Source organism: Bubalus kerabau, chromosome 3, assembly GCF_029407905.1.
Source record: "Bubalus kerabau isolate K-KA32 ecotype Philippines breed swamp buffalo chromosome 3, PCC_UOA_SB_1v2, whole genome shotgun sequence".
NCBI classification, from domain to species: domain Eukaryota; kingdom Metazoa; phylum Chordata; class Mammalia; order Artiodactyla; family Bovidae; genus Bubalus; species Bubalus kerabau.
The window spans coordinates 4734890-4975182 of NC_073626.1; the positions used below are offsets into that span (position 1 = coordinate 4734890).

Consider the following 240293-nt stretch of genomic DNA (forward strand, 5'->3'; position numbering starts at 1 on the left):
CTCTGTCCATGGGGATTTCCAAATTTGCAGCAAATTTGGAAAACTCAGCAGTGGCCACAGGACTGGAAAAGGTCAGTTTTCATTCCAATCCCAAAGAAAGGCAATGCCAAAGAATGCTCAAACTACCGCACAATTGTACTCATCTCACATGCTAGTAAAGTAATGCTCAAAATTCTCCAAGCCAGGCTTCAGCAACACATGAACCGTGAACTTCCTGATGTTCAAGCTGGTTTTAGAAAAGGCAGAGGAACCAGAGATCAAATTGCCAACATCCGCTGGATCATGGAAAAAGCAAGAGAGTTCCAGAAAAACATCTATTTCTGCTTTATTGACTATGCCAAAGCCTTTGACTGTGTGGATCACAATAAACTGTGGACAATTCTGAAAGAGATGGGAATACCAGACCACCTGACCTGCCTCTTGAGAAATCTGTATGCAGGTCAGGAAGCAACAGTTAGAACTGGACATAGAACAACAGACTGGTTCCAAATAGGAAAAGGAGTATGTCAAGGCGTTATATTGTCACCCTGCTTATTTAACTTATATGCAGAGTACATCATGAGAAACGCTGGACTGGAAGAAACACAAGCTGGAATCAAGATTGCCCGGAGAAATATCAATAACCTCAGATATGCAGATGACACCACCCTTAAGGCAGAAAGTGAAGAGGAACTAAAAAGCCTCTTGATGAAAGCGAAAGAGGAGAGTGAAAAAGTGGGCTTAAAGCACAACATTCAGAAAACGAAGATCATGGCATCCTGTCCCATCACTTCATGGGAAATAGATGGGGAAACAGTGTCAGACTTTATTTTTTTGGGCTCCAAAATCACTGCAGATGGTGACTGCAGCCATGAAATTAAAAGACGCTTACTCCTTGGAAGGAAAGTTATGACCAACCTAGACAGCATATTCAAAAGCAAAGACATTACCAACAAAGGTCCATCTAGTCAAGGCTGTTGTTTTTCCTGTGGTCATGTATGGATGTGAGAGTTGGACTGTGAAGAAGGCTGAGCGCTGAAGAATTGATGCTTTTGAACTGTGGTGTTGGAGAAGATTCTTGAGAGTCCCTTGGACTGCAAGGAGATCCAACCAGTCCATTCTGAAGGAGATCAGCCCTGGGATTTCTTTGGAGGGAATGATGCTGAAGCTGAAACTCCAGTACTTTGGCCACCTCATGCGAAGAGTTGACTCATTGGAAAAGACTCTGATGCTGGGAGGGATTGGGGGCAAGAGGAGAAGGGGACGACAGAGGATGAGATGGCTGGATGGCATCACCGACTCGATGGACATGAGTCTGAGTGAACTCTGGGAGTTAGTGATGGACAGGGAGGCCTGGCGGGCTGCGATTCATGGGGTTGCAAGGAGTCGGACACGACTGAGCGACTGAACTGAACTGAGGGTATGGTTAAGGAAATCCGAATGGCTCAGTGGCAAAGAATCTGCCTGCCAATGTAGGAGACCTGGGGCACCTGGGTTTGATCCCTGGGTCGGGAAGATGCCCTGGAGTAGGCAATGGCAACCCACTCCAGCATTCTTGTCTGGGTAATCCCCATGGACAGAGGGGCCTGGAGGGTGACAGTTTATAGTGTTGCAGAGTCAGACATGACTAAGCACCACACACACACACACACACACACACACAAACACACAGAGGGTATGGTTAACCAGAGGCATTAGGTTGTACAGTGGGTTTCTAGCACTGATTTTTATATATTTATATATATGTATATGTATATAATTTTACTTTTATTTAATTATTTTGGCTGCTCTTGGTCTTTGTTGCAGCATGCATGCTTTGCTGCAATATATGGGATCTTAGTTCCCTGACCAGGGATTGAACCCCAGCCCCCTGTATCCGGAGCTCAAAGTCTTAACCGCTGGAGCACCAGGAAAGTGCCCTCTAGCACTGATTCTTGCATAACTAGAACACAGCAGTCTTGAAAAGAATGTGTCTTGAGTTTCTCTGATAAAAAGAGAAAACGATCTAGAACTAAGGTAATTATAGTAAAAGGCTTACCACGAGACACATGCTTCCATGAGCCTGTAAGTGATAATGCGGTCATTTCATTAATTGAATGGGCTTCCCTGGTGGCTCAGAAGGTAAAGAATCCGCCTGCAATGCGGGAGACCTGGGTTCAATCCCTGGTTTGGGAAGATCCCCTGGAGGAGAACCTGGCAACCCACTCCAGTATTCTTGCTGGAGAATTCCATGGACAGAGGGGCCTGGCGAGCTGTAGTCCATGGAGTTGCAAAGAGTCAGATACAACTGAGCGACTAAGCAGAGTACAGCAGCATTTACAAAATCTCCCCTTCAGCTGCCGTCTCATGGCGGGAGAGACGGCTTTCTTTCCTTAGCCAAGAGCATGGTTGACAGGAGGCCTGACCCGCTGGTGTTGTCTGGAAGGGCTCTTTTTGCATTGATTCTGGGGCGTCTGAATTTGAAACAGGTGTATGTGTGCATCTGAAAGAATCTGTTCCAGATGTCAGAAGCTTCAGTTCTGGTGAGGGACGTGAAGGAAAATTAGGAGAACAAGTGTCCTATTCACATGCTAGGAAAATAAATGTTTTACTAATCCTTAAATAACATTTTTACTCTGAGGTGTATTGGCAAATTTTAGTTTTATTTCTGTATGAAAGTCTCATTTTTATGAGTGTGATTTATACACATTTAAGGAGTAGAGGTGATTGCTAAAATTAGCTTTGGTGATCCCATGCTAATGTCTGTGTGGGAAGAGAATCGTGTTGTCTTAAAGCTCTGACATTTTGCTTATATTTAGTGAATAGTGTAATATTTATTATCATTGGCTACAGTTTAGTTTAACTATTATGAATGCACATAATTTCTTATGTTTTGAGATCTTCTCATGGTAGAGAAAGTGTGTGATGGGAAAATGTCTCAGGCATTCTCTTTTCCCACCCAAGCTGTTAACCAATAAAACTATCACTGAATAAATGTTGACTTAGCACCTTACTATGTGCCCGGCACTGTGCTAAGGGCTGGGATAAAAAAAAAGCTTACAGTCTTGATTTCAGAACAGGTAACAGTGAGATGTGGTGATTGTTGCCCGCGCTAACCAGGCTATGTATCTGGAGGGCAACTGAAAACTCATTGATTTGTGAGTTGCTCTGTCTACCACCCTAGTTCAGTTGCTTAAAGGGTAAATTCACTGGCCTCTGCATGAAATTTGGTGAAAATTTTTTGTTCGGCAAGATCTTTCATCAACCTCTTGTTCCCCAATCTCATCACATGAGCATAGGTAGCCAGGGGCCTGCGTGGGCTGTTGGCTTTGTAAACACAGAGCAGTCAGGGTGTATAGAAATCATGCACTTCAGTGATTCTTTAACAAGAAACATACTGGGTAAAAGTACTTCAGGTGTGTTTGAAATTTCTGTCCTTTCCAGCATTCTCGTCGTGGAAAAATACGTGTAGAAATTGTACTCAAACGTAGACACGATTTCTTTGCACACTACTAGTGGAGAAGGCAATGGCAACCACCTCCAGCACTCCTGCCTGGAAAATCCCATGGACGGAGGAGCCTGTTAGGCTGCAGTCCATGGGGGCGCCAAGAGTCGGGTTCGACTGGGCAACTTCACTTGCACTTCTCAGTTTCATGCATTGGAGAAGGAAATGGCAGCCCACTCCAGTGTTCTTGCCTGGAGAATCCCAGGGACGGGGGAGCCTGGTGGGAGGCCGTCTATGGGGTCGCACAGAGTCGGAGACGACTGAAGTGACTTAGCAGCAGCAGCAGCAGCAGTAGTAACTCCCTGGTGCGTTTCAGACGCCATACAAAACCCCACATGGAATCCCAAACAGCAGTGCCTGCTTGCTTTTGGAATATAAAGTACAAATCTTACTGGAGCAGATTTGGCTTATTCCGTCAAAGGAGAAATGAGCATACAGTCATCAACAGGCAGAGGAGTGGTTTCTAAAAGGAACTACATTAAAAAGCTATGATTTTAGATACCTGCCTGATGACTTGGTTCCAATCTAGTAATTTTTTATTTTCCTTTTTTTTAAAGAAAATATTTCTTTCTTTATTTGTTGGCTGCTCCAGGAGTTGGTGAGGGACATGGAGGCCTGGTGTGCTGCAGTCCATGGGGTCACAAAGAGTTGGACATGACTGAGTGACTGAACTGAACTGGACTGGGTCTTTGTTGCTGCACGTGGGCTTTCTCTAGTTGCAGTGAGTTGGGGCTACTCTCTGGTTACGGAGCTTGGGTTTCTCATTGCAGTGGCCTCTCTTGTTGAGGAACACAGGCTCTAGACGCACAGGCTCAGTAGGTGTGGATCACAGGCTTAGTTGCCCCGTGGCATGCGGAATCTTCTGGGATCAGGGATCCAACCTGTGTCCCGTGTATTGGTAGGTAGATTCTTAACCGCTGGACCACCAGGGAAGTCCTTCCTATTTTGTCCTTAACTGTGTTTTAATTAAGCTACCTTTATTTGTGTTTGTGACTATATGGAATTTGTTAAAATCAATTAAATCACCGACTCCATATCACAATGACAACAATAAAAATGACTCATGCGATCGTTGGTGGGAACCGTCCTGCAACCAACATTTGACTGCAGATCACTACTATGCTGCTGCTGCTGCTGCTAAGTCGCTTCAGTCGTGTCTGACTCTGTGCGACCCCATAGACGGCAGCCCACCAGGCTCCCCCATCCCTGGGATTCTCCAGGCAAGAACACTGGAGTGGGTTGCCATTTCCTTCTCCAATGCAGGAAAGTGAAAAGTAAAAGTGAAGTCACTCAGTTGTGTCCGACTCTTAGTGACCCCATGGACTGCAGCCTACCAGGCTCCTCCATCCATGGGATTTTCCAGGCAAGAGTGCTGGAGTGGGTTGCCATTGCCTTCTCCGGATCACTAGTATATGGGTATTTAAAAATTGACTCCAAGAGAGACTCCTTGTCTCCAAAGGACTCTCTCCCCGCAGAGAGACACCCAGGGGTCTGTATGGGGAAGACTGGCCCTTCAGGCAGCGCTAACACGGATGAGGGCACTCCAACAGCACCGGAGAAACCATGCAGATGATGATGATACCACAAAGCCTCTGAAAACTAAGTTGGCATTGGAACCAGCCATGCCTACAAAAGGAGGCCAGCGCCTGCCGGCTAGACCTAGGCAGGGCAACTGCCTGATAAAAGCTGTAAATAGGACCCAGAGCCTCATGGGCTTCCCAGGTGGCGCTAGTGGTAAAGAACCCACCTGCCCATGCAGGAGACATAAGGGATGCCAGTTTGATCCCTGGATTGAAAAGATCTCCTGGAGGAGGGCAAGGCAAGACTACCCACTCCAGTAGTCTTGATTGGAGAATCCCATGGACAGAGGAGCCTGGCGGGCTACAGTCCATAGGCCAGAGTCCAGAGAATGACTGAAGTGATTTAGTGTGCATGCACAGAGACTGAAGGCAGAATAGAGTGCCCAGGATGCAAAACAAAAATACACCAAAACAAACAAAGCCCCAAAGAAAAACCTGTTCAAAATCTCCCAAACCACCTGCCACGCCAAGAATCAAGAAAGCCCCAACTTACTGACCAACACCACCTCGAGGATCACTCAGATGTCAGATGACCTCATCTCACCCAAATCATCAAGGCTGTAAAAGCAGCTGTCCTGAAAAATGCTTCCACAGTCAATTACAAGTTCCCTGGAAACAAATGAAAAAGCAGAAAATCTCAGCAAAGAAACAGACGTTATATAAAAAAAAGAACCAAATGGAAAGAATACAATTACCGAAATAAAAAAACTCACCAGATGGGCTCTGGTAGAGTGGAGATGATAGAGTCTTTGAGCTGCAGGACGTACAGCAGAGTTCACCCCATCTGAAAAAGAGATGGATGAAAGTGATCAGGCCCATTGCCATTATAAATAGCACCTCCTTGGGGTTCTGATGTATTTGTTTTTGGAGTTTTACGAAATTGTATGTATTTTTAATTGGAAGATAATTGCTTTACCTGGTTGTGTTGGTCTCTGCCATCTGTCCATATGAATCAGCCACAGGAGTAAATGTGTCCCTTCGCCCCCCCCCCCCCATTCCCCCCCCCCCCCCCCCCCAGAGCACTGGGCATGAGCACGCTGCATCGCACAGCAAATTCCCACTGGCGGTCTCTTCTATACCTGATAATGTACACGCGTCAACGCTACCCTCTCAGTTCGTCCCACCCCATCCTTCCCCCGCTGTGTCCGTAAGTCTGTTCCCTATGTCTGCGCCTCCACTGAGCCCTGCAGACCTGATGCAGTTTTACACTGTCATCCCCTCTCTCCTCTGGGCTGGCCTTGTTGGCCTCCTTGTTCTTGCTCAGACACAACAGGCATGCCCCTGCCTCAGGGCCTTTGCACATCCTGTTTCCCCACTGCCCAGAAATCTCTTCACCCAGATAGCCTCAAGGCTGATTCTCTTTTCCTCTGCTGGGTCCAGACTCAAGGGTTCCCTTCTCAATGAAGCCTTTCCTCGCTGTCCCCGCTCCCCACCCCCTCTCCCTTGTTTGATTTTTTTCCCACAGCCCTTGTCACATACTTATAGTTTCCTGTTGTCGTGAAAGAAAATTCCACAGCATCAGTGGCTTAAAGCCGCACAAACTTATTACCTTTGCAGTTCTGTAGGTGGGCCATTGGTGGGCTTGGTTCCTCTGCTCTGGGGTACCTCCCCGCCCAACCCCAAGGCTGACATCCAGGACCCAGCTGCCCAGGGCTCCCTCCTGGAGTCTCTGGGTGAGAACCGCTCCCAGGATCATTCAGGTTGCTGACAGAAACCAGAATTAGATTCTTGTTCTCGCTGCCGCCTGAGATCTGCCCTCGTTTCTAGAGGCGCCTGCACCCATGGCTCTTGGCTCTTTCATCTTCGAAGCTAGCAAGGCGGCGCCAGTCCCTTGCAGGCTGCTCTATTTCATCTTCCTCCCTCTTCTGCTCTTTGTATAAATAAAGATTTATGTATCTATTTTAGTATTTATTTAGTCTGCGCTGGGCCTCCATTGCTGCACTCAGGCCTGTCTCTAGTTGCGGCAAGAGGGGTCTGCTCTTCGCTACGTCGTGCGGGCTCCTCATCGCGGTGGCCCCTCTTGTGTGGAGCACGGGTTCTAGGTGCTTGGGCTTCAGTAGCTGCAGTGTGTGGGCTTCAGTCATTGGGGCGCACAGGCTTCGTTGCTCTGTGGAATCTTCCTGGACCAGGGATCAAACTGGTCCCCTGCATTGCAAGGTGGATTCTTAACCATTGGACCACCAGGGAAGAAGCCCTCTCTTCTGCTTTTTAGAACCCCTGTGATTACATTGGGTTCACCTGGTTACTACAGGGTGCTCTTCCTACTTTCTGCTTAGCAAACTTAATTCTGTCTGCAAAGTCCCCTCTGCAATGAACAGAAACATACTCACAGGTGGAATACTGAGGGCGAAATCACAGACACAATAGCCTGCGCCTGCCTCCCTGAATATATTTTCTTAGTTATTCTGTTTATTGTCAATCTTCTCCTTCTAAAATCTGACTCTTTGGTGTCCCCAAACCTTGAACAGAGCCTGGCACATGTGGCTGTTCAATATATGTCATTCAAATATTTGTCAGATGAATGAATGAATGAATACAGGCTGGGTAATTAGTATCAAGTTTCCTGTGTGGCTCAGTGGTAAAGAATCTGCCTGCCAATGCAGGAGATGTGGGTTTGATCCCTGGGATGGGAAGATCCCCTGGAGAAGGAAACGGCAACCCACTCCAGTATTCTTGCCTGGGAAATCCCATGGACAGAAGAGCCTGGTGGGCTACAGTCCATGGAGTGGCAAACAGTCCAACACAACGGAGCAACTAAACATCAATCCCAGTTAGTGTCAACATGTGCTTTCCCATCGGTACACATCTCAGACTTTCTCGTCCTCTTTCAAAGATGGCCTTGGTTTTCATTTTAACCTGATTTTACCCAGTACAGTGTGGTTTTCCCTGCCCCCCGCCCCCCACACCACTGCTTACAGCTCTACCAGTGAAAAGGATTGGGAGTAAAATCATGTCATATTTTCACGGGACCTCCTGGTTGACACCCAAGGGACGCATCCAGAGGGAACCACAGACGGGTGGAGCTCAGAGACCTCAGGCACCGCCCAGTGGGACTTAATGTTCGGTGATTTCTTGGAACCAGACTCCAGGGATAGTAGAGCTAGTCATGGGACTGTGTTAAGCATTGTTTAACTCAGTTAAAATAAAAAAATTTAAAGTTTAGTCTGCCCGTGTCAGTTAACCAATGAACATTTCAAAAATGAATCTTCTGGATGTTTCTAAAGATTCTATGGCTTGATATAACGTAACCCGTCTAAATCCTTGGATGATAAAGATGTGAGCTGGTGAGAAAAGTCTGAGGCACACACACAAGTAACAGGTTTGCCGCTTGGGTTACAGTGTGGAAAATTTCTCTGGAAACAGATTTATGTATTAGTTTTTCACTTTGCCACCAGATGTCCTTCATGAGTAGGAAAATATGATGGCTCGCATGATATTTTGAAGTGTGAATGCCCAGCATTTTTGAATAGTTGACAGTAAAAGGAAAGTGTGAGTGAATGCGACTGTTGCCACAGACCTCTGGATGAGACCTGTATTTTGAAGGCTGCCTTACAGGTGTAGCTTTCAGAAGCAATGTTTATTTAACTCTCAAATTCTCATTTCTCATACTCTGCAAACATTTACTTACCATATTTCCTTTTCACGCAACTCCAAATTGACATTTTGAAAGTCTGAGCAAATTATTATATTGAGAAATTCAAGTTAAGAAATACTCAAATCCTTACAGGGATGTAGAAGATAAAAATGTAGTATTTTAAGTGGAGCTGCCCAAGGATTCCAGGCAACCAGACCTCAGGCTTTTAAACACAAGAGCAGCGTAGCTTACAATGCTTCTATGTTAGATTAATTCTAAAAGCAGCTACTTACATCTTGAGAAAGAAGGTCAGTTGAGAGGGGCCCAGGTATGATTTAGTACACAAATCAGACTGCAATTGCAGTTTATTGCTAATAATATAATTCAAAGGAAAGCATAGAGTATAGAATATTTGATGTACAAAATTAATAGCAGCATCTTTTTAAAATAGAAATTATTTGGTCACGTGTGTCATAAACGTAAACTGGAAATCCTCATAACACGAAAGGAACATGGGTAACTGGTCTCATAAACACTCTGTCCTGTGACCTACCCTGTGCCCTGACAGACCCCTGGGTACAGGATTCCCATCCTACCCCCGTGTCACCAAAGGCACAGGGCAATCCTTTGCTTTTCGGCAGGGGTTCCTCAGTCCCCTATTTTGTGGGCAGGGCTGGGACCGGCAACCTCCTCCAGAAAACGGAAGGCCATCTGCATGAAATGTCAGCCAAGCCGCCAGATGTTCGATATGGATTGGCTTCCACATCCGGCTTCTTGACCAAATTCCTTGTCTTTCCACCCAGATGTTCTGGAGAATTGCAGAGAACGTGACGAAGCCGGGCCAGGCCCACAGAGCAGAGGGGCGGTGATACTCTGGTGTCCTGCAGGGGGCGAAGCTCCCTCTGATTTCCCTCCATCACACAGCCCAGCCGACCCTGAGAGGCAGACCTGTTCCTGGCCCTTCCTCCACCCCTCCTGAATCACATCTGGACTTTGCCCAGCCCCTAGTCCTGGGACTTCTGGAGGAGGGTTGGAGTGGGTGATGGGCAGGGGTCAGAGAAGCAGGGAGGGGGTGAGGTGGTGGTTTGGCGTTCCTTATCCACCTGGAGTTGAGATTGGCTTGAAGAAGCAGTGGTCCCAATTTTGACTGTATGAAAATTTCAGAATCGTATCTCTTCATACCTCTTTCCCCTAACGGATCCAAGGCCATGTTTGAGTGTTTTCTGACACACATATGCACGTGTAGGGGGCGGTGGAGTTGTGAGGAGAGCGCATCCTCTCCTGTGGTCCTTGATCAAATGTCACCGTCTTTATGACCATTGCCATATCTCACGTCATATGTTTCCCCTCTGGCTCTTAAGAGAGTCGTGTGCTCTTGTGTTTGTCATTGGGAGGCACCCCCTTTTTTCTAGCATCTCACAACAGGACCTGAGAGTACTTGGTGGAGCCCATGGCAGAGCTGAGTCAGGGTTGCTGAACAGATGTTGATTACAAATCACTAAGGGCTGTTTTAGACCCAGGTCATATAGATCCACCTACCTCTTACCAAGTATCTGAGAAAAGGAGACAGTGGTGAGCTTGCGTGAGTTCTCCTCTGGCTCATGTAAAAGGTGCGTGTACAATAGACGGGTCATGGTCTGCTTTTGTGTGTTGAAGGGCACAGGCCTCCCAAAGTGCCCTATGCCCAGGGTTCTTTGGTTTTCCAGGGCTTTCCCCACTGCCCTGACAGGCTGGAGCTGCTTCACTTTTCTCGTGTCTCACTAGAAGTCTTAAGAAGGCGTGACTGGGTTCGAGAAAGGAGGAAGCCCACATATACTTGCTGAGACTTCGGATCTTCTGATCAGAGCTCTTGGGGGCTGCAATGTTTTGCACTGCAACGACTTCACGCTGCTGACAGGTCCCAGCAGAAGAAAGAGGGAGATGGAGGCTCTTGAATTCTAAGGGGCCTGGAATCCCAGACCAAGGGAGTGATGTGTTCCTCTTTTCAGGTGAAAACAACACCTGCAGATGGTTCGAGACTGGCCGTCAGTGTGGCTGATGTTGTCTTGCCTGACAGCAATGGCTATAGGACATTTGTGAAACCCAAGTCTGTCCTAAAGACCAGTGTGTCTGGGCTGAAACAGGACAACAGATAAGAGCAATCCAGTGAGTGGTGGGGTGATGGGAGGTAAAGACATTTACCCATTCAAAACAGATTCTTTGAAACAAAGTAAAAATGCTTATAAGGCTTGAATCAGCAGAAACCTCATGGTCCCTTAAGATCACAGATCCTATAAGGCTCTATGTATTTGGTTGGTCTGGCTCCCAAATGCCTTGGACTCTATGAACCAAGGCAGCCAGGTCAGTATTAATCAATTAGTTCAACCAGGTAGATAAAAGATTAAAATGTTTTACAAGAACTTCCTTCTAAGATGCACCAATACCTGGCATTTTTGGATGGGAAGAGCAAATGAATTTGCATCCTGGATGGCAGATGGTGGGGTGGTGTTTGGATGGAGGGGCAGTGTCTGTAAATGAGAAGTGAGCCTGCCATAAAATTATCACATGTTTTATGTGCTTGATCTTGTCTAATGTTCCCAGCAACCAGAGTTTCAGGGCCCTGTCTATAATGGGAACATGCCAAGCCCCTACAGTTACTGAAATTACCTGTACCACCTCACCTCAAGTTTTACTGATCTTGCTTCATGTGAAATAGAGTGCATTTCAATACATTAAGGTGCAACCTTAACAGACAAACTGGAGAAGCACTGAAACCTTTCCAAGAAGATGGCGGTGGGGGTGCGTTTTTCTATTATAGAATCTGAATACACCGGCTTTCTTTTGGGGGCTAGCTTAAGAAGTGAAGTGCCAGTACTAAGTCGCTAATTTGTTTCCTAGTCTTTTGGTCCCATGGACTGTGGCCTGCTAGGCTCCTCAGTTCATGGGATTCTCCAAGTAAGAGTACTGGAGTGGGTTGCCATCCCCTGCTCCAGGGGATCTTCTCAACCCAGGGGTCCAACCTGGTTCTCTGGCACTACAGGCAGATTCGTCACCAAGCCACTAGGGAAGCCCCTAAGAAGCAAAGCTGAAGCCCAAATGAAGAAATAAATCAAAATACTACGGCCCAAGCCCTCTGGACGAAGGGTTTGGCTTATACTTGACCCTTTTTGTGGCTTTTGGGAGCAGCTTCTCTGCAGCTGTGCCCCAAGTCCCAGCAGCTGTCTTGGAGAAACCACGTGACTGTTAAATGACTACATTACATCAATTAGAGAAAATAAGGAAGGAATGGGAAAAGCATCATTTTTCTGTTCTTCCTCAACTGAGTCAGGTGACACTGATTTAACAGCTGACTTTACTTTTATTTAGTTAAAAACATCAGTTTAGGCCTTTTATGGAATCGTAAAAGAGCAAGGTTTCCATTGGGCTCTGATCAGATCGTTCTCCCTACCGATGATCTGATTGCCTTTCTAAGTCGCTGCTCCTGGGACGCCTGCGAGAATTCTCTATACTTGAAACCTACGCTCGGCGGAGGCGCCGCCTCCCAGGAGAGGGAGGGTGCAAGAAGGGGGCGGGTCCATTTAAATACCGACGAGGCGCGCCTCCCCATTGGCGGCCGGCCTGTCCGTCTCCAGTGGGGCGGGGCATCCCGGGGGCTGGAGTGCGGTACCTGGGCGAGAGGCGCACCAGAAAGCCCACGTTGGCCGCTGTGGGCAGCGCGGCTCCGAGAGGCGGTAGCCTGCGAACTCCGGCGCCGCCGCCGCCGCCGCTCCGCGCCCCGGCCCGCGTCCCTCCCATCCCTTCTGCGAACCGGGGTTAGGCCGGGGTGGGGGCAGCCGAGTCAGCACGGAACGGAGAGCAGGATCCTCACCGCCTGCGCTCGGGCAGGGAAGCAGCGCGCCAAGATCTCGAGAGCGATCCGGAGACCGAGGGGCGCGGAGTTTGTGAGCGAGAAGGAAGTTCAAGCCTCGCCGAGAGGGTTGGCACCTTGGGACGCCTTGTCGCCACGGCCGGGGCCCTCCGGCGGGGGCACTTCACGGCAGCCGCGCGAGCAAGGCGCAGGCGTGCGCGGGGGCGATGCCGGGCATCCCCCGACGCTGGTGAGCCGCCCCGGGAGGGCTGTGCGCCGGCAGCCGGACCCTAGAGTAACTGCCCCCCGACTCGCCCAGGGGCGAGGACGCCCGCTCTAGCGCGGCCCGGACTCGGACGCACCTGGTCTGGACCTTGCGCCTCCGGAGACCTCCGCGGGAGTGCGGGGTTTCCCCTTGCCCCTCCAGTAGTTCTGCGGAGGGGATCGCGCCCCCTCCGCCTCCCTTCCAGTCCGGGCAACTGGGGGCGCCCCAGAGAACCATGAGAGATAAGGACTGAGGCCGGGAAGGGGTAGCGAGCCCGCCGAGAGGTGGCGGGGGGAGCTGTTCACGCCAAGGGCCACCGCGGCCGCGCTCCGGCCTCGCTCCGCCGCTCCACGCCTCGCGGGGCCCGCGGGGCCCGCCCGGCCCGGCGGGGATGCTGGGGCGGACGGCGCAGTGGCTGTGCTGGTGGTGGGGGCTGTTGTGCAGCTTCTGCGGGCCCCCGCCCCTGCCCGCCGCCGCCGCAGCCGGGGGGGCGTTGCTGGGGGACGGCGGGAGCCCGAGCCACGCGGAGCGGCCACCCCCGCCGCAGACCTCCTCCTCGGGCTTCCTGTACCGGCGGCTCAAGACGCACGAGAAGCGGGAGATGCAGAAAGAGATCCTGTCGGTGCTGGGGCTCCCGCACCGGCCGCGGCCCCTGCACGGCCTCCCGCAGCCTCCGGTATTCCCGCAGCAGCAGCAGCAGCAGCAGCCAGCTCGCGGGGAGCCCCCGCCCGGGCGGCTGAAGTCTGCGCCCCTCTTCATGCTGGACCTGTACAACGCCCTGTCCGCCGACGACGAGGAGGACGGGGCTTCGGACGAGGAGAGGCGGCAGCCCGGGCAGCGCGGAGGGGCCGGCGCGTCCCAGCCCCGGTCCCCATCGCCGGGCGCCGCGCACCCCCTCGGCAGCGGGAGCCTCCTGGCCACCGGACCTGGCGGCGGCGCGTCCCCACTGACGAGCGCGCAGGACAGCGCCTTCCTCAACGACGCCGATATGGTCATGAGCTTTGTGAACCTGGGTAAGTATCGGGGGCGGGGTGAGTGGGTGGGTAGCGTAAAGACCAGAACATTCTCCCCTTTCCAGTCTCCTGGGCGCGGGGCGTGAGAGGGCGGAGGAGCCCCTGGCGCTGGGGGCCCCGGCGGGGAAGCGCGGATCGGCTAGCTGCCCTCGCACCACCTGCGCGGCCCGGGGGCGGGAGAGGGGGCGGCACGTGCGTTCCCAGCCCCGGGCTGCTTGCCGCGGCGCAGGGGCGGGCTGGGGCACTGGGCCGCGAATGCGGCGCTGGCTGGCGCGTCTCCGCGAGCCGCCCGAGCACAGAACGCGCTTTTCCCAATTGGTGCCCGGCTCGGGCCCGGTTAACTCGTCTGTGACAAAAAAAAGTCCGGCTCGAGTGGGGCCAGCTGGGACGGAGAAGGCGCTTCAACACTTTCCCCCTCCTGTTTTGTTCGGCGTCCTCAACTCTCTGAGAGTGCCTGTTCTCCCACCGGGATCTCAGAGAATCCCGGAGCAGCTGAGAACTTGAGGAAAGTTGACGATTGTGGTTAAGTAGTGTCCACCGATTTGGGGGAGGAGGGATGCACAAGGAAGTCCCGAAAGGACCGCGGGAGGCTCGCCAGCCCCGGCCAGGCTGGGCTCGCGCGGGCTTGGGGTCGCTCCCCTAGTACCCTCGCTCACATGTCTTTGGCCCGAGCCCCCAAAGGCTGAACTCTTGATCAGCTCGGCCTAAGCTGCACGGGCAGAGAAAGGGTGCGGGTTGGGGGCTGGGGTTGGGCCGGGAGCTGGTCTGAACCGGTTGCCAGGCAACAGAATGGAAATTCAAGGGCGGCTAAATCGGGCTCAGCCGCAAATGTTCTGTGGCAAACCCGGACCGAGTCAGAGCTTTTCCCTCTCGCGTCTTCGCATCTGTAAATGAGAACGGCGTGAGGAGGACTTTTCCCAGAATCTGTGCCTCTGATCTGTGCTCCTCTTCATTCATAAACTGACTCAGCGTAGACGCAGCGATGTAGGGGCCGCGCTCTAGCCGGGGAGAAGTGGGGCGCAGGAGCCACGACCGGAGCCGGCGCAGCCGCGCGGTGGGGTGGGTCTCCGCGGACTTCCCTTCCGGGGCGAGACGCGCGGCTCTGCCCAGGTCCCGAAGTGGGTTTGCAGGCATTGCCAGAGCAGCACCCGCGTCTCCAAGCCACGTCGGAGACGTCCGTCTTTTAAGGACAATCCCCATGTCAAAAACCTTAAGCGAGTCCTTTATAAGTCTGTCAAGGAGAGAATTAACTCCGCTGAGCTTTGGGGGAAGAAAGGACTGGGGCGGAGGGGCGGGGTTCCGAGGGTATGGAGCAAGACCGCAGACGTCCGAGGGGTGCAGGCATCCTCCTGGGAAACTCCTGACGCAGAATCTCACAGGTACTGGAGGCTCCAGGCCTGCCTGTCTGGCTCCTTGGAGCGCCACGGGTTCTGATTGGACAGGAGTTTTCACAATTTATTGGGATCAAAGCCAAGGTGGAGCCACCTCCAAGAAGTATTCTAAGGAAATTCTCAAGCCAGTCAGTCAAGCTGGGGCACCGGGGAGGCACCAGCGCTGTTCCTTATTCTAACATCCCTGCTGCTTCTGTCTTAGTAAATTCCATCCCCTGCCCTCGCCCTCATTACCCACCCCGCCCAATCCCCTAAATTTCTTCCCTTGGAGAAATGTTTCATTGCCTTTTGGGGGTAATCCCCAACTTGAACAAAATGGGAAGAATAGCACTTGTGACTTCTTCAGGGACAGTTGTATCACACTTTCCGGAAAACAGTTCTTAGGCTTAAGGTCGTGGTTCTCGACCTGGCACACGTGATGCTGGGCTGCTCCCCAGAGCAGTTAAGTCAGAATCTTAGTGGCCACGGTCCAGAAGCCCTGGCACGGGAGATCCTGACCTCTGAAGGCAATCAGATCACTCCAGAAAGCAGTTAACAGCAATGCTTCTTTATGTCAGTGGCTCCCAAACATTGCTGTACATGAGTCACCTGGAGGGCTTTTAGGCCTAGATGTCCAGGTGGTACCCCCATCAGTTAAATCAATGCGTGGCTGAAAGCTGGATATCAGCGTTTTTTAAAGATCCTCAGGTGATTCCAATGTTTGAGAACCACTGGTATTTGAAATTGTACTTCGGCCTGAGGCAACTTTGTAGTTTGACATTCACTGGTGACCTCCAAATTCTCCTCACTCCTTGCTTTTCTGAGCTTTCCAGGTCTACAGGTACACATGGCTTCTGAAGCTTGAAGCTGTTTGTCAACTCTAATCCTGTGAAAGCAACCGTTTAACATAGTATCTCCCTAGGGATTTTTCAGAAAGATTTTTAAAGATTCAAAAAATAGCACTGAAAAATTCTAAAATAACTCAATAATAGTGTCATTTCAGGCCAGGGACCGGCTGTTACGAAACAAGAGACTCCTAGGTAGGGAATTCTGCCCCAAGCCCTTCTTAGACTTTGTGATTGCAAGTTAGAGCTATCTGTAGATCCGGTTCTGGACTCCACATGGGTAGAGGAGAAAACCTTTCCAGGTAAGTTGAATCCAAGTCACAAGCCATGCCACCTGCCACTCAAGCAATGCTATTTAATATTAATCCATTTAGCAGTAGGAAAGGAGGATTTTATTATGAGAGGCTAAAAATTTGATGAAATCTGATTATCATAGCTTTGATCATTAGGACAGTACATTTGAAAGAGGTAATTGCTTGTGCTGTGTTAAGTCGCTTCAGTTGTGTCCAACTCTTTGCGACCCTATGGTCTGTAGCCCACTGGGTTCCTCTGTCCATGGGGATTCTCCAGGCAAGAATATCGGAGTGGGTTGCCGTGCCCTCCTTCAGGGGATCTTCCTGACCCAGGGATGGAACCTGTGGCTCTTATGATTCCTGAGTTGGCAGGTGGGTTCTTTACCACTAGTGCCACCTGGGAAGCTCAGTAATTGCTTCGCAATGTGGATTCTCTGAGGGTGTTGAGACAATCCACAGATTTCTTCCTCCCTGTCAACGGCGTGTTAAGTTACTGTATTACATGACTAAAAGAACCCTACAGAAGGTGGCAGGATGGATTTTAAAGTGTTCTTATATACCTACTGAGTTAGGTAAGTTACAAACTGAAAGTTACAAATTAAAAACTGTAGGTCTAAGGGAATGTGTTACATAGTTGTAAACATTCTCTTGGGACAGAGGAGTAACTTACTCATGAAATACATTGAAAAGGCCCGGAGCCTTGTCAGAGAGGCATCATCAGGAAGGATGAATCAACAGGATACATTTCTTTTGCGTGTCCCCAAGGCTGGTCATTTGGCCCGCTGCTGTTTGTGTTGACGGCTTTACACTCTCTGGGTGAGCAGTCTGTTGATGTGTAACTTCTTTCGTTCTAACCGGCTGGTGTGCTGAGTGCCCGCCAGGCAAGCTGAGTGCTCGTTAACCTGCATTCAATCCCGGCTATGGGTGCCTTTTCCTACTTGTTTCCTGGTGCTGAAAATGTCTTGGCAGCCTGAGAAGCAAGCCTGCCAATGTGGTGACCTTGGAGAAGTATACTGAACTGTCTCGGGTCTTAGCTTAAAGCTCACCTTTGAGAAGAAACCTCCTCTAACCACTTGGTAGAAACTGGTGCGGCCCCCACCTTCCCTCACTTGTTTACGGTCACCGTACCCTGTTGATTTCCTTGGTTTCACTTATCACAGGGAGTGCTGTTTTTTTTCTTTTAAAATTTGCTTACTCATTTTGTTTGTCACCACTCTAGGATGTCAGCCTCAGAAAGCAACCAGGCTTATCCACTGTTGTAACCGAAGTTCCTAACACAATGCTGAGCATACTGAAGGTGCTTGATCAAGAGAGAGTGAAAGTAGGCGTATTCATGTAAAATTCGTATTTCACGAATCTGCTTAGGGGATATCTGATTTTATTTAGCTCATTTACAAGTGGCATACTGATTTTTATTAACTTTAATGTATTTCTCTGGGCTGAGCTGGGTCTTCATTGCCTCACATGGGCTTTCCCTAGTTGCGGTGAGTGGGGGCGTCTCTGCGGTGCAGGGGCCTCTGATAGCAGTGGTCGCTGTGGCTTGTTGCAGAGCGCAGGCGAGCGGGCTGAGTGGCCCTGAGGCATGCGGGATCCTCGCAGATGAGGGACCGAACCCGTGTTCCCTGCATTGACAGGTGGATTCTTAACCACTGGACCAGCAGGAAAATCCCTACTTGATTTTTTTTTTAAACTTTTTGTATTGGGGTATAGCTGATTAACAATGTTGTGATGGTTTCAGGTGAACAACAAGAACCTACATGATTTTTATTAAGTAAAACATTTGAGGTAAGTGAAGACAGGTAATCTCAGTGTCTGAGATTCATGATATCTGATGCATATTTTCAGGCTTTATTAAACACCTTTCTATTAGTTACCCGTATGTATATTAATTCATAATAGGCATTACGTTTGAGAGTAGTGCAAAGTTTTAGTTAAATCTCTGCATGTCAGACTTTATTTTAAATTAATGAGGTATTGATCTACAGATGCTAGTGAAAGTCACTCAGTGGTGTCCAACTTTTTGTGACCCCATGGACCATACAGTCCATGGAGTTCTCCAGGCCAGAATACTGGAGTGGGTAGCCTTTCCCTTCTCCAGGGGATCTTCCAACCTAGGGATTGAACCCAGGTCTCCCGAATAGAAGGCAGATTCTTGACCAGCTGAGCCACCAGGGAAGCCCACAGATGCTAGGATAAAATGAAAAAAAAAAAAAAAAAAAAAACCCTCAAATTATGGTCAGAAAAAGGAATCAGCATGTGTTCCTACCAGTAACAAGAAACTTATTGTACTAAAAATACTGGCAATCTTCTGAACAAAATTACTCTTGGGAAACATAAATTAGAAGAAAAATGGAGTACTCTTTCCTTGGATTTGTAACCAGATACACTGTAGTGTCTTTTTCTTATATGATCAGTGGGCCTATTTTTCATTTAAGCTGCCTGTGTTTAGGAAGATTTTTGTTAGGAGAAAATAAATCCATGCTGCAAGCTATTCACAGCAAAAATAGTTTGAAGAACTTGATTGCAGGAGTGTGGCTCAGAAAAGCAGTGGATGGTCCCCTAAAGAAATTTCAAATACTAAATGTGAAATTCAGTGGTATTTCAACCAAGTTGTACAAAATGTTCTTAAACTTGGATCAAAGGGCAAGCAGATACCATTGTTTAGCTCTCAGATGGTGCTTCCTCTGAATGTCCTTCTAAGAATGGGTATAAATCCTTTTTAGATGTGTTGAGTCATTCTTAGTTCCTCTGTTGAGGACTTACCTCTGATTCGCATAGAGGAAGGATTCCTAGTGATATAAACATCTGTGTCAGTAAAAAAATCCCCACAGTTCAGCACTTTCTTCAGCGTGTAATTGCTTCAGCCCCGTGCCTTCCGAGTTTGGCTACTTTGAATGTTGAGTTTCACACGTTTTGCTTGGATATGGGAGTGAGAGGGTGAATACTGGATATCGGAGACTCTCAGATGACCAGCCGCTCTGGTCTTTGCCTCTCTCCTGTCTGTTTATGAAGCTGAGTTAGGAAAGTGAGGCGAGTACCGTTTCTTGGGTCCAGTCAGCTTTGGGTACTTTTCCCTCTCCTGTTTACCATCCTGTGTTTAACAATGGATTATTCCATGGGAGGCTCTGTTTTTCTTAATATGAAGACATTGCACTTTTAATTTTTCCATTTGAGCCTTATTCTAGTTTTTCAGTCTTTCCTCTTGTCTAAATTTGTGACATCACCTTTGGTGCCTCCAGCAGTGGGAAGACAAGTGGGCGATATTTTAATCAGATCATTGCGTTCCAGAGTAGTCCAAGCTTCTGTAAGTATGAGTAAAAGGAGTAGAAACCCGTGTAGACACTTGCTACGATCTGAGCCCTTGAGAGGCCCATGCTATACACAGCTGTTACCCATTAACCTTCCTCCCCCGCCCCCGCCAGACCATCACTCTACCCAGCCTGCCCCAGGCAGATGACATAGCTGTCCTGGCCGCGTGGTGCCCCAGGGGCTGGTGTGGGGGACGGCTGGCATCTCCTCCTCCCCTGTTTTCCCCACAAAGAGCCGGTGTGTACTGCTGTCTTCATTTCTGTTTTCGTTGTGACAGCCGAGTTGCTTTTATGTAAGCACATTTTCTCATAATATCCTTACCTCCTGGCTCCTCTCTCTTCCACCTTTTGTCCTCTGGAAACTGGGGACCAGAAAATGCCCCTAGTCCTTCCGGCGATTTAGGACAGTGGGGACCCTTGTGTTAAGGAGAAGGACAGCCAGTCTTGTTTTCATGAAAGCTCGTTAAAGAACCGGGGATATATCAACCTCTACAGTCTTCGTGCATGCCAGAAATTCTTGAAACTGCAGTTATACCTGTTTTTTAATGGTTTTTAGTTTTATTTTTTGTGTTATTTATTTAAAATTTTTTCATTATAGTTGATTTACAGTGATGTGTTTCAGTTGTAGAGCAAAATGATTCCGTTATCCATATATATATGTATCTATGTATCTTTTTTGGATTCTTCTCCCTAATAGGCTAGTACCAGATATCGAGTATGTTCCTGTGCTATACAGTAGGTCCTTATTGGTTATCTATTTTATATACAGTAGCATATATATCGGAGAAGGCAATGGCACCCCACTTCAGTACTCTTGCCTGGAAAATCCCACTGGCAGAGGAGCCTGGTGGGCTGCAGTCCATGGGGTCGTGAAGAGTCGGACACGACTGAGCGACTTCACTTTCACTTTTCACTTTCATGCATTGGAGAAGGAAGTGGCAACCCACTCCAGTGTTCTTGCTTGGAGAATCCCAGGGACGGGGGAGCCTGGTGGGCTGCCATCTCTGGGGTCGCACAAAGTCAGATACGACTGAAGCGACTTAGCAGCAGCAGCATATATATGTTAATCCCAAACTCCTAATTTAGTAACCCCTCCAAGCTTTAGAAATAAGACATTGTAGTCTGCTGAAGTTGATTGGACTTTTTGGCTCCACTTACTAGTGTTTTGAAATGTTGTGCTCTGCAATTATTTTTTTCCCACTGTCAATAGGTTTAATTTCAGCCTCCTCATGAAACTAGACCCTGGAGCTGGCTGGAGACACGGAGCTATGTTCCATGGCATTGCTTTTCTGGAGGAACATGCCCAGCAGTGGACGACGTGTTTTTTTAAGCTGGGTTTCCTTTATACATTGGCAGCTAGGGATGATCCACTTGTGTCGTCCATAGGTCCTAGAGTTTACAGCGTGAAAGGTTCATGTCATCTCTTCTGTTTGTAGTTAAACTTGTGAGAGGTACTTGGGCCCACTTCCTCCTCACTGCTGGTGCGTCTCAAGCTGAGGAACGACCAACAGAACCACTGAGAGCCTAAAGCATCTGAGAAATAGGGCCATAGAGTTGTTGGTCAGACGTGAGTGGATAATTCAGGAGAAATTAAAAGCATGCAAGACTGCAGCCCAGGGCAAGAGGTGGGGAGCCCAGATCTGGAATTTTGTGGATTTTCTTTTAGTGGATAGCATTCTCTCCTAGCACTCTGCTTTTAGAAAAGAAAAACAAAAACTAAGCATCTCTATAAATATCCTCCTCTTTGGTATGCCGAAGGACCGTTGACCTTAAAGAATTGTTTTCTTCTCCAAAAATGAGCTGAAAACCATGTTGCCCTGAGCAGCATTGTTCTACTGATGTTCACAGGCTCTGATTCTCTTCCTGCCCTGCCCATGTCCATTATTAAGGAGACTAGGTCCATAATAGAGATGCTATCTAAATTGCATCAGGTAATTCCTGGATGGGTCCCCACGGTCCAGTTATCTCCAACCCAGTCCCAGATGACTGGGCCGAAGACTCCCCTGCAAGCATTTTTGCAGAATGAGGTTCTAGTTCCGAGTGGGAGAGCCTTCCTGGCCCTTGGGTTCATGGGCACACGCCCTTGGTTTCTGATCCTGCCAGATAGGTCGGGGATTGTCCCACGCTTCAGACGTCCTTGCTCTGTCGTGCTGACTTTATGTTCAGATTGTTTTCTCATCATCTGAGCAGTCCGAGGGGGGAGGAGCGGGCTGACTTCTCAGCAGGCAGGCGGCACAGCCCAGGAGCCCTCTCTCCGCCGAACTTTGAAACCAGCCGACAGCTTTATTACGACTCCCCTGCCCCTTAGCCTTTTCACCTTGTCCAGGGTGGAACTTCCAGCCCTCCACATCTGTGTCTGTTGGTGGGGGTTCCTGTGTTTACAGTCTTGTTGACTTCCTGTTCACGAACACGGGCTGGCAGAAAATTCTGACTCGTGTATCGGGAGAGCAGGAACTAACCACTGCCTCGTCTGGGTTATTTTCTATGCTGATGTGGCTGGGAGACTTTTATAATCAACCTTGATCTCTGAGACCACTTACTTTCTCCCCACCTCCCCTTTCAATCTACGAATTGACATACCCTAAAGACAGAGCTTTGTAAACTATACAATGAAGGGCTAAAAGTTTTACTCCCCCTCTCCCCCAGATGTTATTGAACACACCTCTATCAGAATAAATTAGCAGAGAAGCTGCACAGTAAAAATACTTTTTAGAACAGTCTGTCTATAGTAAAACTGAGTGAAAAGCTCAGATTTCCTACATATGCCCATACCTCCACATGTGTACAACCCCTCCCAGGACCACCATTCCCCACCAGACTGGTACACAGCTTACAGTCAATGACCCTGCGTGGACACAGTATCACGCAGGGTCCACAGTTGGCATTATTGCTCACCATTGGTCTTCTGCATTCTCTGGGTTTGGATGAATGTTTAATGACGTGTGTCCATGGTTATGGTATCATATGGAGTAGTTCCACCTAAAAATCTGTGGAGAAACTGTACATTTAGCTGGAAAAGCAAATCAATAAAAACCCAAAAATTCAACTTAAGCAGAGTTTGGGGGAAGAGAAACAAAATACATTCGAACAATATTGTTTGGAGCTTTACCCCATCAGTATAAGTAGTTTTGACTGACTTTGTCGGCCTTATTTTGTGTTTCTGTGCGTTGACAGCAATTCCATTAGAAACCTCTCTCTCTTTTTTTTATAAGTCTAGGAGTTTAAAGTCTTTTTTCCTCCACATGCTTTCAGTGAGGTGTCTGTCACCATAGTACCTAGACAATCCCTCAGGCAGAGATACGAGCGATTAAATTTCTCCTTGGCTTGTGCCCTGTTTGATCCGTGCTTGGCGGGACTGGGGGAGTAGAAGAAAGCAGCCTGAGGAATGGATAAGAATCAGGAATTCTGTGCTTGTAAATTATTAAAATTCGGGGGGTGGGGGATGTTATTGGGGAAAGGGGTTCAAGTTTTCAGAAAGGAAGAAAAAAATATTGTTAAAACTTCGTGTGAGTTTTGGATCGAGAAACTCACAAAAATACCTTTTACTCCCTTAGTGGCAGGATCCGGGAACTTGAAAAGGTTTCCTCAGGAGAGACTGTTTAGATCAGATTAAAATTAAATTAACAGAGACTCCGTAAACTAGTGGTCTTAGTAGATTAGGCTCATTTGCTTTGAACTGTTTTCCGTGAGAAAAGGCTATACCGATTAATGGTAAATAATGAGAAAAGGCAATAGTCGAGTAGCATGGTAACCCTCATGAGTGCTGTTGAACAAATAGCTGGCAATTCATCTGAGGTAGATTGGGGACCTGTGAGCATTTCTTTACAAATATCATGAGGTGAGACCCTTCATGAATTCCCCCCAGTTCTTGAATCAGCTATCTGTGTCATTGGGGTATTTTCTCAGTTCTAGCAACACAACTCCCTTTATCGCCTGACACATCCCTGTGGAGATGAAACCTCTCAAAAAGAGGAGCTTGGCACCAGGGTTGTGTCAGTACATTTGAGGAATTCAGCTTGCTTCTGTATCACCTGACTTAGTATTCATGGTGGTTTCACTCTTTCTGGTGGGAGAGAAGTCTTTTCCTCTGTTAAACTTTAATTTTTTTTTGGCTGTGCTGGGTCTTCGCTGTTGCACGGGACTTTCTCTGGTTGCGGGGACCAGGCGCTGTTCGTTGTGGTGCCCGGGCTCCTCACGGGCTGGCTTCTCTCACTGTGGAGCATGGCTTTAGGCCCAGGGGCTTCATTAGCTGTGGCACGTGGGTTCTAGAGCGTGCAGGCTTCAGTAGTTGGGCACACGGGCTTGGTTGCTCCTTGGCACGCGGCATTTTCCCGGGCCAGAGATTAAAGCCACGCCCTCTGCGTGGGCGGGAGGATGCTCACGCACTGTACCACCGGCAGCATCTGGGGCAGAAGTCTGAGCCAAAAGGCTTATGGAGGGTAAGGTGAGGAGGACTCGGGTATCTTCAGCTGAAGCTATTTGGAGAGTTGCATTTCTCCCAAGGGCTGTGGAACAGGCCTCTGCATTTTGCTGGGGTCTGTAGGGCAGAATGCCCTCATACCAGCTTTGGGAACCCCTCTCACCAATCTTGCACCTTGCTTGTGTATCTGCTGGCGTAAGGCTGTTTGTTGTACACGCACCTACGTGTCATCACTGTTAGAGGTGGAAGCCTGGACGGCTCAAGCATGCGAGTGGTACCCTGTGGAGCTTGGTTCCCCCTCTCTCCTCTTGCCTCTTTCTCTCTCCTCTTCCTCCCATTGATAAATTTGGCCACCCACTGCCTTTATTTCCTCTTTTACACCTTTTTCTTTTTCTGTGGTGCTGATGCCTTTGGTTGTCATGAACAGCACACTGTATACACCTCTCCGTGGAGTCTCATAGCTTCTACCACCAAAATGACACCTCGCTCACCGGAGTGGCTGAGCAGCTGGTTTTCTTGAGGGTGATAGAAAGTGCTTTAAGGCCTCTTCAGTGCAGAGTTGAAGAAAGAGCGCTTGATTAAGATTCCAGAAGCTTAAGCCTCCTGTCTTTGTGTTATCCCTTTTTAGCCTGTTCAAGCCACTTAGCCAAATCTCAGCGTCTTTCTTTGTCTGTGAATGTGAATATTGGGCTGGATCGGCTTTTTCCTGATAGCATTTCGTGGGACACTTCTCCCAAATGCTCTGCAGAGGAGGAGCGTGGAAGCACTTAGCGTTACATTCTTCTCTTGGAGATCCCGTGTCTGGGAGCATGCTAAAGCCTTGACAAGCCCAGCAGTAGGGAAGTCTGCTAACATGCTTTTTTGAGTTTTTTGAGCTGACTTTTGCTCTGTAACCCCTTTCCCCCATGGAACATCCTTGTGCGATTTCTCTGCCCTAATAGCCTCTCCTGACCCTTCCCGGGTCTCCCTGTAGAGCAGCGGCGGGACCGCGGGCGGCTGCCTTTCCAGTGGCTTCGGCCGTCTCTGGAAGGGCCGCCTGGTGCCGACTTCCACGGGTGGCCCCGGCCCTCTTCCTTCTCCTGAAGGCGGCCGTGGCTTCGGGCTGTTGCTTGTCTGTGGGTTCTCTCACCATGACTGGCTTGCCTCTCCCACTGTGATGCCAGCAGTCCCCTGCATTCAATTCCTTCTGGTGTAAACACTTGCTAGGGTTTCTCTTTCCCTGGCTGGACCCTGATCGCCGCAGCCTTTTCATTCTCTAGAATATAGCAGAGAAACCCCAGACTTCATAATGCTCAGGGGTTCTAGGAGTGTTCCATATGTGTATCTTTTATTAATTTTTTCCAACAGCTTTCTTACAGTATCATTGACATACAGTAGGCTGCTTATTTAAAGTATATGATACGATAAACTTTGACTTATATGAGTGCCTCTGAAGCCATCACCACAATCAAGATAGTGTATCCAGGGCTATTCTTTTTAAACGGTTGCCTATGCCAGGAAATGGAATAATATCCTAATATAGAGGAAGTGTAGTGAAAATCTCATCTTTCATTGATGCCATTTCAGCTCATGCTTTATTGTATATGCTTGGAACATCCTTAAGAATGGAGTTTGCTGATGATGCTTGTGAATGATTATTTTGGGTCAGAGAACTCTCCAGGGTCAAGCCCACTCTGCAGTGTTTACTGGTCTCCATCCTGTATCTCACCTCCCGTATTTATTTATTTTTTTATAGGAGCTCATAATAAAAAATCAGACCTCTTCTGATTTCAAGATCAAGTATCTGGGGCCCTTTGGGGATGGTTAGAGACACTGTTGGCATCTCCTTGATACTCAAGCTGAAAGGGTTTGATGCTTCGGGCAAACATCACCAAGATTCTTGCTTGTGTCTCTGTTTTAAATTCTGGCAGTTGAGGTAGGGCACAAATCCAAGACATTTAAGAAAGCAGACTCCAGTTTACTCCTGACTTTCCCCTGCTAGGCTCACCCTTCTCCAAGGATCCTGGAAACTTAAATAGAACTGCATCCTTTTTTTGTGTTGTCTGGGTGAGGGGGGTGTAAGAACATGTAAGTATTGTATTTCTTTATGGCCTTTTGCTTTGAAGAGTGACTGATGTCACTTACCCTATTATCTCAGCAAGGAAGAAAAAGGACTTTACAGCTGCAGATTTACACTAACCATTAGTAGGTGGGGGTTAAGCAGCTCTGTAGTAGGTGTTTTAGTCTCTAAACTGTGTCCCTTTTGGAATCTCGTGGACTGTAGCCAGCCAGGGAGTCTCCCAGCAAGAATGCTGGAGTGGGTTGCCATTTCCTTCTCCAGGGGATCTTCCCGATCCAGGGATCAAACCCTCATCTCCAGCACTGGCAGGTGAATATTTTACCACGGAGCCACCAGGGAAGCCCTAACCATTAGGAGATAGGGGAGAATTTGGAGAACGGGGGTAGAGAATTGTTATCGAGAGTTGTGTTAATGTTCAAAATAGCATCCAGTTACACCATAGAACAGTCTGGTGAAGCTGCTGAGCTCTCTCCTCACCTTTCCCCACCACTCAGCGAAGCTTGCCCACTTTCTACTGTCCTCTTACGGTTTGACTTCTGTCCCCATCACTCTGGGGACATTCTTCTATCAAAGGCGACTAAGCACCCTTCCCCGAGTCTTCACCCTCTTCTCTGAAAGCCTTTAACCTTCTGACACACCTTACCACCCGCTGCACAGTCCTGAGAAATCCTCTGCTTAGCTTCTGTGACTCTGCTTGCTCTTTCCTGGTTCTTTTTCTGTCCCCTATATAGCTTTTTGGGAACATTTCCTGAAAAAGATTCAGAGGGTTGGCATGTAATACTCGACCTGCACACGGGGCTGGGATCGCCGTGGGTTTGGGGTGGGGGAGCCCACTCAGATGTAGGAATAAGGAGGTAACGTGGCTGGGTGGCGCCTTTCAGGTGGTGTGCATGTAGGCTGAGTGGGCTGCGGTGATGGGGTCTGGGAACTGGGGGATTCTAGCCGCCCGATGTCAGCCCCAGGGAGGTCTCCAGTGGGAGCCCCTGATCACATGAGCCCCTCTTACTCGCCCGTCCATTCAAAGTGTGGTCAAAGTTTGCTTCTTAAACTGTTTTTGCGCAAGCCCCAGTTGGGTTTTTCAAAATGTCCAAATTTCTGTGGACCCCTACTTGTGTCAAATTCATTAAAAATGAATGATTAGAGAAGGGAAATGGAAAACAAAATACATAAAAAAAAATCAAATCTCAGTTTGTCAGATCCCACGGGTATAAAATGATTGGTCAAGTGGTTACCAAACTGGGCAGTTTCTATGTCTGTACCCGTCTCATGGCAGGACAGTCATTCAGTTCGGAGTCAGCACAGATCTCTTGTTGTTGATGCAATGAAAGCCTTCCTGGAGCCAGCCGGGATGCAGGGGCTTGCTGTGGGAATCTGCACTGGAAGAAGCCTGCGTGGACGGTGGGTGCTGACTGCTCAGGGGCGCCCCTGGTCTAGCCTCATGCCCACATCCAAGCGATTGCCGGACTTGCTGTTCCTATGTCTCACTCCCATCTTCCTCCTGCGTTCTCTTCCGTTGTTCCCCAGATGAGGTCTTTCTGACCTTGGCCTGGGGTGCTGTGCCGGCCGCCCTTGCACCAGCACCAGCTTGGTGTATCTGTAGCACAGATGTGACCTGTTTCCCCCTCCGTCACCTTCATTGGCTCCTCCTCTCCTGAGGAGGCCAGGATGCCATCTGACTCCACCCTGTTTCCACTTCATCCCTCCCCTCCTTGTCTCCACTGCCATTCAGCCAGCCACGTCTGCTCCATGATTCCCTTCCTCTGGCTTTTTCTCCCGATTCCTCTCATTTTCGTTGTATCTCTGCCCATTTCCACATTCTCTGTGGGACCTGTTCTCTACAGCCCAGCTCCCAGGCTGTGTTCTTGAGGAAGCCTTCTGGACATTTGCCCATCATGCGCCATGCCTCTTGGAAAGAACGCTGGGGTCCAGTGACCTTCCCCGGTGCAGCACGGCACGTTTGATGGTCAGCTGTGTTGTGGATGAGTTTTGTGTGGTTTAGAGGCAGGAGCTGGGAGCCTTGTGTTCCCGTGAGGGCACTGCCACCTGCTTGCTGGGGGGATTTGGGCAAATCACCTTCCACACCCACGTCCCTGATTGTTCATCGTGTGATGCTTTGTTCACCTGGACGCCTCTTCTCTCCCCAAGTACCTGGCACCATGCCTTACTTTACACGTACTCAATAGATGCTCGTGGGGTGGATTCGGGTCAGTTTCTCTATATGTGATGACTGCGTGTGGTGGTCTCTCTCTCTCTCTCCTTGCAATAACCCCGGCTGTTGGAGAGAAGCCTCAGCGTGGTGAATCCCTGCAGATCAGAGGCACGCTTCTGAACTTCCATGGGCAACGGTGGTCATAAAACGAGACACTGCCTTCTTGCTGGGTTTACATTCTGTGACTTTCTGGATGGTGGAGGGAAGGGAAAAAAAGGCCTGGGAAAGGAGAAATGTTATTTTTCCTCTCTCTGATGTCAGTCATTATGACTTTAAGAAGTGTTCATCGAGTCAGAATGGCTGCCGGGTCTAAATTTAAGTTTCCAGCTTGTGCCCTGACTCCTCCTGCAGGTGCCGACACAAAATACTTATCTTGTCAGCTTCTCCTGGAGTCAGCTGGCTCGGCTTCCATCGTGAAGGTGTTAGACACTGTTTGCATAAGGGCTGAGGGGGTGACATCATGTCTATTGAAGCGAAGTCACTCAGCTCCCCACTAAGCAACAGAGAGTGTTTAAAAACCCAAACTAGATCAAAACTCAGGGCAGGGTTGAGATTCCCCTACCAGGAGCAGTGAGGGCTGGCCCGGGCGAGGGTGGTCTCTTGAGTGGGTGCCCAGAGCAGACAGGAGTTATCACCCCCACCTGTCTTCTTTCCAGACGATTGGGGAAATGAATCAGGCAGAATGAACCTCTGAGCAGTCAGTCGGAGAGAAGGCTTAAGTGGGAGCAAGTGGGTCCAAATGGGTTGGAAAAAAACATCAAATGAGAGTAAGGGCATGCGAAATGGGATGTTTCTCTTTTTATTGGCTGTTAGAGAAGTTGTTTAAACAGCTCTTTAGTCCTTAAATTATGTATCGTGAGACAGGTAGGTCTTGGGACAGAGAAACTTGTTTCCCTTCCTGATCCCACTTCCATTTTGCCCTCCTTACCAGAGTATGCCAGACGTAAGCATTCTCATTTCCAGGATATGTATTAGCCCTAGTGTGGAGGGAAGGGACAGACATGGCACTGATGGAGGCCAGGGAAGCAGCAAATGTAGTTCTTTCACAGTTTACTTGCTGAGCTGTAGGATGTTGCCACGGGAACTATGAAAACGAGATGCGTCAGTCTCATGAAGTGATGATCTGGTGTGTTTTACACCTTTTAAATACATGTAGCTGTACTTTGCATTTTTTAGGAGAAAAACTAAATTTCTAGTTTGGCTGCAGACAAAAAATCAGGTGAGATGAAAATATTTTAAATCAGAGAAAACAAAGCGCTGAGTGAATAAAGTAGTTGCAGAGGAAGGTACAGTATCAGTTAAATCGCTCAGTCGTGTCCGATTCTTTGCGACCCCATGGATCACAGCACACCAGGCCTCCCTGTCCATCACCAACTCCTGGGGTTCACTCAAACTCATGTCCGTCGAGTCGGTGATGCCATCCAGCCATCTCATCCTCTGTGGTCCCCTTCTCCTCCTGCCCCCAATCCCTCCCAGCATCAGGGCCTTTTCCAGTGAGTCAGCTCTTCGCATGAGGTGGCCAGCGTTGGAGTTTGGAGTTCTAGGAGTTTCAGCTTCAGCATCAGTCCTTCCAATGAACACCCAGGACTGATCTCCTTTAGGATGGACTGGTTGGATCTCCTTGCAGTCCAAGGGACTCTCAAGAGTCTTCTCCAACACCACAGTTCAAAAGCATCAATTCTTTGGTGCTCAGCTTTCTTCACAGCCCAACTCTCACATCCATACATGACCACTGGAAAAACCATAGCCTTGACTAGATTCCCTTTATAGCCCACCAACCCCAAGTAAGTAGTTTATAGATATAATAATTTTCCAGCTTGGTTATAGCATAATTAACAAATAGAAACTGTATGTACTTAAGGCATCCATTGTAATGATTTGCTATATTGTGAAATACCTTTAAAATCAATGAACATGTCTGTCACCTCACATAACTACTATTTTTTTCCCTTTTTTGTGGTGAGAACACTTAAGATCTCCGCTTTTAGCAGATTTTAAGTATATACTGCAGTATTGTGTTCACATTGCTCTGCTGAGATCTCTGGGACCCGTTCACTTGGCGTAACTGAAACTTTGTACCCTTGGGCCCACGTTTTCCTGTTCTTCCCTCTGCCCCAGCCTCTTGCAACCACTCTTCCACTCTCTGCTACTACGAGTTGGGCTGTTTTCGAGTCTGTGTGTGAGTGAGATCACACTATTCATCCTTCTCTGTCTGGCTTATTTCACTTAGGATCCGGTCGTCCAGGTTCATCCACATGGTTGAGTACAGCGGGTATTTCCTTCCTTAAGGCTGAATCCTGTTCTGTTGTTACGGTGTATCCCACATTTTCTTTTCCATTTATCAACAGACATTCGGGTTGTTTTCCACCTCCTGGCTAGTTTACTGTTTTGTTATTTGCCTTCGGCCACCTTTAGGATCAAGCAATGGCGTATAGCGTTGCATCTCCCAGCACACGCAATGTTAAGGTGTCTGGGTGGTTGTAATGATCTACCTCTCCTTTCTTCCCCTTTGGCTCCTATAAGGAGCACGGTTCATCTTGTATTGGTGGGGCCTCCTCTAACCATGAACTTCCACTCTCCTCTCAGGGTTGGATGACATAAGACAGTCTTTTCTGAAGCGGGTGGCTCATCCCTTTGGCTTCTCTCTTCCTCCAGGCCCTTGTTCGTGGACGGTGGGATTGCGCACTCCTCCCCTTGCACCCGCTGCCTCTCTATCTCCCTCAGCAGGCATTCTGTTTCTGTGCTCCTCTGGGGCCTGGCTCATGGGAAGCTGAACTCAGGACCGAAACTCCTCCCGGAGCGCCACTTTGCATCACTAAAAACCACAGGGACAACCCCGGGGTAGCCCCGTTCCACTCTGCGAAAATAAAATATGTCACCGGAGCGTTTCGCTGGAATGAGGCCTTTATTTCCATGATTCTAAGGTCAGCTACAGTACATGGTTTTTCCTACTGGGCAGCAAACATTTTACCAAACTGTTACCTAAGCGCTTTTCGTTTATAATTCCACAAGGAGCTCTTGGCTTCCTCCCTGTTGATGCCTGAAAATATTGTGATTGACTTCCACACCTTTTTGAGGAAGCCGATTCCAAGTTGTGATTCAACTCTTACTTTTGGCTAGCGTTTTGTTGTGAACATTTTCAAATGTATTAAAAAATGGAAAGATTTTGCAGTGACTATCTATATACCCTCCACGGAATGCAAGAAAAGGACCCAGATGTAAAAGGGTTACAGGTAACACGCAAAGGCCAAAGGATGTTGGTTCTGCTGTTGAATCATTTCAGATCTTGGGAGATACAGTGGTGGAGAGTGCCCTTCTGGGCGGATAAGGATTAGTTCACGGGAGGACATGACCCACAGAGCTGTGAGTGAATAGCCGTGCCTTATTTGAAGTTGCTGAGTTTGTGGGGATGCGTTACAGCAGCAATAAGCAACAAAACCAAACCAGGGGTGTGTACACAGGGCCTTGGAGCTCATCTTGGTCCCTTGGGGTTCCTTGAATTGGAATGTGTGAATGGCGGTGAGACACTGCCTGTAGTCTGTTTCTGGTTTATCACCTGGAGAAACAGGAAGTGGCAATTACATTTAGTCCTTGGTGTGCTTGTGAGGATGCATTGAGATACTCTCTGTAGCGGGCTTAGCACTGTACTGAGTGTATCTCTCTCTCTCTCTTTTTAAATTATCTATTTGTTTGCTTGCACCAGGTCTTCGTCAAGGCATGCAAACTCTTAGATGCAACATATGAGATCCAGTTCCCCAACCGGAGATTGCACCCAGGCTCCCTGCATTGGGAGGACAGAGTCTTAGCCCCGGGACCACCAGGGTCCTCCCCTGGGTGTATCCTAAGTGCTTATAGTTAGACACTGCTATTGTATGTGCTGGCAATTAGAAGCCATAGAAAACTATCTTCGTGTTCTTTGTCCTACTCTTTAACACATTATCTTCTGACGCTCAGAGTAGGAAACCATCAAAAGAGAAAACTGGAAATATTGGGCAGTACATGCAGTCTTTTTTTGGTTTGTTTTAACTTCTTATTTTGTATTGGCGCATTGCCAGTTGACAGTGCTGTGATGGTTTCAGGGGGACAGTGAAGAGACTCAGCCACACACATACATGCACCCATTCTCCCCCAAACCCCCCGCCCATCCAGACTGCCACACAGCCTTCAGCAGAGTTCCCTGTGCAGCAACAGGTCCTTGTTGGTCATCCATTTTAAATATAGCCGTGTGTGCATACAGATTCGTAAGCCCTTCTGGAAAGTACTTAGGCATTATTGTGCTCTCTGGAACGTGAGGGGATAATGCTTTTGAGAGAAATTGATAAAGCTGAAGGACTGCCAACCTAAGGTAAAATAAAGGAAGGTGTTTGGGGAGGGGGGCACACCAATTGACTCAGCGACTTCACTTTCACTTTTCACTTTCATGCATTGGAGGAGGAAATGGCAACCCACTCCAGTGTTCTTGCCTGGAGAGTCCCAGGGACGGGGGAGCCTAGTGGGCTGCCGTCTATGGGGTCGTACAGAGTTGGACACGACTGAAGCAACTTAGCAACAACAGCACACTGGTTGTAGGGCCCATAAATACCCCGTGAATAAGCAGTGCCTCTGGCCTGCTTCTGACTGGGTGGAGACGTTGGCTGTTGCTAAGCCTACCCGAGCCGAATGATCCAAGACTCACTGTCGATGTCTGAATGGTTGTCATGTGCTGAGACACATTCTAATTCCATAGGCCTGTAATTTTTGAATTCCGTAGTCTGTAATTTATTGCATCCCAGCACGGCGCTAGGCTCTAGGACTGTAAGACTGCTGCTGTGTTATAAAGATGCCCTGTTCCTGAGATCAATAGAGGATGAATCTGTGGAAAAAAAAAAAGTGGAAAACTTTTTTCCAGGGGAAAAAATTGGAAATCCCTACATCATTTAGCTAATCAGGTAACCTAGTAAAACAGGAAACGTCTCTAGTTCTGCCATCGTGAGCCCCTACATTAATGCCACAGGTTTTCTATCCTTCAGTAGAAGTGCTTGGAACTTTCCTGTAGACACTTGTTGCCAAGATTGTGTTTCATCTACCAAAGACACCACTGATGAACCTTTGTGCCTGCACCTGAAGGGCAAAGGATTGGCATTCTATGTAATTGATATGCTTTTTGGAATATGAGGTTCTACTTAGCTCAAGTTGCCAGCATTAGGGAAATTCAGGATTTTTTTTGGGGGGGGGACCAGTTTTTATCTTGTGAATGTTGAATTTTATGAATAGTCATATTTCCATTTTTCTTGGTCACTAGTAAACTCTGAACTACTTCTATTTATTATACAGCATTTATTTTTCTCTCTTATTTTCTTGCCCTGTTTTTGTTCCTATTTCTGCATCTCTTTCATGTTTGTTTTATAAAATCGTATTTCTGTAAATTTTCTCAGATGTGCTTTCAATATGATGTGGGGGAGAAATAAATTACTGTGCAAGATCTATAGTAAGTTGTCAAAGCATCAGCAGGTGGACAGTAAAGAGACTCACCTTTTATTCTTTATTTTAGGAAGAGACTCACATTATACACGTATCCATTCTGCCTAAACCCCCTCTCATATGGGCTCCACGTAGATCAAGCAGAGTTCCCCGGGCACCACAGTGGGTATAGCAGAAACCTGTCACAGTCTTGGGGTCCACTATCCCCACACATACTTCTGTGACCAGGCCTGTGGGGCCCTTCTCTAAAGAAACAGCCTGTATACCCTGTTATGTCACCACGTGTATGGACTGGAGTCTTTTGCCAAATGGTTAGGTGTCATACACGGTCCGCAGTGCAGAGGGGATAATGTGACATCACTTGGATGATCTGTGAAGGCAGGTTGAACTTGACATTAAACATGCTTTGTCGCTGGATCACGGGCTTCAGAATGATTTCAAGAGCTTGTTTAGAATGTGCCAGAATCAGTGTGTCTTCTGTGGAATCAAGGAATCTGCATTTTAAGAAGCATTCTAGGCGTTGGATACAGGCTGGTTAGCAGATCTGGTGGTAGGAAGTTGAGAGCGTTGAAGCAAGGTATCGAGGATTGCTCGTTAAATGTGTGAGGGTGAGGTGACAGTGTGTGAGAGATTGGGGCGGAGTGATGGGGTGTGCGTGTGGACTCAGATATGAGAACATTCAGTGACATCGCTAACACATCACTAATCTGCAGGGTGCAATCTTTCCCCCCAGAAGTGCTCATCAACCTGGCTATAGACACCGCATTGAATCCTTCCCAGGTTGGGATTTTGCAAGGCAGGTTTAATCGAAAGACCATGAGATGGAAAAGTTGAAGCTACTGAAAAATAATTAGTGCGATGGATGATAGTATGTGAAGCTGAATGAGGATAAAAGTAAAATTCTACTTAAAAAAAAAAAAGACATTCTAAATGGTTCTTAGTCAAGTGGTTCATGGGACCAGACTCGTGAGAAGCACTGTGCCGGGAAGGGTGGGTGGGATTTAAAGGGCTGGTGTTCCTAAAATAAGAGCACTCACAGCAGCAAAGGCATAAATTGTGCTAATGCATAGAAACGGGTGACCGGGAGGCTAAAGGGGGACCCCGTGTGTGTTAAGGGGATCCTGCCGTCATTGCCATTTGTAGATTCATCCTCTTAAATGTCAGAGGTGCCTATTGTGTCCCAGCTGCCTTGCCAGGCACCAAGGAGGCTAAGATCTTACAATCACGTCCTCCTGTAGCAGGTTGTTCAGAAGGAAGAGGTTGATGTTTCCACACACAGGACTTTGGGAGTGTAGCAGCTTCTGTGATGGAAATCTGTTTGAAAGTGGAAGTGTTAGTCGCTCAGTGACTCTTTGCAAGCCCATAGACTTACAGCCTGCCAGGCTCCTCTGTCCATAGGATTTCCCAGGCAAGCATACTGGAGTGGGTTGCCATGCTCTCCTACAGGGTATCTTCCCGACCCAGGGATCGAACCTGGTCTCCTGCATTGCAGGCGAATTCCTAACCATCTGAGCCACCTGGGAAGCCCTGGAAATCTGTTTGCCGCTTTATCAGGGAGTGATGAGAGCACGTGGAAGCAGAAGTTTCTGAATCTGGACGTTGAGCTGATCTTTTCCTCCTTTTCCATTTCTGAGCAGGCACAATGGCCGTGACTTAGCCTGAGATGCCCCGGAGTGACTTCTACAATAACTTTTATTGTCATTGGCTGGTTTGCTTGTGTTTTACCTGTTCTTCTGCTACTTAATTAAATGAACTCCATAAATAGAGGGACCTCCACTAGGTATATCTTGAGATCTTTCCAGCTGGTTCTGGAATTTGAAGTTAAAAAAAAATCAAAGTCTCTTTGATTTTTTTAATTCTCTATTCTTTAGAAAAAAAAAGCACAAAGTGAACATTCTTTATTTGAAAGAGAGACTTAATAAAGGGTATGATTTTTAATAACTTGGCTACTCTTTCTTTTTATGTCTGGTTTCCATGGGCATCAAACACTCTGAGGTTAAACATCAGGTAACCTCCTCACCTGCATGTCTGGCCCAGTTGTGTGACATCAGAGCTCTGATTCGATCCACCTTGTGTCTCTTCTTGGGCTGTCTTAGCTGAGATGGGGGAGGGGTCCACTTAAGGATGCGGCCTAAGCTACTCTTCATCGGGAGCCAGAACGGAAATTCTCAACCTCCTTGCTCTTGGCTGCAGCCCAGAGCTTCGTATGCTGTTGGATTAGCCTGTGCTCAGCCACGTCATGCTCAGCGCCTTTGATGTCGCTTGAAGGCGGACTTGACCAAGTGCTATTGCCTCCCGCTGATACCTAGGTGAAAGCCAACACCATAAAAATGAATGTTTCTCTGGGAGCTCTCTGCTCTCACTACTACCTGCAGGCCTAGCCAACCACACTGCCAAATTGGTCAGAGAAAGAATTGGCTTGAGAGTTGCAAAGTGTGCTTGGCAGAGGAGTGAAACCTAGCTCCATCTACTAAAATGCACTAGACAGGTCAAATACTTTAATTGGAAACCAAAACACACACGCACACATACACACACACACCCTCTTAATTTGCTACATTATAAAAGCAATTTGGTAAAGAAATGAAAAGTAAAGATGAATCTTGGGCTTTTTAGGCTTGCCTTGTCAATGAGCCCACCCACCTGGATTTGTAGAACACAGTACTGACTTGTTCGGAAAGATCCAGGGGTATTGCAGATATTTCAGACTCTGTAATTGGGTCGACACATACATTCTCTGCCCAAGAGTAAGACTGCAGAAAGATTTGGCAGTGTGGATTATACAGAGACATCATTAAATTACATTTACAGATCTCTGTGGAGCAATCATGGCATGTTAAGCGCTGTAATGGCCACAGAATTAGACGTGGCTTCTGTCCAGCAGAGTCACTCCTGTGGGCCGATTACAGGCAAACCGGCCACCAAAAGATACCCAGGGCTCTCTTTTTCAAGACGCATGTTTTCTTTAGATTTTCTTAGCTATAATGTAAGATGTTTTTCTTCATGAATCAAGTGAGACTGTATTTCAAGGAGTCTCGTGTGGACCTCTGTGCAGCTGATAACACAGAATGATGCAGCATCAGAGATGGGCTTTAAGGAACCCTTTGAATGGCACCTCATCCTCTTCACCACTGTTCTAGGATGGTGGCCACCTAAGAGCTGCTTGAATCCTTCATGTCCCAGGAAATTCACGACTTCACGGAGTTGCTTCATTTACAGTTTTGTACTGTGAGAGTTGATAGTTTTGTGCCTGTGCATCTGTGTGTGCTAAGTTGCTTCAGTCGTGTCCACCACTTTGCCACCCCATGGACTGCAGCCCGCCAGGCTCTGTCCATGGGATTCTCCAGGCAAGAATACTGGAGAGGGTTGCCATGCCCTCCTCCAGGGGATCTTCCCAATCCAGGGATTGAACTTGAGTCTCTCATGTCTTCTGCACTGGCCAGGGGATTTTTTTTTTTTTTTTTTAACCACTAGCGCCACCTGGGTCACGCTCAGTATAATAATTTTCCACTTCCTTGAAACGTCTTGGTCCTTGCTCATTCTTCTAGAACAGAGGTTGGGAACTTTTTCTTGAAGGGCCAGAGGGTAAATATTTTGGGCTTTGCAAGGGAGAGTCTTTGCCCTACTACTCAACTCTGCAGTAGTACAGAAGCAGTACTTCAAAAAAATGGGAGTCTCATTAGAGTATATTCCAATTAAATTTTATTTATAAAACTCGGTAGCTAGCTCATGAGCTATACTTTGCTGGCTTCTATTCTTAAACTACATAATCCAGGTCCTGAAGATAAATTGCTCAAACTTTTAATTCCAGGCTAGTTCCATGATATATATAGGGGCAGTTACCCTCCACTGGTTCTGCGGGATGAATTAAAGTCTAGGGACTTCTCCAGTCATCCAATAGATAAAAGACTCCGCCTTCAAAGCAGGGAGTGTGGGTTCAATCCCTAGTCTGGGAATTAAGATCCTGCGTGGAGCACCAAATAAATAGAACTGTTAAAAAAGTAATTTGCTTTAAAAAGTCTTATCTACAGTCATTGAGTCAATCTTACAAAAGTCTTTGAGTCCTAATAGAAATGAATTTATAACTGAAATTAAAATTTTCTTTTTTTAAAAAAAAAGGGAGTAATTTTAATTTTCTGTAATTTTTCATGCCAGGAAGCAATACATTCAAAAAAGAGCTTTTGCTGTTCCATCCTTGAGCTTTCTGGGATTGGCAATTTGCAGATAAGGAAGATGCAGGTGAACAGAAACCTTTGCTCCCGAAGTGCAGAATATTTATATGGCCCTGCATACAACCATTGTTTCAGCAGCGCGGACTAGCCTGTAGGTGTTATTGTTTTAGCCGCTAAGTCGTGTCCGACTCTTTTTCAACCTCATGGACTATAGTCCAGCAGGCTCCCCTGTCTCTGGGATTTTCCAGGCAAGAATACTGGAGTGGGTTGCCATTTCCTCCTGCAGGGGATCTTCCCAACCCAGGGATCGAACCCGCATCTCCTGCATTGACGGATCCTTCACCACTGGCGCCACCAGGGAAGCCCTATCCTGTGGATGGATACGCAGAAGAACTCCGAGAAGCCTGGTTCACGTGGCCTCCCTTTCTCTTGCCCTTTGTATGTTCTTCTTTCCTGAAGAGCCTCTTCTGTAGGACCACAGCGTGCCCGAGTATCGTCTGCTGAGCATCATAGACACCTAGACCTTGTTCAGGGATCAGTGAACAAGGTCAGCTAGGAGTCAAGCTCTGTCATGCTGCCAAAGCAGGTAATATTAGACACAGAACCAGCCTTATTTTTAAGATTTCTCATTATATATGGTAATAACACTGCTGTTAAAAAAAAAAATACTGGTCTGAGTCCAAAGTCATTTTAGGCATTCAGAAAGCCTTCAGCACTTTAATGGTTATTAAAGCCAGTCCTGATCTCAATCAAGCACCTGCTACTTAATTGATCAAATGGTCACTGGCCAGCTCTGTCTCTTCTCTATTAAGTAACTCTGTCTCCATCACCCATTGACCTTTTCTTGGCCTTTTATCCAGAGAGGGGCGAGGACAGAGGACATGAAAAACAGATTCGGAGGGAGGAATTGTTCCTGGTTAAAATGAATCTGGAGGAGAGGGTTCTTGCTCCCTGTCACAGAAAGCATGGTCTGCCTCTGCTAGGGAGCGTGTTAGAAATGCATCATCTCGGGGCTTTGCTGCTGGCTCAGTGGTGAAGATTCCGCCTGCCAGTGCAGGAGACACAGGTTCGATCCCTGGTCTGGGAAGATCCCACATGCCGTGGAGTGACTCAGCCACCTACCACAATGACTGAGCCTGTACTCTAGGGCCCAGGAGCTGCAATTCCGGAGTAGCCCCACTCATCACAACTGGAGAAGAGCCCGCACAGCAATGAAGACACTCGGCTCAGCCAAAAAATTAGTAAAATTATATAAAAAAGAACTGCATCATTTTAGGCCTAATCCCGTATCTTCTGATTCAGAATCTCATTTTTACAAGACACCCAGGTGGTTCATCGGCAAATTAAAGTTTGAGAGGCCCTGAACTAATTCACAGCCTTCTTCACAGAGCTAACAGGCAGGGGTGTCTTTGTTCCAGAAATGCCCATATGTAAGACGAGCTTGAGTTGTGTCTTGGGAGATAAGCGGGGGAGAGAAGTCAGATGTCCAATGGCGTTGAGACTCAAAGTCAAATCATTCTGAGTTCCCAAATGATAAGTCTTCTCATCACTCTGGTGTATGCACCTTTCTCCTTTTTTAAAATAACTGTTAAATGGTGTAGATTTCTCTCTTATCACCAGCTTTTCCTCTTGCGTTTTCATTTGCATTCAGTTCAAAATATTTTAAAAATTTCCCTTGTGATTTCTTCTCTCATCTGTTGATTATTTAGAAGTATGTTCTTTAATTTTGAAATGTTTGAGGATTTACCGATTCTAGTTTAATTCCACTGCACTCTGAACACAGGATGATTGCAGTCCTTTTGAATTTTGGTCTTGTTTTGGAGCCCCGTGCTATCAGCCCCCATAACTCAGTTGGTAAAGAATCCTCATGCAATGCAGGAGACCTGGTTCTATTCCTGGGTCAGGAAGATCCACTGGAGAAGGGATAGGCTACCCACTCCAGTATTCTGGCCTAGAGAATTCCATGGACTGTATCGTCCATGGGGTCACAAGCAGTCGGACACGACTGAGTGATTTTCACTTTGGAGCCATATCTTGAATTTTTCTTGTGCAATTAAAAAAAAGAACGTATGTTCTGATTTTCAGTGGAGTGTTCAGTAAATAGCAATTAGGATAAGTTGGTTGATAGTGCTGTTCAAATCTTCTGCATCTTTTTTAAAAATAATGTTATTTATTTGGGCCGTTCTGGGTTTGCTGCTGTGCAGGCTTCTCTCTCGTTGCAATGCACAGACTCCTTGTGATGCTCCCCTTGTGATGGAGCACAGCCTTCAGGGTGCTTGGGCTCAGCAGTTGTGGCACACTGGCTTAGTTGCTCTGCAGCATGTAGATCTTTCCGGACCACGAATGGAATCCATGTCTCCTGCATTGGCAGGTGGATTCTTTACCGCCAAGCCACCAGGGAAGTTCGAGTCTTCTGTCTCCTTACTGCCTTTCCATCTACTTCCATCGATGACTGAATGTTGAATTCTCCAACCATCATTAAGCATTCACCCATTTCTCCTTTAGTCCTCTCGTTCTTCTTTCAGAGTTCTGAAGCTTTGTTTTTAGGGGAATGCACATTTAGGATTGCTATGTGTCTTAATGAACTGGACTCTATAGTGTTAGGGCTTCCCTGGTGGCTCAGATGGTAAAGAATCTGCCTGCAATGCGGGAGATCTGGATTCAATCCCTGGGCTGGAAAGATCCCCTGAAGAAGGAAATGGCAACCCACTCCAGTATTCTTTCCTGGAGAATCCTGTGGACAGAGGAGCCTGGTGGGCTACAGTCCATGGGGTCGCAAAGAGTCAGGCACAACTGAGTGACTGGCATCTCATCTATAGCATTATGCAATGTTCCTTTTTATCCCTGGCAATACTCCTTGTTTTGAAGTCACCTTGCATCTGAAATTATTATGGCCATCCCAGCTTTCTTTGGTTAGTTTCTGCAGGGTGTAATTCTCCAACCTTTTGCTTTTCATGTATCTGTATGTAATGTCTTCTTTTATATGGCTGCTTTTTAAGATTTTTAACTGTGTCACTGTTTTTCACCAGCTTTGTTTTATCATGTGCCTTGGTCTTATTTTATGGTTCTTCTGGTTGGAGTTTCTTGAGTTTCTCGGATCTGTGAGTTGGTAGTGTTTGTCTTCAAACTTGGCCATTACTTTAAGTCACTTTTCAGTCTTCCCCTTTTCTTCCCCTCCTTCTGGGACTAAAATTCCCAAAATACTAGACAGCTTTATATTACCCCACGGTTCACCAAATTCTGTGTGTTTATTTTCAGTCTTTTTTTTTTTTTTTTTGGTCTCTGTGCTGTCTCATTTGACATGGTTTCTATTGTTATGACTCAGCCTCACTAATATTTTCTTCTTCGTTATCTGAAATGCTATGAGTCTCCTCCAGTGAATTGTTTTTTACTCGGGAAGTTTCATGCATGTATTTTGTAGCTTCATTTGTTTTCTCTGCATACTGTTTTCCTTTACATTCTTGAGCATATTTTTAAGATTTATAATTGCTAGTCAAGGTCCTTGTCTGCTCTTATCTCTTATTTGAATCTGTTTGCTTTGACTTTTACTTTTGGTTATACGATATAGTTTCCTGTTTCTTTGCATGCCCATTCATTTTGGAGTTGGTGTTGTGTGCTGCTGGATTTCATTATATTCCTTTAAGGAAAGTTAAATTTTATTTTGGTGTGCAGTTAAGTAATTTGCGGATCTATTTGAGGATCTATTTGAAGTTTGCTTTTTTTAAATTTTTTATTCAGGAATAATTTATCTCCCTAATAAAGCACATTCTTTTTGAAGATTGTACCCGAGGCTCAACATATTATGATGATTCTGCACTCTGGTTCTTGGGGACACAAACTCTTCCCAGCCTTGCATGACCTCTGGGTTTGTTTGTTTTTTTTTTTGTTTTTGTTTTTTTTTTTGGTTATAGCTCTTTCCATGTCTTGGAGGTTTTACTGATTCATGAAAAGTTCAGAATTCAGCTACAGGCTAGAGAAGATCCCTTTGCATGTCTTTGGAGCTTGCTCTCTCTGTGTAGTTCCCTCTTTTCTGGTATTCAACCCTGCAATTTAGCTATGTTGGTCTCCCCAAACTCCAGTCTAAGTCTCCTGAACTCAGTAAGATTATTAGGCTCTATACAGCCCCCCTGCACTGAAATTCTCTCTAGGCAGTGATCTAGGGCAATCATCAGATGCACATTATTTGTATCATAACTTTTATTCCTTAGGTTTCTAATTGTTTTATGCTGGGAGGGCAATTCCATAGCGTTTAGTCTTCATGGACAGAAGGGAAATTTCCATTGCATAGAATAAAGTAGTCAGAAGATTGTGCTAGTTATATTATTTCATTTGCAAAATTCATAATATGGTGTATTAACTTCCTGGGGATTCCATGACAAAGTACCATAAATTGGGTGGGTTTTAGCAGAAGTTGATTCTCTCTCAGTTCTGGAGGCTGAAAGCCTGAAGTCAAGGTATTGGGAGAGCTGTGCTCTCTGAAGCCACTGAGACAGAGTCTGTTCTATGCCTTGCTCTTCGCTCCTGGTGTTACTGGCTCTCCTTGTTATTCCTTGACTCGTAGAAGCATCACTCCAATCTCTGCCTCTGTCTTCATGTGGCATCCTTTCTCTGCTGCTTTTATGTCTCTTCACCTCTTCTCATAAGGATGTTAGTCACATTGGATTAAGGGCCCACCCTACTCCAGTTATGATCTCATCTTAATTTTATCTGCAAGGACCCTACTTCCAAATAAGGTCACATTCTGAGCTTCTGGGAGGGATGTGAGTTTTGCAGGGGATACTGTTCAACCCAGTACATACAGGTCCCCAAAGTTCTTTTGATCCCTTGAAGCTATGATTTGTCTCTAAGTTGCTCATTCTCCCTCAGAGACAAAGGAACTCACCTCAACTGTGACTCTTCCCCTCCCCCCCCCCCCCCCCCCACTCAACTGTGACTCTTGACCAGGAAGTTCTTTCTGCTGAAACAAGACTCGTTTCAGAGCTGCTGCTTGCTCCATTTTCAGACCCCATTCCTACTCGGTCTGTTGGAGTTCTTTTATGGTTACATCCAGAGCTTCATCTTCAAAGGTATTCCTGCACTCTTCCTTTGAAAGCTCGCTGCTCTGCAGGAAATCCCGTCCCGTGGTCTTCATTTTTCAACAGTCCCCAGTCGTGACTGTTGAGCACCGCTCCCTAGCCTGAGACAATGGCCACTTTCTGGAAGTTGGAAGTTCACGTGTTTGAGAATCCTGCCTCAAATTATCTTCACCATTTCTCTAGAAGAGGCTTCTGTAGATCAAAGCTCTGCAGAGGAGTAACAGAATAATCATGGCAAACTAGTCTTTTTGGTTAGAGAAGAATGCTCACACATGGGGGTGTGTATGTGCACTCAGTTATATCTGACTCTTTGCAACCCCAGGGACTGTAGCCCATTGGGCTCCTCTGTCCATGGAATTTTCCAGTCAAGAATACTGGAGTGGGTTGCCATTTCCTCCTCCAGGGGATCTTCCTGACCTAGGGGTCAAACCCCGGTCTCTTACGTCTTCTGTCTTGGTAGGTGGATTCTTTATCACTAGCGCCATGTGGGAAACCCCATGTGCATGGGGATGTATAACGTTTTTCACAAGCATTCCATGAACTGCCTGTCAGAGCAAGAGCTTCTTTCTGGAAAGATGGTGATCCCTGCAGATTCCAGCATCTCTGAGGTCATGTTGAGGATGTGAGTGCCGGATGAGTAGCCCATTCCCTTAGATAAGTGATGGCCTTCCTCTGCCAGGCAGGAAGCTGAGTAAAGGGACAAAGATGCTCACTCAAGGCTAGGAATGACTGGCAGAATCAGGAATCGCTTTAGAGAATTCTAGCTGAACACTCACCCCTGGGCATTTTTGAAGGACCAAGAAATTCATCTGGACTTCTATCAGGTCCTTGTAGGACTTCACCAGGTTTGTGTTTGGGAAAATGGCCATGCTGACGGCTCTGGTTTGCCACCAAGCCTGTTTATAACAGGACCAACAACCCCCCTCTCTTCCTTACAGTGCTCTGTGGTCTTTGCACGTTAATTCTGACTTCTTTTGAATAGCTGTGGTAATAGTGGCTGGAAGGGGAGGCTTGGGATGCCTTAGGTGGACTGGTCATGGGAGACCTATTGCCAAGCCTGACGCACGAGGAGAGGGGCACCTTTGGGTCAGGCTGTGCTTAGCAGTTTTGGCGTCCAGTGTTTTTGTCGACCCAACTGCAAGCCCCCTCACCCTCTCCACCCGCCCCCCACGGGCTGGCATGTGCCATGGGGTGGGGGTGGAGCGCGTGGTCCCTTCTCTGCTGGCTCAGCTTGTCCACAGGTGCGTGCCTGGTTTGAGGAGAGGCCGCGGGCAGTGGTGAAGCAGAGGCGTCTCACGTCAGACCCGCGCGAGTGGTCTGTTTACGCACCTGTGTTTCCGGCCAGACCGAGAGCTCCTGAGAGCAGGGCTTGTCTTATTCCTGTGTGTCTTTGAGCAGAGAGCCTGGCACATTAGCTATGAAATTACCTTCTAAACGGTAGCTTGGTACAAGGATGGCTCTCCTTTTTCAGAGTGTTCTCACTGCCAATCTGGGGATCATTCATTCAGTGATTCAGGAGATGCTGTCAGACGTTAAGTCCCTCCCGACCATGTAAATATCCTCAACACTAGTAACATCTTTCATCTTACCAGAAACCTGTGCTCCTAGGAAGATCATGCAGCGTTCCTGAACAATTCCATCAGACGTGAATTTTGCCAGATGGTTCTTTGGGCAGCTCAAGGTGACCTGTCAGAGTACGGGTGGAAAAAAATGCAAGTTGTGTGCTGTAGGCAGTTGGCATTCAGGTTTTCCAAGGTCCTCCATCACACTCCGCACGCCGAGGTCCAGACACTGCATTTCTTTCTTGGCTTGCCACTAACTAGCCGGTGACCTTGCAGCCACTTAACCTTTCTAGATCCCGGTTGCCTCCTCGGTAGAACCCAGGCTCTTTTAAGGCTCTTGGCTCCAACTTGGTTTGAATTTTAACTAAGGGACACATTTTATGGAATTAGGTATCTCAGACTTTTTTCTTGAACTTTTAGTTTTGTATTGGGGTATAGCTGATTAGCAATGTTGTGATGGTTTCAGGTGAGCAGTGAAGGGACTCAGCCATACATACATGTGTATCCATTCTCCCCCACGCCCCCTTCCCGTCCAGGCTGCCACCTAACACTGAGCAGAGTTCCTTGTGCTGTACAGCAGGTCCTTGTTGGTTACCCGCTTTAAATATAGCAGTGTGTACATGTCCGTCCCCAGTGCCCTAACTGAAGGACCTCAGATTTTAAAAGCTCATATGGAGTGAAAGAACAAAGAAGTAAAATTTCAACACCTGCTGATTCCATTCTTATTTTTAAGAAACCAGACTTTCACATTTCTTTTTTTTTCTTTTTTTTTGCACTGGTGTGATGAATAGCAGTAAAGTTGAAACAGAAATGCAGAATTATAATCTCTTTGGCCGTTTTCTTGAGTCTGCATGTGGATGAAAGGGAAGGGATCAGTGGAAGAAGGGATGCCAGCCTCCCACCTGGCTTAACTGTTGGGCGACCCTGGGCAAGTCTTGTAACTCTCTTGGACTGTAGCATTTTAACATGTGAACAACAGAGGCCTGAGGAATAAAACAAAAATCAAAGTGAAAGTCCTGAATGGATCAAAACGTTCTGTACGAAATAAATGTTGTGTTATGAGACCTCCCAAGTGCGTTTTCTTTGCCTAGTGCTGTAATCAGGGGGTGGAAAGTCTCCAGCTAATCTTGTAAAATAATGTAAGCCCATACATGTGTTTTCTCCCTCCGATCAATGATGCATGGTCTTGGCACCCTTGGTGTGGTTGGCTTGGCCTGCCCCCCTCGTGTTGAGTGGTAAAGTTTCACTGTGAAATGATATCCTCCTCAAGGTGCAGACTTTCTCCTCTTGTTTTCTGCTTTTCTCAGTAACACTTCTCCAGGACCATCTTTGGACAACTTACACGCACAGCTGTTCGATGAGACTACGTTGGAGCTTATGAGTCAGATCGCTGTTCCCAAAATGTTTGTGAAATCACTTCTGAAGTCATAGATTTGCATCACGAGCAACCTGTTTGACAGTCCAAACATTATGCCCTTCAGCACTTGGCTGGTCATTATTGCGAGTTTTCCAGCAGAGCGTTCCAACATCATATAATTGGGCGGGAGACAGAAGGAGCATGGTGTATTATTTTAACATAGGCTTCCAAGTGCATTTCTCTTTTGGGGAGATGGAGGAGGACATAGGATGTTCTGGAATGGACTCAGTGTGATCAGGTAATAGCACAGAAAATCCCAGTCCTGCCAAGGTGTAACTAAGCCCCACAGCCACGGTCTGTGTTTAGTGGAAGCGACAGGAGTGGATGGATTGGGATGGTGCCCAAGACCTAGACGCAGCTGCTGAAGCGGGCTTTGTCTCTCAACCCTGACCACTTCACTCTGCTTTACATGCTCTTAGCCAACCTTCTAGGCACATCTCAAACTGTAGCTCCTTCCCTAAGCCTTGACTGGCTTCTTTGGGGGAAGATGCCAGCTTCCTTTCCTTGAAGTCTTCATAGCATTTGGTTGGCACTTTCTGATGGCTGGATTGTCATTTATTCACTTTTTCCTGCCCCTTCTGGTCTGTCCATCACTTCCTTGAGGATATGGGCAGAGTCTTACCTTGCATTTGGTGTCAGGAAAAGGTGGTGTCTTCATTAAGATGGAGGGAGCCACCTGTTTGAGGGAACCTGTGTTCAGTTCAGGTCAGTCACTCAGTAGTGCCTGACTCTTTGCGACCCCATGAATCGCAGCACATCAGGCCTCCCTGTCCATCACCAACTCCTGGAGTTCACTCAAACTCATGTCCATCAAGTTGGTGATGCCATCCAGATGTCTCAGCCTCTGTCGTCCCCTTCTCCTCCTGCCCCCAGTCCCTCCCAGCATCAGGGTCTTTTCCAATGAGTCAACTCTTCGCATGAGGTGGCCAAAGTACTGGAGTTTCAGCTTTAGCATCATTCCTTCCAAAGAACACCCAGGACTTATCTCCCTTAGGATGGACTGGTTGGATCTCCTTGCAGTCCAAGGGACTCTCAAGAGTCTTTTCCAAAACCACAGCTCAAAAGCATCAATTCTTCTGCGCTCAGCTTTATTCACAGTCCAACTCTCGCATCCATACGTGACCACTGGAAAAACCATAGCCTTGACTAGACGGACCTTTGCTGACAAAGTAATGTCTCTGCTTTTGAATATGCTATCTAGGTTGGTCATAACTTTCCTTCCAAAGAGTAAGCGTCTTTTAATTTCATGGCTGCAATCACCATCTGCAGTGATTTTGGAGCCCAAAAAAATAAAGTCTGACACTGTTACCACTGTTTCCCCATCTATTTCCCATGAAGTGATGGGACCAGATGCCATGATCTTAGTTTTCCGAATGTTGAGCTTTAAGCCCACTTTTTCACTCTACTCTTTCACTTTCATCAAGAGGCTTTTTAGTTCCTCTTCACTTTCTGCCATAAGGGTGGCATCATCTGCATATCTGAGGTTATTGGTATTTCTCCCTGCAATCTTGATTCCAGCTTGTGCTTCTTCCAGCCCAGCATTTCTCATGATGTACTCTGCATAGAAGTTAAATAAGCAGGGTGACAATATACAGCCTTGACGTACTCCTTTTCCTATTTGGAACCAGTCTGTTGTTCCACGTCCAGTTCTAACTGTTGCTTCCTGACCTGCATACAAATTTCTCAAGAGGCAGGTCAGGTGGTCTGGTATTCCCATCTCTTTCAGGAGCTCGAACATCTGAAAGTTCATGGTTCACATATTGCTGAAGCCTGGCTTGGAGAATTTTGAGCATTACTTTACTAGCGTGTGAGATGAGTGCAATTGTGCGGTAGTTTGAGCATTCTTTGGCATTGCCTTTCTTTGGGATTGGAATGAAAACTGACCTTTTCCAGTCCTGTGGCCACTGCTGAGTTTTCCAAATTTGCTGGCATATTGAGTGCAGCACTTTCACAGCATCATCTTTCAGGATTTGAAATAGCTCAACTGGAATTCTATCACCTCCACTAGCTTTGTTCATAGTGATGCTTTCTAAGGCCCACTTGACTTCACATTCCAGGATGTCTGGCTCTAGGTCAGTGATCACACCATTGTGATTATCTGGGTCGTGAAGCTCATTTTTTGTACAGTTCTTCTGTGTATTCTTGAGAAGTTAACACTTTTTAATTTAGTTTTGGCTGTACTGGATCCCCAGTTGTGGTGAGGGGGCTTCTCTTGTTGCAGAACATAGGTTCTAGGTGAGTGGGCTTAGCTAATCCGAGGCATGTGGGATCTTCCCAGACCAGGGATTGAACCTTTGTCCCCTCTGTTGGCAGGTGGATTCTTCATCCCTGGACCACCAGCTAAGTCCTGTGTGTTACTTTTCAAAGAACTTGTCCAGGCCATGCCAGTGACCCCCAGGGTTGCCATCTGATTTGGACCTGGATTCAAACCCTTGGGCAGTAGTCCTTGATTTCCTGGAGTTTACAGCCTATCGGGGAGAGAAGACAAATATTAAACGAAGAGATATGCCATAAATGGGCTTCCCTGGTGGCTCAGACAGTAAAGAATCTTCCTGTAATGCAAGAGACCTGGGTTCGATCCCTGGATTGGGAAGACTGCCTGGAGAAAGGAATTACAACCCATTCCAGTGTTCTTGCCTGGAGAATCCCATGGACAGAGGAGCCTGGTGGGCTACAGTCCTTGGGGTCACAAAGAGTCGGACACGACTGAGTGACTCACACTTTCACTCTCATGACGTATTTTAAGAGCTGGCTGAGTGAAATGGTCAATGCATACTGTGAGATATAGCAGTTTAATCCGTGTCATACAAGATAGTCTTTCTGGCTCTACAGGTTATAGTGTTTATAGCAATATAACAATGTATTTATATTCTGCTCTGTGATAAAGACACAACTCAGTGTGCATGTGTGTGTGTGTGTCTGTCCACACGTTAAGTGTTCTTCCAGTGACTGCAGCATCCTATCAGAGCACTGCTTGTGCATGAATATTCACACTGTCCCCTGAGGCGAGCAGGAGCAAGATGACAGAGGAAACCTCCATGCTTAGCTCGATGTTGAAGCTGCAAGGTGACACCAGAGTGCAGCCAGCTGATGTCTGCTTTGCCTTCGTGGTGTCCTGGGAGCAGTGGAGCGGGGTGGTCTTTAAACACTTGGGACCCAGCCCCCAAAACAAGACTGTGTGGGTGTCCCCACTTCCCACCTGCCCTCTGGACTCCTTGTGTGTCTGTAGCCCCTGCATTCAGCTTTGCAGATACTCCTGTGGATTCCGTAATTCTTGGGTAATAGGTGAGCCTTTAGAGACGCCTGTTTCAAGGAACAGAGCATACACCCCAGGAACAAATTTAGAATTTAGAAACAGGTCACCGATGTGTTCAGTCTCCATTCTCTGCAGCTAACCCTGTGGGAGGAATCATTCAAAAGACATTGCGGAGGAATGAAAATACAAGACACCCCTTTACTTTGAAATAAGAGGATCAGAAGGATTCATAAAAAAAAAAGGAATGATAAAGTTTGGTATTTTTATGGAGAATAATGATCCTCTTACAGCTGATTTTATTTTAAAGTTGGGAGGGGCACTCTTAGGGGAATTAAAAAAAAACAAGACAAAACACCAGAAGCAAAGTCTTTTTCTGAACGGAAAAAGTTTGAAGAAAGCATCTGCCTTTGCTTTTATGTCAGACTTTTATTCACATCTTTTTAAAACTGCTTAGAAAGGAGGCTGGTGAGTTTCATGCAGAGATCTCCTTGCTGCGGGCAACAGCTGCCCAGGTGTGGAGTGTGGGTTGTGGCCTTGGCTCCATCATGCCTGAGTAGGACCCCAAGGGGCTCACAGAGCCATCCCTCCCTTGTGGCCGAGACGTGAGGACCATCCCTCCGCTGTTAGGAAACGGCAAGTTCAGATGGACGCCCAGCTGTGGCCTGTTGGCCCCACTTAAAGGGGAGATCGATGTCTGACTACACAGCAAACAACTCGAGGCTCTCCTCCATGGCGACGTCCTCTCTGCCCACCCTTTTGGCTTCCTCCGATAGCAGATTCTAACTGGGCGACAAGGTCTGATATATTGTGTTGTCTGCAGAGGGAGACGCCAAAAGGCAAACTCCGCAGGATCCAGCGTGCGTGTTCTGTGTTCCTTTCTTGTCCCGTAAACAAACACAGCTGTTGAAAGATCAGTTCTCAGAAGCGGTATAAAAATGGCAGTGCCCTGCCAGGGGGACCTCAGCAGCGGGAAAGGGGGTGCGTGTCCGGGTATCTTCCGCACACTCTGGGAGAAGCAGGGTGCATGGAGAGGCAAGCCTGAGTTTTCGGTTCAGGCTGAAAAGTGTTTAGGATGATGAGTGTGGGAAGGCCTTGAGGGGAAAGGAGTCTGAAATTTCATCTGCTTTCCTCAGATGAATCCTCTGAATATAAAAGCAAAGTGTTAGTTGCTTTACTGTCTGAACCACCTGGGAAGCCATACAAGCAGGGAACTGTCCTTCTCTGGAGGGGATGGAAGGGGACATTTATCTTCCCCTGCTTATTTTAAAATTATCTGCAGCTTTGAGAAAAAGATATTAGGAATTCATGGGCCCAGCAGCCTGTATTTATAGCTATTCCCACTAAAATGAGGGGCTTCTTGGGTAGGTTAAAAGGTAAAGAATCTGCCTGCAATGCAGGAGACCTGGGTTTGACCCCTGGGTTGGGAAGATCCCCTGGAGAAGCAAATGGCAACCCACTCCAGTGTTCTTGCCTGGAGAATCCCCATGGGCAAAGGAGTCTGGCAAGCTACAGTCCTTGGGGTCGCAAAGAGTAGGACATGACTGAGCTACGAATACACACACCCTCAGGTGAAGTCTCAGACCACACTCCTGCCTTTTCCCCCTTGACCGCACAGACGTGGGCTGCTGCCTGGAGTGCTCACAGCGCACGTGTGCAGATGCCCGCTGTGACGTTCCGTGGGGCCGGGTTTCTGTGTCCGGTTCCCGCCACACTCTTGTTGCTGGACCTGCAGGGTCCCCGGCAGTACGGAGGCCCGAGGGAGACCAGGAGAGAGAAGCCAGGAAGGGGTTTATTTTGTGCCCGGACACCTTGTCACCTTGGCTGTCACGGCTTGAGGGTCTATACCTGCCTTCACTGGACAGACTTATATTAAACACTTACTGTTTGCCGGGAATTCGTCTGACTTTAGGTCCTCTCTCTATGTTGAGAGACTTGCCATACATTTGAATTTTTTCTCCTCCTCCTCCTCCTTCTCTCTCTAATATCATTCTCACTATGTCACTGTCTCCTAGGCCCTTGGTCCCTTTAAAGAAGGATCATAGATTGAACTTTAAAAGTTCAAGTGTTAAAACTTGAATAATTCGTGTTCCCTCCAGAGTGCAAATCCAGTCTTACTCCTTAGCTGTAGTTACAGCCGGCCACCTGGTGCTTTGTGGATGGTTTTGCAGAGACTGACATGGGGCGCACCCTGCAGTGGCCAGCTGGACACACCGAAGGGACATGCTGCCTCTTCCAAGGCTTGGGGGGGCGACTGTCCCCTGGGGCTCCATCTGCTCGATGAAGATTTGCTCAAACACACACGCTGTCCTGTTTCACTCTCACTGGAATGTACTGCATTCCCTTTCATTATAAAACTGTGTTCTAACTAATGGTGACTTAAAAGGTTCCAGAAATGGACCGGTCTTGAGAGTTTAAAGCCTCGAGTTTCTGGAGAATTGGTTTTCTGAATCCCTCTCCTGATCGGTTAAGTTGGTTGGCCCAAGGATGCCCAAGGTTGTAGGTTTATTTCTCAGAGAGGCTAGGCTATTTTCCCAGAGGAAGGGAAGCCCCAGTTCTTTTCAACATTTTATTTTACCTGCTTCTCAGAATTTTAAGAAGGATGAGGGCAGTTACATCCACTGTCACTGTTATAGGTTAGAAGAAGAATCCCTCTTCCTGGCCTCCCAAGAAGCAGACTGCTGAGGGGGTCAGTCCTTGCTTGGTTTAGGTGGGTTAGCTCTGTTCTGTGTCCTGCCTAACGTTAGCGAGAACAGGTGAGTGCGTCAGAAGCACACGGCAGCCAAAGCTCAGTCCTCACCTTGTCAGCATCAGCACCATCCAGGGCGACAGACCCGGTGAATGTTCTCGCGTGAACTCGCCACCCTGGCCCACTCCAGCAGACGCTGGTGGAGGGCAGGTGCTTCCTGTCGTGGCCACAGCAAGTTACTCCAAGTTGTTGAACCCCTGTTGTTGTTCAGTTGCTAAGTTGTGTCCGACTCTTTGTGACCCCACGGACTGCAGCACACCAGGCTTCCCGGTCCTTCACTGTCTCCCAGAGTTTCCTCAAACCCATGTTTATTGAATCAGTGATGCCATCCAACCATCTTATCCTCTGTCACCCCCTTCTTCTCCTGCCTTCAATCTTTCCCAGCATCAGGGTCTTTTCCAATGAATCAGCTGTTTGCATCAGGTGGCCAGAGTATTGCAGCTTCAGCTTCAGCATCAGTCCTTCCAATGAATATTCCGGGTTGATTTCATTTAGGATTGACTGGTCTCATCTCCTTGCTGCCTAAGGGACTCTCAAGAGCCTTTTCCAATACCACAATTCGAAAGCATCAGTTCTTTGGTGCTCAGCCTTCTTTATGGTCCAACTCTCACACCCGTCCGTGTCAGCAAAGGGATGTCTCTGATTTTTAATACGCTGCCTAGGTGTGGCATAGCTTTTTTTTTTCCCCCAAGGAGCAAGTGTTTTTTAATTTCATGGCTGCAGTCACCATCCACAGTGATTTTGGAGTCCAGGAAAATAAAATCTGCCACTGTTTCCACTTTTTCCATTTCTATTTGCCATGAAGTGACGGGACTGGATACCATGACCTTAGTTTTTTTTGAATGTTTCCAGCTTTTTCACTCTCCTTTTTCACCCTCATTAAGAGGCTCTCTAGTTCCCCTTCTCTTTCTGCCATTAGTGACTTCAAGCAACATGAGCGCTGCTCCTACATTTGTGTAGACCAGAGGTCTGATGTGGGCCTCACTGGGTTTACTCCAGGTGTTAACCAGGCTGCATTTCTTCAGGAGGCTCTAGGGGAACCATTGCCTCGCCTCTTCCAATTGATAGAGGCCCCTGCCTTCCTTGGCCTGTGGCTCTTCCTCCATCCTTGAGTCTCTCTCTCTCACCCTCTTCATCACTTCTCCTGCCTCCCATGGTGTAACCCGACCTGGTTACGTTGGGCCCAGCTGATAACCTGTGATTATCTCCACGTCTCAAAATCTGTGACTCAATTGCACCTGCAAAATCCCTTTGGCAATATAAGGTAACATCTTCCCTGATTCTGGGGTTAGAACATGGTCTTCTGTGGGGGTCACTACCCTGTTTGCTATAGTTGGTTTGACGCCTGGTGATGGCTGACCATGTGTAAGTGGGAGTTTATTTCTGCATTTAGTATGTGCTCCCAGGTGGTCTGTGAGATTTTGTAGAGTTTTGAGGATTGTATCTTAAAAATTTTTATTTTTAATTGGAGAATTGCTTTACAATACTGAGATGGTTTCTGCCATACATCACCATGAATCGGCCACAGGCATGCATATGTCCCCTCCCTCTTGAACCTCCCTCCCACCTCCCACCCCATCCCACCCCTCTAGGTTGTCACAGAGCCCTGGTTTGGAGCATAGTATCTTACCTGCAGATGTTCTGTGGGGTTTTGTAGTCTATTTCCGATGAAGAGTTTGCTAAAATGGATTTTTAGAAATAATTGGATAGTATATAATGGCAGACTATTGTGCTTACATGTAGGCTTGCTCTTTTTAATAATGTACACAATTAAATAAAATCAATAGGTACATTTGAAGGCATGTCCTTTGTGTGGGAGCCTTTGCTGGGTGACATGGATGAAGATAGATTGCATCCCTGTCTAATCTGAGTCTCACCTGGAGAGTCGGACTTAATAGGTTGGGTGCAGGTGGTGCTTCAAGTTCTCAGCTGTTTTTCTCCCAGATACAAAGCTGCAATTTTTCGTGTTTTGTTATCTTAGGTGAAAATGTGGTACTGTTAGTGTCTTCAAGCCAGGGACAATTTTACTCAGGTACCAGCTGGTAAATCTTTTATACCTGACAGTTACCGTTATTTTAATCTCTTGACCTCCTAATTCTAACATCCCTGTCCTATTGGAATCTGGTTCTGAGGCTTGCTCTCTCTCCTCAAAATGTTTTGTTTCTTGCCTTTTAGTATGCCTTGTAATTTTTTGTTGACAGACCTGATGCATTAGGTCAAAGGAACTGTGGGAATTAATAAGCCCTGAGGAATGTGGTGGTGAGGCAGAGAGGAGGAGACAGAATGTGTTCTCCAGTCCTGGGGTTACAGCTCAGTGAACCTGTGCTCCTGGCCATGGACTTCAGGGCGCCTTGATTTCCCCCCTGTGGAGGGACAGGGCGGCTTGAGGGAGTGGGAGTCAGGAATTTTCTTGCTCCCAGGCTGGTTGGGCTCTAGTGAAATAATTTCCCGAGATCTTACGGCTCATTAGGAGCAGAGTGGCCAGGTGGGTTTCAAAATGACCACTTTCCCCCTCTTCCTGTTGGAATCCTGAGGGGATATTTCTCTGCTCTTCACTGTGAGAACCTGGTTGAGTTCCTGAAGAAGGTGAAACGTGTGAAAGGCTGGGGTCCCCCTGGAGTTTTAATTCTCAGAATTGTCTGCGGCGATCCCCACCCCCCAACCTGCAATTCTGTCTATTCAAGTTCAGGATTTCCTACCCCAGGGCTGGTTCCCACAGCGACTTCTGCTCATGAGTCTCTGCTCCTGTCAATTGCAATCCTCTGTCTTTGTCCATCTCGCCAAGGTCAGGGGCAGTGTCTTGCCTGTGACCTCACTTCTCTGATGGGTCCAAGAAGAGTTGCTGGTTTTCAGTTTGTTTTGCTTGCTGTTTGGTCTTAGAATGGACTGGTGATCTCCAAGATCCTTGCATGCCAAGCCAGAAGGGAAAGGGACTACTTTTCACTGGCACTGGGCACCCTGCCTGTGTCCGCACTGGATCCCCTGGGCTTCTCAGACTCTCCCAAGGGCTCTGCCCGCGTTGCCTCCGCTTCTCCAGGCTGCCTGTCTTCCGGTGTTTACCTGATTCTGAACCTCGGTCTCTGGCCCTGTGGTGGCCTCACCTCGACTTCCTCACCGCGTGTGCTCGTCATTCCCAGCTTTTCTCCCATTCTGGCTGATTCTTGCGGCTCCCCTGGAAAGTGGCCACCCCAGGCACACCTGCCCACCCTGCCAGGGGCCTGAGGGTCTCCTCCTCCTCGTTTCAGGTACTCTTGAGGACTGGCTGCTTCTTCCTGTCTCATTATTCTGCAAGGTGAAGGAGAGTTTCTCTCTCCCTTGAGACACTTGGCCATGACGCTTGACTTGCGCCTTTCTTGTTGTAGCACACTCCATTATGCCCGGTCAGGCTTTTTGTTCTTGTTATTTTGTGTTCTTTTCTGCCACACTGTAAACTGCAGACACCAGGGGTCTCAGGATCAGGTCTTAATCACTGTCACCGCTCAGCACCTGCAAGGTCGGCGGCGAGGAAATCTAATAGGAGCTTTACTCCACTAACTAGATTAAACCATTTAAAGGGATCACAGATTTGCCCAAGCCCAGCGTACTCAGTACATACATGACATGTTAGTATCGCAGCGTAGGTAGGATGAACAAAGGCAAACACGGTACTAGATGTCCCAGTGGTTCCTGAATTAGAACAGAGATGGATTGCAGGTGAGAGGAGCCAAGCTGGATGTTGGAAAGAATGAGACTGAGCTGCGCTCTCAGCTCTTCGTAACCCAGACTTGCCAAAAGGACGAGGAGCCTGGGAACTGCCTAATCAGCGGTTTGGTTTGTTAGGTTTGAGAATCACCTGAAGTGCTTTTAAAATCCTGATGTCCAGGTTGCAGCCCACCCTAAATCTTATTGCAGTGTCTGGGGTGGGCGCTGAGCATCTCACTCTTAAAGACACCCCAGCAGATTCTGGGCTGCAGCACAATTGGCAAGCCAGGGGCTTATGCCTCAGAATATGTGAAGTTGGGGTCAAGTTCAGCACAAATGTTTGTGGTCATCACCTCTCTATTAACATGACCTCTGCCAGGTTTGTTTTTCTGCAATTTTGAGCCTCAGAATTGAAAGTCTGAAAGATTTATCTGGTAAATTCACAGAGAAATCAAGCATGGGGAAAATACTTAAGGTAGAGTTTTGGAATGTCAGGGAAAATATTTTGGAATAGTACTATAATTTGCAAATTGTAATTTATAATTGCAGTTATTTTAAATAAACAGAAAAAAAAATGATGCAGAGAGGTTGATTTTTTTCCTGGGATTTTTAAAGTAGACCACTGTATCCATCTTCAAATAAAGATAAATTAGAAATTTTCTTTCCAAGATTCTTAACTATCTTTTTCTTGTCTTTCATCATTTAGGATCTCTGAGAAGCCCTGGATATTATATATTTTTATTATAAAATACATAATCACAACAGTGGGCAACCTTCAAAGTAGTGACTTGTGTAAACACATTTTCTAATGTTGAGTCATTCTTGCATCCTGGAATAAACCCTTCTCGTGTAGAAATATTTTAATAGACGCCTATATTTAGTATCTTTGGATATAGTCAAATGAGACTGCTGTACATTTCCATTTTCTATCCTTATTCAGTTTTGATATGCATTATATAGCTACTTATAGTATGAACTTAAAAAATGATTGCAGAAGCTTTCTTCCTTTTTTTGAGTACATGGAACAGTTTACATACACAGTATAAAACACTTAAAAAAATAAGCCAGATCCTGTTTTTAGGCAGTTGAACATCCTTTTACATGAATTGCTAGCTTGAGTGCTTCTTCATGATGTGTGTATGTGTTACTCAGTTGCTCCAACTGTAGCCCCCCAGGCTCCTCTGTCCATGGGAAGAATACTGGAGTGGGCTGCCATTTCCTCCTCCAGAGGATTTTCCCAACCCAGGGATCAAACCAGCGTCTCTTGCGTTGGCAGGCAGACTCTTTACCACTAGCGCCACCTGGGAACTGTTGGTCTAACGCAGGTATCAGCAGGGCTCATCTGGCTCCTTAAGCCCTAGACTTGGTGGCATTGTTACTTTTCCTCAAGCTGTTGTGGTGTTTGTGTGGTTCTGTGCCTAGAGGGTCAGCCCTGAGTGGACCTGGCTGAGACATCTCCCCTCCCACCTCATAATGTCGTACACAGAGTTTTATGTGAGGTCGTTACTGTTCTTAGTCCCATTGCTCAGATGAGGCAGCTGAGGTGGAGAGGTTACATAACTTTCTCCAAGGTTGCAGAGTGAGTGATGGAGCCAGACCCTGGGCTCTCGCAGCCTAGTCCCAAGTCTGTGTTCCGATGCTTTTTATAGTCACGTGATGTTGCCTTGCTGATAGATTTGATTGAAGACTTTGGGGGAGGCCACAAAGTGGGGTCCCAGGGGGTGAAGAGACAGCAGACTGTGTAGTGCAAAACTGGACACCTCAGCCAGTCATTGCTTTTAGACGTCCTTTTGGTTGTCGCTAGAAGGGGCTTGTCGCTTGGTGTGCCCTGGCATTGCCCATCCTCCCCTCTCAGGGGCACCTCTGGGAACGCCACGTTCGTCTTCCTCTGTTTCCTGGAGCACTTCTGCCCTCCCCCAGCATTGCCACACTCATCCAGGTCCTAAGCCACGAGAGGGTTCCAAGGGAACAGGGACACCTCTCCATTTCATTGTCCTCATTCATTGCAGGGGGATGTTCCTAAGTCATCCTTCTCACTGTTGCCTGCACAGAATCACACCTGTAGGGGAGTCTTTTTCTGGCTGAATCTTGAGCTTGTCCCGTAGCTGTAAAGGCCCACAGCCCCTTTGGTTAGTATCAAATGTATTGATTTATAATACGATGTGATCGTGACTCTTGAGGGGACCAGACAAATGCAAGCAGATGGTGGGACGTTCTCCCCCTGGGAATGGCCAGCCAAGTCTCAAAAGTGGAGGCCAGGTTATTGATGTGCAGTGAGGTTGATCACTGCCAACACGATCAAGTACTTGTGTCCTCTCACAGGACGTGTCTCCTGGGGGTCTTCTACTTCGGGAATCACGCTATAAATAGGTGATGAGGCAGAACCAGGACTAGACTACAGGAGCTTCTAAGATGGGGGTCTCCGGGGCCAGTCTGGACGTGGGTGGGTAGAACTTGTCTGCCTGCAACTCTGGCCCCTTCCTTCCTAAGGTCTGGTGACTGTCCATTAGCTCACTGTCCATTAGCACATTCCTACCTTCTTCCTTTAGATATTTTATGGAACATTTGATCTGACTACTCTCATACCTTGCAAGCCTAGGAATCAATCTTTCTCTTTATGATGGTTGAGTTGGATTCATTATGAGTTGCTTTAAAATTTCATTTTCCAAAGGCAGTTTTCTCTTCTTTCAGATTCTCAGAGGTGATTTCTCACTTTAGCCCCTGTACACTGTTCATAGTCAGGAAGATGACTAAAGATACTCAGAAGAAACTAGATTCTCGGTTTGCACAGAATTTTGTCCAACAGATGCTGTTTCTGTAGTTCCCACTTGTACATGCTCTTACGTGATGCATATAAAACCCCAGTGTAACCCTCTATTGGCTCCACCTCTGTGTCCACGCATGTACACAGCCCAGTAGACCCGGTTTTCTTGTAGATGGTGGCGTTTGGGGCAAAGCCAGGTACATCCTGTTTCCCTTTGGAAGGAAGGGCTGAGAACACCTGCTTTGAGTCCTGTTCATTCACCACGATGTGTTTTTCTAGTGAACATGGTTGGGGTGGGGTCCTGGGGAGGAAGGGCGCAGCAGAGATACTGGTGGAGTGCCCCCTGCAGACGGGGTCAGTGGCAGGGAAAGGATGGACAAACGAGCCAAACTTGGCCCAGGCCTGGACCGAGTATAAACACAGACTAATAGAGAACCTGCAGATTATTCAGATGACTCTGCAATGTGTGCTGTAGTTCTGTTTGCATTAGTAGTGTGCACATTTGCAGACTTTCAGAAGAGCATCCTTAAGGCTTTTTTAAGGGTGTAGGAATAAAGAGAAATGTGAACAGTGGGTAAACTGAGGCACTGGACTTAAAAATGTCAACAGTAGATAATTCTACAGTGAACCTACTAGTGTTATTAATCCAAATGCAGCTGAGTGGATTGTATGGGGTTTCCACATGTTTGTCCTGCCTTTGGTCTTCATATCTTGGCAGAGTTAGAAGAACAGGTTCCTTCCCTCCCTTGCTTTTTCTTCTGGGAGAGACCCTTTTCTCGAGCCTATATGGAATTTGGAGGTAATGGCTCGTTACCCCATTTGTAGTGATTTTTCAGGACGGTATGAAAGGGCCAAGAGCCCAGCATGTCTTTGACTATCACCTCTTGTTATCTTCAGAGGGGTCCATGTCTTTCCAGCCTCGCTGGCCCAGGGTTGGCTAGTCCTGAGCCAAGCTGGTGAGTGGACGGCAGTTAGTGATGGGACTTGGATTTTGCCAAATGGGGCCTGCAGGTTAGAGTAAGGTTCCCCCCCAAATCGGCTTCTGCATGCAGAGATCCACATGGTGCCTGGTCAGCTTCAGGGTCTGGGGGGCTCCATCAGGTCTGTGGCAGAGAGAACCCTCAGCTCACCAGCTCCTGTCCTGACTGCTTCCTTTCCACCCAGGAAAGGGCTGGGAGACGAGGGAGACTGGGGATAGCCCTGATTCATCTAACTTATAAAAAATGTGACTCTTTTTCAGACTCTAGTATTTTATTACATCTGGTTATGAGTCACTGTGGTTGAAAAACCACCAGGCTCAAAAGAGGCTTGCTTGGCCAGCATGGTGCTGGCGGCAGGCGGGCAGGGGAGGTCCCGAGAGGTGAGCAGTTGATGGCAGGCATGCCCTGCTCATCCCTGAGTACCAGGGGGCAAGAAAAGTTGGAAGAAGACCTAGGGAGTGGGCAGAGCCCAATCAAAGAACGGAGGACGCGTTGCATGCTCACCGTGGACCTGGCCCATCTGGCAGTAGTATATCTTGTCTCAACATCTTATGACGTCCTGGGTGGATCAGGCCCGCAGTTTTACATACTAGAAAACCAGAGCTCGGCGTGTGGCAGTCCCTGACTTGGCTCACTCAGCCATTAGCGGCAGCGCCAGGCTGTAAACCTGTCTCCCTGCTCCTCCTTGCACATCACAGCTGCCGGCTCACCTGGTGGCAGGTGGCAGACTCCTGCTCAAGGAAACGGGGTCAGGGGAGGGCGGTAGTTCCCAGCAGTTCTGCAAGGGGAGGAGAGCAGGGTCCCAGCATCGAAAGTGAGACTGGGGCGGTCTCGGCATCCACCTGGGCACAGATGGGGGCCTGACTGAGGGCAGTTGCTGGCAGTGGTCGGTCAGGTGTCTCCTGATGGCTTCGTGACTTAGGTGACTGGGGTGGATGGGAAACCCAGGGTCTGGTCCCCAGCCAACTCCACTGGGACTGCTGTGTGCCTGTTGGTTTTTTAAAAATTCGTTTACGTTTGTACATTTTGATCTCCTTCAGCTCTCTCCGCCAGCCTGCACACACATTGCACCCCTCTGACAACCGCCAGTCATTCTCCGTGTCTGTGAGTTTGTTTCGATTCTACGCATAAGTGAGACTGTGCAGTATCTGTCTTTCTGTTTGACTCGCTTCACTTAGCATAACGCTCTTGTGGTCTGTCCGTGTTGACACAAATGGCAGGCTTTCCTTATTTTTACGGCTGAAAAATATTCCACTGTATGTATATACGGGCTTCCCGGGTGGCACTAGTGGTAAAGAACCCACCTGCTAGAGCAGGAGACATAAGAGATGCGGGTTTGATCGCTGGGTCAGGAGCATCCCTGGAGGAGGGCATGGCAACCCACTCCAGTATCCTTGCCTAGAGAATCCCATGGACAGAGGAGCCTGGCGGGCTACAGCCCATGGGGTCGCAGAGTCAGTTACAGCTGAGTGACCGAGCACGCACGTATTACATATATACACCACATTTTCTTTTTCCGTTCATCCATCGGTGAACACAGGTTGTGTCCGTGTCTTGACTGTTGTTAACAATGCTGCAGTGAACATGGGCGTGCAGATATCTTTTGGAGTTCGTGTTCTCCTTTCCACTTCTTATATTCCCAGAAGTGGAGTTTCTGGACCGTATTATAGTTCTGTTTTTAAGCTTTTGAGAACTGTTGTTTTCCATAGGGGCTGCGCCAATCTTTTTTCCCACCAACAGTGTATGAGTTCCCTCTTCCCCACATCCTCATCTAAGCTTATTGCGTGTCTTTTTGATGATAGCCGTCCTGACACGCGTCAGGTGATAATCGCCCTGTAGCTTTTTTCCTCCTAGTTTTATTGAGATATAATTGACATACAGCACTGTGGAAGTTTAAGGTGTATAACGTAATGATTTAACTTACATCATGAAATGATTATCACAGTTGAGTGAGCCTCCATCTTTTCAAATTGATACGAAATTAAAGAAAGAAAAAAAAATGTTTCCATTGTGATGAGAATTCTTAGGATTGACTCGTAATGACTTTCATGTAACGTACAGCCGTATTAGTTCTGTTTTCATCATGGCGTATATTACACCCCTAGTGCCTGTTTATCTCATCACTGGATCTCATTATGTTTTTGATCTGCATTTCCTGATGATTAACGTACCTGTTGGCCATCTGGATGTCTTTTTTGAAACCTGTTCTTTGGAGCCTGTTTTCTTTGGAGCTTTGGCTAACTGGGACGAGGGCTTGGACTCGAGCTGGAAGCTTCTAGAAAGGGGATGATTCAGTGTGAGGGTTAGCCTCAAGGTGTTTGCTCGTGGAAGGAGGGCTTCCTCTGGCTGGTGGATGCAGGATGTACGGAATGTCAGTTTGATCAGCATCCGCTCCATCCTCCTCCTAGAGTCCCTTTCTAGAAGTGACGTCCATTCTCCCATCCATGCATGGTGGAGGAACTGAAGTAGGGCCCACATGAGGAGTCGGGAGGCGCCCGCTCCCGGGTCGGTGTGTGTTTTGGGGCCAGCTTCTTCCCTGGGGCCGGCTGAGATTGTTGTGGTCCTGGGGCTGCTGTGGGCCAGTGGCTTCCTGACCACCCACTGGCTGCCCCTCGGGTAGGCTGTTCTGGAAGTTTGCTTACTCCAGAGCCTGCACCTCCTGCCCTTCCATCAATTTTATAAGCACGTCTTTGCCTGAATTAAGATCCTTCCTGCCTCACGTTGCTCAGCTGGCTCTGTGATCTGCACTTTACCCTGGCTATATGGGGGAGTCATTGAGTGGGGGTGCCCAGGCAGCCTCCGTGCCGGGATGGCAGAGCAGGCGGGCTTCGTGTGCTTTGCACTGTTTCCACCTCCACCCTTTCTTCCAGGTGTTTTGTTTTGTTTTTAATATTCATTGGTTTCTTTGACTGAGGCAGGTCTTGGTTGCAGCACACGGGGTCTTTGGTGCGGCCCACGGACTCTAGTCATGGCACATGAGCTCCAAAGTGCGAGGGCTCCGTGGTTGTGGTACCCAGGCTAAGTTACTCCGTGGCACGTGGGATCTTCCCAGACCAGGGATCGAACCCGTGTCCCCTGCATTGGCAGGCAGATTCCTAACCCCTGGGCCATCAGGAAAATCCCCCGTTTATTTTTTTTAAACTTTTTACTTTGAAATAAGTTAAAGGTTAGGAAGGGTGTGATGTCATATCTGTTAAATGGTTTAACTGAATCAGATGACAAGAATTATAACTGTGTCCATGTTTTGCAAGAGCAAGACCGAAAACCTATATTTTCATTTGCATTGCTCCCGCCAGAAGAAATGCATTTCCAAAGTACTGGGAAAAGAGAGGAAATCCATCCAAGGAACCCTGGGTCAGCCTCTTGCTTGGGCCATGTACACACTGGATGACAAGCCCGTAGCACAGGTAGCAAAGACGAGCTCCTGGGATTGTGTTCCTGCTCCCTGGCCTCCCCTAGACCGCATTAGTAAAGCCATTCTTGTAACAGCATTTTTGTAGTGATTCTATATGCAAGTGTTGATGTTATCACTTAGACTGGCAGGTCTGAGGTCCTGATTATTGTTGTTGTTCAGTCACTCAATCATGTCTGACTCTTGGTGACCCCGTAGACTGCAGCAGGTCTGGCTCCTCTGTCCTTCCCTATCTCCCGGAGTTTGTTCAAACTCATGTCCATTGAATCAGTGATGCCATCCAACCATCTCATCCTCTGTTGTCCCCTTCTTCTCCTGCCTTCAGTCTTTCCCAGCATCAGGGTCTTTTCCAATGAGTTGGCTCTTCGCATCAGGGGGCCAAAGTATTGCAGCTTCAGCATCAGTCCTTCCAATGAATATTCAGGACTGATTTCCTTAAGGACCGACTGGTTGGATCTCCTTGCTGTCCAAGGGACTCTCAAGAGTCTTCTCCGACACCACAGTTGTAATGCATCAATTCTTTGGTGCTCAGCCTTCTTTATGGTCCAACTCGCACATCCATACATGACTACTGGAAAAACCATGGCTCTGACTATACATAGTTTTGTAGGCAAAGTGACGTGCCTGCTTTTTAATACGGTGTCTAGCTATGTCATAGCTTTTCTTCCAAGCAGCAAGCATCTTTTAATTCCAGCAGAATGGGAACTGTCAACAGCCTTGTTTGCTGTGGTCGGTGGACTGCACATGGATTCTGGAGACTCAGACAGCCTGAAAGAACATCAGCAGATGCTTCTAAGAATCTCTGAAAGCAATTTCAAAACATTTGTGTTAAAAGCTTCAGCAGCAGATGTAAGGCCCAAGCAGAGTGATGTTGTAAGAGACATACTGAACTTGGAACCAGAAGAATTGGGTGTCAGGCCTTGCTCTGCAGTCTTAAACTGAGCTGAGTTATTTAGCAATGGCTGGTCTTGGTCATCTCATTTGTGGAAAGATAGGGGTTGAAAAGATCATTATGGCATCCCTTCTGGCTTTAAAGGTCTAAATCTCTAAGTTATTACTGGCCCCGTGACTGTTATCCGGTTGTCTGATTTACTCCTGGGGGCCTGAGGGGTGGATCCATGGCACACAATCAGTGGCATGTCCCCTTTGCCCTCGCAGTTCAGGTGGTCCTGATGCTCACGCACTCATTGTGATGAGTCCTCCTGAGTCTGAGTTCAAGCTGTAGCTGACAGGTGTTTAGCCTCTCATGCCGTCCTCATTGTACGTGGTGTGGAATGTCCTTCATTCTCCAGATCCTCAGAGGCTATTTACTCCTTGTTGTTATTGTGAACCAAGAGTGTGAGACTTTGGCGAGAAGTACCCTGTGATGGGTTCTCGCCAGCATCGCCAGAAAGCCGTGAGCTTTCTGTGAAATGTTGCAGTGTTTCACGCCCTGCTTTGCAAATTTATTCATTCATTCACATATTACACAGATATTTATCGCGTGCTTTTTATGTGCTACACATTATACCATGGGATACGGGATGGACAGAACTCGAGGATTCTGGGCCAGGGGTTAAATATTAGCAGCCCCAACCAGCAGGTACCCGCAGATGGGGACGTGGGTCAGGGAGAAACTGTCCTGGATCCTACAGGTGAGTTAAGATTCACCTGGAAGCCAAGGGTGGCTGGAGGGAATTGAGGTGAAGAGGAGGTGTTTCCACCCCCGTGGTAGGTGCCAGGGAGAAATATGAGATGAGGAATTCACAACACTTTTCTCAGTAAGAGTTGAGCCACTGGCATCCCTCTGTGTGGCCACCTGGATGAGTCAGTTATCTGGTGTCGGCAGGCTGTGGAGACCCCGCTTGTGCTCTGGAAATGTCTGGAGCACCCACAGCCACCACTGAGAGCCTAAGATACTTTTTTTTTTTTTTTCAAATTCCTTGCATTCTCTCAAAAAATCATGCAGATTTTGCTTTCTGTTCATAATACACCTTGATTATTTTTAATGTAAAAGTGTGAAAGTCACTCGGTCATGTCTGACTCTCTGTGACCCCATGGACTACACAGTCCATGGAATTCTCCAGGCTGGAATACTGGAGTGGGTAGCCTTTCCAGGGATTGAACCCAAGTCTCCTGCATTGCAGACGGATTCTTTACCCGCTGAGCCACAGGGAAGCCCATTGTTAATGTAATGTGTTATCATTAAAGTGAAGTCCCCACGAGGATGATGCATCCTCGGCCTATGAAGCTGGCCTCTCACTGGCAGAGTCCAGGGACCTAGGCTCACGTTCCCAGCTGCAGGAATGCAGAAGGTCAGCTCTGTCTGTCTCCCACTATTTGCATTCCAAAGCTGACCTTCTTTGCTTGGCAGTCCAGGTCACATGAGCGCTTCTTGATTGCTGGGGAGGAAATTGCTAAGGTTCTTCATCAATTCCAGTGACTTAGTTCAGTGTTTATAATCTCTCCTCTGTGATTCTAAAACTGAGGTAAACATTTGGGGCGGCAAAGAAGGCATCTTTATTTGTCATCGCTTGAGAATAAATGACACTCATTTTTAGTAACTTTCTATTCATTCCGCTCACATTAAGATGCAATAGCACTTCAAATATAAGACTTTCTATGTTTTTCTTGAAAAATATTAATTAAACCATTAGACAGCGTCCTTAGTTATGTAGCCAAGGGAAGAATCAAAGGCAAATATTACAGTGCTTGGAAATAATGCTCGACTACTGATAAAGCCAAATTCAGAGCTGAAATAAGAATCCGGTACTTTTTTATATCATTGTATTAATATTTCGTTTTGGCTGTGCTGGGTCTTTGCTGCTGCTCAGGCTTTTGTCTAGCTGTGGTGGGAGGCTGTCCTCTAGCCATGGCGCTTAGGCTTCTCGTTGCTGTGGCTTCTCTCCTTGTGGAGCACGGGCGCCAGACTGTGTGTGCACTTCAGGAGTTAACGGCGCATGGGCGCATTGGTTGTGGTTCCTGGGCTCTAGAGCACAGGCTCAGCAGTTGTGGCTCTGCGGCACGTGGGATCTTCCCGACCCAGGGATGGAACCCACGTCTCCTGCGCTGGCAGGCAGATTCTTCGCCACTGGACCACCAGGGAAGCCCGGGAATCCAGTGTTGAGATAGTTGCCCAAGGTATACACGAAGACTGTGAGAGGACTTCTCACACGGCCCCTTTCAGTTTTCCACTTTGGCCAGGAACTTTAGCACATTGGGAAGAGCCTTTCATAGAGACTTTGATGTTACAAAAGATTAATTTAGCAGAGGAGGTAACATGACCCTAGGTTCTCTGCTTTCTAGATTCATGGTTTGTTTTCTTGGGTCTCCGGGAGGAAGGGTGGGGCCCAGGGAACTCCTCCTCTTTATTCTCTCATCAAGCTCCCTGCCCTTTCCAGTGTTTCTGGAGGAAGAACCTCAGAGCGTCCACTGGGTCGCCAGGGCTGTTTCCGCAGTGCTCCGCTCCCCCCGTTCGTTCTTACGCCTCACTTCCCTACTTTACTGTTGGTGGTTGTCAAATTAGGGGCTTCCTTGGTGGCTCAGATGGTAAAGAATCGGCCTGCAATGTGGCAGAGCCAGGTTCCATCCCTGGGTCTGGAAGATCCCCTAGAGGAAGGGAATAGCTATCCACTCCAGTATTTTTGCCTGGAGAACTCCATGGACAGAGGAGCCTGTGGGCTACAGTCCATGGGGTCAAATTGGGAGTAGTAAGGATAACACATGTTTAGATAATGTATCTTAACATTCCTGTCGATTTGGGAAGACAGGCCATGGCCTGAGCTCCCCATGACAGTAGGAGTGAAAAGAAGGGGAGAGGATGTATGTACACAGAAAAGGCATACAGCAGGGTGAGAATCCTGCAGACCAGTTAGGGGTATGATATAGTCACAGCCTGAATAGATATTTAAATAGTCCCAGACCTCCTCTTAGAAGGTCCAGCACCCTCATTAGCCCTGCACAAAGAAGTCATAACCAGAAACGGTTGATGCTGTAGAGCTCGAGATGGTCCCATAGCTTTCTGGATGCCAGCCTCACCTTCGGGGGTCCCTCAGGAAATGGGGCGTCTCCTGTGCCCCATCAAGGAAGGATATCTTCCAGCTGAGAAGCTCGCCCTTGACCTTGGACGCGTCTTCTCGATCAGGGTGCATGGTCAGCTGAAGGACAGAGGCTGGGTTGGCCGGATCAACCCCGGGTGCCGGCAGGTGGCCCCCGAGTGCACCTCAGCCGTCAGGCTTTTAACATTCGTCCAGTGTGCGCACTCCGCACACTCACAGGTGCGTACACACAGGCACACATCAGGTTAGGAGAGAGTGGACATGTTTTTACGTACTGTGGTTTTAAAAAATTATACAAAGTCATCCATGAATACTTGCTTTATTGGGGCACGCTCTTTAGAGCCCTTGGCGGCTCGCCTCCCTCCAGGGACCCCGGTCAGCTGCAGCAAGCCCTTCCCTCAGGTGCCTGTACCGGATGGGGAGATGGAGGGTACACAGGGCTCCCGCAGGCCAGCTGCAGACATAGGGAGGGCCTTGTTTCTTAGGAGACGTCTGGCGCTTGCAGGCTTGGGGAGGGAGGCGGGGGAGAGCTGGAGGAGCTGGGGCCAGTGTTAAAATAAAGCAAAACCAACACATCAGCCTAATGAAGACCTGTATCTCTCTGGCATCATCATTATTTTAATAAACAGGAGAGGGGGGAAAAGCTGAAAGTAAGGTGTCAAACCCGAGCAAACACATCAGAACTACCGAATTAGTTCCCTGTGCAAACACACCTCTCTATTTAAAGCTGGGGCAGCTCAGTGACCCTCCTCGGAGGCCGCTGGCCTGGGCGGCCCAGACTTCGGGCCCTGTGGCTCCCGCCCCGCCTGGGGCCACGCCTGCATATGTCGGTGTTTCCTTTGGCTTCCAGAAGGTCAAATAACGATGGCACAGCCCTTCTGTTTTCCCTCCTTTCCCAAAATGAGTGCTAATAACTTCTATATAAGGAACATTACCTGTTGGTTCAGGAGGCCGGTTACCTGCCCGCTTTCAGAGGCGCATCTCCTCGGAGTGGGCAACTGTGCCATTTGGAAATTACTTTAAATAACTGTTTACTGACTGTCGGCTGACCTTCAGAGCACAGTTGGAGACTGTGGCGAGAGGCGTGTTGGACCAGACGTGACGAGGAGGTGACCTTTCAGGTGCCCTCGTGTCTAAGCAGCGGGAGTACACCGAGGGTAAATGCGCCTTGTAGGGAAATAGGTGTGTGTGCCGTGTGCCTTGTAGGGAAATAGGTGTGTGTGTGCCGTGTGACATTAAAGCCCAAACGTCAACAGCTAACCTGTACTGAGCACGATGCAGATAACATTGCGCTCCATTCTTTGAGTGTGCCGTCTGGTTCTAGTTCCACGATAACCCTGGGGGTGTTGGCGTTAACCCCGTTTTAGAGATAAGCAGACTGATGCTCTGAAGCAGCGCAGTGCCTTGTCCAGGCCTCAGAGTCGGCGGCAGCACAGACCAGGTGTGTCTTGAGTCCGAATCCCACCCCCGACCGCTGGAGCTTTCTGCCTCTGTGTGAGTGAGGGGCCGTGGAGCTGTTTCCCAGGCATTGCTTCTGTGGTTGCAGTGTTTGTAAGTTTCTTTAAGTGAAGGACAGGGAAAGCTTGAGAGAAGCAGAGAAATGGAAACTGCTGCCAGAGTCTTGGGATCTCATGCCTTGAGAAGAGTCGTGTGTGTGTGTATACACACACACACACACACACACACACACACACACACACACACACACATATATAATTTATTTGATTCTGCCAGGGGCTTAATTGGGACATGTGGGATCTAGTTCCCTGACCAGGGATCAAACCCAGGCCCCCTGCACTGGGAGCGCAGAGTCTTAGCCACTGGACCACCTGGGAATTATCAAGATGGGCTTGCTTTAACCCCGTTCCATTTCTCTGGAGTTTGGTTCTATGAAGTGAGTTCTCAGATTCTTCCTCTGAATGAGTCAAAGCAGAGCTTGTCTTAAGTCCAGGACACCAGACTCTTCCCTCATCTGGTGTTTCTCTTATCTCTCTCGTTCTTTTGATGTTTAGTCATCTTCTTGCCTTGCTGGTTATCTTCTCCTCTTGTTCAGTCACTCAGTCATGTCTAACTCTTTGCCATCCCACGGACTGCAGCATGCCAGGCTGCCCTGCCCTTCACTGTCTCCCAGAGTTTGCTCAAATTCATGTCCATTGAGTTTGTGAGGCTAACTAACCATCTCATCCTCTGTCACCCCCTTTTCCGCCTGCCCTCAATCTTTCCCACCATCAGGGTCTTTTCTAAGGAGTCGACTCTTTGCATCAAGTGGTCAAAATATTGGAGCGTCAGCATCAATCTTTCCAGTGAATATTCAGGATTGATTTCCTTGTGTCTTATTTCTCCAATAAGATGATAAACATTTTGAGGGTAGGTGCTGTCCAACTTCTTTGTTTTCCCTCAAGTTCCTAGCCCAGGCCCTCAGATGTATAGATGTTCAGATATTTGTGATGTTAGCATAACATCAGGCACACCATGCAAGCTGGGGAGGAGGGGTAGTAGTTCCTGACTCTGCTGCTGGTGGACAGATGATCTTGGCAATTGCTGGACCCCTGTGGGTCTCACAGAGGAGTCCACCAAGAGGACCCGAGTGCTGGCCGATCAGCAGGTCGCAGCCCTCCAGGTGTGTGTGGCAGGCGCCCAGCCAGCCAGACACTACGGTCCAGTGTGCACAGTGCATCTGAGCGGGCACACCGCATTCGGGTGTGCACATTGCCTTCAAGTGTGCTGGCCGTGGTGCCGAGTTGCCACGGTGCCCTCTGGGGGGTGCTCAAGTTACTACCTCCACTCATCACCACCTGGGTGGATTTCATCTCTAAGGAGCTTTTAATTTGCACGTAGCGTACTTAACTGAGAGTGATCGTGAAATGCCATGACTCGTGCAGAGAGCGGTTTGCTTTCCAGAGTGTTCTCAGGTGGGCTCATCCACTGCCTCTGCAAGGTGCTCCCACGAGGCCAGGAGCCCTGTGTTAGAGACAGGGACACCAAAGCCGGGAGGACACTCACGGAGCAGGGAGATGTCACCTGAGGTCAGGGAGGGGCCTCCGTGGTGCCCACTGTGTCTTTTTGTGGTGTCTGGGGTGGGGGAGGGAGTGCTTGGCTCCGTGTGCACTTTCCTCCCTGAGACCACAGGCTGCCTCTGGGAAACCAGTTTGCAGCTCTGGTTCACCTCATCCTACCTCGCTTCTTGGGCCGTGTGTGGTGGCGTGTGTTTGACTTAAGGCGACTCTAGATAGCGCACACACCCGGTCGTTTATTTCGGTGCTGTTTCTGCTTAGCTGTGGCGCTCCTTTGTCACGACTTATTCTGGGCAGCCGAGAAGCTCCCGCCCGTGTCATCTGTGACCAGTTTAATTCTGTGTCTCCTGGGTGTCACCACTGGTACCAGACTGACCGCCCACCCCGGTAGCATTTTTGGTTCTTTTTTTCTTTTTAAAACCCAAGGAAAACCCTGCACACTCTTAGTTTTCCTTAATCCTTGAATTAATCTAAGTCCTTCTTTTATGTCCCATATAGCTTCTACCTAGTAAGCAGGCAATAAGTATTTGTTAAATGTGAGTGAGCAGTTGTATTTTTATCCTGTACCCTTTGCAACTTTCTAATCCAAACAGTATATAGTAGTCCCCACCGCCTCCTTATCTGTGAGTTTACTTTGTGGGGTTACCGAGGTCGGCTGCCATTGGAAAACAATATGTGGAAAATTCCAGAAATAATCAATTCATAAGTTTAATTTTATTTTTTCTGTTTTCTTTTATATTTTAATTTTTATTTTATATTGAAGTATAGTGGATTAACAATGTTGTGTTAATTTCAGGTGTACAGCAAAGTGATTCCATTTTATATATACATGTATCTATTGTTTTTCAAATTCTTTTCCCATTTAGGTTATTATAGACTCTTAAGCAGAGTTCCCTGTGCTATACAGGATAGGTCCTTTATTTATTTTAAATATAGTAGTGTGTACATGTCAACCCCAAACTCCCAATCTATTCCCCCGCTGACTCTTCCCTGCTGGTAACCATAAGTTCCTTCTCTAAGTCTTTGAGCCTCTTTCTGTTTTATGATTAAGTTCATTTGTGCCATTTTTTGGATTCTGCATATAAATCATATCATATGATAATTGTCTTTCTGTCTGACTTCACTTAGTATGATGATCTCCAAGTCCATCCATGTTGCTGCAAATGACATTTCATTCTTCCTAATGGCAGAGTAATAGTCCACTGTGTATATCTGTACCACATATTCTTAATCCATTTACCTGTCAATGGACATGTAGGTTGCTTTCATGTTCTTGGCTGTTGTAAACAGTGATGCAATACATGGGGTGCATGTATCCTTTTGAACAAGGCTTTTCTCTGGATATATGCCCAGAAGTAGAATTGCTGGATCATGTCGTTGTTCTAGGGCTTCCCTGGTGGCTCAGATGGTAAAGAATCTGCCTGCAGTGCAGGAGACCCAGGTTCAATCCCTAGGTCAGAAAGAGCCCCTGGTGAAGGGGATGGATAGTATTCTTGCTTAGAGAATCCCATGGACAGAGGAGCCTGGCAGGCTATAGTCCATAGGGTTGCAAAGAGTTGGACATGACTGAGTGACTGACACTTTCACTTTCACAGTAGATTATTTTTAATTTCTTAAGGAACCTCCATACTGTTGTTCATAATGGCTGCACCAATTAATTTCCATTCCCACCAGCAGTGTAGGAGGGTTCCCTTTTCTCCACACCCTCTCTAGCATTATTGTTTGTAGACTTTTGATGATGGTCATTCTGACTGGTGTGAAGTGATTCTCCTTGTAGTTCTCATTTGCGTTTCTCTAAAAATTAGCTATGTTGAGCACTTTTACCATGTGCCCATTGGCCATCTGTATGTGTTATTTGGAAAAATCTCGATTTAGGTCTTCTGCCCATTTTTTGATTGGGTGATGGTTTTGATACTGAGCCACATGAGCTGTTTGTAAATTTTGGAGATTAATCCCCTGTTGGCTGCATAATTTGTGAATATTTCCTCCCATCCTGTGGATTGTCTTTCTCTCTTGTTTATGGTTCCCTCTCCATGTCTTAAGATGCCTTTATTTCTAACATTCATGTGGTTTCCTCCTCTCCAGTTTCCTTTTGTGATTGTTGACATTTTTTTTTTGCATTTCATTATTAGATATGTGGCTCATCTTCTTGCATCTCCCCTGCTTATTATGTAAATCAAATCTTTTTAAAAAAAAGAAATATGAAAGTCATCTTCAGTGCCCATTTCTTTTGAAGTGAATTGGCCATCTTCAAGTATACCTTAATGGGTCTAGGTGTGTGTGTGTGTGTCTAAGTGTGTGTTTAGATCAGGTGCTAGTCATATGTTCAGACTGTTATCACGAGTAGCATTGCAAAACAAAGCTTTTCTGAGCCAAGATACATTTTTAAAAATTCATACCCCAGATAACTTTTTCCAGAGTTCCTCTCCCACACACCAATTAACACATTTGGCAAAATTTGCTTTATCTTAGAAAATCCTTTGAACTTCAAATGATGGTATTTTATACAAGCATGAGAGAAGCTCAAACACAGAAGAGAAGAAAGTGTAATAGCTTGATCTTGGAGGGAGTGTGAGAAACCGTCTTACTTCTCAGTAGATGCTAACACTGAGCTTGGAGGAGCAGTAGTGGGAAGGAGGGACAGGTGGTCCCCACAGAGACTGGCCGCCTCCTGCCTCGGATCACCGCTCACCCGGCCACTTCCTCCTTCCATGGTTCCATCGTGCACTGAGGGAGTGGAGGAGGGGTTTGTGTTTATTAGGGTCTGAGGTGGGCTTCTCAGTGCAGGAAGGGGAGGTCCCTGGAGTCATCTGCCACCTACTTAGCAAGGAATTGCTAATGCTTCGCTGGCAAACCAAGAGGGGTAGTCATGGAGACAAGAAAGTTTGGATGGATTCTGGAGGAAACAGATTCCCCCTGGACACCTATTCCAGGCAGCTGGAGCAAGGCCACTGAGGTTGAAGAGTGTGGACTCATACACTTAGAGAATGAACTTCCGGTTGCCCAGAGGAACGATGGGAGGAAGGGATAGTTAGGGAGTTTGGGATGGACTTGTGCACACTGCTATATTTAAAATGGATCACCAACAAGGACCTTCTGAATAGCACGGGAACTCTGCTCAGTGTTTTGTGGCAGCCTGGATGGGAAGGGAGTTTGGGGGAAAATGGATACATGTATATGTATGGCTGAATCCCTTCACTGTTCATCTGAAATTATCACAACATTGTTAACCAGCTATGTGTGCGTGCGTGCGTGCTAAGTCATTTCAGTTGTGTCTGACTCTTTGCCAACCCTGTGGACTGTAGCCCACCAGGCTCTTCTGTCCATGGGGATTCTCCATGCAAGAATACTGGAGTAGGTTCCTGAGGCCTCCTCCAGGGGATCTTCCTGACTCAGGGATCAAACCCACACTTACATCTCCTGTACTAGTAGGTGGGTTCTTTACCACTGGGTAGAAAGTGGGTATACCCAGTGCCACCTGGGTATCAGTTCAGTTCAGTTGCTCAGTCGTATCCGACTCTCTGCAGCACACCAGGCTTCCCTGTCCTTCACCAGCTCCCAGAGCTTGCTCAAACTCATGTCCATTGAGTTGCTGATGCCATCCAACCATCTCATCTTCTCTCATCCCCTTCTCTTCCTTCCTTCAGTTTTTCCCAGCATCAGGGTCTTTTCTAATGAGTCAGTTCTTCACATCAGGTGGCAAAGTATTGGAGCTTCAGCATTAGTCCTTCCAATGAACACCCAGGACTAATTTCCTTTAGAATGGACTGGTTGGATCTCCTTGCAGTCCAAGGGACTCTCAAGAGTCTTCTCCAACACTACAGTTCAAAAGCATCGATTCTTTAGTGCTCAGCTTTCTTTATAGTCCAACTCTCACATCCATACATGACTACTGGAAAAACCTTAGCTTTGACTAGACAGACCTTTGTCAGCAAAGTAACATCTTTGCTTTTTAATATGCTGCCTAAGTTGGTCATAGCTTTTCTTCCAAGGGGCAAGGATCTTTTAATTTCATGGCTGTAGTTACCATCTGCAGTGATTTTGGAGCCCAAGAAAATAAAGTCTATCACTGTTCCCATTGTTTCCCCATCTATTTGCCATGAAGTGATGGGGCCTGGGTATGCCACCTGAGTATACCCCAGTGCAAAAGAAAAGGTTTAAAAAAAAAAAAAAAAAAGGGGCATGGTGGTATACCAGAAAGCTGTGATGATCCCCTTCCTGTATTTACAAAAACAGGGTTTGTTTCCTATTCACCAGGGCTACAGCGGGAAAGAAGGTAACAGGCTTACTGAGTTTGGCACTCTTCAAATAAATGCTGTTTCAAAAAATGTCAGGAATTATTGCTGTAATTAACCCAAAGCTAGAGCTTAAAGAGTGATGCTTAATTGGCTTCTTTCTCTTCATGTGTCACAACTCTGAGTCCTCGCTGAGAGCTTTTTTGATAAATGAGAAAAGGGGTCTTTGTGTTTGAAATTCGGAATTGTCAGACACTTAGTAGAATTAGTGTGTTTGTTATGATTTGTCTTCTCGAGAGCGATCCACGGGGAGCAGCCTGGGGGTTGGCGGGGAGGGGAGCATCTTGCCCTTTCAACTCCAGTTCCCTCTCAAGCTATGAAAGGAATAAATGGGGACGCACCACACAGCGATCTTCGTAAACTCTTCTGTCTGCTGCTGGCAGAGGCGTGAGGAGCAGGCGCGTATTTTGTTGTGTCTTGCAGGCTTCTCTTGCCTGAAAGAAAAAATCTGTTTATGGAGGGGGAGGACGTGGCTGAAAAAACACTTGTACATAAAACAGCTGTTAAGTGAATCTCCACACACTGAGATCAAGAGAACGTGAAGAAATATGTCCATCCAAGAATCCCTCTGCCAACTTGGAGCCTCCTTTAGAAAATAAATACAGCCACGCTACAAGTTTCTGGTAACTTAGTTACTGAAAAATAAATTGAGCTACTTAGACCCTTGAACCTTGATTAAAAAAAAAAAATCTCTGAATTCTATTGCAGTGATGCAAATGAAGCCAAAGAAACTGCAGAAAGTTTCTTTTCCCTTTGGTCATAAATGGATCCCGAAGAGTCCTGAAAACGCACAGAACAGAAACTCAGGCTTCCCAGTAGAAGGAGAGCAGGTCCCTGATGTTTGCTTCTTTAAGCTCCATCCATGATAAGTCGGTATTGCTGGGTTACTCAGCTTCCTTTGAACTTTCCCTTCCTAGGGGCCTGGCACGGTAGAGGACAGCTGTGTTGGGCGCCTGCCAGGAAAAACTGGCCTTTCCCCGGGCAGAGCACATCTGGCCACACCTTCCCCCAGCCCACTAGGAACTCCTCAAAGGATGGGTCAGTCGCCTTTGGTGTCTGCTCCGTGGTTGGAGTGCTGTTGCTACAAGGTGAGGGCCCTTTAAAACTGTATGCTCATGCTTGGAGAATTCTGCCCGTGTGCTACAGATGTTTTACAGTTTATTTCCAAACAGCTGCTTTTCCCTTCTTCAGTCTGTTTTTCCTTTTTTTTTTTTTTTTTTTAAATAAAATCCCTCCGGAAACCTTTCAGCTCACATCCTTGGCCGAGCTTCCTTAGTAGAAGCCCTCGCATTCCTCGCCACGCCATGCCCCCTGGCCGGCACCTGCTGCTATAGGCTGGCCATCACCTTCGCAGGTTGCTCTTCTGTGAGTTAGAATTTTGGGGTATGTGTCCCAAACCTCTGTATGTTCAATCAGCCTAGAAAAGAGTCCCCAGGGACAAGCAAGCCCTCTGGAGTGTTTTGGGAGACAGTCCAGAAAGTAGAAGGAAAAGCAGAGGTTTGCAGCTTATAATGCACACTCTGAGCATCAGTAGAAGGGTCCCATGTGGGTGACCGAGTTCAGGGGGTATCAAAGGAAGGATTTCCTTGAGGGCCTGCCACTGTGACAGGCTGTCCCACTTGGAACTCTACTGGCAGCCAGCTGTCAATCATCCTTGACCCTTTCAAGGTAGGAAGAACAGGAATAATTCAGACCCACAGATAAACCCCGAATCTGGGTGATGGCATTGACATCCTCGTTTCGTGATCTGTTCCCCAGTGGAGCTCAGTTGACTAGTTAGAGTTCAACCTCCCCTCATTCCCTTTCCACTGGGGGGAGAGGCGGATGTCCCATGGAAGAAGGTGGAGAGGGAGACGGGAGTTCGGAGTTTGGGAGGCTCGGTTCTTGAACAGTGAGCTCGAGAAGCATGGATCATCTCTCGGGGAAAGGAAAATGTGTTGACTTGTACTTTGGCCAGCAGTCCATATGCAGATCCACCATCTGTGCTAAAGAATGTGCCTGGATCTCGCTAAAAGAGCCCAAGTTGAGTCAGTGTCTGAACTGGAGTCTCACCTCTAAAATAGTTATCAAGGATTTCGAGATGAGGGGCTGCAAAGCCAAGAGAGTGAAAACAATCCATAAAAGCGTGTTTGGCCAGCTCTCAAAAATCTGAGACACTTGCAACACAGCCCTTGGCTCGGCCGGTGGATTTTTCCCATTCATGTGCTCTTTTGACAGATGAATTGTTGCAGACTGTGAAAAAGCTCTAGGAGGGATCTGCTAGACTCCTCACTCCCTCGGAGCTGGGGAGCTGTTTCTCTGAAACCCTGTGAGCAAGGCAAGGGGCTGCTAGCTCAGTGTGGCAGGCTGTTTGGCCACTCTCTGCTCTGTCTGAAAGGGTCAAGGCCACATTTGACTCTGGCATATTTGTGTGTTAGGTTGGAATGAAGACTCTCAATTTAGTAACTATTCGACACTGGTCGAACTTTTCTGGAATTTGTATTTCTTAACTCCTATGGAATGTTTATTACTTTCATTATGGTAATAACGAGAGTGCTTACCCGGAATCCCATAAATCACGGGATCCTGGCATTTCCCTTCTAGAGTTCTCCTTCCTTTTTACTGCGTGGTGGGCTCACATGTGTATTTGGCAGGTTTTGCCCACCTTCTGGATTGCTGACTACACTATGCCAATTTTTCTTTAAAATCAAAAGCCATTTTGATAAAATTATGTCAAGCTGGATGCCTGTTTCAAGTGTAGCTTCCTTCACACCACATGTGATAAATGTGACCTGTTAGAAAGAATAGAAACTGAGGATTAATATTTAGCTACAAGAGTGGCCAGTCCCTCGTGTTATGGGAAGTCCTTGCCCAAGTCTAGAGGACGTTTCCTTTATTAAACATTTTTTTATTGAAGTGTAGTTGATTTACAATGCTGTGTTAATTTCTCCTGTACAGTGTACTCAGTTATACATGTATCTGTTCTTTTTTATATTCTTTTCCATCATGGTTTATTGTGCATGCGTGCATGCTAAGTCCCTTCAGTTATGTCCAACTCTTTGCGACCCTGTGTGCTATAACCTACAGGCTTCTCTGTCCTTTGGATTCTCCAGGTAAGAATATTGAAGTGGGTTGCCATGCCCGCCCCCAGGGAATCTTCCCAACCCAGGGATCAAACCCTTGTCTCTTATGTCTCCTGCCTTGGTAGGCAGGTTCTTTATCACTGGCGCTACTTAGTCCATAGTTTATCATAGGATACTGAGTGTAGCTCCCTGTGCCATGCAGCAGGACCTTGTTCATCCATCTTATATATAATGGTTTTTATAGGCTCATCCCAGACCCCTAATCCTTCCATCCCCCGTCCCAAACCCTCCCCCTTGGCAACCATGTCTGCTCTCCATGTCTGTGAGTCTGCTTTTGTTTCATAGGTATGTCCACTTGTCATATTTTAGGTCCATGTATAAGTGATATCGTATATTTGCCTTTGTCTGACTTGACTTCACTTAGGATGATAATCTCTAGGTCTGTCTATGTTGCTGCAAATGGCATTATTTCCTTCTTTTTATGGCTGAGTAGAATTCTGTGTGTGTGTGTGTGTGTGTGTATACACACCACATCTTTATCCATTCACCTGTCAGTGGACATTCAGGTTGCTTCCGTGTCTTGGCTGTTGTTAACGGTGCTGCTGTGAACATTTGTGTGCATGTATGTTTTCAAATTCTAGTTTTGCTTGCTTATATGCCCTCAAGTGGGATTGCTGGATCATATGCTAGCTCTCTTTTAGTTTTCTGAGGAACTTGCCTACTGTTCTCCACAGTGGCCTCATCGGTTTACATTCCCGCCAAGAGTGTCGGAAGGTTCCTTTGTCTTCACGCCCTCTCCAGTGTTTAGCATTTGTAGACTTTTTGATGATGGCCATTCTGACTGGCGTGGTACCTCGATGTTTTGATTTGCATTTCTCTAATGATTAGTTGGCATCAGCAATTCAATGGACATCACTTTGAATAAACTCTGGGAGTTGGTGATGGACAGGAAGGCCTGGTGTGCCGCAGTCCATGGGGTCGCAAAGAATTGGACACAACTGAGCCACTGAACTGAATGATTAGCTATGATGAACATCTTTTCATGGGCCTATTGGTCATCTGTGTGTCTTGGAAAATAAATTTCTTACATCCATGAAAGAGGCTGGAGTCCTCAGAAGCGTTTTGGTGGAGCTCAATCAATTGAATTTAGATCTTCAAGTGTTCTTGGGCAGAGAGGCTCGGAAGTACTAGAGAAAGAAGAGTCGTCATTTGTATGTATTAATAATATAGAAAGTACTGGGGATCTTTCAAACCCTCTGTATCCTAAGAGTGACTTCAAGGGATGCAGTGTCTACTATTGTGTGTACATACACAGGTTGTATATGGCACCGAATGGAGAAAGGCTTAGCATTGCTCTCTGTGCTTATGCAAAGAAACCAGGAACCCCCTTCATACCTTTTCCAGCCAGCAATGAAAGTCCCTATTCACACAAACAGTTCTAAAGGTCCTTTGTTACAGTGTATGCTTTAAATGTATTTTCATCAAAATGTGGAAGTTCTGGACTTGCATATTTGAAAACTGGCCACCAATACAAAAAACCAGTGGCAAAGCCGGTCATTACAGAACAAGCAGGCCCATCAGAAGTGTAGTCACTGTGTTTTTTTCAGTGTAAATAAACATGTCAACATGTACCTCCAAACAACCATCTGACTTCTGAATTTAAACTCTAAAATATATAGTTGGGAAAGGAAGGGCTTTGCAGTGGATTTGTCATGTGATGGAAATAAGGCATCTCCACCCTTACTAGATCATCTCTGTTTGTTTGAAAGAGAAGTTTTCTATACTTTTCTGTCCAGGGCTCTCCCTTGGGAACGCATGCTTGAATTACTCTTTTTATTTGGCACCCCGGATGCTTTCCCCGTCAATGTGCTTTAAGATTCTGGAAGGGAGAGAAGGAAGTGGAGGCAGCAGAAGAGAACCAGCTATAGTCTTGGTCCAATCAGGCTTAGGAAACAATTTATAAGGTGACAGAGGTTCTGGAAAGGTCATTACTTTTAAAATCCATATGTGCTCATGTCCTTCCAGGAAGTCTTTGTCACCCCCCGCCCCCCAGGGATTTGTGGACCCTCGTTGGGAGATGACTGATTCAGAGCCCATGACTCTTAGCAGCCATCTACGTAGAAAGGTCAAGGAGAAGGGCCTCCAAAAATACTCTGAGAAGTAAAATTAACTGAACGGTAGATGGAAGTTTAGAAGTAGGTAGTGAAATGCGGAGGAGAGTGGAACACGGGAGACTGCAGTTCACATGCACCTCAAAACGAGATGGGGGACGGATGGACGGATGGATGGACAGATGCTCTGAGGGTCATGGGCATCAGTGACTTGCTCTTCAACACCCATTTCCAAAGTATCTTTACAGCTTCCCTTCTGGAAGGAAGTTGTTTCCCAGTCATCGTTTCCCAGCTTGTAGCATTTCTTCTGAGACTCTCCCTGGCTGGCTTTTAAACAGTGACCCTTGTATCTTTTCAAGATGCAGGAGGTTCTTTAGGGTCTGTGCTGAGCCTGGCCGGCGTGCAGTAGCTGCTGGGCGTGGGGGCTGCTGCTGTTACCCCTCCAGCTGGCCCGGGGTGGGGGCTGCTGGCTGGACCGTGTCTCCTGCTTGCTCAGCATCGCCAGTGCTCAGTGTCCATCAGGTCTTCACTCAGGATCACCCGCTTTGTCCCATCCACTGGGCGATGTGTTGGGTTCCAGAGGGTGCTTGTATTTTTCCCAGTTGCCTCCCTCAGCCAGGTTTCTGAACCTGGCCCACGAGCTGGGACGCTGGCTCGGGACTTCGTGTGCACGGCTGTTCTTACGTGTGTGTCTGCGTGTTTATTCAAGTTTGTTGTCAAGTGTTCTTGACACGTGGTCTCCTCCCTCCTGCCCCCTCAATATATGGAGAAATTTCCTAGCCTCCAGTAGCGAGTATCAAGTGGATGGTGTTGGCAGAGTTTGTCAGTGTTCACTGTGGTCTTTCAGGCCTTTGTAGTCAAAACAGAGAAAAGCCCCCCAGTTCCCCTCTCAGCATCTGTAAGATGCTGCTGCATCTCCAAACTCCTCTTTCTGCAGGTTTTATGCCACCGCATCTCTGATCGTCTCTGAGGAGCTCCTCTTCCTCTTTCCCTCCCGTCATACGGAAGAGCTCGAATGCCTTCTGTTGACCATCGCCAGCCCTTCAGTTTCCTCCAACCCACTCATCTTCACTCCCCTCTGTGGGTTCTAATCCGCCCTTTCTGCAGGCTCCTTCCCTGAACTTTCAAACATGCTCTCATGGGCCCCACCTTCCCAGAAGGCCTCCCTGCCTCCCCCGGGGCCAGCACCACCTCCTTCTGCCTGCCCCCTCTCCCTACCGCATCCCCTCCCTCTGCTGACTCTCCTGTGTGTTAGTCTAACTCTTTTCAACTCCATGGAGTGTAGCCCGCCAGGTTCCTCTATCCATGGGATTCTCCAGGCAAGAATACTAGAGTGGGTAGCCATTCCCTTCACCAGGGGATCTTCCTGACCCAGGGATTGAACCTGGATCTCTCGCATTGCAGGTGGATTCTTTACCATCTGAGCCACCAGGGAAGCCCTGTCTGTCTTCCCCCGGAAGGATGCAGGCTGCATTCTTTGCACGTGAGATGGCAAATTTTTATTTTCTCTTTACTCAGATTTTGACTTTTACAGTTTCCCAGCATGAATAGGGAGAAGGCAATGGCATCCCACTCCAGTACTCTTGCCTGGACAGTCCCATGGACGGAGGAGCCTGGTGGGCTGCAGTCCATGGGGTCGCTGGGAGTCGGACATGACTGAGCGACTTCACTTTCACTTTTCACTTTCATACATTGGAGAAGGAAATGGCAACCCACTCCAGTGCTCTTGCCTGGAGAATCCCAGGGACGGGGGAGCCTGGTGGGCTGCCGTCTATGGGGTTGCACAGAGTTGGACACGACTGAAGTGACTTAGCATAGCATAGCATGAATAGATGAGCACCTTGTTCCACAGTTTTCATTTCACTGGTCTCGGCTGCTCTGCAGGGCTCTGAAGGATTCCCAGCAGACCCATCACCGCTGCGTGTTCTCGGTGGCTCCCGCCAGCCCAGTGAGCCTGCTCCATGGCGCCTGCGCTGCTGTGACGTGTCGCCTGTGGCAAGCATGATCTTCCCCTGGCTCTGCGATGTCCAGTCTCAGTCTGTCCTCTGCCTTCCTGGCCACCCGTCCCCTCTGTTGTCTTTCCAGCCCTCTTCCATGATTTGAGTTCCCTGGGCTCTGCTCTTAGCTCTCCGTATCCTTCTCCGCATCCTTCTCGCTCTCCATGACAGCCTCACTTTCTCCTGGGGCTTTGAGTGTCCCGAGCCCGTGTCAAGTCCGTATTCCTGACCCAGAATTCTCTCTCTCTCTTTCTGTCTCCCCAGACCCTCCTGATTGCCTGAACATCACCCCTCCAAAGTCCCAGAGCCCTCAAAGCCAACATGTAGGAACTTACTTCATTCTGTCCCCCAGGCCTGCCACTCCTGAGTTCCCTGTCCAGTGAAGGACGTTGCCAGACACTCAGCTTCCTCCGCCAGCAAAGAGGGGCATTACCTTAACTCTTTGCCTTCTCTCACCCTGCTCCTGCCCATTTCAGTTGCCAGGTCCTAACGGTTTTACCTTCTTAGTCTATTTCATGTCTGTCCACTTTTTATCCTTCCCGACCCTCCATCCCATTTTGTAAAGTGTGTGTATCTTTTCAGTGGCAACTTATTTTTCTTTTAAAAATATTTGTTTGGCTGCGCCGGGGTCTCAGTTGTGGGACCTTTAGTTGCAGCATGCAAGCTCCTAGTTGCGGCTTGTGGGACCTAATTCCCTGATCAGGGATGGAGCCTGGGCCCCCTGAATCAGGAGCAGAGTCCTGCCCACTGGACATCCAGTGAAGTCCCTGCTTCTCATTTAAAAGTCAGTCCCCTGGCAGACTTCCTTGACCTCCCAAGGACAGGTTAGGCTCCTCTGTCGGTCAGAGAAGCAGGACCAAGAGGACAGATGGATGGATGGATGTTAATGACTTTCCCTGTGTGATGCCTCACCCACTGGTGGGAGCTGAAAGTTCCAAGTCTGCAGAGCGGCCGACAGGTTGCACTCTCAGGTGGGAGTTGCTGCAGTGGTCTTGAGGTAGAGTTTCTTATCACCTAGGAAACCTGTGTCTGCTCTCAAGGCCTTCAGCTGATCAGATATGCCTGAGGGCAGAGTTGGGTCCTAAGGAAGGAGGAGCTGGCCCGGGAAGGCTATCTGGAGGATGTGCTGGCTGGTGACGGGGTGGAGGAGTAAGACTGCGGAGTGTAAGATAACCTGCTCTCCAGGGGGTACGGGGAGGCAGGGTCCTGCCCCCAGAGGGCCAGTTTGTCATGAAGCTGCCTCGATCCAGCCCTGGAGGTGGTGATGAGCCATCGAAGGAGTTTAATCAGGACTGACATGACCAGGCGCACTGCTGTGTGGCAGGGATAGAGGCTTCATGGGATAGGATGACCACGGGAAGCATAGAGATGAGATGGGGGCAGGGGTAGTGACAGTCCAGGCGGAGAGCAGGAGACGAGTTCTGAGGACACCAGGGAAGCCACTCTGGTGGGATGAGCACTGATCGGAAAGGGGAAAGGGCGGGGAGGGAGGCGGGTGTTGGAGATGATGCCAGATGCCTGCCTCGGGTGTGTGGGTGGAGGTGATGCCTCTAAAATGAGGTAGAGGCTGAGCTTGTGATGGTCAGCGTTCTCCAGACAAACAGAGCCGGTAGAATATACCCTGGGTCTATATATTTATATAAGTTCACATGTTACATGTTTACATGTTAAAATTATACATCAGTATATTATGTGTGTGTGTGTTAGGTCACTTTAGTCGTGTCCAACTCTTTGCGACCCCATGGACTGTAGGCTGCCAGACTCCTCTGTCCATGGGATTCTCCAGGCAAGAATTCCAGAGTGGGTTGCCATGCCCTCCTCCAGGGAATCTTCTGGACCCAGGGGTCAAACCTTCATCTCCTGTGTTGGCGGGCAGGTTCTTTACCACTAGCACCGCCTGGGAAGACTTCAATATATTATGCATTTATATATAAAAAGCAGAGACATTACTTTGCCAACAAAGGTCCATCTAGTCAAAGCTATGGTTTTTCCAGTAGTCATGTATGGATGTGAGAGTTGGACTATAAAGAAAGCTGAGTGCTGAAGAATTGATGCTTTTGAACTGTGGTGTTGGAGAAGACTCTTGAGAATCCCTTGGAGTGAAAGGAGATCCAACCAGTCCATCCTAAAGGAAATCAATCCTGAATATTCATTGGAAGGACTGATGCTGAAGCTGAAACTCCAATGCCTTGGCCACCTCATGTGAAGAGTTGACTCATTGGAAAAGACCCTGATGCTGGGAAGGATTTAAGGCAGAAGGAGAAGGGGACGACAGAGAATGAGATGGTTGGATGGCATCACAGACTCAATGGACATGAGTTTGGGTAAACTCCAGGAGTTGGTGATGGACAGGGAGGCCTGGCGCGCTGCAGTCCATGGGGTCGCAAAGATTTGGACACGACTGAGCAACTGAACTGACTGAGGTATTTGTTATGAGGAATAGGCTCATGTGTGTGTGAGATGGAAAAGTCCTGGGGTCTACGAGCTGAAAACCCAGGAAACTACTGGTGTGATTCAGTCTTGAATCCAAAGGCCTGAGAACCAGGAGTCAGTGGAACAAATCCCATTCAGGGGCAGGAGAAGATGAGATGTTTCAACTGAAGCAACGATACAGGAGAAGAGGGGCAGGATCCGCCTTCCTCCACATGCTCCTCTGCTCAGATCCTCAGCAGATTAGACGATGCCTATCCGCATTGGGAGGACCATCTCCTGGGCTCATTCTACCAATTCAAATGTTCATCTTATCCAGAAATGCTTGCAGATACACCCAGGAGCAGTGTCTTATCTGGGCATTCCATGACTGGTCAAGGTGGCCCATACAATTAACCCTCATAAGGAGAAACAAGTGGGTTTGGGAGGAAAAAAGATGAGTTCATTTGGACATGTGCTGAGTTGGAGGTCCCCATGGGGAATGTTAAGCAGGCAGTTGGAATCAAATCTGTAATTCACACAGGTCAAGACTTGAAGTGTAGGATTTGGAGCCTACTGCGTGGAGCTATGGTTAACTGTGGGATGGACCCAGTTGTCCAGGGAGAGTCCCCAGGGTGAAGATGAAGTGGTTCCTGGGGAAGATGCAAGTGGGAGAGGATGACCCTGGGAAGGAGGCTGAACAAAATCGGAAATGCATGACATCTGAAAGCGTTCAGGGGATAAGAGTCTGCCTGCTAATGCAGGGGACGTGGGTTCAATCCCTGCTCCAGGAAGATCTCACATCCCTTGGAGCCACTAAGCCCCTGGGCTCCAACTGTTGAGCCTGTGCTCTGGAGCCCAGGAGCCACAACTGCTGAAGCCTGCATGCCCTAGAGCCACAGCAAGAGAAGCCCCCGCAATGGGAAGCCCAGGCAACACAACTCAAGAGTAGTCCCTGTTCCCTGCAGCTGGAGAAAAGCCTGAGTGGCAGAGGAGACCCAGCGCAGCCAAAAATAAGAAAGTATCAGGGAGAAGGGTGGGGGCGGGTGGGGTCAGTAATGTCACAGCCTATACAGAGGTCTTGAAAGTCAGGGAGGGCCATCTGGGTTGCCAGGGGCATCTCACCCCTGACCAGAGGGAGGGATGGAGCCAGACCGCAGCCATCACAGCTGGGGCGCCTGGCTTCTGTTGCAGGCAAGGTCCTCCTGCCTCGGTGGAAAAACAGTACGTTACTTTCACCTGGTTCCCCACGTCGTTGTATGAAGGCGTGTTAATGGACCTCTCCCCCTTCCTCGTGTGTAGCAATATGAGCTTTGTCTGGGCTTTGTCTTGACGCCAGAATGTCTTAGCTAATCTCTCCTCAGTTCTTTTCCATTATATTAATATTATGGACAATCTGTTTAGAAAAAGATAAAATTATCCGTATGTGTCAAATGTCTTTTATGAGGCCTGGAAATCATAGCAAGAAGTTTCTATTTTGCCAGAAAATGTCATACTTATACAACAATGTCATTTTTTTTCCCCCTGCGTTTCTTTTAGTATACTCAATACATAATGGAATTTTAGTTCTATTTCATGCAGTATTTACTCCGTAAAGAAATTAATGGCAGGCTGTTTTTTAACAAAAGTTGCTGGATTCACAGTTGAATCCAGCCTTTAAATTTTGTTCGTGAAATCTTCTGATTCTCAAGTCATAGCTATCCGAATCTTTCTGGATAATTGGTTTTCTTTTTCAGATATTTGCACAGTTTGAGGTGCATACGCAGAACCCTGGGTTGTGCTTTTGGTCCTGTGGGTTGGTATTTATTTTTATTTTTCGATTTAACTTATAAGAGTCTGGACTTCAGTGTCTTCTTAAAGTACTGAGTGTTTGTGGTGTGTTTCATCACAGGCTGACAAATGCAATAATGAGAATTTGGGAAAGCAATAGGAAACTTTGCAGTAACTACAGCAAGTATACACCATCAGACTCTTTGTGGAGATGAGACACTGGAAATTTCAGGTGGTGCTTATTTTTAAACGTATGCTCTATTTCATGTGCCCCTAAGTCCTCAGTCTCCAAAATAAATCCAGCAAGGCAGCCCCCCCACCCTTCCATCCACCACACAAAACACGGGCTGTTACAAACCCCAAGCAATGAAGTGTATAGTTGCTTCAACTCTCTCTTGGCATCTACAGCCAAAGAACTAATATTCTGAGAGGTGATGTATTTTAATCCTAATAAGCACCTACAAATTCATCGTGTGAAAAGTGAAGGTTAGCAATCGACCTTGGCAAATTGATGCTTATAAATTATGCCAGTGTGAAATTGTGTTCTAGGTGAGACACAAGAGTGGGTGTTGAGAGGGGGCAGTAAGCCATCAAACTTCAAATGGTGACATGTCATCACACCACTGTTCTTGTTGGACATTATTCACAGGCGTGCCTTTGATTTATTTTTCTCGCTGGGTCCGTAAATCTCTTGCCTGGAGAACAAACTGCATGAGTAGTAAGTTCCGTGGGCCAAGAGATCCCTTGGTTCATCTCTCAGAGTTCAGCTTTATTACTAACGGCAGCAGAACAGCGGATTGACGCAAGCTTTCGAGGGCCCCAAGGTGAAAGAGAAATGGTTTTACACACTTGACTTTTTTTGTTTCATGCGTATTTCTTTTTTACTAAGTGAACTTTTCTATGATAATTTCTTCCATTATGGTGTTTTGAGAGAAGTGCGGAAACTAGCAGTTAAAGAGATCAGACGTGTCAGTTAGCCCGTCCTTCTCCTTGGGTGGGGCCACTTCTACCTGTGATATGAGCCTCATGCTTCTGTCATCCTTTCCCTCAAGCTAAATATGCTTCTAGAAGCTCTCTCGTTATGTAATCTTGGTCTCTTAATCAGTTGACTTGCTCGGGTGAGTGAAGCACTAAGGAGACCAAGTCTGGGATTTAATACGACAGTCGCCCTGTATTTGACATATGGACATAAATGGATGGAGTCCCTTTATCTCTGTGGAGTCCCTCAGCCTTCTTATATTTTAACACATTATTGACCCGGGGGGTGGTTTGCAGAAACAAATGCCTGTGGCCGGTGATCTGTTTTGTAAGTGAATATTGAAATGTTTCCAGTCCACAACGTTCAGGTAACAAAAGATGTGTTAATATGTCTCTGGTCAATAAGTTGCTAAGGGCCAAGGGCTACTTGTAGGCCAGATCAGCTTCTTGCCATGAGTCATATGTTTCAAACTGGATGCAAGACCAGAGAGCTGAGGACCCTGGGCTTAGCAGGAACCACAGAGACCGTCTTAGTTGTCAGGGTGGCTAGAACGGAATATCATAGACTGGATGGCTTGTCAACAGCAGACGCTTGTTCCCCAGAGTCCTGGAGGCTGGGAAGTCCCAGATCGAGGCAATGACAGGTCTGGTGTTTGTGAGCATCTGCTTCCTCACTAGGCATGGGCACAGCTTGCCCTGTGTCCTGGGTCCTGTGGTGGCTCAGATGGTAAAAAAATCTGTCTGCAATGTGGGAAACCCAGGTTCGATCCCTGGGTTGGGAAGATCCCCTGGACAAGGGCATGGCAACCCACTCCAGTGTTCTTGCCTGGAGAATCCCATGGACAGAGGAGCCTGGCGGGCTACAGTCTGTGGGGTTACAAAGAGTTGCATACTACTGAGTGACTGACACACACACGCAATACACGTTTGGTGCAAGGAGCACAGATGCTCTCTGGAGTCTCTGTCCAAAGGGCACTAATTCTGTTCAAGAGTGCTCCACCTCTGTGCCTTAAGCACCTCCTAAAGGCCCCCACTCCCAATAGCATCACATCAAATCAGGGTTAGAATTTCAACGTATGAATTTGGAGGCGGGGAGACAGAGCATTCAGTCTGTGGCAGAGGTGATCTTGGTCATCGTCTTTGCCTTACGGGTGCAGACCTGAGATAGAAGGACAAGTGCCTGTTCCCAGTCACGCAGGCTCTTAGAGCTGGTGCTGGACGGCCACCACCGAGTCCAGTTCCCTCCTGGTGTTTCATCAGATAGCCCAGATCACCGCTGGACGCAGCACCATCCACACTAGTGTGGTGTTTGTGTTCCACGTGTCCCCAGGTCTGTGTCCCAGACAGCGGCATCTCATCAGGCCTGTTCATCTTGAGGGTGAGGCTCAGATGCACAGACCTGTGCCACCCACAGAACTCGGGGTCAGGGGCGGACAAACCAGACACCTGCTGATGTGAAATGTTTGTAAATCGTCCTCAATCCCTATGCTGCGTGTAGCCCGAGGAAGATGACCTGTAAAGTAATCCTCTTACATTCAGACTTAACAGTGACTATCCTCGACTCAGGAACCAGAGAAACCCCAGCTCGGATTAGAGGGGGTTTTATTTTGCAGATTCCATGGCGAGACGCCAGAGTGATACAGGAAGAGCAGGAGCGTGGTCACCGCCGGGCCTTCTGGCAGCCTGGGGAGGTTGGATCATCTCATTACATCATCTTTAATTATTACCTCTTGACCTCACTCATGCGCTCTCACCACCTCACAGACTGATTTTAATTGGTCAGTAGCCTCAGAGTAACAAGCTTACTCGAACTTTCCAACATAGAGCATGAAATCTTTGACTACTGTGAATTCCTGGGTTCAGATGGTAGAATCTGGCAGCGTCTCCAAAGGAGGCAGAAAGGAGAGAACCACTTATTCAACAGGATAACCTCATCTGGGGGGCCCGAGTGCCAAGCTAATTTGTTAAAATTACTGCACTCGGTTTGCAATTATCCATTTCAAGGGTTATTTACGTTGTGGATTTTTTAGTGGTCACTGAGGCCCCGCCAGTCAAAGCAGGGGGTCAGGGCTGGATGCTAAATCAGTATTCGTGTATAAAGTCGAATTCTGAACACTGCCAGTAAATTGGGTTAACCTGGGGGAGGCCTATTGGAGTTATTGAAGAGAAAAAAAATTAGTATATATGTATTTTTATTTCAGAGAAAGGCTATTTGATGCCAACTGAGTGTCATTGTGCAAGTTGCACAATGGGCCTCAGATTTTCACTATAAATAAGGAAGAAAGACCAAAATGAAAAAGTCTCTTACAGTGCCAACACCAGATAAGCGCAGGGCTGTTACTTAAAATATCCGGAGGAACGGATAATGGGCTAGTGAAGCATATCAGTCAATCAGCTCAGCTTTGTAAATACACAGTCCTGATTTAGAGTTGACAGCTCCCCTGTGCTCTGTCATGTCCAACTCTTTGCGACCCTGTGGACTTCAGCCCACCAGGTTCTTCTGTCGTGGGATTTCTGAGGCAGGGATACCGTAGTAGTCTTCTCCAGGGGATCTTTGCAACCCAGGGATTGAACCTGCATCTCTTGCCTTGGCAGGCAGATTCTTTACCGCTATGCCACCTGGGAAGTCCCCCAGAGTTGACAACAGCCCCGGCCAAAACCTACATTCCCCTGTATTTTAGTTTGTTTAAAAAAGAAATGTCTACAGGGCTTAAAATCTGAGAATCTTTAAACCGTGAAAGCTCTGATGTTAATCCCCGCCTTCACTAGCAGCTGAGCCTGTTCACTTGATAGGGAACATTTTTCCACTTGTTTAGGGGAAACCCATTGCTTATGGATAAGTGCAGACGTCAGTAGGTCAGGTGCCATCAAGAAAGGAAACGTGCCAAACGAATGCAGTCCTGAATTGAGGTTCAGGGGCCCATGCTTTTTGAGTTTTTGTGTTGTTTGTATCATCTTTATCAGTGTGTCTTCTCTTATCCCAAAGAGGCAAATGCTATCATGATAAAGGAAGGGGTGTGTGTGTGTGTGTGTGTGTACGCGCACACACACGCATGCACATGGGTTTTATCTAAAAGCAGCTTCCTTACTCTCTGGCATGCTCTGTCCTCTTGTGAGCCCCTCCACACACGTCACGTGTGCACTAGACTTTATCTGCTATCAAGGCTGTAAAACGAGATAATCCTGATCCTGCCTCACAGTAAGCAGCAGAGACAAATGAGATGATAAATATGAACGTTCTTTGGACTCTTAGGGAGAGAGCTCTTACATGCAGACTTAAAATTGTCTCGTGAGGTCCAGTAGTTCCAGTGGAAAACTTTGCAGCTAATCATTAATGTCCATAAAATATTGGAGCGCACACATTGCCCACATGTTGGCTTTTGCCTTTGAGCCGTTTTGTCTCTCAGAATCTGTTAACATTTACCTCCTGAAGCTGCTCTTCCTTTGTGCCTCCCCTCTCGCTGCACAGTTCTGGAAATCGGGGCCTTAAACCAGATCTGGATGGTGGCGCTTCTGGGTTCTGTTCTTACAAAGCTCCAGGATTCAGCGGTAGCTCTCCTGCTATCCAAAGAATTTTGTTTCCCCTTAGGGACTGAGTTTATATGTTTATTTACTGATTCTGAGGGCTTCTCTTGAGGCTCAGCTGGTAAAGAATCTGCCTGCAATGCGGGAGACCTGGGTTCGATCCCTGGGTTGGGGAGATCCCCTGGAGAAGGGAAAGGCTACCCACTCCAGTATTCCGGCCTGGAGAATTCCATGGACAGTCCATGGGGTCGCAAAGAGTCGGGCACGACTGAGTGACTTTCACTTTCAGCAATTCTGGGGTTCCTTTTATTGACCATTTTACTTCCATGTTGATGAGTATCGTGGAAGTATTTATTGGAATGACTATTTTTCAAGCCAATTGATTCAACAATACTTCACATTTAAAAAATATATTGAAACATTGTTGATTTACAAGGCTGTGTTAATTTCAGGCAAACAGCAAAGTATTTCAGCCACACACACACACACACATTTTCCAGATACCACTCCACTAGAGGTTATTATAAGACATTGAGTACATACATATGTACCTAAGTATATACTACTGTTTTTCAGATTCTTTTCCCTTATAGGTTATTACAAAATGCTGAATATAGTTACCCGTGCTATACAGAAGGTCCCTGCGGATTGTTCATTCTACATATAGTAGTGTGTACACGTAGTCCCCAACTCCTAATTTATCCCCCCACCCCGCTTCCCCTTGGGTTTTCCAAGTGGCACCGGTTGTAAAGTCTCCCAGTGCAGTAGATACAAGACATGCGGATTTGATCCCTGGGTCAGGAAGATCCCCTGGAGCAGGAAATGGCAACCCACTCCAGTATTCTTGCCCGGGAAATCCCGTGGACAGAGCAACCTGGGGGCGTACATACAGTCCCTGTGGTCACAAAGAATCAGACACGACTGAGCACACGCATGGACGTCCTTCCCCTTTGATAACCGTAAGTTTGTTTACTATGTGTGTGAGTCTATTTTTGTGTTGTAAGTACGTTCACTTGTATCATACTTTAGATTCCACGTGTAAGTGATACCAGATGTTTTTCTTTCTCTCTCTGACTTGACTTCACTGTGACATCCATGCTGCTGCAAATGGCATTATTGCATTCTTTGTTTGTGGCCGAGTAGTATTCCACTCTATGTATGTACCACATCTTCTTTATCCGTTCCTCTCTTGATGGACATTTAGGACATTGCTTCCATGTCCTGGCTGTTGTAGACAGTGCTGCTGTGAACATTTGGTGCTTAAGTCTTTTTGAATTAGTTTTCTCCAGATATATGCCTAGGAGTGGGATTACTGCCAATAAAACTTCATTCAAGAATTATAGTCAATGCATACGTTCTAGTGCTAGTGAGTCTTTGCCTGAACTAGTCAGGGGTGGGTATTCACGTTGTGGCCATAAAGCAAAACAAAGGTGGGCCACAAATCCTGGACTTTGACCTTGACTCCAGTCAGTTGAGCTGGTCCAGCCCAACCTTTTCTTTGTCAGCTTTAGGGGAAAGCATCAGCTCATTTCACGTCGGAGGGAGACTTGAAGAATTGAGATTGTTCTCGTTTGTTCACTTAATTTGGAAGTAGAACTGTTTCTCCCTTCCAGGATGCAGTAACGAAGGCAGAGATGAGGGAAAAAACATTTCCAAATGGATGATTCCTCCTGTGCGAATGAGTGGGATTGCTTCATCCTGGTGGCTGAGCCTTAACTTTTTCAATAGAGCATTTATGAACTCAAACCCTGTCCTCTCAGAAACTTTCTTGCCGAGTTCCCAGACTGTGTTGTTGATTGTTTTCTGGGAGACAGTCCTCTGGTTTTTTTGGCATCGCCTGGTACCGTTGGACCTCAGTCCGGGTCTCCATCGTGGATCTGTGACGCACCGTGAAACTCGAGAGAGAGGCACCTGTGGGCTCTGACGCTTGGGCTGGGCTCGGCCAGGCTGAGGCTGAATGCAGCCTTAAGAGCAGATCCAGGTGAACAGGAAATCGTTTCCTTCTGGCTAGCGTAGAGCTCCAGGATCGGCAGTGGTCGGATGGGAGGCCCAGGACAATGGATGCTGCCAAGTCATGCTTCGCCCACGGGCTTGGCGTCCCGGAGGATCTCAGGTGACTCACGCGGTAGCTCGGGGGCAAAGGAGGCCTGTCTGGAGAAGAGAGCAGTGTCGGGGAAGCGCCTTCTCTAGGCTTTTCCGCCTGAGTTGGGGGGAGAGGTGTGCCAACCTGGGGCCGGTGAGAGCTCAGGGCTTGCAGAGCATAGCAGGGGCACAGACACCTCCTGGCTCGCCACGGGGTCTCTGCCCAAGTGGGCCCCGGGGGGGCCTCTCCTAAGAGTGGTCTCTGAAGGAGACATAGAGGGTGGGGCGGCAGGAGCAGCAGCAGCTTTGCATGACGGGGTGCAGATGGTTGTAGAACCCCAGTGGGTAGGATCAGCTTGATCTGGGTCAGGGTGACATGTGTGCTGGCCTAAGGGCTGGAGGAAGCCCTTTCTGTCAGGGGGTGGATACAGGGTATCCTTAAGCAGACAGGGATCCAGAGGGCAAATTCCAGATCAGCTTCCTGGACACGGAGAGCTTGCCAGCAGGCCATTAAGAAGGCATTTGGTGGACAGCTTGCGAGACCTTCGGCTTGAATGAGAACCTTATGTGAGCCAGTTCATTCACCTAATTCAGCTTATCTCTTATTATGGTCAGTTAGGAAGAGAGAAGCCCTCTGGGTTACAGATATTTGGGATTTCAAAGAAAACTGTGATTGACTGAGTGCAGTGAGGAGTGTCCTATGGGAAGTTTTCCTTCACTGGGTCGATGAATACTGAGTCCCTCTGTGTTCCTGGCACCAGCCCTGCAGGGACGGATTAAACAGATGTGTCTCTGTCCTCCTGCAGACTGTTGATTTGTATAGTGGAGTGTCATTCAGAGACTAATGACAGTCCTGTGAGTCGCTGAGTTATGTCTGACTTCGTTTGCGACCCTGTGGACTGTAGCCCGCCAGGCTCCTCCGTCCATGGGATTCTCCAGGCAAGAACACTGGAGTGGGTTGCTGTTCCCTTCTCCAGGAGATCCTCCCAAAATGGGGATCGAACCCAGGTCTCCCACAATGCAGGCAGATTCTTTACCATCTGAGCCACCAGGGAAGCTCCCAGTGATAGCCTGAGAGCTCATCTCTTTTGAACTCTGGTTTCCAGGGGTTAGCATAGTCACGAGTCAGGGGCTTTCCATACAGTGGTCAGAATGAATGGATTGGACACAGAGTTCAGTCTGACCTTGAATTTGAAGCATGACTGAGTTAGAACATTGTTATTTGATAAGCTTGAATTAGACTTTTCATCGGGGAGCAGGGGTGAGGGGGAAGGGCAATATGCTTCAAGGGCAGAAAATTGTCCAGAGAAGTCTAAGTCCATTTGAGGACACTATCACCACCCTCTCCTTCCAGGGGATTGTCCTGATCCAGGGATCGAACCTGGATCTCCTGCATTGCAGGCAGACTCTTTATCATCTAAGCCATCAGGGAAGCCTGGAGAAGGTACAGCCATTGACAGCATGGGCATCTTCTGAGCAGGTTGCTCAAAGGAGAGGGCCGTGGCGGTGCCCTTGGATGGACTGAGACTTTTTCTCTGCATGGCCTTCTGCCCTTGAAGCATCACCATGGTTTCTTCATCCCAGAGGGACATTCTGAGCCAACACCCTTTTTCCAGATGCTGAGATGAGTTGATCTGCGGCCCATGTGGCCTCCTGGCTCAGAGCGCGTGTGCTGGAGGGGAGGAGCCGGTTAGGCACCAGCGGGTCTGTGCTGAGTGCCTGCTTCACGCTAGACACTGCCAGGGGCTGGGACACAGCTGGGGAGAAGGAGAGACCTGGTGCCTCCACTGACGAACCTCTCATTTCCCAAAGGGAAACAACCCAGAAAGAAGTCAACTGGATGTAAATAACCACTCAAGCTCTGCAGGGTGCTAGGAAAGAAACATAGACAGGGCTGATTAGGAAAAGAGCAGTCTCTGGATGGGGTTGGCTAGGGCTGGTCCCTCCATGTGAGGAGAGAAATGAAGGATTGTTGTTGCTCAGTAGTGTCCGACTCTTTGCCATCCCATGGACTGCGGCACACCAGGCTTCCCTGCCCTTCAGTCTCTCCCAGAGTTTGCTCAGATTCATGTCCATTGAGTCGGTGATGCCATCCAACTATCTCATCCTCTGCCACCCTCTTCTCCTTTTGCCTTCAGTCTTTTCCGGGGAGTCAGCTCTTCACAACAGGTGGCCAAAGTATTAGTATTGGAGCTTCAGCATCAGTCCTTCCAATAAATATTCAGGACCGATCTCCTTCAGAATGGACTGGTTGGATCTCCTTGCAGTCCAAGGGACTCTCAAGAGTCTTCTCCAGCACCACAGTTCAAAAGCATCAATTCTTCAGTGCTCACCCTTCTTTATGGTCCGTCTCTCTCATCTATACATGACTACTGGACTGAAGGGTAGCTGAAACCTTCCCATCTCTTCTAATGTTCCGAGTAGGTCCCTCAGCTCTCACTTGAGTGAACTCCTTATTGTTTCCTGCATGTTTTTCTAATCATTTTAGGTCTATTGTGGTGCTACCAACTTTGCATGTCAGGAAGTGTGCTTACCCTGGAATACAAAAAGGGATACCATGTGGTCCTTGAGCTCAGAACCCTCATTTCAGGAGGATAAAATGTAATTATATTGATTCAGTAGTACATGGTAGATTACCATATTTCATCCAATCCAAGATGCGATTGATTGCATGAAAAAAAAACAAAAACAAAAACCTGGCATACATTTTTCAGCTGCCTGAGTCTGTCCTGTAGCAAACAACTACTTGGGTCATTTCATCTGACGTCCGGGCAGTGGGGCAAGAGTTACCCCTGAGCTCATTGTCAATGCTGTGTGTGATGTGGGGCTCAGAAACGTTACCTTTTGGATTACAAAGCTACACACTGACATACAGGTATGTGAGATGGTCTGGAGCCAGTCAGCACTATTTTTTAGTTTGGTTGCCGTCATCTTAAGAAGTAGCGTGATGTGTATCTTTTTAAGTTGAGACGCTGAGATGCTGCTGTTCTTTGTGGTTCTCTGCTAGGTTCAAGAACCGTGTCTGTCCTGTTATCTTCTTGTGACGGTTCAGGATGGATGGAATTTTAATTGTGTAGAAGCATCAGACACTCTGGAAGGAGAGCGCATCTAAGCCCCTCCGAGTTCTGTGGGGGACTCAGGGAGGAGGAGTGAACGGAAGCGAGGAGCACATATTTCACGACAACCAGGGAAGCGTAAACAGTGTCAATATTTGGTTCAAGAGCTTTTCTGTTTTAGAAGAGCTCTTGTTGAACCATGTAAGGCAAAATAAACCCCACAAAGAGCGTTTTGAGGGTCAGAGATCATAAAATATTCTAGCACAGTAGTCACAGGGCCATTAAAATCTTAAATACTCTGCGATGTGAAAAATGTCCCAAGCGAGGCTTCCCACACTGAGCGGGGTCAGCGTGGACAGCACATTTGGGTCTGTTTATCTCCGGTTGGAACGACACATGACTCCAGCCACATTGCGCCTCATTACTGCTCGAGTGTGAAGTGTCCACTTGGAAAGAATGCGAGCTCCCACATGTGAGCGCTGCCGTGTTCCGAGATGTGGGGTCAGCAATGCGGCTGGACGCTTTTTAGGAGATTAGCATCCAACAGATTTTCTGCAAAGCCTGCTCAACACGTCCAGTTAACTGTCCGGTGCCAAGCTCCAGAGGCCCGGGGGCAGGAGGCCAGCGCTGCTCCCTGGAGCTCCCTCCACCCCCCTATGCAGACTTCCTCTCTCATCGGGGAGCAGGAGCTTCACCGGATGGTGACAGAGGCATAGCTGTCCCACCCAGCTCGGTGACACTGATTTCTCTTGTAGTGGCCGCTTCTTGGCGGCGTGGCGGAGTCTCAGCTTGTACTGCTCGCTGCACAACAGGCCAATAATTGGGAGATGAGCTGCTGGGGCAAGGAGTGATGACTTTATTCAGAAAGCCAGCCCATGAAGACAATGGTGAGCTCATGCCCCAAAGAACCAGCTTGCCTGAGTTAGAATTTAGGCTTCTTGTAGACTCAAGTCAAACATTGCCTGGTTCCCATCTGTCTCCGGGGGGATGTGTTCATTTCTTCCGCCTGCAGTCATTCACAGGCGGGCCTGGTAGGCTAAACAGGCTTCCCAGGTGGCACTAGTGGTAAACTTACTCACCCACCAGTACAGGAGACGTAAGAGGCGAGGGTTTGATCCCTGGGTGGAGAAGATCCCCTGCGAAGGAAATGGCAACCTGTTTCGGTATTCTTGCCTGGAGAATCCCATGGGCAGAGGAGCCTGGTTTGCAGAGAGTCGGACATGACTGAAGCGACTTAGGACCAACAGAAACAAAGATATTTCAGCATAAGGTTCATTACCTGGGAGGCAGAGACCCAAGAGTTGGGTCATTGTGTATAAATTTAAGTTTATAGGCAACATCCCTTTAGTGATTACCTTGTAATAGAAAACAAAAGGTTCTTCCCTATTACAGCAAGGTTAGGCCACCTATTGGATTGGCCAGGAAATTCGTTTGGGTTTTGAATGAACTTCTTGGCCAACCCAGTACAAGTTATACCCATTTCTTTCCGTTTCTAGGATTGCTAACCAGCTGATTTCCTTGTGGACAGACATCTTTGTAATCCTTTGCATTCTTATCCTGAAAATGTGCACATCTGAGTGACTACACTCAGGTGTGGGTTGTAACTTCTTCCCTAGATTTTTGACTTGTAAGGGTTAGGGTTAGGGTTAGGGTTAGTGCAAATGGATTCTACTGGCTGGATGTTTTCTGTGATTCTAAGGAACACATACTTCTTCTGGGCCTGACAAGTAGAAAAGAAAGTGATTTTAATAAAGGGAGGATTTCACAGTGGCCTATACAGGATTTTTAGTACAGTTGGCCCTCTGTATCCCCAGGTTCTGAGTCCATAGAATCAACCAAGCTCAGATCCAAAATATCTGGGGGAAAAAAATTAAGAAAATTCCCCAAAGAAAACTTGAATTTGCCATGCCAGCAACTATTTATATATCATTTACATTGTATTTATTACAATTTGGGGCCTCCCTTGTGACTCAGATGGTAAAGAATCCTCCTGCAGTGCAGGAGACCTGGGTTTGATCGCTGGGTTGGGAAGATCTCCTGGAGAAGGGAAAGGCTACCCACTCCAGTATTCTGGCCTGGAGAATTCCATGGACTGTATAGTCCATGAGGTGGCAAAGAGTTGGACATGAGTGAGCAACTTTCGCTTCACTATTACAATTTTACATACCATTTGCATTGTATTAGGTGTGAGCAACCTGAAAAGTGAAATGTGTTAGTCATGTCCAACTCTTTGTGGCCCCACGTACTGTGCCAATGGAAATCTCCAGGCAAGAATACTGGAGTGGCTTGCCATTCCCTTCTCCAGGGGATCTTCCCGACCCAGGGATCGAACCCAGATCTCCCACATCAAAGGCAGATTCTTTACTGTCTGAGTCACCAGGGAAGCTAGAGATGATTTAAGTATCCAGGAGGATGTACACAAATTATTTGCAAATACTGTGCTTTTTTATATAAGGGACTTAAGCATCGGAGGATTTGGGTATCCAAAGTGGGTCCTGGAGTCAATAAATCCATGGATACCAAGGACTTTCCCCAATTATCTTTTTCTTTCTTGGAGTTGAACCACTCTAAATATTTTACATTTTAATGAAATTATTTTCCACTTAATCTATCCATAACTGGGTTACTTTTTAAAACAAAAATGTAGTTTAGAATTAAGGTTTCATGCTTTATCCAGAGGCTGTTTAATCTGGTGTAGCTAGGCTGGTAGGAAAGGAAAAACTTCACCTGTCATGGGATGGGGAGGGATTGGTCTACCACCCCCTCACCCCCATCTTCAGTTTAAATCACAATATTGAAACCAAAAGCTCCTCTAGTCTTCATAACTTCCTGATGAAGGGATTCCATCATCTCCATGCCATTACATTTCAACATTAACAACTATATACACATCTGATCTCAACATCCCTTGCTTCAGATCGTCACTTCTCCACTTACTCTCCTAAGTGGGAAGCCGCGGGGCTTCCCCTTACGTAATGCTTTCCTTACGGCTGTCATTGAGGGAGAAAAGAAGAGAATAGTGCCCATAGGAGCCTTGTATGTCCTGTCCCATCTCTGCCCTTACCATACACACAGAGCAGCCGTTCTCCAAGCGTGGTCCACAAGTCAGCCACGGCAGCATCTTCTAAGGAATCATCATTAGATCTGCAACTTTAGGCCCCTCCCCCAGGCCTCCTAAACAAGAGATTCAGGGCGAGGGGGAGGACCAGCAATTTGTGTTTTAACTAACTCTCCAGGTAATTCAGAGGCACGTCAAGTCTGAGAAGCCTTGCTATTAGAGGAAATTAGGGAGAGGCAGTCCCAAATGTGCCTGGAGAATCCCAGGGACAGGGGAGCCTGGTGGGCTGCCGTCTATGGGGTCACACAGAGTTGGACACGACTGAAGCAACTTCTCAGTAGCAGCAGCAGTCCCAAATGGGAGAGGACAACTCAGACCACCCCAGGAAGGGCAGACTTCCCTGTTGCTCCCTCTTGCTTCAAGTGTACCCTGAAGCAGGCGTGGAGGACTTCCTTGGTGGTCCAGTGGCTGAAACTCCATGCTCCCAGTGCAGGGGACTGGGGTTTGATCTGTGGTCAAGGAACTAGATCCCGCATGCTGTAACTAAGGATCTCACATGCTGCAACTAAAACCTGCTGCAGCCAAATAAATAAATATTAAAAAAAAATTCAAGCATGGAATGCAGCCCTGCTCAACCCTGTGCCTGTGAATGATACCAGTTCTTTTCTGTGCTACTAACCAACAGTTTTTAAATAAAATAAGTTCGCATGTAAAGGATTGCACTTAAAGTCAGCTCGTGCTTTTGGTTGGTAGAAGACAAACTTCTGTAGTAAAGTCTGCACACTTAGGGATAGGCGGGTGGAGAAACATTTGTCAGGTAGACCAGTTAGCTGTGTTGTTCTGTTGCTGGGAAGCTGTTCAGTGCTTTTGTGGGGAGGTGGGGACTCCTGCAAATGTGCCCAAACCAACTGCTTCGAGTTCCTGTGCTGCTATTAATTTCTTAAGACTGTAAGCTCTGAATTGTCCATTTTCAACTTTGAATTTTAAAATTTCATTATTATTATTATTTTTACTTTACAATATTGTATTGGTTTTGCCATACATCAACATGCATCCGCCATGGGTGTACACGTGTTCCCCATCCTGAACCCCTCTCCCACCTACCTCCCCAAACCATCCCTCTGGGTCATCCCAGTGCACCAGCCCCAAGCTTCCTGTATCCTGCATCAAACCTGGACTGGCGATTTGATTCTTATATGATATTATACATGTTTTAATGCCATTCTCCCAAGTCATCCACCCCACCCCCCCATAAGAGTCCAAAAGACTGTTCTATACATCTGTGTCTCTTTTGCTGTCTCGCATACAGGGTTGTCGTTACTATCTTTCTAAATTCCATATATATGCGTTAGTATACTGTATTGGTGTTTTTCTTTCTGGCTTACTTCACTCTGTATAATAGGCTCCAGTTTCATCCACCTCATTAGAGCTGATTCAAATGTATCCTTTTTAATGGCTGAGTAATACTCCATTGTGTATATGTACCACAGCTTTCTTATCCATTCATCTGCTGATAGACATCTAGGTTGCTTCCATGTCCTGGCTATTATAAACAGTGCTGTGATGAACATTGGGGTACACGTGTCTCTTTCAAATCTGGTTTCCTCGGTGTGTGTGCCCAGAAGTGGGATTGCTGGGTTGTATGGCAGTTCTATATCCAGTTTTTTAAGGAATCTCCACACTGTTCTCCATAGTGGCTGTACTAGTTTGCATTCCCACCAACAGTGTAAGAGGGTTCCCTTTTCTCCACACCCTCTCCAGCATTTATTGCTTGTAGGCTTTTGGATCGCAGCCATTCTGACTGGCGTGAAATGGTACCTCATTGTGGTTTTGATTTGCATTTCTCTGATACTGAGTGATGTTGAGCATCTTTTCATGTGTTTGTTAGCCATCTGTATGTCTTCTTTGGAGAAATGACTAGTTCTTTGGCCTATTTTTTGATTGGGTCATTTATTTTTCTGGAATTGAGCTGCAGGAGTTGCTTGTATATTTTTGAGATTAGTTCTTTGTCCGTTGCTTCATTTGCTATTATTTTCTCCCATTCTGAAGGCTGTCTTTCCACCTTGCTCATAGTTTCTTTTGAATTTATTCTTAGAATTTAGGAAACCGAAAGACCTGACTAGTCTCTGAAACCCCTCCCTTCTGCCTTTCCAGGAGGCACCAAACTTGGCAGAATTTATTCACCCCGACAGAGCGAACCAGGCAAATGTCCAGTTACTGGGGTCAGAACCATCCTCTTCCCATTAGCACTTCTGTGCCTTGAGATGCTGGAGAGCTTGCAATCATGGGTGAATCCAGGACTGATCTTTTTTTAATACAAAAAAAGTGCTTTGACAAGGGCCCTGCTGCTTCTCATGAGCGTGTAATACAGAAACATGCCTCTTTTTAATGTCTATGAGGATATAGATTTAAGAGTAAAGGCTTTAACATTCATCCTTTAAAAACTTCTAGCTTGAGTTTCTTTAAATGGGACTCTCTGGTAGCTTTCTTGTGACCTGTAATAACGCATTGGAATGAGTGGGAAATAGATATCACGTTTCCTGGGCCTTCCTCAGGTCTGTGGCTGCCTGTTGTTCAACGGGTTAATGGTGTCCACGCCTTCTTTCTGTTTGTGTGATGAGGGATGAGCGAGATGTGCCTCTTGCCCTCGACCCAGGTTTGAGGGAGATTAGCTGTTCTAAACAGAAATGGAAGAACAGCCCAGAAGAATTGGAGAAAGAATGCGTAGCAGCGGCAACAAGAATTTATTTTCCCCCGCGTGTGGCTGTATAGAGGCGGAAGGGGATGAAGCATGGTTTAAAAATTAAATGCAGACTAACTGCTCTTCTCCTCTGAGAACGGCCAGAAAACATTTAATCCAGGAGATGCTCTGGACCATGGACTGCATCCCACCCACTGCCATTCAGCGGAAACCTTCATACTGTGAAATAGTTGGACATGGTTATTACTGCAAAGGCTGTTGGTTGTTTTTTTTAGGCTTTAGAGCCCAATGGGCAGACAGCGTGTGATTGTGTTTGAATTTCTACTACACTGGGCTTGAGAAAAGGGCTGTGTACAAACCAGCCTAATTGGCCTGAATGCTTCAGAAGTCTTTAGGGAATAAAACATCAAAGACAACAAAAATGCAGGGAAATGGAATCTAATCATGAAGATGTATTACTTCTCCCGAATCTCTTATACTGTGAAGCCACTTATTCCTGCATTTGTGCACTGAGCAAATATTTAATGGCTGCTTGTTATGAAAGCTAAGGCATTGCTAGCCCAGTTTTTAAGCCATTTAAAAAATATATAGACCTCTATTTCCACTACCTGCTCTATAGATTCTCAAAGTTAGATCTAACTTTCTTGGTTAATTGTATGTATTGATAGGAAAAAAAATAGATAAAAATATACATTTATCTGGCATGAAGGTCCATCTAGTCAAGGCTATGGTTTTTCCAGTAGTCATGTATAGATGTGAGAGTTGGACTACAAAGAAAGCTGAGCCCCAAAGAATTGATGCTTTTGAATTGTGTTGGAGAAGACTTGAGAGTCCCTGGGACTGTAAGGAGATCCAACCAGTCCATCCTAAAGGAAATCAGTCCTGAATATTCACTGGATGGACTGATGTTGAAGCTGAAACTCCAATACTTTGGCCACCTGATGCAAAGAACTAACTCATTGGAAAAGACCCTGATGCTGGGAAAGATTGAAGGTGGGAGGAGAAGGGGACGACAGAGGATGAGATGGTTGGATGGCATCACTGACTCAATGGACATGAGTTTGAGTAAATTCTGGGAAATAGTGATGGACAGGGAGGCTTGGTGTGCTGCAGTCCATGGGGTCACAAAGAGTTGGACGCGACTGAACTGAACTAATTGATAGGGAAAAATAAAAATATACATTTATCTGGCTTCATGAAGAATGAGACATTTTCTTCTTGCCAAGTGGCTCATCTTATCCATCAATAATAAAATGGTGCTGCTCAAGTTGTATGACTGCCAGCCTGTCAGAAAACAGCTTCAAAGCATCTTGGAATTCCTAAAGCTCCGAGGGGCATTCAAGAAGTTCAGCTCAGTAGCCTAAATGTACAGATGAGAACAGGAAGCTGAGCTCAAGCAGCCGTCCCAAGGCTCTAGAGGCAGCTGGGGGGTTGCCAAGCACAGGGGCCTCATCGCCCCCCACAGGGTGGCTGCTTCACCGCCCCAAACATGTCCGAGGCACTGACTGGGTTCTGGCCTCCGTGCTGAACTTTAATGCCTAACACAGTAAAGAAATAGAAAGTCACCACTCTGGAGTAGCACACCATGTTTCTTTCTGTCTTAGATCTTTCTTCCTCGAGGGCTGCAGAATGGAAACTTGCAAAGTGTGAAGTATCTGTTAGGAAGGTTATTTTCCAAAGGATTCATTCTGTGTAATAGTGTCCCTCATTGTATTTTCCTAAACATGTAAAGCATTAAAATATGTGTATCTTTAAAAAAAAATAGTTTTATTTTTGTTTCAATTGAAGTTTAGTTGATTTACAATGTTATATTTCAGGTGTACAGCAAAGTAATTCAGTTACAGACACACACACACATATACATATATATTAGTTCAGTCCCTCAATCATGTGTGACTCTTTGGGACCCCAAGGACTGCACCACACCAGGCCTCCCTGTCCATCACCAACTCCCAGAACTTGCTCAAACTCATTTCCATTGAGTCGATGATGCCATCCAACCATCTCATCCTCTGTTGTCCCCTTCTCCTCCCACCTACAATCTTTCCCACATCAGGGTTTTTTCTAATGAGTCAGTTCTATGCATCAGGTGGCCAAAGTATTGGAGCTTCAGCATCAGTCCTTCCAATGAACATTCAGAGTTGATTTCCTTTAGGATGGACTGGTTTATCTCCTTGTAGTCCAAGGAACTCTCAAGAGTCTTCTCCAACACCACAGTTCAAAAGCATCAATTCTTCAGCTCAGCTTTCTTTATGGTCCAACTCTCACATCCATATATGACTGCTGGAAAAACCATAGCTTTGACTAGATGGACCTTTGTCAGCAAAGTAATGTCTCTGCTTTTTAATATGCTGTCTAGGTTGATCATAGCTTTTCTTCCAAGAAGCAAGCGTCTTTTAATTTCATGGCTGCAGTCACCAAATCTGCAGAGATTTTGGAGCCCAAGAAAATAAAGTCTGTCACTGTTTCCACTGTCTCCCCATCTATTTGCCATGAAGTGATGGGACCAGATGCCATGATCTTTGTTTTTTAGATGTTGAGCTTTAAGCCAACATACACACACACACACACACACACACACACACACACACATATATATATATATATATATGCTTTTTCAGGTTCTTTCTCCTTGTAAGTTATTACAAAATACTGAGTAGAGTTCCCTATGCTATACAGCAGGTCCTTATTGGTTGTCTATTTTATATACAGCAGTGTACATATGTTAATCCTAAACTCCTAATTTATCCCTCCCCACCTTTTCCTCTTTGGTAACCATCGTTTGTTTTCTGTGTCTGTGAGTCTGTTTCTCTTTTATATATAAATTCATTTGTGTCATTTTTTAAATTTTTAAAAATTATTGAATTTTTTGGACCATGGTCCGTGGCTTGCAGGATCGTAGTTCCCCAGGCAGGGATTGAACTTGGGCCCTCAGCAGTGAAAGGAGAGTCCTAACCACTGCCCCACCAGGGAACATCTAACATATTTTTTTTAGATTCTACATATAAGCGATGTACTTGTCCTTCTCTGTCTGACTGACTTCACTTAGGCTGATAACTCTCTAGGTCCATCCTTGTTGCTGCAGATGGCATTATTCCATTCTTTTTAATGACCGAGTGATATTTCATTGTGTATACATACTACATCTTCTGTATCCATTCATCTGTCTATGGACAGTTAAATTGCTTCCAAAAATATATGTCTTCTTGTGAGAAGGGGAACCTCAGAGTGTATGAGAGAGGCCACCCGTTGGCCAGCAGTGACTCTTGGGGATGGAGTTTCTGAGATGAAATGGGCTTCTGGTGTATTCCATGGGGGTAGCAACCATGTGGAGTCCAACCACTGGGCCTGGAGTTCTAACCTGACCAGAGGCGTGCTTTGAAACCCTGGGTCTGAAGCGGGGCCCCCTCACCCCACCCCAGCTGATGTAACTTTTCCCCTGATTGGGAGGTGCCATGTCAAGGACTTGAAAAGTACACTTTTGGCTCAGTTAAGCTCATGCTTTGTGGCTAAAGAGTCCCATTTGGTTGACGATGCAGCTCGTGCTAAATGGTGTCAAAGGTCGTGGGTAAGCGGGACTGCTGTCCTCTTCAGGTGGCGCCAGCTGCCCTGCATCCCAGCCCCCACACCCCCCCAGACCCCCTGTTACTGAGGCAGTGATGCTGCACATCTACCGCCCTCACTCCACTCCTGTGCCCGGACATCCCCTCCTGGACACCCACACTCCTGGCTCTCCTGGGGTGTGAACTGGGGGTCCCCAGGGTCCAGGTCTTGGAGCCAGAATCAGGTGGACATAGGGGTTCGTGGGGGCTGAGACTTGGGGTGCGTGGCGTGTCATGGAATGGGAAACACTTGCTTAAGGGATGAGATGATGGGAGGGGGAGACATCAGGCAGAGATGAGGACATGGGAAAAGACTGTTTGGGAGGAAGGTCTGACTTGTGGGCATCACTGTTGGCCTGGTAACTGGTTGCCATGGGGATGGGTCCCTTGATGGGGCAAGTGTCCCCTAAAGAGAAGTGTTTCCAGGAGAGCCCCTTCTGACCTCCTCTCTACCTGAGACAACATGATTTGGGAGGCTGTTTATAAAGCACTCAGCGTCCTGAAACGGGGTCTAAGTTCAGGATAGTGTTCTGTTCTGTAACTTACTGGTAGCACAGGGTATAATTTGACCTAATAGATTCCAGGTCTCCTCATTGTGTGTCTAACATAAATTCACGTGCCTTCTCTCTACCCTTGGTTACACTTCTCCAGGTAAACTCCTGCAGAGATGAGAAGTCTTTCTACAGATAACTTCTATGATGGAAGCACCTAATTTTCTCTTTGGGCTGTAAAAGCTGCCGGTGATGAAAATACTTACATGTTTGTTTTTCAACTGGGATTGCTATCTAAGTGGGGGGAAAAGTATGTATGAAAGTTGCGGCCCTCCAAATGGCTATGAGACTGCAGGGCGGTGCCTCTGCTGAGCTCTGTGCAAACACAGGCAGGTGTTCAAGGGAGGAGAACAGGGCGGGGGGCGGGGTGGGGGGGGGGGTGGGCAGACCAAGGCCGAGACTCCAAACTCAGCATCGGCTTGGTTCTGGGTTAGATCACGACTTGGTACACTTGATAGACTTTGATAGAGCTGTGTTACAACTGGATGGAGACAATGGGAGGACTTTAGGGAGGAGAAATGGGGAATCTGTTTACTTATTCTCAGGACCAATAGTGAATTGGCTCCAGACAACAAGTATCTAAACTTTTTAAATCTTGGAAAAAGGTTCCTTTTCTTTGCTGAAAGAACCCTATCCATACCAGCTCCCATGGACATTGGCCTGAACCTCAGATGCATTTTGAAATTCAGCAGTCTTAGACAACAGGACGTTTTTTCATTTTCAAAGATTTTACCTTATTTTTTAAATTTTTATTGATGTATAGTTGATATATACTTTGTGTTAATTTCTGCTGTACAGCAAAGTGATTCCGTTATACATACAGACATTCTTCTTCATATTCTTTTCTGGTATGGTTTATCATAGGATATGGAATGTAGTTCTCTGTGCTATACAGTAGGGTCTTGCTGTTTATCCATCCTATTTATAATGGTTTGCTTCCGCTAATCTCAAACTCCCAATCCTTCCCTCGCCCACACCTTCCCCCTCTTGGCAATCCTAAGTCTGTTCTCTATGCCTGTGAGTCAGCTTCTGTCGATAGGTTCATTTGTGTCTTATTTTAGATTCCACATGTAAGCGATATCATATAGTGTTTGTCTTTCTGACTTCACTTAGTGTGATAATCTTCAGGTGCATCCATGTTGCTGCAAATGGCATTACTTCATTCCTTTTTGTTGTTGAGTAATATTCCATCGTATAGGTACACCGCATCTTTACCCCTTCATCTGTCAATGGGCATTTAGCTTGTTTTCATGTCTCAGCTATAGGAAATAGTTCAGTTCAATTCAGTCGCTCAGTCGTGTCCGACTCTTTGCGACCCCATGAATTGCAGCACTCCATGCCTCCCTGTCCATCACCAACTCCCGGAGTTCACTCAGACTCATGTCCATTGAGTCGGTGATGCCATCCAGCCATCTCATCCTCTGTCGTCCCCTTCTCCTCCTGCCCCCAATCCCTCCCAGCATCAGAGCCTTTTCCAATGAGTCAACTCTTTGCATGAGGTGGCCAAAGTACTGGAGTTTAAGCTTTAGCATCATTCCTTCCAAAGAAATCCCAGGGCTGATCTCCTTCAGAATGGACTGGTTGGATCTCCTTGCAGTCCAAGGGACTCTCAAGAGTCTTCTCCAACACCACAGTTCAAAAGCATCAATTCTTCGGCGCTCAGCTTTCTTCACAGTCCAACTCTCACATCCATACATGACCACTGGAAAAACCATAGCCTTGACTAGACGAACCTTTGTTGGCAAAGAAATGTCTCTGCTTTTGAATATGCTATCTAGGTTGGTCATAACTTTCCTTCCAAGGAGTAAGCATCTTTTAATTTCATGGCTGCAGTCACCATCTGCAGTGATTTTGGAGCCCCCAAAAATAAAGTCTGACACTGTTTCCACTGTTTCCCCATCTATTTCCCATGAAGTGATGGGACCAGAGGCCATGATCTTCGTTTTCTGAATGTTGAGTTTTAAGCCAACTTTTTCACTCTCCTCTTTCACCTTCATCAAGAGGCTTTTTAGTTCCTCTTCACTTTCTGCCATAAGGGTGGTGTCATCTGCATATCTGAGGTTATTGATATTTTTCCCAACAATCTTGATTCCATCTTGTGCTTCTTCCAGCCCAGCATTTCTCATGATGTACTCTGCATAGAAGTTAAATAAGCAGGGTGACAATATACAGCCTTGACGTACTCCTTTTCCTATTTGGAACCAGTCTGTTGTTCCATGTCCAGTTCTAACTGTTGCTTCCTGACCTGCATACAAATTTCTCAAGAGGCAGATCAGGTGGTCTGGTATTCCCATCTCTTTCAGAATTTTCCACAGTTTATTGTGATCCACACAGTCAAAGGCTTTGGCATAGTTAATAAAGCAGAAATAGAAGTTTTTTTTGGAACTTTCTTGCTTTTTCGATGATCCAGCAGATGTTGGCAATTTGGTCTCTGGTTCCTCTGCCTTTTCTAAAACCTGCTTGAACATCTGGAAGTTCGTGGTTCATATATTGCTGAAGCCTGGCTTGGAGAATTTTGAGCATTACTTTACTAGTGTGTGAGATGAGTGCAATTGTGTGGTAGTTTGAGCATTCTTTGCATTGCCTTTCTTTGGGATTGGAATGAAAACTGCCCTTTTCCAGTCCTGTGGCCACTGCTGAGTTTTCCAAATTTGCTGGCATATTGAGTGCAGCACTTTCACAGCATCATCTTTCAGGATTTGAAATAGCTCAACTGGAATTCTATCACCTCCACTAGCTTTGTTTATAGTGATGCTTTCTAAGTAAGGCCCACTTGACTTCACATTCCAGGATGTCTGGCTCTAGGTCAGTGATCACACCATCGTGGTTATCTGGGTCGTGAAGATCTTTTTTTGTACAGTTCTTCTGTGTATTCTTGCCACCTCTTCTTAATATCTTCTGCTTCTGTTAGGTCCATGCCATTTCTTTCCTTTATCGAGCCCATCTTTGCAGGAAATGTTCCCTTGGTATCTCTAATTTTCTTGAAGAGATCCCTAGTCTTTCCCATTCTGTTGTTTTCCTCTATTTCTTTGCATTGATCACTGAGGAAGGCTTTCTTATCTCTTCTTGCTATTCTTTGGAACTCTGCATTCAGATGCTTATATCTTTCCTTTTCTCCTTTGCTTTTGGCTTCTCTTCTTTTCACAGCTATTTGTACGGCCTCCCCAGACAGCCATTTTGCTTTTTTGCATTTCTTTTCCATGGGGATGGTCTTGATCCCTGTCTCCTGTACAATGTCACAAACCTCATTCCGTAGTTCATCAGGCACTCTATCAGATCTAGGCCCTTAAATCTATTTCTCACTTTCACTGTATAATCATAAGGGATTTGATTTAGGTCATACCTGAATGGTCTAATGGTTTTCCCTACTTTCTTCAATTTCAGTCTGCATTTGGCAATAAGGAGTTCATGGTCTGAGCCACAGTCAGCTCCCGGTCTTGTTTTTGCTGACTGTATAGAGCTTCTCCATCTTTGGCTGTAAAGAATATAATCAATCTGATTTTGGTGTTGACCATCTGGTGATGTCCATGTGTAGAGTCTTCTCTTGTGTTGTTGGAAGAGGGTGTTTGCTATGACCAGTGCATTTTCTTGGCAAAACTCTATTAGTCTTTGCCCTGCTTCATTCTGTATTCCAAGGCCAAATTTGCCTGTTACTCCAGGTGTTTCTTGACTTCCTACTTTTGCATTCCAGTCCCCTATAATGAAAAGGACACCTTTTTGGGGTGTTAGTTCTAAAAGGTCTTGTAGGTCTTCATAGAACTGTCAACTTCAGCTTCTTCAGTGTTACTGGTTGGGGCATAGATTTGGATTACTGTGATATTGAATGGTTTGCCTTGAAAACGAACAGAGATCATTCTGTCGTTTTTGAGATTGCATCCAAGTACTGCATTTCGAACTCTTGTTGACCATGATGGCTTCTCCATTTCTTCTGAGGGATTCCTGCCTGCAGTAGTAGATATAATGGTCATCTGAGTTAAATTCACCCATTCCAGTCCATTTCAGTTCGCTGATTCCTAGAATGTCGACATTCACTCTTGCCATCTCTTGTTTGACCACTTCCAATTTGCCTTGATTCATGGACCTGACATTCCAGGTTCCTATGCAATACTGCTCTTTACAGCATTGGACCTTGCTTCTATCACCAGTCACATCCACAGCTGGGTATTGTTTTTGCTTTGGCTCCATCCCTTCATTCTTTCTGGAGTTATTTCTCCACTGATTTCCAGTAGCATATTGGACACCTACTGACCTGGGGAGTTCCTCTTTCAGTATCCTATCATTTTGCCTTTTCATACTGTTCATGGGGTTCTCAAGGCAAGAATACTGAAGTGGTAGCCAACAGGAATTAAAAAAAAATTAAGCTGTTACAAACTGGAAGAAAATAAAAGTAATTATTTAGTGGGTCCCTGATGGAAAAATACATCCTAAGTAAAGTGATAGGAAATTGTGTTCTATATAGATATGTTATATATACACATTTCTTATACATAAGGAAATATACCTATATGTTAAACTACATAAAAATTTAAAACATGTCAAAATATAATTAAAATTATACAAATACCTTTGTGATACTATCTCTTTGGTTTATTTGTTGCAAATACAACAAGCAACAAATAAGGCCAAAAGCTGCTCTTATCGTGAATCCATAAAAATCATGAAGAAAAATAGTAAAATTGAATTTAAAATATGCAAAAGTCACCCAAAAAACATTGAGAAAGAAATATGTGTCTGTGGTGTATTTTCAACAATTATTTCTCAGTATTATGCAGTGTCCCATTTGTAAGCACCCACATGAGCACTCTCTTCCAGGTCTACACTTTTTTTCTCAGCAAATTTCCCTGGGAATGGCGTAACTGTCCTTGTCCTTATTTTCAGTGATCATTGAGAAGGTCAAATACCATCCTTGATGTGGTTAAAAGATCTTAATACCACACATTTTTTTAAAAGAATTTTTTTTACATGGACCGTTTTAAAAATCTCTATTGAATTTGTTACAATCTTGCTTCTGTTTTGTGTTTTGTTTTTTTTGGCCCTGAGGCTCATGGGATCTTGGCCCACTGACCAGGGATTGAACCCATACCCCCTGCCTTGTAAAGCAAAGTCTTAACCACCTGGACTACCAGGGAAGTCCCAATACCATGTACTTTGTGCATCACTGGTTTTCTTTCCCTTTCCCCAGCTTTCTTATTTACTAATTTTTGTCCTGATGTATGATTTCACTTTGTAGACTACCTCCACTGCATTTGGAATGCTGCTGCTGCTACGTCGCTTCAGTCGTGTCCAACTCGGTGCCACCCCGTAGATGGCAGCCCACCAGGCTCCCCCGTCCCTGGGATTCTCCAGGAAACATTTGGAATGACATGGGTTTTAAGTACATCATTATCCATAGCATCTGTCTTCAGTTAACCTTTGGGAGCCCCTTGATTCTGTGTATCTGAGTTGTGAATAGTCAATAGTTGTGAACAGCCAGTGCGACCTTCATGCCTCATGCTTCACTCCCATGCCACCCTCTCTGCTCCCCTCCCCTGATCCAGCTGGGGCTTAGAGTGAAAGCCCAGCTGTTAATGTTCTTGTTTGGCCACCTGGTGGCCATTGTGGGGGAAAGAAAGTGACAGTGAAGTCGGACACTCGTGTCCGACTCTGCGACCCCATGGGGCTACACCCCGTGGGCTGTAGCCTCCCAGGCTCCTCTGTCCGTGGGATTTTCCAGGCAAGGGTACTGGAGTGGGTTACCATTTCCTTCTCCAGGGGATCTTCCCAACCCAGGGATCAAACCCGGGTCTCTTGCGTTGCAGGCAGATGCTTTACCCTCTGAGGCACCAGGGAAGCCTCAGGGACATCCTGCTGTTCTGATTCTTTCTCCCAGAACGGGACTGGGCAGCTAATCCTGTCCTCCCACCGACTTTCTGGGCTGTGCTTCATCATCTCCGTTTACAGATGGGGAAGCAAAGAGCTCGAGTAACTTGCCCAAGATTACAAATTGTAGAAAGGACAAGAGCTAAGATCTGAACCCAAGTCAGACAGTATTCTGCTGCTTGCTGTTGGCGCTAAGTCATGTCTGACTTTCTAGGACCTTGTGGACGGTAGCCCGCCAGGCTCCTCTGTCTTCCCACTATCTCTACTGCCATATAACCAATTATCACACATTTAGGGGCTTAAAACAACATCCACTTGTTAGCTCATTGTTCTGTAGATCATAAATTTGGGGCTTTTAGCTGGCCTGTTTTGGGTCTCTTAAGACTGAAATGAAAATATTGGTCAATCTGGTTTCTTCTATGAAAACTTGGAGAAGCATCTACCTTGAAGCTTGTCCAGGTTTTGGGAAGAAGGCGTTTCCTTGTGGTTGTAGGACTGAGGTCCCCGTTTTCTTGCTTGCTGTCAGCCAGGGCTGCTCTGGATTCTAGAGGCCTCAACAGACTGTCTTTCCCTCCATTTTTAGAGCCGATAATAACATCCTGCCAGGAGTTACTCTGATTTCATCTTCTGCCACCAGTTGGAGAAAACTTTGCTTTTAAAGGGCTCCTGGGCCTAGATTAAGCCCACAAGGATAATAGTCTTCATCTTGATTAACTTTAAATCAACTGATTAGTGGTGGTTTAGTCAAGTCGTGTCTGACTCTGCATCCCCATGGACTGTAGTTCCCCAGGTTCCACTGTTCCTGGGATTTTCCCAGGCAAGAATACTGGAGCTGGTTGTCATTTCCTTCTCCAGAGGATCCTCCTGACCCACAGATCAAAACTGCATCTCCTGCACTGTAGGCAGTCTCTTGCATTACAGATGGATTCTCTACCTACTGATCCGCCAGGGAAGCCATAACTACCTCTGCAGAATCCTTTTGATGGGTGATATAGTCATGGCTTGATATCTCCTTCTATTTTCAGTCCTGGGGATTTAGGAGATTTAGGCATTTGCCTACCCCTGCCAAAGGCCAAAAATGCTTAACTTTTTTTTTTGTCCTTAAGATATTTCTTGTGTTCCTCATTTCTTGTTGTCCTTCACCACCTTCTGCTGTTCTTTAGTTTTATTTCAGATTTTTTTTTTATCCTTTCACATAAAGCACACATATCCTCTTGGTCTTATCTTTTGTCATCATCTCTGGATTCTTTGTGGCTTAGGGTGGCGCAGTGGTAGAGAATCCACCTGCCAATGCAGGGGACACAAGAGATGTGGGTTCGATCTCTGGGTTGGGAAGGTCCCCTGAAGGAGGGAATGGCAACCCACTCTGGTATTCTTGCCTGGTATCCCACAGACAGAGGAACCTCACGGACTTCAGTCCATGGAGTCGCAAAGTTGGACATGATTGAGCACGCACACATGCAGGCTGAATTCTTCAGCGGCAACTACAGGGAGCTTCTCTCTCCGTCTTTGTCTCATTAATCTCTTTCCTCGGGCCATTGGATGGAGACACATGGATGCCACTTGATCCCCTAGTGCCCTCAGCTGGCAGGAACCAATGTGTCTCATCTCGGTTAACCTGTTTGGGATGTAAAATGAGTTCATTTAAATATTTTTCAAGATACTCAGATTATGTGATGCCAAGCTTCTAAGTTACCTATTGTAATATGATCTGTTCTTTCCTTTCTTGGGTCTTTTCTCTCCTGATAAGACCAAGAACTCCTGGGATTTAATCAAGGGATCACCCGTGGATTCTCTGGCCAAGTAATCAGAGCCTTTACTCCCAGTCCTTCCTGGAAGCTGTGGTACCAAAACACTGATAATTGATGGATGTGGGGATAATGTTGGATGAGTGGCAACTACCTGCGTGCATGCAGAATAGCAGAGAGGCTAAAAGCATGGACTGTGATTAAAAAAATTTATGTGGACCGAAATTCTGGCTTTGATGCTGAGAAGCTTTGGGAATCTGGGTAGGTTTCTCATCAATAAATTAGAATGATACTGCTGTTGCTGTTCCATTGCTAAGTCGTATCCAACTCTTTGCGACTCTATGAATAGCAGCATGCCAGGCTTCCCTGTCCTTCACTATCTCCTGGAGCTTGCTCAAACTCATGTCCATGGAGTCAGTGATGCCATGCCACCATTTCATCTTCTGTTGCCTGCTTTTCCTCCTGCCCTCAATCTTTCTTGGCATCAGGGTCTTTTCCAGTGAGTTGGCTCTTCACATCAGGTGGCCAAAGTATTGGAGCTTCAGCATCAGTCCTTCCAATGAATATTCAGGACTGATTTCCTTTAGGATGGACTGATTGGATCTCCTTGCAGTCCAAGGGACTCTCAAGAGTCTTCTCCAACACCACAGTTCAAAAGCATCAATTCGTAGGCACTCAGCTTTCTTTATGGTCTAACTCTCACATCTGTACATGACTACTAGAAAAACCATAGCTTTGACTATATGGACCTTTGTCGGCAAAGTCATGTCTCTGCTTTTTAATACACTGTCTAAGATTGTCATGGTTTTTCTTCCAAGGAGCAAGCATCTTTTAATTTCATGGCTGCAGTCACCATCTGCAATGATTTTGGAGCCCAAGAAAATAAAGTCTGTTACTGTTTCATAGTTGCAAAAAATGAATTCGATATTTGCAGATGCCCCTCCCTGCTTGACACCTGATAGGTATTCAGTAAAATGCTGCTCTTATTGCTTTTGCTGCTAAGAGTGAATAATGACAATAGCAATGCCATAGTCTTGTTTGAAATTAAACAGCAGTGAAGTGTTTCAAAGGTGAACATGATTGGAGAATGGTCATATAGTTGAATTGTAAATTAAATGTTATAAAATAGTACTATAGTGAGGTATTTAAGAATGGAGGAAAAGGGCTAAATTCATTCGCATTGTGATTAATGATGAGCATTTCACAACAAAGCTGTGCTTAGTATCAGCATCTTCCTTTGTCTCTCTGGTTGCTGAATTTCCCAACACAACCCATTTATCCAAAAATAGAATAAGAGGAAATAGAACATAGTAGCGTAGAAATAGTAGTTCTGTGGAAGTGTTAGTCTCTTAGTTGTGTCCAGCTCTTTGCAACCTTGTGGACTGTAGCCCCCCAGGCTCCTCTGTCCATGGGATTTCCCAGGCAAGGGTGCCAGAGTGGGTTGCCATTCCCTTCTCCAGGGGATCTTCCTGACCCAGGGATCGAACCCGGGTCTCCTACATTGCAAGCAGATTCTTTACCTTCTGAGCTACCAGCGAAGCCCCAAACCTAATGGTTGGCAGGGCATTTGTTAATCATTTGTGCATCAATGTCGCTTAAGCTGTGTTTGTCGGCCGGGTGGCTGCAGTCAGAATCTGAGACATTTGGAGTGAGAAGAGAGAGAGAGGGTGCTTTTACCTTAGACATCTCCCACAGTGAGGGCCTACAGAAATCCTGCCCTCTGGGTTGCAAAGTCATCAGTTAGTAGGATGCTCGAGGGGCTTGTGTATATGTTTTCCTGAAGGTGTTTTAAGAAAGGAAGAGAAAAGAAGGGAAGAATAACCATATATAAAATAGACAGCTAATGGGAAGCTGCTATATAACACGGGGAGCTCAGCCCGGTGCTCTGGGACAACCTGGCGGGGTGGGAGGTTAGCAGGGAGGCTGATTCATGCTGATGTATGGCAGAAACCAACACAGCACTGTAAAGCAATGATCCTTCAATTAAAAATAAATGTCTTTAAAAAAACAAAGAGGGGAAGAATAAGTGGAAGAGGTGAGGAAGAGGACAGTGTTAACATTTGTGTGACACCACGTCCTTCAGCTGAGTCCTCCCCACCATCACCAGAATAAATGTCCTCCCCATTTTAAAGGGAAGTAAGAAATTTAGAGGTCAGATAACTCTTCAAGGTCACACATCAGTAAGTGGTAGAGCTGGAATTTCAACCCAGATCTGTCTGACTACAGAAACCTGTGCCTTTCCCACTGGTATATGACTTTGGATTCTGGCCCAAAGTAAAATGCCTAATTAGGAAAGATTATATTTTCTGTGCATGGTGACCTTTATTGTAGACCAATTTATGAAACTCTTAAGAACTGGTTGTGTTTATTGAAGGGCGTTAGCACATCAGAGTATAGTCTGTTTTGTTGGTGGTGGTTTTTGGCTTTACTCTTTGCCCCTAATGTCCAGTTTTCCTAGAGGAGTTATAGATGAGGTTAAAAAAGAAAGCTCACTATGATATCAGAGGAAAGTTCTATAGAATGCAAAAACTTGATTCCTCTACTATTTCTAATACTGGTTATTAGCTGATTGGTCTTTTATTGTGGTAATACTTTAGTGACTAAGAGCAGATCCTTCAGTTAACCAGTCTTATCTATTATATTGAACTCTACGGAGGAAAGAAAGGGAAATTCAAAAAGAGGAGGGATAAATTAGGAGCTGAGGATTAATATAAACATTACACTACTATGTATAAAACAGATAGTCAACAAGGTCCTACTATAAAGCAGAGGGAACTATACTCGATATTTTCCCTTTGATATGAGGGAAAAGAATCTGCAAAAGACTCTATGTATAAAATATATTTGAAGTGAAAGCCGCTCAGTCGTGTCCGACTCTTTGTGACCCCATGGACTATACAGTCCATGGAATTCTCCAGGCCAGAATACTGGAGTGGGTAGCTTTTCCCTTCTCCAGGGAATCTTTCCAACCCAGGGATAGAACCTGGGTCTCCCACATTGCAGGCCGATTCTTTACCAGCTGAGCACACATATATTTACCATTTTGCTGTAGTAACAGGATTGTAAGCCAACTATACTTCACTAAAAAAAAAAAAAGAAAAAGCCAAGATTATCACTCGGCAGAAATGAGCTTCTAGGCAGGTCCTTGGCCAAGGAAGCGTTCAGTCTAATTTAAAATGACGCCTTGCCCATGAACTTGACAGTTTGCAGAGTGCTCTTTACATGTGTGAATGCGCTCATTTGATTCTTATATTGTGTGTGTGTGTGTGTGTGTGTGTGTGTGTGTGTGTGTGTGAAGGGGGAGAGGTGTGTACTGTGTCTTCGAGATTCTTTCAACCAGACGTTATTTTCTTCTGACCTTATTTCTCAGTAGGAGCTAACAATATAGACGTTATGCAGGAGCCCCAGTCATAAGGGAGCAATGTATGTTTATTAAGGCAGAAAACCTGCCTTGTGTTTTAAAGCTGAATTAGAAGTGTTTCTTAAAATTTTACTGAACCTTCGGCTGACTTGAATACTGGGTCTTCCCCACCCTCTCCTGTCGTGATAGACCTGGAGCATTTTGGTTGAGAGAGTAATGTTGAAACACACATTACCGTTTGTAAAAGGGTCAGTGGGAAGTTGCTGAATGAGGCAGGGAACCCAGAGCCTTTGGGGACCCAGAGGGGTGGGATGGGGAGGGACGTTTAAGAGGGAGGGAGCATGTGTGTGCCTGTGGCTGCTTCACATCGACGTAGGGCAGAAACCATCACTAAAGTCATTATCCTCCAGCTAAAAAATAAAATAAAAATGCAACACAGCCTTGGGAAGAAGGGGCTTTGGGAATCATCCTGCTGAGAAGTGCGGAAGCAGAAGTCCGGGATGTCAGGCTGTGTGCCCTCCGTGACTCACCAGCCAGTCCCGCCTGTCATGGGCGGTCGGTCACGTTACGGGGCCGACAGGTGAACACGGCTAGGTCATGTCTCCATGCGCACACATTGTTTGTTTAACACATTTGTAATCGGACTCTTTCCTTGAATTTTCTTTTAAGAGCATGAAATAGACCAAATCCGTGGCCTAGACTATTTTGTTCTGCTGATTTTTCTCAGAATTTACGCAACATGAAGATCAAAAATAAGCAAATATGTGCAAATTAGTCCAGTTTTCCTAATCTCACTGCTGTGGAAGTATAAAAAGTGTTCCAGACATTGCTTTTGTAAGACGAGAGACAGCATCAAGCTTGTTTTATACTTTGGGGACATTTTATGAAGGGGATTTGGGGAAAAAACAAGATTCTTTGGATTTTGGATTCTTTCTTACTCCTTGTAGGATCATGTTCTTTAGCTTGTTACCATCACTTGTGAAACAGAATCAGCCCCTCTGATTCTGATTTGGGGAGTTTTTCCCCCAAAGTTGCCAGCAGCTGTGGGCGGTTACTGACATCTTGATGTGAGCTGTGCATTATTGACGACTGGTCTTCACTGTGACCTGAAGCTTTTCAGGGTTCCCTTTCTCATGGACACTGTCTATGATTAAACACCAGTCATAGACCAGCCCCAAAGGGAAGTGCTCCCAGTGGGTGTGGAGCCCTGACTTTCTTCTCTTCAAACAAGGAGGTGCCACCCGGAGCTTCAGTTCAGTTCAGTTGCTCAGTCATGTCCGACTCTGTGATCCCATGGACTGCAGCACTCCAGGCCTCCCTGTCCATCACCAACTCCTGGAGTTTACTCAAACGCATGTCCATTGAGTTGGTGATGCCATGCAGCCACCTTATCCTCTGTTGTCCCCTTCTCCTCCTGCCTTCAATCTTTCCCAGCATCAGGGTCTTTTCCAATGAGTCAGTTCTTCACATCAGGTGGCCAAAGTATTGGAGTTTCAGTTTCAGCATCATTCCTTCCAATGAATATTCAGGACTGATTTCCTTTAGGATGGATTGGTTGGACCCAGAGCTTGGGCTCCTGGAATTTGGCTCCGTGTCCCTCGTCTTCAGAGTGAACAGGGAGTGGAGCTGCTTGTGAAATTCAGGGTCACGTGCAACTGTCAGGGTCTCCCTGGGTCAGAGGTTATGTGCAGACACGTTGATAATATTGTAAAAAGGAAAAGGCTGTCACAATCCGGGGAAAAGTGGTCCTTTTAATGAGCCGATGTTGCCTTTTATAAAAAAATATAAACACATGAAATTGGCAAGATGCTCTTTTCCAGTTTCAGAGAGGGATATGCAATGTTTTACTAGGGAAAGACCTGAGAACATGAGTCATTAGAGGAAGAAACAGTGCTCATGATGACAAAGTGAATTGTGAGAAGTGGCTGGAGCATAAAATGAGGGAGGGAAAGGAACCAGCTATGGTGTGGAGTACATGGGCAGAGGCACAGCCGGAAGGCATGTGTATGTGATTGTGTGTGAGTACATGTGTGTGCCCACATGCAGACACATGTGATGTCTAATCCAGGTAACTTCTAGAGTCTGAGGTTTACTGGAGTAGATGTCCCAAAGCAGTATGATGACCAGCCATCCATGTTGGCCTGGGCCGATCCTGGTTTTAGCCCTCAAAGGTCCGTGTCCTAGAAAACCCCTCAGTCTTGGGCAAACTCAAGCGGTAGGTAGGTCTTATTTATAGATTCGTCTTTCAGGTCCCTTTTCATCCTTCCCTCATGGCATTTTGTTTGAGGCAGGGCCATGAGAAGGAAATGTCATTCCCAACCCTCCTGTCGCCCTCCTCCCTGCAGTTCTGGTCCTGGTTTCTCGTTTTGACCCTGCCTGGTCCCTTTCATGGAGCTTCCCCAGTGGCTCAGTGGTTAAAAAAAAAAAAAAAAAAAAAAAAAAATCTGCCCACTAATGCAGGAGACCCGGGTTCAATCCCTGGGTCAGGAAGGGGAGAAGGGGATGGCTGCCTACGCCAGTATTCTTGTCTGGAGAATCCCATGGACAGAAGATCCTGAGGGGCTACAGTCCACAGGGTCATGAGAGTCAGACATGACTGAGTAGCAGGCACAGTCCCGCTCCCAAGGCGGTCCAGCCAGGAGCAGGACAAAGGGAACTTCAGAGATGGAGTGGACTCTGGTGTCTGTGAACTGAGGCCATGCCACGGAGGCTGCAGATCCTTCCAGAACACTCAGGGAGCCTTGGGACCCCCTGGCCACCTGTTTCTAAACCCGGTAGAGTGGACTTCCTTCCTGGTCTCTAAGGGGTATAAAGGGACAGCTTCCTTTTCTCTTTCTTGCCGGGTCTCTTCCAGCCAGGTCAACCCTTCCCACCCTGGTGTCACACTGGCTGCCCCTTGTTCTCGCCCTCCCGAGTGTGAAGGCCTTTCCGTGTGTCCACCTTCCCAGTGGCCTTTCTCATCATCAGAATGGGCCAGGCTGGTCGCCGCCTGGAGGGGCAGTGGAAATGCCCTTGTCAGCCTGGGTTAACCTGAGGGCAAGTTACTTCATTCATGGCTTATTTTGTGCTAGGCTCCTTATTTTGTGCCTCCATGGAGCATTTGAAGGCTCTAAAAAGAGAAAGGTTACAACCCAGCGCATGAATTGCACTGATCACTGGAGGCTCTGGTGGCAGGTTTTGAGGGAAAGGTCCTGATGATCCACCCTAGAGGATGGTTTGAATAATTACTCGTGACTTGTCCTCATTCTTTTCATACTGTTCAGTGCTTCTGAACTGTGGGGCTGGAGAAGACTCTTGAGAGTCCCTTGGACTGCAAAGAGATCCAACCAGTGCATCCTAAAGGAGATCAGTCCTGAATATTCACTGGAAGGACTGATGATGAAGCTGAAACTCCAATGCCTTGGCCACCTGATGAGAAGAACTGACTCATTAGAAGAGACCCTGATGCCGGGAAAGATTGAAGGTGGTAGGAGAAGGGGACGACAGAGGATGAGATGGTTGGACGGCATCACCGACTTGATGGACATGAGCTTGAGCAAGCTCTTGGAGTTGGTGATGGACAGGGAGGCCTGGCGTGCTGCAGTCCATGGGGTCACAGAGTTGGACACGACTGAGTAACTGGACTGAACCGTCCTCATTCATATTTTCCTCTGGACTTGGTTTGTCTGGTTTTTGCCAATACCAGGCAGGAAGAGAAAAAGTAAGGGTAAAACTGATGTGGGTGAGCCAGGCTAAGCATCTGGTGGCACCCACTGCACGCGGGCCCCACCTCCTGTGCTGGGACCACTGTGGGGTCCAGGGCAACCGCCCATCAAATGGGAACCAGTCTCCACGACTGCCTGCTGGATTCCTTTGTTAGCGCTATCCTTCCTGATGTATGCGGGGTGCCCCTGGGGACCCCCAGGCAGCCTCCTTTCTAGTCATTGCCTCTTTCGTGTCTCGTTTTGTCCTGTGAACCACAACTTTGGATCCTCTCACTGCCTGAGCGAGGCTGGACTTGGTCCAGGTCAGTCACAGCCCCTCGTCCAGCTGAACTCCAGGGACATGTGCAGTCGGTGATTCCTCCTGAGCCCTGTGGCCCTCCTCACTTCTTGCTCGGGCCCACTTCTCCCAAGGCGGCCGGCTCATCTCCTCGGTCTGTGATCTGAGATCCAGAGAGAACCCAGATCTTGTGACTTGGCCAAGGGAACCGCCTGCCCCATGGGCTCCCCCACCCTGTGGACCTGCTGTGCTTCAGGGAAAACAAAATGTGAAGAGAGTGGTTTAGCTTGGACCTAATCTGGAGGCAGATCAGTAACTCTACACTGGGAGCCGCTCTGCGTCGTGTTCTCAGGAAGGCAAAGTGAATCACCGCAGCAGAGAATGTCCTCCAATCATGAAGGATAATGTTTTGAATTAGGAGACGGAGGGAGGGTCACCGAGAAGCCTTTGGCCATCACTGCGCTGCGCCTCTGCCTTCCCCTGCCTTCCCGCAGATTGATGCTTGGGTGAGGATCTCCTCCTCCAGCCTGGTTTTTCCTAAACTCAGCCCCGAGGTGAAATGACAAGGCTGCATTAGACATACAAACTACGGCCGGGCAAACACATCTAGGGTGGTGGTTTTGGGGAGGGGGGCTCCAGGAAGAGGGGATGAGAACCTGAGCTTCCAGTTCCATCCAGAGATGTTTTCCCTGCCCCACTTGTTAATGAGGAAATCAGAACCAAATGAGAAACACGAACGAGTGCATACCGCCCATCTGTCGCACTTGGGTGTTTCTCGTCTCATTGCTGACTTTCTGACTTTATATTATCCATCGTCGTCGTCATTTCTGGGGAACTACTGCAGTAGGTTGGAGTCGGTTTCACTCTTATGAGTAAAACTGCCTGAGAAATTATGTTGTTCAGGTAAGGATTCGCTGGTTAACCCAGGAGTTGCATGATTTTTTTTTTTTTTCCCCCAGAACAGGGAGAGGAGAGCCAGAAGTAAAGCCCTGTGTTTCCCACTCTTTTGAACCTCTCATAGGTGTTTTCTGCTTTGTTTTTCTTCCAAATCATACAGTCAAATGCTTAACCTTTGTGTGTCTGTTGTTTTAATGTTGGAAGCATTGCTGATAAAATCTTGGAGTCAATTAAGGCTAAACACATCGGCATCACAGTTGCTCAGGAGAGACCAGGAGGGCTTCCCCCAGAAAGAGAAAGAGATGGTCTGACAGCAGCCCGGGAGAATGTTTTGTTGTATTTTGGGGAGGATGTGGCCATCGAGGTTTTATCTTTGTGAGGAAAGGAACCGCCCTCTTCCGTGTCCTGTGCTCAGAGGGCTCGGCTGTGCTGTGGGGACCCCCTCGAACTCCATGGGGGGTTTTCCATTCCCTTGTTTAGGAGACGGCAGCTGTGCTCGCATCTGGGGGTTAGAATCGCACGTTTTAGGTTGACCAGAAAGGGCTCGTGTGTCTGCTGCAGCCTTGCAGTGGGCAGGCCAGGCCCGCCGGTGCCGGGCAGTGGGGCCCATCCCCTCCACACGGGTAGCTCCCTCGTGCAGAGAAGGTTCACTGGCCCCCTGTGCCATGCAGGTGCTGGTCAGGCACTCAGGATGCAGGAAGTGACAAAACAAGATGCCCCACCCTGTGGGGGCACGCTGGAGGGGCTTTCCACCCTCAGTACCAACTCACCTGTGCTTTCTTCCTCTGTGGCTGTGGGTTTGGGTGTCATTGGGGTGAAGGGGGTGTTGAGTGCAGTGGCCCCCCCCAGTCAGACCACCTGGGGCTTGGATGGGAGCCTGAGAAAGTTCTCTCCCGATCCTGTGCTTGGCACGCCCGACGTTGGGCCGTGGATAATAACAGGTCATCTGATGCAGTGTAACTGACCAGGAATCTGAAACCCTGGTCACCCTGGGAACCGGGGCGAGAAACTGGCCTGTCAGTTACTCTTAACTTTTAAGACTTGAATGTTTCATCAAAACCAAATAGCTCCATTGTCACGGTCAGAAGTCCACTGTGGATAAAGGCAGGATTTAGTGTTTATTTAAGCTGCCACCCAACGAGAGAAACTGGCTCCGTGTAGTTCAATTCTCAGTTATTTAAGGACTGGTTTTCTGTTCAGTGGATTGTTCACGCTCTTGCTCTGTCTGCAGAAGGGGATGGAGGCGGTGGGATTTATATGCCGTTAAAGGGTGTACGTGAAGAAAATCCCTGATGGGCAGGGTCTTAATAAAAAAGATGTATCCTCTAGTACTTTGCATCCCTGTTGGGCATTGCTTCCCAGATGGCTCAGTGGTAAAGAACCTGCCTGTCAATGCGAGAGGTTCAAGAAACTTGAGTTCGATCCCTGGGTCAGGAAAATCCCCAGGAGAAGGAAATGGCAACCTGCTCTAGCATCCTTGCCTGGAGAATCCCTTGGACAGAGAAGCCTGGTGGCTGCAGTCCATGGAGTGGCAGAGTCAGGCATGACTGAGCCCACAGCACCGGCACTCTCTGAGCATCTTTGTGCCTGAGGTCTGAATTCTGTCTGCCTGTGGATGGAAGTTACTTCTCCATCTATGCAGGGTGTCACCACATCGGTTAACAGAGGCTTAATACCCTCTAGTAAGTGAGTTATTGATATTCCAGTACATGAAAAAGAAGTAGTAGTTTCCAGAGTTTAGGCCGCTCTGTAGATGCAGCAGATTGAAAACAGTGGCTGACAGTCCAGGAGGAAGCCGCGTCTGGGTCTCACAGCCTCACCTGTTGGTCCTGTGTTCTCTTCTGTGTTCTCGGCTCCTGACTTTGAAACGAGGAAACGATAGCGGTTTGGCGAGGGTCCCTCCCTTCTCACCTTTCCCAGGATGGCTTTGGAGAGAAGCTTCCTCTGTCCTTAGAGCTTGATTTTCAGTCTCCGGTCACTCCTCCCACTTTGTTGGCCTCTGAAGTGCCCCTTTCTTCTCTCGACACTGCACATCTATCTTCCCTCCTTGCGGTCTCTCCCGTAGCTCCCCTGGATTAACTGCCTTTATAACCACAGTCAGCAGACATTTATTGCGAGCCTATTTTGCACACATACGAACCCATGCCCCCTGTGAGCACAGACAGGGCTGTGTGTGTTCATTCCACACTCAGTTATTCTCCGGCCTCTCTCTGCTCAGATGTCCTGCACAGCTTGGTCCTGAGGAGGGTCCTTGACTAATTCCCCGAGTTTTGGGGACAGGCTGTGTTTAAACTCTAATAGGTAATTATTAATTTCTCCAGCATTAACTCTGGGGATTCTGTGGCTGAAAAGGAGAGATGAAGAAGGAGAACAAAAGAGAATGAAAGAGGTGTGTGATAGAAAACAGGCACTCAGACCCATGTGCAGTCACATTCTTAGAAGTGCTACTCACAACAGGCAAAGGGTGGAAGGAGCCCACCTGCCCTCCAGCAGATGAACAGATAAACATAATGTGGCATGTGCTCGCAGTGGAATATTATACAGCCACCAAAAGGAATGGAGTACTGATACATTCTAACATGCCTGATGAACATTGAAACCCTTGTGCTGAGTGAAAGAAGCAAGTCACAAAGGTTTGTATGACTCCATTCTTACACAGCATCTATAACATGTGGATCTGTAGAGGTGGGGCATGGATTGGTGGTTGCCAGGATCTGAGGTGGCAGGAACGGGAGCTGCTGCTTAAGGGGTGTGGGTTTTCTTTTGGGGTGATGAGAATGTTTTGGAACCAGTTAGTGATGGTGATCACACAATACTGTGAGTGTACTAAAGCCACTGAATTATTCACCTTGAAGTGGTTCATCTTATTATGCAAATTTCACTTCAATTTCAAAAAGAATGAAAGCAAGAGAAAGAGAATGTCAGAGGTCTGTTTCTCTGAATTCAGGATGGGATTAAAAATCCATTCTGTCTTTCTTGCGCATGGTGACCTTGTGATATGGCTTGAGTGTAACTGAAGCAATTTGAGCCGATTAATTTCTTTCCTTTGCGCTTTAAAATTTAACATGCTTGGCGTTCACGTCCTGAACACTGAGTGCAAAGCAATATGAAAATTGGTGTTCTGGGCCCAGCGTGCTGCGGCTTCGAAAAAAATTAACCTGGACAGATGTGTCGTCGGTCCCCAGGTTAGAGTTGGACACGACTTAGTCATTGCACATTCTGGAGGATGGCCCAGGGGCTGGAGTGTGAAGCCTGGCGCCACACTTGCCCTGGCTCCTTTTGCCCACTGGGGACACTGGCACCCAAGAGAGAGCAAGGAGCGGTCCTGAGTCCTGCTCCTACGTTCATTCAACAGACATTCTTGTGCTCTCCGGGGGTATGAAGATGAATGTGTCCTGGACCCTGCTTTTGAGAGGCTTACGGTCTAGCAGGGGAGCTTGGCAGCCACACTGGGACCGGGGCGGTGGTCGAGGAGGAGCAGGTGGGTCAGTGGTGGTCAGAGAGACCTCCAAAGCATGCCGTCCAGTAGAACTAGCTGTGACGATGGCGTGTTCCCTGACCTGCTTTTTGACACAGTATCCACCAGCTGAGTGTGGCCACCAGACACTTTTAATGCAGCTGGTGGGCCTGAGGAACTGCATTTTTCACTTTTGTCACTTTGCATTTAATTAACTACACGTGGCTTCAGCGCAGTCATAGAAGGTGAAATCCACATGAGCCGGTAATTGATCGGCCAGTTGGGTCTGGCTGGGTGGACAAGAGGTAAAGCCACAGGGCAGTTTAACTGGGGAATTGATGCATTTCCTTTTGTGCATGTTGGGGCTTCAGGTACATGAGGGATGGTGCTGGATGGTGACATGGACCCTTAGGGAGAGCGGTGGACCGGAGATGACCGGTGGGAGCCATCAGCATAAAACCCTGGCTGGGATCCTAAAAGTGAACTGTGTAGGGAAGCCTCTGCACGGTCTGTGAGTCCTGTTGATAGCTGTGGTGATCATGTGTGCTCTGCCTGGCCACTGGGACTTTTCAGGGAAGCAGATGAGATGATGTGTATGGTAGTGTTGGTAGAGGCTTCAAATATCAGGCGAGTTTTATAATGTCGTTTGGAATGGAGAGGAATGTGTCCCAAATGTTATTTTTCAGACACAAAAGATAAAGGCTCCAGATTCTGGAAGGGTTGCAAGCTAGATCATTCGTAAGGCCCTCCTGCTAACAGATGACCAGGTCCAGGATAAACAGAGGCAAGTATGTCTCCAGCAAGAATGTCAGGGACTCTGGGACACCGTGGAGGGCTCCCTCGGGCTTGTCATTGTGAGCAAACAAACATACAAGCGGGGTGTCTGGGAGTGCAAATACCAGCGCCACTCAGACCCCAAGACCAGCTCGGGGTCCAGGCCAAGCTGGGGGAGTCGTCCCGGAGGGTCCCAAGTGAAGCCAGGGCCCCCCAAGCTTCTAGAAGAGATCGCTGATTCTAGCTTGGTCATGTTCCTCTTAGAAGCGAATGTACACTTTTTTTTTTTTTTTTTAAATAAAAGCAACTCCAATTTAAACATTTGGGATGAATTTCAATTAAAAAAAAATTACCTAAAAATTTCCAAACCCCCGAGAAGGTAAAACCAGCAAAAGGAAAGTCATTGGAAGGATGGGAAGACAACAAGGATTCAACCCTCCCAAGGATTTCACATTTTAGAAAAGAAAAACCAAATTAAAAAAGGGAAGATGGCTATATAGGAAATACAAAAAAGGAAACTTGTATACTATGTAACAGTGATAAAGGACAACCAAAAATGACAGAGTAGACCACGCAGCAACCATGACAACAGCTATTGGAAAGTTTTTTAAAAATCGTTAAATGTCAAACTTAATAGATGGTTTAAACTATATATTAAATACTCGAGAGAATTGGTGAACTTGTAGATAGATCTGAAGAGATGATACAGCCCAGAGATGAGGAGGGAAGACATAAATGTGCAGTTTTAAGAAGCGCAGGAATTAGGGGCTTCCTTGGTGGTCCAGTGGTTAAGAGTCTGCCTTGCAGTGCAGGGGACACAGGTTTGATCCTTGATCTGGGAGATCCCGCATGCTGCAGAGCAGCCAAGCCTCTGTGCCACAACTTCTGGCCCTGAGAGCTGAAACAAGAGAAGCCGTGGAGATGAGAAGCCCGCACACAGCACCTTGAGCCCAGCCTCCCACTCTCTGCAACCAGAGAAAGCCCGCATGCGGCAGCAAAGGCCCAGTGCCACCGAAAATAGCTAGATACATAAACAAAATTTAAAAAAAGAAAAGCAGAAGTTAGAATGAGAAGGGCTAATATAATATCCATGTAAGAGTCATCTCAAAGAAAACTGAAGTCCAGTGTCATCCCAGCAGAATCAATCAAAGGAAGCACAGCTCACGTGTGGTCGTGAAGCTGTAGCACAGCAAGAACAAGGACATGAAAATGACATCCAGGAAGACAGGATGAGTCTGATTCGATCAATACAGACTTAAACTTCTCTCCTCAGCCACAGTGAGGACATTCCACCTAATATTGCTGCGCCATTGTGACCAGAGGTGTGGCAGAGTTGATTTTTCTCTTTGGGCTATCCCATTTGTTTGATTTGACTAAAGACCTCCAATTTATCTATGAAAAAAATGCATATTATGTATACTGGTGTTTACTAAACATAGTCTGATTGCTTCTTTATAGCAGTTCTTAGGCAAAAACGCGGTTCTTTGCTCTCCTTAGGACTCGATAAGGCTGCCACTGTTCAGTTTAACTCTGTCCTTGTGACCTGTGTTTATCAGGAGCCCAAGTGTCCCTCTCATGTTGGCTGAGGTCTGGGTCTTGTTTCCACTGTAAGATGTGCATGGTTATAGCTACTGAACATCTTCCCAGTCTAAAGTGATGTGAGCATCTGGGGGGCAAGTGGGGGAGAAGTTCTAAAATGAGGTTTTTAAAATGAAAAGTGACTTGGTTAACCCTTATGGCTAATGATGATATGTAGCCACTAATTTTGGTCCTAGAGCTCTTTATAATATATGTACTGAGTCTGATCTTTAAAACTTATTTGGAATCTAAGGGCGGCCTTGGGAGGTCCTTTGTGATGACTTGATCTGGATTTTGGTGGTGGTCATAGAATCATAACATACATACATCCCCTAAAAGTTCATGTAAAAGCTGGTGAAATCAACAATCTTGCTCCAATACTAACTTGCCAGTGTCAGTTTCCTGGTTTTGTTGTTGTTCTTAGTTATACAGGATATTACATGGGACCTCTCTCCCTTTTTTTTAATGTACCCTATTTTTGCAACCACTTGTCAATCTGTAATTTTTTAAGTGAAATTTAAGGGGAAAATGTCATTTAGAACATAGAGCATGACAGCCAGGAAAACAGCTTCTTCTTGATTTCTATTTATAGGAGCATCAGTTCAGAGAACATGAATACAAATACTTAGAAATATTTGGTGAATCCCGGAGGGTAAAGGGTCATGGAGCTGTGGTTAAAAATTGAGTTGGAGAGTTTAGCTCAATGTCTCTATGACCACTTAAGGTTGGAAGCTTATCACAGAAATGTCAAAAGGCCACCATTGTTACAACTCATGGAAAACTAGCTAGAACTTTGTGTCACCTAAAATGAAATCAACTTGTGCCAGACCATGAAAAGATGATTATTGTTGTCAATGGAATGGTGATTTTAAAAAAAAAGGGGGTTTCAGGTTTTTCAAGTTTGTTCTAAAGTGGAAGCATTAAGCATTTGGAAAATGTAGAATTTATTGTGGAATGAACGTATGATTGACCTTGAACAATGGGGGTTTAAACTGTGTGGATCCACTTACATGGGGATTTTTTTCAGTAGCAAATATTACACACTACACAGTGCATGGTTGGCTGAAGCTGAGGATTTGGAGAAACTGAGACTATGGAGCACCAGCTACAAGTCACACTCGGATTAACCCCCTAGTTGTTCAAGGGTCAATTGTAATTCTGTTAACTAAGCCATATGAATTAACCATTGAATGAGTCCAGTTAGTGAGAAAGTTATGAATTTGTGATACTCTTATATATAAATAGATTATTCCAATCTTTTCCCCTCCCTCTTTCTTCTTTTATATTTGCAGTTGGTGTCTTTATTTTTCTCTAGACAACTTCAGTGGATATAATTCAGATTTTGTGGGATGATATTCAGAAGATACTTACATTAAAATATCTTTATCATCAAGTTAAGCAGGTAGTGAGAAAAAGAAAATAACCTTCAGTAAGATGAGTCAAGAAAAACAGAATCCACAAATAAGCAATATTATTTAATCTCTGCAGAGATTAAATAATAGAATACTTTGGAAAACTTTCTGGCAATAAATTTGAAAAATTAAAATTCAAATTGACAAACCTCTAGAAAATACACACTGACTTGAAGAAAGAAAAAAGATAGCTTGTTTAAAGGAAAGATATGTTTAAAGGAAAATGAATAATTAAAAATGTTCACCAAAGGAAAACACCAGGATCAGATGCTACCAATAAGTTTCCCACACTTTCCAGGAAGAGATCATTTCTTGAAAGAGAATGAACGTTCTCCAGTTTATTCCAAGTGCAAGCATAACTTGAAATCAAACAACATCATGAGATGAGACCATCATCAGAGTCACGTAGGAACACAAATGCCAAATTTTCAAATCATAAACTGAAACGGTAACAGATACCACGTGACACCGTCAGGTCAATGTCTGGGCTGTGTTTGCGTCCCCAGAATTTATACTGTAGAAACCCTTATCCCCAGTGAGACAGTACTAGGAAGTGGGGCCTTTGGAAGGTAATTAGGTCTACGTGAGGTCATGAGGGTGGAGCCCCAGGACAGAATTAGTGTCCTTATAAGAGATGAGAGCTCACAGTCTGTCCCTCTGCCTGCTTGCACCAAGGGAGGCTATGTGAGGACATAACTGGGAAGGGACAGGACCTTCAGCAAGATCAGCCCTGCTGGTACCCTGATCTCCGGTTTCCAGAACTATGAGAAATATATGTTTGCCATTTAAGCTGCCTGATCTGTTGCATTTTTGTTATAGCAGCTATAGCTCACTGAGATGGTCAAGGAGGCAGTTTGCTGAACTTTCTTTTAAGGTCCACAGTGTGTAACTTTGTGTCTCTTCCTTCCCTGTTGTGTAGCTTCAGCAGTACTGGGCTGGACTCCAGCACAAAACCAAAATGAGCATCCTCCCCTTCTTCCTGGTTTTAAAGGAAGTGATTCCAGTGTATCACCGTGAAGACGGTTGTTAGTGTAGGCTTTTACACAGACTCCTTATCGGATTCACGGAGTTCTTTCTATTCCTGGTTTGCTAGTTGAGAAGAGACTCAAGAGGCAGTTTAACCAAATGTGAGGAATGGACCTTATTTAGCTCCTAATTTCAACAAATCCACTGTAGAAAGACAGTTTTTGAGGCATTCGAGGAAATGAATGATGGACTTGGTATAGGAGGACAGTGAAGAATTATTTTAACTCAGCTGTGATCATACATTGCGATTGTGTAAGAAAATGCCTACTTTTGTGGGGAGTTCCCTGGTAGTCTAGGGGTTAGGATTAGGCACTTCAATGCTGTGTTGCAGAGTTCAATCCCTGGTTGGGGAACTGAGATTCTGCAAGCTGCATGATCAAAAAAAAAGAAAGAAAGAAAATGTTCACTTTTAATTTCTTTTATTGTAATATACACAAAACATAAAATATACCACTTTAGCCATTTTACTGTACACACTCTACGACTTTAAGTACATTCACATTGTTGTGCAGCAATCAACCACCATCATCTCCAGAACCTTTCGATCTTCCCCAACTGAACTCAGGCCCCATTAAACACTAACTTGTCATACACCCAGACCCTGGAAACCATCATTCTTCTTTCTATCTCTAAGAATTTGATGATCCTTTGTTGTCTTTAATTGCTAAGTCATGTCCAACTCTTTTGGGGACCCATGGACTGCAGCCCACCAGGCTCCTCTGTTCATGGGATCTTCCAGGCAAGAAGACTGGAGCGGGTTGGCATTTCCTTCTCTGGGGATCTTCCTGACCCAGGGGTGGAACCCACATCTGCTGCATTGCAGGCAGATTATATACTATTGAATCACCTGGCAAGGAGTGATTACTCTGGGTATCTCATATAAGTGGAACCCTATTTGTCCCTTTGTACTGTTTTAGTTCACTTAGCAAAATGTCCTCAAGGTTTATCCCTGTGGTAGCATGTTTCAGAATGTCTACTCTCATGGCTGAATAGTACTCCATTGTGTGTATGGAGCACATTTTGTTTATCCTTTCATCCATGTGGATATTGTTTTTTCCTATTTTTTTGGCCATTGTGAATAATGCTGCTATGAACATGGTGTACAAACATCTGTTGGAGTCCCTGCTGTTGATTCCCTGTTGATTCTTTTGGATGTCCCCACATAGCCCAAAGTGGAATCCCTGGATAATCATATGATAATTCTGGTTTTTTTTTTTTTTTGAGGAATCATTTTTTTCCCACAGCAGTTGCACCATTTTACATTCCTACCAGGAGTGCAGTGCACAGGGGTTTTACTTTCTCTATATCCCCACCAACATATGGTAAGAAAAATGCCATTCCCATAGAAACTCAGCACACCACTAGCCAATGGGCAGTGGGGACCGCCCCCTCCATCCCCACCCCCGCCTGGATAGCTTTCATGCTTAGCTGTGGTCTTGCTTAGATTTTCCCTGGGTATCTGTAAAATTCCCATCATGTCTCTAAAAGGAAGGACTTTAGGAGCAAAAGAAAAACTAACTACTCTGTGATCTGTTGATGCACATATATGAGGTAAAACTGTTCGTTTTTAAAAGGCAAGGGACCGCCAGACACTGTTCATGACCCGAGGCTCCTTTTGGGTGGAGGGTGGGGGTTGGCTTCGGAGAGAAATATTGATCTCCTTCCAGTTTTTAAGTTGGGTGCTGGTTTCCTTGGTGCTTTGTTATTATGCTTCACTACCTCTGTAAACTCACATATATAAACATACTTTTGCATGTTATACATTTTACATTTATAATTTTAACCCAGTAACATTTATTCTTTCCTGCTGTGGCCCCTGTTGGCCAGAGGTCCGGTGCTGCTCTGAAATTTCAACTAGTATTCGTCTGAGGCAAGGAGAGAGAATAGAGTGAGTTCTATAAAGCTAAATTGATTCAACTCCAAGGATTGTGTATATCCTTGAATTATGTCCTTCCTACTCGATTTGGTGCTAAAAGGACCTTTAAAAATAAAATCAGAGCATTAAAAGGGCGCAGTTTGTTGTCTTATTTGCTCTATTGTCCTTACAAAAGGTAAACAGAAACAGTAGATGCCCTTGTGTAAGGTCATTACCGTTTTAAAAAAAAAAAAAGTGTTTTCAGGGGTCCTTGAAACGAAAAATTCTAGGAATTGCTGCCTCAGAGAATGAAGCTCTGTATTCAGTAGCCAAACTCCAAGGCTGATGATATTCAAGACTGGGATTTCACTCACCTTCCTTTCCAGAGAATGTATTATACTCTCCCATTTAAAAAGCTCTTTTAGAGGAACATTAATTGGCCCTGTGTGAAGACTCAGGAGTAGGTCTACCGACGCCCAGCTCAGGAGACCTACACCTAGCTCAGGGGACCTACAGTCTCAAATACCACCAGCTGATGACGCTTACAATTATCATTTACTGAGCACTTCTCTACCATTTTGTACGGACTCTTTCAATCTTCAGGAATGTTATTTTTCCCATTTAACTGATAACTGAAACTTTGGCTAACATCTTGCTTAGAATCACCAGAGTAAGATAAGGGGGAGCTGGAATTCAAAACCCCTGGGGAGCTCCCCGCTGTGGTCCACACTCCTGGTTACTACTTCACTAGATTCCACACACGGCACCATCTTTGAGAAGCCAGAGGCAGGGGCTCCCGAAGAGGTAGGAGGCAGTGGATCCCCCCGCTCAGCCCTCTCTCATCCCGATGTTTAAGGAGCCCAGTTCACACAGCTTAAAGGGGGAAAGGCTAAGCTCATTGGAACCCTTGCATGTGTGCTAAGCTGCTTCAGTCGTGTCTGACTCGGTGACTCCATGGACGGTAGCCCACCAGGCTCCTCTGTCCATGGGATTCTCCAGGCAAGAATACTGGACTGTTTTACTATGGTGGTCTTCAAACGCACTTGTAGGCAGTGATTTAATTGTACTTACTTCTTGCATCTCTATGAGACATTAGCAAAGGCACTGTGTAAATTCAGTTGTGGGCAGAAGATTTGGGGAGAGAGGAGGCATTCCAAGCATATTTCAGTTACTGGTAGCTGAGGTCTCATAGGAAGATTGAGGAAGATGCTGTAGTGTTGACCGAAGGGGCATAAAACGTTTGGGTGGGAAAGCTTAACAGGAGCTGGGCAGCAATCAGAGACGCCTGGGGGACTGAGGAGACCATGCATGTCCTCCAAGAAGGATAAAAGAACAGCAGGAGGAAGTTGAGTCCTTCAGGGTCACACTGAGGAGAACTGGGGAAATGAACATTATAAGGCCATGAGTTCTAATTCACACGGTAATAATATGGAGGGCTTTGAACTACGCTTCTATTTTCTCCTTTTTAGACTCTCTATCTCTCTCTCCACATCTGTCTGCGAGCGGCTGCCAGGACCCTTCCTTAGTCACACACATCACCTCCCAGGATTTCAACATCCCTTCTCAAGAACTGCACGCAGCTTCTCCCCTTCCTGGCATGGTCAGACGCACCTTCTCTCTCCTTCCCTCCCTCTCTCTCTCATCCTCTCCGGCTCTCCCTTCTCTTCTTGTGTCGTTTGCTTCTTACCTGTAACAAATCACCCAAGACATAGTGGCTCGGAACAAGGGATCATCTCTCCCAGTCTCGTGACCAGACGAGGACGAATGGGGTGGCTCCCCCTGGAGGCAGTTCATGCAATTGCAGCCAGGTGGTCTCTGGTAGGGGTTGGGTGATCCCAAGTCTGCACTGCGTTGGACATCCGAGGTGGCGTCTTCATATTATGTCCGGCGGACCCCCTGAGGTGGCTGGGGACTGAGTGGACTCTTTCCTCCCTCCTCCCTCCTCCTTCCATGTCCTTATACACCACACAGCCTCTCTACATGGTTACCTTGGACTTCCTTGTAGCGTAGGGGGTTCAGAGTAGTGGGACTTCTTACCTGGTAGCCATCTTGCCTCAGACATGCATCCCAAGACACCTAATCAGAAGGAAAGTCAAAACTTACGAGTTAGTCTCAGAAGTCACTCCACACCACTGTTGCTGCCTCTTGTTGGTCCAGAGAAGGTCACAGAGCCAGCCCAGGGGAGAGCAACCACCCAGGGGTGTGAATGCAGGAAGGTTTGGTTTACTGGGGGTGGCATACCTCTCCAAGGACTAACATTTCTTATGTATTGAAATGTCTGTCCCTTTCTCTCTTCCTGACTGAAATACCTTGTCACTGCTTTGTACCTTGCTTTGCATTCATAGTTTTTTCTGTTGTTTATATTAGTGACTTCTTTGAGGAATTCTTCTGCATTCTCTCAAAAGAATCTTAAGAATATGCTTGCATTTCTTGATACTAAAATTCCAGCACCCAAGAAGCCCTATAGAATAGCTCTGTGACTGTTTTTTAGAAAGTCTCTTTGGGAAATCAGATTCGGTTCACCTTTTAACCACTGATGATAACACAGCAAACTGAAAAGGCAGATCAGTTTTAGAGAAAAGTGATCCACCATGAGGTGTGGGTGTCCTTGGATGAACTGCCCAACAATGATGCTTTTCATGCTTGGCCACTAATTTAAAAACCTGTTCTCTTGTTGAGGCTAAATGGTGACTTGCTTTCCGTCTGGACCTTCTTTTTTTGTTTGTTTTTCATACTTATATTCAAACTCTTTTACACAAATGAAAGTTTACCCTTTTTTTTTAACAACTCCTTCTCCTCTTACCCTTCCAAAGGGATAACTTGAAACTAAAAGATTTGTTGCACAGTCACATGGCAGTTTCAGAAATTCTTGAAAATCTCATACTGATGGATGGCTTAACTTTCCCTAGCTTCTGCAATGCCATTGAGGTCTCAAGCTCACATAAAGAGTTCTTGGCGGCTTTTTCTTCTTCTTTTTTTTTAAGACGCTAAATCTGCAAAGCTTTTCTCTGGTGATTATGGAGAACAGCACATGTGGGAGAAAGTGGGCCACTGGAGGTGGCAAAGAACTTTTTTTTCCCTACCCACAAGCCCTGAAGAAACTCTGCCAACAAGGATTAATTTGCTCATGAGATCTTACTGTGGTTGCCATTAAGAAAGAAAAAAACCCAGCAGGAACAGCAGGGCAGAAGCATTTCTGAGCTCGGGGGAGAAGAGTTGGGTTTTGTGGTGGGAAGTGGGGTGCTGGTTTTTCTCTCCTACAGCGATGAGGCTGACGGCATTTCTCTTCCTCGGACTCTGTGTGGACATCTGAAGGCCAGCTCCGAAGGAGGATAATCAGTAGCTTGTAGTTTTCTGTAGTTTGGCTTTATTAAAAGCAGGGGAAAGATTTCATTTTAAAAAAGCCTTCAGGCAGTTCCCGGTGACCTCATGGTTAGGATTTGGCTCTGTCACTGCAGGGGCTCAGCTCCATCCCTGGTCGGGGTATTGAGATCCAGCGAGCCACGTGGAATAGCCAGAATACGGGCAAGAAAAAACGTGTTGATGCGATCCTTTCCCAGTTTTTAAGAAAGCCTTGGACAACAGCACGTCACCCCATTGGTGATGTGTTTGCACATTTCTATCCTCATACTTGGGTTCCATAGACAAGTTAGGCAGACCCCGGCAGCTTCAAACTCAGAGGGTCCCTCCTCACAGAGTTATTCAGCCCCCAGTTTCCTCCAGGAGAAGGAAGCAGTGGACTTCAATTAGAACAATGTTTTCTACGAAGCCTCACACTAAGCCCCTCAACAAAAATTTCCACCAGCCATCAGGCAAAATGTGGCAGACCCTGAAAGCTTCAGACCCAGGCGGAATGCACCCCCGACTACCAGGACCCCCACCAAAGGTCAGCTCAGGGCTGCCCTGGGTCTTGTCAGCTGCTTGGTGGGGAGAGAAGGAAGCAACCCGAGGGGCCAGGGCAACTGGAAGAAGAGGGGCTGGGAGGGGTGGGCAGTGGGCTAGACGGCAGAGGCAAGTCCCAGTCACTGATTCCTGAAGTCCTGCAACTTCTGGGAAGCCCCCATTCTCCCACCTGTGCAGACGAGGACCCCTTAAGCGAAGCGTTTAAATAACTTGCTTTCATGCGACCTGATTAAGCTATTTAAAGTCTTTAAATAGAATCTAAGCGTTGTATTTAATCCTTGAGTAAAATGAAGGATTTTCGTCTGAGCCTGGCCGCCTAGCCCACGGTTCCTTCCACCACCCGCGACCCCGTCTCAGAAGCCATGGGTAACTGGTAATCCTCTTATGAATGAAAACGGGGACTTGCTGGAGGTGAGCCTGTGGCACTCAGCCAATAACAACAGCTGTCACTCTCTCTCGTTTAACCCTGTAGTGGAGTACGACAAGGAGTTCTCCCCTCGCCAGCGACACCACAAAGAGTTCAAGTTCAACCTATCCCAGATTCCTGAGGGTGAGGCGGTGACGGCTGCAGAGTTCCGAATCTACAAGGACTGTGTTGTGGGCAGTTTTAAAAACCAAACTTTTCTTATCAGCATATACCAAGTCTTACAGGAGCATCAGCACAGGTATGGAGGCTCAAGGAACCCCAAAGGGTCGGGCTGGGCCCCGTTTCTCACCCTATCATCCTGTAACCCCAAGCGTGTCTGGGGAAGGTGGCTTGGAGTTCAAGGGCAGCCCACGGGCGTGACGAGGGATGTGTTCCCAGTGCTAGTTTAGCGGGCGAGAAGATACTTTTGCTCTTACGGTGAAGATTTCCCAATAGTTTTCTTTTCTGAAGCTAGCCAGTGAATAGTAATTACTAAGCATCCTTTGTGATCAGAAACAGAACCGACTGGGAACTGGTTCCCACTATTGATTAGGCTGTCTTCTGAATGGAGGGTGAGGGTGGCTGACAGGTTCATACTTGAAAATTATATGAAGATGTTACAAATGCTACTGAGTCAAGTGAATAGAAGGCTATGTGCTAGTGATACAATATATACATATATTTTGATTGGCCAAAAAGGTCATTAAGATAATTGCATGAATGAACGTTTTGGTCAACCCAATATAATGTCTTTGAGAGAGAGAGAGTGTGTGTGTGTGTGTGTGTGTGTGTGTATATGAATTAATGTGTCTCAAATGTATTTTTTTATCATGTAGATGTGACAGAACAGTAGGCTTTATTTTTTTCCATGTCTGTATTCTTGTTTCCTGAAATGAGGCCACACCATTTTACAAAAGAACTGTGTTCTTGGGGCTGCCTAGCAAGTAAAAGAATCCTTCCATGGGGTGATTTTTAAGAGCATCGGAGGGGCTAAGGGATGAAGTAGTACAGCATTTTATTTCAGTCCGACAGAGACAGAGAACAAGCCCATGACCTTGAAATTTTGCTTAGTTCTTAGGGCTCAGCTGAGTGGTTTGGTCAAATGGAGAGCTTGGGGCAGAGGTCAGCACTGCCCGTGGTTCTCAGCGGGTGGCAGATGGGAACTTGGCACGTGATAGGATTTTTGGCAATAATATGGTAAATCTGAAGATAAAAGTAAGAGAATACAAAGGTAAGGGAACTCCCCACCCCTTTGTTTATGGACTATATTAGCTTGGGTTTCATAAACCAACTCCAGATTCTTGCTTTTGGTCCTGGAAGTCTGTTGACTTCCCAAGAAAGTCCAAAAGTCTCGGCCAAGAAGGTCCAAAGGAATGAGTTTCGTTTCTCCTGGACTTATGGGTCTGTGTGTGGGTCTGTCTCAATACACACACTAAAATAATAACAAATGTGAACTTTGCCCCACACAAGAACTGTTTGGAGAGCACTGCTGACATTTGACCCTGATGCATATTCAGCTCCATTATGAGGAAAGTGGAGAAGGAAGGACGTGCCCAGCTTTGGGGACACACGCTGGTGTGGGACATACACACTGACCATTGTCGTGACTCTCAGCTACGTAATAATAAACAATAAGTAAAATAGAGCCACTGTGGGGTCTTTATTACAGACCAAAATTTCAGATTGGAGGGAAGTTTTCTGATGTCTGATTATCACTCCTAAATTAAAATATATTGATCAATTTAACTGTTAAGGGCCTCTGTTGAGAAGTAAATTCTTCATTGCTAGCTTTTCATCTTTCAGTATTTCAGAGAAATTCAGTATTCAGTGATTCTTTGGAATAGCTTTGTTTTGTCGTCCAGTCCCTAAGTTGTGTCCAACTCTTTGCAACTCCATGAACCGCAGTACACCAAGCTTTTCTGTCGTTCACCATCTCCCTGAGTTTGCTCAAACTCATGTCCATTGAGTGATGCCATCCATCCGTCTCATCCTCTGGCATCCCCTTCTTTTGCCCTCAGTCTTTCCCAGCATCAGGGTCTTTTCCAGTGAGTGAGCTCTTCGCATCAGGTGGCCAAAGTATTGGAGCTTCAGCTTCGGCATCAGCCCTTAATGAGTATTCAGGACTGATTTCCTTCAGGATTGACTGGTTTGATCTTGCTGTCCACGGGGCTCTCAAGAGTCTTCTCTAACACCACAGTTTGACAGCATTAGTCCTTCGGTGCTCAGCCTTCTTTATGGTCCAACTCTCACATCTGTTCGTGACTAATTTAGCCATTGACTTTCAGTTTGCCTAATTATCAGTCTCATTACCTTTCTGTGTTGGAAATAATCTGCTGGTGCTTTTTTGGCTCAGACTTCTGTTTGGAAAGCATAGTTTCCTCTGTTCTGCAGGATAAGCTTCATGGTGAAAACACTGGATTGGAGCTTTTGTGACTATGAATTTTTTTTTCAAAATTATTATCATTTTACCAAAGAGAGAGTGTACACGCTAGCAGACTATTTGTGAGGTTTACGTTGAGCTTCAGCCAGAAGTGAACAGCTGCCTTGAGCTTCAGATGCTGGTGTCAGGCTTCCTCCAGGCCAGCAGTGAGCTTGGAAAACAGACTCCCCAATGGTCCCAACCTTTGATGACTCCCTGTCAAAGCAGAGCTGTAATCGCTCTGCCTTCTAGGACGGGAGTATTTGGCGATGGATATGTTTAACTTTTGTGCATAGGAAAGGGGAAATCCTGGGAGATTTGGGAGAATTTCGTGCTTTTGAAGAGTTCCAGGTTGGCCAGGAGGAGATTGTCTTTTCTTATCAGTGGCCTGGAGCCCAGAATGCCTGTGGCCTCCTCATGTTCTTTCAGAGGCCTCCAGATTGAACCGTGGGACCCCTTCTGGGGAAGGTCCTATCTCCCCATCTGTACCATCTTGGGGTGTCTTGGCTAAAAAGGACTCTCCCGGCTCATGAAGAAACATAGCTGTCGAATCTGTGTTTCAGTGAAATTTGTAGCATCTGATGGATCAGCTTAAGACATGTGTGTGTTGCAAAAGAGTTGGCCTCCTTGAAAAAGAAAAAAAAAGGCAGGTTTTTCATTGCTGAGTCATACCCTCAGCTGGGGCTGAAGGAGTTCTGTGTCAGACCTCCTGCTATAAAGGGCAGCTAGGGAGTCTGACCCAGGGAGGGCCAGGAAAGATGCTTGGAAGGGAGGCTTTTGCTGTGAACTCTGCAGAAACCTCATGCCTCTGGTAAAAAATCACTGGACCAGGTAAGTTAAAAAACAGTGATGACTAGATGGTGTTTGTTGAAGCAGCTGATCCATTATTCAAAATCTGAGAATAAGCCTAGAGATGAAATCTAAGTCCTGAAAAAAACTAGAGCAACTCGTGGAGTGGAGGGGGGTTGGCAACCCAGAAGCACACATGTGCTCTTTGTAGTCTATTTATTTATTTTTAACTTTTTATTCTGTATTGAGGTATAGCTGAGTAATACTGTGATAGGTGGACAGTGCAGGGACTCAGCCATACATATCCATGTACCCATTCTCCCCCAAACTCCCCTCCCATCCAGGCTGCCACATCACAGGGAGCAGAGTTCCCTGTGCTCTGTAGTAAGGTCCTTGTTGGTTACCCATTTTATTTTTAAAAATAATTAATGTATTATTTTTGGTTGTGCTGGGTCTTCGTTGCTAGGCGAGGGCTTTCTCTAGTTGTGGTGAGAGTTACTCTTCATTGCGGTACACGGGCTTCTCACCGGGGTGGCTGTTCTTGTTGGATCACCAGGTCTAGGGCCCTCGGGCTCAGTAGTTATGGCCCGGGGCTTAGTTGCTCTCCAGCATCTGAAATCTTCCTGGACTAGGGATCGAACTTGTGTCCCCAAAATTGGCGGGTGGATTCTTATCCACGGTGCCACCAGGGAAGTTGCTTTGTTAGTTACCCATTTTAAATACAGCAGTGTGTACGTGTCTATCCCAGACTCCCTAACTCTCCCTTCCACCCATTTTTAACTCTGTAGTATGGAGTGGGGTTGGTAGTTTAAGATGAGTTTGCTGTTAAAATCTGATGTTAGGAATTGTTATATGTTTATGATGACCCTGGTGGAAACTGGCAGTTATATCATGCTCAGAGTTTGGGAAAAACCTTCCCAAATCCCTTCCTTAGAGTTTAGCCATGACTGCATCAGATAGCTGGGTAGGCAGTTTATGCTATAGGAGGATGAAATGTGGCGTATACACATTGTGTCAAGTCCAGATTAGGCCTAAAGTGTGCTCTGCTTACTCAAAGTCACCCCCATGCCATGGGGACAGTCCCAAGGTGAAGTGCCAAAAGGAGGGAAACGGCCCCCTTATGGCACGTCTTGCATCTTCAACTCCTCAGCTTGGATAAGAACATCTCAAGGATGCTCCTGTTTGGGTAGCACAGGAGACAGCTCTGTTGGGGGTAAAAATGTGTCTGTTAGAATTCAGGCCTTTGGCTCTTGACTCCCAGTGGGAAAAACCTCTGCAAACCTTCATTGATCTATTGGTCAACCATGGATGTGTTAGCAGCTTTTCCAAAGGAAAGGTGTGGAGGCGATGAAAGACAAAATCGCATGGAAGTAGTTGTTGTTAGTCACGGTGTGGTGTCTTTGTCCACTTACTTTGCGTTTTCTCCTGCAGCACATCCATGCTAAGCTGTCTTCATACTTGGAGGGTAAAGGCTGCTCTGATTAACTGTCCACCTTTTGTTATCATGTGTGGCAGCATGATGGTAGCATGTTGCTCAGTTCATAGGTACTCACGTGCCTTTAGGGGGCCTTTAGGAATATCGTTCTCATCTGTATTTCTTATTTGGTTAAAGATATACTTTACCTCTTAATTCACTTTTGTATATCCGGAAGTCAAACAGCATCTCTTGGAAGCCAGACAGAAATGTTTTCAGTGTCTGAAAGATGGTTCTGTTTGGCCCATGGATCGGCCCCACGTGCCTCTGCTAGCTGTGAAATTCTGTACTCTGGGCATGTATATGTCGCTTGGCAGTGATAGTCTGTCTTCTGTGTGTGTGATAACTTTCTTTTTTGTGTTTTATCATGGTGCAGTCTTTTGGAAGACATTTAAGCGAGAATTAATTACCAGATTGAAAAGTCAGTTCCTCCTGGTATAAGCAATAGCACAACTTACTCCTCTGTTTGCAAACAGAGGGAGTGGGAGGCAAACAAACAGAGGCAAAGTGGGAGTTTTCTTGTATATATATAGTTTTCTCAGTTTGGATCATATGCTTCATCCTAACTTTAGCATCGTTTTTAGGACTGGAAGATGTGCAACTTTGAATCAAGGAAACAGGGCAATTCTGTGGTGGAGTTGGTTTTTAAAACCGAGAAAGATTTTTTTAGGCTGCCCAGAGGCTATGCTGGTGGAGTTCCCAGGAAGAAGGCCAGACTGAATTATTGTTTATGGGACTAAGTTCATCAATTCTGACCTGTTTTTAAGATAGAATATAATTGTCCCAGGAGAGAAAATAACTGTCAAAAGGCAAAAGCAGTTTTCCAGAATTTTAAATTTGACACACTTCTCTGAACCATTCACGGAGATCGGAAACAGAGGAATCAGTCAGGAGGGGCTTGGAGAAGAGTCCAGGTTGGGACACGTTTGAGTCATGATTAGATGCTGAGAGCCCGTGAGATACGGAAGTATTTAGACCAGCAGAATGAGCTCTACTCTATAGTTCTGGGTATTTGAGAACGATGGACGTAGATTAGAGAGTTTAGATATAAGAATAAAAAAACCTAGTTGACCCAGGACCACTTATTGAAAATACTGTCCTTTTTCCATTCACATCAGTGGCATCTTTGTCATAAATCATGTGACCACATAAGTGTGGGTCTGTGTCTAAGATCTTTGTTCTGTTCTGTTGGTTGATTTTTCTCTTCTTGTACCAATATTATGCTCTTGAGTCTTTTAGTTTTATGGGAAGTCTTGATATCTGGCGTGTAAGTTCTCCAAATTTGTTCAAGCTTTTCTTGGCTGTTGATGGTCCTTTGTAGTTCCATGTATACTATAAAATCAGCATTTCAATTTCCACAAAGAAGCTCTGTGCTGAAATTCTGAATCTACTTGGAATTTTGTCAGAGCTCAATTTGGGATGAATTGACTCTTGCTAATTGTGAGTGGTCCAGTCCAAGAATGTTTATTTAGGTTTGCTTTTAACTTCTCTCAGTAACCTTTTACAGTTTGTGGGGGTCTTGAATGTTTTTATTAGAATTATTCCAAGTATTGAAGTTTCCATCCTATTGTGAGTGGTATTGTTATCTTAAAAATTTCAGTGTCTGATTATTTTTTGCTGTACCCATAGAAATAACAATTGATTTTTACATATTGATCTTATATCCAGCAACCTTGCAAATGTACATAGTCTAATACTGTTTCTCTGCACTATTTTAGAATTTCCATGAATATAATCATGTCATCTATAAATATTTTTTCATCATAGTTCTTATATTTTTGCTTCTCTTATTGTGCTTGCTGGACATCCAGTGTAATATTGAATTCCATACAGGTTTCTGGTAGGTTTCTAATCTGACATTGGAAATCTGTCAGATTTCTGATCTAAGGGAGGAAGCATTTAATCTGTACCATTAAGGACAATGTTTGTTATAAATGTTTTTGTAGATACTCTGAATAGACTTAGGAAATTCTCCTCTATTCTTACTTTGCTATGAGTTTTTTAAAATTAGAAATTATGTGGATTTTTTCCTGAATTTTGGGGCATGATTGTAGTTAGTCCTTCATATATCCGTGGATTCTACATCTGTGGAGTCAACCAACTACGCATCAAAATATTTTTTAAAAATTTCAGGAAGTTCCAAAAAATTTGAATTTGCTATGTGCTTGCAACTATTTACACAGCACTTACATTGTATTAGGTACTATAAGTAATCGAGAGATTTAAAATATACAGGAGGACATGCATGGGTTATATGCAGATACACTACATGGTTTTATGTAAGGGACTTGAGCATACATGGATTTTGGTGTCTAGCTATTTTTTGGTATCCAGGATTGGGTCCTGGAACCAGTCCCCCAAGGATACTGAGGGATGTCTATAACCAATGTCACATTCCTGAAACAAACTGAACTTGGGATTTATCCTTTTAATATAACACTAGATTTTAAGATCATGTCTGAAAATTCTATTATTTGAATCACCTGTGGGTCTATTTTCATGATCTGTTTGCTCCCTTGATTTTTCTTCATTTGGTCTTATTTCCTAGCATGCCAGATCATTTTTTGAAATTATATTCTGGACTTTATTTATGAAAAACAGTTCTAGATACTGGTGTCTATTTCCAGACTGGATTTCACTTTCTTCTGGAAGGCAGGCAGGTCACCTTGTTCTGTTTTAATTGAAGCCAGGTTTCTGGATATGTTGAGGCATCTCTTTCTTGTTTTCCCTTTCTCCTGCAGTTTAGCTCTTTAGGGGTCTCAGCTGAAGGTCTAGGTTGTTTACCAGAAGTTCTCTTCCATGGTGGGCTCTGAACTCTTAATTTTAAACTCCCCAGCATTGAGAGACTGCCAAAAACTCTGCCGTGCTTTTGTTTAGCCTCTAAGCAGTTTCTTCCTGCTTGTTTTCTCAGCTTCTTCCTCCACGCAAACACAGCCTAACATTTGGCAAATGTCTCAAATGGAAATACTGGAGTTCACAACAGTCAGGCCTTGAAGAGCCAAGATCCTAGAGGAAGGGACCCCTAACTTCTATGAGATCACATTGATGAGCTCACTTCTGTGCAGTCCTCTGGGACCTTAGCCCTCCAAGTCCTAACTCCCTGAAGCTCCAGTTTGCATTGCCAGCCAATGATACCACTCCAGGCTCTGGGCTGCTACCCCATTCTGTTTGACATCTTTGTGGTATGCCAGGAATTAACCAAGGCCCGGAGATGAAAAAGCAGTGGTGGATACAGGCTCAGCCTTGATGCATTTCTCTCTGACCTCTTGCCGCATCAAGTGTTTGCCTTTCTTGGTGGCTCTAAGATGGCTTCAAACAGGTTTGTGATTTTTGCTGTTCTTAGTAAGAGTGTTCATTTGATGCACCATACGCCAAAGCACCCATCTCTGAAGTGTCATATTTTTATTTGGAAATATTTATAATGAATCCCCACAGATGTTGATGTTGGAACCAAACAGTATGATTCTGGAAACCAGACCTGAACCCAGTCATTGGGCCAGCATCTAGGAGATTCATGTTCTTAGGAAAGCATTTCTCGCAGACTGATGCTCATAGAGTGATTGCTGTATGAATTCCGTTGGGTGTTCAATGATGCCTCCCGAAATGAAGTAACATGAACTCTTATCTCCACTGACCTGAAAGTGAGATATCTGGGACTGTTCTTTTATGAAGAGAAGGGCAAATTTGAGAAAGGCTGGATGGGAGAACTCGATTGTTGTTTGGGCAGAAGAAAATCAAAGCCTTCTTATCGCTGTGCCCAGTCACGCCTGTTTCTCTTTCTGAATCTGGCTGTCACGGGTTCCCTCCCCAGGGACTACTGAAATCTTCCTGCTGGCTTGATAATCTCTGGCACACTCAGCCTGGGCCCCAGACGAGGACTGAACTTTGTAGTGTTTGTTCCTTTGCTCCTGAGAAAGGGATAATGTGCCCGACCCACACCTGCGGTTATGTAACCAGTTACTTTCATCTTCTTAGTCAAGAGCATCTTTCTTAGACTTAGAAAGACCCCCATGAAATCAAAGGGGAAAACAAGAGTCAAGAAGCTACCAAGCCTTCTTCCCCTTGCCTGTCTATGTTCTGTTCTTTGGAAGGGTAGCTGAGAAGGTTAGAGAAGAATTAAAAGAACAAGGACAAATTTTGGAGAGGGGGACGGCAGGGTGTGGGGAACAGGAAGAACTTTTGTTTGGGAATTGTTTACCCACTTGGTAAATGTGGCAGAGAAAAGAAAAGAGGTTTGTTTCTGGAAACGATGCTGCCTTCTCTATTATTCACACCCAGGTGTTCTAGTTGCCAGCATCTCCGCACCAGGATGTCCAGCTTTTTGGGAGGCAGGCCATGGTTGTAGTCAAGATTTTTTTTTTTTTTTTGCTATTTGTTTTAAAATCACCAATTAGCAGCACTTTTATTGCCTTAGTTCCCCATGATGGGCAGGGATGTGGATGTGGGCATGGGTGATAAGAACCAAAACATAAAATTTGCCTGTGACATGTTTAAAAGGTGGCAGAAACTGAGAGGTTGTTGCTGACCCACAAAAGGACGCTGGGATTCTTGGCCTCTGAAAGAGAAGAATTCAATCGGGGGCCAGAGACAATCAAAAGACTGTCTCAAGCTTGTGAAAATTTTACCAGACCCACTCCCATGCCCATAATTTACATTTTAGGATAACAAGATTAGAATTTAACAATAGAAAGATCCTACCAGACCCACTCCCATAATATACATTCTAAAATATCAGGATTAGTCAGAAGGTTTTCAAGAAGGAGAAACTTTACTCAAGCAGGACACGTTGTTGTATAATCTTTAGTACAGAGTTTAAACTTAGTTGTTTAAACTGACTTGTTTGTTGTGTAATCATCACTTCCAGGCTTAAAGATAAAAATGTTTTATGTGACTAGGACTAAGCAATGTAGAGGAAAAGAAAACGTTTGTCCTTTCCTCCTCCTTGAGAATTCCAGACCCCTCTCTCCTTGGGGACCCCGGACTTCTTATCAACCTACCTAGGAATTGACTCGCTCAAAACCTCATTCAGTCTGTACCCAATCACTGGGGTGTGGTGGGATATATACCCCAGTGTGATGTTATTGTTCAGTTGCTAAGTCATGTCTGACTCTTTGTGACCCCATGGACTGCAGCGCACCAGGCTTCCCTGTCCTTCTCTACCTCCCAGAGTTTGCTCAAGTTCATGTCCATTGAGTTGATGATGCCATCTGACCATCTTGTCCTCTGCCGCCCTCTTACCCCAGTGTATGGGAACATTATTGCATCTATATGGTCACCAAGCACAGGTTAGGTAGCCTTGAACTTGAACAAAGTAGCCTTCCATCTTCCCCTGCTCCCTGTCTTGGACACACAGAAGCAAGCTTTCTGATAATCCTGCTACTTTGGACTTAATCTCACCCGTAACTCTGATTGTTAGTCTCACTTGATAAATCCCCAAGGGTAAGGCCAGTCCCCAAGACCATCAAGCATTTACGCATGAAGTCTACATGACTTGATACTATTTTAGAGAGACAGGCAAGGTATTTTGAGAGCTGACAGCTTGGAACTTGAAGTCTAAACAGCAGGCCAAGGTCATTCTCCTCATACTTTAGAGAAAGGCAGAGTGCTCGACGACAGTGGCCCTGAGTGTGGTCCCCAGACCAGCGGCAGCAACGTCACCTGGGAATCTGACAGGGATGCAAGCTCACAGGCCTTGCCGCCAAAACTCTGACAGTCTCTGTGTTAACATGGCCTCCGGGGGAGTCTGGTGCCCGCTGGCTTTGGGAACCTCCGTGGTGATGGTTCAGGGCCAGCTTGCCTGGGCCCACATCCCCGCTGTGCTCGTGCCGGCCGAGTGCCTGTGAGCAAGCCGCGTGACCTGCGTGCGCCTCTGTTCCCCGCTGTGTTCGCCTTTGATGGTGTAAATACTCTTGGGCAGTTGTGAGGACCTAGCACACGTAAGAGCTGTCCCGCGGTGAACAGCGTGTAAGGCCAGAGCTGTGTTACTATCCTGATGCAAAGGGATTTGTGTTGGTTTGTCGAAGATGAAATATACCTTACCGAATTTTGGTGCCTTTGATGCTTGAAACTTCTCTTTATGCCATGCTCATCCTAGAAGTGAAAACTGGGTAAATTCAACTGCCATAAAGTCAGTGGGAGCCCGGCTGATTATATAACATAGTATATGCTATGTTCAGTCGCTCGGTCGTGTCCAACTCTCTGCGACCCCATGGGCTATAGCCTGCCAGGCTTCTCTGTCCATGGGGATTCTCCAGACAAGAATATTGGAGTGGGTTGCTATGCCTTCCTCCAGGGAAATCTTCCCAACCCAGGGATCGAACCCAGGTCTCCCTCATTTGCACGTGGATTCTTTACCATCTGAGTCACCAGGGAAGCCTAAGAATACTGGAGTGGGTTGCCATTCCCTTCTCCAGGGCATCTTCTTGACCCAGGAATCAAACCGGGGTCTCCTGAATTGCAGGCAGATTCTTTACCAGCTGAGCTACCAGGGAAGCCCAATATATACAATATAGTACATATAATATAGTATGAGGGCTTCCCTGGTGGCTCAGACAGTAAAGAGTCTGGTTCAGTTCCTGGGTTGGGAAGATCCCCTGTAGAACGGAATGGCAACCACTCCAGTATTCTTGCCTGGAGAATTCCATGGACAGAGGAGCGTGGTGGGCTACAGTCCACTTGACTGCAGAGAGTCGGACACGACTGTGTGACTTTCACTAGTACAGTATGTAGTGTATATAATATTGTATACATAGTATGCAAGAAAGTGTGAGTTGCTCAGTCATGTCTGATTCTTTGTGACCCCATGGACTGTAGCCCACCAGGCTCCTCTGTCCATGGGATTTCTCAAGCAAGAATCCTGCAGTGGGTTGCCATTCCCTTCTCCAGAGCATCTTTCTGACCCAGGGATTGAACTCAGGTCTCCTGCATTGCAGGCAGATGCTTTATTGTCTGGGAATAATAATACTAGGGAACTCCTGCAATACATAATGTGTATAATTCAAGTAACAGGTGAATGAACATTATTATATATGTGATATATAATGTATACAATATTATTATGTAATATATAGTGTATACAGTAATGTTCATTCAGCCTTGTTACTTGAATCAGTGTGTAGCAGTTTACTCTGATTTCTAGTACTCTGTTTTCAAATATTCTGTTTCTTTTCTACCTTTTTAGTTGGTAAAAGTTTAGATGTGATCCTGTATGTATAATACATTACATAAGAAAAAAGTAAAAACCCTTGCCTTACTCTCTCATTTTCTCAAATGATTTTTGGCTTTCATTCTGTTTGAAAATTGCACTTTATGCTCTTCTTGCATAAAGAAGGCCTCGACGCCCCTGGAGTGGTTTACAGGGGCAGCCCTGCTGCTCACGTCACAGAACCGGGTGTGTCTTGTGTGAGGCGACCCTTTGACAGAGCCCGTAGACTGAGAAGGTCACGTGTCATTGAAGAAAGGTAAACAGCTGTGGGCAGACCAGGGCCATCTTGGTGAGTTGCCATAAATAGTGTCTCTTACCCACCTGAGTCAAGAGCAGCATTGACCCAGTGGGGTTCCCCCTCAGAGGATCATTCTTGTGAAAGGCCCTCTCCCTCCCTGGACGTGTGTCAGTGATGGCTGTATCTAGACGGAGGGCATTGTGCTCGGAGCGGGAGAGGGGAGGAGCTGGGGAGGCTGCTGGCATCCCAGCCGTGGGTGTGAGGCATCTCGACCTTCCTCCTCCTGCCCTGACATGCGGAGTCACCCCTGACTGCTCTCCTCTGCCAGCCCCAAGCATCTGAAACCTGACTTCTGTATCCAGCCTCCACTGGCACTGATGGGCAGTGGGTTTGGATCTCTGACTTTATTCCGAGCCCTTGGTGGGTATTTACTTACCTCTGCCCTATGTATTAGAAAAAAATCTTTTTATTAAAGTAGAGTTGATTTATAATATTGTGTTAGTTTCAGGTGTATGGCAAAGTGATTTTTATATATATATATATATATTCTTTTTCAGATTCTTTCCCACAGTAGTTTATTTATTACATGATAGGTGAATATAGTTCCCCATGCTATACAGTAGGTCCTTGTTTATTTTATGTACAGTCGTGTGTATCTGTTAATCCCCAATTCCCAATGTACCCCTCCCCTGCTTTCCCCTCCAGTAACCATAAGATCGTTCTCTGTGAGTCTGTTTCTAGTTTTGTAATTAAGTTCATTTGTATCATTTTTTTTTTTTTTCAAGATTCCACAGATAAGCAACAACACACGTCATCTGTCCTATGCTTTTCTTGACTCCCCTTTTTGGATGCGTGGTGGCTGAGAGCCGGGGCTCCAGCTTCAAGCTCTGGTCACCCCCCTGAACCCTCTGTGGCCATCACACACACCCCCTCTGCAGGCTGCGGGCTGCGCGCCGCCAGCTCCGGAAGGGAGCCATGACGGGACCGGCCTCCCCATCCTCTGAGGGTCAGCGGGAGCGCTCGGCCGGCGCCTGAGTGCTGGGAGCCCGGGAGGTATTTGCTGCTCCACCAGGCCGATAGCCCAGTTGTTATTTTTTTTTATGTGGACCAGTTTGTAAAGTCTTTATTGAATTTGTTTTGGTTTTTTGGCCACGAGGCCTGTGGGATCCCAGCTCCCTGACCAGGGTTTGAACCCACACCCCCTGTACTGGAAGCTGAAGTCTTAACCCCTGGACTGCTGGGGAGGCCCTGAGCCTGGTTACTTTAAGTCCCTGCGCTCCATCACCCCTGCTCACAGGGACCTGAGCACCCTCGTTTGAGTGGCTGTCTTTGATTTGGCCTCCGTGCTCTGAGCCCCGGAGCTCAGCTGCAGCCCACGTGTGTGTGGACCCCCTGGTCTTCTAATCGGCGAGGACCAGCCTTGTCTTCACTGGACAGTCAGCGAGGCGTGGCCCTGAAGCACTGCCAGGTCCTGGGGGGGTACTTGGGGGGCCCCTGGGTGACCTGGAGCAGCGTCAGGTTGCAACGCAGGCTCCTGTGTCCACTAAGCCCCACCTACCCTGTGGACTCCATTTCTTCCCTGTCATGGTTTCGCGTGCCTCCTCTGCCCTCTTTAAACCACACCCTTCCCCTCTTTTTCCTGTCCTCTGCTGTTTCTGCCCCATTTTTGGATGATGGCCTTCTGTCCCATCTCCCACTTCCTCAGCTGACAGACTCCCCCATTCCTTTGTCCTGAGCCCTACTTTTGAAATATAAAAGCTCATTCTAGCTCAACCTAGATAGCTTATTAAAAAGCAGAGACATTACTTTCCCAACAAAGGTCCATCTAGTCAAAGCTATGGTTTGCCCAATAGTCATGTATGGATGTTAGAGTTGGACCATAAAGAAAGCTGAGTGCCAAAGAATTGATGCTTTTGAACTGTGGTGTTGGAGAAGACTCTTGAGAGTCCCTGGGACTGCAAGGAGATCCAACCAGTCCATCCTAAAGGAAATCAGTCCTGACTGTTCATTGGAAGGATTGAAGCTGAAACTCCAATCCTTTGGCCACCTGATGTGAAGAACTGACTCATTGGAAAAGACCCTGATGTTGGGAAAGATTGAAGGCAGGAGGAGAAGGGGACGACAGAGGATGAGATGGTTGGATGGCATCACTAACCCGATGGACTTGAGTTTGAGCAAGCTCTGGGAGTTGGTGATGGACAGGGAGGCCTGGCGTGCTGCAGTCCATGGGGTCGCAGAGAGTCGGACACGACCGAGCGACTGTACTGAACTGAGCTCTTTCTACCAGCCGTGTCACACTCGTATCTTGGGCTGTATTTCTCTGCATCCTTGTTAGAAGTCCTAAGAACATGTGCCAGTTGCCCCCATTGACGCCCTAGTGACCAGTGCCCCTCAGCCATAGCACCCTGTGGGCCCTGTTGGCCCTCGGGGGCAGTCCCCACGCTGACATCCCCACCACATCCTCATTCTAGAAGCTGCTCCTCTGATAAGAACGTGTCTGGTGCTTCTTTCAGGACCAGACTGTCCCCACATTGCTGTTCCTGGTTCTGTGTTATTTCTGGATGAGAGTCTTTTCCTACCTTCCAGAACAGAACTGATGTCTTCACATCTTCACTTCAAAGCTCTGGACTTGCGTCCCCTCTTGCTGTTTTCCATGAGCACCCCCCGTCTATCCGCCCACAGTCGCCTCAGTGACGGGGGTGGGGGGTAATTTGTCAGCAGGGGTGTGACACGCGCGTTGAGGGGGGGCTTTATAGACGGCAGGCCGGGCCTGCCCCCCGCAGACCCTGTCCACCAGCTGAGTAAACGCTGCGTAGCCACACCTACTGCTCCGAGCTCGGAAAAGATGACAATGGCCTTGCCTTCCAGCTCTGAGCCGGGTGAACAGGAAAAATGGTTTCTCCTCTGAGAAGTCGAAGACTTTTCACTCAGAGGTTTCGCTGGCCTCCAGACCATTGGAGGGACTAGAGATACATTTTGTTCCTTTGTCGCGGGTTGTCTTCCATCATGATCTCAAAAGGCGGGAAGGCCCTTGTGGAAATCTCGGGATCCACTGGCTTCTGGGCCTTGACCGTGACGTGTCTGTGAACTCATGTCTGAGTCGCAGTTTCCTCAGCTGTAAAATGGGGGTAATGATCCTCTGCCTGCTGTGCAGGATGGCCCAAGCCAAGCAGATGCAGGCACTTTGTAACAGATTTAAACGTATGCTGTTCATATGATGATGCTCATTTTAAGTTTAGTACTGAATTCTAGTCATGTTTCTGTCCTGTAAGCTCTCCACGCAGAATGTTTCCAGCACCAGGGGGTCTGCGTCCTTCCAGGGAGGGTGGAAACCTCTCCCTCCATGTCACAGGGATTCCAGGCCACTCTCTGCCCGTGATCCCAGGGCGTCAACTCAGATGGGTGTCCCTGTGATACCCCGAGGTGACCGTCCCTCACGCCACCTTGTCACAGCATATGGGTCCCTCACCCTATCTGTCCATGATCCCTTGAGTTATGTTAGCTGGAAACTGTAAAAAAGAAAAGAAAAGAAAAAAGAAATGTGTATGTAAATATAAGAACAGCCCTGTGGAGTCCAGTGGAAGGAATGGGCTCAGTGAGTTTGCCTCACAGGAGCCCAGGCGGCTCACGGCGGTGCCGACATTGACTCTGGTCTGCGGTCCACATGAGCAAGGACTCGGCTCTTAACCGCAGGCCGTGTGCAAAGGTGTTGATTAAAAGAAAAGTATTGATAATCAGGAATAGCATGTGAACCCTGGTTTCCCCTTCCACAGGAACTAAGAACATGTGAGGATTGTTGGGCCCTCCTTAAAAAAAAAAAAAAAATCAAAACTTAGTAAATGCTCATCTTTACTAATCCTGATTTTAGTATTTTTTTCATCCTTTTCTTCACGGCCCCCCACCCCTCCATTTTCTTTTGAGTTCATTAGCCATAAAGTGAACAACCACAGGCCTGCTTACTTATTTATTTTTTCTTAAATCTAAAAACCCCTGGCACGAGCAGTTGTGAGGCTCCCGTGGACGTGGAGGGCCCTCCCGTGTCAGGAGGAAGCCAGTGTGGCACCCCAGCTCATGCGCACTCCCCTTGATGGCACTGGGCGCGTGTCCTGTGTGATGGGCAGGCGCGGGCTGCCGTCCTGCCTGCATTCTGATGCCGGGCGGGACCGCGGGCTGAGCCGGGGCCCTGTGCCCTCACCCTCTGTCTCCTCTCTCTTCCAGAGACTCGGACCTGTTTCTGCTGGGCACGCGTGCTGTGTGGGCCTCGGAGGCGGGCTGGCTGGAGTTTGACATCACGGCCACCAGCAACCTGTGGGTCCTGACTCCGCAGCACAACATGGGGCTGCAGCTGAGCGTGGTCACGCGCGATGGTGAGTTCAGGGACTCGGGCCTTCGCCTCCTTGGCAGCAGGTGTGGGCAGCCGTGGTCCGCAGGCGGGACCCCCATTTCCCGACCTCCTGGAGCCTTGGTGGACAAGCAGAGTCCTGCCCCAGGGCCTCCTGGCAAGGACTCGGGGACGGTTAGATGGTCCGGGAGCCTCAGAGAGGGATAGGAGCTGGGTGCTGAGTTAAAGAGGAAGGCCGGGGTGAGCTCTAGGTGCTGACGTTGAGTAGGTTTGTGGGGGCCCTTCCTGCACCCTCTCCTGCACTGTCAGAGCTCGGCAGGTCCCAGTCCCCTCGGGCTGGAGCCAGTCAGCCCATGACTTCACCTTCCTGGGTGGGAGACGTAAGATGGCAAAGATGAGTGTGAACAGAAGATAGCAGCAGGAACAGGGGAACTGGGGGTCCCACCACCCCTTGCCCTGCCTCCCGGGACCTCGGCAGGAAGAGTGGGGAGGGCTCAGGGTGCCCCGTGTCTCCCTGCACGTGGGCTCCTCCTCTCTGAGGGCACTCGGGAGGCTCGGGCGTGCCTCTGCAGGTGGACACCAGGCTCAGTGCCACATCTCAGAGGTGCGCTTTGGTATTTGCCTTGCAGGGCTCAGCATCAGCCCCGGGGCCGCGGGCCTGGTGGGCAGGGACGGCCCCTACGACAAGCAGCCCTTCATGGTGGCCTTCTTCAAGGCCAGCGAGGTCCACGTGCGCAGTGCCCGGTCGGCCCCCGGGCGGCGCCGGCAGCAGGCCCGGAACCGCTCCACCCCGGCCCAGGACGTGTCGCGGGCCTCCAGCGCCTCAGGTGGGTCAGGAACGCCGTCTTTCCAGGACACCTGTGGGCCCCGGGGCGTCTGTGAGGACACAGGAACTGCCGAGGCTTGCAGGCGCTGCCCAGCTTCTGCAGGCCTACGTGCAGCTGTAGGTGCCCTGGATTATCTGGACGGGCGCCTAGGCCGTCAGAGGGGAGACTTTGTGACCCCAAGATCGTCTGCAGGTTGAGACAGCCTCACTGTCTGCTGTCCCAGAAAAGCATCCTTCTGTTTGATCAGATTTCTCCCAGCTCTTCTTCATTCCCATAAAGATCCAGGGAATGACTGCATTTTCTCCAAATTGAATTATTCCCCAGGAAGTGGTGACGAACAGACTTCATGCATTTGTAGAAGGCGGGCTCGTGTTGGTCAATGCTCTTGGCTGGGAGTGATGGCAAGTCAGTTCCGGCACCCCTCTCTGATGGGTTTCATTGGTTTTCATTCAACTGGGAAGTTCGGTGTTCTGCCTTGAGATGTGGTGAGACCCACGGGCTCAGCGGATAGTAGGAATCCCCTTTCCTGTGTTCCTTTGTTGGTGGCGTTCTCAGAAAGCCTAGCTCAACATGTGGTGCTGAGAAAGGCAACCTCAGCTTCAGGATGAGAGCGCCTCTTCTGCAGTAGCTTCAGCAGACAGCTGGTCTGGGGTCGGTGCTCAGCCTGGAGCTAGGGGGTGGGGTGTGGCCCCCGCCCCCACCCCCCACCGCCTGCCCTGAACGGCAGGTTCAAAGGGCAAGAGAGAGGAAACAGCCCTCTCTGCCGGAGTGTCAGTTCAGCAGGCCTGCAGACAAGCTCCCTCCCATGCAGAGCCTCAGTGGGAGACGCAGAAGTCCAGTTTCAGAACAGGAGGCAGGGCGTGCAGGCGCTGATATGCAGCACAGAGCTGGTCAGTGTTGAATTCAAAACAAGGTGCATCTTGCTCTAAAGTGGGTGCTTACAGATTCTAGGCTTCCTTTCCCTTTAACTAGCCCAGAAATCAGGCACGAAGTTGAGGGTTCACTTTGGGATTTGTAGTCAGAGATCTTGCTTTCCTTATCAGTGCTCTGTAACTTGGTGTGTGTGCATGTGCTAAGTCATGTCCGACTCTTCAACCATGTGAACTGTAGCCTGCCAGGCTCTTCTGTCCATGGGATTCTCCAGGCAAGAATACTGGAGTGTGTTGCCGTGCCAGGGGAATCTTCCTGACCCAGGGACTGAACCTGCATCTCTCTTGTTCCCTGCATTGGCAGGCACCGGTTCTTTAACACTGACACCACCTGGGAAGCCCTACTTTGTGACTCAGGACGAACCTAATCCAGTTTGGCTTCGGTTTACCCAGCAGTTGGTGGGCATGCTTGATTCGCAGTGGCTTTGCTGGGATTGAATGAGGAGCATCGCTCTGGCTCAAAGATGAGGTGCCTCCAGCCATAGGAAGTTCTTAGCAGGTATGTCAGGCTCCTTAGAAGGGATTGTAAAATACGTCAGGCAGATGCATTAACTCTTCCAGGTGGCTTTAAAACAGTGTCATCTTCTGCGGCTGGAAAGAGTTCGTGAAACTTTCCAAAGCACCCAGTTTTCCTGTGGGAAGCAGTGTCTTCACTCTGGATTCCGACTCAGCCATTTCAGTTACCAGTGACTTGGATGTGGAACCAGAAGGTGCACCACCCAGCGTGATGTGACATTCTGCCGCTTGTCCTCTTGGTGTTTCTTGGAAGCGAAGCCCAGCATGGGTGTTCCTGTGTTTACTGCTAGAAACAGTCAGGGCTAGGGTTTAAAGAAAAAGAAGAAGTGATGACTTTCCTGTATGCGCTTTGGAGGAAGCCTTCTGAACAGCAATCATCCCGGGCTTCTCCTCGGGGCATGGCGGCCGTTCATTAACGAGCTGCGGTCAGTTTGGTGCCGGGACCTCAGACATGAAGGCAGCTCTTGGGATGCTGATTGCTTTTTTTAAATGAAAATTTCACTTGATTTATTCCACCTCCCCTCCCCCCACCAGTACACACATAAAATTTCTTTTCTAATTGAGAAAACATGTCATCTCTGATTTGGGTTTCCGTGGCATCACTGAATTATTCTCTTCCAAGTCCCTTTCAGCATTTTGTTTCCAGTTTTATGAGTTTAAATTAAATATGAGTATTAAAGGTGGACTGCTTTGTAAGAAGAGGCAAGTATACCTGCCTTTTTCAGGGGTAAGAAAGCAGAGTTCCTAACAAACGCCTCTGCCCTCACAAAAGGGGGTTTAAACCCCTTACTCTGGAGAGTCCTCCCCCCCGACCCCCCACTATCTTCAAAGACTCTCTCAAGATGGTCCAATTAATGATCCGGTTAGGCCCACTGAAGTATTGCTTTACTTTTTTTTTTTTTTTTTTTTAAACATGTATTTCTTAATTTTTTGGCTGAGTCAGGTCTTAGTTGCAGCATGCAGGATCTTCGCTGTGGTTCACGGGCTTAGTTGTCTATCCAGGGATCAAACCTGCGTCCCCTACATTGCAAAGAGGGTTCTTAACCACTGGACCGCCAAGAAGTCCCCAGCTCTCTCTCTCTGGTTCTTTCCTCCTTACTTTTTCTTGCCGTTAATGGGGATGGATGTGCAGAGGCACTTGCTCTTGGAGAAAGGATTTCCAGAAAGATAACAATCTCCTGCCCAGGGGCACAGACCAGCCGGTTTATGTTTATTTCTGGGCTATTGTGGGGCCAAGCGCTTCTGGGTCTTCATGCACTTTGTAGATGCTGCTGAGACAGACCGCTGTGGTCGCGTGTGACTGTGTGAGTCCAGGCAGGACTTCTCCTTGTGAGTCTTTCTGGAGGTTGAAGGAAGAGAGTGTTGCTCCCTGCTGCCCCCGTCTTCCACGGTGTGCTCCTAGGGAATTAACATTTCTCCACTCAAACGACCAGCAGCAGTAGCCCACTAGATACCGTTCTGCTGCTGGGCAGAGGAGTGAGTACATCAGTCCTCCAGCTGCCTGTCCTCCAGCTGAAACGTGGCAGGAAAATATGCGTCTGTGTTTAAAACTGAGCTGCCAAATCTGGAGACGGCAGGACTGGTCCTCAATGAGGAAGGGCCACTAGCCCATCTGCCTCTCTCCGTCCTCCCCCAAATCTGCTCTCACATCTCTCTTTGGCCTTCTAGTGGACTTTCCAAACACATGCACCGAAACAGTGGGTTTGGACCCAAGTCTCCCTGGATGGGCTTCACTTACCCTCTGTTTGCGCTTCTCCAGTGGGCTTGTGTATCGTCTGGACCATATCATTCGTCGTTCTGACACGTTTTACCACTAGAATCCCCAGTGGGCTTGGGGCAAGCCCACTGGGGATTCTAGTGACTCAGCCACTGATCCTGTGGTGCCCACCCTGTGCACGGTTCCCGGAGCTCTCATTAGATGGTCTCATTCTACCTGCTGCTTCCACAGTATCTTTCTCTCTGGTTCCATGATTTTGTCTCCAGGGGGACTGACACCTGACCAACCCATTACATGAGTTGTGAACAAATGGCCTTGAGGGATGGTTCCGTGTGGCGATTCTAGATTCTGTTCGAGCTCATTTTTCAAGATCTTTCCTAGACATCTTTGGGGCAGGGGTAGTTAATGCGATTTCAGTTCAGCTGGTGAGTCTGAGATTTTCTGCCATGTCTAGCAGCTGGCTGCCAACACCACGGGTGAGACTTGCTCTATGTTTTGGCAGATGGTTTTAAAACATTTTCTGCCACTTGGAACAATTATGTCAAATCAGATTAGCTAACTTTGGGTCCCCTTCATCCTTCATGTTTGTGGTGCCGTCACTCAGCCCTGCTGACTGTCATGAACTAGTAACTTCCCAAGACCCTCTCTCTCTTCGAAATGAGCTCTTCATTGATTCAGATGCTACCTGTGAGCATCTCTTAAATTCTCCTTCTGTCTTTCACCAGCCCACCCAAACATGTATCTTTAGGGATCCTGGGAGGAAAGCTGGCTCTGGTACATGTAAATATACTGCTGACCTTCTTGTTGCTAGTTGATACCTTCTACCTCTTGAACTTTCCAGTTGGGACCATTCAGTATGCTTCCAGCTTAAGAAAAGTAAGTAGAACTCACCACTTGCAAAGCAGCGATGCGGGTACTTTATTATAACTATCACATCTTTTGCTGTAGATTTCAGGGAATTTCAGCCCACAGACTAGGGCTCTCCTCCTCACAGATCAGTGTTTACTCAGCCTTTTAGTTCTTGGGAGGTGTCCCCTCTAGTTCCTTGTTTGCTTCCATGGGTGGACGTGCCAGAGGTGAGTGGGCTCATCCACTATGGACATGCGATGCTTGGGTAGAATGGACATGGGTCAGGGCTGTGACATAGCTGTTTATAGTTCTTCAAAGGTATTGAGCTACCCTGGTGGCTCAGACAGTAGAGAACCTGCCTGCCAATGCAGGAGGCATGGGTTCGATATCTGGGTCAGGAAGATTTCCCTGGAGAAGGGCATGGCAACCCATTCCAGTATTCTTGCCTGGAAAATTCCATGGACAGAGGAGCCTGGCGGGCTACAGTCCACGGGGATTGCAAAGAGATGGACACAGCTAAGTGACTAACCTTTTAAAAGGCATTGGGGATTTTGTCATTTTGACCTTAAATTCAAATTTTAGGGCCAGTAGCTTGGCTCCCAGATGTCTCAGTCAAGAGGTAGAGGCTTGTCCAGGGTTTTTTAAATGAAACCAGAACTTAATTCTCCACAGCTGTGGAGGACAAGTGTGGCATGAGTGATTGGAAAGTTGAATTGTTCCAAACTCCATATTCATAATACTTGACTCGCTTTTGCCATTAAGCCCCTTTAGGGTAAAAGTTGCCAAGGAATGAAGCTGACTAGAATTTGACCTTCTCCTCCATCCCTAGGGTTCACCCCTTATGAATATGCTATTGGCCAGTAGGCTGAATAATAAGAGGCATAAACAGATGCTGCCAGACACTCAAATTATCCATCGAGTACTGCCATCTCCCAGGAGAGCACTGGGGGCCGGGGGCCTCTAGCTAGGGACTGGGGACAGAGGGACATGGAGCAGAGTCTCAGGGCTCAACCTTTAAGGGATATCTCTGTCGTCAAGATCCTTAGCTCCCTATTCTCTTATTCATCAAGACAAAGGCTGAGAAGAGATAAGAGCCCCGATTAAATGGAGCTGTGTGAGACCTTGAAATCCTGCAGCCACAAACGAGTGGGATGGGCCTTCACCGCTGCCTCTCCTGCTAACCATCCCGCCGTAAACAAAATCGAGACACTGAAAATCAAGCTGCCCTCTCCCCGCCTGCCCCCCACCTCCCCAAACACTTTATGAGATTATCGACACCAGAAATCCTGCAGCGTCATGGCACAGGTCTGGGCTTCCCCTGGCAAGCCTCGGAAGCTGCGTGGATCATGGGGTACACGGGAGCCAGAGCCGCCTCTGGGAGAAGCTGGCGGATCCGGCCGAGGACAAGAGCGGTCAGACCGGTGCAGACGGAGGTGCCGGGGGAACAGCTGCTCTTTGTCCCTGACCTTGTCATTCTAGGCTGGAAGGGAGATGAGAGCAGGGAACTGTTGCCTCTAAAAAACAAGTTTCCTCTGGGAGGACTAGCCTGAGCTTGGAGAACCTGGGCCGTGTGGACAGCATGCTCTGTGCGCCTGCTGTTCTAGTGTTTTCCTGGCTGAGCGTGGGGCCTGCAGCTGGCGTGGCCTGGGGTGGGGAGGGGCACGACCAGCCCCCCACAGCCCCGGGTTGCGGGGGCGGCAGAAGCCCTGGCTCCTCCCCTGGGCCCTGGTTTCTTAGGCCGCCCTGCCTCTGTCTTTTCCCTCCTCTGTGTTTCTTCTCTCTCTTCCTTTTGGGGCTGGAAAGGCGGCAGGGCTGCTGCCGAACCCCAGGGCTTGGGCTGGGCCGGGGCTGCCCAGACTCAGATGCCGCCGCCTCCCCGGGGGCTGCCCAGCCCCGCCTGGGTGTAAGGAGGGCCCTGCCCTTCTCGTCCAGCCGCCACCCCCCCCTCCCCGACTCTCCTGAGCATCTCCCAGCCTTTGGCCCCAGGGAAGAAAGAGCCAGAACGGGGTGGGACCATGGGTCAGCCAGAGCGGAGTGTCGGCGGGAGCCCTCGCCCACGTCATCTCGGTTCCAGGCGGCAGGACGAGAAACTCCCCCGCCTGCATCCTGACACCAGCCGGGGGTCCTCCAGTCCCGTTCCGTCCTGACCTCCCTGCCTGGGGTGGGCACAGGTGCCACGAGGTCAGGGGCTCTGCCCGCTTCTGATGCCCCCGCTGGTCTGTCTACTGGGGGGATTCAGGGCTTCCTGCAGCGCCCCCTCCCCGGTCTGATGATACTCTGGAGCAACTCCTGGGCCTCGGGGGAGTGCTGCACTCAGGATTCCAGTTGGATTATAAGGGACACAGGGGAGGAACAGCCCCCTCGCTCCCCCTCTGAGAAGAGCGGCTTGGGACACGGGGCTCCCCCCGCCCCCTGCAGGGATCCCGCAGGTCGCCCTCCACATGCGGACGTGCCTGCCCACCTGTGGGCTCCCCCAAGCCCCGTGTCCAGAGCCATTACACGGGGCTCAGGACTTGACCTCCATCTCCAATCCCCCTTCCCCAGAGGTCAGGCTGGCCTGAGTTCTTTCTGGGGAGCAGACCCCATCCTGGGCTCTCTGGGGACCCACGAGGAGCTGGAGTGATCGCACAGGAGATTCCACGGTTTGGGTCACTCTTCACGCGTCCTCACACTCATTCCATGACTGCTGTCTCCCCTTCCACCTCGTAACTGTGCCTTCTCTGACCTCCCGAGGGGGTTTCTCTCCGGCACCCCCGTGCACGGCGTCCAGATTGTGTTTTGTGCTGGAGTGAGCTGGGCACATCACGCATCACCCCTGCCGCTCCCCAAGTTGCTGGAGGACAGAAGCCTCGTCTGACGGGGCCCCTCGTTGCTTGGGGAGGGCATGCCACACAGAAGCGGCTCTGTCAGCCCTCGATGAGCGGGGGTCGGGTGAGAAACCAGACTAGTGGGGCCTGACTCCAGAGAGGTGTGCGCGCTTCTGCTGATGTGCTGGGCGCTGCTCTCCTGGGCTGGCTTAGTGGGGGCTGGGGGACACTGACCCGGTCACGGGACTGGACAGCAGTGTCCCCCCACTCCTGGCCTCCTGGCTCCAGGGCGCCCCCTTCAGGAGGCCCTTCCTGACCCCCCAAGCCATCCTCACAGGCTCCAAGCAGCTTCAGGATGGTCCCCGTTAGAATCAGAACCTGCCAGTGTGTTTGTCTTAAACGTGAATCGTGTCCTCTGAGTTAGTGCTCTGGGGCCTCTTGGTCCAATAGGGGATCACGACATGCCCCTGTTGCTGAAAGGGGTCCACTCGGGTCAGTGCGGGCGTGTCGAGATGGGAGCCGGTGTGCCCGACCCTGGGGTAGAGGGGAGACAGCGTGTCAGACGCCCGAGCGGCTGGCAGCCTGCGGAGCTCTGGGTGCCCCAGGCCGCGGCCAGCGGGGGCTCGCCCGTGGCCAAGGGTCCGGGTGAGGCTGTGAAGGAAGGAATGAGGCAGTTATGGGCGTGCCTTCTGATCCCCAGCAGACTACAACAGCAGCGAGCTGAAGACGGCCTGCCGGAAGCATGAGCTCTACGTGAGCTTCCAGGACCTGGGGTGGCAGGTGAGTGCTCCTGACCGTCTCAGGGCCTCCTCTCGTCCTGAAGGCAGCGGCTGCCATCCTCAGAGACCTTGCACTTCAGGGTCAGGAAGGTTCCTCCTGGGAAGGTACTTAGGAGCCTTTCAGATGCCCAGGTCTTGGAGAGGAGGGGCGACAGCCCGCCCACTTGTGCTTGAAGCCCCCCCGCCCCCGCACCTCTCCAGGGGCCCCCAGGTGCACGGCCTCCGAGTCCCTGCAGATCCACAGCCAGCCCAGAGTTCTCCCCTCATTCTCTCTCGGTCCCCAGGGCCTGCATTGCTTTGGGCATTTCAACAGTGTGCACTGGGTTTCGAGAAAGGGCTGCAAAAACTGATCTGACAGTTATCAGCTCACCCAGACTGGAAGGGCACCCGTGTGCTGCCTCTTTCCTGAAGCCGCTGCTCAGGCAAATTCTAGGTGCCACGTGACTGGAGATGGTTCCCATGTGTAGGTGGCCTTATGGGGACAGGGGAACCCTGGACTCCAGGAGGCACCTCTGGTCCAGGTTCCTGGAGCCAACCACCTCCGGGCCTCCAGGCAGGCTGGGGGCAGGTGGGCCCAGCGGTGGGAACCAGGGCTCCAGAGTCAGACTGAGCAGGTCTGCACCTCCCTCTGCCCCTCATGCATCCTTGACCCCGTGTCTGTCTCCTTAGCTGCCCCACGTGAGCTAGGCCTTCTCACGGGGTTCCTCAGCACCCAGGGGGTGCGGGGCATGTGTGCTGACCCCTTGTCGCTTCCTTTTTGCGTTCACTTAAGGACTGGATCATTGCCCCCAAGGGCTACGCCGCCAACTACTGTGACGGAGAGTGTTCGTTCCCTCTCAACGCGCACATGAACGCTACCAACCACGCCATCGTGCAGACCCTGGTGAGTGCCGGCCGGCTTCACACCACGGCGGCGGGGGGTCAGCCAGGACTGGGGGCCATCCCTAACGCCGCCCCCTCCTCTCGTCTCTGGAACAGGTTCACCTCATGAACCCCGAATACGTCCCCAAACCGTGCTGCGCGCCCACGAAACTGAACGCCATCTCGGTGCTCTACTTCGACGACAACTCCAATGTCATCCTGAAGAAATACCGGAACATGGTCGTACGAGCGTGTGGGTGCCACTGACTTGGGGTGAGTGGAGTGGCTGGGGACGCTGTGCACGCACTGCCTGGACTCCTGGATCACATCCGCCTTAAGCCCACAGAGGCCCCCGGGACGCAGGAGGAGACCCCGAGGCCACCTTTGGCTGGTGTTGGCCTTTCCGCCGGACGCAGACCCGAAGGGACCCCGTCCGCCCCTTGCTCACACCGTGAGTGTTGTGAGTAGCCATTGGGCTCTAGGAAGCAGCACTTGAGCGTCTGAAGTCGGGGGACTGCAGAAATGTTAACTTGGAAGGGTTCCCCTCTGCACCCTCCCCAAACCCACCAAAATCAGTTACTGCTTTAGATCCAAGCTCCTTGTGGTTTTAGAGAGTAAATAGGGAAAATAATCTTGAAGTAAAAGTCTTCTTTGGCTCAAATATCAGCGGGTTCAGTAGTTTCTCAAAGGCAGAGTTTGCAGATCACGGGAAGGGTCGGATACACCTCTGTTCCGATCTTGCCCTGGGAACGTGGGTCTCAGCTGGGCGGCCGGCAAGTAAGTGCCTTTTGTCTCAGTCTTGCTGTCATGTGGGCATTTTGTTGGCTGAGAGAAGATACACTTATTTTAGTTAAACTACATCCTTTACCCCTCTCCTCGCCCCGGCATTTGCTGTTTTCTGTGCTAGGACCAAAAGCAGAGAGAGTGTGACCCCCTCTTTGAGGGGGGAGGCTCCACAGAAGAGAAGCCTTTTTAAAGCCATCGTTTACCCGAGCGACTCGTCTGCACCCCTTCCCGTGGGGGATGGCTCTCTGAAAAGCTCACTTACGTTAGGACTGCCACTTCTCCTGTGTTGGTAACGCAATTCTTTGACGGGACAGCGTCCTGCGTCAAGGGTTTAGACCAGTAGAAGTGATGGGCTGAGGACTTCCTAAGTCATCTAGACTGAGGAAGGGGTTAGGACAGGCGTGTGGGTTGGGAACTGAAATCATGGTTTTCTCCTGTTGAAAATGAGACTCAGATTTAAGATGTCTTTTTCACGATCATGTACTAGGAAACCAATTTCATACTAAACTGATTAAATAATACATTTATGATCTATATCTGCACTTACAGCTTTTTTGTAAATAGAAACTATAATTTATTGTCTATTTTATATCTGTTTTGCTGTAACATTTAAGGAAAGACCAGACTTTTTTTTTTTTTTTTTAAAAAGAGTTTATTTAGAAAGTATCATAGTGTAAACAAATTGTACCACTTTGATTTTCTTTTAAAACAAGACTCAATGCAAAGCTGAAGCCACTCATGAGGATTGTGCTTCTCTAGAAAGTTGGGTTGTTTTTTTTTTTTAAAAGAACATCTGTGAACCATACATGATTAATAAAGATCTCCTTTAAGGCAGAGGCTGGCCGGGATCCTGCTGTTTCGTCTGCTGCAGACAGTGGACGGGGTCTCGTTTCTCACTAAGCGGCCACGTCGCCTGAGCAAGGGCGGTGGGGCGAAGGGTGTTATCACGAGGGCTAACTGATGCTGAAGGACGTACAGGTTATATACCTTAAGGGAGCCTAGGCCTACGGCGGCTGATTTCCAAGGGCGTCGGTAAAAGGGCTTTATACCCAGGATGGCGTGAATCAGGACACCAGGGACGTGGCTGACTGCAACCCTGCCTGCCTTGGTCTGGAGGTCGAATCAATCCCCTCTGCACATAGGAGACGGGCGGCCTCCCAGAAGGCAGACCAAATACAGGGCGTCTGACGCCACCTGCTGCGGGGCCGTGGGGTGTCCCCGGTCCCCGACACCCGACCTGGGAGAGTTCGTGCAGCCCTCCTGCCCCCTCCTGGGAGGCAGAGACAATCAGAACCTTCCTAGGAGTTCTTAGAAGGGTCACGACGAACTGTGTGGCACTTCCCACGTCCACAGTTTCCACGAGAGACATCGAATCCTGACGTTCACAGGGACTCTGGCTTCACATTCCCAAATGAAATCTTGCAGGAGAGACAGACGTATTCCTTGAACAGTAATAAGCAATCGGTTGAGTGTCGACACCCACACAAGGCCATGGCAGCGGCACTATCTTCCTCAGGCACGTGTCAGGGGTACCACGGCTTTCACGGCGGCTCACCACCCTCCGTGAGAGGCACCTGCAGAGACAGGAGGTCCAGGAGGGGCTGGACAAGTGGCTCTTCCACAGGCATCGGGGGTTTGTGTGTTAAATCTGCTCCAAGCTATGGACCAGCCACGTATGAACAAGTCATGTGATCAAAGCAACTCAACAGGGCCACAAGGCAAGGCCAACTGGCTAGGACTCGCGGGCCCTTTGAAAACAACGCTTTGGATGACGCTGTCACCAGACTCACTCGGGAGCCAAAAGTAGTCTGGCAGTTGGGTTTTCCTCGACTCTTGTTTTAGTCTCAAAGGAAACCATTTCGATTTCACCAAGAGCAAGTTAAAGGGGGGAATGGATGGTAGGTCGCCACCGAAAATATTTAGTTTGCAAAGGGATCGTGAGTTACACATTTACTTAGAGAAACTTAAGAATCTGTAGGGTGTGTTGGCTTAAAAACACACACGGAGAAGACAGCACGAGTTTAGTACATTCGGATCTCTGAGTCACCGCTGCGGGGAAGCGGGGAGCGGCTGAGGGACGGCGCCCCGCCGGGCTCACAGCTCGTCCTTCGCCTGACGCAGGACGAAGCGGTGCAAGGAATCCAGGTCGCGACTCCCGCTGTGCTCGCCGACCTTTTCTCCTCCACGGAAAAGCAGCAGTGTGGGATAGCCTCGTACCTTAAAAAAAGAAAAGAAAAGCTTAAAAAAAAGCCTGATTCATGCACAGAGTAAAATCAGAAAAGATCCTTGAGCCCAAGGAAGTCTACAGCTAGATTTTCAGAGCGCAAGACCCTCAGCAAACTACCCGAGGCTGCAGAAAGCAGAGCCTTGGGGCTCTATTTCACTTTTCAAACCCAAACGAAACACTTTCAAGATTAGCACTGAGGAGGCACTTCACGCTGAAGTGCGTCTTGTATTTTCACAGCAGCCCTGGGGAGCTGGTGCCGGCCTGAGAGGCTGCACTCCTGACAGGCTCCCGGGTGACGTGCAGGTGCCCCGAGGCCACACTGAGAAGCGAGAGCCTCATGGGCACACGCCTGTCCACTGCGGCTCACCGCTTTTCTCTTGAAAACACAGACACACTGTGTTCTAGTAAGCAGATGACGTTTGTGGTATTATCTCTTCTAATAAACTCCAGAGGCCTCAGAAGTGTTTTAAGAGAACAACACAAGTTGAAAAACAGAAATTGCAAGTGTTCTAGGCTATTTAATGGTGCTAATAGCTTGGAAAGAAGGCAACAGCTGCATGAAGAAGCCAAGCCACGCGCCTAGGCTGCTGGTGCAGCCCTCCCAGCGGGGAAGTGTGGGATCAAACACTTCCTCTATGGAGCGCCGCCTCGTGTCTGAAAAGCAAGCTCCTCAGGTGTTTACAAGGAAGGCGACGCGCCAGCTGTTCGGCCAACAAGAACGGTCCTGCAGGTGGGGTCTTGCCCTCCAGCTCTGAGTCTCAGCTACCGCCAGCCTCCCGCCAGGTGGGGAAGCCTCACTCCCTACCCACCACCACGGAATCATGTGCACTCACAGAGAAAAACCTTTCTTTTGGGAGAGCAGCTCTTTTTGCTTTTCAAATGAGAAAGGAAAAAACCTCAAGATGCTCAAAAGGACACGAACACTTTGTTGAGAGGAGGAGGGCAGCGTGAGTGACCTCGGATGGGGCCACGCCACCCCATCACAGTCCCCCTGGGAACCCCCCACCCCCCGTTCTGTCCCCAGGAGGCTCCAGCCACGCGGACCCACCGAGTACTTGCTGCAGAGGTTCCGTTCAGCAGTGCAGTCCACCTCGGCGATGGTGACCTCCGCCAGGCCGGGGAATTCCTTCTTGGAGAGGTCCTCCCAGGTCGGGGCCAGGTCCTTGCAGTGCCCGCACCTGGGGACAGAACATGACGGAGCCGCTGAGGCGTTGGATCCACTCACCCACTCGCCGCTGCCCAGACGGCCTCCTGGGCCTGAGTTTATAAACGTCAGCCTTCCTCCTCCCCCACCCCCATCCCTGAATCCAAATGTTCAGGTAACTGGACAGAGGCAACATGGTCTGAGAACGATACTGAGCTGGGAAACCTTCTCTGCGGTAAACTGCGGGCTCCCTTGTTTATAAGTGTACCATGAGCAGGAGGTGAACAGGAAACGAGACCCTTTTTAAAAAAATCACTTGAATATCAGAAGTAGGATAGATTTCTTATGGTCCCAAATGTTCAAGAGAATTCGAAGCTTCCTCGAGGCACTGAGTCTCCTTCCAGCCCACCTTCCCCTCTATGAGCTGCTCCCCCCGCTTACTTGGTCCACACAGCTTTAGGTTGACAGAAAACACTGAAAACACCTAACAGTTTTAAAGGCATCATTTCCTCGTGTTTCTATTCTTTAAGAAGAACTGGGCAACTCCAAGTCACAGGCTCCTTAGCTGTGTGGCTGTTACTCATGAGCACTTGGGACGAAACAAACCGAGGACCAGAAACGGCCCGTGGCGACCTTACTTGCTCACGTTTAGAAACAGGAGCCTACATTCTCCTCCACGTTTTTCCCAAATGGGCTGTTTCAAGACAAAGCTCTCCTCCCATTTCACAGCTGAGGAAACTGGGTTCCAGAGAACTCAAGGGGCTTCCAGGGTCACACGTGCGAGGCACAGCCCGGAACCCGCTGTGTTCCCGCCGCCTCCGGTGCCTTGGTCTGGAGCAGCCCCCACCCCTGCTCCGGTCCACAAAGACCACGGGATGGGCAGGGCAGCTGACTGACATGCTGCACGGCTCCAGCGGCAACTGGAGCTCCAGTCAGTTCCCCTCTAACATCCCGAGACGGATTGGCAAAGCTACATCAGGAAGTTCACGGTGCTGAACCCAAACGGCCATCCGTGTGGAAGCGCACACAGATCCCACACGACTTCAACGTGACGCTGGCCGTGGTACCAATCTTGTTTCAGTGTTTTCTCCAAAGCAGACTGAGCTTGAACCTCCTCCAAACTTCTGCCTACCTGAATGCAGGAGCTGAGCGGTAACACTTCTTTTCCCGGAGAGCATGACTGTGTGTGAGCGTGGTATGTGCCCAACACTGAGTCTCGAGGCTCGGCACACGAGTGGGGAATCAGGGTGTACCTTGAGGGCATGATGACAGAGCAGCTTCTGATCCAACAGCCACTTACCATGGAGCATAAAACTTGATGAAGGTTATGCCTTCTGCGATGGCGTCATCGAAGTTCCTCTCTGTCAATGCCAACACGGTGCCCTGAGGGGAGGGAAAAGCCACAACTCAAACACAGCAGATACGACAGTGTGGGTCAAGTTTCGGGATCCCAGATATGCCAGTCAGACATCTTTAAAATGCTGCAACGTGTGCTCCAAGGCTACACACACCCCCCCACACGACTCGCTGTTCACAAAACATCAGCAACTAATCACAGGGCCCACGGTCCGGAGCCCAGGAGATGCCGTGCGGACGGGTGGGCCATGCCCGGGTCTGCACCGCGCAGGCCTGGAGCCCCAAACACTGACCCAAGTCCAAACCGCCAGCCTCCCTGAAGTCTGCACACACACTGCTGTTCTCGCTGGTTCTACTGCTCTCATCTGTGGATTCGTAAAGAGATTTTCTTCTCTAAAGACCCTAGAAAAGCATAGGCACTGATGTGTTTTACAGATAAACAGGCTGCTTTCCATCTTAAAATTCAAAGTCAATGTGAAAACTGTTCAATCTGAACTCTGGAGAATTCAGGGCAAAGGGGCAGCAAGCCAGTCTGCTCTGAAGCGCTTCCATCGGGATGGTTCTTTAGAGAACTGTATCTGGTCCTCCAAAAGTGGACGTGCCATCCTCGCGTGGGAGCAAGGGCACGGCGCTGCGTCACGTGACTGCAGTCCCCCGGCCGCCCCCTCGAGTCCGGCGCCGGGTCCCGGTTCAGTGCCCGGGAGGCCGTCTGGACCCTGCCACCTTTCTGTCCGGAGAGGTGACCACACTCCCCGAAAGATCCACTTAATGGTGGAAAAGGTGAGTATAAATAGAAACCGTCTGGGCTTGATGAAAACATCCAAGTATATAATTAGACTGGATCTGGGATGACCTTTACAACCACTGCAACACACTCCCCGACACGGGGTCCGTAACTACAAAATCATTTGTTTACTTCTGAAAACAAAACGTCAATGTTTAACCAACATCCACGCAGTCCCCAGGCGCCGAGGTTCCCGCTGAGGGCAGGGGAGGCCCACCGCGGCCCCACACGGGGTGGAGGGGGTAGGCTGCCACTGGCTTTTCCAAGCATGGATGCCTGGCCTCGGGGCATGGTGGCTCCAGCCAGTCACAACCACCCTGTGAACACTGAGGCTAGAGGGTCACTGTGGGGCAGGGAGGGCGTCCCCGACAGGACCAAGGCGCCCCGTCCCGGGGAAGAACCCCACAGGCCATGTGGACTGAATCAGCAACACGAGGATTCCACTTAGGAACTAAACTGACAACCACGCCTTACAGTTCCTAGCTGAGCAAACACAGTTGTGATTCCCCGAGTAGTCTCATTCCCACCCCTGGCACCCAACTCATCTGGGGAGACAGACATTGGCTGCAGCTTCAGACGCACACACTGACCTGTCGCTGCGTCCACACCCCCAGCCCAGCCCTGAAAACCGCTTCCCTCCTCCTCCCACCCTGAGCTCGGTGCACTGTCCCCTGGACACCCCAGTGCCCACCCGGCGTCCCTGGCCAAGCTCTCCACCACCCCAATGCGCTGGTGGAGCTGGACTCCCCTCAGCCGTGGGGGCCTGACACCGCCCATCTCAATACAACCCTTTCCCATCTCTTGCACACGGGCTGTAGCCGGGCAGCTTTCGTCAAGTCCCCGTCCATTCCAAGCCCGCCACTGGCTTCCTACAGACCTAAGACCCTTGGCGGGCTGACAAGACCTTCCTCGGTGCAGTGACCACCTCCTCTCCGCCCCACACGGCGCCCTTGTCCTCCTCGCCCTGTCCTCCTGCCGGCGCAGCCCCTCCAGCAAATACCCACTCGCCCCTCAGCTGTTCGCTGACACAAGGGCAGCGATGACTAACCCAAGGGAAGAACGCTCCAGAAACGTGGACACATACTTTCAGGATCCTTGTCTCACACCTGCTTCAAGGTTTTTAAAGAGAAACCCCTATAAGTACGTAAAAGCAGGCAATGAGGTCGTGTTGAAAACGTGGAGTGTGGGCCATTCCCACACCGTCCCTGGTTGGCACCCACCTGGTCGGCTGCGGGCTCGGTGGCCAGCGTTGGGGCCTCCGAGGGCTGGGCGGGCTCCGGGGCGGCACGCCCCGCGCTCTGCAGCTGCGACTCCACGTATTCCCTCAGCGAGTCCAGATCCCGCTTTCCCTTGTACTGGTCCACCTGTTGGGGCACAGGCACACGTCAGCGCTGTGGGCCCTCCCCTGCCTGCCCGGGACCCCTGCCTTCGGGCGGCTCCCTCTGGGGGTCCTGGCCAGTGGTGTCCGCTGCTCGAATGTCAAGGCAAAGCATAAATGATCTGCTCTGAGCAGAGAGTTTGATAGGGCCTTTCTTCTGGGGAACCAAGGGTCACCAGGTCTGGGCGCAGTCCATCGGCCAGGGATGGAGCAGACACTGACCCCCTCAAAGGCCAGGGCCAGAGCAGTGGAGCAGGACCGTAGATCCAGCTTGTTCTAAAGATAACCTGAGCCTGCAACGCTGTGTGTCAACAGCTGACGGTTCCTCTCAACCACCAGATCTCACCAGGGAAGACCAAGAACCTCTCGTCCCGTGACATGTGTCCCTTTACATCAGAGCCCAAACCACTTGTGCTGGCAAGCTGTGCTGAGCTCAGTCGCTCAGTCGTGTCTGACTCTTTGCGGTTGCATGGACTGCAGCCCGCCAGGCTGCTCTGTCCATGGGGATTCTCCAGGCTAGAACACTGGAGTGGGTTGCCGTGCCCTGTTAACCCACGTGATGGCTCAGCTGGGGCAAAGACACACCTCCTATCTCCACACGGAGACCCGAAGACGTACCTTTTTGCCATCTCGGAACCAGAGGAGCGTAGGATAACCTCGGACCTGGTTTCCTGAGCAGAGTTCATAGTGCTGCGTGCAGTCCACCTGGAGAGAGAGACCGCACACCCAGTCAGTTTCTCCGAGGGCCTTCCTGACCAACTACCAACTGTCTGTCGGACACTCAGCACTTTTTTCAGAAAGAAAACTACTCAAGTCCCCCATGGGCAGAGTCTCTGTAGTGTCTGCAGATTCTGGAGAGACCTTTCCCAAGAACTGCTCAGCTGCCCCTGAGTGGAGGGGGCAGGGGAACAAGATGTACTTCAGAGACGTGATTCATTTTCACTCATTTAAAAACACCAGCTTTTAGGAAGCGATCATTTACCCTGAGCAGGTTAACAGGTGGAAAAAGGGACCCTACCCTGACAGCTGGAGAGGGGATGGCCTGCTGCTAGGGACAGAGACCGCCCCCAGCCAGTCACAAGGTGAGCTGAGAAACATCTTCTCAGGTCTACAGCCAGACCACCCTCAACATGCTCTATCTCATCTGATCTCGAAAGCTAAGCAAGGTAGGGCCAGGTTAGTACTCGGATGGGAAAAATATCTTCTCAGGTTCAAGCTTACAGAGTTTCAAGATAAAGTGGAAAAAAGTCATCAGTTTTAAATAGGAGTATTTGCACTATAATAAAAAGACAAAACTGAAAAAAAAAAAAACAACTCTAAGTCTTTAACAGGCAACAGTCAAAAGTTCCTTTAACGACTCTCACTTCCGAGGCCTTTGCTCCGAGGCCTCTGCTCCGAGCCCAGGTCTTTGCTCCGAGGCCTCTGCTCCGAGCCCAGGCCTTTGCTCCGAGGCCTCTGCTCCGAGCCCAGGTCTTTGCTCCGAGGCCTCTGCTCCGAGCCCAGGTCTTTGCTCCGAGGCCTCTGCTCCGAGCCCAGGTCTTTGCTCCGACGTCTCTGCTCCGAGCCCAGGTCTTTGCTCCGAGGCCTCTGCTCCGAGGCCTCTGCTCCGAGCCCAGGTCTTTGCTCCGAGGCCTCTGCTCCGAGCCCAGGTCTTTGCTCCGAGGCCTCTGCTCCGAGCCCAGGTCATTGCTCCGAGGCCTCTGCTCCGAGCCCAGGCCTTTGCTCCAAGGCCTTTGCTCTGAGGCCTCTGCTCCGAGCCCAGGTCTTTGCTCCGAGGCCTCTGCTCCGAGCCCAGGTCTTTGCTCCGACGTCTCTGCTCCGAGCCCAGGTCTTTGCTCCGAGGCCTCTGCTCTGAGGCCTCTGCTCCGAGCCCAGGTCTTTGCTCCGAGGCCTCTGCTCCGAGCCCAGGTCTTTGCTCCGAGGCCTCTGCTCCGAGCCCAGGTCTTTGCTCCGAGGCCTCTGCTCCGAGCCCAGGTCATTGCTCCGAGGCCTCTGCTCCGAGCCCAGGTCTCTGCTCCGAGGCCTCTGCTCCGAGCCCAGGCCTTTGCTCCGAGGCCTTTGCTCTGAGGCCTCTGCTCCGAGCCCAGGTCTTTGCTCCGACGCCTCTGCTCCGAGCCCAGGTCTTTGCTCCGAGGCCTCTGCTCCGAGCCCAGGTCTTTGCTCCGAGGCCTCTGTTCCGAGCCCAGGTCGCGCTCAGCGCTTCGCTGTCACCCACTTCAGTCACATCTCGTCTGGTTTTGCAGAGCGGGAGACGGGGGTGCAGAACTGCTTGAGGTGGCTGGCCACGTCTATCTGAACCCCAGGCTTGTGCTTTTGGCATCTCCCTGTGCTGGGCTGCTGGCAGATTCTCTTATTAACTACTGGACACATGGCGCCGAGTCTGTATATGAATCAGTCCCCAGCAAAGCAGAGGAGGAGGTTTTGATAAAAAGCGATGCAGGCAGGGGTGTCTGGTGGGTGCTGGGGGATGGATGAGATTACAAGTGCTTGAAGATCCAGAAGCTACCCTAGATATTTCTAGAAAACCCAGTGGTTAGGCACCACTTCTGGCTTCCCCACGTGAAGTAGGAAAGGATTCCAGGCAGCAGGGTGAGCAGGTGGGGCTCACTTCAGGTGGGTCTTTTGTACCCTGTGTGGGCATGCAGCCGAGGTCCTTTAGGAACCAGATCCTGGCCGAGACCCAGTGTGGCTGGTCTCTGAGGGCGTCCAGTGAATGTTCTCTACGGCTCTGTCCCAGGTTTTGGCAGAAAGGCCTCTGGGCTGCCAGTCCAGAACAGGCCATGGCTTCAAAATCAACCAAGGAGCCAAAGCCCTAATTTTAATCTCTAGAATGTGGAAAAGTCAGCACTCTCGAAACCAGATTGCCATCTGTGAAAGTGAAATGAATTATCAAGTGGCGCGCTAAATGGAATTAATAAATCAAGTTTGCGACTACACGCACAGAATTAATAATGGGCTACTTGGCTAATTAATCCAGCCAAAGATGGTCTATTTCCAGTTCAACAGGGTGCTCACTCACCTTGCCAATCTTGACAGTTTCGGAATGTTCAAGGCCCAGAGCCAGCTGCTCCCAGGTCGGAGCCAGAGCTTTGCAGTGACCACACCACGGGGCGAAGAACTTGATGAAGTGGTCTCCTTCGAGGGGAGAAGGCAGGGAGGGGGAGAGAGTGATTCACAGCCACCCACACGGACAGAACGGGCGCATCTCAGCTCCGTCTTCCTGCAGAGCTCAGCTCAGGATGAACCCTTCAGCCGGTAAGAAGTGACTCCCCATCAAATATGTCTCTATCCCTGAGTTCGTGGCAATTCTTAGAAAGGAATTTGTCACCTTTGAAGGACACCAGGGAACCAACTCATTATTTGGAAAACTGGCAAAAAAGGGGAAGAAGCGGGCACTTTACAGCCTGTCTTTCCTGAGATGAACTGCACTCCGGATAACGGAGTGATAAACGAGGGCCAGTTACCTCTCGCTGGAAAAAATGAAGGGACGCTGTCACTTCAGCAGTGCTGCTGGCTGGCATCTCGGGTGAATTACGGATTCTGCGCGGTGATGGGCAAGGCTGCTGACATCAGAGAGAGACTGCCCAGCCATGCGGCCACGCTCACACCCCTCAAAACATCAAACACAGAGCGAAAACAGCCCTAGAGCCAACTGCCAGCTCACATGGAATAGAGACATGAGGGCCTGGAGACAGGGAGGCTGTATTCCACACCCTGGGAATACGACGAGTCCCCACTGCGGGAAATGTGCAGGTCTGTGTGCTTGGCAAACAGAAGGCAAGGGAGAAAGAGATGCTGAGGGAACAGAGAGACTGAAAGAGACTTAGGAGAGAGATATTTAAAAAAGGAGAGCGACCAGCCTCAACTACTGTGCTGGAGGGCACACTCGAGTGACGAACCGGAGAGGAAAGTAAGTGGTGGTTTCCGCACGGTCAGGCAGGGCTCTTCGGGGGACAGAAGGAAGCGGGTGGGAGAGGAGCGGGGACGTGAGCTGGACAGTGGCTACAGGGTGAGTGCTTTACGACCATTCACTGCCCCTACACTGCTTTCTGTATCCAGCTTTTATTTCATGATAAAATAGAAGATAAAAAAAAAAAAACCCAAAAACTCAAGTATCACTCTCTTGGCTAGGAAGTAAACCACATCATGACTGAGACACTGAAGACTTTTATCTCGGCTCTTCGACCTCGACCAGCCTAGGGCAAAGAAAGGTGTCAGGCTGTGAGCAGACCACGTCAGGCTGCAGGGAGGGACAGAAGCAACTAGCAGCCCTGACGGGGACCCAGGCTCCAAGTCAGGCTCGCCGTGGCGACGCCCAGGGGCACCTGGTCAGCGTAGCAGTGAGGCACTGGAGGGACCTGGGGGGAACCTTGCTTCGACAGTCAATGTTTCGTATCAACTATACCTCAGTTCTTTAAAGTAAAACAAAAACAAAAAAAATATATATATATGTTAGCAGCTGGTCTGCAAGGCTGGAACCATGTCTCCCCAGACAGGCCCGTCACCGCCCTGAGCTGTGAGATGGAGACAGCCCGTCCAGGATTTCCCAGCGCCTCAAGAGGAGCGGGGTCAGGGCTGGTGGGGCACCGCTTTCCCAGCAGACCCGCAGACTCGGCCCCTCGGCAGGTGACCCGCTCAGGGGGTCGGGTTGGGCTTTCGGTGGTTTTGGTAACACGTCCTGAGGGGAGTCCCAGCATGCCTCAAAGTGACTCCCAGAGAACAGAAACCCTGAAGGTCCACTCCCAGAGTATCAGTACCAATAATGACCTTTAATTAAAAATCGAACGTGGCTGCAGGCATCACAAGTGATTCCAGCCTTGGAGGGGGTGGGCTTTCACTCCCAGCAGGCAGGACCCATAAGGTCAGACACAATTTTAAGCCCCTTTTCAGAACGGTCCTGCCTCAGTCACACGGAGGATCTCTCCCCAGGGCAGCATCTGAGAAGAGAGGTCAACCTGGCGGCTGGATTCATGTTCAAGCCCTTCACTGTTGAGCCCAACGCTTCTGAGCGTGTGAAGGGAGGTCTTACATACGTTATTAAGAAACTGTACTCGGGTCACTCTGACATTTAGGAGACTAAGAAAGTGAAAATGAAACTGAAGTCGCTCAGTCGTGTCCAACTGTTTGTGACCCCATAGACTGTAGCCTACCAGGCTCCTCTGTCTATGGAATTTTCCTGGCAAGAATACTGGAGTGGGTTGCCATTTCCTTCTCCAGGAGATCTTCCCGACTCAGGGATTGAACCTGGGCCTCTCGCATTGTATGCAGATGCTTTACCATCTGAGCCATCAGGGACGTCCCAGGAGACTAAGATGTGGTATCAAAAAAGTAGTTTAAGGGTGAAGAACACGTATCCTGATTTGTGTGTTATAACAGTCCCAACTAAATTCTGCTTTAAACAGGTACGAGAAACCTTTGTTTCTGCCTCAGGTCAGTAAGCACATGATTAAGACTAAGAAAGAAACATGTCATCATCCAAGGGTGCGAGTCCAGCCCGTGCACAAATTAGGTGAGAACACCCAGTGCTGACGTGTGTGCTTCGCACACCTGAGGCTTCAGCCTGGCACCAGAACCGGCCTCTCCATCGGATGGAGAAGTGTCATCTCCAAGAGAAAGAGCGCTAGACACAGGTGTCGGCGGGGCTGCACGAGAGAAACCCTGGACAAACACCACCCATGCAGTGGCCCCCGAGCCCTCGAGCTGGGAGAGGAGAAGCCCTGGCCACCTGGGAGGTAGCACCCCAGGCAGGCCCCGCCCCCAGGGTTGCGGCCCCGCCCCTAGTCAGGCACGCACGCACGCACGCACGCACGCACGCACGCACGCACGCCCGCCTACCTTGCGCCACGTGCAGCTCAAAGTTGCCGGCAGAGAGCTCATACAGGCCCTGCTTGAGCTCGGGAGTGCGGGGCGGCTCCACTGCGGGCTCTGGAGTCTGATGGGGGAGACGGAACAAGAGTCACCGCGGATGTGTGTCGAGGCACCATGGAGCGATCACGGCTTCTGCCTGGAACCTTGTGCCGCTGCCCCTGACTCCAGCCTCCAGGGGATGCTGCTATGTCGAGGGGCGCCCCAGGCAGGAAGCAACTTAATCGGGGCAAGAGGCCCCTTGGCAAGTGCTGTAGGACTGATGCTCCAGGGCAACCAGGTGACAACCAGCCCCCGCTCCCAAACCTGTCCTTTGCTGCCCTCAAACCCAACCCAACAGAGCAAACTGAAGGATGGGCCGCCCCAAACCAGCACCCTGTTGGGTTCATGGAAAGGAGGCCTGAGATGGCTGGCAGAACACAGCAGCGAGTGGCACCGAGGGGCACAGGGCACAAAGCCGGCACCAGGCGGGCCCGGCCACCCTTTATGCACAGCAGCAGTAAGGAAATCTGGGAAGGACGGTGAAACTCTGAAGAGCTGATGCAAGAAAAAAGGTGACAAGAGGGAAATCTGGACGGATGAAAGGCCTCAGAGAGAAAATCCACAGGACAAACGTGGGCTGCGCCTTTAAGAATGTAATTCACAGGACTGAGTCTGGGACAGAAACAGTGAAGGGACAAGCAGTGGCTTTAAAAAGGCGCTTCTCCAGTACCTGAGCAGACACCAGTGTACAGCTAATTACTAACCACCAAACCACACCATTCCAGATATCTCATTTTCTTTTAGGCCAGCACGTCTGTGGTCTCCAGCCAAAGCAAGCAGAGATAAAGAGATGAGCACTGAGACATTACTGTCCTTCAGACACGTGGTTGTCTATTATTCAGTTCTTATCTAGGGGTTCGTATTTCTATTAAAATGAATATCCAAGTCAAGTCATTAGAAGTCATTCAAAATGCTGAAAGCTCAAAGCTGGGCAGGGTTGTAACTGTAAAGCAGCATGAAGTTTTCTACTTCTGCTTCAATGACGATGCTAAAGCCTTTGTGTAGATCACAATGAACTTCTTAAAGAGATGGGAATACCAGACCACCTTACCGCCTCCTGAGAAATCTGTATGCAGGTCAAGAAGCAACAGTTAGAACCAGACGTGGAACAACGGACTGGTTCCAAATTGGGAAAGGAGAACGTCAAGGCTGTATACTGTCACCCTGCTTATTTAACTCACATACAGAGTACACCAGGAGAAATGCTGGGCTGGATGAAGCACAAGCTGGAAATCAAGGTTGCCAGGAGAAATATCAATAACCTCAGATATGCAAATGACAATACCCTTATGGCAGAAAGCGAAGAGGAACTAAAAAGCCTTTTGATGAAGGTGAAAGAGGAGAGTGAAAAAGCTGGCTTAAAACTCAACATTCAAAAAACTAAGATCATGGCATCCAGTCCCATCACTTCATAGAAAATAGTTGGGGAAACAGTGACAGGCTATCTTCTTGGGCTCCAAAATCACTGCAAATGACAACTGCAGCCAGGAGATTAAAAGACGCTTGCACTTTGCAAGCAAAGCTATGACAAACCCGGACAGCATATTAAAAAGCACAGACATTACTTTGCTGACAAAAATCTGTCTAGTCAAAACTATGGTTTTTCCAATAGTCATGTATGGATGTGCGAGTAGGACCATAAAAAAGGCTGAGCACCGAAGAATTGATGCTTCTGAACTGTGGCATTGGAGAAGACTCGAGAGTCCCTTGGACTGCAAGGAGATCAAACCAGTCAATCCTAAAGGAAATCAGTCCTGAATATTCATTGGAAGGACTGATGCTGAAGCTCCAATACTTTGGCCACCTGATGCAAAGAGCTGACTCATTAGAAAAGACCCTGATGTTGGGAAAGACTGAAGGAAGGAGGAGAAAAGGACAACAGAGAATGAGATGGTTGGATGGCATCACTGACTCAATCGACATGAGTTTGAGCAAGCTCTGGGAGCTGGTGAAGGACAGGGAAGCCTGGCGTGCTGCCGTTCACTGGGTCACAAAGAATTGGACACAACTGAGCGACTGAACAGCAGCAATGTGAAGCTTTCTGCTGCTGGCTTGACTTCCACGCTACGTTTGTGTTAAGTGCTAAGACCCACAGAGAAGAGTGTCTGAGAGAGTGATGGCTAAGGCACAATCAGTGAGTTCCAACAAAGTGAAAGAGGAGACTGGGTGATGCTGTGTGTATGTTCAGAGGGCCTGCGGTGGTAAAACACCCATTTGTGGCACCAAAGGAGCACGTTTTTGGTCCTTGTTCCATGGCAGGTAAAGATAGATGATCGTTACAGGAACTTCACAGTGTATCACAGAATGGGTACCGTCCCCAAGCTGGGGACAACGTGGGCTTAAGAGTCTTAAGAAAGCAACCTGGGGCTTCCCTGGCGGTCCAGTGGTCAAGAATCCTCCTGCCAATGCAGGAAACACGGGTTTGATCTCTGGCCTGGGAAGATTCCACATACACAGAAGCAACTAAGCCCGTGAGCCACAACTACTGAGCGTGTGCTCCAGAGCCACGGTCCCCAGAGTCGCCCCGCAGGGAGACAACTACTGAGCGTGCGCTCCAGAGCCATGCTCTGCAACCAGAGACGCCCCCGCAGGGAGAAGCCTGTGCCCCGAAACTAGAGCGAACTCCTGCGCCTCAACCAGAGAAGAGCCCGCGCAGCAGTGAAGACCCAGCACAGCCAAGAATAAAGACATTTTTAAAAAATGAAAGCAGCTCGGCACTACTCAACAGGAGCTCTAAAAGTGGTCTGGCTTTTTTATTTTTTGCCTTGCAATGTTATGTTTGGATATTCTAAAAAGTCACTCCAAAGTAGGGAAAAAAGTCCTTTACAAAGATAGCGTTTCTGATGAGAGAAAAATTACCTCAACAACCTAAATATCCAATGACAGAAAAAAGGTTAATTCTGGCATATCCAGAAGATAAAATATGATCACTGTAAAGATGTTCAACTGTATAAAAAGATCATTAATGAAATGAACCGTGTCTATGTGATGATGACTACTTAAGGAAAAAACACAGAAGGAAACATGGAAATATAAAAATTGGAGAAGGTAAGAAATGGCAGATTTTCCTTGACTTTAATGTATTACTATAAAAATAGGAGGGAAAACCCTAAATTTATCCTGTTTAAATAGGAAAATGTATATATTAAGTTATTTTTAGTTATAAATACAGAAGGGCTTCCTGGTGGTTCAGATGGCAAAGAATCTGCCTGCAATGCAGGAGACTCAGGTTCAAACCCTGGGTCGGGAAGATCGCCTGGAGAGGAAATGGCAACCAACTCCAGTATTCTCGCCTGGGGAATTCCAGGGACAGGGGCGGGCTACAGTCCATGGAGTTGTAATGAGTTAGACATGACTGAGAGACCAACACTTTCATAGAAGTTTTTAAAAAAAGCTTTCACTTAAAATATAAAGCAAAATTCATATGGAGAAGAATTTTGGTTTGTAATATGAAGTCTGAATACTTGAATTTTTCTGTATAAGCCACCCTATCATCATTTCCAGCAATTACCTGAGATGCCCACGGCTCTGAGACGCCAAAATATGGCAGGGGGGTGACTGAGGTCTGGGGTGGGGTCCATGTGGCTATGCCCCCAGGACAGGCCCTGAGGTGGGCAACACTGAGCCTCGGCCTGGCCACACTGTCCCCAGCCTGTGCTCTGGGCTCCACCCCGAAAGGGATGTCGGCTGGGGAGATGACGGGAGGGTCTGCCATCCTGACCCTTGCTGATGGCTACCTGAATACAGTCATCACAGAAGACTGGCTTTTTGGTGAAAAACTTAAATGTTTTTGGAGACTATGAACTCTCCTTTAAAACTGGCTTCCTCCCCTCTCCAGAGAACACCAAAAAAACAATCAAAAAAAAAAAAAACAACTTTAAGTTTAAATCTATGTGAAAGTTACACCTGCTGGTCCAGCTTTCTTGTCGTGACAAAGATGCAAATTTACTCTGAGGGGTTTGTGGTTTCCCTGTTACCTAAAATTAGACACAGCTCTGGTCAACACTTACTCAACACTGTATGCCAGCGGTCCTCAGCACGCAGTTCTGGGTGGTGGCGCTCAGTCGTGTCCGACTCTGCAACCCCGTGGACTGTAGCCCGCCAGGCTCCTCTGTCCATGGGATTTCCCAGGCAAGACTACCGGGGTGGGGTGGGTTGCCATTTCCTTCTCCAGGGGATCTTCCCGACCCAGAGATCAAACCTGCATCTCTTGGGTTGGGAGGTGGGTTCTTTACCACTGAGCCACCAGGGAAGCCTTGAGACTTTTTAAAATGTGAGATAAAAGCAGCACTTGGGAAGTAGCTGGGTTTCTGATTGGCTCTGACCTCTACAAAGAATGTAGGGGAGAGCTGAAGGACCACACAGACACCCTGGAAGGGGACAGCAGAAGGCCCCTGCAACTGCCCAGACAAGCTCCAGGCCAGGGGACGCCCACCTGATGCGAGACCACAGACTGAGTCAAGCGCTGAGATGGAAGCTACGTGCAGAGACCTCAGACGCACTCATGCCTCATCAGAAACGCACGGCAGGTGCACTGGCCACCTCTGCTCCCGTCAAGGTCCAGCTCGGCCTCTGCGGCCTGGGCCCTCAGCACTCATCAGAAGGCAGCGTGCACGGAGGGACACTGCGTGGAGGGCTCACGGTCATCGTGATTCATGACAAGATGGAGACGCCTATCGTCCACTGGGGGACTGAGGACTACAGATTTTTCTCAGGAACGCTACACGTGACTATGTCTTTAAAAAGCATCTCAGTAACACAACACTGTAAGTCACTACACTTCAATTAAAAAAAAACAGGCCTCAGAAACCAGAGTTTCCACAATTACATCCTCAGAGCAGGGAGTAGTGGCCATTAAGACACAGGGAGTTCAGGGTATTAAGTTTTGTCATCAGCAACGCCACCAGGGCCGTGGGGCTGAGCAGCAAAGGAGAGTCACACTGGGGGTACGGCCCAAGGCAGTGGGCTGTGGAGGTGGGGAGGGCTGAGCTGGACTGGGCGCCCCGGCAGAGGCCTGGCCCCCGGGAGGCCGCGAGTCCATCTCTGGTGCTGAGGAATTAGCGTGATTTGAATGACGCGTGAGACGGGAGTGGAGGGTATGTTAAAAAGGAGTAAGTGCGCTTCTGTGGGCTGCATTCTGAAATGGTTACCAACGACCCTGACCGCATCCAAACAAGGGGTAGGAAGGCCGGAGGACCAAGCTGTCAGCACTGCTGGGCCGGAGGTGGACACACAGGACCATCCCCACTGCACTCTGCCTGCCACTCATCAGACTCTTCTCCCTGCTTCCGTGCATGTTCAAACACTTCCAAATAAAAAGCTTCTAAAACTTCATCTTTTCCCAGTAAGGTACTTAGAGAGTACTCCAATTCATAGAGACAGAATATAGGGTGACGAGTGCCAGGGGCTGGGGAGTTAGTGTTTAATAGGAACAAGGTTTCTGTTTATTGTCCATTCGCTCAGTCCTGTCTGACTCTTTTGCAGCCTCAGGGACTGTAGCCCACCAGGCTCCTCTGTCCATGGGATTCTCCAGGCAAGAATACTGGAGTGGGTTGCCATTTCCTCCTCCAGGGGATTTTTCTCAACCCAGGGATCAAACCCATGTCTCCTGCTTGGTAGGCGGGTTCTTTACCACTGAGCCATCTGGGAAGCCCGGGTTTCCACTTGGGAAGATGGGAAATTTCTGTGGGTGGATGGTTGCACCGCATTATGAATGTATTTAATACCACTGACTTGTACACTGGAAAATAGTTAAGAGGGTAAATTTTATAGTGTGTTTTATCAGAATTTTAAAAAACTGCAACAACAACAACAAAAAGGTGAATCTTTACCTATGATATCACTGAGTTCTAAAAAGTTGCTTTAAGATGGTAGCTAATCTGGCCTATTTACTACCCCGCAAATGCAAGAAGAAAGAGGGGTGGCCATGTGTGCACTCACAGGGGGCTCCTCGTTCAGTGTCTGCAGCATCCATTTTTCCAGGGCCTGGAAATCCCGGGGACCCTGGTACTTCACAGCTTCTTGGCCAGGCTTGAAGAACTTCAAGCTGAAAGAGTAACAGAGGATTAGACGGAGTAGATTTTAAAGCACTTCAAACTGCTCCGAGCGAAGAAGAAACTCATTTAGTGAGCAATCATAAAAACGGGGTGTTGGCGGGCTGCAGCCAGCTCACTCCTGTCCCTCTCTGATAACGCTTGGGAAAAAAAAGAAAAGCGATGTTCGAGGAGGCGGCATATTCACTTAATCCTCAATTTTTAAAAGCTTCTCATGTTATTCTTGAAAAACAAAACCAAGGTGAACATATCAGGCTTAGCCCCACAGATCCAAGGATTCAGGGGTAAGAATTCCCCAGGTTCCCCTGCCCGGTATTCATTGTCCTTTCCCGGCTTCAGTCGTTTTTATGTTCTGCATTTTGAAGAACATCTAGAACTGTCGTGGAAACTGCACTGTTCTGCAATAAATTTATTTCCAGGCTATTTCCTGTCAGCTATTCAATTTTCACAAGGCGTGACTATCCAGCTACAATGAGAGCTCAAGTTTCCAACTTTAAGCACAACCCTGACTTTGGTTGATAACAGCCTGTTCACTTGTCCCCAGAGAAGGACTCTTTTCTATTTTCCACACATACGAGCCTCTGAAGGTATCTGCAGATGGAGCAAGAGTTCTGCCTTTGGAGGGGAGCGGGGACATCACCTGGCTCGGTGGCAAAGAAATCGAGTGCCAATTCAAGAGACGCAGGTCCAACCCTGGAGAAGGAAATGGCAACCCCCTCCAGCATTCTTGCCTGGGAAATCTCGTGGACAGAGGAGCCCGGTGGGCTATGGTCCATGGGGTCGCAAAAAGGCATGACTGAGTGACTAAACAACAACAAAAGGCATCATCAGAGACTGAGACGAACAGGTCCAAAGCCGGGCCGCTGCCTGGGCGACGAGACAACGTGCTCCTGACAGAACGTAACAGGAGGCGTCAAGGGGCGCAGGGAGGGGAGGGAATAATTCTCTGATTGACAGAATAGAAGGGGTCAAGGATGGAAGGGGAAACATGGCTACTAAAATATAGTTACTGAAAACAGAGCAACACAGACTAGCATTTTGGGGCAAGCCTAGCCATCTAAACACCCCCTAATGCTTCCTGGCGTGTATGTGGATTTTGCTGGAGATGCCCAACGTGCAGCATCAGAATATAAGAAGTTAAGATATGCACAAATCAGAACTGTGCGTTTTTTCAATTTCAACTGTGGCTGACCCCACAAAGGTCTTAAAATGAAGCTTCACACCAAACAAGAAAACCAACACATTGGCTGCAGAAGGCATTCAAGTGAGAATGGGCTTACCAACCTCACCCAGAAACTCAGATCCTGTGATGGGCTAGGGGACACCTCGATGTGACTCCAATGAAGAGTATCTCTCCCCTTCCCTGGCAGCTTATGCGTTTATAACCATGACAAAAACCATGAAGTTTAACATTTCAAGCAACTCAACCTGCCCTCACGCCTGTGACCACCGGCGCCCGCCCCCTTGAGATGCTCTGGAGATGTGCACCGCGCCCACCGAGGACGGGGGCGAACCGTCCTCCACACCTCCCTCTCGGCCAGGCGCCATCCTCCAACAGAGCGCTTCAGGATGGAAATAAGTGGCTCCTCAGAGCATTAGAAGGAAACCAGACATTGCTGACCTCGCCTCTCGTTTCTTTGCTAAGGTTAAAAGCAGAAGAGCCTCATCTGTTCATTTTTCCTCATTCGGTATACATTGATTGAAGCGAAACTGATTTTTAAAAATCTCTTTCTGTTGTTGGATTAAAAACCTCTCTAAGCTGCACAAGTCTGAGATTCTGGAGAAGTTCACAGACCCTGGGGAGAGACAAGCTTCCCTGACGGGGCATCTGACTTCGTTTTCACCATGGATGGAGAGGCAGGCGGCGGTGGAGAGCAGGCCATCAGGTTCAAGCGCCAAGGACAGCCCCAAACCTTTCTGCTGCTGCCGAACCTCCACTGTGGGCACTTGTTTCCCTGGTGAACTGTCTCTCTCTAAAGGAGACTGCAGGGGAGACAATCCCCACTGACGGGTCTCTCTGGAAAACAGCAAGACCAAGTCCTACCACCATAGATGGGATGGTGTTATGGGGTGACTAACAGAAGATCTGCCGGAAGTCCTGACCCATGCTACCACAGACCGTGACCTGAATTAGAAACAGGATTTGCATGGAAGCAATCAAGTTAAAATGCGGTCAGTAGGGTGGGCCCTAAGCCAATATGGTCTTTCCCTGACAGCTCAGCTGGTAAAGAATCTGCCTATATTGCAGGAGACCCTGGTTTGATTCCTGAGTCAGGAAGATCCCTTGGAGAAGGGATGGGCTACCCACTCAGTATTCCTGGGCTTCCCTTGTGGCTCAGCTGATAAAGAATCTGCCTGCAATGCAGGAGACCTGAGTTTGATTCCTGGGTTGGGAAGATCCCCTGGAGAAGGGAAAGGCTTCCCACTCCAGTATTCTGGCCTAGAGAATTCCATGGGCTGTATAGTCCATGAGGTCGCCAAGAGTCAAACACAACTAAGCAAATTTCACTTTCTTTCTAAGCCAATACGACTGGTGACTGTATAAAAAGGGACATTTAGACAGAGAGACGGCACACAGGAGAAGGCTGTGTTGAGGAGGAGGACTGGGGTGGTGCTTCTCCAAGTCAAAGAACATCAAAGATTGCCAGAGCCAGGAAGAGGCAAAGGAGGATCTCTGAGGGCTTTCAGAGCCTTGATTTCTGGCTTCTGGCCCCCAGGACCATGAGAGTTTGCCTCTCTGTTCTTTTTGGGGCACTCTGCATGGCAGCCCTGGAGACCTCCTTCAGCTCTGCCCCTAACATTTTCCCAGATGATAAAGATGCTTTAATGGCTCAACAGGAAGATCTCAAAACAGCTTCCCAAGCACAGGCAGCCTTCTCTAGGGACCTGGGAACCCAAGCTCCCTCCCTCTCCAACCCTTTACTCCCGTTAAAGGTGCCCAGAAGGGATGACACAAGCATTAATGTGCAGACCCCCCCACTCCCCCAACGCCCAGCATTTACAGCATCATCTGATCCAGGCCTCAAAACGCCTCTAGAAGCCCACACAGGTCAACCTGTGAAGGCCCTAGGCCCCTACATTTTATGCAGCACGACCCCACCTCCTGCATTCTGTGAAAAGAATCTGGTGTTGGTTGTGATGGTCACAGGGCTCCTTGGCAAACCATGCAGTGGGAGCTGGTAATTCTCTTTAACGACCCTAAAGCACGGTCTGGTTTTCTTGGAGAGATCACATCTTCTAAAAACCAAATCAGGATGCCTGCTCCAACGTGGATCTTTTGATATCTGTGAACAGCGTCTGTGGGGTCACTGATGGTGCACCCAGAGAGCTGAGACGAGCAGGCCTGGGTGGGGTGGGACGCCCCCCTCCCCCCCTCCCACCTCCCCGACACCCCCAACACATGCCTGCTCAGCCCTGTCACTGGTTTACGGCGCACACGGCCACACACAGCCAGACTCAAGAGTGGACACCAACCACCTGCAGCTCCTGCCCCTCGAAGTCACAAGCCCTCAACAGGGAACTGGCCCCACAATGCACTGGCTGCTTCTCCGGGATGCTCTTCATCCAAAGCAGAGTTTACTTTAAAGGCAATGCAGTGAAGCACAGGACAATGATACCAACAGGCAGGTATGTACGGCAGGAAATTGTGTCTCTAGTGCTCTGATATGACACAGACTTGAGCTTCCATACCCAGATCAGCAAGCAGTCACCAAAGATCAAGAGTCCCAGAGCCCTTTATGGAAATGCCAAGTCTCCGAATGCTGGGGGAAACCTTAGCATGCATTGGGTACGTTCAGAATGGTGCCTGCACACACCAGTGTGGGGGGTGGGGGTGCCAGCATCCGACTTCACACTCAGAGGCTGAGGACCGCAGCCAGAGCTGCAGGATAAGTGAATGGCAGAGGCAGGGTCCTAAGCGCGGCATCCAGGTTCCAGCTCAGAGCGCCCGCCACTTTCCACGCGGCCCCTCAGGTTTGAAGATCAGCAGCTCGGGTCTCATACAGGATCGACTTCATTCATCAGTTTGAACAAACGTTGGGACCTGCAGTGCCCGACCCCTCCCCCTCAAGCCTTTTGGAAATGGCATCTTCCCCTTTTTGAAGATGTGACCTTCACCCCAACATCGAATGCAGAGTCCGGAAGGGGCTGCTGTCTTCCAACAAGATTCTGCCTCTCTGGCCATAAGGTCTGTTTCTGGAATGAATACTCCATCCAAGGTGGGCCAATCAGCGATGGGCCTCAGCCCACCATGGCAACAGAGTGATGCAGAGCTGGCAAGTTGAGTCACCATGAGTGGGGCGCAGAGAAACAGGCCTCCAGACCCGTGGAGCAGCACCTCGGCGCTCCCATAGCCTGCAGACTAAGCCAGCTCCATCAAGCCCCTCTTTTGTTCAATTAGCCAGTTTCAACTTCTGTTCTTAAAAACTATTTTAACTGCCAAGGAAATAGACTCTCACTTATCGGAATGACTGTACTTTCTTTCCAACAAAAACGGCCCTTGTGCTGGTCACGTGGGGAATAACTCTAGAAAAGAGACTGAAGAATTAACAGCGTGACGGGGATTCCCTGATGGTCTAGGGGTAAAGACTCTGCCTTGCAATAATGCAAGAGACAGCAGTTCGATCCCTGGTCCAGGAGGATCCCACATGCCTTGGCGCAGATAAGCCGGCGTGCCACAACTACTGAGCCTGGACTCTAGTCTAGAGCTGCACTACTAAAGCCCGTTCGTGGAGGGCCTGTGCTCTGCAAAGAGCGGCCACCGCAGTGAGAGGCCTGGCCCACAAGCAGAGAGTAGCCCCTGCTCATCGCAACTAAAGAAAAGCCTGTGCATGGCCACAAAGACCCAGAGTAGTCAAAAACAAACAAATCTTGCAAAAAAGAAAAAAAAACACCAAAAATTCAGACAAAAATTCCTGACAGTCGGTGTTCATTGGAACATCAGACGTGGTAAGACCTCATGGAGAAAAATACCATTTTTGTCTGGCAGACACGTTCATAATTATATAAAAAGGAAAACTCAGCTAATTGAAGCCTTTTTCCAAACAAAGTACAAAAAAGCATCTAACACACAGCGTACAAATAACCCTCCCTAACAATAGGGACTGCCGGCTCCAAGCTGGCATTGCCTCACTTCTCAGAACTACAAAGTTGCCAAAAACGTAACTTGCACTTCGTTTGGCCTGAGGCGGTTGGCGAAAAACCAAGACGTGGAGGGCGCAGAGCGCGCGCCTGTCACTCACGTGGGGTCCCCGCGCGCGCCCGTCACTCACGTGGGGTCCCCGCGCGCGCCCGTCACTCACGTGGGGTACCTGCGCACGCCCGTCACTCACGTGGGGCGGCCGTCACTCACGTGGGGTCCCCGCGCGCGCCCGTCACTCACGTGGGGTCCCCGCGCGCGCCCGTCACTCACGTGGGGTACCTGCGCACGCCCGTCACTCACGTGGGGCGGCCGTCACTCACGTGGGGTCCCCGCGCGCGCCCGTCACTCACGTGGGGTACCCGCGCACGCCCTGGGCGGAGCACACCTCCGAGTCTGCCGTGCAGTCCACCTTGACCACGTACACCTTGGCGTCCTCCATGCTGTTGTACTTGTCTCCCAGGTCGTTCCAGGTTGGCTGCAGCCGCTGGCAGTGTCCACACCTGTAACAAGGGGGCGGTAAGAAGCGTGCTAAGCGCGGGGGCGGTGGGGGCCCAGCCCAGCTCCTCAGCCAGCCATCTCCTACCCTAGCGGGGCGCTCTGATCCCACCCTTGTTCACACCGCAGCGAGACGCTGCCGACCAGCCCACGGTGGCTGCAGAACCTCCCGAGAGTCCCGGCAACGTTCTCAGCGAGGCGCGGAGCCCGATGCCTCTCGATTTGCCCCCTGCTGACCTCCCAGCTGACCTCTATCCACCTGCCTTGCTTCCTGGGCCGCCCCTACTGCTGGGCCCTACTGGACACATTTCCAGGTTCCTGCAAGCGCCCTATCTGGGCCGGGCCCTAGGAGTGAGCACGCCTTCCCCTGACCCTTCCTAAGCCCACCCGGCCGATCACTACTTGTTCGGTTTGGGTGTCACTTCCTCCAGGAAGTCAGCCCGGACTCCCAAGCTGGCCGGTATCCACTCTCTTCTCTCTCTGGTCGGGAGAGCCCCCTCGCTCCTTCTCCGTGGCAGCAACTCCGCCCTTCTCGCTGCCATGGTCCCTTTAGGGTCAGGTCTCCTCCCCCATGTAACCCACTCTCTCCAAATATAAATCAGTCTCAGAATGAAATCCATTCTGCATTCTCGCCAGTGAGAAGATTAAAAAAAAACAACATGCTTTGTGGCCACTCAAAACTTCTAAATGTGACACGCTCAAATGGACACTTAAAATATTCACTGTAAGAATTTAATGACATAAGGATTTTAAAATCATCATTTAAAATAATATGCTAACTTAAAATGATTGCTTCTACTTGTCCCATTTCTTGACAGCATCAGTCTCTTCCCCATGGCTAAATCTTTTTGAGTCATATGGCTGATCACCGTCTTTAACTGTCAGCTGTTCACAGGGCCATACTTTTGATACTGAAAACTGAATCTCAGACCCCAGGCACGCTCTCACAGCATTAGAGCACATGGTCTGCTCCCCCTTCTCCTGGTGAGTGTGAATTCCTGATCTCTGCCATGGAACTCCTCGCTGTAGTGCTTTTTAGAGTGCTGTCAGAACACCCAGCACTTCTGAGTTCCTCCTCAAAGCAGCTTCTCCACAAAATCAGTGTTAAGTCCCCTTGCCCCTTTTCTGACAGATGACCTCACCAGGAAGCATCTAGAGGCAGCACTAGAAGAGCTTGCTTTAAGCAAACTTTCCCTAAGCAACACCTTCTAGGCCAGAGGAGAGAATCCTGCTTTATAAGAGACTCAAATACAATATGAACTCTCTTTTCTGGAAGATAACTGTGAGGGGAAACCACCTTCAGATTTAAGTAGATGTGGTGCAAGTGCCAAGAAGACAGGCATCTTCTTTTCTACAACTGGATGCCCGAGACATGTACGAAGTGCTTAGCAACTTCCTAGTGATGGTTCCATGGGTGCCTCACAGTCAGCACTCTGGTTTTGGACCCTTGGGGCTACAGCACAAAAACTGAGACTGCAGCTGCATTGAGGCAGTTTGTGGTCAGTAACAGAGCAAAGCCACCTGGTCCTTTCGAGGCGGCGGCCCCAACCTTGACCTCGTTGTCACCAGGTTCAATGTGACCTGAAAACTGGCCATACAGAAGCTATGATCTGACGCTGGCACACCATTTACCGCAGTAGGACAGCCCGGCCTCTGCTAGGTTCAGAGCAAACACACAGGATCAATGCTATCATTGGCTCCTGCCCCCGAATCCTGCATGGGTGCGCAACATTTCAGAGACTGAAATGCAAAGAGACCAGGGGCAGCCCAGTGTATCCTAGCTGAACTCCAATCTGCTCATAAAGTCTGTTAAATGCTGTCACAGAAACCCACACATCTGTTTAAATATTTCCTAATAGACTATGAGAAAGCAAACAAAAACTTTAAAAGTTACTTTTTCTGGGAGCATCCACCTAAAACTCTGTAAGCCGCACACAATGAAACAGGAATGTACTAGTCCTCTCCCTCACTCAGGCCAGGACTAAATGGTGAGCATCACAGAGACTCCAAATCCAAAACTCCATTGGCACTGCGGGGACCTACGATGTCTACATGTCAGGTGTCTTTAAAAAAAAAAAAAAAATACACCCAGGGGCAGATTTATTCCACAGAAGCAGACTTCAGTTCAGTAGTGTATTTAACTGCAACAGCTACTCTGAGAACAACCTCCACAAAGAAACTATCCACAACCATTACTTTACATTTCTATACCACTGGGTTCTAAAAATTCAGCTCCTTTGGTTCTTGAAACACAAGCTATCCCATAAATACAGTTAGGAAGTGACAAGTCTGAGCTCGACCGAAAGTGTCGATGTCACTCCAAAGGAACTGAAATGCAGTAATAACCTGAATATGGGGGAAAAGTTTCCTCCAACTTCTGCCGGCACATTTTCTCAACAGGCGGCTTTTCTTGGGCATCTTCTTCCTAATCCTTTTTGCATCCCTCTCCCACATCTCAAGGAGTCTCCTGGCTCTGGGCAAGAATGCCAAATTTTGCAGTGAAGCCTGCAAAGGCCTGGGCCCTAGACCGACTGGCTGCGCCAGAGGACCCCCTCAGCGGGCATCTAGGCCCTGGGAGAAGGCACTCGGTCCCTCTGCTCGTGTCAAGGGCCGGAAGTCTCTTGGACGACTCGCAGGGCAAGGGTCTCTGGGGTCGGCACCGAGGCTCACAGCAAAGCCCCCCATCCTGGAATCACGGCGGGGACGGGGGAGTCTGTCCAACGCTGTGCCTTTTCCCACCTCACACTTCCCAGATGGCCAGGCCCCAAGAAAGCGGAGGGGAGCACGCGCTCGAGGACAGCCTTGGGTCGGGGGTCAATAGCTCCTGTCACCCGGAGCACAGCTCGCCACGCCCCCGGAGCTGCGGAGGGGTCCCCAGCCTCCAAAAGGCACCCCGATTCCCGGGATCAGAGTGGGAACCCTCTAATGTCCGGACCACCCCCTCCCACTTCGCGAACGCAGAGCCTGGGAGTCCCTGAGTTTCAATTAAACCCCCAGGCCGGGGTCCGCCCTGCAGCGAGCGCACGGGACAGGAAGTCCACGTGTACACGCCGGACCCCGTGTGTCCGCGCGGCCGCACGTGGCCTCCGGGTACCGGCCGAGCTGCAGGCCGCTGCCTCCGACCAGCACATTAGTTTGGGGCTGGGGAACTGGGGGCGGACAGGTTCCGGGCTCCCAGCGGCCCCGATGGACAATGACCCCTGCCCCGACCCCCCGGTGCCGGGACCGGGGGACCTGGCGAAGGAGCCGGAGCGCCGGCCTTTTCCGGTTCGGCCCTCGGGGACCGCCCCCTCTCGCTTGGTCCCGGCCCCTGCGCCACGTCAGCGGCGAGCGCCCGGCCCGCGCCGCCCCCCGCGCCCCCAGGCGCGAAAGTCCCCCTGCCCCTCGCCGGGCGCCCCAGGACGCGGGCCCGCGCCCCACGCGCCAGCCCCGGCCCGACCAGCGCCCGCAGAGCCCCAGGCGGGCGGCGCGGCCAGTTACCAGGGCGCGAAGAACATGACGAAGTGCGCGGCGCTCTGGATGCCGTGCGCGAACATGTCGGCCGTGTACAGGTGCTTGGCGTGCGGGTCCTGTCCGTCCTCCCCGCCTGCTGCGGGGGGCCCGTCCGCCGCCGCCGACCCCGGCTCCTGGGCCCGGGCGGCCCCCGGCCCGCCGCCGGCGTCCAGCAGCAGCAGCAGCAGCAGCAACAGCAGCGGCGGCGGCGGCATGGCCGGGGCCAGGGCCCGAGGCCGCGGCGGGAGGAGGCGTCCGGCGCGCGCGGGCATCTCGGCGGGCTGGGCGCGCTCTCGCCCCGGCCGCCGGTCCCCTCCGCGCCGCCCGCCCCGCCCCCGAAGCCCCGCCCCGAACCCCCGCCCTCCGGCGCGCGCCCGCCTCCCCGGCCCAGACGGGCCCGCGCGCGCCCGGGGATACTCGCTGGGAGCCCGGGGGAGGGGTGGGCCGGGCCCCCGACAGTCTCCCGCGCGGGCCTCCCGCACCTGAGGGCTGGAGGGACGGCTTGGGCCAATCCCGCGGGCCCCCCCAAGCCCCGCTGGGCCCGCTCTGGCGTGGGGCTGCGCCCAGGACTAGAGGGTCAGAGAGGCCAGGCCCGGAGGCCACCGAGGGCGGTGTCGGCCTCGGTTCACCTCAACTACACAAAAGCGAAAGAAGGAGCGAGCTGCCGTCAGCAGAATTCAGGAAACTGAACAGAAGTGGGCGAGGGTTACACCTGAATGAATCAAATTCTCGGACCTCAACTGTGATTCTGGGTCCGAGCCCAGGGGTGTGATGAAAACCGGTTTTCCAAGCGAAAGCTTGGGGGCGCGCCCTGCCCCGCCCTACCTCGGGTTGAGAGGAAAGCCTGCCTACAGCGTCTTCCCGGACACAAACCCCTTAGGGTCCTCCTCCACCGGCGCCCGCCTGGCGTCCCAGGGCGCCCACGCCCCCAGGTGCATCTGGACGCGCCTGCTCTGGACCCGTGGGCTGCGAGGCGAACTCAGGTGCGACGCGTGTGAATCGGGCACCTCAATTCACACCTGCGCCAATTCACACCGGACGGCACGCCATAATTGAGGGTTAGGCCTCGCCCTGGGGATCTGAAGCTGAATCAGGAGACTCAGGTTGCCTCCTGTGGTCCGCATTCTGGGGAACCCGAAGCAGTGACTGCGGGCACGGCAAGGGGAGCGCCCCATGACTCACCTGTCATTAACACTGCTCTGGCCACTGCTCAACCAAAGACCGCGGTTTGCCAAATACCAAGCCATCAATTTCCCCTCCAAACCAACCAGTTAACACTCAACAACATGGGAGCCTTCTCCCCATCACTCCCTCCTCTCCATTATCTCCTGTAATTCAAGCCCACCGCATTTCTTGACAAATCCCTTCTTTCCACCATTCACAGCGTTCACACCTTGATCAGCCCTTACTCCTGGACCGTGCAGTGGCTTTCTAAGGGCCTCTTTCACTCATCAGGCTGGAAAGTTAACTTTCCCCAAGCCTGCCTTTGACCATGATAGTTCGCTGTGAACACCCTCCCCCAGCCCCCACCTACAGGGTAAAACGCAGTCCTCAGTCCACTGCTCCAGGCCCTTGGTTCCAAAAGTTCTGTGTCCTGTGAAACTCACTCACCACTAGAAGCACAGGGATCCTCTCCCAAAGTCCCATATTTGCTAGACTCCCACTTCCCTGTGTCTCGAACCTCAGGCCTCCCAAACTTTTCCACCAAAGCATCAGCACACATTCTTAGAGCCTCGCTACTTGACTTATCTGAATGCAAACACGGAAACACGGGAGCCCTCTCAAGTGTTAGCTACTTGTCTTTCACACCTTGGCTACCTACCTCCGAGTCGGGAAGAAAACCCAGGCCTCCTTGCTTGCATGATTCCGCTCATAGCACTTCTCCTTCTTTCTCCAGCAAACCACCAGCTCCCTTTCCGTGGAAGCTGCTAAGCATGGCCCCCACTGCTCTTCCGGTTCCGGTCACCCGGGCACTTCTAGTACCAGTCTTCTTCCGGGTAGCTCCCCCTTCCCTGTTCACTGAAGATTCTGGCTCGGGCCACATCTTCCCTGTTTTCATTTCCAGCACCTTCAGCATCCAGGTTGATGACCTGTCTCTCTGTCCCCCAGTGACTCCCTCCCCAAGGGAAACCCCAGAGCTTGTCATAACTGGACATCACAGTGTCTCCAAAATCTGCATTAAGGGCACCCCACTCTGCCCGTCCTTCCGGTACTTAAAGTTTGCTGGCTCAGTGTCTCCTCCTCAACACCCCTGAGGGTTCACCCCTGAAGCCTCAACACCCTATTCTGCTCACAGTCTCCTCGCAAGCCACCCGGCTACAATGTTTCCCTCACCTCCCGGTTAAATCCCGTGGATTCTCATCCTATACTTACTGCCTGGCCAGGCCCTCTCGCAGTGACCCTGGTCAGGCTGAGACGTTGAGTTCCCCACTCTGTGGCTGCTTCCAGACCTCGACTCCTGCCTTGCCCTCCCCGCCCTCCTGCAGTTACCATCCCTCTCGGCTGTCAATACTTCCTGCAGAAAGTTGAAGCCAAAAGCAGAAACTCCCTCATCTTTCTGCCACCAAATCTACAAAGCCCCGCACGAGTCCCTTTCCCTCCAGTTACACAAAGTAAGGAAGTCTCCCTGCTCCAAGCCAAGGCGGGTCCTCCACAGCACTCCAGAGCCAGTCCATGTCAGCTAAGGGTTACCTTATGGGACAAAAGAGACTTTGCAGGTCAGTTTAGTTGCTCAGTTGTGTCCAACTCTTTGTGACCCCATGAATCGCAGCACACCAGGCCTCCCTGTCCATCACCATCTCCCGGAGTTCACTCAAACTCATGTGCATCGAGTCAGTGATGCCATCCAGCCATCTCATCCTCTGTCGTCCCCTTTTCCTCCTGCCCCCAATCCCTCCCAGCATCAGAGTCTTTTCCAAAGAGTCAACTCTTAGCATGAGGTGGCCAAAGTACTGGAGTTTCAGCTTTAGCATCAGTCCTTCCAATGAACACCCAGGACTGGACTGGTTGGATCTCCTTGCAGTCCAAGGGACTCTCAAGAGTCTTCTCCAACACCACAGTTCAAAAGCATCAATTCTTCTGCGCTCAGCTTTCTTCAGAGTCCAACTCTCACATCCATATATCACTACTGGAAAAACCATAGCCTTGACTAGACAGACCTTTGTTGGCAAACTAATGTCTCTGATTTTTAATATGCTGTCTAGATTGGTCATAACTTTCCTTCCAAGGAGTAAGCATCTTTTAATTTCATGGCTGCAATCACCATCTGCAGTGACTTTGGAGCCCCCAAAAATAAAGTCTGACACTGTTTCCAGATGCCATGATCTTAGTTTTCTGAATGTTGAGCTTTAAGCCAACTTTTTCACTCTCCTCTTTCACTTTCATCAAAAGGCTTTTTAGTTCCTCTTCACTTTCTGCCATAAGGGTGGTGTCATCTGCATATCTGAGGTTATTGGTATTTCTCCCGGCAATCTTGATTCCAGCTTGTGCTTCTTCCAGCCCAGCGTTTCTCATACATTAAGGATCTTTGGTGGGGGGAGGGGGGTTATTCTGGACTGTCTCGATTGGCCCTAGATGTCCTCACAGGAGAGGAGCAGGGGGGAATGTGGGCATGGTAGATGGTGTGACTAGAGCAGAGATAGATGTGAAGATGTTCAACACCCCGGCCATCTCTGAAGATGGAGGGAGTGACAAAGAACAAAAAAGCAGCTCTAGAAGCCGGAAAAGGCAAGAGACAGATGGTTCCCTGGAGCCTCCAGAGGGACCTTTGGCCATACTATCAATCTGACTTTATTGGTCCAGCGACACCGATCCGGACTTCTGCCCTCCAGGCTGTAAAAGGAGAAGCATGTGTTGTTTTCATGATACCAGGTTTGGGGTAGTTTGTTAGAGCAGTCCAGGAAGACCCTTAAGCCGGCTGCCCCTGCCCCCACCGCAGGCCTGCTCCCGGCCTGGCTCCTGCTGCAACCGCTCTCTCTCCTGCACGAATTCCCAACCGCTTCCCCTCTGCTGGATCATTCCCACCCACAGACAAACACACCTTCCTATTTCCTAACTTTAGAAAACATCCCTTGACCGCAGGAGCCCCTGGCTACTACCCCAATTCCTTAGTTTTCCTTCATAGCAAAATCCTTCCAGCACTATCCACAAGTCCCTGTCCATTCATTCTTCGTGCCCCTCTGGCTCCCGCACCCAGTGGACACCAAAGTCACCAACGATATCACACCAGCAAATGGGAGGAACACTACGCTCTCTCTGTTACTGGGCTTCCTGGCAGCTTCGGGACAAACAAAACTGGCCATGTCTTGATCAGTCACTCACCCATGATGCCTCCCACGCGTACATCCTCTGCGGTGCCCTCTGCCCGGCCCTGAGATCGAAGCTTCTCGGCCTCCAAACGGCTCCTCTTGCCCTCTCTCTGAGCTCACGCACGGCCCTGGTGGACACCCTGTCTGTGTGCTGATGATGCCGACCTTCTGTTAACCAGCTGAGACCTTTTTCCGTGCGCTCACTGCCTATTTGATCTCAGCATCTGCCTGTCTTGCAGGCAGAGCCTGGCCTCACACACAGGATTCCCCGCAATTTGCTTGGCCTTCTGTTTCTCCACCTCGGAAAATGGTCCTTCCTTGTGGTTGGCTCAAACCAGAAACCCTGCTCGTTCGTTTTGATGCCCTTTTCCTGCGGCTGGTCTTACCCCACTGCAGCCCTCAGAGCACATCAGCAGGCTCATCGTTTCATTTCTGAAACAGCTCCAGTCGACCCCTGTCCACCCCTGCCCCACGACCCCAGCCCCCTGATCTCATCTAGGAGATTCTCCTGACCATCAGGCCCCAGAGTCCCTTCAGTCTGTCCACCCAGCAGCTACAAACAAGTCATAACACTCTTTCACTCAATTCCCTTCAGTGGCCTCCTTTTCTCTTAGGAAAAAAAAAAAAAAGCCCAGCTCTTTGCTCTGGTGCTCAAGGGCCTTCAGAAAAGATATCACCTCCTCCCAGCCTGTCCTCTGCCACCCTGGGTCTCAGCCCACGGATTACCCTAATCCCAGTCCCCTCTGCATTTCTGGCCCTGCATTGGCACAGCCGGGCTCGCTGCCCAGCTCCTCTTTTCCTGGGACTGCCCTCGTGGCGCCCTCAAGTCTTTTGCCCCCACGGCACCTCTGGTGGAGCCCTTCCCTCTGCTCCGTGTACTCTGTCAACGGCCACACAGTTGAGTTTCCACGTGGCCCTTTCTGCAGTTTGATGTTACTCTGTTGCACATTTCTGTGCTCACATGGTTGCTGGCCCTCCTCCCTGTCAGCCCCAGGAAGGACACTCTCTCCAGTGAGCCCACCACTCTCTCCCTGGAACCCAGAGCCCATGTCCTCCCCGTCTCTCTCCCAGGCTCCACTAAGACTAGATACTGGTAACTCGCTCTTCCCAAGGAGGTGTCAAGCTGCTCCCCCGCCTGCACTGCCACTCCCCTTCTCTGGGCCAGTCATGGCCCTGCCTTCCCTGCGTGGCCCCTGTCACCACTGGCCCAGAGCTCTTGGCTTCCCTGGCCGGCTCTGCCAGGTTCCTCCTCTCAGCTCCCAGGGCCCGCTTGGAACGAACACGTCGCCCCAGTGGGAAGCAGCCAGGAGCGGCCTGCTTAGATTCCCAACTCTGGGCGGCCTGCCTTCCAGCTCAACGAAGTCTAAAAGTGGGGAGACTGCATATTTATAACAATGAAGTGAACATGATTCTCTCCAGGGAGACTCTCCTGACCCCCAGCAGGGGCTAGCCCCCAGCCCCACGGTGCTCTCCTAACATCTGTCCTTTCTCTCCGGACCCTCTAACAGAACAGTGACTGTGGGTTTGTGTAGTGTCAGCTTTCCCCTCTAGTCTCTGTAGGTTGATGGGCGTGAACACGACGTCTGGTGCAGGCACTTAATACACATTTGTTGAATGAATGAACGAAAGCGTATTTGGTTATCCCTCAGATGATGGCTTCCTTGAGAAACCATCAAGGCCTCTTCCCAAACAAACAACAGGCACAGGAGTGTTACCACCACTGATGAACAGAGCTGCTACAGTGCCTCCTTCCCAGCCCTGTACCCGGGTCCCCACTGCAGCCGGGAGGTGCGGGAGAAGCTGTCCTGCGTGGGGGCTGGGGGGGAGAACGCCAGTGGGAGAAATCCCTGCTGGTGGAGGGGGGTGGGGATCTACAGCGTTTATTTCCCACCTGCCGAGAGTGAAATGAACCCCCAAGTGTGTTGCCACTTTGGGAAGAGGACCGCAGAGAACATTCTCTAAATGTGGAAACCGAAACGCCGCCATTTGAACTCTTCAACAGGTGCGTTCTGAGTTATAATTGGGCTACAAATGCTGCTTTTAGGCAGGCACTGAAAGCACTGACATCCTGTTGTTCTGTAGGTCAGAACATTCTGGAAGCTGTATCTGAAGAAGAAGAGAAACCAGTTTCCTCAAGGAGCTTTTGTGATGGTTCAGATGTGATTGCTGGAAAAGAGAGCAGAGCTGGACGATTGCTCTCAACAGAGTAAGTCCAGAGAAAAGACCAAAGCAATTGCCCAGTTGGTGACGATCAGAGAAATGGGGCTATTTTTAGTGCTTTACAATAGTTAATGGGGGACTTTGCTGGCAGTCCTGTGGTTAAGACACCGCACTCCCAATGCAGGTGGCGTGGGTTTGATCCCTGGTTGAGGAACTAAGATTTCGCATGCTGCAGAGTGCGGCAAAAAAAAAAAACAAAAACGAAAATGGTTAATGGAAACTCATCTACAAAACAGAAATAAGAGTTACAGGTGTAGATTTATGGTTACCAGGTAGTAAGGGGCGAGGATAAATTAGGATTGACATTCACATACTATATATAAACTAGATAACTAATAAGGACCAACTGTATAGCACAGAGAAGTCTACTCAATACTCTGTAATAACCTATATGGGAGAATAATCTTTAAAAGAGTGGATGTGTGTCTATGTATAACTGGTTTAAAACTCAACATTCAAAAAACTAAGATCATGGCATCCGGTCCCATCACTTCATGGCAAATAGATGGGGAAAATGTGGAAAAAGCATCAGATTTCATTTTCTTGGGCTCCAAAATCAATACAGACGACGACTGCAGCCATGAAATTAAAAGACGCTTGCTCCTTGGAAGAATAGCTATGTCAAACCTAGACAGTGTTTTAAAAAGCAGAGACATCACTTTGCCAACAAAGGTCTGTCTAGTCAAAGCTATGGTCTTTCCAGTAGTCATGTATGGATGTGAGAGTTGGACTATAAGGAAGGCTGAGCACCAAAGCATTGACGCTTTTGAACTGTGGTACTAGAAAAGACTCTCGAGAGTCCCCTGGAAAGCAAGGAGATCAAACCAGTCAATCCTAAAGGAAATCAGTGCCGAATATTCATTGGAAGGACTGATGCTGAAGCTGAAACTCCAATTCTTTGGCTACCTGATGCGAAGAACTGATTCACTGAAAAAGACCCTGTTGCTGAGCAAAACTGATGGCAGGAGAAGGGGGTGACAGAGGATGAGATGGCCGGATGGCGTCACCGACTCAATGGACATGAGTCTGAGTAAGCTCAGGGAGACAGTGATGGATAGAGAAGCCTGGCGTGCTACAGTTCATGGGGTCGCAAAGAGTCAGACATGACTTAGTGACTGAACAGCAACAATAACTGATTCACTTTGCTGTACACCTGCAAGTAACACAACATTGTAAATGAAGTAAACTCCATTAATGGTTAATGGAGAGTTGGTATTTACTCACTATCCACATAACCTCCTTGGTTAACACTGCCCATCTCCTCCTAAATGATTAATAGGTGCAGGAAGAGACATTCTAACATAAGAGATTCAGTTGTCTGGGAGATAAATCTTTCCAAATTCATGTGGGATGCACGCTGGTGGGGGTGGGGGGGTTGGGGGGGAAGAGCTCCCATGTTGAATGATGAAGCTGAAAGAACCGTGCTATTTCTCCGTGTCTGGGGACATCCGGCTCCGGCCTTCCAGTGGGGTGCACAGGGTCTGTGCACAAGCCGCTCTTTGGCGTGTTCCCGCCCTGCCGTTCTCCCAGCTCCGCCTTTGCTGGCTGCTATCATGGCAGCTTGTCTTCCACACATTCCTTGGGTGCAAGGCCAACAGGCTGATGCAAAGCTTGCCCGTCAGTACCCGGGCTAGGGCACAGTCTTCCCACCAAGGAAGAAGGCCACTTCCTCAGCAGCTCCTTTCTCTTCTTGGCCGTGCTGGCTGGTGCAGATGGCCTTGGCCATGGTCTGCAATGTTCTCTGTGAGCACATGGACACGTCTCTCTCACGGTGCTCGGAGGCCGTCTCCTAACAGCTGCCTGAATCCCAGAGCATTATTCCAAACTCAGACTCCAGGGGAATGGTGGACCCAACCCAGTGGGTCTCATGGCTGTAGTCAGCTGTGTTCTGAGCACAGGGCTGGCGTCCCAGCCCCGCTCCAGCGTGGAAAAGCACTGGGCCCCACTGAGGCACAGTCAGGGTCTCTGCCCTCGGTGCCCAGGAGAGGGGTGCTGCAGGGCTCTTTGAGCACAGATGTCTAGCTGTCCTCTTCTGGTTGCTTCCATTTTGTCCAAATGGGAGCCAGTATCATGAACCGAGACCAAAGCAGTCCTGGAGTCTGGAGAGGGAAGAGGAAGTCTGAGGTCCAGAAAAGCATGGGAGAGTGATAGACCAGGGTGGTCTGGCATGACTGATTGGTGGCTGTGGGGACCCACCAGAATTCAACGGGACACACCTGGACTTCCTCCAGGTACATTCTGTTGTGCAGAACAGACAAGGAGCTGGGTTTAGCCAGCTCTGTGTTTTAGTCCAGGCAGGGAGCAAAGAAGGAGACAGGGAACACAGTGAGAGCAGAGGCAGGAAAGAAATGATAGTACTTGAACTGAAGCCAGTAAATTAATCAAACAATTCTCTGAAGTGGTTGTGATACTTAGCCATGTCTACATACAGTGCATGAGTTCATGACAGCTTTGCTAAGTAAGTTCCAGCAGGTCACTTGGCAATTAGTTTATTGGGAAGTCATATGTATGCTCCCTTCTCTGGTTCTGCTTGCACTGTTTGGCTCAGCCCAGCACCACTTGCTGCCTGGGTTGTCTTTCTAGTCTTCTGGCTCTTAGGATGAGTTCTGTGTACTCTTGTCCAAACCATGTGCAGCTGCTTTTACCAAGATCATCTTGAGATAACAGGTCTAGTGTGTCACTGCTCAGTCTCCAATAAAGAATAGCTCTTTGAGAAATGTTAATATATATATATATATATGTACACATATATACACGAGTACATTTTCATCTACTTCTTTTTAGATTGAGTAAAATTGTATCTCCATAGAAATAAAAGTCTCCTTTTAAAGAATTTTAGTCCAAATTTAACATCTTCTGGATATGTCATTACTTTTTAAAAAATTCTTCCTTTTTTTAAAAAAAAAATCCATGTGTATAAAGAAAACTAAAGTTTAAGACATTTTAATAACTGATTCCATTAAGGCAACAAAATCAGGTCTTCGGTCTACATGCATACAAATAATGGGACGACCATGAACCTTTGACCAGCACCAGAAACTAGGTCTTGAACATCTAGCATTTAGTCACTTGTGCCTTCTTGCTCCATGTTTCACTAAACATGGAAGAATCTTCAGTCCCACACAGGCAGCTGAGACATCATATAAACTAAACCGAATGCATTTCATGATGGGCAAGCCCTAGTGATGTAACTATAACTTTTCTGCTCCATTAAAACTCCCTTTGCATTTTTCAGCAACACGGTGGTGTTATTCCCATTCTTCCAGCCAAATCCCAAAGCCCGCAGCGACCTCCCCCCTTGGCTATCAGGGAAGACACCCCGGGCATCCTGGGGGTGTGGTCTCACTACGTGCAGGCGGGCAGCTCTGGTTGCCAGGGCAGCTGCTCACATCTGTCCTGGAGATGCAGGAGCATGGAATTTCTGAGTTACGGGGCTGTGTCTGCCAAGACTTCCTGGCAAAGTGTTGTGTCTGCAAAATAGACACAGTACCAAAGACCTCCGTATGGATCTTTAAGACATGCCCTACACCCTACAAGGGCTTCCCTGGTGGCTCAGTTGGTAAGGAATCTGCCTGCGGTGCAGGAGATCCAGGTTCAATCCCTGAGTCACGAAGATCCCCTGGACAAGGAAATGGTAACCCACTCCAGTATTCTTGCCTAGAGAATCCCATGGACAGAGGACCCTGGTGGGTTACAGCCCCTGGGGTCGCAAAGAGTCAGACACGACTGAGCAACTAAACCACTCCAGTGCAAAAAAAAGAAACAAAAGGCCTAGTGACAGGACTTAACACCAGAGCTCTCAAGTCAAGGCCAAGTGGGGTGGACTTTGAGGTCCTTAAGGGGTCCTTCCTACTTATACCACTGCCAGTCCGTCCAGTCTGACCAGTAAGACTGCCTGGTCTTTTAGGGTTCACTAAAACCCTAAAAGTTTAGGGTGAACTCTTTTAGGGTTCACCTGGCTGGAGACAGGTGCTGTTTGTTATCTAGGGGGATGAAGGGTGCTCCCCACCCCACTTCATATATTGTAGTCTGAACCCTCAGTACCTTGGAATGAGACCGTATTTAAGTTAATAAGAACTTTAAAGAGGTAATTAAGTTAAATGAAGTCATAGGGGTGGGTCCTGATCTCATATAATTGGCGTCCTTAGAAGAAGAGACTAGAACGCACACAGATGGAAAGACCACAGGAGGACACGGGAGAAGAAAGTCGTCCGCAAGCCTCAGAAGACACCTGCCCTGCTGGCACCGTGACCTTGGACTCCTAGCCTCTGGAACTATGAGAAAAAATACTTCTGTTGTTTAAGCGCCCCCATCTGTGGTCCTCTGTTGTGGAGGCCCGGGCAAAGTCAAACCCCATCCAAGTCTTCCCTTCGCTGGGTGAGACTGAGCCTCAGGAAGTCCTTCTGTTTTGGAGGGGGACCTGTGCCCGGGAATAGCCACCCAGGGGGCTTCTACCCTGGAACTCAGCTCAGGGAAGGAGGCACCTCTTCTCTGATATCACAGTGAACTCCCTTTTCTCATTTTCCTCTCCGTGCTTTTTAACACAACAAAATACAAGACCAGTGAGAGGCAAACCAAGCCAAGTTGCTAAGGAAGGTCCAGCCACGGTCCCCGTTGTCCAGGAAAGGGGACAGCCTGCAGTCCCCTGCAGCTCACAGTCCACACCATCTGTGACTGTACGGGCGGGTCCCTGACTTCTCAGTAGGGGCCCTTTTCACACGAAGAATTGACAGGGAAGAACAAATCTGACTCCATGTTGGATCTGTTTCTTTTCCTTGGACCTTTGTATTCTATTGCTTCTGCTACAAGTTAATCACTAAAATGATATTGTGTGAGACTCCTTCACCACCCCAGGGACTATAGCCCGCCAGGCTCCTCTGTCTATGGAATTCTCCAGGCAAGAATACTGGAATGGGCTGCCATTTCCTTCTCCAGGGGATCTTCCCCACCCAGGGATCGAACCGGCACCTCCTGTGCGTCCTGCATTGGCAGGCAGGCTCTTTGCCACTGCACCCGCCACCTGGGAAGCCCAGAACGATGTCGCCTATAACTTAGAATACACATAAAGGCCCACCTACGGAAACCCTGCCTCCCAAGCCTAAACATTAGGCTAGAATACCTTTGTTCAGTTCACAGGAAACAGTCTGACCAGGCCCACCTGTGAGTGGCTGCAGGAAGGAAGATATTGACACATTCCCCTCTGGAGTCTGGCCAGAGTCAGGAAATAACTGCAACAACTTACCACCTTTTTACTTTACGGTGTCCTCCCCCACAACTCCTTCTATAAAAGAAACTATTAATAGCATCAAACCTGGGCAAGACGGTTCTTTGGGACACCAGTCTGCTGTCCTGCCAGTCTGCTGGCTTTCCAGATAAAGTCGCTTTTCCTGCCTTAACAACTGTCTCGATTAATTGCCCTGTCATGCAGCGAGCAAGGAGATCCAACCAGTCCATTCTAAAGGAAATCAACCCTGAATATTCACTGGAAGGGCTGATGATGAAGCCACTTGACTTGCAGAGCCGACTCACTGGAAAAGACCCTGATGCTGGGAAAGACTGAGAGCAAGAGGAGAAGGGGGTGACAGAGGGTGAGATGGCTGGATGGCATCACTGACTCAATGGACATGAGTTTGAGCAAACTCAGGGAGATGGTGATGGACAGGGACGCCTGGCCTGCTGCAGTCCACGGGGTCACAAAGAGCCGGACACGACTGAGTGACTGAACATAGGCAGTGAGCAATACCAGTTTGGACCTTTAACAGTCTGCGCGAAGCCTGACTGGTAAGGATGGAGTAGGCATTGTCGGTGAGTTAGACAGTTTTTGCCATTTATGGAATAAAAGACGTGAACGTTCCTTTGCTTCACATGTCAATTCACTCTCGGCCATTTCTGATCCTCTCCCTTCCATCACTATAACATCTTTTCGGCCGAAGCTTATTTCCGACACCGGGAACGGCTTTTGCTTTTGCATTGCTAGGTGACAATATCCAACCACTGCACGCTCGTCCTATTTATTTGTTCCTACTGGGCTGTTCAGGATCGCTTCCCCCTAACTCACAGAGGAACCCTCGCTCCCAGGCAGGAACCAGACCCACGATGGAAACACCACTGCTGGGTCCAGCCACGGCACCCGGGTCTGTTCTGTGCTCCTGAGTCCTGCTCTTGACTCACCCGCCGCAGCCACGTCTCTCACGTTACGTTTTCGATACGACTTGAAAAAGGCAAATGAATTAATGTGTGCCTTGAGGATTTAACCAAGCTGCCAGTAAAATCTGTTTTGTTTTCACAGCTGTGCTTGCACGCTGAGATGATGCCGTTTCAGGAGAGACAGCCTGAGGTAATGCTGTGACCGCGCGATTGTCATCGGGCTGAAGAGGAGAGCATTGTGATCGCAATGGAAAAGAGAAGTGAGGTCTGCATCCGCGGGCTCAGATCCCACTCGCTGCAATAATCTCAACCTTTGAGCAAGGCTAGGAGGGGAAATTACTGCAAGCTGCTGAATACACATGACATCATCTCGCCACCCACAAATCTTAGGAGCTTGACAGCCCAGAAGATGGCATACGCGCAAAGGAAGACAACTCCAACCGAGCTGACAGGTTCTGTGGGTTTGAGAGGAAACATTGTCGCAACAGTAATTCTCTGCCCCGTGTTCTTTTTCGGTTTGGCACCTGTGGGCACCATGAAGTCAGGACCATGACAACAAGCCATTAGCTTCCCCCAGAGCCACGTCAAAGCGCCCTCTGTGAGGCCTTTTGTGAGCTTCAGAGCCCCTTTCCATTAGCACTTTCAAAGCCTGGGGCTTGGGAGGCTGGGGTCTGAACACCAACAGGTGCAATTGTGTGGTCAGTCCTTAAGCTACCTTTCCTGCTCTCACCACAGAGCTCCTACGTGCTATGTACAGACCCAAGTTGTCAAAGGTCACAAAGAGGCTGCTTCCTGCCTGCTGACTCTGCAGCTGCTCCCCTGTGTTGGCCGGAACGCGGGACACATTTTGTGTGTGTGTGTTCAAATTCTCTTCCATTAAAGGACACACAACTTCTTGACATGTGATTTTGGAAATGCTACTACATCCATATCAGGGAACTGTGAGATGAAATATTTCCTGCCATATTGGCGGGGAATAAATGTCACAGCGATTTCGGGCCTCCAAAAACATGACGAGGGCTCCCAAAAGGGAATACAATGCCTGCTATTCAGCAGATGCTTATAATTAGGTTTTAATCAAAGTTATTCTAAAAATTGTTTGGGAAGCTCTTTGGATTTCAGAACAACGAAGGATTATGGAGCTATACCCAAAGAGAACAACAAATAAGTTACTTCTTTTACATTAAATTTCCTTAACTGATAAAATACTCTTTTAGGAAGACACCCCCCCCCACAGTGATTGCTCCGGAGGAGTGAGCAGCTCGGGGGAATGCAAGCAGCAGCGCTTCGCCACTTCCTCCCGAGCGAACAGGAATTAAGGATGCAGACAACTCGGAAACAGGATCTGGCCCCAGACAGCCAACGTGCTTATAAAAGGAATGAATTCAGTGAGCTTGAGAAGAGCGCCAGGTTCCTTGGCCTGATACCTGGTTTTCCTTGCTAAGTCGCTTCAGTCGTGTCCGACCCTGTGCGACCCCATAGACGGCAGCCCACCAGGCTCCCCCGTCCCTGGGATTCTCCAGCCAAGAACACTGGAGCGGGTTGCCATTGAGGCTTGAGAAGAGTGCCAGATTCCTTAGCCGGATACCTGGTTTTCCTTACTTAATAATAATCTTTGATGTTTAGGCTGCCCTCCCTCTTTGCTGCAAACCTGAGTCCCACTTGCACCTCCTCCGAGCAGTTTTCGCAGGGCTATGGAGATGCTGTCTCCTGGGCTCAGAGTCCTTAACATTCCCACCAAATAAAATAACTCTCTACTTTCAGGCTGTGACTACTTTTTTAGTCGACAGAACTGTATATGCTATAATCATCAAAGTGGGAATAAATCAGAAAGGTACAGTTCAGAAGGAACAAACAGCGCCAGAACCACGAGGCACCTGGACACAAGGCTTTGGGGGAAGAAAAATTCCTACGTCTCCATTTACTCACTTTCAGGGCTTGGTCTAGCACCTTTAGGATTTACCGGGAAAGCTGCTTCTAATTAGGTTTTAATCAAACTTATTCTAAAAATTGTTTTGAAAGCTCTTTGGATTTCAGAACAATGAAGGATTATGGAGCTATACTCAAAGCGAGGAACAAATAAGTTACTTCTTTTACATTAAATTTCCTTAACTGACAAAATATTCCTTTAAGAAGACACAGTTCTATTTCTGTAGTCTTTCAGTTTTTAACATTTTATAAATAACCTATTAACACTCATTGTTGGAAAAATGTTAAAAACTCCATCAGTAGACTTAAGGCAAAATCTTCCCAGATGACTTCCCTTCTAGAAGCTCCACAGATGCAGCTCAAGGCAGGGCAACACCTTGTCTGCACAAAGTCCTCTTGTGAGGTCCCTCACCTCCCCCTTCCTCCCTGATCCAGCCTTACCTTGATGGTTAGAGACAGGAACAGCAGGGTTAAGGACACCGAGATTTTTGCCAGCTGTGGTAGCCAGCAGAGTGGCAGAGACGGGATGAGCACTCACACGCTCTGCATCTCAACAGCCTGTGTGGTTTCTGCCAACACAACGGTTTCCACCGTCATGGGGATTATTCTTAATACCTTGTCAACGGTCAGGGGTCATTGTTGGGTAGACACTGTTCACCCAAACCAAGGTAGACCGGGTCTCCCAGGCTGGTGGGGCCCAACCTACCCTCCCCTGGCTCCTGTCCTGGTTTAGCCTGGGAGTTTGGGAGCACTTTGCCAGATTTGGATAATGTCCCATCCTATCCCCCAGCAGCTCGTCAAGTGGCCGTTTCATTTGCTCTAAATTTACCATCATGTTCTTACAAATGTGTGTGATTTATCAGTAGTGATCTGTCCCTTGAAAATCACGTTACGATCATCCCATGATCATACTTGTGTCATGACTCCCAAAAGAGAGTGCAAATAACCCCACGTATTTTCTGTCTTGAAACTGAATTCTAAGAAGCAGCACTCGGCATTCTTCTCCTTTCCTCCTCCTTCTACGGTTGGCTTCTAGGGCTTCCAGCCTGTGTCTCCCCATTCCAGAAACACATCTCTTCAGGAATCAAGAAAGCCTTTCCCATTCAAGGAAGAACATTCCTAGACGTCTAGAAACCTTCCTGCGTAACATTCTGGAGGGTAGTACAGAAAACTCTCAGGGACGAAGAGGTGTCGGGAGAGACGTGGGTTTGTTTGACTGATTTGGTATCCGATGGCATCCGTTCATAAGAGACCAACGCCTATGACTAGCCAGGTCCTTCCTTGAGACCCAGGCGTTGAATTCTTCTGGAAACACCCTCACGCTATGCCACTGGCAGTCAGGGAGACACTTCTCTGTTGTCAACGACTCTCTCTGAGGCGACTCACCTCCTTTTTATTTGTTGACTGTCTCCCTTCTCCCTATACCAGAAGCTCAGAGATGTCAAAAGTGGTCTTTTCTGCATCTCTGTTTTCCCAAGGCCGAACACCATTCTGGGCCCTCCAGAAAGATTTGTGAATTAATGACAAAGGTGGCATCTCTTCCATTTCAAAGGAGAAAGCATCTTTTGCCTGAGGAGCAGAAAAGCTGCGGCTGGGTTACTGCTGCTTTTCCTCGCAGTGAGGAGCAGGGGCACACCCGCCCCATCTATCAACCCCAGGGACCGTCTGTGGGACAAGGAGCAGCTCCTGCGAAAGGGCTGTAAGCCAGAGGTGGACTCAGACGAGAACCGGGTTCCCGGAGGCTGGTCTCCTCTGTTCCCATTTTAAAGTTCTGCATTTTTTCAACTGCCCGAAAGTTTCTTGGAAGTCCTTATTTTAATAAAGTCTGGTATGGGCAGCTTTTAAGGAGAGAAGCTAAAGGAAATCCATCAGAGAAGGAAGAACTGTCATGAAGAGGGATTTTGCAATAACTTGGGGTGTATTCAAAGGCATATAATTTCTCCCAGTCCAGCAACCCAGTGGGAATTTGTGGGGGGAGGGGGGAAGGGAGGAGAAAGAGCTCAGGCTTCCCTGGGGGCTCAGACGGCAAAGAATCCGCCTGTGATGCAGCAGACCCGGGTTCAATCCCTGGGTCAGGACGATCCCCTGGAGGAGGGCATGGCAACCCACTCCAGTATTCTTGCCTGGAGAATCCCATGGACAGAGGAGCCTGGAGGGCTGCAGTCCATGGGGTCGCAAAGAGTCGGACACGACTGAGCAACTGACTGACACTTTCACTTTCATGAAGGAGCTTAAGGAAAGGCAAACACACATACACAGGCAAAATACTGATGAGGGCACCACTAATAATTTGGGGAAGCTATATTAAAACATTCCTATTGAGAAATGGAATATTTCCTGCTCTATCAAGTAAACAAAGGACGTCACGGTCACCGGCGATTACAGCCCTCCCACTTGAGCTGGTGAGCCCTGAGGACACGCAGGATGTGAACACACAGGAAACTGTTCCCAGAGAGCTGTGGGGCACACCAAAGGGCTGGTTTCAGTGGGCCCAGACTCCTGCAGCTTCCCACACACAGAGAAGCACTTCATTCCTTAACTGCCCGTATCTGGTTTCTTTGATTAACAGGAATCTTTTGATGTCCTGACCACCTGCCCTTTGCTGCAACACTTCCATGTATCTTAGCTTCCCCGGTCGCCTCCTCGGAGAAGTTTCTCAGAAACACTGTCTCCCGGGCTGCAGTCCTCATTTTGCCCCACATGAAACTGAACTCACAATTTAATGTTCTGCAGTTGTTTTCAACACTATATACTTTGAAAACCACTACCAAACCTGTCTTCAAAAATGGAAGCATCCGCAAGTAACTAAAGTAGCCGTTAAGTGCCATTGAAAAGCCGAACGCTTAAATGTCATGAAAGAGGGTACACTGGAGACTGTCCCACAGGTTCTATCACTTCTAACAACAGCCACAAAAATTACTGTTAACGACTTGGCACACAACAGGGTTTGATACATGATTAATAAGTGTTCCTTTTGAATATAAAGAATCATATTTTCTTTTTTAAATACTGTGCCCAATTTTAAGAAGTGTGTATACACACATACATATGTACATGCTATAAGCAGTACTAATGTTTAAGTTTACTGAATACAGTAAAAATACTGTTAAATACTACATATAATCATTTAAACTATAGTACATGTTAATAGGTTTCACACCAGCCAATTCATATGTCATTTATTGGGTAGAGTTCTTTTTTGAAAGTTGGTGAGAAAATATTTTATTTGATGATAAAACATTTTGTCTAGCTGATGATAAAATTATTTTATCATCGTTAACTTTTCTTATAAAATTGAAGGTATATTCCAACATGCAATAAATATCACAGTAAAGAATACCTGGAAACAGTAACACTTCCAATGGAAAACCTGTTTGGAAAGCAACATCTTATAACTCAATATATAATACTGAGACTTAAATGTTATACTTAACATTAAAATGGAGACTTAAAATGGAGTTATATTATTTGGGGCTTAGCTAAATCTAACAGGAGATGGAAAAGTAGCCTACTTTAAATTAAATTAAATTAATTATTTTATTTCTCCCTCAAGGCAAAACATTCATATTTTAAACCACAAGCTTATCAAAGGACATTTTACTAAATGTACCATGGATGGTATAAGAAGTGTTTTTAGCCTTAAAAATACTGTAACCCAAGAAATAATTCTGGACTGACTTAAGTGCTTCTTTGAAATGTGTAGGTAGAGTATGAACTCAGGAAGCCTATTATAAATGACTCATGAGTAATATAATTTGGAACAAAACAGAACTCTCAACCAGCACCCACGGCCAACTAAAGTAAACATGTCACTGCTCCCCACCTGCTAAATTAACACGGGGGTAGACTGACTACCTCAAAGTACTGATAACCCACCCGTGTGCAGGGCTGTTTAACTATTCTTTACCGTTTGAGTCCGTAAAATAAAAGGAACTATTCATATCAGTTATTTATCAGTGAATTCCTTTTCTGAAGAGCCCATCTTTTTTTTTTTTTTTTTAGCTGCCCCATGCAGCATGCAAGATCTTAGTTCCTGGACCAGGGACTGAACCTGGGCCGTGGCAGTGAAAGCTCCAAATCCTAACCACTGGACTACCAGGGAACTCCCTTGCTTTCCTGCTCAACTGGGAAAGATTTTTGGGGGGCCACAAGTTCCTTGAGTGAAACTTTTCTTATAGCCAGCCTACAGGGTCACGTCACTATGCCACATTGGTTGGCTCCTAGCATCCTTCCGCCTGTACAGTTTTGCTCCCTGTCTCCAGGAACATACACCTGAGAGGAATCAACCCATGGAAAATTCCTGCTGCTACTGCTACTGCTGCTAAGTCGCTTCAGTCATGTCCAACTCTGTGCGACCCCACAGACGTCAGCCCACCAGGCTCCCCCGTCCCTGGGATTCTCCAGGCAAGAATTCTGGAGTGGGTTGCCATGTCCTTCTCCGATGCATGAAAGTGAAAAGTGAAAGTGAAGTCGCTCAGTCGTATCCAACTCTTAGCGACCCCATGGACTGCAGCCCACCAGGCTCCTCCGTCCATGGGATTTTCCAGGCAAGAGTACTGGAGTGGGGTGCCACTGCCTTCTCTGATGGAAAATTCCTGGTAAGGTTCAAAAGCTCCTCTCAAAGTAGGAAATTATTAACTGCTGCGTTTCCCAGGCTAATTTTACAGACTAACCATAAAAAGGAAACTCGTGATATTGACAGGTGTCCATGTTATTTTCTCACTGAAAACCCAAGTGTCTAGTAAATAATTCCAGCTACGAAGTAAAGACGAAAAGTGGCACTTTAAATTCAGATGATTCAAAAGTTTAGCTATTGCTCCTAGGAGTTAATCACTCAATGACATAGTTCCTTTCCTAAATACACGCTGACTTTTTGACATCTGGGCTGGAGCTCATACATTTATGACTACGGCTTGGTTCCTGGAGCGAGTGGAGTCAGTTACACGAGACGAGTCATCAGGCCACACCTCAGTGTGCTCACCAAGAGGATGCTGAGAAAGGACTCTCAATAATGTCACAGATTCCATCTCTGCAAGGAATGCCATCAGAGGAAAAATGGTTCTTACATGGAAAACTGGCAGGGAAAGGTTGCAAAGTCTCATATTAAACACATCAGGTTTGGTTACTCTGCGGGAACAACTTAGCACAGAGTAAATTAGGGGACAGGGCTTCCCTGGTGGCTCAGTGGTAGAGAATCCACCTGTCAATGCAGGAGACGCGGGTTCCATCTCTGGGTTGGGAAGACCCTCTGGAGAAGGAAATGGCAACACATTCCAGTATCCTGGCCTGGAAAATTCTATGGACAGAGCAGCCTGCTGGGTTGCAGTCTGTGGGGTCGCAGAGTCGGACACGCCTGAAGTGACTGAAGCGCCGGAGCACAGCACAGCAGCAAACCAGGGGACGGTGTGAGGAACAGATTCATACGCTGAAGAGCCCGACTCACAACCCAAACTTCTACAGTGTTACCTGCTCCAGCTCATTACAGCTCAATTGCCTTTCAGATCTTAAAATTTCCCACTTTAGAGACTGAAATTCTTCAGTTTCCTGTGATTTGGAGATTTCTGAGTTTCCCAGCCCAATAAAACATTAACACAATCTTAAAACCATCTCCCTGATTTTTTTTGATTTCTAAAGATAATCATAAAATTCACTAAAATTTTAAGAGGAGCCTCCATATAACTGCATGTTCACAGAGTCAACAAACTCCTTGAGACTGAAAACATTTCTGAAAAAAAAAAAAAAAGTTAACCAAATTGATGAAATTCTGAATAGACCAAATATCAAGAAAGAAGTGAAGATGCTTATCAAGGAATTCTTTTAATAGGCTCTTTGTTTCTACTGGTGAATCTTATCCAATTCATACACACAAATTCTATAGTATAAAAACTGTTCCAAAATACAGACGATAACTATTTATCTAGAAAGCAAATGTAAAACTCATGTTAAAATTATTTGTTATTGAAACTAGAGAAAAATAAAACAGACCAATTTATCTATTGCTAATGGAATCAACTTCAATTTCCATGAAGTTCAGTCCAGAGTATTAGGTTACATTGTGGGTTCTATCCCAGAAGGCTGTGTTCACCCATAGAAGTGCTGGTGGTCTTGAAAGGGCAGCAGCCACTTAAGCTGATTGTAAGTAGTAAGAACCAGCTCTGGGGTTCCAGCAGGTCAAGATCTGTCACCAAGCAGAGGCTCAGACCAATAGGTCCTTTTTTCTAGAAAAAAAAGGCACAATCCCTAGACAGTTGTATATACATAACTGTATAATATATATTATATATATAATATATATTATATAAATATATAATATATATACAACATATAATTATCATATAATTATATATTACAATATATATCATGCATTATAATTATATATCATATTATAATTATATATTATATATTATAATATGATATTATATTATATAATATATAATTATATATATATTAGATATATTAGATATAATAAATGATAATAAATATATAATATATAATATATATTAATATATTATATTTACTATAAATATATTAATATTTAATATATTAAATATATATTATATAATATATAATTATATATAAATAGTATGATATATTGTATAATATATAATGTATATAATGATTATGTAATATATAATATATAATTATATAGTTAATATAATTCATATAATATAATAATATATAATATAATTAATATAATAATATATAACATGCTGCTGCTAAGTTGCTTCAGTCATGTATGAAGTCATGATATATTGTATAATATATAATGTATATAATGATTATATTATATATAATATATAATTATATAGTTAATATAATAATATATAATACAATATAATATAATAAAATATAATAATATATAACATGCTGCTGCTAAGTCGCTTCAGTTATGTCCGACTCTGTGCGACCCCAGAGACAGCCCACCAGGCTCCCCCATCCCCGGGATTCTTCAGGCAAGAACACTGGAGTGGGTTGCCATTTCCTTCTCCAATGCATGAAAGTGAAAAGTGAAAGTGAAGTCGCTCAGTCGTGTCCAACTCCTAGCAACCCCATGGACTGCAGCCTACCAGGTTCCTCTGTCCATGGGATTTGCCAGACAAGAGTACTGGAGTGGGTTGCCATTGCCTTCTCCAAATATACAACATATATAATATATAATTATATTAGTATATAATATATTATTAATATTAATACAATATAAATAATAATATATAACTGTACTATACTAATATCAATATATTAATATTATAATATATAAAATTATATTATATATTAATATTGTTATAATTACAAATAATAAATATACAATATACAATATATGTAATATATATACTATATAATAATATATATGTAATATATATATATATCATTTATTTACCTGGCAGCACATCTCAGTTCTGGCACACAGGGTCTTCAATCTTTGTTGCCACATGCGGGCTCTTTAGCTGCAGCGTGTGGAATCTAGTTCCCTGACCAGGATTCAAACAAGCTTCCCCTGCAGAAGCTTTGGAGTCTTAGCCACTGGACCCCCAGGCAAGTCCCTAAGATGGTTTTAGTCTCAGTATCAGAGTCTCTATTTCAGGATGTCACATTTCGAGCAATTCTAAGAATGTGACATTGCAATCCTTTGCAGACTGCTCACATGAATGAGAAAGAAAGTCATGCAAGAAAGAAAACATTCCCTGGCACTCTGTGCTTTCACTGTTGTGACCTGGGTTCAGTCCCCTAAGATCCCACAAGCAACGTTGTGGAGCCGAAAAAAAAACTAAAAACAAAAAACTAATATTCCTTCTAATGGAGGAGCAAGGAAAACTCAGGGCGAAAGGCAGAGAGGAGTCTGCACAGAACGAAAACCTAAGGTCCCGATGTCTCTCCTGGAGGCAGGGGTCGGGCACTGCAGAACATTTCAAGCAACAGGGATGAAGCAGGCCTGCGTGGGCACCTGGGCACCAGTCCTGCAGAGGTCCACTGCAGCTGGCACCTCTGAGTGGTACTCTCGTACCGCAGAGTGGCCAGGGCCTCAGATGACCTGTCAGAGCAAAGCAGAAACAGCCCCAAGTTCCTGAATCAAGATATCAGATGCCAGAACACACGAGTGGGAAGTCACGGTGTCTCACTGCAGGCTGTGGAGTCTGACCCGCGGGTTAACGCCCCGCCCCCGCCGCCGCTGGCCCCAGCTCCCTAAGGATGTCGTCTCACCGCGGAGGAAGGGCAGGCTCTGGGCAGGAAGGGCTGGAGTCTGCTTCTACAGTCTGGCACACGGAGAAAGTCTAATAAAGCTAATTATTTTTAAACAGCAAAACACTTAGGATGTATACCTTCAGTTGAAGTGCCCGTCAGCCGTACTGCATCAGTCATTCTGCAAATACTTGTTAAGGATCTTCGAGGTATTTATTCATTGAAAGACAAGAAACAGTTGCTGTCCACAAGCGGAAGAGGGAGAAAAAGAATGAAAATACAACTCAGCCATAAAAAAAGAATGAAATTTTACCATCTGCAACAATATGGATAGACCTAGAGATCATCATACTACGTGAAGTTAAGTCAAAGACAAATACTCCATGATGTCACTTATACATGGACTCTAAAGAACAAAACAAAGTGAATATAACAAAAAAGAAACAGGCTCACAGATACATAGAATAAACGTGGTTACGAGTCTTTCTCGATTCACAAAAACTAATTTAAGATGGTTCTTTGACCAAAGTGTACAGGTTAAAAATACAAAATGCCTAAATGAAAACACAGCAGTTTTGCACAGGTCCTAGTATCGTCAAATCCTTGGATCTTTATCCAGGGTACAGACTCCAAATACACTTCCAGCATTTTGTCACTGGTCAGATGAGCTCTCCAGAAAGGGCAATGCTGGGGCAGGTTTTGATGGGTGGAACCTATGAGTAGTTGCTGGACACTGACAGACCCCAGAGGCGGCTGCAGGGAGTCACGGAGGCTGTGAAGGCGGCCTGAGTTCTGCCTCTGCCGCCCTGGCTGTGGCGCTCGGGTGAGTTAGGTAATCTTCCTCAGCTTTATTGCTACCTGGTAAGGTGTGTGTGTGTTTGGCCAAACCTTGCAGCATGAGGGGACTTCCCTGACCCAGGGTCGAATCCATGCCTCCTGCATGGGGAGCTCAGAGTCTCACCCACTGGACAGCCATGGAAGTCCAACCTGGTGAGTTTTTGAGGGTTCAAGTACATGAGAAAATCCACGCAAAGCTTGTAGAATAGTAGTTGTTATCAAACAATACTTGATACAAATATGTAAGCTGTTATTACTGTGACAAGACCTTTGGACAAAGATCTATCTCCATCTCGTCCACCTTTCCCAGGCTGTACAAACACAGACAAACATATGTGAACTACCAATAACACCAAGAATATATACATTTCCATTCACACACATCAGTGTTTTCAGGAAAAGAAGTGGTTGTTTTTATAGAGTAGAGCCATTAAATTGAATTTAAGAGGTGAGGGATGCCATCCATGTTTTATTGGGGAAAGGTTCGCAATGGGAGGGGAGAGGGTATTGAAAGAAGGGGCTTGAACACGACAGTGGGGACCTTCCCTGGAGGTCCAGTGGCTAAGACGCCAAGCCTCCACGGCAAGGAGTGCGGGTTCCAGCCCTGTTTGGGAACTAAGATCCCACAGGCTGAGCAGCGAGGCCAAGATAATAAAACAAAATGCTAAGAAAACAAGTTTAAAAAAAGAAGGAGTGTAAGAGATATAGACAAATTATAAAGAATTCAGAAGGAGGAAAAGCAAGATGCTGAGGGGACTTGAAAAAACATCTTGTAAAAATTATTCCCTTAAGTCCATGTGTTTAGCCCAGAGATAAGACAGGATGGCATTTTTAGAGAAAAATTGGGTCTTTTTTATACACCTTTCCCCCCTTCTCCCTTAGACGCAGAGCTATTTCCAGTGGGCAGAGAGGAATTTCAGTTCAATAAAGCTATATAATAGTGAGAGCTGGCCCGTCCTGGGACACAACTTCAGAAGCTAATGAACCCTAGAGGCTTCCGAGCTCTTGGAGGCTTAAGGCGCTGCTGACAGAGGGATCTGGGGAATTGCTGGCTTGTTTGTTTGTGCCTGGAGCACCATTACCACTTGCGCCCTTGAATGGAACATGCTTTCCCTGGGCAACTTTTAATTTAATAATCCGTGAGCAGGGTTTTCCTGATATTTCATTCAGTTCAGTCACTCAGTCGTGTCTGACTCTTTGTGACCCCATGGACTGCAGCACACCAGGCCTCCCTGTCCATCACCAACTCCTGCAGCTTGCTCAAACTCATGTCCATCGAGTCGGTGATGCCATCCAACCATCTCATCCTGTCATCCCCTTCTCCTCCCACCTTCAATCTTTCCCAGCATCAGGGTCTTTTCCAATGAGTCAGTTCTTTGCATCAGGTGGCCAAAGTACTGGAGCTTCAGCATCAGCATCAGTCCTTCCAATGAATATTCAGGACTGATTTCCATTAGGACTTCCATTAGGACGAACTACAACAAAAGTATATCTTTATGGTTTGATCTTCCTGCACTCCAAGGGACTCTTAAGAGTCTTCTCCAACACCACATTTCATTAAGTCTTTACAGAAAAGCTCTGCTCTGCTCATATCCGACTCTTTGAGACCCCATGGACTGTAGCCTGCCAGGCTCCTCTGTCCATGGAATTTTCCAGGCAAGAATACTGGAGTGGGTTGCCATTCCCTTCTCCCGGGGATCTTCTTGACCCAGGGATCGAACTTGTGTCTCCTGCTTTACAGGTGAATTCGTTACCGTGGGAGCCATCAGGGAAGCCCTCCTAGCACAGCCAGGTGTAGCCTAGAGTTCTGGTTTGCTGTCAATCCCTCTGCTGACTTTCCTTCTCTGTGGATTCACACAGGGAACAGCCATTAAATGTTCAGCAGTAGCTGGAAGGGAAAACGCTCCCTGGTTTATCCCCAGGGAACAAGCATGAGAAGCTCTTCCATTGCTCAGAGGCCAGAATAACACAGAGGAAAAATCAAGAGAGATTCTCACCAGGCCATGCAGAGGGAGGGCCCAGTGTGGCGTGGGCATGGACTGGATCGAAGCAAAAAACAGGGAGCCCGAATGAATATCCAGGCCTTCTTAACACAAGCAGTAGACAGAAAGGTATTTTATAATCTATTACATTAATCTGGATTAAACATAGCATTGTCCTGATGAATCAGAGCAGACCACTGGAAAGGGACATACCTGTATCACAAATGAGCTACCATTACGAACTACAACAAAAGTATATCTTTATGGTGGATATCATATTGACTTGAATTTTCAAACAGAACTCTGTACAAAACATTCCGAGAAAGTTGTCTTTGGTGTTGAAAGCTCCCATATCTGGTTTCAGGCCAGAAGAGACTTTTTTCCTTGCATGACTTAATGATGAGGCATTCAGTCACCCAGGGGCTACCTGCCTATGGAATAGGGCCATGGGCCGCAGTGCGCCCCCACGGTCTTCACACCTGCCCGCCACTGCCTGTCCCTTCCTAGGACTCCCCAGCACGATGCCCATTGAGATTCCCGACACGGAATGCTTGGGGAGGGCCCCGAGGCTGACTGTGACCTTGTGTGCTGTGGAAGTAAGAGACTCACCACCCTAGAGAAACCGAAGGCACGGTTATTTATGGAGAGAGGGGCAGGGAGACAGGGAGCCATGGAATCTGAAGGAGCAGCAGCAGTGGGTTTGCGGCTGAGCCCTCCCCGGGGCAGGGAGCCAACAGAGCCCCCTGGAGGCGCTTCTGGGGACAGAAGGGGGGTGATGGGGTGGCCCTGGGGGGCTCAGAGGTAGAGAACCCTCCTGTAATGCGGGAGACCCCGGTTCAATCCTGGGGTCAGGAACAGGCCCTGGAGAAGGATATGGCAACCCACTCCAGTATTCTTGCCTGAGACATCCCATGCACAGTGGAACCTGGTGGGCTACAGTCCACGGGGCCGCCAAGAGTCAGTCACGACTTAGCGACTGAACAACACGAACAAAGAAGGGATGCGGGAGGCCCAGCCTTGTCACCTTGAGCTTCCGGGAGAGCTCGCTCGCGCTCACTCAGAGCAGAGAGCTTCCCTGATGGGAACCAGGAGCCAACTCGAGCGGAACACACTGTGGCCCAACTTTGTCAGAGTTAAGGTCAAGTGGGCCTTTGTGTTCCTGAAACAGGTGCATTTGCACCCAACTCCCATGTGCTCAACACCCCGGTGGCTTCCGCACAGTGTAACCCTAGAATCCCCTCGAGCATCCACCCCCACCCCCACCGTCTATCACCTTAGCCTATTTTAATATTGCTTTCACACCACGCCTCGCATCTGAGGTTCTTGTATATGCCGGTCTGGTCACCTGGGACCCTAGACCCAGATCTCGAAGAGGCAGGGGCTGTCTTTTGTTGGACGCTGCTCTATCCTGATGCTAGAACGGTGCCTGGTCAAGAGGAAGAGCTCTAGAGATGGGGCTAAGTGGACTGGTAACCGATCGAACGAGTGAATGGATGCGCTGAAGACGTGGGGTAGGAAATGGTGGGATGTATAAAACAGAACACCAGGAAATGGGAAGAAAAAGGAAGCTGAGATTAGTTTGCTTGCAACCTGCAATCACCCACTATCTGCCAGGTCTGCCTGCCACTCCCAAGACATGCAGCCTGACCCCAGGGCTAAGCCGCAAACTTGACCTGTGAGATACCTGTGGGCCATGTGGCCAAGGGCACACAGAGGAAGTTCCCTGGGAATGTGACTGATGATCTTCGATTCAGAAGGGCTGAGGATGACTGTGGTCACATCCGTGATTCAGCTGTAATCCAGCCCTGAAATGCTCAACCAGAGAGGACATTCCTCCTCTCTGGAGTGAAGGACAAAGTGAGGAAGAGTGTGGCGTTGAACACGGTCTGGGGTCTAACGGTTTGTTCACTTATGGAGCTTTTTTTTTTTTTTTTTTTTTAGTATTTATTTATTTGGCTGCACCTGGTTTTTGTCGTGGCATACGGGCTCTGGTTCCCTCATTAGGGATCGAACCAGGGCCTCTTGCACCCGGAGTCTTAATCCCTGGACCACCAGGGAAGTCCTGCTTCTGGATCTTTTAACACTTATCACCAGGAAGCCAAAGTTCAAAAAAGGTGTACAGTGATCTGAACAATGGGATCAGACAAGATTTATAAGATTTATAGAAAATCTTAATAACCAGAGAAAGTCAAAGATGAATCCGAAACTTGGAGCTGAATCCGAAACTTGGAGCTTCCATGCCTGGGAGGACAGGGGTTTCTATAAACCATGATGGGGATTTAGGACAAGCTAATTCAGGGGATGAAGTTAAGCATAATTTAGGATTTGTTGAGCTGCACGTGGCAGCAAGAGACAACCCTCGGAGCCTGCAGTGGGCTGTGAGTAAGCCAGTGAAGAGAGCCGAGCTAGAGACACAAGCTAGAGCCTTATACAAAACCTGGACTATGCCCCAGGGTACCATGGAAAATATATATCTGATCTTTGTCTCCAGTCCCTGGAAATTTCGAGACTGACTGAACTGTCTTTGTTGTGCTAATGAGATGACTCAAGTTGGGTCAACTAGAGAGCTTCAGGATGGGGCTGATTACCAGAAAGACCAACTGCTTGGAATTTGGGACAAGCTCAACCCCCATGGCTCCATGGTAAAGAACCCGGCCTGCCATGCAAAAGATGTGGATTCCATCCCTGGATGGGGAAGATCCCCTGGAGAAGGAAATAGCAACCCATTCTAGTATTCTTGCCTGGGAAATCCCATGGACAGAAGAGCCTGGTGGGTGGTGCAGTCCCTGGGGTCGCAAAGAGCTGGGCACACACGCACAATGTCCAGAAAGGGGGGACTGGAGATGATTTAATCAACTGTGCCTACTTAACGAGGCCCCACCCCTCGAAAACCCTGGAGTTTTCCGGTTACTCAACACGCTGATGTTCGGGAAGGGTGGCCCAGCCAGATTCCACACGGAGAGGCACAGGGCTCCATGCCCAGGACCCTCCTAGACGGGGCCCTGGGCATCCCTTCCATTTGCATCCCTTTTAAGAAAACTATGTGATGCTTTTCTGAGTTCCGTGCGTTATTCTAGGGGAACCCAGTCCATCACAAGCGTGGGCACCTGCGACTTTGGTGTCTGGAGAGAGGGCAGGCTGGTGAGACTGAGCCTTTAACCCACGGGCTGTGACGCTCACTCCAGGCGGCTGGTGCCAGGGCGCACTGCAGGACACCTGCTTGGTGTGTGGATGGAGCACGCCCGAGCGAGTTGCCGTGAGTAAAATACACAACAGCTGCAAAGTTCAGTGATCTTTAGAAGTATGGCTCCAGATGGAAACGTTACTGACTCTTGTATTTTCTCTCTCATCATCTGGAGCCACTAACAGAAATTCTAAACTACGTGATGGGGGAGGATCCTGCATACACCTTATCTAAGAGATATGGAGCAGGACAGCCACTTTGCCCTCATACTCCTTTGAGGACAACCATGTAAGGGAAAACGGAATCTTTACACTTCAACATATATGACAGGCTCTGAGGAAGTATGGGAAAACTGATCTCTGCTTACTTCTTGGCATCTTTATTCCACTAATTCTAAGATGTCACTGATTTTTAAGACGAGTTTGTAGCAGACTTTTGGTGGAGGTGAGGAAGGAAGGTAACATAGACACATTAAATACAGAGATCCAGTGTAAGATGCTATCTATTCCAGAAAAGTAACATGTAAAAAATAAACAAGTGTATCTTAGATTTGAGAAAACATGGTTTAACATAGCAATAATTCAGATCGTCTGTGCTTCTCTTTAGCATTCAGATGATTTGCCTTAGATGTGTTCAGTGTCACTCCTTTTTCCTTAATCCATTCTCCGTTCTAAAATATTACTGCCTTAAAGCATAACTGTTAATAAAAAAAACCCAAACCATCTAGATTAGAAGTAAAGTGGCTGAGACAAGGGCCTACCTCATTCCATTATAAGCATTCTGACAATCAAAAAATACTTAAATTTGTCACATTAACTGAATTTTGGAAAACAATTCTTCCCCAATAACCTGTTAGTACCTTCTGTGCTGATAAGAACTGGCTTTGTCTCATATGCACACATAAGGTGCCAGCGTCCCACGGAACCGGCAGGTACCATGTCCCCTCTTCCCCCAAAGTCCTACTCTTCTACCTGGAGAAGATGACTTGGAAGACACCCTGAGGGCTTCTCCATTGCTACATCCTTTCTTACCTGCCCTCCCTTGGCTGGCCCAAGGGAGGTAGGCCCATAAAATCCAGAATTCTGTTTTTAGGGCTCTGTGCGTTAAAATCCCCTCATCACAAGGAAGTCACTGCTATGCCTTTCTGGCCTTGACATTTCTGATTTATCTATACTAAGTCAAGTGCCTCATGCAAGAAAGGGGCTGCTATTGAAATCAGATGGCTAATTATAATTACAATCTTACACAGTCCAAGAGACTAATGACAAAAACGCTTCGACCAAGATGTGTGGTCCTTACCCACACCGAAGCAATCTCTAGCTAAGCCTCATCTTCACTTGCCAAAATCTTACTGAGAATAAGGAGAGCCAGGAAACATGGATTTCACTGGGGTAAGACTCATACTCTGAGATCCCTCTTCAGGGGATTTAAATGACCAACATATAAAAACAAACCCAGGCACACATTAAGAAGACAAGGAGTGCCGTAAGATCTGGAGGGCTATTTTTAGGTGACCAAGCACAACCCCGTAATAGATGCCTGATAAGACAACTTTTGGAGATGCTGCTGATTAGTTTACAATACTGACTGCATGGGAGTGGGTGTTACGTAAGGGGAAAGAGAACACTGTATTTACACACAGTGTAATTAAGTTACTTACACTGACAAGGGAGCTTTCATGTCGGACTCTTAAATCACTCTGTAAACATCAATTATGTATCAAGATTCCGATAACGCAGCTCTGACATCTGCTTTGAGTCCTTTTTTGAAGGACAAGCCCTGTAACTTTGAAACAGAACTCTGATGCCTGGCTCTCCACTGCCCTCTTTCAAATGAATCAAGCTCATCTGTACTCACACTGCACAGGACTTGTAGTTTAATTAGTGATGTATGGTTTAGTATTGTACCACTAAAAAAAAAATCATCCCTTTATTGCTGTTTTAATTATCTAAAAAGTTTTATGAGACAAAGAAGGAAATTTTCAACGGAAACTGGCAAGGGAGGTACCACTTGATGCATCTGATGTCGGTAATTGGAACAGCCTGCAAAGCGATGTGTACCATCCTGAGTTCTAAGGCAAAGTGAGGGGAGCTGAACAGTTACTACTAGTTCTATATACCCGTCCAGTAGTTCAGAACAACCAGGTCCAGCCTGCTGGGCCACTTCAACTGCATCTCTAGGTTATCAAAGCCACCCCTGGAGAAGGAAGGATGTGTCAGGCTGTAGAAATCATCGAGAGGGTGATTTATACGACAATCACAGCCTTGTCTTGGGACTCCCCTCACAGTCCACCAGTTAAGCCTCTGCGCTTCCACTGCAGGAGACACGGGCTCCATCCCTGATCAGGGAATTAAGCAAAACAACCCTCATCTTGTCACACAATCATGTATGTTTTATCCAAAGCAACTGAAAATAGATTCTTTTTCAGATGAGTTGCTTGTATTAATAGTTTTGTGTGTGTGTGTGTGTTTTAAATTACATCTCTGGAAACTCTTCTCTGCAGCATCAAGTATTAAGCATTCTTACACGACTCGGGATCACACTCTGTCCTTCTGGCTGACTTCAGAACACTGGCTCGTGTTGGCGGCGAGGACCGGGCACCAGGAAGCCATGTGCTAACTGGCCGCTCCATCCCTCTTTCCTCTTCGGCGTCTGCCAGGTGGAGCCCCAGCACGTCTGGCTCTCGGTCGCATCCTGCCTGCTATCTCTGTCTGGCAAACAACCACGCTGGGCTTCCAGAACAGGCACCGACGATAAGTAATTCTCAGCCCGCTCTGCCAAGTGTTTTTGGCCGACGGACTGAGGAAGACCATTGTTGTCGCTGGCGGTTATCTCTCGCCGACTCCACTTGGCAGATGTGCAAACCCATCTCTCTGGTGTGGGGACGAGTCAACACACCGATAAACAAGACACATGGAGGAAATGGCAACCAGTCTTGAAAACAGCAAAAAAAAAGAAACACGTGGAGGTTTACTGGATGCCAAGACGTTTGTCCTCCACGGTTCGCCCCTGCTTTATCTCACTTCCCAGCCTTCCTATCAAAGAAAGGGGAAGTTCAGCGTTTATCAAGTGTGAATCGGCTGTGATGTTTGTGTGTAACTTACATAGCATGGAAAGTATTTTTGGGGGTTGCGGGTGCTGTTTTCTTTCATTGCGAATCTCTATCTTCATCCTTCATCTCCCCTTTGGTCAGAGCCCGTGTTCTCAGAAGCACTAAGTCTGTCAAGAAGTTGACTGTCTTCTGAACAGCGGGCACGTGTGCTCAGTGGCTCAGTTGTGTTTGACTCTTTGCAACCCCATGGCCTGTAGCCCGCCAAGCTCCTCTGTCCATGGGATTTCCCAGGCAAGAATCCTGGAGTGGATAGCCATGCCCTCCTCCAGGGGATCTTCCCCACCCAGGAGTGGAAACTGAGTCTTGCATCTCCTGCCTTGGCAGGCAGATTCTTTACCGCTGAGCCCCCAGGGAAGCCCCTCCAGAACAGATCCCCCTGTAATCAGGGAAACCATCCTGAATGTGGCCGTGGACGTGCCTGTAGAGAGAGAAACACAAGCCTTCTCCTAAAGCAGGCGGGGACCTGCTGCAGACAAGGCTCTGTCCCTGAGCAGAAGCACAGGGCGGGGTGGGGTGGGGGGGTGGGGGGTGCGTCGTGTATACCCTGCACACACGGCAAGACGCTGGGTCCAGTCATGGGCCGCAGGAACCAGCACCTCTCGCCACCTGTGCGGGTCACACACAGCGGGGCCAAACACAGGCTTTGCTGATTTAGCAGGAACCCCCTGGGCGGTGCCCAAGGGAGGTGAGTGCTCAGCCCTGAAGGTGTGGGTCACAGTGAGGACAGGCAGGGGGACGAAACCTGCTCCAGTCCCAGGAACACCTTCCCTGTGGAGGTCTAGGACAGACAATTCAGCATCACGTGGGCCTGGGATCACAGGAGATGGAACTTCCCTGAGTCACTCAGGGATGTCTCGTGTCGCCCTATAGCACCTGAGGGTGACCAAATTGCTCAGTGAGACTCTCGGGCGTGGAGGGATCATCTGGGGCACCTGGACTCCTTTCTCCCCATATTGCAGAGGTAGGAAATGACCCCAGGCAGGATAACTCATCCAAGATCACACAGCCAGCTACTGGCACGAGCAGACTTTTAGGTCAGTTATCACACTTCCCAGAGCTCCGAGTTCTTCCTTCCATAGCTCTCCAGCTTGCTGTTTGAAAGCATCTACGTCTGAGCTAGAATTTCAAGTATGCTGATACTAGGAAGGAAACGAGGTTAGAGCACTTGACCAGATAGGACATTCCAATCATTATGTATGACTTTAAAAAAAGGGCAGGCATGAGTCGATCGGGTGAAGACACTGACGGACCGCTGCGATGACAACGATGAAGAAAGCACACGGGCTGGGCCACAGGTGCCGCCCGGCCCAACGAGGACGCAGACGGCGAGTGCTGCTGTCTGCAAAGCGAACCACCCTGTGCTTTAGTTCACAAAGCAATTTCACATAATGCATCACAGTAATGGTAAAACGAGGCAGGAGTCATGGCAGGGAGGGACTGGGCTAGGTCACATCCTTCGGTTAAAAGCAGGTTCAGGTGAAAAGGAACGGCAGGAAGGGAGGAGGGTCGGTCATCCTACAAAATACATTCAATGAGAAGTTAAAGTCTGGTGGAAAGTGGACACTTTTTTTCTGGATTCATAGATTTTATAAATCTTGTTCAGTCGCTAAGTCGTGTCCAACTCTTTGCGACCCCATGGACTGCAGCACACCAGGCTTCCCTGTCTTTCACTATCTCCCTGAGTTTGTTCAAACTCCTGTCCATTGAGTTGGTGATACCATCCAACCATCTCATCCTCTGTCATCCCCTTCTCCTCCCACCTTCAATCTTTCCCAGCATCAGGGTCTTTTCCCGTGAGTCGGCTCTTCCCATCAGGTGGCCAGATTATAGGGAAGCTTCAGCATCAGTCCTTCCAGTGAATGCTAAGTCGCTTCAGTCGTGTCCGACTCTGTGCGACCCCACAGACGGCAGCCCACCAGGCTCCCCCGTCCCTGGGATTCTCCGGGCAAGAACACTGGAGTGGGCTGCCATTTCCTTCTCCAATGCATGAAAGTGAAAAGTGAAAGTGAAGTCGCTCAGTCGTGTCCGACTCTTAGTGACCCCATGGATTGCAGCCTAAGAGGCTCCTCTGTCCATGGGATTTTCCAAGCAAGAGTACTGGAGTGGGTGCCATTGTCTATACAGGCTCAAATGTAGGCTACCATTTACTGTGTACAGTATTCCAATCAGTCACAGATGAGTCTGCAGTGTTTTTGTATTAGCTGTTGCCTAAGTCCAAAACATGATCATTTACATTGTGTGTATCTGTAACTTCACTTCTCTGCTAGGAAAGATACCTGCTGGGATACTGGGGTTTTAATGAGAGACTCCTGGGAGGTTAAGTTACCCGCGTCCTTTCTAAGCCATGTTCGTTGTCCACCTACTAAACCACTCATTGGAGAAGCACTTATTAAAATTTATGCTAGGAACGAAGGAAACAGATAAAAAGACAGGGTTCCTGCTGCCAAGAAGTTGCTTGGCTTACTGATGGAATTTCCCAGTACCCCATGTTGCTCTTGGCCATGCAAACATAAGATTTTTAGATTTTTGCTCGAGGTTTTTCCACTTAGAAAAAGAGGCCTCACTACTGTTTACTGAGGCTGCCATTCAGGCGGGAGGTGGGGCTCGGGCCCCAGGACGGCACCTGAGTCACAGCTGCAGGCCCTGCGTGGTGACCGACTGTAGCCCTTCCCTCAAACAGCGTGCAAACCATTTCTTAGGTGTTGCTCTTAAAGCTCCATGGCAATGCTTTGCCCAGGAAGGGAGAAAATAGCTGCATCACTTCTGTATGTGCCTGGACACTAACGTCATGATGGGCTGGGATGTAAAGGACTGAAGCTGGGTGGCATCGATGTTTACACGTCAGCGACAGTCAGACCCTATCAGACACCCTCGGTCACACCAGCCCACGGCCGGTGGCTGCCGTAATGGGACCGCTCACACACCTCCATCACCGCAGAAAGTTCTACTGGACGATGCTGGAAACGGACTGGGTCTCCTAAAAGGGTGGAAAAGTGGGGATTGTACGTGGTGCCCGTGGGCTTGGCTAGCAAAAAAAGGAATCGTAATTAAATATAATGAGAGATCTTATTTTAAAAGCTCAGCTGGAACTTCCTAGCATGTAATTAAGCCAAACAATAATGACGGAAGCAAGTTTCTCCTGGCTCTGGGTATCTGGACGACTGACTGTTTTGGATCTTGATTGTAGGACAGACGAGATGCCACGCCCCTGTGCTCAGCCACCAGGCGGGCCAGGGATCATAACTGTGTAGACGCCATCCAGCTGCTGGCTGATGGCAAAGGCCCCGCAAGGCAGAGCACTGGGAACAGGCAGCAAGACTCCCCTGGGGGTCGAGTGTGAAGACGCCGAGCTTCCACCACAGCGGACCTGGGTTCAACCCCTCGCCAAAGAACCAAGGTCCCCCAAGCCACTCAGCGTGCACCCCCTCCCTCCTTCAAAAGAAAGAAAGGAAGCACATTGATTCTGCACATTGAACAAATTACCCCGCCGGCCTGCTACTGGATTCCAAGAGGGTAGAAATTCCTTTAACAAGAGAGTCACCTTATACACCGTGACCGGACGCTTCAAAGGTTTGCCCTTGACCTGATCACACGGCAGGGACAGAATGGAGTCCTTCTGCAGTGGAGTCTGTGGCGGTGCAACTCAGCTTGCGCAGCTTGACATCATATTCTATTTTACACCTCGTTTACGTGCTCAAATTCCAGTCAACCTGATACACGTTACTCTTGGTCTTAAAACATAAGAGAGAGGTATGTGGGTGCAGTCTTTCTTGAGTCATGTGGATGTATGAGACCCATAAAGATGTCAAATTAGCTAACGAAGGCTTAATGAGACTGGCCAGCGGTGGTTTATGTCCTCTGTCTACCCCCTGGTGGAGGGATTCATTACTAGTTGGAGCCAAAGAAGGAAGGGGAGAGAGAGAGCAAGAAAAAAAAAAAAAGGCATGAATTATTTCCTGAGTATCTATTCAGTCGCTCGCTCAATAATCTGGGGTGTGTTGTTTAGAGGAGCCGGCCTGCCCCGCGGGAGGGGAGCTGAAGCCTGGTCTTCCCCTTTGAGCCTGTTCTTTGCCGGGAACCGCGGCAGCAGTACAGCAGCAGGAGAGCCGTCCCACCAAGAGGCCTCATTCTGAACTGAAGGAGCCATCACTCTGGGTGCAAGAAAAAAAAAATATATATAGTGAAGAGCTTTGCTTCTGGCAGGTCTGCAATCCTTCCCTTGGCTGCGGATAATATCTAATGATTCAGAGGAAGTACTGTCCATTCTTCAAAGAGAACCCAGCCAATTGTGTAATGTTATTCTGCGGCACTGAAGAAGCCAAAAACGAAGGGAGGCTGGGGAGAGTCCTTCCTTCCCAGCGACCAGCTCACATCCTGCACCAGCAGGTTTGATTACCCTTATCTCTTCTTGCATAACGACAAGTGTTATGACTGCACAGAAGTGACTAGTCTTCCAAAAAACAGAAAAAAAATCCAGCCACAATATTTGCCTCCAGGACTGCCTGTGGCGGTAAATTCCTTAGACTGGCCACACACTGTGTGAAAAGCTATTTCTTTTGATTTATTCGTTTACCAGCTCTTAACTCCATCAGGCGCCCGCTCCCCGTGTTCTTACATTAGGGAACGAGGCAAAAAGAAAAGTCGGTTCGACTCACAGGCACAGAGGGCAGGTTTGGGGTCGCCAAGGGAGAGGGGGCTGGGGGAGGGGGTGGACTGGGGCTTTGGGGGGAGCAGAGGGAAAGTGTTACGAGCAGGACGGACAATCAGCAGGTCCTACTGCACAGCACAGGGAGCGACACCCAACAGCCCACGGTAAGCGATAATGGAAAAGAATGCGTGCATTTCCATACATATACATACGTAACTGAATCACTTTGCTATATAGCAGAAATTAATACGTGTCAACCCCACTATGAATCAATAAAATAAATAAATAAGCCTGTTCATTTTGCAACATCCCTTTCATTTAGGTGGATTTCATGTAATCTAAATATTCTTTCATTTCTGTTTCTCATACTCAATACTGATTTTAAAAATTAATTTCTGTTTTAAAAACTAGCTTTAAAAAACTAAATACTATTAAGGGCCCAGTTAGAATCATTCGGGTACCACAACACACAGAAAAAGTAAGCGTCTCCCCGCCACCTGAGGACCCGTGTCTTCCAGCTCCCACCTCCAAGCCAGTCGTCATCACCAGCTGCTGGTGTAAACTCCAGAGACAGCCAAACCTACATGTGTGTGCATTTTCTCCTTCTAAAATGCATTTTCACATTTTAGTATATTCTGGAGATCATTCCATTTGGTCATCAATAAGGCTGCTCAATCCTTTTTCACGACTGCATTATATTCTGTTGTGAAGACATGATAATTTATGTAACCAGTTCCAGGTGTTTATACTGACAGGCTAGTTGCTCACTCATGCATGTAAGACTCTAACAAAGACCTCTGTATACATGTCTTCGCACCCAACACAAGTACGTGCACTTTAAAAGCTGACAGGTATTTTCAGATTGTCCTCCAAAGAAATAACACCAATTTATACTGTCATGAACCGCTCCCACTTCCTTGCCAGCACAGTCTAGTAACAGTCAGTCTTCCAGCCAGTGACAGCTCTACCTGAAAAAGCACACAGAGTACAGGGGCCTTCAGACAAAGAACAGTTCCCAACACTGAGCCTTCTATTCTGGCTCCTGTGAAACCATGCCACAGCATAAGCCCTAAAACCGAACAGAGCAAAGCAAACAGGATGAACAAAACAGAATGGGATATACAATCAAACCAGCCAGCACTGCATGGAGGGTCCTGGTTTTGGGACCGAGTCTGTGAACTACTCAGCCTGTGCTAACTGTCGGTGTGCGTGCTTTCAGCAGGCGGAGGTGCGAGAAGAATCCAGGGTTTTCATCAGGTTCTCAAAGCGATCTGTGACTTCTGCCAAAAGAGCTAAGAATCACTGACTTAGGATAATAAAAAAGAGAGAGAAAATTAAATTTGTATAAAAATTCAAGTGCCTGGTTTAACGGCTTAACATAAACTAAATATACTGCGAACCTAAACTCTTAATACGTATATATTGAAATCATGCTAGAGCACTGATTCTCAAATTCTAAACTCAAAAAAAATCTCTAAAACAAAGGCTGTGGACCAATGCAATGTTGCCAAAGTTCTATTATATCAAGTAGGGATGCTAACAAACAAAACAAAATAACCGTGTTCTGTCATCATTTCGTAAGACTATCCGAACACCAAAAAGCAGGAAAGATGTGACCTGGGAGTAACAGGCAGGGCTTTAAATTGGATACATCTAACTCTGTCTGAGGGGCCCCTCACTATCTTACTTCACCATCAACCCAAGAGCTGAATGACAGAGAGGAAACCCTGTCATGTATCATCGCCTTCTGTGGACAGGCCCTTGGAAATGACTGCTGTCAGGGACCTGCTCTTACTACATTCATGAAAGTCTTGCTTTTGGTCTGTGCTGCCGAACGAGGCACAGGAAAAAGCTCCAGATTCTGAGTCTCGGATTTGCCATTAGTTAATTTCAGCTGAGTTACTTAAAGCCTCTTTGAACCTCAGCTCTTACATCAGATGAGAATACTAACACCTTTCCTATCCACCTCACAGGACAGGCTCAGATAGATAAATATGTGAATATGTGAGCAAGGTTTTTTTTTTTTTTTTTTGTAAAATATAATTTGATACAGCGTGCAAAGTTGACCCAGCTGAGGAGGAGGAGGTCAGGCCCAACCCCACCCCTCTCTGGGGATCACATAATCATTATGATACAGTCCTTCCTAACATTTATTACCACTGTTATTACACCTCTTACAAGTCTTCATCCCAGCCAGTGGCTGAACATACAAGTTATTAATAATTTGCAGGACTTGGGCTCCTTTAATATGTTAGCAACAGCTATGCCTCGAGATGAGAGCTCTTAGTTTAATTAACAAAGGATTTGCTCAGGAAATACTCAGCCTGATTACTTTCTATCTTCAGATATTAACCTTTGTAGATGATCGCAAGACCTACAAGGTGGAACCACTTGGCTATATTGCTAAGGAAGAAGATTGGGCATTACTGTATTCAAACTGGACATACCCGGTGAAAACGTAAAAAATGGGGAAAGGATGTAACGTTAGAAATGTCCAGTCTTTTGAGCAGTGCAGTCCATTTACTAGATTGTAAATTATAGGCTGGCATTAAAACAGCATGTGAGGCTTGCTGAAGACACAAAATCACACCCTAATGGACTCTCTGGTACATTGCACTTTCCTCATTCATTCAGTTTTGTGGTTTACGTAGAATAAAACACTGTGGACTTCTTCTGTTAATCGAGACAGAATCATCTCTAGTTAAAGTTGACTGTGGCTTTGGTAGGCGAGGGAGGTCAGGGGTCCCCCGAGGGGCAGCCGTGGCTGGGGCGTTGGCAGCGGGACAGGGTTCCCCAGCGGGGAGGGCGGCACCGGGAGCCCCCCGTGCTGCCAACCGTGCACAGTGCTGACACATGCCAGATCCCCCCGTCCCCCGACGGTGCCGAGCCCCCTCTCCCCGTCCTCGAGCTCCCTGGCGTTTGGGGTCCCTGTGGCCCCCAGCCTCCACCCTCTGCCCGGCGGCTGACACCCCTCAGCCTCGGCTTCCAGCAGACTTTCCCCGTCGCTCTCCCTCCCTCACCAGCCCGACCCCCGCTCAGGCAGGAGGGGCTCCGCCTCTCTTCAGCAGACATGCTGCCTGCACTTATTCTGTCTGGATTTCCCATCTGCTCCCTCTGCAAGGGACAAACTTTAGAGACGGACAAGGTGTATGTGTGAATCTCACTCCAATTCTCTCTATATGTATCTTTAAAACATGTATGCGGTGGATACCGTAGGTCAGAAACGGCTAAGTTCTTGGTCTCATTAGTTCATTCATCACACTAAATCTATGAGGTGGCTATTATTATTTCCCCCAGTTTACAGGTGAAAAAAAAATTGAAGTTCAAAGACATTACGTACAGTCAGTCGTTTAGAGGAGAGGGGATTCCTCTCTCTAAACAAAGAGAGACAAATTCCAAACTTCCAGGAATTCAGAGCCAATAAGCTTAACCACCATTTATTAGCAACCCTAACCTAGCTGCACGAGCTTGAGCAAGCTTTGTAATCTCTCTAATCCTCAGTACTCTCATGTGTACACAGGGATATAAATGTCCACTTGGCAGGATTAATGACATTACATGCATGAAGCTACTGTCAAAAGAGTCTGGTGTTCAAAAGAGGCTCCTCGATGTTTTTCCCACTTCTCTTTTCTGGCCAGTAACGCTGCCCTCATCTTTTACATCCTGCCTCTTCCACGAAGGGCTCCTTGGAAGGTGGAACGAACTATGTCAGCCACCGTGGTCTCTGCCTCATGCACAATCCAAGAGGTCTAAAATTTAGTTCTGAATTGTTTTCCAACCATTTCGTGTAAGGTAGCTTTTGTTTTTCCACCAGAAGTTTTTATAAGCAGCAGCACTGTTATACTTCACTTCCATCTCCTGTTCTTCACAAAGTATGCTGTAATAACTAAATAAATGTGGACTGGGTGAGTGATGCAGCCCTCAGATCCAGTCCAAGATAGATTTTTGCTTTAGAAAAATTTCATTCTATATTTTGAAGTAATTATTAAAGAGGTATTATGGTAAATGCAAATTCATAATCGTTCCTTTACCCAGCATGGTAACAATGAATTGAAAACAAGGAGCAAACTGGAATTTAACTGTGATCTACATTACTGAACTGCTGTATTACCAAGGAAATCACGTTGATACTAGAAAACATTAATGGCATCCATCCTTAAATATATATGGCAGCCATTAGGATTTAAGTGTTTCAGTGTGTTGATTATTCACAGCTGGTCGTTAGAAAGACGATGAATGTAACTGGGATTTATACAATGGCCTAACGGTTGTGTTAAGCCAGTCCTGGGAGTGAGCCAAGATAAGAGAACAGGAATGACTCCAGTGATACAAACTAGAGCCAAACGCCAGGGCAACTGACTTAAGACTCCAGACACAGTCTGTTCTCCATAAGCTCCTGAACCGTGCCGACGACCACTGAACCCGGCCCAGCAGACGCCACGGGAGGAACAGGGCGCCAAGACCTTGCCTGGCCCTCTTCCACCTGCCCGATCGACCTCAGCCAGGACCCAGAACCGCACGGCCCGCCGCCCGCCAGCCACCCCGTGGGGGCACGAGCCCTCGTCACTTAGCTTCATCACACTCCTCGCTAGGCATTCTGAGTGTAACCTGCTACCTGAAAGCAACTGACCCATTTCCACCTGGAGTTTCTCAATTTCAGTCTCTGGACTTGAACAGAGCTTTCAGGAGTCCAAAGGAGACAGGTCCACAGCATGGACACGTGGACCACTGGGAGCCAGGTGGAGGCTGCCAACAACACCGTCCAGCCAAGTGAGGTCAGGCAAAGTGGAAGGATGTTTTAAAGGAAGAAAGTCTCAGGTGAGCTATTTCCACTATTTCCAAAGAATCAACCCATTCCTGATACAGTCAGAAAAACAAAACAAAACAATTTTAAATGCCGGTTTCATACAGTGTTTTTAAAAGTTACATATTTCCTTAGAGAAAAAAGTAGAATACTTTTGACTTGATGTATCTGAAGGAAAGGGGACGTCCCCGGTTGCTTAGCGGTAAAGAAACCGCCTGCCAGTGCAGGAGATGCGGGTTCAACCCCTGGGTCGGCAAGATCCCTTGGAGAAGGAAATGGCAGCCTGCTCCAGTGTGCTCATGCTAGGGAAATCCCACAGACAGAGGAGCCTGGCGGGCTGCAGTCCATGGGGTTGCAAAGACGACCGAGAGACTGAACAACAACAACAATTTGAATGAAAAGACACTCAATAAACACCTAACGTTCCAGGCAGGGAGAATACTTATGAAACCCAAACAGCCGGGCTGAATACAGCCTACCTTTCTGTGATAAGCTTCTGAAGACAGCCTCTACAGCCCCCTGAGCCATCAGTGTTCGAGTTCCTCTTCATTCTGCTGCCGCTCCGGTGATACTTGCACACACATATTACACTTGTATTTAGTAATGAGAAGTGTGTCAATACAAACATTCAGATGAAATGCAAGGCAGTTAACCCCCTGAAGCGTCCAAATACCTTCACAACTGGCATTATCCAGGATCACCATCCAAAGGACTGCCCAGTTTTGTCTCAGGACATGAAGAAGAAAACCTGTGTGTGTGTCCCGGATGAAATGTGTTGCAAAGGTTTCTTTCAGATGAGAATTCCAGAAGGCACGGTCTGAATATTCATCTCAATTGCTAACTTTTGCCATGAATATCATTAGGCTACCTGGGCGATGCCTTCATGGTTAAGGATCACAGAGAAGACAGCTCTTATTATGAGTATTTATCAATCAAACTGTGGTGTTGGAGAAGACTCTTGAGAGTCCCTTGGACTGCGAGATCGAACCAGTCAATCCTAAAGGAAATCAACCCTGACTACTCATTGGAAGGACTGACGCTGAAGCTGAAGCTCCAGTATTTTGGCCATCTGATGTGAAGAGCTGACTCACTGGAAAAGACCCTGATGCTGGGAAAGATAAAAGGAGAAAGGGGAGGCAGAGGATGAGAGGGTTAGATAGCATCACTGACTCAATGGACATCAATTTGAGACAACTCCAGGAGATAGCGGAGGACAGAGGAGCCTGGCACGCTGTAGTCCCTGGGGTTGCAAAGAATCAGACATGACTTAGCAACTGAACAATAACCACCACCAATCTCTATTCAAGAAAAAGGAACCAAAGGGTTGAGAAAGCTCTCACAATACTATAAATCGTATTATACTGATTCTTTCTAGAGAACATACATTTCTTATCTAGAAAGTCTGAAACAGCAGTCTCAAATTCTCTTTAGGAGCAAAAGGAAACAATGTCATTAAACAAGTGTAGTTCCAGGAACTGCAGGTCCTCTCTGGGATGGTTCCCATAAATGGACAACAAATAGTCCAAGGCCATCCTCACACAAGTACAGGGTTCCTGGAGCAAGATAAGCAGCTCACTGGGCCAGAGCCCCTCTCAGTAACGCCAAGTGGGTAGTAATTCATTTCTGCTGGTCACTGGGCTCCCGTCAAGGAAACTGAATTGTCACACCTTCATTCACAACACCGTCTCATGGAATTATTTTTTCCGGATTCCTTGGGAAGTTAAAAGTATTTGAGAAGAATATCAGGAACTGTTGTTTCAGCCTGTTTTGTGAGTAGATAATTGCCTTCCAACTCCATTACTGCAGGAAATGATGTGTGTGGCATTGTTCCTAGTTGGGGGGAGCGCTGTGTTTTAGCCAGACCGATACATGCTTATTAAACACAACAAAACAAGAGCATGCAGCCCAAGTCGCTTCGATGAACTCAGACTTTCTGAATCTGGTCTCTAGATAAGAGGCTGGCCCCAGACAACCTACCCACATACCAGTAACATTCTTTTGAAAGGGTGTAAGCAAAACTTGTTTTGAGAAATGAAGAAATTTCACCAATATTACTAAATGTGGTAATGAGTAACTCCAGTACATAAAGTGCTATCAAAATGGGTTCGGCAGAGACCTATGTGAAAGGCTAGAGTTTTCCCCTCATCTGAGTCTAAATCAAAGACCAACCTGGGAACTAGAAGTCAAACACGTTTCATCCCGAGAAGTACCTTTGAGTCCATGGAATATATTAGCTGGTCTTCCTGAAATGTGACATCATTTGTGGTACCAGCTGTATGGGTGTGCCATGTAAGGATTTACAAAACTAGTATTCCTTTGGCTTTAATACGTATTTTGGGATAACAGAAAGTAGTCTAATCGAGCTAAATGCTCCAAAGGGAACTGCTATGGACTTCACTTGAGGAAGCTTAAATCACTTATGATCTTGACCGATCAACCTTTTTACGGGTGGATTACAAAGAGTAATCTCCTAGTGGACATCTAGAACTGATGGTGATGATGATATAAAACTTATAAAAGCAAATATTAAACATAGCACTTACATGTCAGGCTCTGTTTAAAATATGTGACGAAAGTTAACCAGTGAATTCCTGGAACAAAGCGGGTAGGTTTTGGTACTTTTATTACTGATATTTTAACAGGTGAGGATACTGAGACAGGGAGGTTAGGTAACTCGCCACGGTCACCTAGTTACTATGCAGCAGAGGTAGAATTTGAGTTGACAGTGAATACTCAGACCCCTCAACTATCCCAAGAGCTCGTGATTCTCAGACTCTTCTGACTCAGTCATGATACAAGGATCGTACCTCCGAGATGATTATTTGGTTTGTTAATGATATGACAAGTACTGAACATTTTCGAAGTATAAATATTTTTTAATAGAAACATCACAGTTCTATTATAATTCAATTTTAGTTTTCAATAGTTGCTACAGAAAGATTTTAGCTTTCCTTGCAACAGTATGCCACAGGGCCACATGGTAAGGCACATCGATGAAGAGGAAACCACTTCCACAGGACATCTACGCTTGGCACTGTCATCCAAAAGTTTAAGGATCTTTAAGTGATTTTTAAAAATCCATTACCAAATGTAGAATTAAGCTCTTAAGAAATGCCTCAGCTGCTTCATGTTACACTTTTAAAAAATCAGATGTAAAGAAATCCAGGTGAAAGGGTGCTAGACTACAGCAAATCCACCCACCCATCCATCCGTCCATTCACTGGTTCAATGAATAAGTCCCACATGCCTGGATTACACGTGGGAACACAGAATGGATAAGGCAGGCACGCTTCCTGCCCTCAGGACTCACGTTCTAGTCAGGGAAACACTAGATACCAATGGGAAGGTGCTATTTTGGAGTGAGTGGTCAGGGAAGGCCTCTCAGAGGAGCAGGGCGGTGGTGGGGCATCATATGAACCGAGAGCTAAGAAGAGTGGTGAGGGAGCTGGTAGGATCTGTGGACACAGCGTGTCAGGCAGGGTGCCCAGGTGGAGACAAGCTCAGATGTGTCTGAAGGGCAGAGAGAACCACGGTATGGCCGGAGGGGACTCTGCGAGGCACGCGGGGAGGGAGACGAGCCGTGACATCGACAGGATCCCATCAGCCATGGGTCAGGGCTCTGGGTTTCACTGCGAGCGAGAGGGTGTCAGTAGAGGGTTTAAGGTGGTGGGTGGCAGATCTGGTTCGTGCCTTCTAAAAGATCCATGGCTGCAGTGAGAAAAATGGACTGGGTGGGGCTGGGGGGTGACAGGACGATGGACAGGGAGAGTGGGCAGGAAGCAGCGGTGCAGGGGGCGGGGGGCGGCTGAGAGCAGGGCTGCAGTGGAGGCGGGCGCCCTGGCAACTGAGCAGGAGCTGCACAGCGAGGCAGAGCCGACTGGCAATCTGCTGGGTCGGGCGTGGGGTCTGAGGGAAGAACCCAAGTCCAGACTTTGATTCACACAACTGGATGAATAGCTGATGCTGCACACGGCAATGGGAAGTCTGGGGGAGCAGGCCGGAGAGGAACAGGGGGCAGGAGGTTCAGGCACTGGAGCCTGACAGACGTCCTGGATCCCTAACTGGAGATGCTGACCAGGCAGTGAATCTGTGAGGGCAAAGTCAGGGCTGCAGGTACAAGCTGGGGCATTGATAGAATCATGGGCCCGGCTTCAGGGCAGAGAACAGGCTGGAGACCTGACTGAGAGGCACGGCAACGGTGTGAGAGCAGAGGAGTCCCCACAGCGAGGGGAGGCAGAGCGGCACTGCGTCCATCAGGACACCCGGGGGAGAGGGACCCCCGAGGAGGAGGGACAGGTCACCTGCTGACCACAGAGGGGAGACAGAGGACGGAGCAGGGATCTGGCCCGATGGTGGCTGCTGGGGGTGCTGACAAGAGGGGCGTCAGTGGAGGGGAGGATGGGGAGGGGCGCTGGGCCTGGGAGGAGCTCCAGGCTGGGCTCAGGGAAGAAGGCCGGGAAGGGAAGTGCAGACAGCACCGAACATCCAGAGTCCTTCCGGGCATTTCGTTATGAGCATGAGCAGGTGGACGGAGCGGCAGCTAAAGGAAGGGTTAGTGTGTGGCCTGGGGATGGTGGGGGGGATGTTGTCCAGTTTAGGGGTCAGTTCCAGTACATTTGTAATATGTTAAATTAATGATTCTGCATAAGCTTTAAGTTTGCAGCTTTTCATCTTCTGAAAAATTAAAGAAAATTAGTTTGATTCTAACTAATGTTTGAAACATGCATTTTTTTCTTCTGTACACATTTAATCACTGGGCACCTAGGTCTGGCTCAGCCAGTCCACTGGCTGCTTCAACTATGAATATTGCCTCTTACTTTTGGACTTGCTGTAACCTTGAATTTTCTTTTCCCAAACACTTAAAGAGGAACTTGCCCTTTCTTTACTAAAACTGAAACCAGATGCTCCCAGGCAGGCACAGGTACAGTGCCCGCCTTCCCCTCGGGGCGCTCTCTCCCTGATGTCCCCACCATACATTTGAGGCTGAGGATCAGGTCCTTCCTTAATTCCCGCCACTCAGCTGACATCTTCTTGCAGCATTTTAAAGATTGGGGGTCACAAAATAGAAATAGTCACAAAAGTAAAATATAACCAGGTCACCTGGTTTATCAAGCATAACTCGTGCATCTTTGACCCTGGGCCTCCTATGAGGATGACACCCTGACCACCTCCATGGCGCAAGGCCATCTGCAGCCTGCAGCCACTCGGAATGCTATCAAGTGCGCTGAGACTTCTCACAGTCCAGATGAGAACGGGGCAGGGGAGCGCCGGGGGCGAGAGAGGTTCTCACACCCACCTGGTCTCAAGAATCACCGTGCCTTCCACACTCAAGTGTGGTCTCAGTCTGTGCTCATCAGCCACCTCCGTGAGATGGTAAGACCATGAACCCAAGATTAACACAAGAGATCCAGGCAAACACACGTTGTCTGATGCAGAAGAGAGGAAGGCGCCTTGCTATCCTCCTTGGATGGGAGACACCACAGGGGCCTGGGATCTCCACCCCCACCCTGCCTCGCTTCACACACGTCTGTGATGGGAGGATCTGCTGGTGCAAGAGAGAAGGGAAGAAAAGAACTGAAAACAGAGCCTGCGGGCTGCTCGCCCCAGCCCTCCGTCACTCCTCCAGCCCCGGTTCGAGGCGGTGGGCAGCCAGCCTCACGGCCAACTTGGCGGCTCACAGCACGTCCTGCCTTAGAGAGCCAGGGCGTGAACGCCGCGAGAGCTCTCAGAAGCTGCAGATGGAGACCCCTTTCTTCAGCAGCGGGTTTAAAGAATTACCACCGTCCTGTGAGTACGTCAGACATGTGCCTGTGGGCGGTGGTGAGAAGGAATTCTCTCGTCTTACTTCTTATCCACAACAAATCACTGAAAAAAAGCTTCAAAATCTCTTTAGCACCAGAGCAGAAACTGTGAGCCTTCACTGGGGAGTGGGATGGAGAACTCTCTGTTTTGAAGCAGTAAGTGTAACAGCAAGGAGAGGAGACAGGAGAGAGGCCACAGGGGGAACCAGGAAGGATGGGGCCTCAGCCGCAGAAGCCTCCCTTCAGCAACGAAGGGGTTCCGCCTCCCCCATTTCCACCTGGCCACGCTGCTTCCAGAGCTACGTTCCAGCTCCCACGAGGTGAGACTCGGATATATTTCTCAAAAAAAAAAAAAAAAAAAAACCATTCAGTACAGCGGCTGATTACCAGCTTACAGCACGACGCACTACTGGTTCTGCGGCTGGTACTGGGATATTCTGAGACTGTGGCACAGTCTTTGTGGGCTAGAAAAGCCTAATCACTACCTACATCGCTGCTTCTATCGAAGATTCATTCCAAGTCCCAAACAAATGATCTAAATTTTTAAAGGGAAAAGGGTCGTCGGGAGTCATTGTTCGTTTTCAGGGGGATAAGAGGCCAAGTTTCGACTTTCACAGTATGCAGTTTATCTTAAAAGCTTCCCTAAGAGAAATAGCAAATGTTATAAGCTAGGTGACGACAAAACAGAAACCTGATGATGTAGGCTAAAAATAACAGAATATGTTCATCCAGTCTTTATCTTCATAGTCAACCGCTGTGAAACAAACGTGGACAGAAATAGCAAGGGCAATCCAAATCTCCCTTAGTCAAACTCATCGCTGAGCCTGATACTATGGAGAGAACTTTCCTTTTTTAAACACACAGCACAAGTCCTAAGTATGGGATATGAAACAGCAATGAACACGTTCTTTGTTCTTGAACAATTTAATCTTCTGGGAAAGGAAATGGGAAATCCTTAAATAGGCGTAGCTGCCCACTAAAAGCCCATAGTATTTTCTCACTGATTACACAAAAGCAAAATATTTATCTAAGGCAAAGATATCTTTTTGATATCTTAACATCTTTTTGATCTTACTAACAATGATGATGTTCCCCAAAGGAAAAAAAAAAAAAAGTAACTCTAGTCACTTGGGCTAACGATTATGAACATGTATTAAAAAAAAGTGATAGGGCAGATTATCTAAATTTTATTGTCGTAAGAAATATAAACAGTGCATAGACATACCTATATATGGATGTCAAAAATTCCCACGATCTTAAATTCCAAACCGAGCTCTTCATCACTATCCCTGCCCTGTCTAGACTAGGAATTGCTATTTTCAGCTTCGTTCTCAAAAACCCACGTGCTGGGTAGCAATTTTCCCTATCGGTCACACAATGGACTCTGCAGAGCAACCCTCCTGTCACGTGTAGTCTAATTAAACCACAGGGTGAACACAAATTAATAAAGTTGCAAATGTGAAAACTAAGTGACGTTAAGTCTGTAAATTTAGCGATGGAAGCAGAACTAAAATGTAGATCTTCTGACTCTCAAAGCCAGTGAACTTTCCAATTTCCAGTTTTATCTGATGTTTTCAACATCAAAGATGTCTATTAATTATCATTGGAATCTGCCAGTATTTTCATCTGTATTTTTGATAAACAAGGGCAGAAAACAAGTCTTATTAATTTTTCTTTTTAAATTCCTACCATTTATCTAGGAATATAAAGTGGCTGGATCACAGGTGCTTCATAAATGCTTACTGAACTAAACCAAGCCAGATAGTCTGCCATTTTTTCATTCTCTAAATCCTAGTAAATTCAAATTTTATCTTTAATCCTAATGATTCTCTGATAATAACGTACACAGAAAGTTTCTACTAGGAATTCCCTGATTTTAATCATAAACTGCTCGCTTATAGGGCATAGTCTTTGCTGTGAGACTGTGTAATATTATAGTCCTGGTTTTTCTATTTCACTCTTACATGTGCACAACTAGATTGTAAATTCCATTAAGATGGAGTGCTACTATTGACTACGGAGCTCTCTGAATACAACCAGACACAGTACAATGCTTCAGTGAGTCAATGCACATAAATTCTACTTCGGCTCCCATCAAAGTGTTAGCTGCTTACTCGTGTCTGAGTCTTTTTGACCCCATGGACTATGGCCTGGTAGGCTCCTCTATCCATGGAATTCTCCAGGCAAGAATACTGGAGTGAGCTGCCATTTCCTTCTCCAGGGGATCTTCCCAATCCAGGGACTGAACCGTGGTCTCCTGCATTGCAGGCAGATTCTTTACAGTCTGAGCCCCCAGGGAAGCCCTTGGTTTCCACACTTAGTGGGAAAAAGATACCCTGACAACTAGCACTTTAATTCCTATTATTTTTCACCAATTACCATATTTTTGTCTCTAGAAACTTAATATCAGTTACATAATTTAAAGATCTGCATGTATTAAATATGAAGAAAGTAAGAAAAAAATACAGTTCTCAAAAGTACTACTAACTCTCCAGAGATGCTGTATATACTTTCCGAAATTTTGATCTTTGCTTAAATCTATTATTTCTTGCACATCTTTGTTCACAGATGGTATGCACCCGTCTACACAGAACTACTGAGAGGGGGAGAAGAAAAAAAAAAAGTCTGTCATCATAGTGACACCTGCTGGTTTTTAGCTGTAAATTTTAGATCCTAAGTAAAAAATAGATTCCTCAGCATCAACATTTTTCTTAGTAAAATTAAATGCTGTTTTCCATTTTAATAATTTACTAGATATATAATTAATTAAAAACAAATTTACTCTATACACAATCGACCACATCAGGTTTCTGTTTGTGTGTGAGACCACAATCTCACTGTAATTTTATGAACTATTTTTCTAAAAAAGATACATCTCCCAAAAAGGTGCTTAAGCATTTCAGAGTACTGAAATTAAAAAAAAAAAAAAGATTTAACTTGTGGTTTTCTATTAAAATTCTCTACAAATTCTATTTTAAGGGACTGCATTATAATAGGCCTTAGAAACATTTATAAAATTATTTCTCTGCAGAATTATAATTTTAGCAATGCTTTCATAAAAGAATCTGATCTATAAAAAAGAAAAATCTTAACAATCTAGCTAAATTGAGATATACTTATAACATTGTATTAGTTTAAGGCATACAATATGATGATCTGACATATGTGTCTACCAGGAAACGACGACAATGTTTAGCTGACATCGTATCACAGTTACTATTTTTTCCCTTGTGATGAGAACTTTAAGATCCACTCTCAGCACTTTTCAAATACACAACACAGTACTGCTAACTAGTCACCCCGCTCTACATTACACTCCCAAAACTTTAACTCTGGATTCTGTGACCTTTGATCCACTTTATCCATCCCCGTACTC

The 240293-nt window shown here is 47.9% G+C and overlaps 2 protein-coding genes and 1 long non-coding RNA gene across 8 annotated transcripts; 2 read left to right on the top strand and 1 right to left on the bottom strand.

Annotated features, from left to right (window-relative positions):
* The first annotated feature begins 13091 nt into the window (after positions 1-13091).
* Positions 13092-162626, top strand: BMP6 (bone morphogenetic protein 6). 3 transcript variants are annotated; one of them, XM_055570540.1, is made up of 7 exons: positions 13092-13721; positions 135322-135514; positions 151598-151746; positions 152351-152548; positions 160067-160146; positions 160918-161028; positions 161124-162626. In XM_055570540.1, exons 1-7 carry the CDS (start codon positions 13100-13102, stop codon positions 161271-161273), a joined length of 1503 nt encoding a protein of 500 aa, XP_055426515.1. In that variant the 5' UTR covers positions 13092-13099; the 3' UTR covers positions 161274-162626. The 3 variants fall into 3 exon arrangements, with proteins under 3 accessions (XP_055426515.1, XP_055426516.1, XP_055426517.1); XM_055570541.1 differs by having other exon boundaries at positions 160070-160146; XM_055570542.1 differs by lacking the exons at positions 160067-160146; positions 160918-161028; positions 161124-162626 and adding an exon at positions 154039-154806.
* LOC129645407 (uncharacterized) lies at positions 16250-41641 on the top strand. The gene is made up of 2 exons (XR_008711310.1): positions 16250-18014; positions 38317-41641. It is a non-coding gene; the product is annotated as an uncharacterized LOC129645407 (long non-coding RNA).
* Positions 162419-191731, bottom strand: TXNDC5 (thioredoxin domain containing 5). 4 transcript variants are annotated; one of them, XR_008711309.1, is made up of 11 exons: positions 189757-190082; positions 186132-186281; positions 180529-180634; positions 174517-174613; positions 171701-171816; positions 169300-169386; positions 168524-168667; positions 166464-166546; positions 165068-165197; positions 163821-164009; positions 162419-163366 (listed from the first exon to the last, which is right to left on the bottom strand). XR_008711309.1 is itself a non-coding variant. In XM_055570544.1 (10 exons), the coding sequence occupies exons 2-10, from the start codon at positions 186218-186220 to the stop codon at positions 163887-163889; spliced, it is 975 nt and encodes a 324-aa protein (XP_055426519.1). In that variant the 5' UTR covers positions 186221-186281; positions 191591-191731; the 3' UTR covers positions 162419-163886. The 4 variants fall into 4 exon arrangements, 3 of the variants coding, with proteins under 3 accessions (XP_055426519.1, XP_055426520.1, XP_055426518.1); XM_055570544.1 differs by lacking the exon at positions 189757-190082 and adding an exon at positions 191591-191731 and having other exon boundaries at positions 162419-164009; XM_055570545.1 differs by lacking the exon at positions 189757-190082 and adding an exon at positions 190594-190716 and having other exon boundaries at positions 162419-164009.
* Between the last annotated feature and the right edge of the window lie 48562 nt (positions 191732-240293).

Coding starts and splice junctions, on each gene's coding strand:
- TXNDC5 (XM_055570543.1), bottom strand. CDS start 190,040: ATGCCCGCGCGCGCCGGACGCCTCCTCCCGCCGCGGCCTCGGGCCCTG. Junction 180,635..186,131: donor GGCGTGCGCGGGTACCCCAC/GTGAGTGACGGG, acceptor TTACTCTTTCAG/CTTGAAGTTCTTCAAGCCTG. Junction 166,547..168,523: donor CCGAGCCCGCAGCCGACCAG/GTGGGTGCCAAC, acceptor CCCTCCCCTCAG/GGCACCGTGTTGGCATTGAC.
- BMP6 (XM_055570540.1), top strand. CDS start 13,100: ATGCTGGGGCGGACGGCGCAGTGGCTGTGCTGGTGGTGGGGGCTGTTG. Junction 13,722..135,321: donor CATGAGCTTTGTGAACCTGG/GTAAGTATCGGG, acceptor TTAACCCTGTAG/TGGAGTACGACAAGGAGTTC. Junction 160,147..160,917: donor TCCAGGACCTGGGGTGGCAG/GTGAGTGCTCCT, acceptor CGTTCACTTAAG/GACTGGATCATTGCCCCCAA.